Source organism: Schistocerca cancellata, chromosome 2, assembly GCF_023864275.1.
Source record: "Schistocerca cancellata isolate TAMUIC-IGC-003103 chromosome 2, iqSchCanc2.1, whole genome shotgun sequence".
NCBI lineage: Eukaryota > Metazoa > Arthropoda > Insecta > Orthoptera > Acrididae > Schistocerca > Schistocerca cancellata.
This window is the reverse complement of record NC_064627.1, coordinates 591,322,261-591,599,350: the sequence shown is the minus strand read 5'-3', so window position 1 is coordinate 591,599,350 and position 277,090 is coordinate 591,322,261. Positions and strand designations below refer to the sequence as shown.

Below are 277,090 nucleotides of genomic sequence, written 5' to 3'. Positions count from 1 at the left end.
TTGTACTGTAACTGAGATTTGGCAACAAGGCAAGGTATGTTTGGCAACTCTGTGATCGACGAGTTACTTCCTGGTGTGCACTGAATTAAGCCTCAAAGTTCACTTGATTTTTCCTGTCATTTCCATTGAATAATCTCAGTTATTATCGCTTGAGATTTAACAAAAGATTGTAAATTTACGGTTTTCATTCCAGGAAAGTCGTTGCACATGGAAATCGCAACCAATCTCGTCCTTGAAATAGAGGTTTACGAGTTCTAGCCACTATTGGCTTCGTAAGAGGAACGTATGACACGTACCTCTTCGCTAGCTCTGTGGTGACGTGCTGACCTAGCCGGCACGGTAGCTCAGTGTGTTCGGTCGGAGGGTTAGCTGCCTTCTGTAATAAAAAAACTGAGTTCATCGATCAACAATGAACCTAAACGGATGTTTTACGACGCCCGCCCCGAGCAGATGCAACGAACAAAATGAGATTTAAAAAATAAAAAAAATAAAAAAAAGAAAAATAAAAAAATTGTGGTGACGTGCTGACCTCTGAAAAACCGTCCGTTATGGTTCGCGGTTCCAGTCTCGCTGACTGTAACGTGTTTATCCCTTCTGTAAAAGAGCTACAAGCAGTCAGATCAAACATCGATAAGGAAATCGCAAGAAAATACTTTCAGCTCATAGTGCAATGGTGAAAAACTTACAATGCTGCACAACAGGTAACGCCGCTTTCCGCTGCTGACAAGCTAATTTTGGGTTTCTAGGAATACATAACTTTGCATACTTGTTGAGTATGACACAGTATACCAATTAAACACAGACCCAATCGGAATCTAAGTGAGTAGTATTTTACTAGAGGCACGCTTGTGTACAGATACTCAGTTTTATTAAAACAGACTTTCGTCGTAAGGTTATCGTGGGTAGTTATATTTCATTTCTTATAATACAGTGCACAATTTTCGTAAGGTTTCTTTTAGTGTTGTTAAAACAATGCTAAACATGAGAGATTAATTAATCATAAACGATATATGCGAATTCTCTGATGTTATCTATAACAGTGTGACAATGCACATGCAGTTTATGGATTACATGCATGTAGAAAACTTGTTCTGAGTGAAAGCTGTCAAACAAGGTTTGAAGAAGAATAAAATGCCACTGCCAGACGACAGCTAATGTAGAAAATACTTTTCTGACTATTTTGGCACGATGCGCTCTCCCCATACATAATACAAAAGCTTCGAGATGCATCTGCTGCCTGGCCGTCTATTAAACCTGAAAAGAACAAAATGTCGCAGAAGTTAGCCCTTTTTCCACATGCGGCTGTTTTGGGTTGAGAAGTGAAGGGAATTATGTTCAAAGTTCCATTAAATTGATAACTTCAGCAGACAGCAGAATTGCATTTTAGAAAATGTAGCAGTGAATGTAATAGAACTTGAGAGATCTTATCTATGGTGCGTGACACTTACCGGTACGCTACTAGCTGTCATGTAGGTGTAGCGGCTCCAGAAGTCAACAATAGTTCGTCCAGAACTTTCTCATTCCACAATGCTGTGGGATAATGCATATGGCCGGATCTAGACTTCTTAGAGACAGATAGTTACAGCTATTCTTTTGCACTGCACGACCTTTTCAACAAACATATAGCGCAGTAGAGTACCTCAATTGGAAAGGAACACTTCCTATTTAAATTTCTGCATCCTACACTGTTGGCAGTTCTGTGTAGGTGGCAATTACGTGATTTTATTTCGGTGATTACAAAATGGAGTCGAATGTATGCACTGGGCAGCCGAGGCAGCTAGTTCATGGCGATTCGGTCAACCAAGTAAATGAATGTACTGAACATGCTGCAAACCACTGCAGGGAGCCTGTGTGTCAGAATTCTCATCGAGTGTGCCGCAACAGTGTTATGATAGAAAAATGAGACACAGAGAAGAGGATTTGGTGGTCTGTCGGATTGATGATAGATTCTTATGATGCTGGTCTGGGTTCGATTCCAACTTCTAGTGATGATTTTTAATAGGGAGAGACAAATTCTATTCTCTTCTGGCCAAGCCCAGTGAAGAAGGTATAGTGGCATAGTGGTCTGAAATTCACATTAAACATGATATTCCTTCTCTACCAAGTAGACGTTATGTTGAACCACAATAAAGTCAGGAGTGGCGAAATGTTGGAACTCTATCACCAGTAACCTTTCTTATACTAGTTATTTATTTCTAGTGTCGAAACAAACGCTATGTAGGGTCACAGGACACTTATTCCATCTTTTATTTGAGCTTCTGTATGTCGATAACATTGGTTCTGAACTGGGAGTGCAACTCAGACCGCCCTTATCGCGGAATTTGAGCCCTTCGTTACAATACAGCTCGACTACTATTTGTTGTTTGTTCAAAACTGCAGATTCCTCAACATCTCTACATATTGCGCGTGTATGGGTTTGAATCCTGGGCCGGCACTAAAGTTTTCATTACGTATTATCAAGCTGTAGCATGAGAAAACCTATTTGCTCGTGGATAATAATTTTGATTTTTAATGCATTTTATTCGTTGTCAACACTAACGATATCTGACGTTTTTGAGTCCTAGTGAGACACAGAACTATTTGAGAGATCACTGTAAGTTCAAGGATGTTATTCCGAGCTGCTGGTGGAGAAAAATTCGGTAGCTGACGTCTCTTAGTGTGTAGTCAACAACGATATGTGTGGGTTTCGATTCCCAATCAGCACTGAACTCTTCGTTATAATATTTCTAGTTGAAACATGCTCACATGTCGCTGCTGGTGTACCAACCCCATGTTTAACGTTCGTTATCTCTAGAATATAACAGCGTTAGGTGCCGGGTTGGAGTCCTAGGAAGGAAAAAATTAATGTTTCGTCTCGTCATTTCAGTCAAAACATCTAGCTACTGCCGAAAAAATCCGATTTGTCACAGTTGATTGTGCTTCGATAACAATCCTTTTAGGTTCTGGGTTCGAATCCCTGACCAGCACAAAGCTTTACCACACGGCATTTCAAGTAAGTTACTTGTGAAGAAGCAATATTTAACATCCCTCGTAGTTCGTTAACAGGGACAATTGATGCCGGGTAGTAACTCGCGTCCGTTAAAAATATTTACGTTATGTAATTTAAAGTTGATATTTGCTATCTGATACTGTCTAAAATCGAGATATATCACTCTCTGTATGCCTGGCCAGGAATGACTGTTAGTTTCCGTCAGTCACGAAATCTTAGTCTGCATGACCTGGGTTTGAATCCATGTGCAGAACGTGGCAGTTCGTCGTGTCATTTGAAGTTCATACATATTCTCAACTAGCTGCTCGTGAATAACTTAAATTTTTAATGTCATTTTGTGTTAAATAACAAGTACGGTATGTTACTTTGAAGAGGAAATCATGAATACTACGAAATTACTAGGTGCATTACCTCTCTGACGTAATAATGAGAGTGGTAACATTTCAGGTATGTCATTTATTGCCATAAATGTGAGATTACAATCATTAAGGACAGTCTTATCTGTGATAAGGTGTTCCCTGGTATTTCTAGTATCGTGGTATTACTTTACATCTTGAGATATTGCGATACAGAGCAGTGTTTTCTAGTGGTGACTTGTTGGAACCATTTTCAATAGCCAAACGACTGTACCAAGGAGCGATTAGAGCACCTGCTAGACAGCTGCATTATTTGGGTTGCATGCGAATCAGGCGAAATGCAATTCAGGTCGTTCGGATACTTTTGAGCACGATTGTACATCACGTAAACCCATAACTGTATAAAAGAATCTCATCTAACGAAAAAATAAGAAAATACGATTTATATAAGTCCACAAAATAATTGAAATCAACGTGAAAGACGCGGGAATTAGTGGGTTTTGGGCGGGACGAACTAAAAACAGAATTGCAAACATTACCACAAAAGAAAAAAATTAACAAAAATATCTGGAAAATGTATTATGCGACACGAAAAATAGGAAAAAAATGACGATTGGTGTCCCATTCAACTGAGGAAGAGGATACCAATGTGACCCATGAAGGAAAAAGCGACCAACCAAACACTGGTATTACGAACAGCGAAATGGGCGACATATCTAACATCGGTATCCTGTAGTTCAGTTGACCTATATAGGTCAGCTAAAGAACAGGGCACTAGTATTAACAACAGCGAAATAACATTGGTATCCAGTACATCACTCGAGCTATATACAATTATAATAGCATCGAATTCTCACAAGTTCGTTTATGTCTTAATTTACGGAATATGCAATGTGAACATTAATAAAACCGACAAATTGTAGGGACTGATTCCTGACTGGAAATGGAGGGAAAAAGGTCCTACGAACACGCGTCCGAAAATGTACAGTGTGCGTGCAACAACAACAAATCGTCCCGGAACACATTACAGAGCCGCATCGCATCCACGTCACTACAGACGTGAAAAATAGTCTTCTTGGGATGCAATGCACGCGTTCACACGTCGCATCGTGCACTGTCGCACTCTTTCACGCGTTCCGGTCTCTCTCCGCATAGCCTCATAGACGTCGTGATGACGCTATTGAAGGGTCTGCACATCAGGAACCGGTTCAGCATACACAATGCTTCTCAGATGCCCCGAGCGGTAAAAATCCAGAGGGTTTAAGTCTGGTGATCTAGCAGGCCATGCTACACGACCTCCACGTCCTTTCCATCGCCCGGGGAAGGTGTTGCTGAGGTGTCGGTAAGCTGTAATGGGGGAGTTGGGAGATGATCTGTCATACAGAAACTGCACAGCCTGTCGCATTGCCAAAGTTACATTCTCAAGTAGCACAGACAGCCAGTGGCGGATCCTGAGCTTGAAGTCTGGGGAGGCCAAGAAACATATTGGAAAAGCCCCTTTCCTTCCCTTTTAATGCACGCACACCTAGGGCTCCTAACGACCACTACTGCTACCACTACCATCATGAAGACGACTACTACTACTACTACTACTGCTACTGCTAATAATAACTGCCGCGCGGTGTATTCGCGCGGTCAAGGGATCCTGCCTCGGTTAGCCCCCCCCCCCCCCCCCGCCCCCTCGGAGGTTCGAGTCCTCCCTCGGGGCATGAATGTGTGTGTTGTCCTTATCATAAGTTAGTTTAAGCTAGATTAAGAAGTGTGTAAGCCTAGGGACCGATGACCTTAGCAGCCGCGCGGGATTAGCCGAGCGGTCTCAGGCGCTGCAGTCATGGACTGTGCGGCTGATCCCGGCAGAGGTTCGAGTCCTCCCTCGGGCATGGGTGTGTGTGTTTGTCCTTAGGATAATTTAGGTTAAGTAGTGTGTAAGCTTAGGGAGTGATGACCTTAGCAGTTAAGTCCCATAAGATTTCACACACATTTGAACATTTTTTGATGACCTCAGCAGTTTGGTCCCACAGGAACTTACCACAAATTTCCAAACAATAATAATGACACTCGCTTTTATTTAAAAAGGAACTGATGGATTGGCATTTAAGTGATCTTACTTGTAAAGCAAGTTAACGCGACGGTCCTTCTTCCTGAATCTTTCTTCGACTTCGTTCGCCATACCATGTGACTCGGCTTTCAAGTAATTGCTGCACTGATTTTTCAACTGCGATAGAAGAAAGTGCTAACAAGCAATCCTAGGCCAAACTGTTCCTCAAATACGTTTCTTCGCTTTTAAGGCAAGAAAAACTCCTTCCAGCTGAAACACCTGTTGCAGGAATGGTGACAATTAGACAAAGTAATTTGAAAGCTTGTGGAAGAATCTGGTCCGTTTCATTCTCAATCGTTCTTTTGATAATGTCTCTCAAAATGATAGAGTGAAATGTTTCTTTGTCCTGGGAAGAAAATACAGTCCCCAGTTCCACGCGTAACCGAGAGAGACTCAAGGACGCACCATAATTAATCCAAACCGTCTGGAGCAAAACGCTAGGCGTAATCGGCGAACTGAGTAGCATCGTCTAATTTAAAGAAGAGTAGTTTACCATAACGTGAAAATCATGTTTCCAGCCGTGTTGCAATATTATCCAACACTTCGAAGTACACCTGTTCGTATTTTGACATCAATGGATTGCCAGTGATCCATCGATTCAGCTCTATTCGTGGAAATTCAGCTTGAGAATTAATCGAGCGTTTCATGGAATTTAAAAAGTCGATCAATTAATCCTCATTTATTAAGTTTTTAATGTAAGCTATGCATTCTGAGACAGCACTGTTGCAAAACTGAGATTCATTGGTTTTTTTGTGAAGTGTTGAGAAGCATTTCAGTTTTTAAAAATTTGCTTTGAAAACGAGAGAGAAGAAAAACAAACGGTGTAGGAGGTTAGTTTGGAAACCAGTCTTCTTTTGTAGTCGTTGCACTAGAAACTGGGCTGTCAATTACTTCATTTAAAACCTCAGTTATACCCGAACGTTTTTCGTGGATGGCAGATATTATTCTGTCGTTACAATTCCATCTCATTTCACTGTTCGAAGGAATGCCTTTATCAACAGTATTGTTGAGAACTGCTGTGTGTTTGGAAGACCAGTGGAAGAAATCAGGAATGCCCTGAAGCGTGAATAAGAGATGCTTAGATAATGGTATCATGCAAGAACAGCTTTGGTGCACAACTCAATCTAAACGACTTACAAAGCAGTGAGTAAAACAGCTTGAAGGGCAATTTCACGGACCTTAATGTACAGGCCATTTAATTCTCTGCCAGAACTGAAGCACTATCATGATTTGGGTCACCAGTTTGTTCTTCATTTCACTATTCCGAAACATACCACAACACAGTGAATAAAGTAGCAGCACTTCTGGCTTGGCTAACATCACGAAAACCAAAAAAGTTCTTGAATGTAGCCATTGGAATCCACTAGTTTCACAATACTAGAGCGTTGTGACTTGTCTAAAACGTCGGTTGCTTCGTGTGCAATGCAGGCATAAAACTAGGCTCTGTCCCTACTTGAATGTATAAATTCACAAATATCCTCATTTATACATTCATTCAGTTCGTTCGGTACAGATTTTGAAAGTTCCTGGAAACAGCCCATCTTGTTCCAGTTTGCTTTCAAATCTTCGTTTCTGTTTAACACAAGTTTAAAAATGGCACTGAAATTCCGAGTTTCAGAGAATTTTCTGCCTCATCATGACCTCTGAAACCTAGCTCCTGCTTACACAAAAAACTTGTGATGTCACTCAGAATTTTCATAATGTGTCTGTCAGCTTTCACTTCACTGTTGTGTCTGATTTTCATCAGTTTTTGATGTTTATTAAGTACCAATAGCTCTGAAATACACTTGTTTGCATCATTCTTTTTATGAAATAAAAGTACATAGATCATCTTTAGAAGAAGCATGCCGTGTTAACCTTTAGATAGATTCTTCAGATTGTCGAAACCCTCTGCGAACTGTATAATTTTTCTTGTGCTTAATAGCAAACATGGCCAGCAGAATAAATTTTCCTTTTGTAGGGTGGCACATAATTCCTTGTGCTGCTCATACCATGACTTTGGACTGTATGTGTTTTGAACTTATCTTTCTGAAGAAGGTATGGCGCCAAAGTTTGACATCCTTTCTTCAAAATTTCATATCCTTCAGTTTCACACCTACTTCAAACCGAAAAATGATGTCCTTACTCGAAAGCGTTACATCAGTCCTTGTACAAAGTTTGTCTTCATCCATATTCCCCTCACACAGGAGAACTTAAAGTAAGGGAAACCTAGAGAGGTGTCACCAAAGCGCACGCCAACACGGTCGCGACGATACCCTACACTCACGTTTTCGTTGGTTGTTGTGACGTCAGGTTACCATGGCAACCGAGCAATTGCAGCAGGCCTGGCATGTGCTTCGCGCCGCCGGCAGCCTTGTAGGTTAAGGTTAAACTTTCATACTTTGCCTTGCTCTCTAGTACTGCGTTTTCGTTGCTTGTTGTGACGTCAGATTACCATGGCAACCGAGCGTTTGCAGCTGGCATGTGCTTCGCGCCGCCGGCAGCCTTCTAGGTTAAGGTTAAACTTTCATACTTTGCCTTGCTCTCTAGTGCTGGTGGTTTAGAAGAAACGTCACAAGCTCTTTTGCTCTAGCTGACAAAAGTGCATAACGGGTTATTGAAAAAACAATTATTGCTGCTACTACTACTACTACTACTACTACTACTACTGCTAAAGGATGGGGCAATTAAAGTGACCCGGAGAACAGAGTTCCTGGGTACAAAGGAACACAGCAGAGGAAAGGAAATACGGTACTAACTGTCTGTAGCAGATGCTGAAAATGACCATCATTCATCTCTTGGAACCTTTGAGCCCCAGTCAGCAAGTTGCTGAAGGCAGATCGAAACTGGACTGCTGGAATTGCAGCAGTCTCGTCCGGAATATTCTGATGCGGTTCTTGAAGACTATGAGGGTTGTTGTGATACATGTTTGGACTTGAGAGCTATCTACTCAAAAGTAATCGTGCACTGGCCGATCAGGTGACCTAGGTGGCCAGCTAGGGCTGCGACCTGACTGACCTCTGCTAACAACTCTGTCAGGCGTGAAGATTGTGTAAATGTGCTCCAAGTTTCGGCTGGCTGTATCAAAAACCATCGACAAAAGCCTTCCGTAGAGGGAAATCCGCCATTGATAATACATGCACTCTTTGCATATGAAAGGTATAGTAGCGGTTGTCATGCAGGATGCACATAATCGCACTTTGGCCTACGCCATGTTTGCGGGTCACTTGCCTGGAGCTTGTACTAGGGTTTGTCTCCATACGCTGTAGAACCTGGTCCTTCAGATCTGGTGTACGCACAGTCCGCTGCCTTCCTGCACGTTCGTCTGTCTGAAAGGACCCATGATTCCATAAACGCCCAAAAAGAACTTGAAATGTTTTATGGTATGGTTGGTGTCTGTGAGAGTACTTGCTTTGCTATAGCCGTGTGCCTCTCGACCGTTTACATCTGCTTGGCCGTACACAAACACCGTCTTGATTTGTTCCCGACATGAATACCGGACCATTCTGCTGTTTACAGTGCGCTGCGTCAATCACACAGCTTGCAACACATATGGAACACACACCACGTGGTCAGCGCCATCTACCGTGGCAGCGATACATTTCCGGGCACATGTTCATAGGACCGTTTTTCGTCCATTTCCAGTCAGGAATCCGTCCATGAAGTTTGTTTTATTAATGTTCACCCCGCACAGTCGAACTGTACACTCAGGACTATCAGCTGCCGCGCGGGATTAGCCGAGCGGTCTCAGGCGCTGCAGTTATGGACTATGCGGCTGGTCCCGGCGGAGGTTCGAGTCCTCCCTTTGGCATGGGTGTGTGTGTTTGTCCTTAGGATAATTTAGGTTAAGTAGTGTGTAGGCTTAGGGACTCATGACCTTAGCAGTTAAGTCCCATAAGATTTCACACACATTTGAACATTTTGACTGTCAGTATTTCACCAAGCTCTACGACTGAACACCGGTGGCCGGTCTGCAAACTATGGCTATAAGACCGTGTTAATGAAAGGAACGCTGTTCCTCTGAGTCGTTTCAGCATATTCTCGGGAAATCTTTTTTTTCGGTTACTTTTCTTCTTTATGGAGGATTTTTGTCCTTCCGTCTTCCAATACTCAACTTCCAGTTATTTCCCGGTTCTACACAGACTATTGTTCAGACTATTGTTATGTATGGTCTTATCAGCGGGCTCACAAACTATGTCAGATTTTTTGTTGACGGCAAGTTCTTTAGCCTGTACATATGCACCTTGCTGGCTGAAATGTTAACGATCGGGTCACAAGCCGATCCACCTACCCTCAGCTGTAAAATATTCGGTTGCTTGTAAGATTTGTAACTTATTGTTATTTTCGAGACTGTTTTCATTATTGTCTGAAAGTCAGGTGTGTAATTTGGAAATTTGTATGTGTTCAGGTACAAGTGTTTCTACTAAGTGTTTGAGGCCTGAGGGATGAATGTCATGGAAATTTATATATGTATGGATATAAGCGTTTCTACTTATTTTTATGAGGCCTGAGGGAGAAGTGTCGTGACTCTCCCCCCTCCCTCTTGGATCCGAACATCTACATACACACAGACATTCAGAGATTATCACACAACGAGCTACAGTACGCAACAGACTCTTGTATTTTAACTTTTAACTACGAAGTAGTTACAATTGCGGATAACAGCAGATGCACCTGCACATATCCGTAATGAGACAAGCTTTTAACTACAAAGTCAATACTACTGCAGAGTTATGCAGCCGCACAGACCTGTAACTACTGCGGGAACAAGATACATTTTCCGAATAATCTCCGTTTTTATGATTTGTTTCTTAATTCATGGAAACAAACGTGAGTATAAAAAAGGCATTTACCTAATTTCAACAGGACAAATCTCCATAAGTATCCAGTACCTGTAATAAGACTTCTGGTAACACTCGACATGACGTCAGTACGTTAGCAGTAACAAATAAAAATACCCAAAACAATTGACGGTAGCTGCGGTTTACGAGTCATAGAGGTAAAATTCTATGAGAATGTTTTCGTCATGAAGCTTTTAAAAAGATTCAGGGAACCCTAATGATAATTGCAGACCGAAATTTTCTGTGAGATTGTTATAAACAACTGGAGGGCTTAGTTCCTATACTTGTAAGATGGTTTTATTATCTAGCTGAAATGTAAATTCATTTGCATTTTTTCATGGAGCTGTAGGGTTCCGTAGTATACAATCTGGACACCGGTAATAGTCACATCTATTGACGGTTCAATCATACTGTACTCTAGTATAGGGACAAATTGCTGATATTACATTTTCAACAGCGCTGGGCAAAATAAAAAATGTTAGCGTGGTGTAAGTTGGCAGCGCTAAACGCTTCTTGACCGTAAAAATGGAGAAAAATGTTCCAATGATACAAGTACATCTGATACAGATACCTTTAGTTGTGGAAAGTTTTTGTGGATTATGAGCGAAAAAAAGAGTATAAATGGATTTTAGAGAGCTACCTAAAATTCCGCAACAGGAAGTCATGTTCACAGAAGCTTCATACTTTCGTGACTTCATATATAGCATCTATGGGATATATCTTTTAAATGTTTATATGTTTATATTAGCCGGTTATTTACTTTACAGATTGAGAAAAAAACACAATTCTCCGTACAGTGTAATCCACGCTTTCGTTCTACAAAAGCGTCAAGGTAATTTTAGATAAGCTGTTATGGTAGCGTTTTTAGCTATTCATTTACAGTAGCGTATTTTTTATTACGTCCATTTCTATTCAGATTTTCTCATATTTCCAGTTAATATGCACCAGGATGATAAACATTATCTCCAACTTTTCATTAGGAAACATTGGACAGTCACGACGAACATATTATGTAAGGCTCATACTTATTTCGGAAATATGTCCAAATGCTACATATTGGGCAACTGTAATACCAGTGGATAATGCCCACTCTTAACGGATTAGATATGTTTATTTATTTACTTTCACTGCGTTTTTTGAAGTAGATTTACAGACCAAAACTAAATCCAAGTATAGAATAGGAAGTGGGATAGTTTTACAAGGTAAACAACATGCTTTGTGTCCAAGAAAAAGTGTTCCAGCTATGTGTTTTTGCAAACTTATTGGTCAATAACACCAAAGCGATACCGCAGTGGAAGAAAGATGACAGCTAGTATTTTTGCGGTACATGTTTCCTCAGGGACAGGCAGTAGATCGTAGAACGCATCGAAACTATTCGCTAGCAAAAGAGCGTATGCTGCTAGGGTTCGAGGCAATACTCCATCCACATGCTTCTTTAGATTTTTCCCCACGTGTTATTTTTGTTTTCCAGTATTAAAAATAGCTGAAAAGAAGGGAAACTTCTTCTAATGAGAGCGCTATCTGTGCTGTAAACCACTATTATGCATAGTTAGAAACATTTATCTCTTCTGAGGAAATAAAAAGGAATATAGCTAAACTAAAGGCATTGGACTCTTTATTAGTTATTATTTTTTTCTTCCGAACTTTTAGTCCACTCTAGTAAGATGAAACTACCGAATTTCGACTGCACGTTTCTTCGTGACAATACAGAATTATTACTTTATGTGGTTTGGTTGGCGTTTCCCTGTGTAATAATCTTGGGAGTTTCCCATAGAGAGGCAACGGTTCACAACAGAAAAGTCAGTCTGCATATGCTGGTACCTCGCGAATGGGATTTGCTTCTATTAAGTAAGAATGGCAGCCGTTTCATTTCCCTTTAATTTTCTGGGTTTTTGTTGGAAAGAACGCAGTCATTACATAGTAAGTTTAATGAGGGTAATTAAAGCAAACATACACAGCCATTTCATACATATACCAATTTATAAACGTCAGTATTTGATATGTCAGAATTTGTGCCCGCCTCTTGTAGGTAACGTGCTTTAAACTGTTAATTTCTAGATTGTTGATAATATTCCTTGGAAAGGAAAACTGCATTTTTGCAAGGTTTTCCCACAGTTTATTTTGGTGCGGAGCATATATAGAATTTCCCAATATGACCTGATTCCGATCTCCATCGTCTCTGGATGTTCACTTCATGTGGGAGTATTTGTCACTTCGATCATAGGGGAGCGCAGGAACACGCGTGTCTCCCCCACACTGGAACGGGCAACTGATGTTCCATGTCTCATAGGCAGATTCTTGAGGCTGTAGCACGGTTTTGTTGGAATGGTACGCTGGATTCCAACGTACGTAGACTACACCTGCTTTCCGTACTACAATATTTGCACTGATGTTCCTATTGCTGGTATGCCTCTTTTCTTAAAACGTGAAATATGTCATAACGGCCGTCCGCTGTGGCCGAGCGGTTCTAGGCGCTACAGTCTGGAACCGCGCGACCGCTACGGTCACAGGTTCGAATCCTGCCTCGGGCATGGATGTGTGTGATGTCCTTAGGTTAGTTAGGTTTAAGTGGTTCTAGGTTCTAGGGGACTGATGACCTTAGCAGTTAAGTCCCATAGTGCTCAGAGCCATATGTCATAAAATGGAAGCTGTATAAAAAACGAATTCCCTTCTTTCATGTTGCCTTTTACTAGCCATCTACTGCTTTGTTGTACCGAATACCGGTGTGCCCCTTTAAGAACATTAGATGAACGGTTTTATTTTCCTTCCTGACTTTCGTTATTAATGTCACCACGTCGCAAACATTGCTGTTATCAGGTTTCTGCTTCCAATCCTCTGCTCCAAAGCGCTTTGCTCCATTTATTAGTTCCGGACATAACTACAGTACAGACACTACTTAGTTGTGATAATGATTTTTTCGGTATCTTTAATGATAGGCAATAATACGATCAACTAACTCCCTTTGGATCCTTTAGTAAATAGAATTTAACCATCCGCTTTTCAGCAACCTAATTAATTACACCAGTCTGGTACATAAAAGGTGCGCCCCCCCCCCCCCCCCCCGTCGGATGTTCGAAGACTGGTATCAAAGTAAACGTGAATCTCAAACTGCGGACGCTCTTTACTATCAACTGCGTTCCTTCGCTATTATCTTGTTTTTCGCTTCCCGCCAAATTCTGTACTTCGGCTGTGACAGGAACGCTGGTTAAGCGTCCCGTACACCTGCCGTCCTTAATTTGCGGTGTGCATGGGCAGGGAGGGGGGGGGGGGGGACGTGTGCAGAGTGTAATAGAGAGGGGCGACGGCTTCCATTGATATATTTATATATCAGATTATGTAAGAAAAAGACTTCCGGTGAACAAAGATGGCCGTCGTCATATTCTCATTTTTTCGTGAACTAAGTTAGTTTTCTGTCTTATTTCACAAGAACTGACCAGTAAATCCTGTCAGCAGGAATGCTGAGAAAAAAAGCCGCAAGTAATAATTGGTCACGCAGTTTCTGACTGCTGTCAACCGCGGGATTAGCTATTTACGAAACATTCAACAACCACTAATGACAATAAGCCGTGCGACTAGGTGACCGCCACGTCCTTGCAACACTGATTACAATAATAGATTATTAATCACAGCCACTGTAACTATCTGCGCGATTTCAGCCTGGATTCCGGAGTGAGATCAAAGATAGTGAGTTAGCTAGATGTTGAATCTTAGTGCACGTTCCTATCCTGATTTAAAATAAAGTGACACAAGTTCCGACATTCGTATGGGTAAGTGCCTGATTCGCCGTGGTAACAATATATCCCATGGGAGTAATTCACCGAATTTCTCTCCTCCTTCGAGAGTATATAATTGTAATAACGAAAAAGATTCGAATGTAATCAAAATACATGCTTCTTTCGCATCTTTCTCTGTTCCTATCATAGTGTTAGTTTTAAAACTAAAAATCAGAGTGCACAAAGATCAAGTTGATTATCTGATATTAGGCTTTGCTAGCGTTCTTTTGGGTAGTGAGGAACGATCACGATTCCCAAACATCTTGTTTTGTAAGCTACTGTTATGACACTGAAATGCAGGAGAGATTTCTATTTTATAAAGCTCTGGAAGATATTTTCTTTCTAGTGAATTCCTCCTCTGTTGACAACAATATGTGATGGGCAAATTGTATGGTGTATGTACAGATGGGTTGGCACCATTTACTGGAACTCAAAGGGGCTTCCACGGCAACAGCGTATGCTATTTTTCCTTCTGTAAGACTCACACATTGCGTGATGTACAGGGAGGCATTGTCTTCTAAAGTAATACAGCCGGAAGTCAGTGAAGTGTCAAACGAGAACGATGCAGTTAGTGCCATAAATTTCGTGAAAGTACGAGCTTTAAACAGTAAGGAGATCCATTCTTTGCGGGGAGGTGGCTTCTTCTCATAATCACTTCCATTGCACACAGGTTATCTTGTGGTAAAATTCTTCGTCGCATTGTTCAACTGAAGGATGAACTTAGGTTTTTCCTCTTGAAGAGTTGACGTACACTCTTGGCCCTGTATCTAGATGAAAAATTGTCTCTAAAATTGTCCTACTTGCCCAACGTTTCTGAGAAACTGTATGATCTTAACTTATCACTTCAAGGTCGAAATAATAATATCATCATCTTTCTAAGCGAGAAAGTAGAAAACTTGGATATTGGAAAACCTAGATGGAGAAGGACAACTGCGAGCTATTTTCTTGTCCGAATGATATCGTAGTAGGAAAGTGAGTTGAATGTAAATACAATTAGTACAATTGGCGTAGTACATCTGGAAAACCTTCGTCAACAATTCGAGGTCCAGAATCTTCATCAGAGTATGACTGGTTGCACAATCCGTTCGATGCGATCATAAGAGACCATTCGTCAAAAACAGAACAGGAGGAACTAATAGAACACCCCTGTGAAAGAATACTTCGAAATAAATATACATTGTAGTCTCTCGAAAATTTTTAAATGCAGGCAAGATTAGTAAAGTTCAATTTAGCAACAGGAGCAGTGTACGTGTATCAACCCTTCGTATTAACTTACTTGTTGGAGTCAACACTTCCCACAGTTCCACTAATCAAGACGGAGAAACATCGGTCTCGACTGCAGCTGGAAGGGTATCTGTGATTTGAGGTTTCAAAGACCCAGCCGAATAATACAAAAGTATGATAAGTTTAAAATAATTCTTAAGTGCGATGTGCTCGTACGATACACTCTAATTATTACTACTGTTGTTGTTGTTTTTGTCGTTGTTGTTGTTGTTGTAACTGATAGTTACAATCATTAGAAGGGAGTAAATAGAATTCGTGGGCTGTTTCTTGCCAAGTATGCGAAGTACTGAGGAAAGGAAATAGGAAGGGGGGGGGGGGGGGGTAAAATAACTGCTCTAGACGGTCAATAATATTGCGCAGTACTTCGTGTTGAGCAATAATATTGAACTTGTAGAGGTGAGATTTAGGGGTTGCGCAATAATATTGCGAACATCAAAAACTTTTGAAATATATTGTGCTGCCCAGAAATGCGCCGTCTGTGGGCAGAATTGGCAATATCCTTGACAGTCTGTCGCATGCCATACAGACCAAGGAGGTTAAGTTTGTTGTTGTTGTATGGAAAATGAGTTCAAAACAAGACGAAAGAAAATTATTATTGGACTGCAACGAAAATTGTGTCCCTCTCGGCATTGTCGAATGTTAGGGCAGATGAGTACAAAAATATAAATGTTACGAATCGCAAGATTTGATGCACAGAAAATACAGATGGTAGATGTTTTAAAAAAATTAATTCAAAGTTATTAATAAAACTATATATATATATAGATATTTATCTCTTTGTATACATTACTTACCCGAATATAATCCTTTAATGCAAGTATTACTGCGTGACACGTTTCCGTAACTATTTCTCAAATTTTGTAAAGTGAAACTGCACTTGTGAATATAAAGTCTTCGAAAGAACTGCCAGTAACAAGATATCGTACCGTACTAGATAAGCGCTGACTGACATTGCAAAGAGTCCATGACGATTTCATTGTTAAGTGAGTGAAAGGACGCTGTCTCGATAAAAAGTAAACGATGTGGTTACCTCACAGGGCAAATTTCTCACCTATTTTATACAGTTTTATTAAAAAACGTTCATATTTGTTACATTTCGCTCTGAGTCAGATTTTAGTTCATTACTTTTGGGGTAATGACTTATAAAAGGTGGACATATTCTTACGTATTATGTAAATTGAAGGTGGACAGGGGGAAGAGCAACGAAAGGCATACATTTTCACTCGTCGCTTCTGATACCACGTAAGGTCCCGATACAACTGATGTAATTAGTTCCTTCCCTTTCCTGTCCTTTCTCTCCCGTCCACCTTCAGTTTATGCAATACCCGTCCGAAAAAACGGACACCACGCATTCATCTAAGCTATTCTTACATTTTGTGTTATGTGTAGAATGCGATGACAATGCAGATCAACCTTCTAAAGCAATATAACAGCCGCGTCTCCCTGAAAGTATCGTTAAAGACTAAACAAAGACAAATTCTGTAAAGGAAAACAAGGTCTGTAGTAGACTATAATATTCTTTATAAATTGTAAAGCCGGTCGATTTCAATATTTACATTGTCAAGCACATGCAAGTAACCAACATATGATTTATTACATTTGACGTGGCGTATAAATGAAATTATTAATCTACATATGATGCCACATTTAACATAGTTCATATACAAAATTACTTGCGGACGAAATCCAAGTCCTTACATTACAGGACCACATAACAATAAGGCTATCCGTAACCACCCACTACACAAAGTGACAGTTACAACCACCTGTTCATTAATTAACTAATGCAGATGATTAGTTTATTAACGAGCTAATGAACTAGTTAACAGCTGATTGTAACTGTCAGTTTGTGTAGTGAGTGGTTACAGCTAACTCTTATCATCATGTGACCATGTAATATAAGGACTTGATTTTCGTTTACATTGTATATGGATTGGGTCGAATATGGCCCACATGTGCAACAATAACTTGATTCATATGCCACGTCAGACATCATAAATCATGCTATGGTTACCCACAAGTGCTCGAAAATGACAAATGCCAAACTCGGCCAATTGCACGATTAATAAAGAATATTACAGCGTACTATGCACCAAGTTTCCCCTCACCAAAAATTATCCGTGGTTGTGGACTCACGAAAAAATAAAAATACAAAGATAAACTTAATCAGTTAACTACTGCACTTGCGTGGAACGGTTTTGATGTGTTTAGAGAAAAAGTGATTTAGTTTGTATTCAAGGCTATAAAACATTTTTCTCTTGTTAGTCTGCTTGTAACATCTATTCTCCCGACCTGTAGATTATTACGATACTGATAGTTCATAGAATCAGAGCTGCGCTTCTGTTAAACATCTCATATGATCTAGACATTAATAATTAGTACATCCGTTTAAGCGGATAGGAGGAATGTGCACAAAAACCCTCCTGCAACGCATGCTAAAACTAGCTGTCTTTAACTTAAGTAGAGGAATAACAGGGGTGCGTGATTAAGTGATAACAGAGACTTATCTTTTTGCTCTGTGTAGTCGGAGCTCATACGCACATGCTCTGCCTGTTAAACCTTATGTGCCCTTGCCCGAACTGCACTCGTTCTCACACTGCCCTCCCACTGATGCAGCGTAATGAATCTCTGTTTCAACGCAACACAACTCAAGAAGAGATTTCTACACAATAAAATAAATAACACGCAAATCTGCCAAAAAAACCTATAATATATTGCTGAGTCCTTCGATTAGTTTTGTGCAAATTTTGAACCAGAAAAATGTGAAGATACTATCTGAATTTGGTTGTAAAAAGACGCACAATATTCTACTAGACGATAAAATTAACCCACACAGTCACGACCAGAAGGTCATCGGCGACGTTTTAATACATCAGGAAATTTCACAACCATATAATAAGCATCGTCCAACTTACCAACAGCAAAGGGAGAGATAACATAATGACTCAACAGCTTTGTTTACATTGTCAACATCTAAGTCTTTAGGTATTGTCATAAGCAAGAGTATAGCTTCAAAACCAGCTAACGCCACTGCCTATACAGCTGTTCGTATTCAGACTTTGTCAACATAAAATCACTGATGTGAAAACTGCAGTCAAACACAGGTCCTGCCCCAACCAGTACCCGGTGCGTTCTTCTTGCACCATGATCTGCGACCCCTATTTATTAAATTTCTGGCGACTGTGATGTCGGACAAATCACTTCCCTTGTATTACACTTTTGATGATGTCTTGTGTCATACTTGTTCCTACATTGGCAACTCCATCGTCGAACACTGCTTGCTATAATTTTATGATTATGCTAACTCCTTAAAACTGTATTTTGCTGGATGACTAGTTTTCTTCTACCTGGCTTCAGGGTATGCAACAAGTCCAATCGCTTGTTGTGAATGGTTGTTTGCCCCTGCAAACTGCGTCTTATTTTTAGTTTTTCACGTTGTATCCTTCCGGCAAGTCTTCAAGACCCGGTGCCCTGCTCTGCTCCCAGCAGAGTACGCTGCATTTTACTTAGCCCTAAGTGGCTTACTGCGGCTGTGCGAATTCTGATGCCAACATTCAATTGAAATTTAAATATCTTCCAATCAAAAGCTGTTATTACGCTGTGGTTAACACCAATCAGTCTCAAATTAAATGGAGCACACATTGATGATATGTTCCACTATCATTCCTTCTCGTACTTCACTGACATATCTGCGTAACTTCTGAAGTTGGAAATGAGCGTGGTCAGTGAGACAGCAGATCAGTGCCACGCCTCACTCTGTCAAGGCTAGTGAGAGCCAATCTGATGGCAACGAAGATAATGTGCCTGTTGGCAAAATAGGCAGGTTTATAATTATAATGTGGGGAGGTAGGATATGACCAGACTGTTAACAGGATGTGACATTTGACATTTTCTGTGACAAAAAAAGCTGCAGGCTCATACTAACAACTAACAAAGCTGTGCAAGCAGGGAAAGGTAGTGTCATTTTCCTGACCAATACGGCTTATTTCTATGCACAGCATAAAATTTGCCATACTGTAAAAACTTTGCATTTATTTGAAGATAAAGATGAGCAGTGAAAACCTCGAGAATACAATTCAGCTGCAACAGATCTGGAATTGTCATACACTCCTGGAAATGGAAAAAAGAACACATTGACACCGGTGTGTCAGACCCACCATACTTGCTCCGGACACTGCGAGAGGGCTGTACAAGCAATGATCACACGCACGGCACAGCGGACACACCAGGTACCGCGGTGTTGGCCGTCGAATGGCGCTAGCTGCGCAGCATTTGTGCACCGCCGCCGTCAGTGTCAGCCAGTTTGCCGTGACGTACGGAGCTCCATCGCAGTCTTTAACACTGGTAGCATGCCGCGACAGCGTGGACGTGAACCGTATGTGCAGTTGACGGACTTTGAGCGAGGGCGTATAGTGGGCATGCGGGAGGCCGGGTGGACGTACCGCCGAATTGCTCAACACGTGGGGCGTGAGGTCTCCACAGTACATCGATGTTGTCGCCAGTGGTCGGCGGAAGGTGCACGTGCCCGTCTACCTGGGACCGGACCGCAGCGACGCACGGATGCACGCCAAGACCGTAGGATCCTACGCAGTGCCGTAGGGGACCGCACCGCCACTTCCCAGTAAATTAGGGACACTGTTGCTCCTGGGGTATCGGCGAGGACCATTCGCAACCGTCTCCATGAAGCTGGGCTACGGTCCCGCACACCGTTAGGCCGTCTTCCGCTCACGCCCCAACATCGTGCAGCCCGCCTCCAGTGGTGTCGCGACAGGCGTGAATGGAGGGACGAATGGAGACGTGTCGTCTTCAGCGATGAGAGTCGCTTCTGCCTTGGTGCCAATGATGGTCGTATGCGTGTTTGGCGCCGTGCAGGTGAGCGCCACAATCAGGACTGCATACGACCGAGGCACACAGGGCCAACACCCGGCATCATGGTGTGGGGAGCGATCTCCTACACTGGCCGTACACCACTGGTGATCGTCGAGGGGACACTGAATAGTGCACGGTACATCCAAACCGTCATCGAACCCATCGTTCTACCATTCCTAGACCGGCAAGGGAACTTGCTGTTCCAACAGGACAATGCACGTCCGCATGTATCCCGTGCCACCCAACGTGCTCTATAAGGTGTAAGTCAACTACCCTGGCCAGCAAGATCTCCGGATCTGTCCCCCATTGAGCATGTTTGGGACTGGATGAAGCGTCGTCTCACGCGGTCTGCACGTCCAGCACGAACGCTGGTCCAACTGAGGCGCCAGGTGGAAATGGCATGGCAAGCCGTTCCACAGGACTACATCCAGCATCTCTACGATCGTCTCCATGGGAGAATAGCAGCCTGCATTGCTGCGAAAGGTGGATATACACTGTACTAGTGCCGACATTGTGCATGCTCTGTTGCCTGTGTCTATGTGCCTGTGGTTCTGTCAGTGTGATCATGTGATGTATCTGACCCCAGGAATGTGTCAATAAAGTTTCCCCTTCCTGGGACAATGAATTCACGGTGTTCTTATTTCAATTTCCAGGAGTGTAAAACTGGACTTGACTGCATACTGAAATCAGGAAGAACTTCAACTAAAGTAGACAAAAAAATGTGTGCACCGATAGAATCGTGTTACTACTGACAAGACGTACATTAAAACTGTTTTGCCATATGTAAATGCTGCTGCTGACTTTGAATCCATGCTGTTTTCGAAGAGGTGAAAAAAATGGTTCAAATGGCTCTGAGCACTGTGCGACTTAACATCTGAGGTCATCAGTCCCTTAGAACTACTTAAACCTAACTAACCTAAGGACATCACACACATCCATGCCAGAGGCATGATTCGAACCTGCGACCGTAGCGGTCGCGCGGTTCCAGACTGAAGCGCCTAGAACCGCTCGGCCACTCTGGCCAGCTCAAAGAGGTGAGGATAACTGAAACAGTAAAGAATGATACCTTTACAGGAGAGAATGAATTAACTCTGAACTTCTAGTAATGTGTTGAAGGAATTCGTTAAAAGGTGTAATGTAGAAATATCAGCCATTTAGGTTGTGAATTCACATATTAATCACGTGATCCCAAAAGTACTGGAGGTAACACTTAGGTGCAGAAGGGTAAAGCCAGTTCTGCTACACTTTCGATATCAGATTGATATGGAAATTAATTTAATTGTGACAGCTGATTTAGTCATGACATTAACATATTGTTCTGCTAAGTAGTTTTCAGGACGTCTCGGGAGGCTTCCCACAGGCTAGTTAGTCATTTCCTCTTATGTGTGGCAGCTGTTGTCAAATAGCTGAAGATATCTAATGCTAACTGCGTTCTGTCACGGTGGTGCAAGTAAGTCACTTAGAACACTGATATACTACACCCAAACTAAATCTTGTTGAGATCTACCAGTCTATAGGGGTAGTAGGATGTTTCACTCCCCTCTCCACCTCCGCGACACCCCTACTCTCATCCCTGCCCCCGCCACCTGGTCGCATGTGAACTGCTGCCACTGCCATCACCGGATCATGAAACTCCTCGAGCATATCATGACTGCACTGCTCCTGGCCGAGAACCCACCACTCACTGGGCCAGACAGCTGTTAAAGATTCCAGAATCGCAAAAGTTGCCCTATCCTTCTAAGAAGGACTGGTCGCTTCAATGTCATTGCCATAATTACTGGGATGCTGAACAATATGCTTCCCCTCATCCCTCCTGCAAAGCAAAATGTTCTGAGATGTGTTTTCAAAATATCCCAGAATGGCTGAACCAGGGAGCAATAGCAAAATACCTGTCTACTGAACACCACATCCCAGACGTATACGAGTCTGCAGACCTAGGTTTCCCTTAGAACACAGCTTTACAGAACCGTTTCTATTGGCTCCCGCCAAATTAGTGGGCAATGCAACAAGAACTCAAATGGGAATCCCTGGAGGGAATGCGATTTTCTTTTCAAGGGACACTATGAGAGCCACCATTTGAAGCTGACTGCAGAAGGATACTACTGCCACCAACAAAAATTTCGTATGCAGACCACGGAAATAAGAGATGAGAAATTAGCACCCATATGGAGGCACAGTATTTCTCTCCCTCGCTCTGTGAGTGGAGTAGGAAACGAAATGAATGGTAGTGGCACTGGGTACCCTACGATGGCATGCAGGGTATACATACGGATGTAGATGTAAATTTAGTCCACCTTTTAAGATGTCAATCCATCCATTTATAGGCACACAAATCCCATGGAAGAATGTTGTCTTCTTATTATCAAGAAAACTAAGATGGAACTTCTGCTACTGATTATATCTCTTAAGAACCCTAATTTTCTCATTGCAGTCACTTTTGTGAGTTGCTGTAATATGTTTGCCCACAATACTTAGAAAAAATGGTATATAACCCATCTCTGAGCTCCCCTTTCATCAGAGTATCACTTATATGCCGTATTCTCATGAATCCCCAAGTTTTCATTTAAGTCCATCTGATTTCGATGAGTAAGAGATGTCCACTATCATTTATCGTGAAATCCCATCACATTCTGACAGCACTGTTCTATTAGAAGGATACCTAGTTCCCCACCCGTCACTGACTGGATAGAGAACTATCAGAACAAGAAAAGTAGCACACTAACGTATAGGAGGAAATTCACAATCATGCAGAGCATACATGGACTGCACAAAGAAATTCAGAAGTATAACATCTACAATTCACTGATACTCAAAGACTGTCTATAAATATCCCCCTGTTCTTGACCTAATCTCCTTTATTGTATTCCTATGATTATCCCTCTAGAAATATGACAGTGTAATCATGTCTGTCTTAGTTGACAGCACATTGTCTCTCTCCCTTCCCCCCCCCCCTCTCTCTCTCTCCATCTCCTCGTTATTCTTGCAACATCCAACAGAGTAGATCTGTGAACTATAAAAACTTCGCTAATGTCATTTGGTGGAGAACTCAATAAGATTTTTCCGTTGTCTCTCTCTTCTGATATATTGGAAACAAATACTCCCTGTGTGTTAACATCGATCTTATGCAGTGATCCTATTAAATATACATGTATTGGTCCATTGGAGCAGGCATCCAGTGATCAAAGTCGCTTCCACGGACCTGCGTAAAATTTTGTCGTCTGTATTGTATGAAGACCATATCCCACAGATTATCAACCACAAGGGAACGGTTCTTGCATTCTTGTTTCATAAATAGTTTGGACGGAGACCGTATCCCACAGACTATCAGTCACAAGGAGAGTATTCTTGTGTTGTTGTTCCATAAGCAGTTTCATACATTGCATTTTGCTGTAACACATCAAAGCGATGTATCACTACAGCTGTGCATGCAGCCGTAGATTTAGTTTTTCTACCGTGACTTTGAGGTCTGTGTCTGATGCTAAACTGACATTAACACATTTCAATCCTTTGGCTCTCACATAAAGCTGAGCGTTGCATGGTGTAAATTATGCTGCTCCCACAACACACAGGATGGTTGAAATCAAAGTCAGAGGCCGTGTTTCTTATTGACAAAAATGTGGCAGACATCATTTGCGGCATTGTGGAGCATTTCCAAACACCTGTCCAAAGGTGATGACCTCTAGATTTAATATCATCTTCCACAGTGACAGCGTAGAAGATGTCTCAGTGTTCCAGTTTGAAGAGACCAAGAGCACTGATTCCGCATATTGCAGCCATGTACATGATCAGTGTTGTGGTGCTGGCCGTCCCCGGAAGATGTCGTTCCTACCAGGACTCTCACCATCTCAAACAAGTGGTCAGTCAATTATTATGTGGTAATCAACAGCGTACTAGTGGATGGATGGGACCATTGATATGGGATGATGTACTGTAACAAGCACCACAGTTGATAGTGCGATTAATTTTAGAAATTTTACCGTTTTTTCCGTAATTTCAGCGCCGACTAATGACAGTTACTGTATCAACAATAAACCACACCTCCACCGCTTTTCTTGTACCATCTTCTTGATTGTGAATGTAGGTAGTTGACTGCACAGCACGTGCATTCATGGTTAATTTCTGGACCACCCTCCCTGCTACTCACCAGAAGTAGAAAGGCACTATATTCGCTGCATTCCACGTCTAGCAAAGGAACATAACGATCTGAGTCCGTAACTGCTGTTCAGCAAAGACTGTTCTGCACCAGTCTAACAAACGCGACCTATCCAAGAGCACAAGGTCTCTCCAGATGCGTGCATTTTGAGGAGGTTAGCACATGTTAGCGGCGTATAGTAGATATGAGAATGTTGCGGTAATATAACAAATAGTTAAGAAGAAACATATGGTTTATGCTTGATGGAGCTCTGGACAGATGAAGGTTTAAGCATTTTACGTAAATCATCTGTGCTATCAGTTTTTGAATGTTGTTATACGTCTGGAATCAGTACCAAGGAGATTCTGCAGTTAAACACACTATGTAGCTAAAGCCATGTGGTTTCCAAAATATTAGTTATGCAGAGTGCAATGCTCTTAATATTCTAACACAGGACATATATGTCCAACCTCTGACACACACGCACCCTGTAAGTTTTCTATCTCACTCAGTATGGTGACAAACTTTAAAAATTAAAACTACTTGCTTCTACACCAAAGAAAAAAATAAATTCTTTGCTGCACATGCATAATATAGCTTTCTGGAAGTGTATAGTGCCCACCATTGACACCATTAACACTAATTACGCTATACTCGCATCAGTCCTATAAATGATCACTAGCAACAGAAAATGCATCGTATGAGGAAATAGACAAATTCATGGCAGCGGTGTTTGACATGTGAAATCACACACCATGCAGCACTAACTCTATGAATAGGACAACTGTCAAACAAATGTACACACAGGGTTTGCAGCACCTCACAAACCTCTGTCACGGACTTACAATCAATGTATTTATAAGACAGACAATTCATGTCCAAAATGTGACTGGGAAATGATGAACTGCTTATGCATTTTCGTTCTTAAGAGGAGGGCGCTGAAGTAGGTTTTCCATCGGTTTTGTATGACATGCTGCACTAATTCCATGATCTCCCCCCCCCCCACACACACACATGCACATACACAAGAAATGTCAAGCAAATGTATGCACAGGAGCTGCAGTACCTCACAAACATGTCAGTAACCTGGAATCAAAGTAGCTATGATACTGGCGACTCGATTCACATCCAAAATGGGAAATGGTGTAAAACGCATGGACCTTCATTAATCTAAAAGAGGGTGCCAAAACAGGTTTCCCATCGGTTTGGTGGACATGATTCGGCACACTTGTGTTGGAAGTCCTCTGTTGGCTGTGGTATGAAGAGGTTTATGATTGCAGGTATGTAGTGTTGTAACTCAGTCCAGAACAATTTTCTATGAAAACATCCAAGACTGCAGACAGTTTGTAGGTATTCTTACCACATCAGTAGGCATACTGCAGAATGTTGTTAAAAATCATGCAGCAACTGTTCTGTAAGTTAACTGTTAGCAGGACCACATCATTGTGGTTGGTAGATAGTACAGAGCATCACATTGTAAATACTGTTTGTTCAGGTTTAAATCACTTAGGCACTCTTGCACATGGGCAAACATATGATCCATTCAGTAGTTGTATACTGCAGCCCCAAATCTGGTAATACAATACCTTTTACCGCAGAGGATGTAAAAGCTTTTTTAAGGTGGGTGGTTACAGATAATGTGGTGGTTGCACCTGGGCTTGTGATCTGACGTATACAAATTTAATACCCTACATTTGCAGGACATGCACGTTAAACAGTGTATTCCTGTCGTCGTACGGCTGCCCATAATCACATTACTGTTTTCCTGGGTCCCAGTGCTCCCATTTCAATTTCTTTTCTCGATCCCACGTACAAGAATTTTTCTGCACTTAGCAGACATGTAAGTACTCTCTCATTCTCCCTCAATTTTCCCGCTTTTTGTCATGTTTCCCCACAATTTACATGCATTTTCCGTCAATTTTAGTAATTTTTTCTGATTTTCAAGTCATAATTTTTACAATATGTATATGCTCATATTGCTAACATAACCAGGTATGGTTTGACTTTATCTGTGTAATACCTATCAACCTACTAACAAATTGTTGCGATTTTCACAATTTTCGATGATCTACGTGCATGCGTCTCAGATGGGACGAGCATAAAAGTAATTGAACTAGAGAGTTAAAAGAATAGTGAAACTCGTTTCATAGCTATATGAGACTCTACGAGTGCAACATGTGATGGATATAGTGGAAACTCCAAGTCTGGAAAGAATTCAACGTGTCGCACCAATACATCAGAAAACATACGAGTATCTGCAGACGTAATCAAAATATCCACGGGTGTGCTGCCGGTCTATAGTGTCCAACGGGCACAATATTTCGGCGATCATACTTGTCGCCATCATCAGGTGAACTGACGGACTGAGCTCCTGTGAACGTGCCGGCACGGAGATCCGTACGCTACGGCTGCTCAGAGGGAACTGTTCCCTCTGAGCAGCCATAGCGTACGGATCTCCGTGCCGGCACGTTCACAGGAGCTCAGTCCGTCAGTTCACCTGATGATGGCGACATGTATGATCGCCGAAATATTGTGCCCGTTGGACACTATAGACCGGCAACACACCCGTGGATATTTTGATTATCAAATACGCCGGGAGAAACTCAAGAATCACATCTGCAGACTTGTATGTGCTGCAGACCTGGCTCCAAATGATTTCCATATGTTTGGATCATCGAAGGAAGCGCTCAGGGGAAGAAGATTTGGAACCGATGCAGAAGTCACTGATGCAGTGCAAAATGGGTTACAGGTGCTACAAAAACCTTTTATCCAAAGGAATAAAAAAAGAACTTGTGAAACTTTGGATAAAGTGCATTGATGTAGAATGATAACTGATAAATTACCACAAAATATGATGCCATTCAAAGCAGTGAATGAAAATAGGCATAGTAAGCTATCGCCAAAATTTGCAATAACCCTAACGACATAAGTAGCTGAACTCAAACGTTTCAGCAGATTGGCAGTGTGTTTCTTCCAATTAAATCTCTCATCAATACACACACCCAAAGATTTGGAATATTCTGCCTTAGCTACAGATTTCTGTTCAAATTCTGTATTTATTAATGGTGTTGTGCCATTTACTATAGAGATATGTATATACTGTGTTTTACCAAAATTTAATGAGAGTGAATTTGCAGAGAACACCATAATCATTTTCTGAAAGACATTATTTACAAGTCCCTCGGCTAATTCTTGTTTGTTGGGTATGATTACTTATATCATCAGCAAAAAGAATTAGCTTCGCATCTTCATGGATATAGAGTGGCAAGTCATTAATATATATTAAAGACGATAAGGGACCTAAGACTGAACCTTGTGGGACCTCATTCTTGAGGTAAGAAAAATGAGGCTTATGTGGAAACATGTTCTCGAACTGGCCCTGATGAAGAGTGAGAATAAATAAAATGAAAAGATCTACAAGACAGAATTATTTGCAAAGAATATAAATATAATGTGGATTTGGAATTGCTTTTATTTAGTATTGGTGCTGGCATAGCAAATGAAAGCAGTGTACAACGTATTCTACTTAAAACTGGGAGGAATTCAATAAATTACAGCCTTTAATAATAAATTAGAGGTTTGGTGGGAAAAGTGGGTTGTTGCTGTCAGCAGGTATATGCCAGTTTTCAACTGGCACTTGAGCTACAACGGTTTGTTGGAGATAAAAACGTAAATAGTGATATTTGTAGAAACTTTTGTGCACTTTAGTTTTGAATTAGGGAGGTTATATATGAAAAGTTGACAACTTTCAAGTTATAAGCAAAAAAATCGAGGAAAATGAGATTTTGTACCTTTTTTGCATTTTTTGCAATGTTGTGTCACGAAGTTTTGTTGAGAAATCTGAGTTTCGGATTCAGCATTCCAAAAAATAGATAGAATGTAAGAAATAAGAAATACGCCACAACGTTCCCCCTAGGGGCCATTTTGAGCACAAATTGACTGTATTAACAGAGGTTAAGTACAAGAAAAACGTTGTAAGGTTCAAATTAATTACCTTACCTCATCTATGAGGCCGCAGTATTCTAGGATACGTCAGAAAATGTAATGTTTACGTTGCAACAGTATCTAACTACGTAAAGTGTATTTTGTGTGATGATGGTTGCATATTGTTAAAAATCACATGACATTGTTTCTTTCATCGTCAGTTTAGGATGGGATGGGAACGAACATAATGCATCACAATAAAAATAAAATCGATTACAAGTATTACAAAAAAACTGTTGTTGCATTTTGGGAAACTGTGGCGGCTCGCTGATCTGTCATTAGTTATACCAGCATCTAATAGAAAGCAAGCCTACCACCAAACACACACACACACACACACACACACACACACACACAAACGCGCGCGCGTGATTTTTTTTTAAAGGGATGGAAGGAATAAGCTGTTCGATTTTAGAAAGGAATAAGTGTTTTATTACGATATATCACTTAAACTATAGAACGACAGTGACAGGGACTGTTTATAAACACACACTTGTGCGACAGACAACCAGAGATGGTAATAGTGAAAGATGTGACATAGATGGTAATAGTGAAAGATGTGACATCTCCAAAGACATCTACATCTACATATCTACATACTTACTCAGCAATCCACCATACGGTGCTTGGCGGAGGGTACCTCGTACCACAACTAGCATCTTCTCTCCCTGTTCCACTCCCAAACAGAACGAGACAATGTCGAAGTCGATATCTTGAATATAAATAAAATTATTTATAAGTTACTGTGAGATTTCTCACACGTTGCAAGCACAGTGATGCTTCAAAATTAAATGTTTCAGCATCTAAATTGTCTATGTTAGTTAATAAACTGAAAACAGCTATATGCAGGATCTCTCTCAAAATTCAAGCAAAATAAAATTGCATTATGTGCAGGATTTCATGCACTCTGCAAGAACAATGAAGGTCATATTAAACATTGTCGCATACTGACTATATTACTTATTAAAATACTCGTAGCTTGCCCATGTGCACTACAGCTGAAACTCTTAGTTTAAACAGAATTTGTGTATGATGAAACTTCGATACGTGTAGTACACATGCAAACTCTGTGGACCTGTAAACTAAATATTCTTCCGCTTCTATACGTGACTGTATAACTTATAAAAGTACACGCAACTTGTAAGTTTATTGTAATACGCAAGACCTCCACGAAATTCGAGTAAAAATAAAGTTGCAGAATATGTGAGATTCTACACATTTTGCAAGTAAAATGAGAACAAAAAAAGGCTCTTTTGTGTCTTAAACTTAGTGTGGTTCATAGAAAGAACCTAGAACATATGTTACCCAGTGCAGACATATGTTGGTGACAGTGTGGAGATCGAACTTTTGTCGCAGGTTGGTGATAATAAGTCACTGTGATGCGTAACAGTAGTTAACTTTATTTCGCATTTTCAGTGTTTGCGTAGTAGTAATGAAAGTAATACGTACGACAGCTATATATTCCTGCCGGCCGCTGTGACCGAGCGGTTCTAGACGCTTCAGGCCGGAACCGCGCTGCTGCTACGGTCGCAGGTTCGAATCCTGCCTCAGGCATGGATGTGTGTGATGCCCTTAGGTTAGTTAGGTTTAAGTAGTTCTAAGTCTGGGGGACCGATGACCTCAGATGTTAAGTTCTATAGTGCTTAGAGCCATATATATTCCTAATTCGTTATTTGTATTTTATAAGCAAATGGTTTTTAAGTATTTATAGAGAATATGTTTATACTCATTCCAGTATTCCATAGTGACTGATATATAGCTCTGAATGAAATTTACTGATATGACTCACCCGCACACCACTGGCAAATACAGAGGCACATCAGTAAATTATCAAATATAAAGAAACTCTGGGATTGGTGCCAGACATGCATCACACTAAACGCTACGCTCTCCATTAACTCTTCCAAATATTAGAAGGCATTCTGTCGAGTCACTTGGAAATTCCCCCATCCCTCACTATCCATTCTTCCACAACAAACATCCCTTACCTGACGACCTGAGTAAAGCTGACCGCTTTGCATCCTATCTGTTCTACATCTCTTGAATCTCTGATGACTATCATACCCTACCATCCATGAATGCACAAACATCGCTGTCCCACACCTGACTCCCAGATTCCAATACCTGGACAGCGTACCACAACCAGAATTAAGTACACCAGTCACAGCACATGACATACTCCACAAAAAACACGACATAGCCCCAATCATGACTGCATTACCTCAAAGAATGTCCCTCTCCTTCCTAGTCACCCTCGCCACTCTTAACATCCTGTCCTCTCCACAGGTTACCGTCTTCAATTATGGACAACCTCCAAAATCATGGTTTCTTCAAACTGCACAAACCTCTCACTGATACCTCTTCCTACTTGCTTCACCTTAGTGTTTATCATGGACTTGGAACCCATCCTCTCCCACTGCATCAGTCAACACCTGAACCAACACCACTTTCTTCCCATTAACCAGTGTGGCACCCATCCCAATTTCTCCTCTGACAATCAGAGACATTCTGATCTTCTTTTAAAACTCCAGTCATGCACACTTCCAGTTAACCATGTTTGCGTGTATTGCATTATTTCTCTCCAGTCTCCCATTCTTTGTCATTATTAACAACAATTCCCTTACCGTCCAGTCCGCTGCAGGCTCCATCCTAGCCCCCCCCCCCTTTCCTTTATCTTATTTCCACATTGCTGATATGCTCAGATCACCTCCACCAATCCACCTGCTTAAGTGTGCTTATGATGCTGTTTTCACACCCTCTACCCTGCAGCCCAGAGATACCAATATTCCCGTCAAATCCACCTGAGTCAGTTTACCTCTTTGAGTAAAAAATGGCTTCTCAAGATCAACTTCTCCAATATTCAGGTAATAATTATAGGATGAACAATCCATATCTTCTCTACCCAAGACTTTTACTGTACCATTTATGACTATTCTGTCCATTTAACTAATCCACTATAATATATTGGACTAATGCTCGACCGCCGGCCGCAGTGGCCGCGCGGTTCTAGGCGCTACAATCTGGAACCGAGCGGCCGCTATGGTCGCGGGTTCGAATCCTGCCTCGGGCATGGATGGTTGTGATGTCCTTAGGTTTAATTAGTTCTAAGTTCTAGGCGACTGATGACCTCAGAAGTTAAGTCGCATAGTGCTCAGAGCCACTAATGCTCGACCAGCAACTAACGTGGAAACTAACCTTCCAATAGAAAGCCCACTCTACCGTATCTTCCTTCTTCGTCGGCGTTGTCGTTGTTACCGTGAAACACCGTTATACCAAGAGGAAAGGCGCGTCGATCTTAGAGCATGAGATATGATGACCTTAAGCCATTGACAACACACAAAGGTCACGGTAGCACCTGATTCCAGAATAGCTGCAGTAGTTAAGATCTACGAACTATCCCCTGTTGACCAGGTCCCCAAAACTTAACTCGTAACGAGATCCTTTCAAAGCAAATTGTCATAACGATCGTCTATAAAGGCTTCGTACAACGAGAAGAAATGTTACGGTTGATGGAATAATAACAGATACGACCAAACTGTCTTGTCTCTTCTGCTTTATTTAACATAACTTTGTTCACACTTTCATTTCGCATTTACCGCTCATTCACCGAAACCCTTTGATGAACAGTTTTGGTTGCTTAACACCAACAGTCAATGATAATGATACAGCTTTTCTCCTTTTTGTAAACTGAAGCCCGCTCTCCGTGATATAATAAAAAAAAAACCGGTCTCAATACCGCGTCCCTCGTGAGATGCGAATAGACTTACCCCGGAATTGACCGCCCTGTAGGTGTACTCAATTTAATGACCACACTTCGCTGTCCGCTATTTCGCGTAACTGAATGTCCATTTGTTAGTCTGATTATACACTGTAGCTATTTAAAATTCGCCCCTATATTTTTCACAATGCACAATTAGCACTTCGTTACTTATTTGTTTTTTTTCTAAGAGTAAACGAAAAAAAAGACGCCGTATAATCGGCTTAGTCGACATAAAGCAAAAAACACCTTAATATGCCCAATTACACCTCTTCATATAGGATCGGCTACCTTACTCATTAATTTACTACATATTGTTTCCAATAACACTAAACAGGTATCGCCGTTATATTTTAATTGTATTCAAAAGCATGTTACTACTATTATGACCAACCAAATCGTCACAAATCGCGCGGCGTGCGTTTTTAATGATAACTTTACGCTATTCAATTAAATCGCGCGGCGTGCGTTTTTAATGATAACTTTACGCTATTCAATTTCCGTTACAGCTATCTTGACGCGTAATGTTACACCACAATAGACTAAAACTGCTAACAAGCTGAAATGGGAGACGACACCCCTCCACTACACTCCACACCTACAAAACCCTGATCTGACTCATCCTCTACTCATGGATATCCACCACGCCAAAGCTCTATTAAGTTCCTCCAAAACCTCGAAAGCCATGTACTGTGTTCACCTTCCCCATGTCCTTTACCAACTCAGTAAATACCAGACCTCTTCACAACATCAAACACCTCTGCATTTCCTATACTATCCGCAACCTAGATACCCATAACCCCATTGTCTCCCATCTGACCACCAACACTGGTATTCTGCCACACATTTACAAACTCATCCCACTGTTCCTACCCTTACACACTCCACATAGCATCTCAATGCAACTTCAACCACGCCCTTTCCTAGACAACAAGATTCACACTGACATTTATCTCTCTTAGCAGCTTTAAGTCTTCTCCATTTATACCAACCCATACTAGGACTCCTCTCCACCCTTCCATCTCCGTCCATCTCCGTCCATCTCCATCGCTTTCCTCTTGTGATCACTACTCCACCCACATACCAAACTTCTCTTCACTCTCTGTCTTTCCCATCTTCTGCTCTCCCACTATCCACATCAACCCCTAACTATAATTTCCATGTTTTTCCTACCTAACAGATCCCCTATCTTTCTACCCAAACCCAACAATCGTATGGAATATACTCTCTCCTTCCAAAATACTTCTTACTCATTTGCAGCTCTTTAGATTTAAAGTGAAAGTGCACTGCTTAAGTGCTTTTTCGTAGAAGAATATGTGTTTTTAAATTATATGAATTTTCGGGCTTTTTAGCTGGTCATCTTTAACCATTTTAATTTAGAAATGAAAAGCAGTCCTCACACTTTTCTCATCTTTGTTATATTTTGAAGACTGCTTTGGCCGAAGAGCGGAATATTGCACAGCTGCCCCCCACCCCACCACACAGAAATATGGCGTGAGGCGGATGACACAACAAGAAAAGAGAGATTGGTAATGCAGTCTATAGCCGGCCTGTGTGGCCGTGCGGTTCTAGGCGCTTCAGTCTGGAACCGCGTGATGGCTACGGTCGCAGGTTCGAATCCTGCTTCGGGCATGGATGTGTGTGGTGTCCTTAGGTTAGTTAGGTTTACGTAGTTCAAAGTTCTGGGAGACTGATGACCATAGATGTTAAGTCCCATAGTGTTCAGAGCCATTTGAACCATTTTTTTATGCAGTCTATAAACAACGTTGACAACGTGGGACCTTAGTTTCTTCCGGCATATACAATGTTCAGAAACCTTCCGGGAATGCGGCTAGGTGACGTCGTCGACAACCACCGATATTTCGACGGGAGCACAACCTGCTGTTAACAAAGCAAAAGTACAGCAAGTACAAGTAGGAAGGCGGATGGTACATTGGGGCGTGCCATTTGTCGGAAGCCTGCTCACAGTGACTTGTATCTGCAGACTGATAGTTGTTACCATCCAGCTCAACGTGAAGGGGTACTTTGTATCTTTTTTCACAGGGCCGATGTCATCTCGGAGCCTGAGAGTTCTTCAGCGAGTCAGCCGATCCCGAAGTCACCTTTCGTCAGAATGGTTATAGTGGAAGACAGATCAGATATACGTTGCGCTATCGACCAACTGTGAACCGGAGCCGGTCGATGTGGCCGAGCGGTTCTAGGCGCTTCAGTCTGGAACCACGCGACCGCTACGGTCGCAGGTTCGAATCCTGCCTCGGGCATGGATGTGTGTGATGTCTTTAGGTTAGTTAGGTTTAAGTAGTTCTAAGTTCTAGGGGACTGATGACCTCAGATGTTAAGTCCCATAGTGCTTAGAGCCATTTGAACCTTTTTTTGTGAACCCGATGATTGGTCATATTTTGCGGAAATATGATGTGAAGTGAGTTTTCTGACCACCATCTAAGATCAGCGCTCTTTTAGATTCGGTAAAGGATGACCTTGGTTAACGTAAGGCGGGTGTTTACCGTATTCCTTGCAGTTATGGCATGTCATGTATTGGTCAGACTATCGGGACTGTGGAGGGTCGTTGTACTGAGCGTAAGCGGCACTGACGCTTACAACAGCAGAGCAAATCCGCCATTACAGAACACTGTCTTGGCACCGGTCATCCAATGGAATATAACAGTACAGAGATTCTGGCATGCACTTCCAGTTATTGGAATAGTATTATTAAGGAAGCTGTCGAAATTAAAATAGTTAGTAACCCTACGAAAGGAGATGGTGGTTTTTGTTTAAATTGTGCACGGATTCCTGCTCTCTCACTTGTCAAAAACAGAGAGACAGAGTTTATGATACCTCAACCTGTTGCAAATGGCAGGGTGTGCTCCTGTCGAAAAATTGGAATGTGTTGACGACGTCACCTGTCAGCATTCCTGTGAGCTGTTTGACTGTAGTTGATAACATTTTCGGTATTTAACGCAATTCACATACTTTGACGATTTTATAATAATTGCTTCCGATACTTTTTAGTGCAGTCCAAATGTGGCTACATTGTAATAGCAATACTAGGCGCTGGCTGGAGGAGAGGGGAAAGAGATGGAACACTATGCAATGTGTATGCACCAATTCACATATATAATGCATGTCATTTTCTTTCAAGTTGAGGGTAAGTTATTAGTAATGCGTATTTGGCACTGTTTTCTAGTACACTGATTGGTTGTAAAGAGGAGGAGGTGTGAGGTATGAAGCACATGACTGATCTATTTCCATCACCTTGAATTTTCAGTGCTGTAGTATGATTGGCTGAAAATCACTAGTACTACACTGTGTGATTGGTTGGAGATAGGGGGCATGGACAGGGGATGCGTTTTTAAAGTTTTTCCCATTTACATGATTAGACTACTTCCACCATCCTGGGTTTCTCGTTGGTTCTTTCATTTTTACTGAGCGAGGTGGCACAGTGTTTAGCACACTGGACTCGCATCTGGGAGGACAACGATTCAAACCCGCGTCTGGCCATCCTGGTTTAGGTTTTCCACGATTCCCTAAATCACTCCAGGCAAATGCTGGGATGGTTGCTTTGAAATGGCACTGCCAACGTCCTTCCCCATCCTTCACTAATCCGATAGGACCGATTACCTCGCTGTTTGGCCCCTCCCCTTAAATCAACCAACCAAGTACCGCCCGGCTAGCCACGCTGTCTAATGCACTGCTTCCCGAGGTGGAAGGTATACCGGTCCCCAGCACGGATCCGCCTGGCGGATTAGTGTCTAGTTCTGGTGTGCCAGATCAAATGACTCTGAGCACTATGGGACTTAACATCTGAGGTCACCAGTCCCCTAGAACTTAGAACTACTTAAACCTAACTAACCTAAGGACATCACACACATCCATGCCCGAGGCAGGATTCGAATCTGCGACCGTAGCGGTCGCGCGGTTCCAGACTGAAGCGCCTAGAACTGCTCGGCCACTCCGGCCGGCTTTGGTGTGCCGGGCAGCCTGTGGATGGTTTTTAAGGCGGTTTTCCATCTGCCTCGGCAAATGCGGGCTGGTTCCCCTTATTCCGTCTCAGTTACACTATGTCGGCGATGGCTACGCAAACCTTGTCTCCACATACACGTACACCATAATTACCCTACCACGCAAACATTTGAGGTTTCACTCGTCTGGTATGACACGTTCCAAGGGGGCGGGAGGGGGGGGGTGTTATCCACTGGGGGCCGAACCACTCAATAACCTTGTGTTCGGTGTGGGTTGTCAGTGAGGTGGGTCGACTGCTATGGCCTGTTGTGGTGTTGTGAACCACTGGGGGCTATGGCGCAACAAAGCCTCTCCATCGGTTCTAGGCCTCCGGTTCAATACACAATATACATTATACAACCAACCAAACCAACCATCTTTCATTTTTAATACTATACCATGATTGGTTAGAGATAGGGTGAGAGCAGAGAGGCGAGGAAGAAGGGAGTGGAGGGGAAGGGGGAAGGGATGGGGAGTTATATGAGAGGCGGTTAGAAGAATGGGCATGGCTTGATGACATCATATGTAGAAGGTTATTGACCATGCCCCTGAATGTAGACAACTTCGCTGCAAAGGTCAAACTGCCCTAGATGGCACTTTGCCATACTGCTGATTATAACCAAATAATCATGGAGGTTTGGGATGCGGCAGTAGTGGAACGAATAGAAGAAAGGTTTATGGGAGTGTATGACTTGGTAGTAGGAATGAGAGATGAGAACGACTAATTGAATTCTGCTATAAATTTCAGTTAGTAATAGCAAATACATGTTCGAAAATTATAAGAGGTAGAGGTATACTCTGAAAAGATCTGGAGATACAGGGAGATTCCAGACGGATTATATCGTAGTCAGGCAGAGATTTCGAAATTAGAAATGGTTCAAATGGCTCTGAGCTCTATGGGACTTAACATCTATGGTCATCAGTCCCCTAGAACTTAGAACTAATTAAACCTCACTAACCTAAGGACATCACACAACACCCAGTCATCACGAGGCAGAGAAAATCCCTGACCCCGCCGGGAATCGAACCCGGGAACCCGGGCGCGGGAGCGAGAACGCTACCGCACGACCACGAGCTGCGGACATCGAAATTAGATATTAGTTTGTACGGTGCACCATGTGCAAAGAAGTGGTATAGTGCAGTACCAAGGAATGATGAGATGAGCTTGGAGTTCTCTGAGGCTAGAAATACGGTGATAATAAATACCTCAGTATATAGTTCAGTTGAAAAGGAATGGACATCTCTGAAAAGGCCAATCACACATAGGTACAAGGAAGATAATTGTGAAGACACCACATACGACAGAAGGAATACTTCAATTGACTGACGAAAAAACGAAGTTCCAACATGCTCAGGGAAATTCAGAAATACAGAAATATGTCACTTACGGAAAAAATAAAAATGAAGTGCAGGAAAGCTAAGGCGAAGTAGCTGCAGGAAAAATGTGAAGAAATAGACAAAGAAGTGGTCGTCGGAAGGACTGATTCAGCGGATAGAAACGTCAAAAACCTCTGCGAAATTAAAAGCAAGGGCTGCAACAATAATAATGCAAGCGGAATTCCACTGTTAAGCGCAGAGAAGAGAGTAGATGGGTGGAAAGAGTATTGAACGCTCTGGGAGGGGGAAGACTTTTCTGATGACGTGACTGGCGAAGAAATGGGGGTCGATGTCGAAGACTTGCGGGGCCTAGCATTAGAGCCATAATGAAATGCAGCTTTCGAAGATTTGCGATTAAATAAGGCAGAGAGGGTAAATAATATTCCTTCGGATTTTCTGAATCCACTGGGGAAAGTGGCAACCAAGCGACTATTCAAATTGGTGTGTTGAATCCATCAATCAGGAGACATACTATCAGATTTTCGATAAGATAGCATCAACACAATCCCGAAGATCGCAAGGGCAGGTAAATGCAGGAAATGCCGCACAATCAGCTTAAGGGCTCATGCGTCCAAGCTACTGACAAGAATAACATACTGAAGAATGGAAAAGAAAACTGTTGGATGACGATCAGTTTGTCTCTCGGAAAGGTAAAGGCATCAAAGACGCAGTTAGGACGTTGCAGGTGATAATGGAAGCAAGACTTAAGAAAAATCAAGACACGTTCATAGGATTTACCGACCTGGACAAAGCGTTCGACAGTTTGTAATGGTGCGAGATGTCCGAAATTTTGAGGAAAATTCGAGCAAGTTTTAGTATGAGACAATTAATGTACAATTTGTTAAGAGGGAACAATAAGATTGGAATAGCAAGAACTAAATGCTCAAATTAAAAGACTGTAAGACAGGGATGTAGTATTTTGTCCCTACTGTTCGGTATATATATCGAAGAGGCAATGACGTAAATAAAAGAAAAGTTCAAGAGTGCGATTAAAATTCAGGGTCAAAGGATGTCAGTGATAAGAGTCGCTGATAACATTTCTATCCTCATTGAAATTGAAGAAGAATTACGATAGGTTGATTGTAATGGGTAGCCTAATGAGAACAGAATATGGATAGAGAGCAGATCGAAGAAAGATGAAAGAAATGAGGAGTGGCAGAAATGAGATTAGTGAGAAACTTGACATTAAAAATTGGGAACCATGATGTAGATGAAATGAAGGAACTCTGAGACCTTGGAAACAAAGTAACACATGACGGATGAAACAAGGAGGACATGAAAAGTAGATTAGCACAAGCAAATAGGTCATTCCTGCGCGAAAGAAGACTGCTGGTATCAAACTTTGCCTTAATCTGAGGAATAAATTTCTGAGAATGTACGTTTGGAGCTCAGTATTGTATTGCAGTGAATCAAGGATTGTGGAAGAATCAGAAAGGAAGAGAAGCAAAGAGTCTGAGATGTGGCGCTATAAACAGATTTTGAGAATCATATGGAATGATAAAGTAAGGAATGAGGAGGTTCACAGTAGAAGCGGCGAAGAAAAGAACGTGTGGAAGATGGTGACAAGAAGAAAAAAAAATGGTTCAAATGGCTCTGAGCACTATGGGACTTAACATCTGTGGCCATCAGTCCCCTAGAACTTAGAACTACTTAAACCTAACTAACCTAAGGACATCACACACATCCATGCCCGAGGCAAGATTCGAACCTGCGACCGTAGGACAAGAAGAAGGTACGAGATGATAAGACATGTGTTACATCATGCAATAACTGCCATGGTGTTAGAGGGGGCTGTCGAAGGTAAAAACTGTAGAGAACTGCACAGATTGGAATATATCTAGCAAATAACTGACGACGTAGGATGAAGGAGCTACCCTGAGATGAAAAGTTTGGCACAGGAGAGGAATTCGTGGTGGACCGCAAGGCTGATGACCCCCCCCCCCCTCCACCACCACCCATCCAGAACGAAAAAAGGAGACTTTAAGAGAAAGAGAGAGTATCCTAATGTTTTACGTAGTGTTTAAAACAAACGGAGAGCCAGATCCCTCGCTTTGCTTAAATTAAAGGCTTTATACTTCTCAATTAAATTACTCATTGCTTTGATCTCCATTGCTTCGTTTATTACACTGTCTCAGAAGATAAATCTCTTGCACCATAATGCTGGTCTCTTCGTCTTTTAGTTCATGCTCGAAGACGAGACAGTATTAGGTAACAATTGATTTATAAGTAGTTGGTTGCTTGAGTGGAGTTTCAACGCTTCTGTTCCTTACACTTTTGTTCAACAGTTTTTACAATCTGTCCAACTCAGCTGCAAACCGAAGAACTGGTAAATAATGAAATTCACCAATGAAAACTGAAAGATCGCATGAGTCCTTAATAGATTAATTCTGTAATAGCTGTAAAAGGGAACCTTGTATGTTATGAGTTACATGCTGGTGACTTTTGCAATAACATTTAAGGTCCTCACGATTTATTTCTTCACATAGCGTACTTTGGGCTTATTTGTCGGAAACATTAAAATCGGTGTACTTTGGAGTTCAGTTGTGTTATTTCCCCTGTACTTCTGAGGGTGTGCTAGTGCTATCCATGTCTGTACCCACCATCAGTTTAATGTACATTCAGACGTTTCTTTGATATTAATACAGGTTTTACCGACGCGAGTGTGGGGCACTGTATCACTGGATGTTTCTCCCCGCAACTGACTTGGAGCTTTCCTCGTGAACATGCCGCTCACTGGCCAAAGTCCCACCGTGCCGCCGAAAGGCAATGTCACCGCGATCCCCGAAACCCTGAAGCCGTTTTGGCTGCCACCGGACGACGAGCATTTCCTCCTACAGGTAAGTCATACATTATTTGTAAGTGATACATTATTTTAGTGAACTATTTGTTCCTTAAAACATACGCACGAAGCTCGTGTCAATACGAGCGCCGTCAATCATTTTCGTATTATCAGAAGCAGCGATGAAGAATGACTTGAAGTTCTGCATCGAGCAGCCGTCATATGCTCCTTGTACTGTGCGCTGTTTACTATTTACCGCACTATTCCTTCTCGGAATGCCGTTCGAGTATGAATTGCGAAGTAGCAAACCGTACTGAAAGGATGGAAACCGAGTTTTCTGTTGTTGAACACTGAATGAAGTGACGCATTGATAAGACACTGCAATCGCATTCGGGAGGACGCTGAGTCAGTTCCCCCTCCGTTAGCAAGATCTACATTTATATACACTAAGAGGGTATCTGCTCTTTCGGACATGTCCGAAAGAACAGATACCATCGGTGACCATGCAGCTCGTTAGAATGAAATTACAATGAAATGAACACCCTTAGCTTCTGTGCTAATGCACAAACAGTGCCCGAACTCTTACGGGAATCGGCAACGCGCGCGAGTAATGAGTACAATGGGCGGGGGCACTACGAATGTAATGCGGGACAATACGTTGAAAAAAAATGGCTCTGAGCACTATGGGACTCAACTGCTCAGGTCATCAGTCCCCTAGAACTTAGAACTAGTTAAACCTAACTAACCTAAAGACATCACAAACATCCATGCCCGAGGCAGGATTCGAACCTGCGACCGTAGCGGTCTTGCGGTTCCAGGCTGCAGCGCCTTTAACCGCACGGCCACTTCGGCCGGCGGGACAATACGTTGAGAATGTGGGTTTCGCGAGAGGCGTGTCAGAAATAAATCCCTGCAGTCGCACTATCCTCTGTGTCCTCGGGGGCTCAGATGGATAGATCGTCTGCCATGTAAGCAGGAGATCCCGGGTTCGAGTCCCGGTCGGGGCACACATTTTCATCTGTCCCAGTTGACGGATGTCAACGCCTGTAAGCAGCTAAGGGTGTTCCTTTCATTTTAAAGATCTACATTTTCGGTATGTAGCGTCGTTTAGGGGGGCGAATGTAGTTATTCACCTCGCTACAATCTGATGTGGCATTATAGGTTGATCTGCAGCGCAGCAGGTGCGTGGAGCCAGATGGACGTCCGATGACAAGTCATGGGAGTAGTAAAGACACTGGTTTATTTATTCCGTGGGTAAAGTGAAGCAGTCGTAATGTTAGCTTTGTAGAGCGGAAACTTTTCTGTAGCCTACCACAAAGTGTGTAGTAGGAACGACAGCCACCCTGTCCAGCCTTTCTCACAAAGTGAGTGTGTCATAACAAAATATATTTTACTTTTCTGACAGTAGATTCAGACTACAAGCAAATTTATGAACCATTTGATGCACCACAAAGTTAGATTAGATTAATGTTCAGAAAGACTATGAAATTACTCGTCATTTAAAACATAGCAAACTATTTTTCCCCGGCAGGCAGTTATCACCGTAAGCTTGTCTAACCTGAAGGCTGTTGTCTCGTGGGGTGGAGTAATTTTCCCAGCCTTGATTTAAATTTCCTAATAGTTTGCAATATGGCGAACAGCCACAAAGGCTGTTCGAGCCGTTATTCAAGACCACGGCTTCCACGTGGCGGAGGGACACCACTCTACCCCTTCCCTTTCGACGAATTGGCGCCACTCCAGGGAACCAACTTCAGAAGCGTGAGACCAGGCCTTGCGCGCCAGAAGAAAACTTAACCCTCACTCCGGTTAGGTTGGTTACGACTCTTTTTGCCGGCGGGCGCTTACTGGTTTGCGACATTCTCAGTAAAAAAAAAAAAACTGACGGGAGAGGCCCTCTCGTCCTCGGTTGGCTGCATTGGTTAGTGGGAGTAGCTCCGTGGAGTTCAGTAGTGCAGAAGCTGCCGCCATTTGTATGTCTTTGTGCTTGCGTTCTGTTATCAGTAGCAGCTGTGGGCCTTACAGTTCGGTTCCAGCTGCTTCGCATTAAAGGCAACGCAACCGCTATTATTTCGGTCGTGAACCATCACAAATGCAGCTGGTTTCATATCGATAGGTAGGCGCGACGAACCTAACCATGCTTGTTCCATAATACAGTATACTGCCTCTGCCTGGGCTTCAGTTTATTCTTTCTCGTGGATAGCCGGCCGGTGTGGCAGTGCGGTTCTAGGCGCGTCAGTCTGGAACCGCGAGACCGCTACGGTCGCAGGTTCGAATCCTGAGTCAGGCATGGATGTGTGTGATGTCCTTAGGTTAGTTAGGTTTAACTAGTTCTAAGTTCTAGGGGACTGATGACCTCAGCTGTTAAGTCCCATAGTGCTCAGAGCCATTTGAACCATTTTTTTTCTCGTGGATAATAATAATTACCATTTATCTCTCAGTGTAAACACACACTCTTTCTCTGATCAAAGGCTGAACAAGTTAACAGGAAGCTCGTTTATGTTGAAAATTGTTCCCTTTATCTTGTCCTGCAGCAAGACGTTTACTATGTCAGTTTTGCGGTAATTCTTTGCGTGTGGAATCCGATAATTTAATTGTAACAAGCTACCTAACATTATGGAAACATATGCAAGATTTTAAAAGATCTGTCCGACTTCTGGTCCATAGTATTCCCCTGTTGCCTCCTACAACCTTTTAATTAATAGTCAGAAACTCATATTAGAATAGATGAGGCCACGGTCAAGACAGCAAAAGATTAATAGGTACGGTTAAATGCACTTGGTAATTGAGAGTCTGAAGTCAGGTAGCCATTTAAATTTCTGCCACCCTTACCGCCAAGTTCGTTCTTTTGAAAGAGAAGCCGCAACTTATACACCGTGCTGTGGTCAGCAACCTAGGATGCAAGCTGACCCTGTACGACATGGAGTGTGCTGACCTCAGCACACAGCCTCATGAGGAGGCCAAGACACAGCCTAGCCACGCAGAGCAGGCGGCGGCGGTGCGAAGTTACGTGGTCAGCACCTAGGCAAGTGAAGCTGCACAACAGGCCCCATCCGGGGGCTAGCACGCAGATATGGTGAGCGTCATAGAAAGTAGGTCACGCCGTGCGGCACAGATGTGCAACTCAGTACAGGAAGCACCACAGCACACGGAGAGGAACTAAAGACCCCAGTGCAGGCTACAACGACAGTTTTAAAATGTAAACTTTCCAGGCGGAAATGTCACAATAAATAAAATGTTCCGGGCTATTATGCCATGGTCGAATAGATTTTACTTTAACATCCGACGTTTTGTCCCCATCTGCGGAGGACATTTTCAAGAGGGAATCTTAGTTTTCTTGAATTCACGCCCTGACTCGCTATTGACAACAGCAAAATTCCGCTTCAGCGAGCTTCCGCGCAGTGGCGTGACGTCACATGTTTTGAATCGTGGCCTACGAGGAAGACAGGCCGCTGCGCGTACGTCACGAAGATACTCCTGCGCTCGCTCGCTCGCTCAAATCAGCAGACAAACTACGTTTCTACACCTCTTAACTCGTGACTAGGCGTGTCCGTACAAACGAAAACTGAATCTTCTACTGGAATCCGCTATCATGGAATCTTACTGTTATTAGTCCTATAATGATGGGAAGTCCATGGGCCTACTTATAATTTGTTAAGGCTGTACTGGCGTACAATAAAATAAAGTCATGCTAAAATTATTATCAGTTGCATAAGGCACTACTTCCAGCATGTAATGAGTATTGTTAAGCAGAAGAGACTAAAAGCTATAAACAAGCCGTTATACCATTTATATCGAGTATTGATCAAAATGTTCAAATGTGTGTGAAATCTTATGGGACTTAACTGCTAAGGTCATCAGTCCCTAAGCTTACACACTACTTAACCTAAATTATCCTAAGGACAACCACACACACCCATGCCCTAGGGAGAACTCGAACCTCCGCCGGGACCAGCCGCACAGTCTATGACTCCAGCGCCTGAGACCGCTCAGCTAATCCCGCGCGGCCGAGTATTGATCTTATATTAAATTTTGCTGCAGTACTGTTAATCAGTAAGTCTTCATAATAGCAGACTCCAGTGGAAGATGCAATTCTCGTTAGTACTTACACGCCCAACTGCAGGTTAACAGGTTTAGAAACTTATTTTGTCTGCTGAGCTGAGCGAGCGAGCTCAGGACTACCTTCGTGACGTACCCGCTGCAGCCTGTCTTCCTCGTAGGCCTCATTTTGAATACGAGAGCGCAATTGACCGTTGTCGACTGCCGTCGTCCGCTGTTATTTTTGTACTACCCACGTACACCTCCCCACAACTAAACGGGATCCTATAAACTCCAGCTTTTTCCAGCGGCTGGCGAACATTTTAGGTAGACTTGGCAAGAACGGATCAGGAACTTCTGGACATTTTCTATCAACTAAGTAGCAGAATGCATCGAGACGACTGGGACAAGATCGACAGCATCACTCACAGGAGCATGCAGAACGAACTCGAGCGCTGCACCGAGCGGCAGAAGAAAAAGTTTGAAAGATGCCGGAAGCAGACCAACAAGGCGATTCCCCACATGTCACACACAGTGGTCAACCTCACTGAACGACAATTGTCCGAAGAGGAAGTGTCTGTTCTTCAAAAAGGAGGGAATTTCGCTATCGTCCCGAGAACTATACCTATGGAGGACATCATTGCCAACACCGAAGCAGCCATTCGGACCCTTCCTTGTGAAAGGGCAGAGGAAATACGCACGGAAACAGCCAGGATACTGCGCCGAGCAAAACCACCAACTTGCAACCTGAAGAAAGAAGAGGTACAAACCATTAAGAATCTCAACGCCGACAAGAGTATATTGGTACTGCCTGCCGATAAGGGGAATGCGACCGTCGTAATGAAAACCGAAGATTATGAGCAAAAGATCCGAGACCTATTAGATCCGACGACGTACCGAAAACTAAGCGCAGATCCGACGCAGCGTATCACTCGGAATACGAATCGATTAATCAAGGCGTCTTCTCTGCCGGCGGACATACAGAGAAACCTGCGCAATACGGAAGCCCTACCACCTCGGCTGTATGGATTGCCCAAGATCCATAAGAACAACGTTCCACTGAGACCGATCGTTAGCGCTCCTGGCTCACCAACGTATAAACTGGCAAAACACTTGGCCTCTCTGCTCCAGCCACACGTGGGGAAGACCGACACATACATTAAGGACTCAGGACATTTCATTGAGAAGCTGAAGAAGCTGAAACTTGCACCAAACGACATCCTGGTCAGCTTTGATGTTGTTTCGCTATTTACGAAAGTGACACTCAGTGACGCTCTGGAGCACATCGGTTCCATGTTCCCGCAAGACATCAAAAGGCTCTTCCATGCATGTCTCACCACGAGCTATTTCACGTGGAATGGCGATTTCTACGAACAGCTGGAAGGCGTCGCCATGGGTAGTCCTCTCAGTCCAGTGGTGGCCAACTTCTTCATGGAACAATTCGAAGCACAGGCACTGGACTCGGCGACTTGCAAACCTAAGGTGTGGTACAGGTTCGTCGATGATACTTTCGTGGTGTGGAGCCATGATGAAGAACAGCTCGGTGACTTCCTAAGACACTTGAACAGCCTCCATGCATACATAACATTTACCATGGAAGTAGAAAAGGACAAGAAACTGCCATTTCTAGATGTGCTGGTCACAAGGGAAGGCGAAAACCTGGGACACAGCGTGTATCGAAAACCGACACACACGGACCGATACCTTCACAAACTGTCAAACCACCACCCGAGCCAGAAAAGAGGCATGATTAGTACGCTCGTAACGAGAGCAGGACGAATATGTGAGCCGCAACACCTCAAACGAGAAATGCAACACCTGGAAACTGTTCTGAGGAGCAATGGGTACTCCACAAATTACATTAGAAGTGTAACAGAGCCAAACACTCGGCGAAGTAAGGAACCAGAAAAAGAAATGTCGGGTACAGCCTTTCTGCCATACATTCCCAGAGTGACGGACAGAATCGGCCGTATATTGCGCAAACATGGCGTAAAGACGTTTTTCCAACCGACAAGGAAGATCAAAGAGTGTCTTAGATCGGCGAAGGAGAAAAGAGACCCACTTGCAATGTCGGGAATATACCGTATACCATGCACATGCGGAAAAGTTTATGTCGGAATGACTGGACGATCAATTAACACCAGGATCAAAGAGCATAAGCGACATTGCAGGTTGGGGCAGGTGGAGAAATCGGCCGTGGCAGAGCACGCACTGAATGAGACCGACCACGTAATAAAATTCGCCGACACCGAAGTTCTGGCTGTAGAGAAGCACTATCACACGCGCTTGTTCAGAGAAGCTGTAGAAATCCAAAAACACGCGAACAGTTTCAACAAGAAAGAGGAAAGCCTTAAGGTAAACGGGTCCTGGCTTCCCGTACTGCATCGAACGACCGTCGCAGGTAGCAAGAGGAGAACCGCACCGGAAATGACCGCGGAGAAGCCCTCGGACGTTGGCGCGCCAGGTACATATAGTCTGCGGCCGCGAGCTCGGCTCCAGTTCACCACCGGCAATGGAGGGTGAAACTTTGACAATGCCAGTCACTCGTGCTGGCGAAACGTCAGAAAAATCATTAGATGAACGTCGGCCGAAGAACCCGAGACAGAAGCCAATAGGCAGTTTGTCATTTTAGGTGAGCTTGTATCTACCGTGTTGGTATGTAGATTACCACCATGTCCTCCATTTTCAGGATTTTTCTTGTGTGGTCAGTCACGTCCTTAATGAATAGTAGGAAAGCTTTCGATTTCACCGGCGCTTGAGCCTCGCTATAATTCCTACGCGGTGGTCTTAACGCTCCTTTCACTCTTGAACGATTAACATTATTGAGCAGTGCATTGGTGAGATGTCTTAATTCTGCGTCGAGCAGCTCTGGTTCGCAGATTTTCCTTGCTCTGTCCGCCAATGTTGTGGGTGGTCGTTCGAATCCCTTTGTAGATAACAGCCTCTGTGCATGAGTTTTCGGAAAACTACAAAACTGTCAAAAAACGACTCGAAGAACATAAGGGCAATTGCAGAAGAGAGGAGATTGACAGACCAGCTGTTGCGCTACATGCTTTCCAGCCAGGAGACCATCACATTCATTTGGATAGGACTCAGCTACTGGCAGCCACAAGCGGATACCATGAAAGGCTATACAGAGAGGCCATGGAGACTGCAAAACACCCCAGGAATTTCAGTAGGAAGGAGGAGGGCTTGAAACTGAATGACATTTGGATTTCGGTGCTGTAAAAAATGTGTACCAGTCTTCTACCATGGGATGATAGCAACAGCGAATGATGGCAGCCAACGATGGCCAATTGCGCTCGCGTATTCAAAACATGTGATGTTACGCCACTGGGCACAAGCTCGCTGAAGCGGAACTTTGCTGTAGTCAGTAGTGATCCAGGGTGTGAATCGGACATTCAACAAAACTACGATCCCCCTATGTCCTCCGCAGATGGGGACGAAACGTCGGGTTTTAAAGTGAAATCCATTTGACCACGGCATAATAGACCGGAACAATTTGTTAACGTGCAATGACAGCGCCTTGCACAGGAGAGTCTACAGCAGCAGAGTGTAACCACACAGGGAGACGGTGGTCCAGCTACTACGTAGTCAGAGCCAGGTGTGGACAATGGACTTGCAGATAGCAGGTAGGCAGCCTGAAGTTGATAGGTGCCACCTCCCCCCCCCCCCCTCCCATTGCCCAATGGAACGGAGTGAAGCCTCCACGCAATTGATAGTTTTGCAGTTATTGGAGGTGGCATCTAATAACAGCAGACTGGATAACACGCATCAGGTCGATGACTGTCGTGGAGTACCTCTCGGGGTTGGCTGCAAGCGGTGATAGACACTGCGGGGCTGAAACGGGATGGCTCGGCCCACCCATGGTTTGAGAGACACCGTGCTTGCCAGCTTCCCATCGGCTTGGCCTCTCTAAAGCCTACAGCTGTCCAATTTCTTAATTGGCCAATAACAAATGCCAAATTACAAAGCAGTGGTGCAGCACATAACATTCCTAAATCGCTTAAGAAAAATTCCGGGATGGATTCTCTGAAAGGCCACATCTGCTTTCTTCCACAATTCGACGTTTTACTCCTCCTCACTGACTTCATCTTCGACGGGCTGATACATCCGTCTTCCTACCTTTTTTGAACAGGGAAAACGCCAAGTTGATACATAAGCTGTTGATTGCGCTGTACGGAGACACTTTTTTCCGCCACTGTGCATTGTTGTGCTGCCAGCTACATGAATAACTTAAAGCTGGGCGGAAAACTGTTCGAGCATGCATAAAATAACTTGGCCTATACCTGAACAGACTGAGCAGTAGTGCGTGGTAGGAGCTCCGTTGTGAATGACAACCAAACGGAAGGCGTGGTGCAGTTCGACAGCTGTAACCTACGTGCAGCCGCAAATCCCGCATAATTTGTGGCCTACAGCTAGTGAGCCAGCAAGCGATGGTATTAAGAAGTTACGTCAGCATGACCAATCATTTAATCAATATAGGTTTTCAAAGTCAATAGTTTCTCACTAGAGTACAGAAAAATAAATAGTCTCGTAAACATAGGGTCAACCACATAAAAAAGTCCAGCTTCTTGTTGCCAGAAGGAAGTCTCATAAAACAGAAAAGGGGTAAAAATGTTGAGAAGCGGACAATGGTGCCTGCTCCGATACTGACAATGTAAAATAAAAAATAGGAGTCAGGAGGAAATTATTTGTCAGTTGCCTCACAGCCTGTTCGTCAAAATTATTTCAGTTTTCTTGTCCTCCTTCCGTGTCTCTTCTGAAGTAGTGGAACTTTGGGAAGCACTTGCAGCTAAGTTTCACTCCTTCTTTTTTAATCTCTTTATCGTGTGATTCAAATAGCTAGTGGTTCGTGCAAGCCTCTACAGCACAGTATCGTGAGATTTTGTCTCTTTCCACAAAAGTGTAATGGTGTTGCATATAATCACACGTGCCTGATTTTGAAGAACTTTTCTTGCAACTATGGTGCTCCACGGCAGTGGTACTGTGCAATGTTGGAAAGAGACAAGGAGATTGCTCCCAACTGTGCATGTCGGCAGACAACCGTCAACTGAGGCGGCTACCTCTCCGGAACGACGGAGTGGAGTCGCCCGGTGTTCAGGACGAGAATGCTTTCCCGTGCTGGTGCCACGTTAATTTGCGCGAGATACCCCACACAGGCTGCGCCAAAACAAGGAAAGAGGTTTGGCGCAGTGCGGCGCGTCTGGCGTGGACGTCAAACCGCATCGCTCTGCACAACAACGAACAAGTTTAGCGCAGTATCGGTGCGTGAAAGTAAATGGTTCGTTTTCGCGCGGCTCTATTTGGACGGCGTTTCTCATTTCCCACCGTTATTGCGGTCGCACATCGGTACAATGCTGCGCACCTACGAGCATTTTGCTCCATTCTGCACATTCTTGCGCTGCTCAGCGCCGTTCTAGTTGCTGCGTCCGGCCATGTGGACGCAGGGCGGACCAGTAGCAGTTATCTACTGTTCCTAGTTTTCTGTAATTGCAGCGTCTCACACTTACTAAAATTAAGAAATAAGGAAGTGCAAGTTTAACAATGTTTGCATTCAAGAAGAGAGTAATAACAATAGTTAGGAAAGTGTGAGGCTTAGAAGACCACCACCACCAAAGATATCCAGGGACGAAGGCCTCAGTATGAGACTGAACTGCTCGCTCTTGGGTAGCAACACCCTCTCTCAGTTCCACTGTCCATCTGTGAACGAGCATCGCAGCATAGAGCTTTGAGCTGCTCCAGCACAGAAAACATTATAAATGCCTATTGTAGAGCCTTGTGTGCGTCTGGTACTACACTTCTGTTAATTTTTCTAATACAAACGCGCTGTAACTACTACATGTTAGTGTTGCTGTACACTGTTTGTGTCATTATATTATTTACTAACTATTCTTATTACTCATTTTGACTTTCTGTTAATTCTATGTACGTTCAAGCTATTCTAGTCAATTTCTATCAGTCAGAATGAGCTATTCTAGCCCTTAATCCACGAGGGGACTTTCCCGTAACGTATACTACGAGGTGTGATCTCCGGGGCTCCTATCTTTAAACCAAGATTTAAGCTGTAAATCATTTGAAAATTTAATTTAAGTTGTATAAAATTTATGGTTACAAGTACATAAGTGTTATTTAAATACTCCTTGTTGACTGTATTGCGCTAAATAAGGCCAGCAGTATTTCATTTTTGTATCACGCAAAATCACATACTTTTGTGAAGCTTCCTCAATAATACACACAAATGAACTGTTAGAGAAATGAATTTTACGTTCTTAAAAATTGTGGTATCTCTGTAGAAAGCAAATTTTCACATAAAACTAATTAACATTCAATATTGAGATCTACATTTTTCTTTGCCATCACTCAGAACACATTTAGTTTTAACTACACTACTGACCATTAAAATTGCTACACCAAGAAGAAATGCAAATCATAAACGGGTATTCATTGGACAAATATATTATACTAGAACTGACATGTATTTACATTTCCACGCAATTTGGGTGCATAGATCCTGGGAAATCAGTACCCAGAACAACCACCTCTGGCCGTAATAACGGCCTTGATACGCCTGTACATTGAGTCAAACATAGCGTGGATGGCGTGTACAGGCGTAGCTGCCCATGCAGCTTCAACACGATACCACAGCTCGTCAAGAGTAGTGACTGGTGTATTGTGATGAGCCAGTTTCTCGGCCACCATTGACCAGACGTTTTCAATTGGTGAGAGATCTGGAAAATGTACTGGCCAGGGCAGCAGTCGAACATTTTCTGTATCCAGAAAGGCCCGTACAGGACCTGCAACATTCGGTCGTGCATTATCCTGCTGAAATGTAGGGTTTCGCAGAGATCGAATGAAGGGTAGAGCCACGGGTCGTAACACATCTGAAATGCAACGTCCACTGTTCAAAGTGCCGTCAATGCGAACAAGAGGTGACCGACACGTGTAATCAATGGCATCCCATACCATCACGCCGGGTGATACGCCAGTATGGCGAGGACGAATACATGTTTCCAATGTGCGTTCACCGCGATGTCACCAAACAAGGATGCGACCATGATGATGCTGTAAACAGAACCTGTATTCATCCAAAAAAATGACGTTTTGCCATTCGCGCACCCAGGTTCGTCGTTGAGTACACCATCGCAGGCGCTCCTGTCTGTGATGCAGCGTCAAGGGTAACCACATCTCCGAGCTGATAGTCCGTGCTGCTGCAAACGTCGTCGAATTGTTCGTGCAGATGGTTGTTGTCTTTCAAACGTCCGCATCTGTTGACTCAGGGATCGAGACGTGACTGCACGATCCATTACAGCCATGCGGACCTGCGCCAACCTTGTGTGAATGCTCTGAAATGCTAATCATTTGCATATCACAGCATCTTCTCACAGCATCTTCTCACAGCATCTTCTTCCTGTCGGTTAAATTTCGCGTCTGTATCACGTCATCTTCGTGGTGTAGCAATTTTAATGGCTTAGCTTACGAAGCGCTGTCAGGGAGACCCCATCACACGTGAACAACACGTCAGCAACAGAGCGATAATGTAACTGACAATAATAATTTCTTGGTTCGGTGATTAAAGTAGGGTAGGTCGTGTATAAAACAATTTCGCCATAACTGACCTAACTCATAAGTATTTTGTTGGAGAAACAGAAAGATGCTCATCACAATTGTCCTGAAGTCCTTTCTCTCAATGGTCCTCCTGATCGCTAGCAGCATTCTGATCACTGACTATTGAAAAATCGTTGTCTTCTTCTGTCACTGACATAATCCTCCATCCACTGACTTGATCAAACTTAGAGTGCGTAAAATTGTCACATTATTGCGAACACATTTGGTACTGAACTGATTAAAACAGCCGCTTAGCTTGCGAAGCGCGGTCTAGGAGACCCCATCACACGTGAACAACACGTCAGCAACAGAGCGATAATGTAACTGACAATAATAATTTCTTGGATCTGTGATTAAAAGAGGGTAGGTCGTGTATAAAACCATTTCGCCATAACTGACCTACGAGAGCGACTTAATAAAATCTGGCGCGCTCTGAGAGACCATGCCTCTTGAGTTAAGGGTAGTCAGTCGTCAGTTGGAATCATCGTTGTCTGTGTCGAAGCCGTCAGGTCTGCTTTAACTGCTACCAGCGTCTGTCTTATTACTGTCGTCTGTTGAGTATACGCAAGAAAGCGGAGGCGTCGAAGCCATCTGGGAATGGCATACTGAACGTCTTTTGGGACTTTCCATGGTGTGCTGTTTTCAGATTATGTCTGTAAAAACTATACAGCATTTCTGGAAAGTATATAACTTTGTCCGTTTGCTGCACGACAACGCACCAGTACATTATTCGCATCAAATAGTAACGCATGGGGTCGACTCGGGTTATAAAATATTGTCTAATCCTCTAAATTCACCCTACATAGTTCCCAATGCAATCTTCCTCTTCCTTTCATTAGGAGCCAACTGTGTGGTAGCGATTTGCAGGACGTCAACGCGATAACAGGAGGCGTGCTTCAAAACCCAGGTGAGCTGTTAAATCGCGTTATCTATAAGATCATACGTGTGTAGGGTAAATATATCAATTTGCGTTATGAACCTGTACAAAACGAATAACTCTGGGACACATAGTCTTGGCCTTAAATTTCTTTCTTTCTGATGATAACACCACCTCTATGACCAAAGTGCTTATGTCGCTGAACGTGTGCCATTGAAATGGTTGTCCTCTCCTTTTATTTTAATAAATCGACTTCATTCTGCGTTTAGAACTACAAAAAATCGTACGCACAGTTATGGACAGTACCATTTTTACGAAATTCACCGATGCTTTAGAAGTACTAACTAAGAAAATCACAATGCGCAACCCAATTACAGGATCACTTTTTCGAAGCCCCGTAACTTTCTCCCATTACGACGCAGAATTTTTAAATTTGGCTTCCTCTGTAATGGTGAGAAAGTGTGCCGCCCTGCGACCTCACTCTCGGACTCGTCGACGCTTCAAACGGTAAGGTGTCGACATGTGGTTAAAAAAAAAGAGCCAGAGCTCAGAATTTCACGTGAGGTATAAGGTCGGTTATTTGCTACGAATCTCAATCGGCGACAAGTACAAATTAAATGTATTACGACTTATTCAGCGTGAAAGGCAGCTAGGCGTAAGCTCCGGGACGGAAGCAGTGCCACAGTATTTGTGGAAGATAAGGGCCAGCGCCGACGAAGCGACGCCAGGAGACATGACTAGCTGGACGCTGTAGCTGGATGCATAACAGGGATCAAAGTAGCTTTCTCACATCACATGATGACGGAAATATACCAAATACGTGGTCAGCCTCCAGGGAGGAGGTATAGAACATTCTAGAAGCTTTCCATGACGCACGAAGGTAGTATAAACAGGGGGTCAGGAGGACCCTACAGTCAGTCGAGATCTGCTGAGCATACCGACACAGAACCTGTGTCGTTCTACGGCAGATGTGGGGGACTTAGTACCATACGCTAGCGTCGGCTCCGCAACAACCACGGAGATAGATTCCAGAGTCAGAGATTCAACTGACAGAAAGTAGTGCAAGACAGTGCCAGTAGGGATTCTCAGTTGTCAGACTGTAAGGGATCTTACGAATTCTACCATGCAGCAGTAACCACTGCTCACGGAGTTCCGTATCCTGCACCTTAGCGTTAGCTTGCTCCTTCTAGATATCGGAGTTACAGAAGCTGCCCACGCCTACTTCTACTCTTTGAGAAGATCGAACGAGGTAAGACCCCTGAATACAATTCGTGTCAATCTCACTCCCTCTCGGGACACGACATATTAATGTCACATTGGCACCAAATTTCACAACAATTCTGCTCAATTTTAGCGTGGACGAAAATGTCTCTGAGCACTATGGGACTTAACAGCTGCAGTCATCAGTGCCCTAGAACTTAGTACTACTTAAACCTAACTAACCTAAGGACTTCACACACATCCATGCCCGAGGCAGGATTTGAACTTGCGACCGTAGCGGTCGCGCGGTTCCAGACTGAAGCGCCTAGAACCGCTCGGCCACTCCGGCCGGCTTTAGCGTGGACGCATCCTACAATGGGAAGGTCGTTACACCCACTCTTACCTACATTTCACCCCTTATGGCGGGCCTTTGATAAAGAGGTCAGAAAAGAGACGTCCAGTGTTGAAGTCACGTGGTTTTCTTATGAGTGACCGAGGAAAACATTTCAGACACACCGCCGCTCAGAAGCGCCACGAGAAGGGTGCGAAACAGGGAGGCTAAAAGTGCAAAAGCATTCTTCGCTGCTTTGTATCACGTTCAAATTTCGCCGAATGGTTTTGAACGGTTCCAACCTGTACACGAGAGCAAGAACTACAATCGGGCTGCACTTCAGATGGGTGCGAATGCGTTCGATAGGGATGCAGTCCCACTGTCCTTAGAGATGGTTTGAAACGTCCGGGGGTGTCAGCAGCGTCAAAGCTTGTCAAGAACGTCGTCCTGTTGCTCGTCGGCTTGCGAACTGTCTTCTTCGATCGCGAAATGTATGAAAATCATCTCCCCAAGGAAAGGGGCAGTTTCATTAGTACCCTCTACGCCACCGCCTGTGGCCTTTTCGTGACGATTATAAGCGACGGTGAGTCTGAAATGGTTTCCTCGGCCACCCTTAAGACAACGGCGTGATTTCAGCTCCGAGCTTCGTGGGTCTGATCTCGCAGAGCGTCAAAAGGGGTGAAATTGGGGTAACATTGGGTGTGATGACATTTCCATTGTGTGACAGGTTCACGGTGGCCTTGGGAAGAATTGTGGTGAAATGTGGTGCTAATAATAATAATGGCGTGTGACGAGGGCCTCCCGTCAAGGAAGACCACTTGCCTGGTGCAAGTCTTTCGATCTGACGTCACTTCGGCGACTTGCGCGTCGATGGAGATGAAATAATGATGATTAGGACAACACAACACCCAGTCCCTGAGCGGAGAAAATCTCCGACCCAGCCGGGAATGGAACCCGGGCCCTTAGGAGTGACAATCTATCGCGCTGACCACTCAGCTACCGGGGGCGGTAAATGTGGTGCTAGTGTGACATCATTGATCCACGTTACACGCCACACGAACTTCTGTGCTCTGGCCTTTTTACACAGGAGGTGACACCTTGCTGTTTGAAGCGTCGCAAGCACAAAGGTGACGAGGGAGAGCGCCATGCCTTAGCACAATTACAGAGGAAGATTGTGCGTAGCTTTGAGCCAAATTTCAAACTTCTGTGTGGCAATGTGAGACAATTACTGTGTTTTGAAAAAAAAATTTTAATTGTGCTACACAGTGTAGTTTAATTTATTCTTAAAATTATATTTTGTCTATTAGATGAATCAAATATCAAGAATCTGAGAACCAGAGAGCATAGATTATGTTTCCTTCTAGTGCTGCATTTATCACAGTCGCTGTAGGTTTTCTGAACGACAGCTGAATGCTGATGATACTCTTCATGTGGGATTAACTGTACAGTAAGGTTGATGTCAACATGCCCAGTTGTCAAAAGGGCTTTCTATGAGGAGGAAAGGATTACACACTATATTATATTATTCTTATTAGATGATCTTGAGGAGCCAATAATTTTTCTTCACTGGAGAACCGCTGCAGATGATATATGCAACTATACATGAATTACTGAGAATATACAAAATACTGCGCAAAGTGCGTCTTTGAAACACAGATCCAGGGGCGAGAAGGTAAACTCCACTAAAAGAGGCAACACCGCTGGCGCGATACCACGGAGAGCGAGTTTTTGAAGGTCGTGAAAAAACAGGAAAATTGGGCCCTGCGTATTTTCGAGTGAATGAATTAGCGTTGGTCTCCATGATCCAGAAAAATGGTTCAAATGACTCTGAGCACTATGGGACTTAACTTCTGAGGTTGTAACAATAATGTACCTATAATAATTTTTTTTCTTTATGCATTTAGATAAATGTTTCTTTCTGAATTTATGTAAAATAATGTAAATATTGTTTTGGATCTTTTTCTTTTCGTGTCATGTTAAAGAAACTGTAAACAACTCTTGAAATGAATGTTATTATTTATGTTAGATTTCAAGCGATTTGATAACCAAAGGAAAATGTATTTAATGTTAAAACTATTGTAAAATGTGAAAATTGTAATTTAAACACTTGGTCCATACGTAGGTAGTGCATTAGGATATGTGTAATAGAAAACCTGTGGTGAATACCCTACCTGTAGGGGCGCGGGAAAAGGTGGATGCAGGCGAGCGCGGGAAAACGCACACTGGCGCGGTTCGGCACAACGGGCTCAGTAAAACACAGTCGGAGTTGGGCATCGGTCAAAGGAACATGTACTGTACCGAGGAGGCTATCTAGGAAAAGTGGATTCCATTAAGCCTCGGGTGGGCCGATTCCGACGACTACTTGGCATGGCTATATCCTTAGGCACAAAAGTGGAAAGATTACGACGCCAAGAAGAATGAAAGTGCCGATACAGTGAGAGCCTTAGCCGTGCTTGTATGTGTGCTGTGCTGCCCGCTATCTCGCTGCCCGCCATCCGCCGCACCGACGTGCACAGGTCAAACATTTATTTCATCTTTAGAAGTGTATCTGTGTGGACCAGTGTTGAAACTGTTCTGACTGTTCAATAATAACGTGACTTTTACCAGAATTGCTTTAGCCGTCACTTATCCTTATCATTGACCTAGACAGGGTCCTTACCACATATTGTGCAACCTGAGTATCCCGAATTGAAAGTTTACAGTTAGTAATAAATCATCTGCAGACTAATCTATGCTATAAAGACGTTTAAATTCATGTTTGTTAACGCAGATGTTAGTAAAGAACAACAGTGTGATTAAATTGAAAGATAAATTTTGAATTGAGCTAGCAATGTTATTTAATTCATTTGAGACTGAAAGAATGATAACTAATCAATTCAAAATTAAGAAAAGAAAAGTAGTTATCCACAGATTGATAATTTTGAGTGTTAATTTACCTTCAGGACTTGCTAGTTTCAGTATAACGACCATAACAGTTTCAGGGCCCCCCCCCTTCTCTTGCCTATTCTTGCACATTTTGAAGTGTACTGATCAGAATTGAACAGTAAAATTAATTTCTATATTAAACCTAAGTGTATCAGTGTTTTTTCCAATTTTAATAGTGACATTGTATGTGTGTTTTCAAAATTGCTGATTCTAGGGTAATCTATGCCCGATTTCAGTCTGATCAATATACAAAGTGCAGCTCGTAGTAATCATTGCTGTGTGGTGTTGTGTAATTTTAGCTCGTATAAATTAGTACAAAAGAAGAAAACCTTAGTTCAGTAGATTCTTTCTGGTTCTAAATTTTGCCATAAAACGCAACATTACTACGTGTCATTATGCTTGTACATGCTACCACTTGTACAAGGAAAAACTCACTCAATGCCTAATTAGGCTGGCGACCGTATTATTAATCATTGGTAGTATCTACTGTGTGTACTTCTTGTCCATGCGAACGCGTAATTGTACTTTACATTTGCTTGACGCATCACTGTAGTTACTGACTGAATAAGTCCGAATTGCTTCCATTAGGTACACGCGGTCAACTTATGTACTAAATCCTTGTTTACAAGGTGAAGCCCGTGAACTTATTACAGTACAGGCTTTATTGAGCTAACGCACGTCCGACAGGGCGGAAGTGTTACAAGTGGCTCCCCGGTGACAGGACATCCAATTGTTGTCGGTTATACACTAAAGTAAAGACCGAACAGTGGATGTCCAGTGGCACGAATAGCAATAAAGTTCAGTAAAATAAACTGCAGTGTGAGTCAAGTATAATAGTGGTGTAATTGGCATTTAATATGGACAGGAACGGGGACAGGATAGATGTGCCAAGCGAAATGGAGAATGCGGCTGGCAGTAGCAGGAGCTTACGCGGCCAGATAACAGATGGCGTTAGCGGAAGACAATTGGCGTACATACAATACCATGAACACGTCAACGAACAGATTGAAATGTCGCGATCGCCTCGAACACAGCAAGGGACAAAACAGGAAGAAGAGGGTGACTTTGTAGAGGATAGTGGGTACGTGAACGAATCCACTGACATATTTGATTCACCGCAAATAAAGAAAGAACCGAAAGAAACTTATGAAGTAGGACCGGAACACACGGATTCCGTAGAACAAAACAGTGTAAAAATTTTAAGCATGAATGACTTATTTGAACAATTAACCAAACAAATTGTAGGACAGAATGACCAGCTTAAAACGCACGTGACGAGCAGCTCAAAACACAGGGCCATCAGATAAAAACACAGAATGAACAACTTCAAAAACAAGTTAGCAATCAGGTTAATCAGATAAAAACACAAAATGAGCAACTTCAAAAACAAGTCGGTAATCAGGTTAATCAGCTTAAAACACACGTTGATGAGCAGCTCAAAACCCAAAGTGATCAAATTAAAGCACAGGTTGAAGGACAGGGAATTAAAATTAGTAAACAAATAGAACAAGTAGAAAAAAAAGTAGGTAATTTAAGTTCTGTGGTAAATACTCTGAAAGTTGAAATTGATACTATTAACAAAAATATGGATACTATGCAGGAGGAAATTGGAAACATTAATAGTAGATTCGATGTTGAAATTCTCAACATCCAAGAGAAAGTAGAACCTCTGGTTGAAACTAAGGTAGACGAAAAAGTTTTCGGTCTTAAGACTGAGATCGTAAATGAATGTCAACACGGAATATCTCAGTTGAAAAAGGTAGTTGTAGACACTGAAAAAGAATTAGGTGAAAAAGTAACCAGATGTGTTCAAAATTGTACGAAAATTCAAGGCAAAATTTTCGATCTAGAGAGCAAAATTAAAGATAGGCCTGGTGTGGTCTGTAATGGCGCACCAATTACGAAGCTGTTAGAAGGCGAGGAACGCTTTGATCCAGCCAAGAAACATAACGGGTGGCATCCGTTAGATTTTATCAAAAATTGCGAGAGAGTATTTCCTGAGCACTTGTCTGATCAGGCAAAGATAAACGTTGTAATTAGCGCCTTAGCAGGTGACGCTAAGCGCTGGGGAATAAATTTAAATACCGAACGAATGACGTTCGAAGAATTCAGGCAACGTTTTACGGAAGAATATTGGTCTGAACAAAAGCAGGACCATTTATGGCGCGAATTTATCATGGCCAAACAGCATGATAACAGGGGCAGGAATTCTTTGAAAGATTTCTGCGAATATTGGTACCGAAAATTGACACATTTAAGAGGCCGGAGATCGGATTTAGAAATTATCTGGGAGCTGTATAAAAAGCTCCCAGAAGATTCAAAGAGGTATGTAGGAAGCAACCATCGCAGCTTCCAAGTATTCCTAGAAAGGGTCGAAGACGAAGACCATTGGCGCGAAAGTCGTGCCAATTATCAAAATTTTGGTAACCATAATAACCGAAACCTTGACGAAAGAAATGACGGCGATGGATTTCGCGTCAATATGATACAGAGAGGAAGAGGCAGAGGAAGAGGCAGAGGAAGTTATCCAGGTCGCGGTCGAGAGTACACCGCGCAAAACAATAACGGCGCGGGAAACTAATTTCCGCGAACGTTGCGGGCCAAACGGAAGCGGACAATACATACCGGCCCCGATTTAAGAAAAGATACCGGACCGACCGCAATGTAATGAGACAGGTTAGAGACAGGCGTGAAACGACGCAACGTGTTGTGGCGAGACAAGCGTCAGGTGCGAGCCAGCATGAGTCATATCGGCCGCACAGCATACTCCAGGTTAACGGGCGAGTGGAGCATCGGAGGGCAACGGCCCAGCCTAGCGGAACATCTGTTCAGAGAGAAGCCGCTAGCAATACGGCCGCAGTAGGTGCGAAAGTAGCCGTAAGAGATAATAAAAATTTTACGGGTGATAATTCCGTGGCAAAGGGAACAATAGATGAGACTGTGAATACACAGAGAGGTGCGGTTAGCAGTGTTTGCAATGAGGAAAAGGGCGATAATGAATTAGCAGAAGTAACTGATTGGCGTGTGCAGATCGACGATCTGTACAAGGGCCTAAAGCAATGTGAGTGGGAGGATTTTAAGAAGAAGTATGAAGCGAAGAAATTAGTTAATAGAAAGGGAAATGATAGGGGCGTCAATAAAGTGACGTGGCCCAAATTTGAAGAGGGGAAAATAAATAGCACCGCGCAAAGTACGCGTGCTGCCGATAAGGGGAAGGTTAATGATAGGAAGGATTTGGAGGATGAAATCCTCAGCATTGACGAAGAAATAACTTCTGCTAACAATCCGCCAATAGTACAAGCTGCTACCGAGAGGCACCGTGGAGAAGGGGCAGATGATTACCTGAAAGTAATTAAAGTCCACGAGGATTACACTGAATATGAAGTCACAGTAGAGATAAATAAAGCTGATGATGAGACCGTTTTGCCAAAAGAGGAGATTGAAATAAATTCTAAGCCTGATGACAATACCGAGGAAGAACTTAGTGCCTGTCTCAGAAAAGCTTTTATGTTAGAACCTGATAGCGATCCGGAATGGTCGGATTCCTACGATAGTTCAGATGATGAAAGATACGCTAATATAGACAAAATTGAGTATACTAACTTTCCTTATTGTGCAAAAGTAGCGTACTTAAGCGAATCAGATGTGGAGGAGGAGAGTAGTGATGACTCTAGTGAAGATGAATTTTTCGGTGTAAAAGAAAGTGAATATACTTTTACTGAAAGAGGGTATGAAAAAATCAGTGAAATCAAAGGAGATGCAGTTAAGTACGATATTGTACCTAACGATGACGAAGTGTCAAAACAAAACCCAGACGTTGAGACCGAACAAAGAAAGAAAGAACCACCGGACGACTCAGGGTTTATCTCGCAAAGAGTTCAGGTAATTAATGACTTTGAACTCCCGGAACCAAAGAAACCGCCAGATATATGTGAAGTGAATGTTAAAAGCATATCTTGGGACGATGTTATCGTCGACCCGGATTTGCTCAAGGAAGACCACGATAATGAAAAACATTCGACGGTGAAACAAACAATAATACCAGTTGAAATTTATAACATGGAATTGCAGGTACTTCTTGATACTGGGTCTCAGTTAAGTGCAATTTCCCAATCATTTTTCGAACACATTTGTGATAAGCCTGGGCTAGTAATTATGTCAGTAACAGGTGTAAAAATTGTTGGGGCTACTGGCAAGGCTAGCAAGCCGGTAAAGAACCAGATTTTGGTTGAATTTAGTATAAAAGGACAAAACTTTGAACACGATTTTTTGGTTGTGCCAGACCTGAGTACTGAAATGATTTTGGGGATAGATTGGTTGGATAAAGAAAAGGTTATTATTGATTGTAGCCAGGGAGTGATCAAAATTAATAGTACATTTATGAATTTGGAATTAAATTTTGAGGGAACTGGGAAAGAAATTCAGAAATTGATTCTTTGTTGTTGGAGATTGACCAAGGGAATGATGAGTTGACAAACAAGTACAAGGTGTACCATGTCCAGAAATTATTAAATGAGAGTGACAAGCAGGGGCATGAATTTAAGGGAATGGTGGAAAATTTAGAGGGAATATCTCCCGAACAGAAAGCAGAATTGCTTGAAATTTTAGATAGCAACAGCCCCGTATTTTCGGACAGACCTGGCCTAGTTAAGAATTTTGAATACCAGATTGAGACAATAGAGCATAAACCTTTCTTCGTAAGACCGTTTTCGATACCCATATCAAAAAAGCAGGCTGTTCAAGTGGAAATAGATAAGATGATAGAGTGGGGGGTAATCGAACGAAGTAACAGCGAGTATAATAGTCCCCTTATCATAGTGAACAAAAGGGATGGGGGAGTGAGAGTAGTTATCGACGCTAGGACTTTAAACAAAATTGTAAAGAAGGAAATAGATAGGCCTGAGAATCTGGACGAAATGCTCCAAAAATTTTATAACGTAAAATATTTAACCAGTCTGGATATGACCGCCGGATACTGGCAAATCCCGCTGAGTAAAGAATCCCGTAAATATACCGCTTTTCTATTCGCCGGGAAATGCTATCAGTATAAAGTAGTGCCATTTGGGCTTAGCACATCTGTGGCAGTATTTATTAGGGCACTGGACTTTGTATTAGGTAGAGAACTGAGTTCCCGGTTAACCATTTATGTAGACGATTTACTGATTGCTACAGAAACATGGCAGGAGCATTGCGAGTTAGTACAGAAAGTTTTTGTTGTTCTACAAGCAGGGGGAATGACACTTAAATGGAAGAAGTGTGAATTTGTGAAATCGGAAATAAAGTTTCTGGGGCACGTGATTACTACAAACGGTATTGGCAAGGATCCGGAAAAGTTAAGTGCAATATCGGGATGTCCAGCTCCTAGAAATAGAAAACAGTTGAAAGCCTTTCTAGGTTTGTGTGGGTTCTATAGAAAATTCGTCAAGGGCCAAGTTTTTAATAGTCCTCATTTGAATAATTTACTTAAGAAAAATAGTGCTTTTGTGTGGACTGAAGAATGCATGAGAGATTTTGAAAACTTAAAAAGGGAACTTTTGAATGACCATATTTTGCATCACCCCATACTGTCAAAACCTTTCCATATGAGTACTGACAGCAGTGCTTATGGAATTGGCATAGAAGTGTTCCAAGAAATCTGTGAGGGCAAAGAAATCGAACACCGGACTATCGCATTTGCCAGTAGAACCCTAACAAGATACGAGAGAAATTACACTATTTCGGAAAAGGAAGCTTTAGCCATTATATGGGGGCTAAAGAAATTTAGAAATTATCTGTGGGGCCATAAGCTCATTATACATACCGACCACAAAGCTTTGACTTTTCTTAAAGATTGCCGTTTACTTAATGGGAGGTTAACTCGCTGGGCTTTGTACCTGCAGCAATTTGATTACGATATTTGCTATGTTAAAGGTACTGAGAATTATGTGGCAGATGCCTTATCTCGATTGCCTAATGGTATGAGTGAAGTGCCCAATGAAAATGGGGAAGAGGGTACTTTTCAGATAAGGTATATGAAAGAGATTTCAGGAAATAGGAAAATTGAGCAGATATGTAAAAATATGAGGTACCATCAGAATGAGGATTCAACCTGGAAATCAGTGAAGGTAAATTTTGACAGTGTGCAGTATCCTCAAATTAAGAAATATTACAAAATTTATAAAGGCATTTTATATAGGAGGAAAGATTTAGTTACTGAGGAATGGAGGGTATGTTGGCCAAACCAGTTTGATACTGATGTCATAGATTATTTTCATTTAGCATTGGGGCATAGTGGGCCGAAGAAATGTTTGGATAAATTGAATAATGTAATAGTGATTACTGGTAGTATAAGTAAGAAGGTAAAGGAACGGATTAAGTCATGTGATGTCTGTCAAAAGACCAAAGTACCGAACAGAACTAGTAGGGGACCAATGCAAAGTACATTGCCTGAAGACACCCTAGCCTTATTATGGGTAGATTTATATGGTCCCCTCCCAAAAACTTCGGGAAATTGTGCATATATTTTGGTGATTTTGGAAGTATTTTCTAAATTTGTGAAACTATAGCCCTTGAAAAAGGCCACAGCAAAAGCTGTATTTAGTAGAATGGTCGAATACTTCAGGACCATCGGGAAACCCAAGGCAGTACTATCGGACAATGGACCCCAGTTCATATCCAAAATTTGGAAAGAGGGAATGGAGAAAAATGGTGTGGAGGTTAAATATACTGCAGCCTACCATCCTGCAAGCAATCCGGTTGAAAGGTACATGCGCGAAGTCGGGAGATTGTGTAGAACATACTGCAGTCACGATCATAGAGCCTGGGGCAGATTCATATCGGATTTTGAGAATGTCATGAACACATTATATCATGAAACTACAGGGTTCCCACCGGAAGAAATTTTGTTAGGTAAAAGTAGTAAAAGTTTAATTGAAGAAAAATTAGAGTTTCCACGTTGTACAAGTTTGGGATTGAATCAAAAGAAAGAATTGGTAATAAAAAGGGCAAAGCAAAAAGCCGAAACTAGATCTAGAAGACACGATAAAAATCTAAAGGTTTCAAAATTTAAAGTTGGAGATCATGTTCTTTTAAAAACCCACGAAAAATCTAGTGAACTAAACCATGAGATTTCAAAATTTAAATATATTTATAATGGACCCTATATAATACAGAACATTCCACACGAGAATGCTTACTACCTAATCTACCCAAAATCCAAAAACCTTTAGGTGTAAGAAATATAGTGGATCTGAAACTGTATGTTCCCAGAAACGAGTAATTGTGCTGTATCTTATGCTGAACCCAAATTGTTTCAAATGTAACTATTCTTTGTAAATATCTGTATACCATTGAAAGTTTACTAATGTAGTTATGTGAGTTTCAGATTACCAATTGTGCTGTAACTATAAAAATGTATGGAGGAAAGGACTGAAAAGAAAGGATAAATGCTTTCAGAGAGATAAAAGATGGAACTGTCAAAAATGAAAATGGGCAGTGTATGAACCATAATGTGAAGGACTGCCAAATACCAATGAGGGCAGATAAATAGTCGATGGAAAATTGTAAATGTGATCCAGAGGATGTGACAATATGAAGTGAAATGGACTGCCCAAATCCACATAATAGGCAGCAAATATGTGTAAATAATTTTCTGAAAATTTTGTGTGTGTGTTTTGTTTAATAAGTTAAGAAATGGACTGCTAATCAAAGCGAGCATCGACAGATTATCTTATAGTGTATAAGAAATATGCATTTGTTTTTGTAGTTAAATGTTTCCATTCCAGAATTTTAAATTATTTCTTTAAGGAATTTGGGAAAAAATGATTAAATTGCCATTTTAATAATGTTAGAAGGGGAAGTTGGACTGTGCAAAAGGCACTTAAGTAAATAACGAGATATTGGTCTTGATATGTTAAAATAGTATGAACCTATATACAGTGAGTGGAAGGAAACATGTAGTGTAAATCTTCTTGAATATTTACGTAAAGATTCAGAACCAGTGTATTATTGTTAAATTTAGTGTTCCCATAAAATTTAGACTTAAGAAAATTTTCTGGAAACAGGGGCATGTGTAACAATAATGTACCTATAATAATTTTTTTTCTTTATGCATTTAGATAAATGTTTCTTTCTGAATTTATGTAAAATAATGTAAATATTGTTTTGGATCTTTTTCTTTTCGTGTCATGTTAAAGAAACTGTAAACAACTCTTGAAATGAATGTTATTATTTATGTTAGATTTCAAGCGATTTGATAACCAAAGGAAAATGTATTTAATGTTAAAACTATTGTAAAATGTGAAAATTGTAATTTAAACACTTGGTCCATACGTAGGTAGTGCATTAGGATATGTGTAATAGAAAACCTGTGGTGAATACCCTACCTGTAGGGGCGCGGGAAAAGGTGGATGCAGGCGAGCGCGGGAAAACGCACACTGGCGCGGTTCGGCACAACGGGCTCAGTAAAACACAGTCGGAGTTGGGCATCGGTCAAAGGAACATGTACTGTACCGAGGAGGCTATCTAGGAAAAGTGGATTCCATTAAGCCTCGGGTGGGCCGATTCCGACGACTACTTGGCATGGCTATATCCTTAGGCACAAAAGTGGAAAGATTACGACGCCAAGAAGAATGAAAGTGCCGATACAGTGAGAGCCTTAGCCGTGCTTGTATGTGTGCTGTGCTGCCCGCTATCTCGCTGCCCGCCATCCGCCGCACCGACGTGCACAGGTCAAACATTTATTTCATCTTTAGAAGTGTATCTGTGTGGACCAGTGTTGAAACTGTTCTGACTGTTCAATAATAACGTGACTTTTACCAGAATTGCTTTAGCCGTCACTTATCCTTATCATTGACCTAGACAGGGTCCTTACCACATATTGTGCAACCTGAGTATCCCGAATTGAAAGTTTACAGTTAGTAATAAATCATCTGCAGACTAATCTATGCTATAAAGACGTTTAAATTCATGTTTGTTAACGCAGATGTTAGTAAAGAACAACAGTGTGATTAAATTGAAAGATAAATTTTGAATTGAGCTAGCAATGTTATTTAATTCATTTGAGACTGAAAGAATGATAACTAATCAATTCAAAATTAAGAAAAGAAAAGTAGTTATCCACAGATTGATAATTTTGAGTGTTAATTTACCTTCAGGACTTGCTAGTTTCAGTATAACGACCATAACAGTTTCAGGGCCCCCCCCTTCTCTTGCCTATTCTTGCACATTTTGAAGTGTACTGATCAGAATTGAACAGTAAAATTAATTTCTATATTAAACCTAAGTGTATCAGTGTTTTTTCCAATTTTAATAGTGACATTGTATGTGTGTTTTCAAAATTGCTGATTCTAGGGTAATCTATGCCCGATTTCAGTCTGATCAATATACAAAGTGCAGCTCGTAGTAATCATTGCTGTGTGGTGTTGTGTAATTTTAGCTCGTATAAATTAGTACAAAAGAAGAAAACCTTAGTTCAGTAGATTCTTTCTGGTTCTAAATTTTGCCATAAAACGCAACATTACTACGTGTCATTATGCTTGTACATGCTACCACTTGTACAAGGAAAAACTCACTCAATGCCTAATTAGGCTGGCGACCGTATTATTAATCATTGGTAGTATCTACTGTGTGTACTTCTTGTCCATGCGAACGCGTAATTGTACTTTACATTTGCTTGACGCATCACTGTAGTTACTGACTGAATAAGTCCGAATTGCTTCCATTAGGTACACGCGGTCAACTTATGTACTAAATCCTTGTTTACAAGGTGAAGCCCGTGAACTTATTACAGTACAGGCTTTATTGAGCTAACGCACGTCCGACAGGGCGGAAGTGTTACAAGGTCATCAGTCCTCTAGAACTTAGAACTACTTAAACCTAACTAACCTAAGGACATCACACACATCCATGCCCGAGGCAAGATTCGAACCTGCGACCGTAGTGGTCGCGCGGTTCCAGACTGTAGCGCCTAGAACCGCTCGGCCACTTCGGCCGGCTGACACCGGGTTTCACCCTTTCCCTTTTCTTATCATCACGATCATCATCATACAACACGAACAGAACACTACATTATACACGTATCCGTTACACACAACTGCACTCTGCAAATACACGTGCGACGCAACTGTCACATACCTGCAAGTGAAGGGAGCAATGTGCGCGGAGGAAGAGCACCCTGTCCGACGGGCGGCTGAACCGTCCCCGTGAGATATCGCGACCACCAATGCCATACGACATTTCCATTTTTCTTATCGCGGTACCGTACTTGAATTTCAGCTGCTCTTTTGCGTTTAGGTTTCATAGAAGACTGCTGACTTAGAGGGACGGCGGCACTCGCTTCCTCTCGCGTTTTCTGACATCCCGTACGCGACATGTCTTTGACACTGCCTGGAACGTATCTTCCACCCAAGCAGGATTGTTCTACGAGCTAGGGCTTTGCCAAAGCGATCCCTAGACCTACTTGTTATTTGTGTCGTTGGGTCATATGAGTAAAAAAAAAGAACATTATCCGGCGAAGGTTCTCAGAGCAAAGTTCTGAGAAAGTTCTCAGTTTCGTACGAATAAAAAATTCGCAGCTTATTCTCTGCCGGCCGTGGTGGCCGAGCGGTTCTAGGCGCTTCAATCCGGAACCGCGCTGCTGCTACGGTCACAGGTTCGAATCCTGCCTCGGGCATGAATGTGTGTGATGTCCTTAGGTTAGTTAGGTTTAAGTAGTTCTAAATTCTACGGGACTGATGACCTCAGATGTAAAGTCCCATAGTGCTTAGAGCCATTTGAGCCATTTTGAGTTTATTCTCTTACATGGGAGTACTTACTCACTACCTCCCCTCCCTCTCCTCCTCGAGAAGGTTCTCGGTGTGTGTCGTCTACCGCATACGGCACAGAACACACGCGTAATCTTATATTTCGGTCAACTCGCTCAACTAGGGAAAGTATTCAATGTACAAATATGGAACTGGCATCAGTGTGTTCTGAAAGAGTTGCGCTACATTTAGACCGTAGTTTTATGTGCATCACAAATTATTAAGATAATCACTATGCAATTTTAATTACTAGCAATTTACGAAAATGCATTTTCGAAATGTGGGACACTTTTTCTTATTGATGCTAGGTGAATACCTTATGCGAAAGAAATCTTAAGAACACATCACATTTTCATCTGCTCCAAACCGGAACCCTGTCAGAGTTTTCTAACAGGAGATAATTTTGGTTTAGTATGACGCATAATGGTCCGTTCGCGAGTCAAGTACACGGTGGTTCCAATTAAACTTTCACTACTTGAGTCATAGTAGACGGAAAACTATTAGCTGTACGGGTACTAAACATCGTAGGAATGATGTTCAGACTGTTTGCTGCAGGATTTGCAATGTTAGTAGTGTTAGTGCCATGACTTGCCGTTAAGCGCTGGTACTAGTACGGCGACGAAAAGTTGAAACATAAGCGTGAGTGTGAATCACAGTTGCAGTCAGTCTACATGGGCGTGCACAAGGTGGGCACGGCTTTACTCGTAAAGCTATTTTATTACAACAGCAACAGCGCCGCTGCTTCTCGCGAGTATCGAACCATTAAATGGATACGAAGAGGTCCTCTTCCAAAACAGGGTTGAAGAACATGAATCGGAAGTTCGAAGTAACTGGTGATGGGGATTGATCCTGGGAGAGGCCGACAGCCGATTGCGCCACAAATTGCTGAAGAAGTTTTTTGCCATGACTGAGAATGCTGGACGCAATGTGCGATCTTCAAGCAGTGTACGAGCTGTGTCATGACAGTTGAAATTTCCATGGTCCGCCGTTCGAAAAACTCAAGAAGCGAATGTTTAATTACACTACTGGCCATTAAAATTGCTACATCACGATGATGACATGCTACAGACGCGAAATTTAACCGACAGGAAGAAGATGCTGTGATATGCAAATGATTAGCGCCGGTGGTGACACCTACAACGTGCTGACATGAGGAAAGTTTCCAACCGATTTCTCATACACAAACAGCAGTTGACCGGCGTTCCCTGGTGAAACGTTGTTGTGAAGCCTCGTGTTAGGAGGAAAAATGCGTACCATAACGTTTCCGACTTTGATAAAGGTCGGATTGTAGCCTATTGCGATTGCGGTTTATCGTATCGCGACACCGCTGCTCGCGTTGGACGAGATCCAATGAGTGTTAGCAGAATATGGAATCGATGGATTCAGGAGGGTAATACGGAACGCCGTGCTGGATCCCAACGGCCTCGTATGACTAGTAGTCGAGATGACAGGCATCTTATCCACATGGTTGTAACGGATCGTGCAGCCATGTCTCGATCCCTGAGTCAGCAGATGGGGACGTTTGCAAGACAACAACCGTCTGCACGAACAGTTCGACGACGTTTGCAGCAGCATGGACTATCAGCTCGGAGACCATGGCTGCGGTTACCCTTGACGCTGCATCACAGACAGGAGCGCCTGCGATGGTGTACTCAACGACGAACCTGGGTGCACGAATGGCAAGACGTAATTTTTTCGGATGAATCCAGGTTCTGTTTACAGCATCGTGATGGTCGCATCCGTGTTTGGCGACATCGCGATGAACGCACATTGGAAGCGTGTATTCGTCATCGCCATATTGGCGTATCACGCGGCGTCATCGTATGGGGTTCCATTGGTTACACGTGTCGGTCACCTCTTGTTCGCATCGACGGCACTTTGAACAGTGGACGTTACATTTCAGATGTGTTACGACCCGTGGCTCTACCCTTCATTCGATCTCTGCGAAACCCTACATTTCAGCAGGATAATGCACGACCGAATATTGCAGGTCCTGTGTGGGCCTTTCTGGATACAGAAAATGTTCGACTGCTGCCCTGGCCAGCACATTCTCCAGATCTCTCACCAATTGAAAACGTCTGGTCAATGGTGACCGAGAAACTGGCTCGTCACAATACGCCAGTCACTATTATTGATGAACTGTGGTATCGTGTTGAAGCTGCATGGGCAGCTGTACCTGTACACGCCATCCAAGGTCTGTTTGACTCAATGCCCAGGCGTATCAAGGCCATTATTACGGCTACAGGTGGTTGTTCTGGGTACTGATTTCTCAGGCTCTATGCACCCAAATTGCGTGAAAATGTAATCACATGTCTGTTCTAGTATAATATATTTGTCCAATGAATACCCGTTTATGATCTGCATTTCCTTTTGGTGTAGCAAATTTAATGGCCAGTAGTGTATAATCGCTCTGCATAGTCCCATAGCTACCAGAACGCCATCCAAGTCTATCCTTCAATAGGGAATATTCACAGAGAGAAGGTTCAGTCTGGTGCAACCGTGTGAAGTAAGCAGGCGACCATGCCACGGGGACGCACTGGTGCTTCTTACAGCCAACTGAGCGAGTTTGAAAGGGATCGAATTGTGGCCTTCTGAGTGGCGGAATGGTCCTTTCGGATAACTACCACACAAGTTGGACGTGCTGCGTCAGTTGTGCAACGACACAGTTATCAGTTGTCAAGTGAACATTCTCACACCCATACACGATGTCCTGGCGTAGGCCTACACGCAGCACAGATGCCCACAGAGATTGCCATATTGTAAGGGCAGCAGTGGCAGATTGAACCGCTAGCACAGCACAGATAAGAGGAGCCGGCCGCGGTGGTCTAGCGGTTCTAGGCGCTCAGTCCGGAACCGCGCGACTGCTACGGTCGCAGGTTCGAATCCTGCCTCGGGCATGGATGTGTGTGATGTCCTTAGGTTAGTTAGGTTTAAGTAGTTCTAAGTTCTAGGGGACTGATGACCACAGATGTTAAGTCCCATAGTGCTCAGAGCCATTTGAACCATTTTGAACAGATAAGAGGACTTGTGATCCCAGACGTGTCAACACGAACTGTTGCGATCCGGTTATTAGCAGTGGGACTACAGGCATTCCACCTCTAGTCCGTCTTCCAATCGCGCCATAGCATCGACATGCACGTCTCGACTGGTGCCGTCATAGGATCAATTGAAGACGGAATGGCGCGCCGTTGTCTCCAGCGAAGAAACCAGATTCTGCCTGGACGCAAGTGATGCTCGTTGGCGTGCACGACGTAGTCCTGGTGAGCCTTGTCTCGTAGAGTCTATTCGTCCAGTACACACCGATCCTGTCCCAGGCCTTATGGTTGAGGGGTGATAAGCTACAACACTCGTTCACCTCTGTTATTTCTGGAGGGAACGCTAACCAGCACTAAGTACACGCAGAATGTTGTCTGACTCGTTCTTTTGCCTTTCTTGCAACAGATGTGCGTGATGTCCTTAGGTTAGTTAGGTTTAAGTTGTTCTAAGGTGTAGTGGACTGATGACCTCAGAAGTTAAGTCCCATAGTGCTCAGAGCCATTTGAACCATTTTGTGAATCACCAACTTTCTCTTCCGAATGCGAAAATATTTTGTTGACATCCACCTACTTAGGGAGAAATGATCTTCATAATAAAATAAGAGTAATCAGAGCTCGAACGGAAATATTTAGCTGTTCCTTTTTCCCAAGCGCCATTCGAGAGTGGAATGGTAGAGAAGTAGTATGAAAATGGTTCGATGAACTCTCTGCCAGGCACTTTAAGTGTGAATTGCAGAGTAACCATGTAGATGTAGATGTACCTGGTACCTCACAACCGAAGGCCAATTATAACAGGGGCCGAGGCCGATGCGTTAGAAAATTTTACACATTCACAATGAGGTCATATAAATAGAAGAATTTTATTGACTATGACAACGGCCACGGAAGTCTATGCTTACAATGTTTTTGTCGCTAAACCTGTGTAAACTTCTACAGTTTCTCCCTTCAGTATTTCTTAGGGCTACGTTGATTTTTTTTTTATCTTCCGAGTAATATAAACACAGCCATTTTCACTGATAAAACTGGGAAGAACTTAACCTCAACAGAACTTACACTGAGCTTGGAGTATGGTACAGAGCTCACTTAAAAAAAAAAAAAAAAAAAAAAAAAAAAACCGGAGAATGTAATCCGCTTGTGAAAAGCTTCTCTAGTCATATTCATACGGAATCGGTGAATCTTCACGTTGAGCAATTTCTACCCTCTTTTAACTCAAGCTGAGGACATTCTCAGATGAAGCATATTCTCCGACTCGGAATTTCATGTAAATGTATGTCCTCCGAGAATGAAGTACATTCTCCGTTTTATCCATACGACCCGTTGTTTACTGTGTGTGTGGACGCACACCAGCGATGACTTCATAGCTAAAACAGCGAAATGGTGTAAGAATACAATACAATATAAGAACGTAGGCTCCCGCGGCCGGTGTCATAGTGATTAAAATTCTTCTGTGTATTTTGCCGCGTCATTGCTAAAAACTGACAACAATAATAAACTAAAACCGACGTTTCGGCCGAATTGCAACTGCCTTTCTCAGGGCACGACTGGTTTTGCATGGGGATAGGTGCTTCTGTTTATTACGGACTATCGATGTCTGATGTCACTGTTGTAAAACTTTTAATTGGCCCTCTAATATGATTGGCTAGTCATGATGTAAGGGAAGATGGAAAGAAAGAGGCTATTCGTGGATATCCATGTCGTCAACGATTGGTAGCTGTCCGCCAATCAGCGTTCGGCTTCTGGTCGACAAGTTTTCCTCCTGGTGTGCGCGGAAGTTTACTGAGAGTTGCTCTACAGCCGTTTGTGTAGATACGTCCGTGTCCCGTGTAGCTTCTGCCCCGCGGTCGCTCGCGGCCCGTTGGACTGGGATGGCCGGCAGCCAGGACGCTGGGAGTATGTAGCCATCTTCTCTGTTGATGTCAGGCTGCTTAATAATTTCGATCGCCTCCCGTATTTTGCGTTCTCGCATCCACGGTTCTTCCGCCAGTACTCGGGCTTCCTGGAACCTGATAGGTTGTCCATAGTCACGGTGGTGTTCCCTATCGCCGATTTATTATGTTGTTGTAATCGCACAGAGCGTTCGTGTTCTGCTACTCGTAAGCTAACAGGTCTCCCTGTTTCTCCTATGTAGGCAGCTCCACACTCACACCGTAGTTCGTAAACACGGATCCTGTGACTGCTTCGAAAAATCGGTTTGAAACCTCGTCGGCGGAGGAAGTTGCTTAGCCGTTCACTGACGCCTTTTACATATGGTAAGTGTACCACTGGAATCGTTGACGACATGGATATCCACGAATAGCCTCTTTCTTTCCATCTTCCCTTACGTCATGACTAGCCAATCATATTAGAGAGCTAATTAAAAGTTTTACAACCGTGACGTCAGACATCGATAGTCTGTAATAAATAGAAGCACCTATCCCAATGCAAAACCAGTCGTGCCCTGAGGAAGGCCGTTGCAATTCGGCCGAAACGTCGGTTTTAGTTTATTATTGTTGTCAGTTTCTAGGAATGACGCTGCATAGTACCCAGAAGAATTTTAATCACTATACAATACACTACTCACAAGAGGCCTTTTCCTCAGCTTCGAAGCCCATGTGTACAAATGGAGGTGTTGACACGGAACCTGCCTCTTGTAATGATGTGAGAAAGGACGTCGTCATAATGTAGCATTTGATTTCCTGGCCGCGCCTGTTTGCTAGTCCTGTTCCCGTCTCCCAGTGGGATGAATGGCTTAACGTCTGCGGTGATTATTCTGGAATGGAACCATTCTAAAGTCCCGATGTGGCGGGTGTTCAGTTTTCATTTGACTGCCCCTCATAATTTCGTGAAGTATTCTGCACCTCGTGAAATCGAGGAGTCGGTCGGCAGCCACCGTGAGGATGATGTGTCAAATCGGCAGCCCTTTAGATAGGAGATGGTGTTTGAAAGTGTTTAACTAAAGCCAGAAGTTAGTGGTCCTTCGCAATCAACAAAGTTGCTTGTGATTACGTAGGCTTTCCCGGCGTAATAAGTCTTGAAAGTCTCTTCAGGTTTGCTGCCGGATCTTAAAATCAACTTGACTCGATATTTCGGCGATCCCACTGTCGCCATCTTCAGGAAATGCTGCTTCTGCTGATGAGTGCCGCTCATCAGCAGAAGCAGCATTTCCTGAAGATGGCGACCAGGTGGATCGCCGAAATATCGAGTCAAGTTGATTTTAGGATACGGCAGCATACCCGAAGAGACTGTCAATAAAGTTGCTTTTCAAACACGGAAGTGTGTTCACGTCAGCGAGCTATAATTCTGTTTACTCCGTATCTGGGACACGCTGCAGATGCTTGTGTTGTCTCTGCTGAGGCGTGCGGCTGGTTTCCGCAGAATGCGGTGGAGTCGCGCGCACGCCGCGAGCGGCCGGCGGTGCAGCAGGGCCGCCGCAAGAAGCCGTCCGACGAGGCGGCGCCGCGCAGGCTGGGGGCCAAGAGGGGGGCCGCCCCCGCAGGCGGCGCGCACCCCCTGCGGCCCGCCGAGTTCTGCACCATGCAGCGCGCCGCCATGAAGTAAGTCCAGCCCTTCAACTCACTCCCCCACTCGTACGCAATATACTGACGTTTTCGTACTCTCTGCAGCCGAAAACTCATGACCGCTTGTTTCATGGCGTGTCGGTCCACCTTAGGAAGCAATATAGGAGTGATTTTCTTTGGCACGAATTAGATTGCATTTACATCTGCACCAGCGGAAAGTCCCAAGTGACTGGACTCCTGCATATAAGAAAGGTAAAAGGACGCACCCTTATAATTAATGACCAATATTATAACATCTATTTCCTGCAGAATTCTTGAACACATTCTGACAAGAAGTGGTCCCCAGCATTGAAACCATCTATACAGTGATCTACACTACTGGCCAATAAAGTAGCTACACAACGAAGATGACGTGCTACAGACGCGAAATTGAACCGACAGGAAGAAGATGCTGTGACATGCAAATGATTAGCTTTTCAGAGCATTCACAGAAGGTTGGCGCCGGTGGCGACACCTACGACGTGCTGACATGAGGAAAGTTTCCAACCGATTTCTCAAACACAAACAGCAGTTGACCGGCGTTGCCTGGTGAAATGTTGTTGTGATGCCTCGTGTAAAGAGGAGAAATGCGTACCACCACGTTTCCGACTTTGATAAAGGTCGGGTTGTAGCCTATCGCGATTGCGGTTTATCGTATCGCGACACTGCTGCTCGCGTTGGTCGAGATCCAATGACTGTCTGCATAATATGGAATCGGTGGATTCAGGAGGGTAATACGGAACGCCGTGCTGGATCCCAACGGTCTCGTATCGCTAGCAGTCGAGACTACAGGCATCTTATCCGCATGGCTGTAATGGATCGTGCAGCCACGTCTCGATCCCTGAGTCAACAGATGGGGACGTTTGCAAGACAACAACCATCTACACGAACATTTCGACGACGTTTGCAGCAGCATGGACTATCAACTCGGAGACCATGGCTGCAGTTACCCTAGACGCTGCATCACAGACAGGAGCGCCTGCGATGGTGTACTCAACGACGAACCTGGGTGCACGAATGGCAAAACGTCATTTTTTCGGATGAATCCAGGTTCTGTTTACAGCATCATGATGGTCACATCCGTGTTTGGCGACATCGTGGTAAACGCTCATTGGAAGCGTATATTCGTCATCGCCATACTGGCGTATCACCCGGCGTGATGGTATGGGGTGCCATTGGTTACACGTCTCGGTCACCTCTTGTTCGCATCGACGGCACTTTGAACAGTGGACGTTACATTTCAGATGTGTTACGACCCGTGGCTCTAACCTTCATTCGATTGCTGCGAAACCCTACACTTCAGCAGGATAATGCACGACCGCATCTTGCAGGTCCTGTGCGGGCCTTTTTGGATACAGAAAATGTTCGACTGCTGCCCTGGCCAGCACATTCTCCAGATCTCTCACCAGTTGAAAACGTCTGGTCAATCGTGGCCGAGCAACTGGCTGGTCACAATACGCCAGTCACTACTCTTAATGAACTGTGGTACCGTGTTGAAGCTGCATGGGCAGCTGTACCTGTACACGCTATCCAAGCTCTGTTTGACTCAAAGCCCAGGCGTATCAAGGCCGTTATTACGGTCAGAGGTGGTTGTTCTGGGTACTGATTTCTCAGGATCTAAAAAATGGTTCAAATGGCTCTGAGCACTATGGGACTCAACTGCTGAGGTCATTAGTCCCCTAGAACTTAGAACTAGTTAAACCTAAATAACCTAAGGACATCACACACATCCATGCCCGAGGCAGGATTCGAACCTGCGACCGTAGCGGTCTCGCGGTTCCAGACTGCAGCGCCAGAACCGCGCCGCCACTCTCAGGATCTATGCACCCAAATTGCGTGAAAATGTAATCACATGTCCGTTCCAGTATAATATATTAGTCCAATGAATACCCGTTTACTATCTGCATTCCTTCTCGGTGTAGCAATTTTAATGGCCAGTAGTGTAGATTAAGGTCCCAGCTATCACAATTTGTAGCCATTCACGCTGGTGGGCCCTTGAATAGAGGCAAAATAGGCGGGCAGGCAAATAAAGGAAGCTGATTAATAATTGCTGCTTGAATAATAAACAAAATTAATTGGGAAGAATAACTGAAAGAAATTGAAAGTTGCACTTATCCGGGATGTACTTTAACTACTACTAATATCAACAGATCTTCAGTGTCAATATATTTAAGATCGATATTCATCATTTAAGTTACGTACTTCTTCACATTGATTCCATTGTGTGTAGTACTGATTATAACAATTCCAATGCAGGATTGCTCCTCCGCTGCTCTCGCAAATTCCTTTTATCTGCTCTGAACCTGCAGATGCAGGATTCTCGGCGTGGCCGAAATGATGAACGGATGAGTGCGGTCGATGTGAATACACAAATAAAACTTTAGTTTCCTAGTAACTTTTTCTAACACATTTAAGGGTATACGGAACGCCCTATGCTTTCAATGTTAAATTGAGCTAAAAGTTGGGAACATTTTCTCATTTGTTATTTGGACGATACTCTTGTTTTTTTCACAGAACGCAGAGATATGTTCTGCTTTTATGCTGAATTATTAATTTTGAAAAAATAATGTATAGATATTTTATTTTTGTATATGTTATAAAAAAGTTATACATTTTAACAAGTATTTTAAAATTTACATCCATTAATACAAAATAATTCCACATATCTTTTAATTCAGATATATTAGAAGGTCTTAAGGAACAACTACAGAAAATTTCATCTTTCTACTCTAAATAGGCCCTGAGAAAATGTACCTTATACACAAAAAAAACTAAAGTTACGAGAAATTAGCTTCAAAGTTTTTACTTCAGTACAAGCCTGCTCCGTAGCTTGTATCATCAGAATCGTCCAACAGCTTCCTCTTGATGGCTCTGCTATGCTGTCTAGCCATCTTTGAATATACTTTTATGGCATTATCTGAAGACCTGAGCCGTTCCTTTCCAAACAAAGCATAGCTGCGGCAGTTCGTAGTCCTACATAGAGCCCCAGCTTCTGCAGAACTTTGCACTTTGTTATATTGCCGTGATTGAATGATGAAACAGCATCATAAACGCCAAAGTGAAGTGTGTTTATACCCACAAACACAGTTTTAGGTAGTATATTCCATATCACATGGTTCACACACTAATTTGGATTTTGAGTCCGGCCATGAAGACATTTCTTTAGTAGACTAATATCTGCGAGGTCTCGGAATATTGGTTTTATTTCATCCATTATGGCAGGTGGCAGGTGATTGTATTGTTTCTTAGTTAACTTGCCTCTGTTGCACTTGCACCAACTATCGTCTCCTTTTGGACATAGCCCATGTTGGGGATTCTCATTGTTTGAAGCTGTATGAAAAAACAGAGACCAGACTGCTCTTCTCATTAATTCTGCATCTGCTGTATTCTGTCTTATTGATAGACCATAGCACTTCTGAATATGATCTATTGTAGCATCTGTCAGTCTATTTTTCCATCGCTCAATTTCTTGCCTTTCATGCTAGCCTTGAGCCATCGTAGTCTTGATCCCATCCTTTTCTGAACATGACCAACACACTCCAGTTTGGAAATTTTCACATTGTTACCATAGGGTCTCGGTTCCTCAATTTCTTTGAAAGCCGTTGAGTCACCATCTCCAAGATAATTTATGTATCTAACGTTGTACCATTTTACTGAGCGTTGATAAATACTTGTTACACCAGCAACTTCCATACCACCACTTGACCCATAGTAATTTGCCATGCACTCCTCTTCATGTTTATTTTTCATTTTCGCCTTGCATCTGCAATGCTTGGAAAGTATTGCCACATCAACTACCTTACCAGTGTCCACACTTGTAGCTGTTACTACACCATTCAGAGATGTGTGGCCTCTCTTCTGCCAGCTTCCATCAAAAGCTATGGACAAGTCTCTGCTATTATTATTTTCAACAACTGCTTCCTCAACAGCATCTTTCATGTTTTCCTGTGCCACATCTTCTACAGCAGAGCCTATTGCAATTATGTGTTTGTTAAATTTTGAAGGTGGAGGAGGGAGGTTCATCACACCACACAACATGGCACCTGCAGCCCTGCCCTTTCCTATACACCGTAATCCATAAATCAGTCTAATGTTTATATTGTATAGTTTACCTGTATCTGCAGTAACATGTGAGGAATTGAAGAAAGTAACACTGTGTTTGCAATAACTGCACATTCACTCTAATTCACAAGCAAGTCCTACATGTAAGTTTGTTTTCAATGAAACACCACATTTTCCACATTGTTTGCAGCACACATCCAAAACGTTTGATAACAAAGAGACGTTAATTACCTCATATTTTGTAGTCCCAGCATTTAGTTTCTTGTATTCTTCTTCAATTCCAGCTAGTTTTCTTCTTGAAGCACTTTCCAGTGTAGTTGCAGCAGCATCACTTAATGTATCACTACCAGTGTTGAGGTTAGTCGCTACTGGGACATCAGATACTGATGAAGATGAATCAGACGAATTTTTAGTACACTTTACTTTCTTGCGCCAATATACACGCTTTCTAAATAGCTTCAGACTAGGTCTTGGCATGTTGAAGGAAAGAAAACTCAGTGACTTCTCCACATACGACTTTCACAACAATGACATGGATGTACTCACAAAGGAAACAATACAAATGGTGCAGAATCTATTGTCAAATGTCTAGCAGTGTAGCCAACAGAAAAGCTAACTCTCTTGTGCTCAATTATATCTCTGGTAAGGCTGTCTATATCAGGTATATTTCGCGTCTCATATACAAGGTACGGAACATCGTGTGTCGAAATTATTTTAAAAAATTATTTAAAATAGTTCTCTTCACGTCATCCAAATATTTTACACATGGTATTAAACGGGAGAGTCTAAATTTTTCGAAAATGCATTTACCCAAAAATCGATTTTTTTCATCGAAAAACTCATTCCGTATACCCTTAATGTACGTTTGAAATACCCCTTTTTAAACCAATCTGGTATGACGGATCTCGTCATATGTCCACTGGGAACCAATTATAGAAACAAACAGGTGAAGATACAGAAGTTAATCAATTGAAGAGCGTATCTCTTTTCAAAACATTATCTCTGCCACGAAGCAACTGGTTAATTTACCTTTGGCTTTGTGTATATATCGTTCACATGCATAAAAGGAGAAGAGCGTAGAAAGAAAAAATAATATGCTCCATTATACCTCCATTGCGAGTTGTTGACGAAGAAATTTCGGAATTTTGTGTGAAGCATTAAAAGACTTTGCGACCGAACCGCTGAATCTTTCCATCAGTAAATGGGGTTTGTTCTCCACTGACTCGGTTGTTTTAACCCCCTCCACTAACGGAATGACCCACTTCCCAATTCCGTATGTATAAAACCAATACGGACTTGTAGCTGTCACGCCTTTGCGCTTACTGCTACGTATTTTAACTGTAAATAGCTCAGTCCCAATGGTAAGAGGCAGTAGTGAATTCACGTAGTTAATATTTGAATCCAGCACAGCTGCCACAAGCTCAGCTCACTTTTACTCCACTCCTACCCTCGCCATTGCACCACATTAACTAGGTGCTACGTGGACCTTGCTGAATTCACTTGCGTATACATTTTTGACCGTTACTCGCCAGTATTTACCTAATGATTAGTACACTCCTAACCGGACTATTTCCCTAAGAGCTGTGATGATTGAACGGGTTCGATCCACGGCCTACAGTGCCCTACAGTTCACACGGTAACACTGCCTACCTGACCCACTTAACTTGGTAGTGAGCTTATGTATCCAATCACCACTGCTAGCAGCAGTGGATAATCCTATCAGCACGACGAGAGCAGCAGACTTACCGTCGAATCCTCCTGAAAATACTTATAACTACGGTCGCCAGCTCTGAAGGAGCAAAAGAATAAATCAATTTTTGTGCTCGTTTCAAAGTGAAATGGCTTGAGTTGAATTTAAACTTAATTCTGAATATTACTATTTCTGATCATTCTAGATGATTCTACAAAGCAAATACTATCTCAATTTCTGTGAGGTGGCTTGGTAATTACTACCAAGACAGTTTATGCAACTTCGGTTAACAAAATTCTATCCTTCAACTTATTTAATGATTTTGGATATTACTCTTTGGACCACTGATACAGAATTAGTTAAGTGACTTTACTTGAAAGGTTGCTCAGAAATATTTAAGTAACTGTAAATAGGCGACTCATTCTGGTGTGACCATTGCTCTTTTCAACATTCTTATACGCTAAAGTATTCTACAACCAAAAGAATTGTAAATGAAAGAGGCAATGGTGGCCTCAGTCTGATTTCACTATACTATGTTTGAGGTTACTACACTTTACAATGAACAACATGCGTCGTAATTTTACTCATTACTATATTCTGTCCTCTGCACTTGCATAAAAGAAAACTGGTATTCTCCTTTTACATGTATACAAAGTTCGACTTAACAATTGCAAGCAGTCTTGCCTTGGGTAGACGTGTCGGTGCTGGTGGTGAGATGCATGTGACTAACGCAGCTCTTCACGCCTCATGCCCTTAATGGCGGCTGGAACTACGAGCTGTAGCACTCGTATAAGCTACTGCACGTCCGCCATAAAATCTGGGCGTAGGAACTCTTACAATCAGCCCCAGTGGCATAGAGGCGGCTTCAACAACCATTCGTCGCGTTCTACTTCACAAACGGCGACGATATTCGCCTCTTCGCTGTTGCACAATCACTTTTGCGTGAGCACAGTTACACACGTCCGATCACGTCAACACTCCCCAGGCCATTTCATTGTTCAGTCCCTGTGTCTCCAGCTATCCCTAGCTACGCTCGTATCACCAAGAGTGGGGGCGTTCCCCTACCACCTTTTTACCGAAATCATTTAGTATTTAAGAATATTTATGTTAACTACCCTGGAGTCCATACCAGTCATAATAATTTACTACTAGCGTTTTACAACATTAAATTATACAGTAATAACTTATAATTACCAAGAAAAAGAATACATTTGACTCTGAGAGCTTAGTGCATTGTCTGACAGGCAGCGCTATTCCCAGTTTCGCCAATAGATGGCATCAGGGTGCACTCCCTGGCAGTCTCACACAAGCGCGCCCGTTTCAGACGCGCGGGCTCCAAATTACTGTCAGCCCACCATCATTTCAGTTCCGTTACAACTTGTATCGTATTAATAGTGTATTGGACAGGATAAGGTCTTGCTGTGCAGTAGACGTGGGCTCTAATCATGGTAGCTACTTTAATTTTCTTTTACTTTTAACTTTTTGATCATCTTTATTCACTTAATTGGTTTAAATGTAATTTTTTATTTCTCTTCCTTTCGCAAATCATTTTAAACATCGCATCAGCTACTTCAATTTGGTATTTTTGCCCAATAATCATCCTTTTTCCGCTTGAAATCTTCGGCCGTGTGATTTTAATTAATGTTAGATATTAATTTCAATTTAATTTATTTCATTTTATCATCCTATTTTTTCGTCCATGTTATTGCATTCATTATTTCTATTTCTCATTTTGCTTGAATTTTGTTTTACTTAACCCCCTCTTTCATTGAAATCTTCATCTGTGGTTATTTGTCCATAGTGCAATAGCAATTTAGGGTATGTTTTAAATGTTTGCACAATGATTACACTAGTTATTAAATTTAAACTTTTTTCTGCATCTGGTTTGTAAATGGGTGGATTTACCTAATTTTGTGGCGCAGTATACACTGGTGAAATCAGCTTTTCTCTACGACGTCACATTTCCTAAATACACAGCAGAAGAAAAAATGGTAATAGCGAAAATTGACGCAATTAAGTCAAACAAAAATTCAGATTCAGAACATCTGAAATCAGTACTATTTTGTATGTATATATGGGTCCAAATGAGTTCAGAAGATATTTTCCCCTTTAATCGTCTTTGGTTTTTGAAAAATGCGACGACGGAGCTCTTTTGTTTGCCATTTCATCATTCTCCCTACAAGAACCCAGCAGTAGTCACCCATCATCGAAGGGTTCCAATGGCCTTGGTAACGGTGTTCCATGGTAAGAGTGACTTGGTGAAAGCGTTTACCATGCTCATCGCTTCGGCTCCCAAATTTTCCGGGAAGAAATCAAAGTGAGAATGTAAAAAGTGAATTTTAAGCGGCATTCTACAGCCATGTTCTTATCGTTGTTCAACAGGTAATTCACAATGGTAGCATAGTTTTTGTCTTTTCTGTTACCCAAAAAGCCATTCACAATTACTTTAAAAGAAGACCAAGCAGTTAATTGGATCTCTGTGAGTTTGGTATCAAAGGTTGGATCTTTCAACAATTTTCTTATTTGTGGTCCAACAAATTTACCCTCTTTCAGCTTTGCCTCAATTAATTTGGGAAACTTTTCTTTTAAGTGATTGAAGACCTCACCTTCTTTATCCAGAGCTTTTACAAAGTTCTTGATAGGGCCCAACTTGATACGATGAGGAGGAAAAATGATTTTATCGGGCTCAACCAATGGGGTATTGTTCACATTTACGTTTTCAGGCACATATGACTTCCTTATAGGCCATGGTTTCATAAGTTTCTTTCATGTCTACTGCGTAAGACAAAAGTACCGATAGAAATGCATTGCCATTATGCAGTAGTACTGCTTTCAAGCTGGTTTTACTGGAGTCAATAAATAGTCGCCACTTCTGGGATTATGTTGTAACCTAGCTGCATCATCAGACCATTGACATTCTACATACACACATTGAATTCTGCTTATAGAAATATTGAGTGAAGGTAGCACCTAATGATCTGAAACAGGAAATTTTTGTCCCGGAGCTAGAAGGTTCCGTTGTTGCAGTCTCGACCCCAAGATTTCAGCTTGCTGTTTCGAAAGTTTTAGATCGCGAACCAAATCGTTCAATTCATTTTGATTAAAGAGCTGAGGCGAAGTGTCGTGATATTGAGGGCAGTACTCTTCTATATGCTCAATACTTTCTGATTTACTTGACATGGTGTCTGGTTCCGTGGCTTTCAAGTTACAGACAGGAACAGGCAACCCCTCATCATGGGGCACAGGCAAATGCACTCAAGATACATTTGGATACTTTATTTTATGTCTAGTTTTGCTTGAATGTCCCTCAATATTTGTAAGACAGAAGTAACAGTTTGAATAATGGTCATTAGGCTCACACCACACCATCGGAACAGCGAATGGCATGGTTCGGCGTTTTCTTTTCAACCATTCGGTTAAAGTTGTAGTACAGGCTATGCAGGCAATATGAGGTGCAAAATATTTATCTTGATCACCAATAGGACAATCAAAATACAATTTATATGCCTTCTTAAACAAGCAGTAATTGGTTTTCTTTGCGCTTTTGGAGTGAATTTCCCACACACATAACAAAAGTGCCAACGAGATTTACTAGATGCCATTTATCTTAGTATAAGTTTGCACTATCTTTCATAGGGGACACTCACTGAGGATCTCTTTCACACTACTGAATTACCCCACCAACTATTTACTGACGATTTGTAGATCTTCCAGCTCTTCTCTGCAAATAAACATTAAAACAGAAGAACAGTAAAAAGCGAAATACTGAATACGAAAAATAAAAAACATTTAAAAACTCAAAAATGGTACGTGTTAGAACATTTTGAAAGGTATATTCGGATTCTACACACCAAAATATACACTAGTTGATGTATCACATCCCAGATGCAAAATGGCTGTTGACTAGTGTTGTCATCCAAAAAAAGTACAATTCTTCGAGCAAAAAATACTTTTGATATCATTCAACAGTCAGTATAACTACATTATTACGTCTTTTGTTTTTTAACCGCTAGATCGGCATTTTCAAATATTTAAATACTATATCAGATAAATGTAAGCAAATTCACATTCACAAAAATTCGGAGTGGAAAAAGAATGTTATAAAGAAAAAAATGAGAGCAAATGAAAAAATTCATACGATGATTAAAATGATGTAACGAAGAAACAGAAATAAAAAGTTACATATAAACCAGTTTTCTGTATAAAAATAATGATTTACGTCATTTCGACAAAGATTTAAAAATAAAATGTGTAAAGCACATGGTGAGATTCAAACCCATAACCTTCAGGTCGTAAAGGCCTTACCGTATCCATTGCACGACACAACCGGTCTGCAAACTCTTCTCTTTTAACGCTACTGAGCGTCGCGTACAACTCCAATTTCATTTTTTCGTCCACTACTCGCAAACAAGGGTCCACCAGGGTAAATGCTTGCATGGTGTGATACCTGGAACCACGACCTATATCGCGGCATAGCTGATTTCAAAAAGTCGATCCTACCGCTTGGGACGTCTCCTTGAGAGTTCTAATATAAGAAATTTCCCTGAGACGGAGAAGCTTCTGTCCACAAATCAACACGGATTTAGAAAGCATCGCCCGTGCTGAACTCAGTTGCTCTTTTCTCTGATGATGTTCTACAAACCATGGATGAAGGGCAAGAGACAGATTCCATATTCCTAGATTTCCGGAAAGCATTTGACACGGTGCGCGTCCGCAGCTCGTGGTCGTGCGGTAGCGTTCTCGCTTCCCGCGCCCGGGTTCCCGGGTTCCCGGGTTCGATTCCCGGCGGGGTCAGGGATTTTCTCTGCCTCGTGATGACTGGGTGTTGTGTGCTGTCCTTAGGTTAGTTAGGTTTAAGTAGTTCTAAAAAGTTCTAGGGGACTGATGACCATAGATGTTGAGTCCCATAGTGCTCAGAGCCATTTGAACCATTTTTTTGACACGGTGCGCCACTGCACATTGTTGTCGAAGATCCGAGCATACGGTTTAGGTTCCGATATGTGTGATTGGTTCGTAAATGACCTGATGGATGATGTGAGCAGCAGTTTACGGCTGTTTGCTGATGATACTGTGATGTACGGGAAGGTGTCGTCGTTGAGTGTTTGTAGGGCTGAATTTCTAGTTGGTGTGATTAATGGCAGCTTACTCTAAATATAGAAAAACATAAATTAATTCGGATGAGTAGGAAAAACAATATGTAATGATCGAATACAGCATTAAGAGGGTGTCCGCAGCTCGTGGTCTTGGGGTTGCGTTCTCGCTTCCCGCGCACGGGGTCCCGGATTCGATTCCAGACGGGGTCAGGGATTTTTCCTGTCTCGAGATAACTGTATGTTGTTGTGTCGTCTTTATCATCATCATTCATCCCCATTACGGTTGGAGGAAGGCAATGGCAAACCATCTCCACTAGGACCTTGCCTGGTAGAGCGCTGCGGGTCTCCCGCATCGTCCCATACGCTCCTCGGAGTATGGGATCTCATACACGTTAATAGGGTGCTGATAGACACAATCATACCGATTAGATATCTAGGCGTAATACTGCAAAGCGATATGAAATGGAATGACCACTTATGTTGGTACTAGGGGAGGAGAATGCTGGACTTTTTTTATTGGGAGCGTTTTGGGATAGTGTAGCTCCTCCACGTGGAGACGGCTTATAGAACACTAGTGCGACCCGTTATTGAGTATTGTTCAAGTATTTGGGATCCTCTCCAGGTCGGATTAAAGGAAGTCACTGAAGCACTTCAGAGGCGTTCTGCTAGATTTGTCACCGATAGGTTCGTTGAGCACTCAGGTATTACGGAGGTGCTATTTGAACTCAAATGGGAATACCTGGAGAGAAAACAAAGCTCTTTTCGCAGGGCATTACTGCAGGTAATTAGAGAATCGGCATTTCAAACTGACTGCAGAAAAATTCTACTGCCACAAACGTACATTTCGCATAGGGTCCATGAAGATAAGCTGTAAGAAATTATGGCTCCTCTGTTTGCGAGTGGAATAGGAAAGGTAATGACTTTCACCATACGATGGCTTGCGGAGTATGTATGTAGACGTAGATATAGGCGGTAACTGCGCTAGATATCTGCACACATGTCACAGAATTCCAGTTAATTACGGGCCGATGGTGTTTGGGCACGGAGGTGACCCCTATAGCATCCCAGATGTCTTTTATCAGGTTCAGAGCAGGCAAATTACGCGACAAAGGTATCAATGTGATTTCACTATAACTCCTCACAAGCTATTCCAGAACGATTCTGGCCTTGTGACACCGCCACTTGTCCTGCTGGAAGATGCCATTGCCGTTGGGTAATGATTCAAGCACTAGGCGATGCATGTGCTCTGCAATAATGTTCACGTAGTTCACAGCTGTCATGGTACCTTTCGTTACAGCCACACTTCCCATGGGATGCCACGTGAATGTCCTCCATAGCATTATACCTCACATCTGCATCTACATGCATACTACACAAGCCACCGCACAATGCATGGTGGTGGGTCCACGTATCCACTACTATGGGAGTCGGTGTAGTTGATCCCTGACAGTTACAGTGGGCTGGGTGCAGCAGCTTCGCAGACCTACCTCAGTCGATAACTTAACGTGATTTTGTAACGTCTGTATGGCAACGCCTCAGTGTTGTCACAGCTCAATAAACAGTTATTGTTTTCGCCAGCAGCCATTAGCGCTTCATTGTTGAAAGCTGGCAACAGCGCTTTGAGCTGTCAAGGGACTTCTTACGCCATCTCAGTTATAGTTACTTACTTTCCTGCTCCACTCGCAGTTACAGCGTGGGGAAAAACGAGTATCAATAAATCTTTGTACGAGCCCTAATTACTCTCTTCTTATCTTCATGGACCTTATGTCCAATGTATGTTGGCAATAGAAGAATCGTTCTGCAGTCAGCTTCAAATACTGGTTCTCTATATTTCCTCATTAGTCTTCACAAATATATCACCTTCCCTACTGGTATTCCTACTTGAGTTAATAAAGCATCTCCTTGATGCTCATGTGATGTTCGATCCTACTGGTAATAAATCTAGCTGCATGCCTCAGAATTGTTTCGATGTCTACCTTTAATCCGACTTGGTGGGGATTCGAATAGTATTCAAGAATGCATCACAGTATGTGGTCTCCTATATACATGAGCTACACTTCCCAAAATTCTCCCAATGAAACGAAGTCGACCATTCGCCTTCCCAGCTACCAACTTGACGTGCTCTTTCCATTTCTTATAGCTTCACAACGTTAGACCTAGATATTTAATCGACATGACTGTATCAAGGAACACACCACTAATCTTGTATACCAACGCTACAGTATTTGTTTTCCTACACGGCTGCATTACCTTACATTTTGGACATTTAGTGCAAGCTGCCATTCACCACATAAACTAGAAATTTTAAATCATTCTGTATCCTCTTACAGTGACTCAACGACGACACCTTCCCGTACGCCAGAGCGTAATCAGCAAACAGCCCTAATGACTACCCCAGTCTGTGTGCATCTGTGGTGCAGTGCATGTTTCGAGCAGCCATTCACCTGGAAAGATTCCCCCGAGTGTCTGTTCCACTGGTATACTTTCGTTACTGCGTCCCGTGCCCGCAGAGCTGCCAACACCATTGTTTAGACAAGTGGTTCTCATTTAAGCGGTTTCTCACACACACCATACATTTACGTTTACAACTCCATCTACATCCATACTCCGGAAAGCACTGTGAAGTACATGGCAAAGGGTGCTTTCCATTGTACCTCTTCTAAGCGAGGGAAAATGACTGCTTAAATGTCTCTCTGCAACCTGTAATTAATTTACTCCTGTCTTCGCGATTTCTGCAAGAGTGATGTGTAGGTAGCTTTAGTATATCCCTAGAGTCCTCACTTAAAACTAGTGCTTGAATCTTTGCACTGTGCAATTGTAACCAAACTGCAGATATTCTGAGTGCTGCAATCTGGGGTGTATACGTCGCAGGAGGCTGAAACATCGTAGGTACATTCACTAAACGGCGCGCTCGCGGAGTACGCTGAAAAAAATCACAGTTCAATTTTCTGCCACCAGGTGAAAATATAGTGCTGTAAGCAGTCAGAATGTGGTGTGGGTGCAGGAAAGAGGGAAGAACGATAAAACACATGATAAGGGTGGTTCTGGCACGTTCGTTAGGATATGGTCGCAAGTTACAACATGTGTTCAATATGGTCCCCCGACTGAGCAACGCGCTGTTTCTGTAACATGGCATGATCGATAGTTGCTCGCCACATATCCCTTTTATATCATCATTCTCTTTGTTAAGCTTAGTATTTTTCATACCAATGTTATGTATGAAGATCACGCGAAATTTCAATCTGTCTTTTTGAATACGTACTTCATTCTAAACTCTTAGAAAAAGTTACTCTCCGCAGTCCACTTTTTAAAGAAGGTTTCTCATTACACACTACCACATTGCACTTTATGGTATTCAACACTTTGATATTATTTGGAAATTTTATTTAAAAATAGAAATCTAACTTAGCTGCTGCCGGCTTCCTGTTTGCTGTTGCGCTTTCGAAAAATCTGCAGTAATATTGTCAAGCTCGAGCTAAGTGAAAATTTTTATTAGGGTCAGATAATTGTTTTACTTCAGTTGCGCATTTAATAAAAATACCAAGATAAGTTGTATTAAGACCAGTTACAGATCAGTTCAAATTAGGTTCTGTTTAGTCAAAGGTAAGGATACGAGTTTTAGTTGGCTAACAGTTTGTGGGTACATAATTTTGGTAATACGTAGACTTTGTATGGATTGGTAGGTAAATCTGGGCTAAACTTTATACAGAAACACATTAGTGGGAAACTTAGACCAGCTCCAATGGCACTGAACATGGAATTGTGGGTCTCGAGCAGGCTTCTGGAATTGTACCATTCTGGCTTCAAGGGCAGTGGTGGTTGTCCGGAGGTGGAAGCCACTCTGCATAGGCGCATCTGGTTGGCGTGTTGTACCAGCATGTTGTCATTGGCGTCCACTATGAACATTCTCTGTCGCAGGGTGCCTTACATAACACCTAATATCCATCCTATGATCCTCCCGAAGGTATGAGCCTAAAGCCCTCTGTCCAGTGAGTAGTGGGGGCGACAGCTGGACTGATGTAGGCGTGATGTCGCCCTCAGTATGCCAAAGAGGGTTCAGTGTTAGTGGCTATACAGCATTCCCGTGAGGTCAACCATGTACAAATGTGGATGCAGTCCTGTAGGAAGGTAGGAAGCCAGGAACTGAATCAGAATGATGACCTTGGGTGCGGCTGACAGCGTCTTCTACATCTGCACCTGAAATCATCACCATCACCATCATCATCATCATCATCATCATCATCATCAGCCAATTCAATCATTAAATGATGTGGCCTCTTCTAGTCGTGGATTCAGGTAGGCTCTCAGCAGTCTTCTCCAAGTGGGACGGTCTTGGGCAGTTCTCTGCCAGGTGTTACCAGCAATCTTCTTGATGTCTCTGTCCCATCTGTCTGGTGGTGTTCCTCTAGGCCTCCAGTGCTCTCTCGGACTCCACTCTAGTACTAGCTTCGTCCATCTGTTGTCTTTTCTTCTTGCAACGTGGCCAGCCCACTGCCATTTCAAGGAACCTACTGTCTCTAAGATGACATTAACCTTCGTCACAGACCGGATGTCATCTGCCCTTTTCGTATCCTTTCTTGTATAGCCCAGCATTGATCTCTCCATGGCTCTCTGTGCTGTCCTAAGTTTCCCTTTTGTAAATGTGTTCAGTGTCCATGTCTCGCAGCCATACGTCATCACAGTAAGAATGCATTGATCAAATACTGCTTTCTTCAGATTTACTGTCATTTTTTTATCTGAATACTGTTGAATTCTTCCCAAATGCTTGCCAGCCAAGCTTGATGCGTCGATAGATTTCTGGCCTTATGTCTCCCTTCATATTTATAATCTGGCCAAGGCAGACATATTCACTGACCTCTTCTAATAGACTGTCCTTGACTTTCACATCTCCAGCTGGGACCCATTTGTTGGACATTACTTTTGTTTTGGAAAGATTCATGTTCAAGCCAACCAGCTGACATTCCGATGCAAGATCTGTAACTAAGTTTTGGAGCTCTGCGAAGTCTTTGGCCAGTAAGGCAATATCATCAGCAAATCTCAAGTTGGTAAGCCTTCTTCCATTAATTCTAATTCCCTTACCTTCCAAGCTCAGCTTTGACATAGCCATTTCCAATACAGCAGAGAACAGTTTTGGGGAGATGGGATCGCCTTGCTTGACACCCTTCATGATGCGGAATTCTTGGGTTGATTCGCCGATGTTAACATAAGCTGAAGAATTCTCGTAGATTTTCCTGAGCACTTCAATGTATGCTACTCCCACTCCTTGCTCACTCAAAGCTTGGAGGACAGCTACATGGCTAACGGAGTCAAATGCCTTTTCAAAGTCAACAAAGGCAATGCATAGAGGCAGTTGGTATTCATTCGCTCTGCTTATCACTTCACTAACGGTCAGAATGTGGTCAATAGTGCTAAAATTGCTTCGTAATCCTGCTTGTTCTATAGGTTGGGCTGAGTCTAGGGTGGAACTAATTCGGTTTACAAGATCTTTGTGAAACTTTTGTTCAAAATTGAGAGCAAGCTGATAGGACCTGAAATGAGCCTACAAATTGCTCGATTTCACCACTGGATGCTGGATGGAATGGCGCCGTTGTCAGATGCGTTATGTCGCCCGAGAGCAGAAATCCTGAAACATTCGATGAAAACTGGGAGCCATTATCAGAAAATATTGTTTTTTGGGCCCCTTCAATGGTAAATTTTTTCTGTACGGCTCTTGTTGTCCCCATTGCTGTGGTATTTGACATTTTAACAACATAAGGAAACTTGGGAAATGATTACATGACGTTGAGCCACATCTCTCCGAAGGAGGGACTGTCGAAATCCATATGTAAGTGTTCCCATGGGCGCTGTGGCGTTGAAATCATTTTGGGGGTGCTGACTGGGTTGACTCGCAGGTCTCGCACTGCAGACTGTCCTCTCAGTGTCCAGTGTGATGCTGGGCCAGTTGCCATGCCGCTTTGTGAGTGCCTTCATCTGTGTCATCGGCCAGTGGTCAGCGTGCTGGACGTTTTCGACACACTAACACAATAGCGGTGGGATGAGCACTGGGCAGTAGTCGTTCTCCGATGTCAGAAACAGTACTCCCTGTCTCATCTAGATTTCGTTATTTAGGGGAAAACGTGTTCTGGAAGGAAGTGGCATGGCAGGCGTTCCAGGCAACGTTGTTGAATGTATTTCTTAACTTATTTGAGGATAAGAGCCTCGGCTGTATCTTTCGCTGTTACAGATGTGGTATCAGAAAATTTTTGTAGGCGACTTTGTTAGGTGTTGTCTGTCTAATACCTCAGTACTTCACGAGAGTCAGTTGTGGGGGCTGGTCTCACAGATAGCATGGATAGGGGATTGGAGTTAGCATGTTTTGATGTTGAGCAATAGTGGATTGAATAATTTAATGGCTGAAGACGAGGGCCCAGAATTGTAGGTGTTATGTTATGTTTTCTGGGACACATTTCTAAGGAGCAAACACCGAAACTAATGGTTTATGGAGAATTATTTTGTTGTTCCAGAATTTTCATTTATAGTTCGCCTTGTCATGCCTGGTATTTCATTTGAATATGCATTTGTTCCTGCCACAGTTTCAAAAATTCCGGATCCACGATCACTTACCTTAGTCTCTGGTCCTCACACAAACACTAAGAGTATTCGTGCAAATATTATACTTGCTATTGTGCAACACACTTTTCATTTCACGGAAAATATGGACACATCATTATTAATTGACAGTTCACAATTCCAGTCCGTGGCGGATCTTCATAAATTGTAGAACACACAAATAGAATAATGCAGACAGTACAGGGTCAAGTAAATCCATCAGTAATCTGTAGACCAGCAATGTGGTCTCACTGAAATCCAGTGAATAGCCATTTCTCAAAGGTACATTGTAAATGAAGCAGAGGCTTTAGCCCAGCCACTTAGTACCCAGGTTTTATCTCGATCTCGACATAAGTGACAAAGCATGTGTGATGTCCTACCCCACTGGGGCCTCTTAATGGCTGTCAACAGAGTCCTTGACAGAAAACATCACAGGGTACCAATCTTACTTTCTGATGACAGAGCTGTAGTAAACAATCCAGACTCTCTTCTAACTGTGAAGCATGGTGAAGAGGTTGTAATCTTCTGTGTGGCTATACAGAGTAAAAGAACTACGTAAACAAATTCATAAAGTTATTAGAGGAAATAAAAGGTATAATTTTGTTATATAATCCAAATGTCACAGCTGCAGTTTTTCCCACCAGGGATGCTTGAAGATTGCTGGACTTCCCTCAGGTCAATTTTCACAACTTTTTTGACTGCTTTCAATGCAACACACTGAATCTGGAATCTGATTTGCAACACAATTACAACAAGAGAGAGTTGCCATAAATATGTGGGTTTGTATTGTTCACAACCATCTGATTAGCCCGTATCCTTCGTCTAACACGCTCAGTAGAGGAAATTACCGTTCTTATTCTGTGAAGTACTACTGGAAATATTAGAAAATATCCTGCTAGCAGTCAGGGAACTATTATAGTTCCAGCGCATTGGGGAGTAGTGGGTAATTACCGATTCAAGCACAGGCTGAATTATGCTAAATTTCTGATAATATCATTGATAACATCAGCTGATGACATCACCAGAAGACATCATACAACATTTCCATATTTCTCCTCCATCCCTCCCCTACCCCACTGGTATCACTATCGACGATGATAGACATAGGCCAATTCCTTTTGTATAAAATGGCAGGAAATTATAAATAAATAGTGGAAAATTGAAAAATCGCCCAAGCTCAACTGTCCTAAGTATAGAATTCCAGATGGCAGACCTGAACACGCCACTCATGCTAAGTAAGGAATCCAAGATGGACATTCGTCAAATCCAAGATGGTCACTTGTGTCAAGTGTAGAATCCAATATGGCCACTTTACTGACACAAGATGGCAGACCTGAACACAGCCCTCATGGTTGCCAGATCACTTGTTCTAAGTATAGAATGCAAGACGGCCACTTTTAAAATCGAAGATGGTGGAACTGTGTAATCAATTACAAGACAACCTGCACAAGTTAGCGCCTGCAACAGCAGGCAACTGTCAGTTCTGGTCGATGTTTAATTGACGAGTGGTAAAAACCAGGAGCAATGGTTACCTGTAATAGAAAAATGGTCCAAAAATTTTATATCAGTTTTATTAAGGAGAGACTTATCATTTGCAGAAGGCTAGTGCTTAAATTAGTGAAATAAAATTTTATTAGATGTAACCTAGCTGTTATATATGAAAGTTAAACAATACCTTAGAAAAATGAGTACTATTGACGTATAGGGACCCTGAAGTTCACCAGTACAATGGGGCCCACTAGACTTTAAAGCAACATGCAGGGACCAGAGCACCAGTAGGCAACAATGGTAGCCATGAGGCAGTGGCGGAGCTAATGTGTAGCAGCTGGATGCCTGCCCTGCATGTCGTTTCATTGGGAGTGGGTGGTGCATTTTTGTGACAGGTGGAAAAATGGGGAAGAGCAAAAGGAAAGGGGAACAGGCAGGGCCAAGTAGGAGGGTGGAGAATATTAGTAGTAGCAGTAGTAGTAGTAGTAGTAGTAATAGTTGTAGAAGAAGAAGAACAGAAAATTGATGGAAGAGATTGGAGGGCAGTAAAATGAGAATTAGGTGAACGTGTACGAAATGCATGGGATGAGGGGATTTTAATTAAAGTGTGTTGAGTGACCGTTATATAATATCTATCCGTCCTTGGTACAGAACTCTTGTTTCTTGTCTGCAGCTTCTAGTTGGAGTCATTCTAGATACGCCAAGTAAGCCAACACGACAAAGAATAAAGAGTATGTGTAGAGGTTGTTGTTTTGTTTGTTGTGGCTTTGCACTGATTGGCAACGAAGCGATTAAATAGGAATCGCGTTATTGTTGCAATGCATGCGACTTCCGACAAGACAACATATTTCCAGTCATCAACAGTCCAATGTCGGTGTTGACAGGCCCAGGCGAGGCGCAAAGCTTTGTGTCGTGCAATCGTCAAGGGTGAACGAGTGGGCCTTCGGTTCCGAAACCCTATATCGATGATGTTTCGTTGAATGGTTCGCACGCTGACACTTGTTGATGGCCCAGCATTGAAGACAACAGCAATTTGTGGAAGGGTTGCACGTCTGCCACGTTGAACGATTCTCATCATTCATCGTTGGTCCCGTTCTTGCAGGATCTTTTTCCGGTCGCAGCACTGTCGGAGATTTGATGTTTTACCGGATTTCTGATATTCACGGTACACAGTGGTACACAATGGTCGTATGGGAAAATCCCCACTTCATCCCTACCTCTGAGATGCTGTGTCCCATCGCTGGTGTGCCGACTATAACACCATGTTTAAACTCACTTAAATCTTGATGACCTGCCATTGTAGCAGCAGTATCCGATCTAACAACTGTACCAGACACTTGTTGTCTTATATAGGCGTTGCCGACCGCAGAGCCATATTCTGTTTGTTTACTTATCTCTGTATTTGAGTACGCATGCATACAACACTAGCAGTGTAATACGGAATATGTAGAATGCCTTGTTAGGTGTAGCAGAGGACTGATGGCCTTAAACTTGCCAGATTAAGAAAATAAAATAAATAGATATAGAAAGAGACAAAATTGACACCAAATTTTACGACCAAGTCACTGAGCAAGACGGACACAAATGTAATAAAACGCAATTTTACTTTATAGGCCTACTATAAATGTTTAATTCATTTTCAGAGATCTGTATTTTCTAAAGCATTATACTTAAAAATATTACTGACGCATGAAAAGATCCACAAATTCAACAAGTTTGCTTTTTTTTGCATTCTACAAATATTCTGTGAATGCCGCCGTAGCTACGTGACACACTTCAAAGCGGGAGTCAAGTTCGTTCCACACCTTATGAAGCAATATGCTGTGAATGATGATGCGTTCTCTGAGCTGTTCAGTTGCTTTTTGGTGTGCACATGTTGCCTTTGGAGTGCTATTCACACATCTCAAAGCACTTGTTAGCAAATTATGCAGAACTGTGTAGCACAGATCCGCCATATGGATGCAGGCAATTAATTATAGTTGTTATGGAATGGTATACTTCCTGCTGCAAATTCAGGTCATGGCTAGGCTATCAGAGTGTATAAGTTGCCTCTCACATGATTATCTCACGTCGCAAAGCACCTGTTACCGGGTGATATAGGTCTCACAATTGGACTCTGCAGAGAATAAAATGATGTTTTAAAGTGCTAACTAAGATTGTAAGGCACCTTACATCCACCCCAATCCATGTGTTTTAGTCTGTATAAGGGTTGGCTTGGACAGCTACCAGTGTGTGTTTACAGGAGTTTTTCAGGATAAACGCTTGGAAGAAGTATATTTTATAGATACACTGGTTTGGGGGGGGGGGGGGGGAATTTGTATCTTGAGGTGCACTTTAGAGTATATGAAGTGTTCTGGTGTTTTCGATATACCGGGTGATCAAAAAGTCAGTATAAATTTGAAAACTGAATAAATCACGGAATAATGTACATAGAGAGGTAAAAATTGACACACATGCTTGGAATGACATGGGGTTTTATTAGAACCAAAAAAATACAAAAGTTCAAAAAATGTCCGACAGATGGCGCTTCATCTGATCAGAATAGCAATAATTAGCATAACAAAGTAAGACAAAGCAAAGATGATGTACTTAACAGGAAATGCTCGATATGTCCACCACCATTCCTCAACAATAGCTGTAGTCGAGGAATAATGTTGTGAACAGCACTGTAAAGCATGTCCGGAGTTTTGGTGAGGCATTGGTGTCGGATGTTGTCTTTCAGCATCCCTAGAGATGTCGGTCGATCACGATACACTTGCGACTTCAGGTAACCCCAAAGCCAATAATCGCACGGACTGAGGTCTGGTGACCTGGGAGGCCAAGCATGACGACAGTGGCGGCTGAGCACACGATCATCTCCAAACGACGCGAGCAAGAGATCTTTCACGCGTCTAGCAATATGGGGTGGAGCGCCATCCTGCATAAACATCGTACGTTCCAGCAGGTGTTTATCAGCCAGGCTGGGGATGATGCGATTCTGTAACATATCGGCGTACCTCTCACCCGTCATGGTAGCAGTTTCAAAACCAGAATCACGCATTTCCTCGAAGAAAAAAGGACCGATAACGGTACATGAGGTAAATCCAACCCATACCGTGACTATCTCGTCGTGCAATGGAGTTTCCACGACAGTTCTAGGATTTTCGGTAGCCCAAATTCTGCAGTTGTGGGCGTTGACAGACCCTTGGAGCGTGAAATGTGCTTCGTCGGTTCACAACACGTTACTCAACCAGTCGTCATCTTCCGCCATCTTTTGAAACGCCCACACCACAAATGTCCTCCGTTTCACTAAATCGCCAGGTAACAGTTCATGATGCCGATGGATTTTGTACAGGTAGTATCGGACGGTACGCCTCAGTGCCATCCAAACAGTAGTGTATGGAATGCCAGTGCGACATGCGACTGCACGAGCGCTGACTTCCCCGTGCATAGACGAATCCGCTACAGTCTCCATTTCTTCCTGAACTGTCTCAGCAGCATTATGCCTTGTGCTCGACCGGCCACTGCAGAGTCTATCGTCTAAACAGTCCGTGGCTTCGAACTTCGAAATCATTCTCGCCACAGCTGCATTTGCCAAAGGACCTTTATCCGTTCGAATCCTCTTCCAATGGCGATAGGATCATAACGCTGAACTACCACATTCCGCATTCTGATAATACAGCTTCACTGAAAGTGCCTTTTCAGGTAATGTCAACATGCTGTGACTGCTGGCGCATCTGATTCTCTTTTTTTTCCTTTATTGTTATTTTCATACCTGTACAATCAGGTAGGTCAGGTAGGCTGTCAGCGGCATGCTACGCCGCTCTTCACCCATAGAGTTGACAATGATATAACACAGAATGGAGATCCAGAATAAACATAGTGACAGGCAAAAAATAGTGGACACAGAAATAAAAGAACACGGAGCCGTTCACACTCAACGATAACGACACTGAAAACATGTTGACACGGCGCACATAACACTGATGAATCCGACGGCACAAGTGAACTAATGAGCGTGACGGCGGACACTAAAAACACAAAACGACGGTCCACACACGAGAAACTGATGGCAATGATCTCCGGTGCGCAAATGTCCACAGAGCGTGTACGAGTCTGGGGACCTGCCAAGAGGGGAAGAAGGGGGAGTGGGAGGGAGAGGGGTGAACAAGGATGCCAATGGCAGAGGAGACAGAAGTAGGAAATGGAGGAAGGGCTGGAGGGGAAGCCCGGGGGAGGAGTGGGGAGAAAGGGAGGAGGGAGGAAAGGGGGAGAGAAGGGAGGGAGGGTGCCCGAAGGAACAAACTCAGGAAGAGGGAGGGAGGATAAAAGTTGGTAGGAGGGGTAGATGGAGGAGAGGAGGGCATCATTAGGGAGGGGGAGCTGGTGGAAGCCACCTTGGGAGAGGGTATGGAGAGTGGAGAGATGGAAAGCAGGTGGGGTGTGGGAATACAGGCGCGGCAGTGGGCCGGGGTGGGAGAGGATGGGTGAGACAAGTGGGTGAGGAGGTGTAGAGGATACGTATCCTTACGAGGAAAAGGAGGAGGTGGGGGAACGGAATTAGGTCATACAGAATCCGCATGTGGGAGGGGAGACGGATGCGATAGGCGAGGTGGAGAACATGGCGTTCAAGGATCTGAAGGGATTTGTAAAAGATAGGGGGGGAGGTGGATATCCAGGCAGTATGGGCATAACAGAGGATGATTCTCTCTCTCTTTACAGCTCCTTTTATACACGATTGTCATGCGCAGTTACTGACGTTTTGCTGTCCAGCGCCATCTGTCGGATGTTTTGTGAACTTCGTTTTTTTGTTTTTTTGTTCTAATATAATCCCATGTCATTCCAAGCATGTGTGTCAATTTTTACCTCTCTATCTACATTATTCCGTGGTTTATTAAGTTTTCAAATTTATACTGACTTTTTGATCACCTGGTATGTGCAGGGGGCTTTCAATAAGTAATGCAACACTTTTTTTCTAAAAGCAGGTTGGTTTTAGCCAGGATTACAAACACCATATCATTCCCCATTCTTTTAAATATAAACCCCTATTTTTCAACATAATCTCCTTGCAATGTGACGGCCTTACACCACCTTAGTGTGAGGGACTGTATGCCAATATGGTACCACTCTATTAGTAGAGGACGGAGACAGTGTCATGCTGCATCAATAAAGTCCCCATCTTCCACGTACTGCTTCCTGCGGGGCGCTTTCGTGGGGCAAAACAGATGGAAGTTCTGTTCGACGGACAGAAGCCCAGTGAGCATCCGCCTTTGAGTACCCCAGCTGGTGGCCGATTGTGTCAGCTCTACCAACAGAGACATCAAGCTCGGACGATGATGATGATGTTTGGTTTGTGGGGCGCTCAACTGCGCGGTTATCAGCTCCCGTACAAATTCCCAACTTTTGCTCAGTCCAATCGCGCCACTTTCATAGATGACGATGAAATGATGAGGATAACACAAACACCCAGTCATCTCGATGCAGGGGAAAATCCCTGACCCCGCCGTGAATCGAACCCGGGATCCCGTGCTCGGGAAGCGAGAAAGCGACCGCTAGACCACAAGCTGCGGACACGTCAAGTCCAGTAGCGAGGTGTTTCATTGTAACTCGCCGATTACCTCGAATGAAACTGTCTGTACGTTCCATATTGCAGGAGTCACAGCAGTCTGCAGCCGGCACACGTGAGGTCAGACAGGTCTGCGCAACTTCTCGTGACGATGACAATATGCTGTATCTCCGTTTCAGATATTTTTTTCTATAAAGTGAGATTTGAAAACCTAAATGTTGTTGCAAATTGTCTTTAAAAATCGTGATGAAATAACTGGTGTCTATTTTTGTTTGACCGCAATAATGCAGTTGATACTGAAAATTATTATTTGCCGGCTAAGCTCAATTATGTTGCATTTAGAATCCAGAAAGAGATTTTCACTCTGCAGCGGAGTGTGCGCTGATATGAAACTTCCTGGCAGATTGAAACTGTGTGCCGGACCGAGACTCGAACTCGGGACATTTGCCTATCGCGGGCAAGTGCTCTACCAATTGAGCTACCCAAGCCCGACTCACGCCCCGTTCTCACAGCTTCACTTCCGCCAGTACCTCGTCTCCTATTTTCCAAACTTTACAGAAGCTCTCCTGCGAACCATGCTGAACTAGCACTCCTGAAAGAAAGGATATTGCGGAGACATGGCTTAGCCACAGCCTGGGGCATGTTTCCAGAATGAGATTTTCACTCTGCAGCGGAGTGTGCGCTGATACGAAACTTCCTGGCAGATTAAAACTGAGTGCCGGACCGAGACTCGAACTCGGGACCTTTGCCTTTCGCGGTCCGGCTCACAGTTTTCATCTGCCAGGAAGTTTCTTGCATTTAGGATATTACGTATTACCATTTCTACGTAAGGTGGAGAGATTCATAGAGACTCGCATGGGTCTGTGTAGAGCTTATTTAACATCTGTAGTAATACTGAGTGCAAGAGGAATACTTCACTGTTATATTAGTTAATGCTTCTATTGACTTTATATTGCAAAACTCTCTACTGTTCACAAAAATATAAATGCCTACGCTAGTTCATGCAAAGTCTCAAGTTGGGCTTTAAGTCAAAATTCAGTGAGAAAATGTTTAGAAATTGCACTGCTCAGCTCCTCTGCTGTTCTGCAAATCAAACAATTTAAATCGTTTCAGATCGTGCGCCTTTTGCACCATTAGTTTCAATTCATATTTGCTGCGTCATTGCGGCGACTGCATGTCCTCAGCGATGATGCTCGAACAGCTAAAAATGCTGAATGCTGAAAAATCTTAATGAATTTGACGTGTAAGGGTAGTTACAGTACTTAAATAATTCCACCAAGTGCTCTGTAATCATATATTGAAATATTTAACAGAATTACACACACACAATGTGTTCGCGCGCGAGCTCCTCTGATTACTCAGATACAGTTCGACCATTCACATCGAAAGCAAACAGAAGAGAGAGCGAAACCTAGAATGGAGCACTTTTAATAACGAAAAATTAACATGACCTCAGATATTATTATATGTAACTCTAAGATATATCTTTTTTAACATGTAGTTATTCGTTAATGTTTAAATCAATTACAAAAAATAATTCTTGATAAATAAAATACATATTACATTTTCAACACTTAATGATTCTTTACTTTATGTGAATGTTTATCATTCATTGTTAGTAAGGGCATGTTACGAGACAGACGCCTCGCCCAAAGACTCATCGTGCTTTTGCCCACTGTCAGGTCTCTGTAGACATACAACAGGCTCTAGATACTGGCTCCCAAGTTGGTGCCATATTTCTCGACTTTCGAAAGGCGTTCGACTCAGTTCCGCACTGTCGCTTGCTACAAAAAGTGCACGCTTACGGACTATCCGATGACATATACGGCTGGATAGAAAGTTTTCTAACAGACAGGGAGCAGTATGTCGTCCTGAACGGGGTAGCTTCAACAGAAACAAGAGTAACTTCAGGTGTGCGCCAGGGCAGCGTAATAGGTCCTCTGCTTTTTACGATTTACATAAACAATCTGGCGGCATTAGACTGTTTGCCGTTGATGTGGTAGTCTACAAGAAAGTAGTATCACACGAAAGTTGTGAACAAATCAATGAGGATATGCAGAAAATAAATGCGTGTTGTAATGACTGGCAGTTATCTCTCAACATCAGTAAGTGTAACCTACTGCGTATAACAAGGCGAAAATCCCCATTAATGTATGAGTACAAAATAAGTGATCAGTCTTTGGAAGCGGTAACATCAGTCAAGTATCTGGGTGTGACTATTCGAAATGATCTCAAATGGAATAGTCACATTACACAAGTAACGGGTAAGGCGAACTCTAGATTGCGGCCAGCCGGTGTGGCCGAGCGGTTCTAGGCACTACAGTCCGGAACTGCGCGACCGCTACGGTCGCAGGTTCGAATCCTGCCTCGGGCATGGTTGTGTGTGACGTCCTTAGGTTAGTTAGGTTTAAGTAGTTCAAAGTTCTAGGGGACTGATGACCTCAGATGTTAAGTCCCATAGTGCTCAGAGCCATTTGAAGCAATCTAGATTGCAGTTTATTGGTAGAATCCTGAAGCGATGCAGTGCTTCAACAAAGGAAATAGCTTACAATACGTTACTTCGTCCAGTCTTAGAGTACTGTTCGTCTGTATGGGACCCTTACCAGTTGGGTCTGATTCAAGAGATTGAGAAGGTCCGAAGAAGAGTGGCAAGATTCGTAATTGGTGCATTTAGCCATCGCGAGAGCGTTACAGATCTCATAGAAAGTTTGAAGTGGGACACACTTCCAGATAGACGACGCGCTAAACAGGAGGGGCTGCTCTCTAAATTCCGAAATCCAATCTTCACCGAGGATATAGAGCATATATTATTACCACCAACTTTCACATCGCGTAATGAGCATCATTCAAAGATAAGGGAAATAAGAGCTCGTACTGAGGCGTTCAGACAGTCGTTTTTCCCTCGCGCGATCCGCGAGTGGAACAGAGTGAGGGAAATATGACTTTGGCGCGAATTGTGCCCTCCGCCACACACCGCTTGGTGGCTAGTGGAGTATATATATGTAGATGTAGATGTAGACATTCAGCAGGCGCCTATGAATATCTTCGATGCTCTCGTTTTCCGCTAAAAGAAACCCAGTGACAGCTCTCTACTCGGAACGCACCTCCGCTACAGACGCCATTTTGAAGGCTACATACGGCGCCGCCACCTATCGGTACTCCATGAAACTATAGGGGCCGAAGCAGAAATATTTCGTGATGTCCCGCAACAAATTTTACATTTTTCCAACCGAAATTGATCAAAACACGTGTTGCATTATCTACTAAATACCCTTCGTCTGCTTTTATTTGTGGTTTATAGCCTGTATCAGGTGCCACTGTTGACTGGTTCTGTGCCCGAATATCGGTGTGGAAAATAAGTGATCAGAAAGGTGTACTTTGTCGGATGGTAGTGTGATTAGTTGCGTCGGCGTTCTGTGTGAGCAGGCACCGCACGACGTTGCGACGCTACATCTCGGAGGTGCGGGACGTGCTGCGCATGCGCCTGTGCGCGGCCCAGGGGAGGGACGAGCGGCTGCGCCTGCAGGCGTGCATGCAGGCCGAGCGCGCCCGCCTCACCGTCGCGGGCGAGACCATCCAGAACCACGTGGAGGAGCTGCAGGCCTTCCTCGAACATGACTGCAGCGAGACGCAGGAGCTCCGCAAAATGGCAAGTCCGCCTCACTTCCTTTCGAAGTCTCACACCTAACGCACCAGACAATACAATGGACTGCAAAAATTAAGGACCAAAGTAACTTTCGCGTGATGTGTCATTGCCAAGAAGCACAGCTCGATGAAACGTGGACCATACATAGAAAGAACTGCTGCAGAGTAGTACAGAAGGTGACTGAAAGAACTATGCAATGAGATGAACAGATTGACACTTTTTTTCAAAGGCGGTAACTCCAATGAGCCAATGGCCCCATGGGCATTGCAAAAGACCTGATATGGTACTTAATAGGGTGCGTGATCACCACAGACGATAGAGCGGGCTCTGCAATGTGCTCTCAGGTTGGACGGAAGGTTGGTAAGGAGTTCTTGTGGTGAGGCATTCGATTTCTCCACCAGTGGGGTTGTTAATGCATATAGACGTGCTACTCTATGTCTCCTCAACATGTCCCACACGTGCTCGACGGGTCTTAAGTCGGTGGAACATACAGGCCACTCCATTCCATTCACCAAATATCCTCCCTTTCCAAGAACTCACCCGTTCTGTCTGATGCCATCGCTTATTGTCATCCATAAGAAAGAAGTCAGGGCCGAATGCGCCCCTGAAAAGAGCCTCTTTGGGAAGAAGTACAGTGACACAGTAATGCTGGCTAGTAGTGTGTTCAACGATGTGAAGGTGAGTACACTCATGCAACACCTTGTGTCCGCACACCATAGCACCTGGGCCACCAAAATGATTATGTTCGACACTGTTCCTGGGAGCGTTAGGTGCTCCAACCTCTCGCTATATGAAGGTATGTAATGCACCCTGAACATTCCAGAACATGATTGTTTTGGTGATCCAGGTGTTATGGCAGTGAGGTAGAATGGTGCATGGGTATACTAGCCTCCAGATCTTTGAGACTGGCACTCTCACCGGTCAACGTTGTTGTGACACTGTACTCCTTGCCGACGTGCGTCTTTTCAGTGGTGCATTCCACCCTGACATCATTTTTATGGATGACAATGCACAGCCGCATCAAACAGTGACATGTTCCACGTCCACGAAGATCTCCTCAGCACGGATCTATGGAACGAAAAACTAATCTAATCTAATCTAATCAGGCGGAGGAGCTCTTGGAAAGAGTGTATATTCAGCAGATGGACTGTCCTGCCCATTCCCCAACTTAAATCCCATGGAGTACGTGTGGGATGCATAGAGGAGCAGAATGTCCACATGCACCAACGGACGGCCCTCCGCGCTGGTAGAGGATGGAACACCCTGCCGCAAGTACTCATTATCAATCTCGTAGCCAGCATGGAAGCACATTGTAGAGCGTGCCCTATCGGCTGTGGTAATCACACACCGTATTAAGACCCCATGTCTCACCTTTTGCTCTTTCCAGGGGGCCATCATAAATCGCGGTGGCCTCACTGTAGTTACTGTCTTTGAATAAAAATATCATTTCTGCACGTCTTTTTGTGTATTTATTTCAATTATCTTCTGTAGTATACTGTAAGTCATTTCTATGTATGGTCCAAGTTTCATCGAGCTGTGTTACGTGACAGTGAAACATGTGGAAGTCGCTTCCGTCCTCAAGTTCTGCAGACTAGTTTAGTACCTTTCAAATAAGAAAAAAAAAGAATGCACAATAGTGTAGTATCATTCAAATAAGAAATAATTAAAGGCATGTGGTCATCTAATTGAATTTTTGATATGTTAGCTAGGTTACATTCAGTGAAAATTATTGGATAATTTTTGTATTCAGTAGTGGCATTAATTGCGGACTGTTTGTAGAGATTAATTCAATATCGGATTCAGGAGTTTATTTTCGTTGAATTGTACATTATACTTTATTACGAATGTTCAAGAGACATACCCTGTGCTCCGCAGTTTGAAAATTTGAGTTAAAATATAAAAATGTAATTAAATATAATTCAAAATCTAACAAAATACTCACAAGCCAGCAATTTCAAAAATTTACAAATACAAAAATTACTACGATGTGTCTCAGTATTTCGTGGGACAGACTTTTGATTTAATCATGTCTCGATCCTACACTGCGTCGAGTCTACGAAATGTTGGAGATTTTCTAATTTGATAACTCTGAACTGAGCACTTATGATTGTCTCTAGCTGTTCAGTCTTGTTACTGGAATTCCGTCGTGAGCCATCATTTTCAGCCTTAACCACGCGTTTTTAATCGGGATGAAGTCGAGACTGTCGCCAGGTCATGTCATCAGATCAGCACACTGATGCCATGGTCAGCGAACCACTTGTTATTGATCCTAGTGCTGTGACACGATCACTGTCTCGGCTGAGTTGCACCGACCGTTCTTATCTTGCAGCAAAGCACGGCTATGGGGAAGCAGTTTCAACGGTAAGCCTTCTTCTTGCTCCTTTTTGGCGTTAATGTTGCCCAGTGACGTTTGTAGGCACCCAGTGCCATGTCTTGATATGCCGTCCCATGCCACGACACTAATGAGTTGCTTCATAGTGGCTGTGGTGCACTCAGGCGGGAAGTCTTCGCCTAATTCCAGCGCTGAAATTAGTCACCTCTAGAGATGGGCAAAACTGTTCTTTTCAGAGATTGGATCAGAACTGTTCACTCCCTGAAATGAATTAGCTCTTTTTCATGACTCACCACTCATTTACAATAGAAAATAAATGGAAGGCACATTGCCCTTTAAACTTGGTTTATTCCACTACTATACCTGTATTTTGATCTTATTTGATCCTATTTTGAAGTAACACAGATAATGAGTAAGAATTTTGTATTGTTTATTCAAATTTCCACGATATGACAAAGTTTTTGATTATTGATTTATTTTGCACTATCGTGGTTTTTTGGGTGATCGGAAAATGTTGTAACTTGAGATTTACATTAACAATATATTTGGCTATAATGTATTAAAATTTCATTAACCTCATACAAATACATCGCAAGCCATATATTTTTAAAGTGAACATTTCCTTCCGAAGACGCCTAAAATCGCAAAATCCGTACCAGAATAAGAAAAAAATATATAAATTTGACTGTAAAACGAAAGTGCTGCATATAGCCTTACGCAGAATAAAACAAGGAAAATATTGGTGTATCACATTTTGCGATACGTTTATCGGTTCGCTCGTAATTAAAGCGTAAATTCGAGTGTCCATAATAAAAATCCTATAGTAAGAGGAGTCATCAGGAACCTAATCTAATCAGTTTAAACAAATAAAAATAAAATAGAAACAATTGATGTATACATAACATAATAATGTAATATACATAGCGGTATTACTACGAAGAACAATATCCAGTAGGGACGAACTCCGATGCAGAGGCACTGAGTCGAGCAAGTCGAGCCGCGAGCTGTATTACTGCGTGAGCTAAGACCGCAGAGACCAGAGTGACACCTGAGTCGCTTTGCTCAACGCTCTGGCTAGAGTCGAGACGGTGGGGTGAGCATTGAGCGGGCGAGTTCCGAGGGTGGGGGGAGCGGTGAACTCACCCGCTCCGAGACAAATCGTCCGTTCCCTTGCGAGCAGGTTGTTGCAAGTAGTTCCTATGTTATCCGCTAGGTGGTTCTCTGTCCTGTTGCTCGCATCAATTGCCCAGAGGGCAGGATGTGCGACTGAAACGATCGCCGACAGAGTGCGATGCGAAGTTAAGCTGCGCCAGACACTGCAGGTGGCAGACGACGCACAGAGAGGGCACAGCATATGTGAAACACAAAATCCAATGGGGCACTGCACAATGCAGGCAGCCAAGGTAGAAGCAGGGCAGAGGCCGGCGCTGGCTGTGTTGTGTGGCGTGCACTGTGCTCTGACCAGCAGAGGCGCTGCTGATATGCTCTGTCTCTCTCTCTCTCTCTCTCTCTCTCTCTCTCTCTCTCTCTCTCTGCCATGGGAAACGTTTGGAGCTACTGTTCTTTTTTCCTAATCACTGATTGTTCACGCCTTTGAAAGATTCAACTCTATGAATTAGTTCAAGAGCGGATCCCCCATCTCTAGTCACCTCTCTACAAACGAGTCACGCCCAGTCTTCTTAGGCCCACTCACTTTGTATGAAAGCCCATTGTATACGTATTTCCTTGAGGTAAGGCTTCTTTCTTGGGGTAGTCGCTCACAAACCATTTTCACAAAGTTTTTGTCTGACCGTTCGATCAGAAATTTCAACCGCGAAGTGTTCAAGATGGCATCTACATCTTTTGCGGCACGTCGACGACCTTGCAGAGAAAGACGGCGGATTCTACCTGTTTGCTATTTCTGCGCCAGTATAACCCTCTCCGCGAAGTGTTATTGCCTTGCTCCTTTTAGCCAAAGAGAGTAATCTTACCCTCCCACACATCACCAGTAAATTTTTAGTCTCTTCATAAATATTGATTTGTTTCAAAAGCATCAAGAGGCGTAAGATGTATAAATAACTTATTTTTATTTTCTCGTTGCTGGCTGCAGAACGTCACGTCTAAGGGTAGATTCTTCAGGCTGATATTTTTTAAATTTGTGGGTTCCAGATGATACGATAAATATTGAGTAATTCTGTTGTGTTATTTCTGTTTCTATAACTTTTTTTTATCCCATACTTCTGTGTCACACTGTCTTTAAGATCTCCACTTTAAAACAGAAATTTACAATGTTATTGCCAAACATAAAAAATACAACCGATTCTGTCAGAGGCATCCCACTACTCTAATTCATTCTGCGGTACTAACAATATTCCAAAGAGTCTACAAAACAAAAAGAGTTTACATACTTTCTTCATAAAAGAAGAATCTTCACAAAGTTATATTATTATTTTGTAAATGAATCCAGATGTAAATTTAATAAAAGTCAGATTGTGCAATTATTAATTGGAATTCTAGTATGCCAGATATTTAGTAAATTCAAATGTTTCTAAAAGAAGAGTGCTTTTAACTGTAAATACAGAGTTAGTGGATACCGATTGTAACAAATCAATTTCTTTATATATATTTTAGCCTGAAATATAATGCATCGTATACAAAATCATATGAAATTCTTTTAGTGAAACAGCTGAGATAATTTTAACTTGTACAAGATTCGAAAATATTCTTGGTATCGACTATTTCTATTAAAGGAAGGTAATGTTAGAAGAGGGTGCCCCATTACAAGAGCCATCATAATTTTTCAATACAGGAGACATTGTTTTCAATACTGCCTTCCGTCTCAACTCAGCTCACTTTAAGGAAATCTTACATTTCGACAAAAACAATCTTTTGTTGTATGCTACGGTTGTAACAGCAGTAAGAGCGGTTTTCCTCACTAGATAAATCAATATTAATACGAACTCATTGTTTCACTTGTCGGAACAGAACAAATGACAAACTTGCCTTGCAGCTACACAAGCACGTAAAATACTGAAATTTTTAAAACGTTCCCAATTAAATTTGTTTATTTATTTTTAATAATAATGTGACATAACCCATTTCCTAATATACATAGTAAGCAAAGAAGCAGAAGTATAATTCACTGATTTAGTATACAACAACTTACATACCTTCCGCATTGTTAAAATGAATTAACATTTCTGTAAAATGTCCAGAATTTAATCTTGTTGCATTGGGCAAGGAGAACTGCCAGAATTATATGCAGATGCAGGAGTCACTGTACCCAAAGTTTCGGTTTAACAGAATTAGTAATTGATTCATTAATTAAGAACCACGCTGTTGCACTGCTGGTTACACTCCAGGCCACGCACCCAAGGAGCACAGTCTCATGTGAATTCTTATCCTCGCTGGACCTACCCTTATGCTTTCCAACCACTTCTAAATTCACTATCTGATTCAAAGTATCCAAACACCTATCACTGGACATCATTGTAGGGTGTTTCCATCCTCCGCCTTTCTGACGGCTTGAACTCTGTTGGGGATACTTTCAGTTAGGTGTCTGGATGTCTGTGGAGGAGTGGCGGTCCATTCTTCCTCAAGATCTGAAACTAGAGAAGGTCTGGAGCGAAGTCGACGTTATAATTCATCCCAAAGATGCTCCACTGGTTTCATAATTGGATTCAGTCCAATTCAGGAATGTTGTTGTCCACAGATCATTACCTCAATGATGCAAACTTATGGCAGTGTACTGTCATGTTGACACAAACAGTTATCGTCTCGGAACTGTTCAACTGTACACAGTACACAATGCTCCAAAATGTGTTCATATACTTCCATATTTAGTGTTGTCTTAAACACAGTAAGGGGACCACACTCCAACTACGGAAAATACCCCTATACAGTAGCACCACCTTCTATGTACTTCACTTTTGGCACAATGTATCATGGGAAGTTATGTTCTGCAGGCATTTGCCAAACCCAAATCCTCCCATCGAACTGCCACAGGGTATATAATGACTCATCAGTACAAATCACTCGTTTCTGGTATTTAACTGTCCAGTGACATCGCTCTTTACTCCACCTCAAGCAGAACTTAGCACGGACTACAGAAATGTGTGGTTTACAAGGAGCTGCTCGACCATAGTAGCCCATTCTTTTTCACTCCCTAAGCACGGTCATTGTGCTAGCTGGGCTGATGTAACCACTTTGGAACTCACGAGAGATTCCATCGACTAATTTTATGCAATTTTTTAGAACCACCCTCTGTAATACTCGACAGTCGCTGTCCATCAGTACATGAGGTCTACCTCGTCTTGGCTTAGCTGTAGTTTTTCCTTCGCGTTTCCACTTCACTTCCACATCACCAACAGTCAGCTTGAGCAGATATAGAAGGGCTGAAACGTTCCTGTTGGATTTGTTACTCGGTGACATCCAGTGAGTAGTTCAGATACGAAGTCACTGAGCACTCCTGGCCGACCCATTTTACTCTTACTGCGTCTCTGTTGACAACACCCCCCACCTTCTTTTATACTTGCAGGTCCGCCTTTCGTGATATCTAGTGGTCAGTTCTGCACTGCATACAGGTGTCCAGATTCTTTTGATTAGACAGTGTACTTCGCTCACTGTGAGTTAGAAATTTCAGAGTTTTCAGGTGTTTTTGATATCAGTGATGGGCTATGGTCAGAAACAATGATTGTTGGTAAGTACTTTGCTTGCGCCAAGGACACACCCAATCTTCCATTTGTGATTAACATTCGGTTAAACGATTCCCACGAATCCTTAGAATGCAATACCTGTTTTGTACCATGAGCGGTACTACATTTTGTCAGTGTTTCCCTTTCTGTGTTACTCCAATTGCTCATGTTCGGCTACTTCTTACGCTAGTTTATAGAACTCGCTATCCTAGTGCTCCCTTCCCTTCTGCAGTGCATTACTATCACCCACAATCATTTCTGAAACAGAAACCCCATGTCTGCAAGTAAGTGAAGAGTTCAATTGCTGATTTCCAACGGTTTCAACATTTAGCAAGTGTTTCCTGTTGCCGAGTTCTAGCCGGTGCGAGGAAACAAAATACATAAGGGGAAGCATCATATCATGCTGTGACGGTAAAGATGGTATTCAGTAGCATCCAGCTAGGAAGGTTTTGATCCGCTGATGATTTGGAAGGAAGCAATCGCCTTCCCAGAGGAGTTAAGGCCGTTGCCCACGGTATCTTACTACGCAGTCTGCAGCAAGTTGAAACCGAGGAATGTAGACCCGTGCTTAATCCTTTACCCTCTGTGGATAAATTAACTCCTCGTGCTCCGCTACTCCACAGGCGCTGAGGACGTGTTTAAATACAGCCCCTCGGTTTCACTTATACACTGCCGACGTGTTTACGTGTCCCATTCCGCCGACCTTCCCAATGCTGCGGACGAGGTACTTCCACACCACCTGATATAAAATCAATAACTCTAGAATAAAATGAGATATCGTTCTGCATTCAATTTTAGATAAAATTTCGATATTGTATCTACATTTCGTAGGCAGCAATGCACACTGAAGAGCCAAAGAAACTGGTACACCTGCCTAATATCGTGTAGGGCCCCCGCGAGCACGCAAAGTGTCGCAACACGACGCGTCACGGACTCGACTAAAGTCTGAACTAGCGCTGGAGGCAATTGACACCATGAATCCTGCCGGGCTGTCCATAAATCCGTAAGAGTACGAGGGGGTGGAGATCTCCTCCGAACAGTACGTTGCAAGGCATGTCAGGTATGCTCAATAATGTTCATGTCTGGGGAGTTTGGTGTCCAGCGAAAGTGTTTAACTCGGAAGAGTGTCCTTGGAGCCACTCTGTAGCAATTCTGGACGTGCGGGGTGTCGCATTGTCCAACGGGTTGCACAATGGACGTGAAAGGATGCAGGTGATCGGACAGGATGCTTGTGGACGTGTCACCTGTCAGAGTCGTACCTAGACGTATCAGGGGTTCCATATCGCTCCATCTGCACAAGCCCACACCATTACAGAGCCTCCACCAGCTTGAACAGTCTCCTGCTGACATGCAGGGACCATGGATTCATGAGGTTGTCTCCATACCCGTACACGTCCATCCGCTCGAAATAATTTGAAACCAGATTCCTCCGATCAGGCAACATGTTTCCAGTCATCAACAGTCCAGTGTTGGTGTTGACGGGCCCAGGCGATGTGTAAAGCTTTCGGTCGGGCAGTCATCAAGGGTACACGAGTGGGTCTTGGTGTCCGAAAGCCCATACCATTGATGTTTCGTTGAATGGATCGGACGCTGACACTTGTTGAAGGGCCAGCATTGAAATCTGCAGCAATTTGCGGAATGTTTGCCCGTCTGTCACGTTGAACGATGCTCTTCTGTCGCCATAGGCCCCATTCGTGCAGGATCGTTTTCCGGCCCCAGTGATGTCGGAGATTTGATATTTTACCGTATTCCTGATATTCACGGTACACTAGTGAAATGGTCGTACGGGAAAATCCCCACTTCAAATGGCTCTGAGCACTATGGGACTTAACTTCTGAGGTCGTCAGTCCCCTAGATCTTAGAACTACTTAAACCTAACTAACCTAAGGACATCACACACATCCATGCCCGAGGCAGGATTCGAACCTGCGACCGTAGCGGTCGACGGTTCCAGACTGTAGCGCCTAGAACCGCTCGGCCACCCCGGCCGGCAAAATCCCCACTTCATCGCTGCCTCGGAGATGCTGTATCCCATCACTCGTGCGCCGACTCTAACACAACGTTCAAACTTACTTGAATCTTGATAACATGCCATTGTAGCAGCAACTGCTCCAGACACTTGTTTTCTTATATAGGCGTTGCCGACCGCAGCGCAGTATTCTGCCTGTCCACATATCTCTGTATTTGAATATGCATGCCTACACCGGTTTCTTTGGCGCTTCAGGGTATGAATTACAACAACTGTATGCAGTGTTTACGCATTTCAGTTTTACCTCTGCAAATTCTTTACAATTTTGGGCAACCCTTTGCTTAATTTGGTGCAGCATACTAACTATGATGAAAAACGTAAGGAAATATGATCCTTTATCGAGCGAAGATATCAGTGTGTAAGAGGTCGAAAAATCAATTTTTTCGGCGAATAGTTTTCTTAAAATCGGATGATAAATATTTCATAGCGGCCGGTACGCCGTCACTCAGCGTAGGTAGCAGCTTCAGGCGAGCAGTACAGCGACAAGAAAGCCGTTCACAGTACGCAACGTAGAGAGTACGTCTTTACTAGTCAGAGGGGTAATACAATGGACTTCGCTTCTGGAGAAAAAGGGTTCAAGACCTTGTCTGCCCCAATTATTATTTTCTGCGATTTCCCTATTTTTCTTTTTTTGGTTTATTTATAGACGCAATCACATTCTTATGAGACATTCATAACCGGTTTCGGCCATACAATCTTCAGATTCTATAACAATACAAAAGAAAATTTATATTAAAACTTAAAAATAAGTGCAATATTTAACCTGGATTATTAGTAATCTAACTGAATTTATGCTAAATACACATAGTTCATACCTAAAGGCGGCATACACTAAACACAGATTCATGCGTTGTCAAACTAGCTATGAAATGTAAAACACCGGCCTTATATAGATATAAATTTGTTAGTTTTTGTTCCCTCTCTTTGCGCTAGATGCGCGCGTCCTCTATCACATAGTCTTTATTTTTCAAAAGCCTAAAATATGACAGATTTATTATTAATACTTAGGTCATATGTATATAAAGTTTAAAACTAAGGATCAGATAGTTAAATGAGTGAAATAACATTTCAGAACAAGGAGAAAACATTGCTATAGATGAAAATAGTAGTAGCACTTGTAAAGTGTATTTCTGACGCGCGATGGCGCCGTATTTCCTCCTTTTCCGGCTAGTCCTCTGGAGTTGTTGGAATATCGCGATAGACAACGATTTTTATGCTTCCCCAAAGAAAAAAAGTCCAGAGGATTTAAATCAGGAGACCTAGCAGGCCAAGTAACTGTTCCTCCTCGACCAATCCATCTGGCAGGATACCTACGACGTGCACGCAAGGCATTATGTGCTGGACATCCATGGTGTTGATACCACATAAGCATTCTGGCTCTTAGCGGCACTTCATCCAGAAGAGGAGGAAGAATTCGTCTGAGAAAGTTGGAATACGCTGTGCCGTTTAGCCGCCATTGATGAAATAAGGGCCAATAATTGTAGTACCAAGCATCCCACACCAGACGTTAACTCTCCATTGACCCTGATGTTCCACCTGTCTAAGCCATCGTGGGTTGTCCCTGGACCAATAATGCATGTTCCTTGTATTTACCTGTCATTTGTCTGAGAAGGAACATTCATCGGTAAATAGAACATTGGAGAAGAATTTCTGGTTGGCGAGGATTTGTTGCCGTGCCCACTGACAGAACTGTACACGATTCTGGAAATCATTCCCATGCTATTCTTGATGTAGGTGTACATGGTAAGGATGGAACCGGTGATGTGTAAGAATACGATGTACACTGGTTTTAGGAATGCCAATCTCGTGTTCAAGCTGTCGTGTGCACACATGTGGATTCATAGCATCGGAAGTGAGAACAGTAACTTCGGCAGCTTCATCTGTGCGAGTGCTACGACGATTGTGTTGTCGTGGGTTGAAACTTCCCGTTTCCTGAAGCGTCGCAACAAGACGAGAAGACATCCGTCGGGAAGGATGGTACTTGACGGGATATCGCTCTCTGTACAGTTCCGCTGCCTGCTTAGCAGTTCGCCTACCTTCAACAACAACAATAAAAAAACGTTATGTCGAAGCAGTTTGTAGGAAGGACAGACTTTACTGTACGCCTACTCTACACAACAGTATTTAAAAGGACTAAACTACTGTACTAAATGCACCCGTACATAAGAAAACAATATTGCAATTGCTGTTTTGCTTCTACCTTCTCTTCGTTGGTGTACATTCTATTCACACAACTCTTCAACTGACGATGGTTGACGGAATGACGGGTGTCTATTGTACTTATGTTTCCATTTGTCTTCTATCAACGTCAGCACGTGGATGTGTTCCATTGCCCCGAGTACCTGGGCTAAGCGCTGGGAGCGTCAACGTCAGTGTTGTGTTATGTAATTAATAACGTTGTGTTTCAGTGAATGATACACTGTGATACATTTTTGAATAGGTCTTTAGGAGAGGAAATGAATTACCGAATAAAAAATACAGGGTGCCATTTAAAAAGTCATACTGCTGTCCATATCTTTGTAAAAGACAAAGCTACAACGAAGGTAATCATACTGATTGATGTCCCCACGACGGCTAAAGAACATTTGCTTATTTTGTAATTTGCATCTGGACAAACAGCTATTTAGGGTGGTCAAGATAAATGGGCCACCCTGTATATATATATAAGAGAGAGAGAAAGTGGGGGGGGGGGGAGTCCAGAAAAATGTAGACGCTCTTTGATAGTCTAAGTGGACGTATGGAGCCGGCCGGAGTGGCCGAACGGTTCTAGGCGCTGCAGTCTGGAACCCCGCGACCGCTACAGTCGCAGGTTCGAATCCTGCCTCGGGCACGGATGTGTGTGATGTCCTTAGGTTAGTTAGGTTTAAGTAGTTCTAAGTTCTAGGGGACTGATGACCTCAGAAGTTAATTCCCATAGTGCTCAGAGCCATTTGAACCATTTGGACGTATGGAAGTGCACGGAGTTAGCTTGCTTACCAGACCAGTTGCTTCCCAAGCGACGGTGACAGTAAAGCTTTCCTTGAGGTTCAAAAACATGCTTCACATGGATCTAACACTATTGTGCAGAAGTTAGAATTTGTGGGGCATGTACAGGAAAGACTTGGCCCTGGACTTAGAAAGGTGCGACAAGATTCGACAGGAAAACAATTACCTGTGGGGAGGTGAATAAAAGGGAGAGAGCGACTGACTGATGCAGAAATTGACAAGCTACGGACATATTATGGATTGGAAATAAGTAGAAATACAACGAACTTGGAAAACATGGAGCAATCAGTTCTGACCTTACACTTCCACAAAGTGCAATAACCCTATCCACAACTTGTGCCCAAAGGGAAGTGAGTCATGGTTCTGCTACTAAAGGTTAATATCATCACAGGAATATTCAAGAAATGTCTTCATGGCGATACCCAATAGAAATACAACGAACTTGGAAAACATGAAGCAATCAGTTCTGACCTTACACTTCCACAAAGTGCAATAACCCTATCCACAACTTGTGCCCAAAGGGAAGTGAGTCATGGTTCTGCTACTAAAGGTTAATATCATCACAGGAATATTCAAGAAATGTCTTCATGGCGATACCCAAAACCCAAATGAGAGTTTTAACCGATGTATATGGGAAAGATTGCCAAAACAACTTTTGTAGGAAGAAGTGCACTTGATATTGGTATTTATGAAGCAGTTTCATGTTTTACTGACGGTGTGAAAAGCAGGAAATATGTTTTAGAGAAAACAGGAACTCAGCCTGTAGTGAACTGTATGAAAGCTTTGTATACGATAGACAGAGAGCGTGTAGTGAAAGCAGATAAATCATTTTGGAGGTGACAAAATCAAGAAGAATGGATCACTGGAATATGAAAAAAGAAAACTGATATAGAACATGGAAAAGAACCTGCTTATGATGCTGGACAGTTCTAAAAGAATGCTAAATACAAGCAGAAACTTTAACGAGCATTTTCTTCGAAGCAAAAATGTGTGTACGTAGGTAAGTATAGCACCCGAAGTGAAAGTCCTATTATTTTCAAACTTGGTACGCTTGTAAAACACGACATTCTTAATGCAAAATTCTAAAATTTTCCAAATCTGTTAAAAATGGGTAGAAATTGAAATAATTAACTGCTAATTTTGAGTTTTTTCTAAACAAGTCGTTCTCATTCACTTTTCCGTCAATTAAATAAATTGTAGAATTTCAAACATTTACAGGTATGCTTTGTATGCTGCTCAAAACTCTTCGAAGAATCTCTTTTACTTATGAAGAAAAGTGTATCTACATCCACAGCCGCATACAAAAGTTAGAGAAAAAAATCAAGAGAGATTTTGCCTGAAAAAAAAATGTGTTTGGCTTTTGGAACTTCTACTATTATGAGTGTGAATCATGAATCCTTCCTAGACATGCTGAAAAAGTTTTATGAATTTATTAGGAAAAGTATTGACAGTGGAGATTAAAGCGTCCTGTAATGTCTGTCCTGTTACCTGTCGACCAGTTTGACGTCCTACCTCCGTAAGTCTCGAAAGTTTGTGGGTTGTGGCATGTTGTTTACTGAAGGTAATCTGCTGCCCAGGATGCACGTAGTGGGGGAGGCACTGGCAGTGCAGGACCGCAAGGACCATCGACAGTGTGGGTAATAGGCAGCTAGGTCGGTAAGTCTTTGGCACGTGAAGAACTTGATCTGCCTTAGTTATGGCCACAATCTTGCAGAGCCTCCAAGCCATTGGGAAGCTTCTGTTACGGATAATGCAGTTCATATTGCCTACCAGATCTGAAGTATTGGAACTGAGACTCAGGTTTGTTAGGAGGTTAAATATCTGATTTTCTGAATTTGCTCCTAGACATTTTCGGTTGTGGTGAAATCTATGGCTCCTCACCCTCGTGCTGTATCTCTAATAGAAGGGTGGCAATGGGCATCAAATTTTCAGCGAACGCATCAGCTATTACATTCATCTAGATGGTCGACACAATTCTCACCATCAGTGGAAGAATCCACTGCAGGCGATGCAGGAGAACCATGATGGATTTTCCACTCCAGGTCATCGAACTTTGTGCTTCTCTACTGAGGCTTTAATTTCATGGCATGGCAGGTTTAATGGGCTCATGGTGTCTGCATTGTTCGCCAGGTGCCATTTGCAATGTACTTTACTGTTCTCTGAAATTGCACCAAAGACATATGGTGAAACAGACGTTATCACTCTTACGAGAGTAGCACTCTCTGATCCATTTAGTTGCAAGTGATGTAGGTCCCAGTTTACCCCTTTAAGTCTATAAACCAACACCATTAAGTTCAAGAGGAGACAAAGGAGAGTTCTTGTGATATAGTTAGGGGTTTTCACCAACATGTCAATGGAATCACTTTATGTGGCGATAGGCTTCTAACCTATAGATGTCACCATTAAATGCAGAGTTGCAACCTCCAGACTAAAGATGGAATTTATAACGGAAGTATTAGCATACAGAAAGAATATAGAGAGTGGCGCACATAAAACCGGCCCGAACCGGACTGCGAACGTGCGTGAGTAGCATTACTAGTTTGTCAGTTTCTTTGCCAACTTCCAACAGCAGCAGCGTGTGAGTAGTTCATACGGAAAGTAGTCTTTATAAACCGTGTACTTCATTGTCATGCCTTGCTCCATTGAAGAACGCGTTTCATTGTTGAAGAATATGTGCGGTCTAAATCCATTAAATTTGTTCGTGACACTTTTCATGAAAAGTTTCCTGAAAGTAATATTCCTGCAAAATCAACGATTCACGATCTAGTGAGAAAGTGGCGTTCGACAGGCAGTGTTGTTGATTCAAATAGAAATAAGGCACCGACTGTACGTACATCTGAAGTTGTGGTAGACGTGACGGCACACATTGAAAGAAGTCCCTACAGGTCCATAGCAATGTGGAATATCTCGTAGGTCATGTCAACGTAACCCTTCATGGCTTAAAAATGAAACCTTACCGTGTGAGTGTTGTTCAGCAAATAAAAGAAGCGGACAAGGCTAAGGGTACACATTACTGTAATCGGTTGCTGGAAAATGTCCCTGGGGGACATCTTGATCCGTTCCTCCTTTTTTCGACGAATGAAGCTTGGTTTCATCTGTTGGGTTCCGTTAATTCACAAAACACAGGACACTGGGCTACAGAGAATCCCCATGGCATACTGCAAAAGTGGTTACACGATTTAAAAAGTGGTGTATGGTGTGCTGTATCTGGTAACAGAATTATCGGGCCATTGTTCTTCAATGAAACTGTCAACACACATGTTTACTTGCAACTCTACAATGAATTTTCGGCTCTGTTAACTCCAAATGAAAAATGTTGTGCATATTTCCAGCAAGATGGGGGATTTGACCTTAGCTCGTTACATACTGATTTTACAAAAGAGAGGACCATTAGTAAGGGCTTGTGGCCACCCCACTATCCCGACTTGTCACCATGTGACTTTTACCTCTGGGGATTTCTAAAGGCTAGAGTCTACCGCAGCAATCCCAGAACACTTGACACATTAAAAAACGAAATATGTGAAGAATTTTCGAACATTCCTCAAAGAGTACTGGAAAGTGTTTTCCTTAACATGCTTCGACGTGCACAACTTTGCTTGGATCTTGGCGGATAACATTTTAACACAGGCTTTAAATTCCTTTCTAAAATATGCTTATTAAACTAATGAAAGTAAATCTATTACTTAAACTGTTAATTACATAGTTAATAATGAAACCGTACAATAAAAATGTAAGAAAGCGATTATGTACGTTGATTTTCTTCATTCATATTCCTTTCAGCGCAGGTGCCGGTTTTATGTGCGCCGCTCTGTATAACTCACACGCCAACTGAGAAGATGGCGGGTGGATGCCTGAAAGAGGAAATGAGACAACAGTGACAAAGGCCATAAACATAGAGTATATACACTGAAGCACCAAAGAAACTGGTATGGGCACGCGTATTCGAACGCAGAGATATTTTAACATGCATTATACGGTACTATGGTCGGCAATGCCTATATTAGTCAACAAGTGTCTGGCGCAGTTGTTAGATCGGTTACTACTGCTACAGTGGCAGGTTATCAAGATTTAAGTGAGTCTGAACGTGGTGTTACAGTCGGCGCACGAGCGATGGAACACATTATCTACGAGATAGCAATGAAGTGGGGATTTTCCCGTACGACCATTTCACGAGTGAACTGTGAATATCAGGAATCCGATAAAACATCTAATCTCCGACATCACTGCGGCCGGAAAAAGATCCTGCAAGAATGGGACCAACGCCGACTGATTGGAATCGTCTAATGTGAGAGAAGCGCAAACCTTCCGCAAATTGCTGCAGATTTCAACGCTGGACCATCAACAAGTATCAGCGTGCGGACCATTCAACGAAACATCATCGACAAGGGCTTTCGGAGCCGAAGGCGTATTCGTGTACCCTTAATGACTGCCCGACCGAAAGCTTTACACATCGCCTCTGCCCGTCGACACCGATATTGGACTGTCGATGACTGGGAAACATGTTGCCTGGTCGGACGAGTCTTGTTTCAAATTGTATCGAGTGGATGGACTTGAACGGGTATGGAGACAACCTCATGAATCCATGGACCCTGAATGTCAGCAGGGGAATGTTCAAGCTGGTGGAGGCTCTGTAATGGTGTGGGACGTGTGCAGTTGGAGCGATATGGGACCTCTGTTACGTCTACATATGACACGTGCGTAAGCATCCTGTCTGACCACCTGTATCCATTCATGTCCATTGTGTATTCCGACGAACTTGGGCAATTCTAGCAGGACAATGCGACGCCCCGCACGTCCAGAATTGCTACAGAGTGGCTCCAGGAATACTCTTCTGAGTTTAAACACTACCGCTGGCCACCAAACTCCCCAGACGTGAACATTATTGAGCGTATCTGGGATGCCTTGCAACTTGCCGTTCAGATGAGATCCCCACCCTCCAGTACTACTTCGGACAAAATGGTTCAAATGGCTCTGAGCACTATGGGACTTAACATCTGTGGTCATCAGTCCCCTAGAACTTAGAACTTCTTAAACCTAACTAAACTAAGGACATCACACACATCCATGCCCGAGGCAGGATTCGAACCTGCGACCGTAGCAGTCGCGCGGTTCCGGACTGCGCGCCTAGAACCGCTAGACCACCGCGGCCGGCACTTCGGACATTAGTCGAGTCCATGTCATGTCGTGTTGCGGCACTTCTGCGTACTCGCGGGGGGCCCTACACTATATTAGGCAGGTGTACCAGTTTTTTTGGCTCTTCAGTGTATATTCTTCCCCAGCATCAAGGAAAAGCTAGAAGTGGGACATGCAGGCCCCAGACGCGTCATCGTTCATTCCTTTATTGAACATGTTCATTATCAAGCAAATTTAAAGCCTGTACATCTCAGCCAGAAGCATGAATGCACTTGCGTGGAGATTGGATTTCGGGAACACACAGTACTAAATAATTTAGCAAACGCTGTCTCAAACATGCTGCATAAATAGAATAGGGAGGTTCAACCCTTATGCAATGAAACGGAGGGGTGCGAATGAATACACGTGCCAAACTGTGGTGTATTTCTCTTTGGGAGGGGGCGGGACGTTTTTCACTGTTTGTTTCGATCTAATATAACTTGCCTCCACCACCACTTTTAATGTGGCTCTAATGCCTACATATGTAATAAAAATCACCATTAAGTGCATAATATGTCTAATACAATAATGACAAATTGTTTAAATACAGTAAACAATATAAAGCGTTCCAATACAATAATAGCAATAATTTATTTACGTCAGTACTTAATACATTGCCTTAACAAAATTTCGAAAAAATGCCGTTAAGACAACTAGCATCTGAAAAGCATTCATCTGATAATTTGAGAAATACATGTTTCTTGCAATAGGTTGAAACACTATAATAACAACGAAAGCTCACAATTTCCACAAAAACAAATGTAATTTATTGCCTTCAGTTCGACCTCATCAAGTCTGTTACTTTTATTAAACACCTCACCCAGCTCGGGAATAGATCCATGTTCTGATAACGCGTTACTGAACTGTATGCTACAATATGTGCCATTATAAAGCGTGACATGAGATCATAATTTATGTCTGTGTGCTGCGCCCGGAGATACAATAGTGCTGAAGCGTGTGCCGAAGCATGGGTTGTAATAATGGGACGCTTTGTACTGTGGCAGGCAGAGGAACAGACTCAGCTGGAGAGCAGTCTGGAGCAGGAGTACGTGGACCTACGTGCACAGCTGGCTGCATCCGAGCGCCGTGTCTACTTGCTGGCAGAGAAGTGGCTAAAGGCCAAGGTCTACCAGAACTTCCTCATACAGGTTAGTATGTCTTAATAAACCTAACAGATCTGCATTAAGTAACTTGTCTGTGAAAAACTAATGTTCATTTCAAAACTAAAATTCTTTTTTGTTCATCGATATTGGACCACCAACGTTTGCATAGTTATTATTCCCTGAGAAATAAAATTTATGTCAAGATCTGCTTAAAACTGTGTGCCGGACCGAGACTCGAACTCGGGACCTTTGCCTTTCGCGGGCTTTCTTTCAGGAGTGCTAGTTCTGCAAGGTTCGCAGGAGAGCTTCTGTAAAGTTCGGAAGGTAGGAGACGAGGTACTGGCAGAAGTGAAGCTGTGAGGACAGGGCGTGAGTCGTGCTTGGGTAGCTCAGATGGCAGAGCACTTGCCCGCGGGAGGCAAAGGTCACGAGTTCGAGTCTCCATCCGGCACACAGTTTTAATCTGCCAGGAAGTTTCATATCAGCGCACACTCCGCTGCAGAGTGGAAATCTCATTCTGGAAACATCCCCCAGGCTGTGGCTAAGCCATGTTTCCGCAATATCCTTTCTTTCAGGAGTGCTAGTTCTGCAAGGTTCGCAGGAGAGCTTCTGTAAAGTTTGGAAGGTAGGAGAGGAGGTACTGACAGAAGTGAAGCTGTGAGGAGGGGGCGTGAGTCATGCTTGAGTAGCTCAGATGGTAGAGCACTCGCCCGCGGAAGGCAAAGGTCACTAGTTCGAGTCTCGGTCCGGCACACAGTTTTAATCTGCCAGGAAGTTTCATATCAGCGCACACTCTGCTGCAGAGTGAAAATCTTATTCTGGAAATATCTCCCAGGCTGTGGCTAAGCCATGTCTCTGCAATATCTTTTCTTTCAGAAGTGCTAGTTCTGCAAGGTTCGCAGGAGAGCTTCTGTAAAGTTTGGAAGGTAGGAGACGAGGTACTGGCAGAAGTGAAGCTTTGAGGACGGGGAGTGAGTCGTGCTTGGGTAGCTCAGATGGTACGGCAGTCTGCCTTCGGCAGGGCAGCAGAGCGGTCGCGTCCGTGATGACCGCGTGCGGAGCGCCAGCTCGCCTTGTTTACATTCTGACGGCCGTTGCTTAAGTGCCGGCTTACCGTGTACGATCCATGGCGAACCGTCACCGTAAATCTACACTCCGATTTACTTTCTGCAACGATTATGCCCGACCCAAAGCACTCGAGGTGGAGCGTTTTCTGCGAGAGGAAGTGAAGATCCCGGCGACCGATATTATCGGCATACATTTGTCAGTCGTGAGCAGCACGGTCTATGTTAAAATCATTAACGACGCGGCTTGCGCACGCACCCTACGTGAGACCAAACAGGGGCTCCGCTTCTGTCATGGTGATGACAATGTGGGGGAGGTAACCGTCGACCACGCAGGCTTAGGTATGCGAACGATACGCATTTTCGAATTGCCATTCGAACTTCCTGCTGAGGAAGTCGTCGCGGCATTCCGCCCATACGGCACAGTCCGTGGACACACTGCGGAGAAGTGGACACAGTTTCGGACGTATCCTGTCCTAAACGGGGCCCGACAGGTCACCATTGATCTCCGAAGCCACGTCCCGTCCTACTTACAGATCGGCGGATGCCGTGCAATAATTATATACGACGGCCAGCCTCGGACCTGTTCCGGGTGCGGCAAAGAAGGGCACCTTACATGCGAATGCCTACAACGGCGTATGACGCAACTTCCAGCTGCCGAAGAACCACCCACGTCGCGACCTACAGTGCTACCGGTGACCTACGCCGCTGCTCTCGCTTCTCCTACCGCTTTGCAACGTCGCCCGGGCGCCACCAACGACGCCACCAACCAGCCGGACCAGACACCGACGGAGAGCGCCTCAGACGGCCCGCCGCCTCGGCCGGCCATCGACGCCGCTCCGACGATGCGGACACAATCGGACACTGACCCTGACCTCGGCAACACGATGGAGATCGACTCGCTCATCGTTCCTACAGCGGCCTTCGTGCCAGAGCGACGCGACTCCCTTCCGTCGTCGGACACAGAGGGTCACACAAGGAAACAACGTTCCACCAAACGTCGCAAGCGAAGACGTCGCACAGTTTCCGGCCAAGAGGAGACGTTGCAAGTCGAGGAGGAGGCAACCGTCGACCAGCACGAGTCCCCAGAACCCGTTACTGCTGACGAAGACGTTATGAGCGCGGAGACATCCACCGGTGTGCCTGCGCCCCGTGCTGATGCTGAACTAATTCATGAACATATCACAGGCAACACTACACCACGCACCATTACAACATTTTCTGCAGACAAAATGGACGATACACCGGTGCCCGCTTCCACGGCGTGGCACGAGGAGGAGGTCAAGGAGGAGGCCGAACCACTAATGCCGGCCTTGGTGGCCGAGCGGTTCTAGGCGCTCAGTCCGGCACCGCGCGACTGCTAGGGTCGCAGGTTCGAATCCTGCCTCGGGCATGGATGTGTGTGTTGTCCTTAGGTTAGTTTGGTTTAAGTAGTTCTAAGTTCTAGGGGACTGATGACCACAGTGCACAGAGCCATTTGAACCACTAATCATGCTCTCCCCAGAATCCCCTGCGGGCCAGCGGGATAACGTTCCGCTGCGACGCCCACGCCCTTGCGCGGACGGCGGAGTGGACCAGCCTCCAGCAGTCCGCCACCAGGCCTACCGGATAGCAACCATCAACACCAACATCCGTTCCAGGGTGAAAATCCGCCTTATGCAGGAGATGTTCTGGGCTTCGGATATTGATTTCGCCCTTCTGCAGGAAGTTCACTTGGCTAGTCTCCCGGATATCAATGGCTATACCGTCCACACCTCCGCGAGTGATCCTGTGGGCAGCGGAGTGGCCATCTACGTCCGCCACGGGATTTCTGTGACCGACGTCGCCTTCCTTCCATCAGCTCGGGACATGGCACTCACTACCATGGGGTCACGCATCATTAATGTCTAAGCTCCCTCAGGCACCAACCGACGGCATGAAAGAGCCCAGTTTTATTCCGAGGAAATCGCTCCCCTATTTTTAGGACGTTATGACCACTGTATACTAGGAGGTGATTTCAACTGCGTTCTGCGTCCCAGTATACTACATGCCAGGAACTACGTATAGTGGTGCGAGACTCCTGCTTCACGATACCTGGTAAGTTCAACACGGCGACCGTTCTGGCCATACCTTTCTTACCAGTCATTCCGCAAGCCGACTAGACAGGATATATGCCTCACAAACTCTTAGATCTGCGATACGGGGCGCCGAACGCTAGCCGCTGGCCTTTTCCGACCATTGCGCTTACATCTGTACGATCCTCCTTCCGCCGCAATCAGTATGGCGCAGCCGTGCTCCATGGAAACTCAATACTTCTCACCTGCATGACTTGGCATGTCGCCAACAAGTCAATGAAACGTGGACAGCCTGCGAACGACGCCTTCCCCGCTACCACTCGACATTGACATGGTGGTTGGACTGCGCCAAGCCGGCGATCCGGAGGACACTGATGAGATACGGGAAGGACATGGCCGACTGGCATCGCAACACTGTTGACTTCTATTATGTGATTCTCCGAGATCTGGACGCTCAACCGCCATCCCCAGAGAACCAGTTGGAACGGCAAAGAACTAAGGCGAAGATAATTGCGCTGGCACGCCGGACGCGGCACCACGATCACGCTGGTTTAGAAATTCCATCCCTGCATCATATAGTGTCCGACGAACGACTGCGTCGTCGGCAGATCATCAGCACTCTGACCACGCAGATGACCACTCAGAATGACAGCGTCCACGCATTCGTCGAGCACTACCGTGTGAACTGAAACTGTAGCAGACAACTCCATTTTGCATTACGTCACGCGCATCCTCCCCCACACGGAGGCGGATGCTTTGACAGTGGCGGTCACGCGAGACGAAGTCAACAACGCAATCGCCAAGGGTGCCGTCAACAGATCGCCCGACATTGACGGCTTACCGATTGAGTTTTACCGTACCTTCCAGGACCTCGTGGTACCGCGGTGGACGACTATGTATCAAGAACTGATGACATCTGACCAAGCAATCCCACCCGCCTTTGCTGAGGGCATCATCATATCAGTCCACAAACAAGCCCATGGTTCGATGGTCAGGAGTTACAGACCGCTCACCCTACTCAATGCCGATTACAAGATTTTCGCGCGCTTACTGGCAATGCGGCTCCGAACAATACTCCCTCATATCCTCTCGCCAGTGCAAACGACGCCTGGAGGACAGGTTAACATACAGACTGCCACAGGGGAATGCCGCGACTTAATTGCGATGGCGGCGGCCTGCAGACTCCGTGCAGCGGTCGTCGCTATAGACTTCGACAGCGCCTTCGATAAAGTGCGCCATCGTTCCCTGTTTTTGGTGGCAGCCCGAATGGGCATCCCCCCTCCGTTTCTCGACGTCATCCGGCGTCTTTACAACAGTGTCAGTTCACGAGTCCAAGTCAATGGACGTTTAGCAGGGCCAGCACCTATCCGCCGTTCGATATGGCAGGGGTGCCCCCTCTCTACCCTCCTGTATGCCATTGCCCTAGAGCCCCTCATTGGGGGCTTGACGACCAAGCTCTCTGGCCTCACCCTACACCAACACACTTTTTGCTGTCGGGCACATGCTGATGACCTCCTCCTCCTCATTCGCTCCGGCTCCGAGATTCGAGTAGCCCTCGAATTGATTATCCGTTATGGGGCTGCCGCAGGCCGTGCCATGAATGTCACCAAATCTTCTGCAGTGCACATTGGACGAGGCCTCCAGGAGGGTGAAGTGGCACCCCTGCCGCTTGTGCGGACTTTCCCGCCGCCGGGATACACTTCAACGGGTTGAGTTTCTTAATCTTTATGTGGCACCAAAATTGGTCCACATCGCGCAAGTTCTCCGTCTGCCAACTGCAATTGGGCGCAACCTTCAGGCGGCTTTTGGCTATTGTCTCATGGCTGGTTCCATGTTTAAAGTCCGTTATGAGACACTTACCCTGCCCCCACGTGGTGTCGGGCTCGTCAATGTCCATATGCGATCTGCAGCCTTGTACGTGAGTACCATGAGAAAACAGTGGACGGGCCAGGGTACATCTCTAACACGCAGCTTGCTTGAGGTCCTCCTACCTGCTTCCATCTCACCACCGGTGTTTGTCGGCCATATCGTGCCTCATTTGTCTCATATTTCGACCTATTTCGTCGACTACAGTTACATACATAGCAGTCTCCGAGATACGCGCCCACCCAGGACTAAGGATTTTTACAGCCAGCTGCTGCGCTGTGTTCCCCGGAATGAGATGGAGACAAAACATCCCTCCATCAAGTGGCCCACAGCGTGGACAAACATCCACCAGCCGTTCCTCTCTGCCGGCCGGTGTGGCCGTGCGGTTCTAGGCGCTTCAGTCTGGAACCGAGCGCCCCTACGGTCGCAGGTTCGAATCCTGCCTCGGGCATGGATGTGTGTGATGTCCTTAGGTTAGTTGGGTTTAATTAGTTCTAAGTTCTAGGCGACTGATGACCTCAGAAGCTAAGTCGCATAGTGCTCAGAGCCATTTGAATCGTTCCTCTCTACGAACGTCCGGGCACTGTGGTATCACATAGTCAAGAGGAAATTTGCTACGAAGCAGCGACTGCACAACATTGGCTTGTCAGAATCCCCTCTTTGTCTCGTTTGCCAGCAACTAGACTCTGATGAACACCGTCTGACATGCGCCTCTTCACAAGATGTATGGCGCTTCGTGCCTGCTATCTCTCGGTGCCACCAGGCACAATCGAACCTCGAATGTTCCTGTACCCGGAGGACAAACATTTTCCCGTCGCCAAATGTCATGCTGTTTCGTGGGTCGAAGGGTGGGCGGTCGCTTATCTTTTTCATGAGGGACCTAAATCCCGCCTCGACTTCTGGACCTATTTACGAACAGCCCATGCAGTCCTCGAAACCACGCCACGTTACTGAACATTATTTGCTATCTTCGAGGGGTCTTTGTTAGACCTCCACTAAGTTGGAGGGGTGCCTGGCTCAGAGGGCACCTACCCCTCCTCCCCAAGCGGTGTCTGAGTTTAAGCCGCCTACGATCGATTCTACTTCTGACCTCCGCGCATGGGAGAGCGCGTCGCAGATTGCGCGGGTTTTATTTCTTTTTGCTTTTCCTTTTTCTTTTCTTTTTCTTTGCACAGAATTTATATTTTTTTCTCTTTCGCCGATGTGTTCACATAATTTCATGATAATAATGAATATTACAAAAACACAATGCAAATAAATAAAAACAACAACGCCTTCCACTTCTGTTGATACCTGTGTCCTCCACTTCCCTAAGCACCACAGGCTCGGTGGTGGTGAGGGGGACACTGTGGCCAGGCCTCGGGTTTCGACCCCTGCCCACTTTGGCCCCTGAGCCCCCACCGGTCCACTACTCCCCCCCTCCCAAAAAAAGATGGTAGAGCACTTGCCCGCAAAAGGCAAAGGTCCCGAGTTCGAGTCTCGGTCCCAGTGCACACTCCGCTGCAGAGTGAAAATCTCATTCAAGATCTGCTTAATACTTGTATACAACAGAGAGTGTCTTCATTCTACGAAAATTTGGTTACTGTAAGCCTCTTTTGACGGAAAACATAACAAACGTCACATGAGGCGAAGACCTCGTAATATGGAAACTGGTGAAAAGTCTAAGCAGCTGTAGCACAGTTTTTGTTATCGCATTGGCCGATATACAATTAGCCACATTGTTTTGAAAGAGCTTTTTTTTACACACAAATCTTAGTTGATTGTACCTTGGCTCATTACGAAAGTGTTTGCCACATTATTTAATAACAAGTAGTAGAGCTGTACCGTTCCTGGCGCAATATATGATAATTATGCAAATGAGCTGTCACTTCCAAGGTCACTTCCTTCCCCACCCCTCCACCTCGCCCACCCCCTCGCCCCTGTTTTGGCAATTGGGTGGTTGGGAAAAGCTGGCACTAAGGTGGCTGCTTATGATGTCACAGTCAAAAATGGCGGCAGATATAAATGGTGACAAAAATGGTGGACTATGACGTCACTACAGCAGATAGTTGGTGGCCCTACCCACCACTCCCTGTGGTCTTACTAGTTGTGAGACTGTCTCACAACTAGTTATGTGGCTGTTTTCCATAGCATTATAGTAATGGAGCAGGGTGCTCAATTGTTTCATCAGAAATGAAGCAGAAACTTTATACATTCAACTGCAGCCCCTATTTGCACATATATCGCCCAGCTGACACGTTTTGTACATTTATATGCAGTAGAACTGTCTTTTACAACTTCTTCCTAATTTAAAATAAGCTATGATTTATGACTGCTTTATTCTAGGCACATAACAATTACAATATGGAGGAGCATGTACTGATGGTACCAATAGTAGACCCGTTTTTTCAATTTTTGTGCTGTGGATTTGTCAATATGACTGGGTTTTAGGACTGATATCTTCTACCTTCACTCATTTCCTATGTACACCCACCTGGGAATACTACCCCAAACACAAGGAACTTGTGGTGGGCATCTATTTACAAATAACATGATACAGGATTTGCTAAATAATTTATAGCTCAAAATTGGTATAGGAGTGTGTCCCTCCGTGATAGCTGAATCCAATTGAACTACCAATTCTCATAATAACACTGTCACTGGCGGAAAAAGCCAGCTACCTGCACACATTGAATAGCATATCAAGTACATTTTTCTCCAGTTAAGCTCGCTTGCTTCAAGTTTAAAATGTAAGATAGCCTGCTGGTTTTAAAAATAAATGTTTTTACACGCTGCACACACACACACACACACACACACACACACACACTCACTCACACACACACACACACACACACACACACACACACACACACTACAGAACACACAGAACACATACACTACAGATTACATATGACACATTGGTAGACAGTAAAGAGAGGATCAAGGACTATGCCTTTACAGTTACTAACAAATACGGCGACCAGCAAACCCAAATACCGCAATTCTGTGGGGTTTGGCCATTCGAGGTAATAGCCTCTTCCTGCTATATCCAGAGTGTGTCACTGGCAAGTGTCTGGAGCACACTCTGAGCATGCTGGCAGCCTGACATTGAGAGTGGTCAGGCCAAGCAATGAGTTCTTTTCCCTGTGGTGCACAGCTGCATGGGCCTTAATTCAATTAACTTCAACTGCCTACATCCCAGGGGACGGAACTATGGGCAACGGCATATGAGGGCCTTGATCCAGTCAACGCAGAGACACATGACACTGACATCAGCCTTTGCAGGCTTCCAGCGCAGGAGAAGATGGTCCAGCCCGTACCTTGATTCATGTAACACATTCCGAAACAGAGAAAACGTCTTCAATGACAACATTCATTGTTGACACAATACAAAAAATCTGTACCAAACATCCTGCGCCATGTACAGTGATCTGTGGTACAGGGACTGAACAAAAGACAAACATGGAAACAGGCTAAGAAACACATGCTTGCACTTAAATCCGGATGCTATCCAAACCTACATGAAATTATCGTATTGTTGGCAGCTACCCCTCTAAATATTTAGTACTTTCACACATCCTCATATCTCACTCCACATAACATAGTCGTTGTCTGGTATGACGTATCTGTAGGCTGCATAAAACACGTGATGCCATATAGCTGGAGGATCCATTGTAGCACTGGCTTGCTACCACACTCAATCTGCTGGCTATCTTTAATCACCAGATAGAGTGCAATGTAAGCTGTGACAGCAGACCTCACTATGATGGTCGTCCACAAACTTGGTCAGCAAAAAGAGATGCGTCTTGTTGAATTAATCGCATCAGAAATGACACAGAAATCTTGTGCAAACATGGAATGTTTATACAGCGCTTACAGAGGCATATCCTGTGGACTATAACAGCTATGACCAGTGTTCATCAGAAATGTGTCGAACTTATGTTTGCTTGGTGTAGTTTTAGTAACATCCAGCTTAGTTTGTTAACTTACGATTTAAATCTGAATAAATTTCAATAATGTAATTTTTTATACAACCAGAGCAGGTATATTCTTCAATTCTACCAGCTCATCATTTAAGTTAGTAATAAACTCTGCACTACTTAATGTTTTTTGTGTTTTAAATAACATGAACCAGGGCATGTTATTGCGCTTATGAATCTTCTCTATACACTAATCGAGTGAAAAAGTGCGTTTTCTAGGAGAACACTTAGACGCTGCACCAAAGCTTCTGAAAGAGGCAGCGTACACCACGTTTATTCATCATCCTCTGCGGCGTGGAGGGTGAGTCATCGAAAAACTAAGGGCAGTTCATTTTGCGTTATCGCGAAATAGTGGAGGGAATGTGAACTATATGATGTGCGACTTGAGGATGGCAATCTTAGCTGTATAATCCCTTGTTGTAGATAAAACACAGCAGCTGCTGGGTTTTTGAAATATTAACATGTACCTTAACATCACCTCACATTCTGGAAAATTATCCAGCCCAGACTCTCTGAACCAGTGTTCCAATAACAGTAGACGTGTGTGTGTGTGTGTGTGTGTGTGTGTATGTATGTGTGTGTGTGTGTGTGTGTGCGTGCGTAATCACGTGACTTTGGAGGCAGATATCAACGGAGATGAGTCAAAACATAATAACCACCTACTTAATAGCGTGCTGGTCAACCTTTGCTTCCAATACAGCTGCGATTCTACGTGGCGTGGATTGGAAAGCCCTTGGCAGTTTTGCAGAGATGTGCTTTGCCAAAAATTCCCGTCACATCCTGATTCGACAGTTGTCATTTCCCATCATTCCGAAAGAATGCACGGTAATCCCGAGGAGTTGAAGAAAGAACATCAGTGAAACGTTTTTCTTAAAGGGCAGCACAGATCGCAAAACAAGAGCAAATTAATACTTGTTGTTCTGACAGGCGACACTAATAACTACTAAGTCGAGTGGCACAGAGCTTTCGCACCGAATGTCGAAAACGCGTAGGTGACGAGGACGCAAAATCCGTGGTAACCCTGCACACACACACACACACACACACACACACACACACACACCAGGCAGCAGCACACATGCGAGAACGCGGGATTCCATAAGCTACCTATAGCATCCGACTATAACATTAACAAAAGGTACAGAATCTGTGTTTGACGGAAAGCTACACGCACGTGTGCATTTTGTTCATGAAGCTGTGACAGTAATTTGCACAGTGTCAGGTTGAGACATAGGAATTGAGTGACATGCCTCCTATGTGTGCAGTCTGTTGTAGCTATTAAAAAATTGTTGCTTGCTAATTATATATGATGCAGTGGTTGTGTAGGATTTGTTTTTGCTGCTAGGGTGCGTGTGATGTGCCGGTGCGCTAAAATAAAGAATTGTTGCTTTGCGAAGTAAGCATAGGCTATAAGGAATCATACTGTCAGCAATAAATACTCTCACATAGTCTCCTACAGACTCAAACAGGCTGGAAGGCATTATCACACTGCTACTTCCTTGACAGTCTCATTGTTCATACACACTAGACCACGATTGATTTTAGAAGATAATTACACGCCTCCATTGTGGCCATCACTTCTCCTGTTTCCCGTGTCAGTTCACTTGACTCTCATAATAGTACAGTAACTTGGTGCTCAAAATGGGAGGATACCTGAATAGTTATCCGGGAGTATTGTTATAGATTTCGACGTGCTCTTTACGAATTTTCACTTTGCCACCTCTTGTGTTTGCCGATCGTGTTACGACATAGGAAAAATGGCGCCCAAAAACGGTTTCTCCTTTCCGACTCAGTTTACTATGAAAATAGTTACGTAATAAATTGAACTATAGAAAATTTCCTATAATTTGTGTGGTAAACTTGTGCCGCGGGTATAAATAGACGCACCGTTGGTATAAAATGACGGTTACTAAACGGATTCGCATTTTGCGAATGCGGATTGATGCCAGCTGTTTGTCGCATATAAACATCTGTGTTGGTCCTGGACTCGAAACCAGATTTCCCACATATCACGAGCGGTCGCCTTAACCACTTCAGCTATCCGGGCTGTCGAGGATCGACTCAAAATTCCAAACGTCACACTGCCACATCCTCGTACCACGCATACCGTACATTTCGCAATATTTTCCACAACGCTATGAAGATACAGGCGCTGTATACATTGTAACCATCAATGATACAGTGACGCACACCGCCTAGGCGTTGTGCCCCCCCCCCCCCTCCCTCCTTTCTCCTCTACGGAACATCTGCCGGCAGAGCCCAGAGTCATCAGATCGAGTCTATCGTTCTACAGCGCCGTTCACATTTTTAGAGCCATAGCTTCTACGGAAGTGAACCGTATTATTTGAAAAAATGCATTGCAAGCAAGAACGGTGACTGAAAAAGGATTGGAGACATTTCGTAAGTCAAGTGTTCGAAGAAAGGAAAGAAAGTACAACGAGGGCAAACTCTTGGAGGGACAGAGATCGATAGAGGTTCACAATGTGAGTCGAAAACGCTATAATAATCAGAAATTAATGTCTGCATCTTCGCATAGAGAAAGCGATGTCTCACCTTCCCATCCACAACTGCCATTCACTAATCCCATATTGTCATTCAGAGACCATTATTTCTTATTCGCTGCCAAGATAACAGCAGAGTTTGTGGCGAAACAAAAAGATGCGCGCTTTTGCGATTGTAATATTTTGTACAGAGTGTGTAAATTATCGATGGGAAACAGCATTTCTGAACTTACTAGAGCTTGCAATGATGGGGTCGAGCGATTGTTGAGAGTCTCGAGCACGTCAGATTGTCAGTGGTTTGGTCGCAGTCCATGATCAGTATCACAACTCGTGCATGAAAAAATTGTACCAAGCACCACCGACTGGAGAAGTTAAAAAGGAGGTCCGTCTGTAAACCAGATCCATTCTGTATGCAGTATATTGACTTTCATCTCAAGCAGAATTCTGAAGACTGTCAGTTTTCTCTGGATGAACTGATGGCTAAAATTGAAGGTGATTACCGCCCACACATAAAAACTGTGAAAGCACAACTCATCAAGAGATATGGTAACGTTATTTTGAATGTCTTCACTGCCAATAAGGCTACTGTAGTTTGCTTCCGACGGGTGTAAGTTATTGGCAGAAGCCTGGTACAACCAAAAACGCGATAACCAGACAGAAGAGCGTCGGCGTATTGTAAAGACAGCTACAGCAATCGTTGTAGAGGATATTCGCTCCAAAGTCTACGACACAAAACATTATCGTCCATCAGATAATTTCTCTCAAGAAATTGAGTCAGATATACCTGAAAATTTACGCTTTTTTCTGGATGATGTCATACTAAAGAATAAACGTGCATCTCTTGAGAAATGTAAGAAAAAGACTATTGCTCTCGCATATTGCGTAATTCCCTCAGCTAACCGAAATTTTTCATATCATCAGTGCAGATCGGAGTAGCAGCATTTTTGTTTCAAAAGTCTGGATCCTTGCGACTAACAGATACACTATCAGCTCTCAGATTTCTCTTCTCGTACACTGAAACAATGCTTTTTTAAGTTTCGGCATTAGCGCTCACCGTTGGATATCGATGATAACGAATTTTCGCAATTTGTTTTCGACAGCACTGATTTCTGTACGAAAACATTATATGGACAAAATGCTTTCCATGCCGCGGGCGGTTTATTTGAGTCATCGGTCTTCTGACTGGTTTGATGTAGCTCGCCACGAAATCCTAACCTTTTCATCACAGAGTAGCACTTGCATCCTACTTCCTCAATTATTTGCTGCAAGTATTCCAATTTCTGTTTTCCTCTACAGTTTTTACCCTCTATAGCACCCTCAAGTACTATGTAAGTCATTCTGATGTCTTAACAGACACCATCCTGACCCTTCTTAATGTCAGTGTGTTCCATGTATTTCTTTCCTCGTCATTTCTCCGGAGAACCTCTTCATTCTTTACCTTAGCAGTCCACCCAATTTTCAACATTCGTCTGTAGCACCATATCTCAAATGCTTCGATGCTGTTTTTTGCCACAGTCCATGTTTCACTACCATTCAATGCTGTGCTCCAAACGTATAGTCTCAGAAATTTCTTCCTCAAATTAAGGCCTATGTTTGGTACTAGTAGACTTCTCTTGGCCAGGAATGTCCTTTTTGCCAATTCTAGTTTGCTTTTGATGTCCGTCATGGATTGTTTTACTGCCTAGGTAGAAGAATTCCTTAACTTCATCTACTTCGTGATCACCAATCATGATGTTAAGTTTCTCGCTATTTTCATTTCTGCTATTTCTTATTAGTTTCGTCTTTCTTCGATTTACTCTCAAAACATAGTCTGTACTCATTATATTGTTCATTCCGTTCATCAAATCCTGTAATTCATTTTCACTTACACTGAGAATAGCAATCTTATCACTGATATTCTTTCAACCTGAATTTTAATTCCAATCCTCAACCTTTCTTTTATTTCTGTGATTGAACACCGACTAATAGATCGAACAGAAGGGGCGAAAAACTACATCCCTATCTTACATCATTTTTAATCCGAGTTTCTTTTAATATGTGTCAGAGCGCTGCTAGCCTCGACGATGAGCGCCCGTAAACTCAAAACACAGACACACACACACACACACACACACACACACACACACACACACACACACACACACACTTTTAATCCGAGAACTTCGTTATCGTCTTCTTCTCTTAATGTTCCCTCTTGGGTCTTGAACTTGTATGTTACCCAACTTGTCTTATACCCTACCCCTATTTTTCTCGGAATTTCGAACTTTTGCACCGTTTTACATTGTCGAACGCTATTTCCAGATCGACAAATCCTATGAACGTATCTCCATTTTTCTTTATTCTTGCTTCCAATATCAACTGCAACGTCAGAACTCCCTCTCCAGTGCCTTTATATTTCCTAAAGCCAAACTAATCGTCATGTAATACACCCTCAGTTTTCTATTCTTCTGTATATTATTCTTGTTTGAAACTTGGATGCTTGAGCTGTTAAGCTTATTGTGCGATAATTCTCGCACTTGTCGGTACTTGCAATCTTCTGAACTGTATGGATGATACTTTTCCAAAACTCAGATGGTATATCGCCAGACTCATACATTCTACACACCAACCTGAATAGACGTTATGTTGCCACAATGATTTTAGAAATTTTGATGGAATGGATTCTATCCCTTAAGTCTCTCAAAGCTCTTTTAAATTCTGAATCTAATACTGAATCCCCTATCTCTTCTATATCGATTTCTGTTTCTTCTTCTACCACGTCATCAGACAAGCCTTCCTCCCTCATAGAGACTTTCAAAGTACTTTGTCCACCTACCCGCTCTATCTTATACAGTGCAATTCCCATCGCACTCTTAATGTTACCTCTCTTACTTTTAATTTCACCGAAGGTTGTTTTGAATTTTCTGTATGCTGAGTCAGTCCTTCCGACGATCATTTCCTTTTCAATTTCTTCACATTTTTCATGCAACCATTTCGCTTTAGCTTCTCTGCAATTCCTATTCATTTCTAAGTGACTTGTATTTCTGTATTGCTGGATTTCTCTGAACATTTTGTACCTCCTTCTTTCATCGATCAACTGAAATATTTCTTCTGTTACCCATGGTTTCTTCGCAGTTACCTTCTTTGTACCTACGTTTTTCTTTCCAACTTCTGTGACTGCCTTTTTAAAGATGTCTATTCCTCTTGAACTTAACTTCCTACTGAGTTATACCTTATCGCAGTATCTATAGCTCCAGATAACTTAAAGCGTTCCTCTTCCGTGTCCAACGACTTATCTTAGAAGATAGGTTAAGGAAAGACAAACCTACATTTATAGCATTTGTGGACTTTGAGAAAGCTTTTGATAAGGTTGACTGGAATACTCTCTTTGAAATTCTGAAGGTAGCAGGGTAAAATACAGGGAGCGAAACGCTATTTACAACATGTACAGAAACCAGACGGCAGTTACAACAGTCGAGGAGCATGAAAGGCAAGCAGTGATTTAGGAGGGAGTGATACAAGGTTGTAGCCTATCCCCGATGTTATTCAATCTGTATATTGAGCAAACAGTAAAGGAAGCAAAAGAAAAATTCGGAGTAGGTATTAAAATCCATGGAGAAGAAATAAAAACTTTGAGGTTCGCCGATGACATTGTAATTCTGTCAGAGTCAGCAAAGGACTTGGAAGAGCAATTGAACGGAATGGACAGTGTCTTGAAAGGCAAATATAAGATGAACATCAGCAAAGCATAACAGGGATAATGGAATGTAGTCGAATTAGATCAGGTGATGCTAAGAGAATTAGATCAGGAAACGAGAAATTTAAAGCAGAAGACGAGTTTTGCTATTTGGGCAGCAAAATACCTGATAATGGTGGAAATAGGGAGGATATAAAATGTAGGCTGGCAATTGCGGGGAAAGCGTATCTGAAGAAGAGAAATTTGTTAACATCGAATATAGATTTAAGCGTTAGGAAGACTTTTCAGAAGGTATTTGTCTGGAGCATAGCCATGTATGAGAGTGCAACATGGACGATAAACAGTTTAGATAAGAAGAGAGTAGAAGCTTTCGAAGTGTGGCGCTACAGAAGAATGCGGAAGATTAGATGGGTTGTGTTGTTGTTGTGGTCTTCAGTCCAGAGACTGGTTTGATGCAGCTCTCCATGCTACTATATCCTGTGCAAGCTTCTTCATCTCCCAGTACCTACTGCAACTACATCCTTCTGAATCTGTTCAGTATATTCATCTCTTGGTCCCGCTCTACGATTTTTACCCTCCACGCTGCCGTCCAATACTAAATTGGTGATCCCTTGATGCCTCAGAATATGCTCTACCAACCGATCCTTTCTTCTAGTCAAGTTGTGCCACAAATTTCTCTTCTCTCCAATTCTATTCAATACCTACTCATCAGTTATGTGATCTAATCTTCAGCATTCTTCTGTTGCACCACATTCCAAAGCTTCTATTCTCTTCTTGTCTAAACTATTTATCGTCCACGTTTTACTTTCATTCATGGCTACACTCCATACAAATACTTTCAGAAACGACTTCCTGACACTTAAATCTACACTTGATGTTAACAAATTTCTCTTCTTCAGAAACGCTTTCCTTGCCATTGCCAGTCTACATTTTATATTATATGAGTAGATCACATAAATAATGAGGAGGTACTGAATAGAACTGGGAAGGCACGGAATCTGTAGCACAACTTGACCAAAAGAAGGTGTCGGTTGATAGGACACGTTCTGAGATATCAAAGGATCACCAGTTTAGTATTGGAGGGAGGTGCGGGTAGTAAAAATCGTAGAGGGAGAGCAAGAGTCGACTAGAATAAGAAGATTCAGAAAGATATAGGTTGCAGTAATTATTCGGAGATGAAGAGGATGGTACAAGATAGAGTAGCGTGGAGAGCTGCATCAAACCTGCCTTCTGAGTGAAGACCACAACAACAGCAGTTGCAGCTAAATACAGCTCTGGTAGCACAGCAGCTGAGCATCTTTTCTCTTCCGCAGGTGAGCCCGATGTGGTGGCGGAAGCAATACGACCCGGCGCTGCAGGAGTCGGAGCAGAAGGAGGCGGCCGTGGTGGAGTCCCTGGAGAAGTCGCTGCAGCGTTACCAGCCGCAGCCCGCCACGCTCGACGCCATGCTCGCCGTCTTCCAGGAGGACATGCGCGGCCGCGAGGTAGGCACAGCACTCACCACACCCCTACCACGCATCAGTCTGTTGTGATGTCCGTGTCAGCTCTTGCTGTTACCAAGCGAGATGTGAGCGTCACACTTAACCACCAATAGCCTCTGAACTGTAGATTTGCAAAGATACTCGAACTCGCGACAAAACGTCGGAAAGAAGCATAGCAACACTATTGTTCAAGCTATGTGTGACGTACAGACACTCAAAAAGAAGCATGCACCATTAAGGAATTTTCCAAAGAGGGCGGAAATCGCTAGATGTGACGTTAATGCACGGACAACCAATGAACACATTTTGAGAAAAACTGGATGATTTATTCAAGAGAAAGAGCTTTACAAATTGAACAAGTTAATAATGCGCTCGTCCACCTCTGGCTCTTATGTAAGCATTGATTAACAGAGTTCTTAGATGTGCTCCTGAGGGATATAGTGCCAAATTCTCTCCAATTGGCACGTTAGACAGTCAAAATCAAAGATGGTTCGAGGGCCCTGCCCATAATGCTCTTAACGTTCTCAGTTGTGGGAGATCTTACTGGTCAAGGTACGGTTTGGCAATCCCAACAAGTAGTAAAAACTCTCACCGTGTGCAGGCGGGCATTATCTTGGTAAAATGTAAGCCTAGGACGGTTTGCAATAAAGGGCAACAAAACGGGCCGTAAAATATCCTCGACGTACCGCTGCGTTCTTAAGGGTGCCGCAGATGTCAACCAAAGAAGTCCGGCTATGAAATGAAATGAAATGACCTCCAGACCATATCTCCTGGCTGTGGGCCCATATTTCGGGCGACTGTCCACGGCGTCTCCAGACACATCGTCGTTTGTCATCTGGACTCATTTCGAAGTGGGACTCGTCACTGAAGACAATGACCAGCGAAGACGCGTCTGTATCTGCCCCAGACAGCAGTGGGACACTAACCAGACTGTCAGGCGTCATAAGGCCCGAGAACCAGGAGATATAGTCTGGGGTGCCATTCATTTCACAGCAGGACCCCTTTGGTTTTCAACTGCGACACCCTTACAGCTCAGCGGTACGTCAACGATATTCTAGGGCCCGTTTGCTTGTCCTTCATGGCAAGCCATCTTGGGCTTAGATTTCAGCAAGATATGTCCGCTTGCATGAGGCGAGAGTTTTTGCTACCTGTCTTCCTGCTTGCCAAACCGTTTCTTGACCAGCAAGATCTCTGGATCTCCCACCAATTAAGAATCTTACGATCGTTATGGTTAGGGCCCTCCAACTAGGTCGGGATTTTGACGATCTAACGCGCCAGTTGCACAGAATTTGGCGTGATGTCCCTTAGAAGGACGTCTAACAATTCTGTCAATCTGTGTAAGCGAATAACTGCTTCCATAAGGGCCAGACGTTCACCAATGCGTTACTTGACTTGCTCAGTTTGTGAAGCTCTTTCTCTGAAATAAGTCATCCAATTTTTCTGAAATTGTAATCGTTTATTTCTCTGTTCATGTACGTCAGATCTGCCGATTTCCGTCCATTCTGGTAATTCCTTTGTAGTGCGTATTTTTTTGTGTTAAACCGTATATTGCTGGCGATTCAAATTGCAACACTGTGAAGGCGCCCCAAAAGAAATGTGAAATTCCCATGAAGTGTACCACAAGTTTGGGTATACAGCTTATCATTCCAAGATATTGGTGATCGTATTGAGCGGGATACCACAACTGTGTTGCATATGGACTCGAAAGTTTCAGAAGGGCCATACTCAACACCATGCAGGATCTCAGCGCTCCTAGATACGAGTGCATCAGAGAACACACACACGGCTCTCCGGTGCAGGATCGTACATACACATCACGTTCTTTGAGTCTGGAAATAAGGCTTGTGTGCAGCAAGGCACACCGTCTATGTGTCAAAGTCTTGAACACCACTGATTTTCAGCATGGCGACTATTGATCCGCATCCCTTAGCAAGGCAACAGAGAATGGTATATTGGTAGGAATACTGGTGTGCCCAACGGCAAAGCTGGACACAGGAATGACACCACCTGCTTTGAATCCAGGGTCTTCGTAGAAGATGTATCCATGGGTGAAGACTCCAAGGACAAAGAGCGTTGCCACATTGCTTTTGTCATCGACACACCGCCTCAGCACCTGGCTTGATGGTATGGGGTGCCATTGTGTACGCAACACGACCGCCTTGGTTCGTATAGCCAGCAATTTGGACAGCAGGCTTTGATTTTTTACGTGTTAGGACCTATGGCCCAGTCCTATGTTTGAAGCCCCCATCACATTATCTTTCAACAAGATAACACAAAGACTGCATGTTTCCCGAGCTGGCCTGACATACCTCGATACACAGGATGTTCAACTGTTGCATTGGCCAGCACGGTCTCCAGACCTCTCACCCACTCAGAACATCTTGTCATGCATGCTGAGAGATTGACACGCCACCACTCACCAGCCACTACGGTGAGTGACCCTTGGCAGTGAGTGGACGCAACAGGGAATGACGCACCTGTATCTGTCATCCATCCTCTTTCCGACTCTCCGATTCAATTCCAATCAACTCATCGCTCTTTTTTGTTCTTCAGATTGAAACTGCTTTGTTCGTCATAACCTAGCTTCCACATAATAAAATATGTTTCTGATGCAACATAACGTGTACTTTCGACCACTACACAAAATAGCTTGAAATCATTTGTCCCTTACCGTACCAATTATTTGCTTGCATTTAGTAAGTGTGAAAGCAAAGTAATGAGATTGACAACACTGCGAGAGATCTGGCAACGCTGTGTTGTTCTACTTGTGTAGACCAGCGTGTTCATCGCTCCCAGCTGTTATTGTATTGTATTTTAACAGGGGGCCTAGAAACGACGGAGGGGCTCCGTCCCCGCTGCAGCCACAGTGGTCCACAATCCCACGACGACTATCGCAGTCCTCTTCACTCCTCCGCCGCCCCACACCGAACCACTCTTTCAGGCTTATTGTGCGGTTCGGCCCCCGGTGGACCGCCCCCCACCCTCCCCCCTCTCCAGGGAACGTCTCCCACCAGACGAGTGTAAACCCTGCGTTTGCGTGGCAGAGTAATTGTGGTGTACGCGTATGTGGAGAACTTGTTTGCGCGGCAATCGTCGACATAGTGTAGCTGAGGCGGAATAAGGGGAACTAGCCCGCATTCGCCGAGACAGATGGAAAACCGCCTAAAAACCATCCACAGACTGGCCGGCTCACCGGATCTCGACACAAGTCCGCCGGGCAGATTCGTGTCGGGGACCAGGCGCTCCTTCCCAATACGGAATCTTCCAGATGTTAAGTCAGCGTTTCGGCACCGTGCGTTATTTTTGAGAGCGCAATCAATGAAGTTCTGTTTTTTGTTGTGTGTTACGAAAATAGAACACCGGAATTTAGAGCAACGTTAGGACGGTTTTTTAGGTTAGAGGGCCTCGGGGAAACACAAAAAAGGCTTCAGTCTCAAAGGGAGCAGATCGAACACAGGAAGAACATAGATCCAGGAACAATTAGCTTAACAGTTGTAAATTGTCGTAGCTGTATTGGGAAAGTACCAGAGCTCCAAGCGCTAAGAGAAAGCACTGATGCTCTTCATAGGCATTGAAAGCTGGCTAAAGCCAGAGATAAACACAGCTGGCGTTGACACTTTTTTGCTGTTAGAAGTAGTTCATCTTGTAGCAAAATTGAAGTAGATAATTCCTGTGAGTTAGTATAGGCAAAGGTCATTGTTAGCAACCGGAATAAAATAATAATTGTACCCTTGTTACCGACCTCCCAGTTCAGATGGTACAATTGCTGAAAGGTTCAAAGAAAACTTGAGTTTGATTTCAAACACGTACCCGACTCATACGATTATAGCTGGTGGTGATTTTAATTTACCCTCGATATGTTGGCGAAAATACATGTTTAATCCCGGAGGTATGCATAAAACATCATCCAAAATCGTGCTAAACACTTTCTCTGAAGTGCTTTAGAACTAAAATACGGGTATCAATTTTAACTAGTCGATTTTACGCATCCCTAGTGCAAATTCCAGCCTTCGTCGCCGATGAACAGCAGTCAGTATGGGTGCATGAACCAGGCGTCTGCTACGGAGGCAACTTTCGCTTAACGACTGCTGAGGCCACACTGTTGGTAGTTGGTAGCCCCTTATTTCATTTGGGCAGTCAGTTACTTAAGAGTTGCACGTCTATTCGTCCGTACACGTCTCCACAGCCGTCTCTCACTTCTTTCATCTCCAACCAGAAGTGCACCACAGTTCCCTCCGCGCTGGTTCTGGATGGTGTCTTTTTATCTTGTAATGTACAGTTTAACCACGGCGGCTCGCGAACATTTTACAACATTAGTCATTTTGGAAATGCTTCCACCCTTGGCCTGAAAGCTCCGTTTCCGCATTATGACAACGAATGCACTGTTTTCCGCGTCTCCACGACATGCCTCATATAACCTCGACAGCTAGTGGTGTAACCTGCCGTCTGTGAGTGGCTATTGCGCGTTGACGTCGAACACAGGCTATAGTTATATTAACGTGACTAGTGACTAGTGACTTCCGTGTTGCAGTTGAACGGTTTCAGTGCACGAGATAAGTAGCCGCCGTCCAGGCTATTAATACCCTAGGTCAGGGGTTCCCATGCTTTTTGTCACGGTGTACCACTTGACACTTTTAGAAATTTGGACGTATCACTATAACTTGTTCACATTTTAATGGTCACTGTGGTACGTGGGGACAGGGGCAGTGTAGTCTAAGCGACGATTACCACAGCCGTGTGGAGCGGTACGGGGGGAGGGGGGAGGGGGGGGCATCTTGCTAAGTGCTGACAACGCACATACAGTTTTTGCGTCTACACACACACAAGTAATATGGTATCGTGGAAGCACTCTGTTGTAGCAAATAACGTGAAGTTGAATTAAGCCAGTTCTGATACTAATATTCAGTGAGTAAGAGAGGAATAACATTTAACATGTTTGTTAAACTTTTACTTCACAAATAATGTAAACCAGTTTTGCAACAGAGCAATAAACTGAACATGGAGTACTGTAAATTAGAGTCCAAAAGCCGGCCGGAGTGGCCGAGCGGTTCTAGGCGCTACAGTCTGGAACCGCGCGACCGTTACGGTCGCAGGTTCGAATCCTGCCTCGGGCATGGATGTTTGTGATGTCCTTAGGTTACTTAGGTTTAAGTAGTTCTCAGTTCTAGGGGACTGATGACCTCAGAAGTTAAGTCCCATAGTGTTCAGAGCCATTTGAACCATTTGAAGAGTCCAAAAAGCAAACAAATTTCGTATCAAATCAAACTTTGACGGTAAATCAGACTTCAGAATCAGTAAACAGCGTATTTTCAAATTTAGTTTCTACTGAAACAGCAACTACATGTTTCAGTTCGAAGCTTGTTGCTGTTTATTTTTAATCAAACGTCTGAAGTCTGATTCAATTGAGCTCAGCTTAACTCTCAAGTCTTTTTCAACACAGAGACTGTTACTGTAGTTATTCTTAATGTACTATCATGCTCAGAAGTATCCCAACGTCCTGAACTGCGTTTCAGCTGATTTGTATGCAACTCGCATAATGTAACTATCTTGCAGGTCTGATCTCTTTTCGGAAGAGTCGTTTGGTCATAAAAACTGGTTTCTTCGCCTCATGAAGTGGCCGCACGATTTGATGCGCGACCCCTCCTGCCGGAGGCTGGAGTCCTCCCTCGAGCACGGGCGTGTGTGTTGTTCTTAGCATAAGTTAGTTTAAATAGTGTGTAAGTCTAGGGACCAATGACCTCAGCAATTTTGTCCCTTAGGAATTCACACTCACACTGATTACTTCAAGATGCCACAGGATATAACTGCTCTGTATGTCTGTCAGTCAAGATGCAAATTAATATCACGATAATGCAAATACGATAAAAAAACGTTATTTTAGAGATGACACAACCAGTTTCGCTTGCAAACTCAAATTATTACCGTCAAATACATTTCAGAAAACAAGTTTTAACCCGAAATTACATTACGAACATTTTTGCACTGGACTGGAACCCGCCAGTCCAATCCAATAACTATTGTTCATGGTAACTAACCACAAAAGATCTTAAATGTCGTTTCTATAACAAGTAACAGCGTTAAACCGTAAGTAACATGGCATAAAGTTTTGTGTTGGACGGGGATTCGAACCCAGCCACTAATCGCATTGCTAACTAAGCACCAACAACTGTTAGAAATTGTAATTTTTCACCATCATCCATTTTGTGGCGGCGTTCGTAGCGACAAACACTTCGCTGTAGAAACGGCTTACGAAGTCACCGCCACACTTTTAATAGCGGGCCGACCGGTCCGCTGGAACAGTGAACAGAAAGATGAAAACCCAAACACTCTGATTAAATAAAAGTCGGTACTTATCTTTATTAACGAAGATACAGAAACACAGTAGTGAACTCCGTGTCTACAGAAATCTGTCTAGTTGGAGTCGGAGCGGCTAGGTCAGCGTCGGCTGACGACAAACAACAACTCTGCTGCGATGAACACACGACTGACTAGCAAGTACACAAATCGGTGGCGAGTATACAACTGAGCGGCGAATACAGAACTGTCCTAGCGCTCGCGACTCCAGCGCTTAAGAAGCCAGAAGCCAGCGGTGGCGCGCGCAGACTTGCGGCGATTTCCTGTATCGCTGGCGCTGCTTATGCGGACGGCGTCCGGACTTTGATGCTGCCAACCTTTTGGCAGCGGGCTCGGTTGGCATTACTGGCTAGGATATAACAATCCAACTGACTGAAACTGAAATGACGACGCCGCGCGGGATTACCGAGCGGTCTCAGGCGCTGCATTCATGGACTGTGCGGCTGGTCGCGGTGGAGGTTCGAGTCCTCCCTCGGGCATGGGTGTGCGTGTTTGTCCTTAGGATAACTTAGGTTAGGTACTGTGTAAGCTTAGGGACTGATGTCCTTAGCAGTTAAGTCCCATAAGATTTCACACACATTTGAACATTTTTTTGAAATGACGAGACGGAAAAGTTTTCACCTACCATGACTCGAACCCATTACCTATCGTCGTTGACTTCTAGCTACGAATTGACGTTAAAAAACGGTTTATTTTAACAGTAGCGAGATGTGCACTTTTCTGAACTCAAAATAAAGTGACAAAAAGTTATTTGTCTGACATAGAGTCGAAACCGGTACGAAACGTTAGTGTTGAAAATGTACGGAGACGTGTTAAAAATCATAATCATTTGACACCTCTAGGTTGGTACGCGCATGCTACAGTTTGAAATGACAAAATGGAAACCTTTGTGCTTGATCAGGATGAGGACTGCACATCACGGAGACCTTGACGAGTTCGGAATCTTGGAGAAATATGGGGACGATGGAACTTCAGCGTCTCAAAGGCGTCAAACCCAGCGAAAGGAGAGATCTGAGTTCAAATTCAAATCCAGCATCAATATTTATTTTGGATATAAATTAGTTTCTCATTTTCAGAAATATATTTCTTGCAATTGCACGCTGTTTTTTCTATCCTCTCTACTTCAGCATCTTCACTTATTTTGCTGCCTGAATAACAAAACTCATCTACTACTTTTAGTTCACTATTTCCTAATCTAATTCCCCCAGCATTACCTGATTTAATTCGACAACATTTCATTACCCTACCATTCAGCTGTTCTTATAAGTCTTTTTTCCTTTAGCGACATAATTACAATGACATCTGCGCAACACAAATTAAAGTTCTTTCTCTTAACTTTAACTTCCTTTAAAAATTTCCGTTTCGTATCCTAGACTGGTGGCTCAGCGCACCGAATGAATAACATTGGGATTAGACTACAACACTCTCTTACTGCCTTCTTAATAACTGTTGCCCTTCATGTCCTGCACCCGAGTCTGGTGATTATAGATGTTGTAAATAACCTTGGGCTCCCTTTGTTTTATTCCTACCGCCTTCAGAATATCGGTGTGTCCTCCAGTTAATATTGTCACATGTTTTCTTAAAATCAATGAATGTCAAAACGTAAGTTTACCTTTCTTCAGCCTAGTTTCTATGATATAGTCAATATTGCCTCAAGTGTTCCTACATTTCTCCGGAATTCAAATTGATCTTCCCTGAGCCCGCCTTTCTCTAGTTATTTTTCTACATACATCATAAATAATTTGTGCCAGTATATTGAAACCATGTATTATTAGGCCAATAATCCTGTAATAGTCTCGTCTGTCAGCAACCGGCACCCACGGCATTTGAATTATTTACACTCAAGAACCAAAGAAACTGATACACCTGCCTAATATCTTTTAGGGTCCCGCGAGCACGCGGAAGTGCCGCAACACGACGTGGCATAGACTCGGCTAATGACACAATAAATCCTGCAGGGCTGTCCATATATCTGTAAAGTACGAGGGCTGGAGATCTCTTCTGAATAGCGGGTTGCAAGGCATCCCAAATGTTCATGTCTGGGGAGTTTGGTGGACAGCAGAAGTGTCTAAACACACAAGAGTGTTCCTGGAGCCACTCTGTAGTAATTCTGGACGTGCGGGGTGTCACATTGTCTTGCTGCAATTGCACAAGTCCGTCGGAATGCACAATGGACATGAATGGATGCAGGTGATCAGACAGGACGCTTACGTACGTGTCGCCTGTCAGAGTCGTATCTAGACGTATCAGGTGTCCCATATCACTCCAACTGCACACGCACATTCCCCTGCTGACGTGCAGGGTCCATGGATTCATGAGCTTGTCTCCATACCCGTACAAGTACATCCGCTCGATACAATTAAAACGAGAGTCGTCTGACCAGGCAATATGTTTCCAGTCATCATCAGTCCAATGTCGGTGTTGACGGGCCCTGACTAGGCGTAAGACTCTGTGTCGTGCAGTCGTCAAGGGTACACGAGTGGGCCTTCGGCTCCGAAAGCCCATATCAGTGTTGTTTCGTTGATTGGTTCGCACGCTGACACTTGTTGATGGCTCAGCATTGAAAGCTGTGGCAATTAGCGGAAGGATTGCACTTCTGTCACGTTGAACGACTTCCTTCAGTCGTCGTTGGTCCCGTTCTTGCAGGATCTTTCTACAGCCGTAACGATGTCGGAGATTTGATGTTTTACCGGTTACCTGATATTCAATCCCCACAGTCGTGAAATGATCGTACGGGAAAATCCCCACTTCATAGCCATATCGGAGATGCTGTGTCCCATCACTTGTGTTCCGACTGTAACACTACGTTCAAAATGGTTCAAATGGCTCTGAGCACTATGGGACTTAACTTCTGAGGTCATCAGTCCCCTAGAACTTAGAACTAATTAAACCTAAGTGGCATAAGGGCATCACACATCCATGCCCGAGGCAGGATTCGAGCCTGCGATCGTAGCGGTCGCGCGGTTCCAGACTGTAGCGCGTAGAACCGCTCGGCCACTCCGGCCGTCCTATGTTCAAACTCATTAAGTCTTGATAACCTACTATTGTAACAGCAGTAACCGATCTAACAACTGCGCCAGACACTCGTTGTCTTATAAAGGCGTTGCCGACCTCAGCGCCGTATGCTGCCTGTTTACGTATCTATGAATTTGAATACGCGTGCCTATACCAGTTTCTTTGACGCTTCGGCGTATTTCCAGTAAGTAAACTGAATATCGGGTGGAGAAATGTAGGGTCCCCCTGAATAGGTCAGGCTTGCACCACACGCAGGAAGCGGCTACAAGGGTGGCGGAGTACGTGTGGAGTGCACATGTGGGTTTTTTAGGTTAGAGAACTCCCTCCCTAGGCCCGACAAGGGAGTACGTGTGGAGTGCACATGTGGGTTTTTTAGGTTAGAGAATTCCCTCCCTAGGCCCGACAAGACGCCTCCTGAGACGCGACAAGGTAGTAGGCAAAACGCAACAGTGAAAGACAATATTAATGTGTTAATAGTAAACTGCAGGAGCGTCTATAGGAAGGTCCAGAACTGCTCTCATTAATAAACGGTCACAATGCCCACATAGTACTAGGTACGGAAAGTTTGCTGAAACCAGATGTAAACAGTAATGAAATTCTAAACTCAGATTGGAATGTATACCGCAGAGACAGGCTGGACAGTGAAATAGTGCTATAGTATCGAAGAAACTTCACGGAGATCTGAAATGTGAAATAATTTGGGTGAAGGTCACGGTTAAAGCAGGCTCAAACATGGTAATTGGATGTCTCTCTAGGCCCCCTGGCTCAGCAGTTGTTGTGGCAGAACACCTGAAGGAAAATTTGGAAAATATTTCGAGTAGATTTCCCGACCATGTTATAGTTCTGGGTGGAGATTTTAATTTACCAGATACAGACTGGGAGACTCAAACGTTTATAACGGGTGGCAGGGACAAAGAATCCAGTGAAATTTTTTTAAGTGCATTATCTGAAAACTACCTTGACCAGTTAAACAGAGAACCGACTCGAGGCGATAACATATTAGACCTTCTGGTGACAAAGAGACCCGAACTATTTGAAACAGTTAATGCAGAACAGGGAATCAGCGATCATAAAGCGGTTGCAGCATCGATGATTTCATCCGTAAATAGAAATATTAAAAAAGTAGGCAGATTTTTCTGGATAGCAATAGTGACAAAAAGCAGATTTCAGAGTACTTGACGGCTCAACACAGAAGTTTTATCTCAAGTACAGATAGTGTTGAGGATCAGTGGACAAAGTTCAAAACCATCGAACAATATGCATTAGATGAGTATGTGCCAAGCAAGACCGTAAGAGATGGAAAAGAGCCACCGTGGTACAACAACCGAGTTAGAAAACTGCTACGGAAGCAAAGGAACTTCACAGCAAACATAAACATAGCCAAAGCCTTGCAGACAAACAAAAATTACACGAAGCGAAATGTAGTGTGAGGAGGGCTATGCGAGAGGCGGTCGATGAATTCGAAAGTAAAATCCTATGTACTGACTTGGCAGAAAATCCTAAGAAACTTTGGTCTTATGTCAAAGCGGTCGGTGGATCAAAACAAAATGTCCAGACACTGTGTGACCAAAATGGTACTGAAACAGAGGATGACAGACTAAAGGCCGAAACATTAAATGTCTTTTTCCAAAACTGTTCCACAGAGGAAGACTGCACTGTAGTTCCTTCTCTAGATTGCCACACAGATAACAAAATTGTAGATATCGAAATAGATGACAGAGGAATAGAAAAACAATTACAATCGCTCAAAAGAGGAAAGGCCGCTGGACCTGATGGGATACCAGTTCGATTTTATTCAGAGTACGCGAAGGAACTTGCCCCCCTTCTTGCAGCGGTGTACCGTAGGTTCCAAAAGATTGGAAAAGGGCACAGGTCATCCCCGTTTTCAAGAAGGGAAGTCGAACAGATGTGCAGAACTATAGACCTATATCTCTATCGTCGATCAGTTGTGGAATTTTGTAACATGTATTGTGTTCAAGTGTAATGACTTTTTTGGAGACTACAAATCTGCTCTGTAGGAATCAGCATGGGTGTCGAAAAAGACGATCGTGTAAAACCCAGCTTGCGCCTTTCGTCCACGAGACTCAGAGGGCCATAGACACGGGTTCCCAGGTGGATGCCGTGTTTCTTGACTTCCGCAAGGCGTTTGATACAGTTCCCCACAGTCGGTTAATGCACAAAGTAAGAGCATATGGACTATCAGACCAATTGTGTGATTGGATTGAAGAGTTCCTAGATATCAGAACGCTGCATGTCATTCTCAATGGAGATAAGTTTTCCGAAGTGAGAGTAATTTCAGGTGTGCCGCAGGGGGACCGTTGCTGTTCACTATATATATATATATATATATATATATATATATATATATATATATATATATATACACTCCTGGAAATTGAAATAAGAACACCGTGAATTCATTGTCCCAGGAAGGGGAAACTTTATTGACACATTCCTGGGGTCAGATACATCACATGATCACACTGACAGAACCACAGGAACATAGACACAGGCAACAGAGCATGCACAATGTCGGCACTAGTACAGTGTATATCCACCTTTCGCAGCAATGCAGGCTGCTATTCTCCCATGGAGACGATCGTAGAGATGCTGGATGTAGTCCTGTGGAACGGCTTGCCATGCCATTTCCACCTGGCGCCTCAGTTGGACCAGCGTTCGTGCTGGACGTGCAGACCGCGTGAGACGACGCTTCATCCAGTCCCAAACATGCTCAATGGGGGACAGATCCGGAGATCTTGCTGGCCAGGGCAGTTGACTTACACCTTCTAGAGCACGTTGGGTGGCACGGGGTACATGCGGACGTGCATTGTCCTGTTGGAACAGCAAGTTCCCTTGCCGGTCTAGGAATGGTAGAACGATGGGTTCGACGACGCTTTGGATGTACCGTGCACTATTCAGTGTCCCCTCGACGATCACCAGTGGTGTACGGCCAGTGTAGGAGTTCGCTCCCCACACCATGATGCCGGGTGTTGGCCCTGTGTGCCTCGGTCGTATGCAGTCCTGATTGTGGCGCTCACCTGCACGGCGCCAAACACGCATACGACCATCATTGGCAGCAAGGCTGAAGCGACTCTCATCGCTGAAGACGACACGTCTCCATTCGTCCCTCCATTCACGCCTGTCGCGACACCACTGGAGGCGGGCTGCACGATGTTGGGGCGTGAGCGGAAGACGGCCTAACGGTGTGCGGGACCGTAGCCCAGCTTCATGGAGACGGTTGCGAATGGCCCTCGCCGATACCCCAGGAGCAACAGTGTCCCTAATTTGCTGGGAAGTGGCGGTGCGGTCCCCTACGGCACTGCGTAGGATCCTACGGTCTTGGCGTGCATCCGTGCGTCGCTGCGGTCCGGTCCCAGGTCGACGGGCACGTGCACCTTCCGCCGACCACTGGCGACAACATCGATGTACTGTGGAGACCTCACGCCCCACGTGTTGAGCAATGCGGCGGTACGTCCACCCGGCCTCCCGCATGCCCACTATACGCCCTCGCTCAAAGTCCGTCAACTGCACATACGGTTCACGTCCACGCTGTCGCAGCATGCTACCAGTGTTAAAGACTGCGATGGAGCTCCGTATGCCACGGCAAACTGGCTGACACTGACGGCGGCGGTGCACAAATGCTGCGCAGCTAGCGCCATTCGACGGTCAACACCGCGGTTCCTGGTGTGTCCGCTGTGCCGTGCGTGTGATCATTGCTTGTACAGCCCTCTCGCAGTGTCCGGAGCAAGTATGGTGGGTCTGACACACCGGTGTCAATGTGTTCTTTTTTCCATTTCCAGGAGTGTATATATATGACCTTGTGAACAACATCGGAAGTTCACTGAGGCTTTTTGCGGATGATGCTTTGGTATATCGAGAGGCTGTAACAATGGAAAATTGTATTGAAATACAGGAGGATCGGCAACGAAGTGACGTATGGTGCAGGGAATGGCAATTGAATCTCAATGTAGACAAGTGTAATGTGCTGCGAATACATAGAAAGAATGATCATTTATTATTTAGCTACAATATAGCAGGTCAGCAACTGAAAGCAGTTAATTCCATAAATTATCTGGGAGTAGGCATTAGGAGTGATCTAAAATGGAATGACCATATAAAATTAATCGTCGGTAAAGCAGATGCCAGACTGAAATTCATTGGAAGAATCCTAAGGAAATGCAGCCCGAAAACAAAGGAAGTAGGTTACAGTACACTTGTTCGCCCACTGCTTGAATACTGCGCACCAGTGTGGTATCCGTACCAGATAGGGTTGATAGAAGAGATAGAGAAGATCCAACGGAGCACAGCGCGCTTCGTTACAGGATCATTTAGTAATCACGAAAGCGTTACGGAGATGATAGATAGACTCCAGTGGAAGACTCTGCAAGAGAGTCGCTCAGTAGCTCGGTACGGGCTTTTGTTGAAGTTTCGATAACATACCTTCACCGAGGAATCAAGCAGTGTATTGCTTCCCTCCTAGGTATATCTCGTGAAGAGACCATGAGGATAAAATCAGAGAGATTAGAGCCCACACAGAGGCATACCGAAAATCTTTCTTTCCACGAACAATACGAGACTGGAATAGAAGGGAGAACCGATAGAGGTACTCAAGGTACCCACCGCCAAACACCGTCAGGTGGCTTGCGGAGTATAAATGTAGATGTAGGTGTAGATGTATAATGACTCTCACTTAATGTGTAACATTAGGATGTCATTTATTATTTGATTCCAGGAAGGTCATTCCACACAAAATCTGCAACTAATCCCATATTTAACATTAGCAACAAAATCGCAGTGAGAGAGAATTTTCATCAGCACTGACCCGCTAGCAAAATGAGATAATGTGGCCGCTTTGTAAAGAGGAACGCTGTGTTAGCCCTAGGTTTTAACCTCGCAAGAGGTTTAACCGTTTCATCTGCTTTTTCACGTCTTCCCTTACCGAGGTATAAACTTCCAGATCGAAAACCATTCAGAAAAATCTTAAATTCACCACCTTAAGTATTATAACAATTTATATTTTGTACCCATAGATCTAAAGGTGTAAAATTTAAGAAATTGTGACCTTGCGTCCTTATTAAAACTTATACATTTTTAAAGCGTTTACTGACGATTCTGCTAAAAGTGCAGTTTTTATATTAGGCGACTAGTTTCGAACCTTACAGGTTCATTTTCAAGCCTGGCTTTCTGAGACTGCGCCGATAGTGCCTGATCTTAATAATAAACATCAAAGTAGCAAAACATGTTGTATAAAGGTTTGCAGAATGAATATCACAATCCACACGTGCCCCTTACCAAACCAAAATCAAACTCATTTTGTCGCTTACGCCAAGACATATCTTAGTTTTTGTGAATACACAATTCGGTAGATTATGTGTGACATAGAATAATCTGTTAACTGAGTTTCTTTTTGGATCTACTCTCACTGTAAGGTTTATACATTTTCATGGGAACGCCGAAATGCTTCTTGGGTGAGACACAGGACTTCACTGGACACATACTGCATGATGGTCAAAAGGGCTGGCTCGTGTTACAGGTAGTTTTCTTATACTCAATTAGACTTTTGCCATAAGGGTGTTCTGGTAAACTGCAGTTTATTTGTATTACAACAAAGGATATTTTATAGCGCTTCAAGTTGATTTACTCAATACAAGAAGAAAACATAAGAGCGAAATTAACCTGCAATAACATATATCTCCACTCTTCTATTAACTAAAACAATGTGACGATGATCCGGCAGTTTTTAGATTCCACGCAAATAGAAAGCTACTGGTATGGAGATAAAGATGTCGTCAGTCCAAGTTTGAACTGCATTTCCGTCCACAAAGAAATTTTCTTGATAGTTATTCCGTAAGAAGCGAAAAGGATAAGCGTCTGAGGGCTCTAGATCAGAAGAAGAAATGCATCACTTTTCGTAGGTGCCAACTGCGATGGACACGCCTCTGCGATGCAATTATTAACACAAATGTTGTTTGTGCCACTGTGTGCATAGAGTTATATTTTCAGGATTCACATTTGACTGCAGATACGGTTGTCTGCAAAGATCCCTTAAGAAAATTATGTCAATTTTTAAGATCTACGGTGCCTTGGGGATGTAAGTATTTTAATCTCTAAGTCAATACGACCATACATTGTATGTCAAATATTTTAACACTCGCAAGCATCCAATACTGTAGATGAACAGCCTACAGACATTTTAGTCCTCGGGGTCTAGCGGTAAAGCACGTGCGTGCAAATTGAGAGGTTGGATTCTCGATCGGATTACCGATTTTTGAGACGTCATTAAGAGATTTTTATTTTGTTTATTGTCTTCAACATTGGCTCAAATGGTTCAAATGGCTCTGAGCACTATGGGACTCAACATCTTAGGTCATAAGTCCCCTAGAACTTAGAACTACTTAAACCTAACTAACCTAAGGACATCACACACACCCATGCCCGAGGCAGGATTCGAACCTGCGACCGTAGCAGTCCCGCGGTTCCGGACTGCAGCGCCAGAACCGCTAGACCACCGCGGCCGGCTCTTCAACATTTAGCTCATATAGTAGGCGTTTATTTTTTGTTCTCTACAAGGAAGACATTATTATTTATTTCAAGAAGAGATCATTTACTTACTTCATTCAAGATACTTCTATTATGGAAATAGGAATAATAATGGCGACGAAGCCACACCGACAAAAGCGCTTACTTCGGCGTAACAAAGAGCTCAAAGAAAGGGAACAAAGAACAAAGAGAAAAAAAACTAATGAAGGAAAAAAGTAGCGCCCAATAGAAATATTTGCACCAGGGCATTGAGTCCACAAAATTATCATTATTATTATTATCTGTAAACATAAGTATGTTTTAACGGACTCCTCAGAACGCGAGTCCTACTCGCATTTGTTCAGTTTCTTTAGGTAAACTGCGCTGGTGCATTACATAAATTAATACCCTATTTACGTTTACAGTGCGCTATATTTATGAGTAAACTATAAATACATACATCAGCACACAATCACAAGCGGAAAACACACGTCCAGCACAGATTTCCAAACTCCACCGTGTAACCAGTTCGTACAGTTTTCTGCTATGTAACCTAATTTCAGTAATTAAATTATCAAGTCAAAAATACACATTGGGTAGACAGCTAGTGAAATAATTGTATCGAGCAAGTTGTACTCAAATCCAGAGAATCAGAATTCTCTTTCCATGCGGAGCATTCTTCTGTATGCCACAGTCCTCTGTGTAGGTTAGTGGTCTGTTGAAATGATTTTAGCTACCTATGCTTAAGGTCCAGGTTCGAGTGACACATCAAGCAATCGTTTTAACAAGTACAAAAACAGCCTCTTCCCTCTGGTAACGCAGGTTGAACATTGTAGGGTTGCATGATGCTTCTAAAGCCACATTAAACCTGACGTCCCTTTGATACGTACTTTAGGCGATTCAGTGAAGGCTGGGACATGGCAGAGGCGGTAGTTAACGCTAGGTAGAAACTATATCAAGTGTTCTCTTTCTTACATGATTCTTTTTATTAATGAGCGAATCGTCATGTAAGGTCAATGGCACTTATTTCTTATTGTATCTGGATTTGAGATATTAAAAATATTGATGCTGGACTGGATTTGACGCCTTTGAGACTATGCAGTACCATCGTTCAGTATTTCTCAAGATTCCGGAGCCCCCAAGGTCTCCATGAAGTTCGTGTCTCGGTTCGAATCCCGATCTGGCAAAAAAATTTCCATCGTGTCATTTCATGTTGTAGCATGCACACACCAAACTGTAGGTGTCAAGTGGCTATGATTTTTAACACGTCTTCGTGCGTTTTCAACACTAACGGTTTCTATCGATTTCGACTGCCAGTCAGACACAGAACTTTTCGTCATATCATTTCAGGTTCAAATATGCCATTTTCAGTTAGTGGTGAAAACGAATTTGATAGTCAACGTCTCTTCGTGAGTAGTCAACGACGGTAAGTCCAGGGTTCGACTCCCAGTCAGCACAGACCTTTACTTCCTATTATTTCCAGTTCAGACATGTACACATATCGCTACTGGTGAAGTAAACAGATTTTTAATGTCTGTTAGTGACTAGAAGTCTATGACATTAGGTACTGGGTTCGCATCCCGGTAAGTGAAAACTTTTTCGTCTCGTCATTTCAGTTTCAGTCAGCTCGCTATTGGTGAAAATTTATGATTTCTATCGTCTGACTGCGCTTAGTTAAAAATCTGATTAGGTGCTGGGTTCGAATCCCAATACATAACTTTATGCTTTTTCATTTCAAGTTTAAACCCACACACACTTTGCCACTTGTGATTGAAACCATACTTAAGATCTTTCGTAGTCAGTTAACAGGAAAAATAGTTACTGGATAGGAGTGCTAGGTCTTAGTCCAGTTCAAAAATGTTCGTAAAATAATTCAAGTTGAAACTTACATTTTGAAATGTCACTTACTGTAGTAAATATGAGTTTACAAGCGTAATTGTTGTGTCACATCTAATATCATGTTTTTCTATATTTGCATTATTGTGATATTCGTTTGCATCTGGAGGGATAGACATACAGAGGAGTTATGCTTGTGACCTATTGTAGTAACCGTTTTGTATAGTCAAATGACTGCAGAGGACCTGGAAGACAGTTACGTTATGTGAGTTGAATATAAATCAGATGAAACGCAATTCATGGCGTTCGGATACTTTTGGGCATATCACAAGAACTAGGAAACCCACTTTCACACATATAAATAAAAACACATGGTACCAACAATCGGACTGCTTGCTTGAAAACGGAAGGTGTTCTGTTTTCATTTCCATCCAAAAAGAGAGCACAATTTTCTTTTGAAAGGGTCTTCCATTGAACTGTCGCTAGTCATGTCGACGAAAGTTGCTTTTGTGATTACTTCGAGAAAGTTGTCTTGTGACAGCGACAGCGAGAGCGAGAGCACCAGCAGCAGCACAGTACTGTTTGTATAAAGCGTTTATTTTGCATTTTGTTTACGACCTTCCACTAAGGAAGGGATTCTATTTGTGTTTATCTGCTCTGCATAGTAACTAACAGTTCTTGATAAAACTTTACGTAGTTTTCGTGTTAGATTTCTTAGTGTTTTCTTGATCGTTTAGAACAGAAAGCGCCCTAAAACCGTCATTTGTTTGTTTCGCGGCCGTTAGCCACTAGTCACTTGAATCAGCAGTTGTCTTGTGACAGCGACAGCGAGAGCGAGAGCACCAGCAGCAGCGAGTACTGTTTGTATAAAGCGTTTTTGTACTTATTTGCTGCGCTTAGCTTTTAAATAGTTTTTCTGGGAAAACCTAGCGTAGTTTTCGCGTCTCGTATTTCAGTGAGTGTTTCTTGATTATCAGAGTAGCTCATCAGAAGATTATCTTGGGAATTTGTCACCGTATAGGGTAAGGTAAACATAGTCATGTGTAGGGACTGTGGTTGTTGTGAGCGGACGCAAGGAGAATTGGCCACTCTTCGGGGGCAGGTGGAGGCTTTGTCTGTTAGGCTCATCGAGCTCGAGGCGCAGGCGTCGGCTCGTAGTGGCGTTGGGGCAACTGTGGTGAGACCTATGCCTACTTCAGTGGCCTTGGAATCACATGGAACCCCTGATGTCGCTGCGTCTTCCGGCAGTGAGCATCTTACCGGTCAGCCATCACTCCAGGGTGAATGGCGGACAGTGGTGGGCTCTCGCGTGCCTGGCCGAAAGGCGAAGGTGGGATCTGGCCGCGTGGCAGCTGCCTTACCTCTTTCCAACAGGTACGGGGTGCTTCCTAGTGGTGATGACATCGTTTCCGAGCCACCACAGGATGCCTCGCCTGTTGGGCCAGTGGCCGATTCTCCGGCAAGGTCCCGACAGTCACAGAGCGCGGGCCTATTAGTTATAGGGAGCTCCAACGTTAGGCGGGTTATGGAGCCCCTCAGGAAAATAGCGGGTAGGTCGGGGAAGAATGCCAGTGTGCACTCGGTGTGCTTGCCGGGGGGTCTCGTCCGTAATGTGGAGGAGGCCCTTCCGGCAGCTATTGAACGCACTGGGTGTGACCGGCTGCAGATAGTAGCACATGTCGGAACGAATGACGCCTGCCGCTTGGGTTCTGAGGCCATCCTTGGTTCCTTCCGGCGGCTGGCTGATTTGGTGAAGACAACCAGCATCGCACGCGGAGTGCAAGCTGAGCTTAATATCTGCAGCATAGTGCCCAGAGTCGATCGCGGTCCTCTGGTTTGGAGCCGTGTGGAGGGTCTAAACCAGAGGCTCAGACGACTCTGCGACTATAATGGTTGCAAATTCATCGACCTCCGTTATTGGGTGGAGAACTGTAGGGCCCCCCTAGACAGGTCAGGCGTGCACTACACACCGGAAGCAGCTACTAGGGTAGCAGAGTACGTGTGGCGTGCACACGGGGGTTTTTTAGGTTAGAGGGACCCCCCCTTGGGCGAAACGATAAAATACCTGACGGCTTACCAGAGAGGACATTATCATCGTTGATAAAGAACGTCCGTCCTCAGAGACCAAAAACAGGAAAAGTTAACGTAATGTTGGTAAACTGCAGGAGTATCCAGGGCAAGGTTCCTGAATTAGTATCTCTTATTGAAGGAAATAGTGCGCATATACACTCCTGGAAATGGAAAAAAGAACACATTGACACCGGTGTGTCAGACCCACCATACTTGCTCCGGACACTGCGAGAGGGCTGTACAAGCAATGATCACACGCACGGCACAGCGGACACACCAGGAACCGCGGTGTTGGCCGTCGAATGGCGCTAGCTGCGCAGCATTTGTGCACCGCCGCCGTCAGAGTCAGCCAGTTTGCCGTGGCATACGGAGCTCCATCGCAGTCTTTAACACTGGTAGCATGCCGCGACAGCGTGGACGTGAACCGTATGTGCAGTTGACGGACTTTGAGCGAGGGCGTATAGTGGGCATGCGGGAGGCCGGGTGGACGTACCGCCGAATTGCTCAACACGTGGGGCGTGAGGTCTCCACAGTACATCGATGTTGTCGCCAGTAGTCGGCGGAAGGTGCACGTGCCCGTCGACCTGGGACCGGACCGCAGCGACGCACGGATGCACGCCAAGACCGTAGGATCCTACGCAGTGCCGTAGGGGACCGCACCGCCACTTCCCAGCAAATTAGGGACACTGTTGCTCCTGGGGTATCGGCGAGGACCATTCGCAACCGTCTCCATGAAGCTGGGCTACGGTCCCGCACACCGTTAGGCCGTCTTCCGCTCACGCCCCAACATCGTGCAGCCCGCCTCCAGTGGTGTCGCGACAGGCGTGAATGGAGGGACGAATGGAGACGTGTCGTCTTCAGCGATGAGAGTCGCTTCTGCCTTGGTGCCAATGATGGTCGTATGCGTGTTTGGCGCTGTGCAGGTGAGCGCCACAATCAGGACTGCATACGACCTAGGCACACAGGGCCAACACCCGGCATCATGGTGTGGGGAGCGATCTCCTACACTGGCCGTACACCACTGGTGATCGTCGAGGGGACACTGAATAGTGCACGGTACATCCAAACCGTCATCGAACCCATCGTTCTACCATTCCTAGACCGGCAAGGGAACTTGCTGTTCCAACAGGACAATGCACGTCCGCACGTATCCCGTGCCACCCAACGTGCTCTAGAAGGTGTAAGTCAACTACCCTGGCCAGCAAGATCTCCGGATCTGTACCCCATTGAGCATGTTTGGGACTGGATGAAGCGTCGTCTCACGCGGTCTGCACGTCCAGCACGAACGCTGGTCCAACTGAGGCGCCAGGTGGAAATGGCATGGCAAGCCGTTCCACAGGACTACATCCAGCATCTCTACGATCGTCTCCATGGGAGAATAGCAGCCTGCATTGCTGCGAAAGGTGGATATACACTGTACTAGTGCCGACATTGTGCATGCTCTGTTGCCTGTGTCTATGTGCCTGTGGTTCTGTCAGTGTGATCATGTGATATATCTGACACCAGGAATGTGTCAATAAAGTTTCCCCTTCCTGGGACAATGAATTCACGGTGTTCTTATTTCAATTTCCAGGAGTGTAGTATTAGGAACGGAAAGTTGGTTAAAACCGGAAGTGAACAGTAACGAAATCCTAGGCACAGAATGGAATATATACCGCAAGGATAGGATAAACGCCAATGGTGGAGGAGTATTTATAGCAGTAAAGAATTCAATAATATCCAGTGAAGTTATTAGCGAATGCGAATGTGAAATAATCTGGGTTAAGCTAAGTATCAAAGGTGGGTCAGATATGATAGTCGGATGCTTCTATAGACCACCTGCATCAGCAACCGTAGTAGTTGAGCGCCTCAGAGAGAACCTGCAGAACGTCGTGAAGAAGTTTCGTGATCATACTATTGTAATAGGGGGAGACTTCAATCTACCAGGTATAGAATGGGATAGTCACACAATCAGAACTGGAGCCAGGGACAGAGACTCTTGTGACATTATCCTGACTGCCTTATCCGAGAATTACTTCGAGCAGATAGTTAGAGAACCAACTCGTGAAGCTAACGTTTTAGACCTCATAGCAACAAATAGACCGGAACTTTTCGACTCCGTGAATGTAGAAGAGGGTATCAGTGATCATAAGTCAGTGGTTGCATCAATGACTACAAGTGTAATAAAAAATGCCAAGAAAGGAAGGAAAATATATTTGCTTAACAAGAGTGATAGGGCACAAATCGCAGAATATCTGAGTGACCACCATCAAACGTTCATTTCTGAGGAAGAGGATGTGGAACAAAAATGGAAAAAATTCAGAAACATCGTCCAGTAAGCCTTAGATAAGTTCGTACCGACTAAGGTCCAAAGCGAGGGGAAAGATCCACCGTGGTATAACAATCATGTACGAAAGGTACTACGGAAACAAAGAAAGCTTCATCATAGGTTTAAGAGTAGTCGAATCATAGCTGATAAGGAAAAGCTGAACGAAGCGAAAAAGAGCGTAAAGAGAGCAATGAGAGAAGCATTCAACGAATTCGAACATAAAACATTGGCAAACAATCTAAACAAGAACCCTAAAAAGTTTTGGTCATATGTAAAATCGGTAAGCGGATCTAAATCCCCTATTCAGTCACTCGTTGACCACGATGGCACCGAAACAGAGGACGACCGAAGAAAGGCAGAAATACTGAATTCAGTGTTCCGAAACTGTTTCACTGCGGAAAATCGTAACACGGTCCCTGACTTCAGCCGTCGCACGGACGCCAAAATGGAAAATATTGAAATAAACGATATCGGAATTGAAAAACAACTGCTATCACTCAATAGCGGAAAAGCATCCGGACCAGACGAGATACCCTTAAGATTCTACAGTGATTATGCTAAAGAACTTGCCCCCTTTCTATCAGCAATTTATCGTAGGTCGCTGGAAGAACGTAAAGTACCTAGCGACTGGAAGAAAGCGCAGGTCGTTCCCATTTTCAAGAAGGGTCATAAATCAGATGCGAATAATTATAGGCCTATTTCGCTTACGTCAATCTGTTGTAGAATAATGGAACATGTTTTGTGTTCCCGTATTATGACGTTCTTAGATAATACAAATCTCCTTCATCATAACCAACATGGATTCCGCAAACAGAGATCATGTGAAACTCAGCTCGCCCTATTTGCCCAAGAAATTCACAGTGCCGTAGACACTGGCGAGCAGATTGATGCCGTATTCCTGGACTTCAGGAAGGCATTTGATACGGTTCCGCACTTACGTTTAATGAAAAAAATACGAGCTTACGGAATATCGGACCAGGTTTGTGATTGGATTCAGGATTTCCTAGAAGAAAGAACTCAACATGTCATTCTTAACGGTTCAAAATCTGCAGATGTAGAGGTAATTTCGGGAGTACCGCAAGGAAGCGTGATAGGACCTTTATTGTTTACAATATACATAAATGACTTAGTTGACAACATCGGTAGCTCCGTGAGGCTATTTGCAGATGACACGGTTGTCTACAAGAAAGTAGCAACATCAGAAGACTCGTACGTACTCCAGGAAGACCTGCAGAGGATTAATGCATGGTGCGACAGCTGGCAGCTTTCCCTAAACGTAGATAAATGTAATATAATGCGCATACATAGGGGCAGAAATCCATTCCAGTACGATTATGCCATAGGTGGTAAATCATTGGAAGCAGTAACGACCGTAAAATACTTAGGAGTTACTATCCGGAGCGATCTGAAGTGGAATGATCACATAAAACAAATAGTGGGAAAAGCAGGCGCCAGGTTGAGATTCATAGGAAGAATTCTAAGAAAATGTGACTCATCGACGAAAGAAGTAGCTTACAAAATGCTTGTTCGTCCGATTCTTGAGTATTGCTCATCAGTATGGGACCCTTACCAGGTTGGATTAATAGAAGAGATAGACATGATCCAGCGAAAAGCAGCGCGATTCGTCATGGGGACATTTAGTCAGCGCGAGAGCGTTACGGAGATGCTGAACAAGCTCCAGTGGCGGACACTTCAAGAAAGGCGTTACGCAATACGGAGAGGTTTATTATCGAAATTACGAGAGAGCACATTCCGGGAAGAGATGGGCAACATATTACTACCGCCCACATATATCTCGCGTAATGATCACAACGAAAAGATCCGAGAAATTAGAGCAAATACGGAGACTTACAAGCAGTCGTTCTTCCCACGCACAATTCGTGAATGGAACAGGGAAGGGGGGATCAGATAGTGGTACAATAAGTACCCTCCGCCACACACCGTAAGGTGGCTCGCGGAGTATAGATGTAGATGTAGATGTAGAAAGCATTTTTAAAAGCTTTTTTGAAGGGCTTCTAAATGTGTAATAATGTCTCGAGCTAAGTCTTCCATGGGAGCTAGTTCACTGTCTTCCAAAAATGATGTGAGAGCAGGGAACGCGAAAATGTTTTTCTTCAGTGTTTGTGAACTAAAAAGAGTCAACTTTCTCTTGAAAGAAGATACTTTGTTATCTGCAAAGGCAGCTATTGTTCCTCGTCCTTATAGGCCCATATTCAAAATGTGAAACCTGTCAAAGATATCAGCTAAATAGGCCAATCTTGACGACCACTGATCATCAGGGAGGAAAGTCTTCATCTCAGCGTTTTTGGCAATGAGAAACATGAAAACCTCGGACCTCAGTTCAAATACTCGGTTCAACAACTTACCGCGAGAGAATCGCTTTACTTCAACATGAAGAAACAAACTTTTAAATTTACCGCCCCTGTCTTCAGAACTGGATGAATAGCCGTGAGTTTAGAGCCCTTGATCTGATGAAGCTTATAACCGTTACAACGTCTGTAAAAAAAGTATGAAGAGTTTCGGGCATATCGTAGACGCCAATGCTTCTCGGTGTACTATACAGTGTGTGCTTCGACAATCATGTGCAAGTCTCTTCACTTTTGTTGCTGTAATCCGATCCACGAACGATGGCGGTCCGCGCATGTCGAGGCACGGACGCGAATGGCATTGTTGAAGATTCCAAGCGACAGTTGTGGAATGCACATGCGCGTGCTTGCCGATTGAAGGAAGTGTATATCCTGCAAATTATGTCCGCCATCAGCGATGATGAGCGCTCAGAACACTACTGCAAACTCATTGGCTGTCGGAGTATGCATTATGTAGTTGCGCAGAACAAGCTTAAACTCGACCGCCATCGTTCGCTACTCCAACTGTAGTCCTGCTAAATGACCATACATTGCCTTGGCGCCATCTGTACAAATTCCAACACATTTTTGCCGAGAAATATCTACTTTTATCAAATAAATAGCAGTCATATTGAATATGTTTTCTGCTGTAGCATTTGACTCAAGCGGTTTGCAAAATAAAAACTCTTCTTTTATATCTTCATGATAGCCAAAATGTATACAAACGAGTAACTGCGCCATATTTGTAACATCTGTACACTCTCTATTTGAAGAGCGAAACAAGCACACTCTTGAAGTTGTAATGACAACGTTTCTTCAATAATGGAACGTGTCTTGAATTCTTTTTACCGTATTGTTGGATAACGGAACCTTTTGTATTTCTTTGGCCGCATTTTCCCCCAAAACAGCTTTGAACACGTCTCTAGCAGTGACTGGTAAGAGAGACTCAATAACTGTGTGAGGTTTTTGTTCCTTTGCAATTCTAAAACTAGCCAGGTACGAGGCTTTTATCACACTTGCGTCAGCGTTAATAAAATTTGCCATGCATTTGGATTCTTTTTTACTAAACGCAACGTTCTTTCGAAAAAATTAATACGTTTACCAACAAACTCAGAGTGCTTATAACTTTGCTAAAGAGTGCTTCATCCTCTGATTTGACAGCTTTTCTGAACATTCAAGGCATTGGGGAATTGGGTTATCACTGGTTTCTTTACTGGTCTTTACTGTAAAGCCAGATGGTAAGTAGTTTATTATCATACTTGTGGTAAGATGTTGCTTTATGTTTTTCAACTGTATTCTTGGAGATAAAACGAGCTTCCTGGCTTAAAAAGCGCTTCATTGTTATCTTAAAGCGCAATCACGTATATGTTACACTATCAGCTTCACATCACGATTATATTAGTCAAGAATCAGCTCGTTGTAATACGCACACTTCAGTTCCAGACGTAAGCTTTCTTCGTATCACGGCGCCACTTATCGTAGTGCCCAACAAAGCTACAACAACAACAACACTAAACCGTTCATTGCGTAATGATTACGGCAGCGCCACACATTGGTATACCGTCAAAGTTGGCAGCAGTTGCAAAGCGGCACGAAAACTTCCGAATAACCACGAAGATCCGTTCGAAATATTGCCAACGTCAAAACACGTTGAATCATTGCGGGCCAAGGCAGGGCCAACTAATGAACGGATAGGTGGGGAGGTTACAATTCGACCTCCCTGTGCCCTGTGCACCGTCAGAAACGAACATTCCGCGGCAAATCCATATTCTTTAACATTTTATAGATGCCATTTTTATAGAACAGTTTTTACTAGCATTTTATTTTTTTAAAATAAGGTAAATAAAATAATTTTACTTATGTCAGTATATGTTTTGTTTATTTGTGCGCTTAGCACCTTAAATGTCCTTGCATTGCGTCAGTGGTACGCGTTCAACTGTCTGGAAACCTCTCTTCTAGGTTACATGCTTTATAATAGCGATTTGCTCTGAATTTTCGTTCTTTCTGTGTCGTTGAGTCTCAGTCTTACAAACTTAAGTACTATAATTTAGATGTCAATTTGTCTTAATGGTGTTTTGCTTACAGTTTGCAGTACTGATTAAAAGTAGGAAAGAAGATAATGGTTTAATGCCCCGCAGGCGATGTGGTCATTAAAAACGGAACGGAAGCTCGGATTGTAGATGGATAGGAAAGGAAATCAGCCGTTACCTTTCGAAAAAACCAACCTAGCATTCGCCTTAAGCCAGTGATTGTCAAGTTGTGACCCAAGGGTCATATGCGGCGCGAACAAAATATCCGTGCCGACCGCGGTTCATAGCCGTATTTTTTGATAATACGGATCTAGCAACATCCGAACCCCGACATCAGCTAACGTTAAGAGCTTCTTAAGAGTGTAGTTTTCCTATTCAATAACAAACAAAAATTCTTGCAGAGAGAGTAATATTTTAAGGTCTGCTTAATTTCAATTGACGTTGCTTAATTCGGCCTTGAGCTAATTAAATGTAACCACTTACCTCAGGAGAGGAGAAGTAATAAGTGCAACCATTCCAAGCATCGAGAATGTGAGAAGATTCCGTCGCAACGAAAAACACCTTTCTTTTAATGATGTTCAGCCCAAATCCTGTATCAAAAAAATGGTTCAAATGGCTCTGAGCACTATGGGACTCAACATCTTAGGTCATAAGTCCCCTAGAACTTAGAACTACTTAAACCTAACTAACCTAAGGAACGTAGGTCATAAGTCCCCTAGAACTTAGAACTACTTAAACCTAACTAACCTAAGGACATCACACACACCCACGCCCGAGGCAGGATTCGAACCTGCGACCGTAGCAAAATCCTGTATCATTTCTGTGATACCCTCTCCCATATTTCGCGATAATACAAAACGTGCTGCCTTTCTTTGAACTTTTTCGATGTACTCCATCAGTCTTATCTGGTAAGGATCCAACCTCACGCAGCAGTATTCTAAAAGAGGACGGACAAGCGTAGTGTAGGCAGCCTCTTTAGTAGATCTGTTACATTTTCTAAGTGTCCTGCCAATAAAAAGCAGTCTTTGGTTAGCCTTCCCCACAACATTTTATATGTGTTCCTTCAAATTTAAGTTGTTCGTTATTGTAATACCTAGATATTTAGTTGAATTTACGGCTTTTAGATTAGATTGATTTATCGTGTAACCGAAGTTTAACGAGTTACTTTTAGCACTCATGTGGATGACCTCACACTTTTCGTTATTTAGGGTCCACTGCCACTTTTCACACCATTCAGACATATTTTCTAAATCGTTTTGCAGTTTTTTTGATATTCTGATGACTTTATTAGTCGATAAACGACAGCGTCATCTGCAAACAACCTAAGACGGCTGCTCAGATTGTCTCCCAAATCGTTTATATAGATAAGGAACAGCAAAGGGCCCATAACGCTACCTTGGGGAACGCCAGAAATCACTTCCGTTTTACTAGATGACTTTCCGTCAATTACTATGAAGTGTGACCTCTCTGACAGGAAATCACAATTCCAGTCACATAACTGAGACGATATTCCATAAGCAAGCAATTTCACTACGAGCCGCTTGTGTGGTACAGTGTCAAAAGCCTTCCGGAAATCCAGAAATACGGAATCGATCTGAAATCCCTTGTCAATAGCACTCAACACTTCATGTGAATAAAGAACTAGTTGTGTTTCACAGGAACGATGTTTTCTAAACCCATGTTGACTGCGTGTCAATAGACCGTTTTCTTCGAAGTAATTCATAATGTTCGAACACAATATATGTTCCAAAATCCTGCTGCATATCGACGTTAACGATATGGGCCTGTAATTTAGTGGATTACTCCTACTACCTTTCTTGAATATTCGTGTGACCTGTGCAACTTTCCAGTCTTTGGGTACGTATCTTTCGTCGAGCGAACGGTTGTATATGATTGTTAAGTATGGAGCTAATGCATCAGCATACTCCGAAAGGAACCTAATTGGTACACAGTCTGGACCAGAAGACTTGCTTTTATTAAGTGATTTAAGTTGCTTCACTACTCTGAGGATATTTACTTCTACGTTACTCATGTTGACAGCTGTTCTCGACTCGAATTCTGGAATATTTACTTCGTCTTCTTTTGTGAAGGCATTTCGGAAGGCTGTGTTTACTAACTTTGCTTTGGCAGCACTGTCTTCGATAGTATCTCCATTGCTATCGCGCAGAGAAGGCATTGATTGTTTCTTGCCGCTAACATACGACCAGAATCTCTTTGGATTTTTTGCCAGGTTTTGAGACAAAGTTTCTTACCTCTGCGTTACCTTGCTCTGTTACAGCTGACGAGTAACAACATTTATACAGAACACTGGGCTCTGTGGTGTCGGGAGACATGAAGAGGAAGCATCCCAAACCTAACAATATTATGAAGCACCGTTCTGCCAGAACGATTTGACTGCTTTTTCGATATCAGGAACTCGTTTTAAAGCAAATTAACGACACTGAAGCTGGAATTGCCTTGTCGGGGCTCATAGCCCTCCAGCATTACAGCACTGTACCACGGGTAGCCTAGGTAAAAGTAGCACAGGCGACAATAACGAACACCGCTACTGCAGTTCCGGGCGCATGTCTCTCTGACAGGCGGTAGTGGCCTTGCACAGTCAGCGTGGACCTATTCACTTCTGCACAATCACGTGTTCGAAAATACAGGGCTGTTCAAAATAATCTAAACAATTCCAAGTGACCATAATAAGTGTTTGTATTGAGGTGAGGTACTGTATGAATGTATGTATGGAAACAGCAACTCAAGAATTTTTTTTTTTTTATTTTTTATTTTTTTTGTTACTGTGATCTCCAGCAACTTGGCTACTAGACCAACTGAGATGGCATTTTGCAAGAGTGAGTCAGCAAACGCATTGCGTTTGAATTTCGGGAACATCTTTAACCATATCACGAATGCATACAGAAGTTTAAGAAACATGGTGTGTTTGATGTCTTAGGCAAAAGTAGTTGGTAGTTCTCAACGTCTGAGGAACACTTTGAGCGGAACTTGGAAACATTCCTCAGAAGTGCATATAAAGAGCAACGTCTAGTGTCAGTTTAGAGCTATGAATTCCAAAACCAACTTTTTTCAGGGTGCTGAGAGAACGCAGTAACGAAAACTCGAGCACAGAATTTAACCGGAGGAGCAAGGTTAGAGTTGCGTTAAATGAAGCGTTGATTCACGGTAACAGTATGTGTTACTGTAGGCCCGTACTTTTCCACATGTGTGGCCAGGCTACATTCGCAGACTATAACAATGCCACCACGGTTGATTCGCTATTGCTATCTTCTCATCAAGAAAACTAATATGGGCGATTACGAACATTCTCTGCGCTGGAACTATCTGGTACTATCACGTTCCTTCGTGTCCTAACCTCCTGCCAAAAACCAATGTGCAATTCCATTTCTACTTAGACTCTCAGCTAGCAGACGCAGCAGCTCTGCACCTCATTGTCATCCAGAATCTTCTTCTTCTCTCTGCTGGCTGCTTGCTGTCCTCTGCCTACTGGCTACCCACTCTCATCTGTCCATCTCCTAACTACCATCTAACTTCTCCTTAAACTACATTTCTACGACTGGGTTTTCTGAAAGGTCTTATCTGACGAACCCACTGCCACGTTCTAAGGCGCGAAGCACTAGGCCAGTCAGAGCATGCGAGAAAGAACGGAAAGAAGACGTTCTTGCGCCTTCGAAAACAGATAAATGTTCTCAAGCATACTATACGATTCCACAGCGAATCTAGAAGAACCATTGAAAATTCTCTCCTGTAGAATCGGCAGAAAACCTCACTTCTCAACTCTCATCACTTCTCAACTCTCCCGCGAGTAATGTAGGCCACTCAGGTATGTGGAGATGTTGTGCCCAACCACTTTTTTTAGTAGGACCATCCTTGCGGTGTTCCGTGAAAGCTGACGGAAACTCTTGCAAGCCTCCTCTACCAAGACACGGGAATAAAACCGTCCCTGCACACTGACCAGATTACAACTCGCTTTCCAGGCAAGGTAATTAACATGCATGGGACGGAGGCTGCTGATCATGGAAGGGAATTGAAATGAAATGAAACACATGATCCACAGTCCATTTCCTCTAGGCAGTGGTGTGAATCAGTTGCAACAGAACGAGATGCAGCACCAATATGGTACACAGATAAGTTAACGATCTATTGATTTATGAAAGAGGTATGAAAATTAACGTACGTCTTTCACTTCCTTCACACAGATTTTCTTCAATAGTATTACTGCTACGTATACACAAAGCTATTTTGCATATCATGTTGAGACTTGTGATGGCACAGCAACAAAATTTTGTCTCTCAACGACCACTTTGAATCGTCTTTGTATCATAGGGATCGTTGCAGTCCGTACTTCACTATAAATTTAAATTAATTTTCACTGATGTATGCAAGAGGAAAAGATGTATGTTAGGCCAGATAAACACGTATTGTGTATAAATATAGTTATCCAGCAACGAGATTAATTATAGAAAACCGCCAGTATTTTAAATTTAATCTACATATATAACAGTGGACTAGTGAGGATATAATGGCTATCATAATTTTGACCTAAATGCGTCTCGAGCCCCCGTGTAGTAGTTTGAAAATCGCTATAAATTTTAATAAATCTGAAAAAAGCGCAAAATAATTTCAGGTGCAAGTGTCCACAGACGCGAAATGTTCTAAATCACTCTGTACTACCAGAGTTAAAATCCCATCTCACAGCGAAATAACTGAAAGTCGAGACATGCTATGTATGCAAAAATACAAAAATCCAACTGATTCATAGCGATATAATTTTGAGTCCTAGAGTAAGGACGCGAAATTTTCTAAGTCCGAAAAATCAAGAAGCTAAATCACCTCCCAGAATGACACAAATCCTGCCTCTTTAAATTCATCTGGCAGACTAGCCCCAGGCCAAAATGGCGGCCTCCTTTTATGTACAAGACTCGGGTTTCCTACCAAAGGCGATAAACAACTAACCAGATGTTCACCAGTCCGAATTACGACAATTTATCCTTACGTTCTGTCTTAACTAGATGCACGCTGAAACGCTCATCAGAATGGCATATTTGTAAAGTTTCTGGATGACTACTTCGTCCCACATTATTAATTAAAGTAATACCAAAACTTACATAATGAAAACCATATTTAGTGTTAGTTAACTGTGCCTCGAACATTTACAGCACACATACAACTGGGACATCAATCTCACAGGAAATGAGCTGGTCTTTCCACTGGTGTCATCCAAATTTATGTAGCTCTGTTAGAATTTAAATTACGGGCGAAACTATGAAAAATCTAATTAAATAATCAAAATCGGCAATTAAACACTGAAAACTTACTATCTACATGTTGTTCATAATGTGTGATCACGTTTTCCAACATTTGCTGCGACGCTGGTGGTGTAGCTGACTTGCATAATTAGTTATGTTAATTAATCACTAGCCTTTTTCCCACGGCTTCGTCCGCCTGTATATTGAACACAATTCCTCCCCCCTCTGTCTTTCCATCTCATTTTCCTACCCCTATCTGTCCGTCTCTTCCTCCCCACTCTCTCTGTCTCCTCATCTCATCCTCCTCTCTCTTTGTCCATTTCCTCCACACCCTTTCTCTGACCATACCTTCCTCCCCCTTCCCCTGACCACATCCTTTCCCTCCTCTCTCCATCTCTGCCTCCCCCTCTTCTTTTTCCACCTCGTCACTATCTGTCTACAGCTTCCACCTGCCTCATGTGTCTCCCCATCCTCCCTCTGACCATTTCCTCCTCCCTCTCGCTCTGTTCATCCCTCCTCCAACCACCTCAGCCTGTCCCCAGTTATGTTTATCTGCATGTGTAACCCCTGCAATACAGTTTAATAAAGGATGCCAATACTACTCCCACAACATGTATCTCATGCAGGTCAGGATACACATCAGGAGCTTGAAAATCATTTACTTGTCTTTATGTACAGGCTGCCTCACAAAGTACATTGATAAAGCAGGCAAATACTGCCCCAACACAACATACCTGTCTTGCAGGGCAGCCTACATGTTGGAGGCTGGAAAACTATTTCTTGCCCCAGACATGCAGGCTGCCCTGCAAAGCATGTTGGTTTGGCAGGCAGATTCTGTTCCCACACGATATGCCTGTTGTGCACGGCATCATACATGCCAAGGGCTCAAAAAATGTTTTTGCTCATATTTCCACTTTCGTTGGAGCTAGGACGTTGTAAACCCCACAGTGTTGGTACTTATGAGGTCTGCTGTCTTTGTGCTGCATCTGGTTGAAATGGATCAAGATGTTTGGAAGCAGATCATGCAGATACTCACATAAATACACTCTGCTTTATATATGTGGCAGATGGTTCTCATTCACTGATTAAATACGACAATGTGTGAGTAGCTCATTCGATTTTATTGTCCAAGTGTTTTTGTTTTGGAGCTTGATCCCCTTTGAGACTTAATTAATATAACTGTTGTGCAATTCGTGTAAAAACTCTTCAAAGTTTCATAATTTTCCAAAATAAATAGTGCTAGAACCGTAATTAATTATTCAAGTTTCAATCCCTGTAAGGATTGTATCTGTCACTTCAAAGAATCCTTCTAAATTCCTGGGGTAACTTCGTCTACTACAGCTTGCTACAACGTGTTTGATGGTCTGATGTTCATTCCCAAAGTCACATTGAAAAGAAAAAGCCTTTTCCGCCAGCGTAGCCTTTCAGCACAGATGCCATGGCGTGTATGAATCCTGCAAATTGTGTTCTAAGCATGTCACGGTGATTCCATGCCGGCTGGCCTTGTAGCAGGTGTTATGAGAGGCTGATAGTCCTCATATGCAGTGTTAGCCCACGTTTCTGACGACTTCCCGTTCATGTTCAAGTCCATTGCTTGCAGCGATTCTGCCAATGAGATGGGTGGCTGCCTGAATCTTAATTGGCGCATTTTAAGTGCAGGTACATCAAAGTGGATTGGCAGATGGAGAATTACAATTAGTTTTTCATATACTTTGAGAACATGGAGAGCTGCATCAAACCAGTCTCTGGACTGAAGACAACAACAACAATAACAACAACTACATTCTTTGAGAAGGACATTCAGCCTTCGCAGATCCGGTGGCGCAATATTTCTTAGAGATAGTAATCAGTGAAGAGGAACAGATCTTAGCACCATGTCATTGTCCTCATTGCTGCACTTAGCTGAACATCGATTATTCTCATATGTGAACTATTACGCTATACTGGAGCACAATACTCTGCAGCAAAGTAGACAAGTCATAAGGAATAACATCGTAGTGTTGTAGTTCTTGCGCTCTATGATGTACCACACTCAGCTTATATACGGCGTTATAGTGCAAACTCAGCTTTGTTGCTGTATTTTACGTGTGTTTATTGTAGGAAAAGGTTTTGTCAAGTGTTACACCTAAGTATTTTAGGAAGTCTTGGTGGTGACATTTAGCTGTGCACTGGCCATTCTGTTCTTAAGATGAAAGCAACTATTTTCAGTCTTCGTTGGATATGGTGTTAACCTCCACTTTTTGGAATATTTATGCCTTGTACGTAGGTCTGCAGAGAGTACCTCTTCAGCAGCTGGGCGTATCCTCTGGGTGGTGCTATATGGTGTCAAAACTAGCAATCGGGCCTAGCTGATACGGATCTTCTGGCTTAAATATGAACGTGCAACTCAGTAATTATATTGGCTTTTATGTACTTTGACCATTGGATGTTCAGTATCGTTTCCAACAAACTTATTTTACAGTTTTGTTCTTAATATTCAATAAATTTTTATGTTCTACTATGCATCATACGCCAAGTCTGATTTTTTAATTCAGAAAAGTCACAGCTAACTAGTATGTGTCTGATGACAGGATGAAGATACCGAGGAAGTCCAAGCAGTCCCACTGTTCTTCAAGGACCCGGAGGAGCTGATGAGTGTTTTCGACGCGATGGAGCGCCACATTCTGAACTCACTGCTGCTCACAGAGGAGCTGTGGGCACCGCTCGAGGCTATGCGACACGACCTGAACCAGGTAAGGCTCTCTGCTGTGCAAGACGCGTCTCTCCTCATAGGCTAGTGGAAGCTCGCGGAAATACGACCGCATGCTGGAATTGGCCAACTCATACAAATTCCTGGGTGTAACACTTTGTAGGAATATGAAATGGAGTGATCTCTTAGGCTCAATCGTGAGCAAAGCAGGTGGCAGACTTCAGTTTATCGTTAGAATACTGGGGAAGTGCAATCAGTCTACAAAGGAGATTGCTTACAAATTTCCCGTTGACTGGTTCTAGAATACTGGTCAAGTGCGTGGGGCCTGTACCAAATAGGTCTTCACAGGGGATAAGGAACGTATACAGAGAAGGGCAGCACGTATGATCACAGCTTACAGTTGAAGCGGTATTTTTGACCTCTGGTCACAGGTTTGTTTGATCCTTGGGAGACTGTCAAGAAATACGGAAGGACTGAACTGGATGATCCTTGAAGACAGACGTAAACTATCCCGAGAAAGTCTGTTAACAAATTTTCAAGAACCGACTTTGAATGATGGCTCTAGGGATATACTACAACTTCCTATGTGTTGCTCACAGAGGGATTGTGAGGATAAGATTAGAATAATTTCTGCGTGCACAGAGGCATTCAAACAATCATTCTTTCCTTGCTCCATACGTGATTGGAGCGGGAAGAATCCGTATTAAATGGCACAATAGGACGTAACCTCTGCCCTGCGCTTCACGATGGTTTGCAGAGTATAGATATAGATGTAGATGCTTCAAAACTGGGGGACGAAGGAAATGAAAAGATGTATGCTTTATCGTTCACACTTTTTCTATGGTGTCCTTGCAATGTGATGTCACAGCAGTATTTTGGTATTAAAGTTGGAAAACAAATAATTCCTATGTCTAGTGACGGCAAGGTTCTGCGTAATACGTTTTCTACAAATGTTATAGCTGAAAATAACTCTTCGTCGTCTAGAAAACGATTATTCACTCACAAATTTGATCCCTTGGAAAAAATTTAGAACACAAAATATTAATTTATAAGGATTTATTTTGAACTACACCTAACTTGTGATTACTCTCTCTCTCTCTCTCTCTCTCTCTCTCTCTCTCTCAGTGTAATAAAGTATTTTACGTTGAGATAGACACATCAAGGAAGTTTCTGTATCTCATCGTTCTACACATTATTCCCAGTACATGACCGAGAGAAGTGTTGATCTGCTGCAGCTATGTATGCCATGAAAGACAGTACATCGTCGCTTTCTTTAGTTAATAGAAAGCCATTTTCTGTATTTTACTGGCAACTGAAATGGATCTGGCTCAACATGCCTTCCCTTCCTCTTGATATGAATAGCCACTGACGTGAGGGCTCCTTTGTCTGAGAAGCAGTGCTTTACACTTAGCTTGAAGTTATCTTCAGACTCGAATTGAGTAGCTTCACTGAAATGAATCGGATCTCTGGGTGTGAATAAGGCTGGTTTCGAGGCTAATGTGTTAAGTTTATCCAGATTTCTGAACTCGTTTGTTTCACTATTGATCACAAAGAAACTTTTTGGATTAGCAAATTTTACCACTTCTGGTCATTCATCTGGTGTGTACACTATTGGACGTGCGTTTCTTGCATACACTGAGTACGACTAAAATCACGATCGCAAGGGAGTCTAGTGTGACCTACCACAGGGAAACAGTACTGGACTGATTCACAAACAAGAGATATTTCCAAAGCAATAAAAGCACACTTCCTTGCCTGTCTCTTGGAGTTATCTATGATTATGAGGAAACGTTTTGTTTGAGGGTTAGTTACCTCGAAGTGTTTTATCAAGCAGCTCCCAGCTTCATGTGAACTCCCTCCTCCATCTTTCCCACTCCATGCAACATATATCCCTTATTTGATCCATAGTCGCGAATATCGTTATTAGAAGTCCACGATTTCCTCCTGTAATAAGCTGTACCAATTTTAATATAGATGTGGGTAACGTTTGTTATATGTCACTTACTTTTGCAAGGTGCTCTTTCGGATTCTCTTCAGCCAGAGCAGTTGTAGGCACAATCATATTTTGCCCATCTCATCCTTCCTGAGATACAGTTCATGTTGTTTCTTTCCTGTAAATTTTAATGCATATAATTCTGGGTTAGCCGGCCGGAGTGGCCGTGCGGTTCTGGGCGCTACAGTCTGGAGCCGCGTGACCGCTACGGTCGCAGGTTCGAATCCTGCCTCGGGCATGGATGTGTGTGATGTCCTTAGGTTAGTTAGGTTTAAGTAGTTCTAAGTTCTAGGGGACTGATGACCACAGCAGTTAAGTCCCATAGTGCTCAGAGTCATTTGAACCATTTAATTCTGGGTTATTTATCGCCATTAGAGAGGCATCACTTTTTGAACAGCTGTTACTTTTTGGTAGGGTTGGAGCCTATTTGACATTCGAATAGAAAAATTACTCCGAATATAGTTTCAGACACCGTAGGACCACACTTTTCTTTGTAGTATTCCGAGTATTTATCTCGAAGTAAGCGTAAAATTGTGAGATCACATTCCAGATACACTTTGTTGGGGTCCTGTTGCCAACTCTAATGACTGTTTGTTTCGCATGGCGTTGAGAAAATCTATGACGGTTTGCACAGCTCCATCTTGACATTTATGTGGCTAGTTTCCATGTTTTCCTAAGAGAAAAAGTCCTTTGATTTCCTAACACAAATATTTCAACAATATTCTGTTTGGAACAAGAGAGAGACTTATAGTACAGTGTCTACATTCAAACCACCACCCTCTTCTTTTGGAACAGGAAAACCCAGCTTCATTTGTTGTAAATTCCTCGCTCTTCTCGCACGTATCTGTAAGTCATGAACCCTCAGGAAAGCTTCCTAGCAAATAATTACTTCCATTACACATACCGGAACACTCTTGTTGGGTTTGGAAGGTACGTACTGATGACCAGCATTACGTCGATGTTTCGCCTTCATTTTCTTCCATTGGTAAGTATTTTCTTCCTTTTTTTGAGATTTAGGCTTCTGTCGCGATTCTTCAGTTATTCGACTTATTTTAAGCTGTAATATGAAGAGCAAAATAGTCTCAGAACTCGAGTGAGATATAACCGTAAATCACACAAAAAATTACATACCGCCGAAATGGCATTCATGAGAAAAATGTGTGTACAAGCCTGTTTTCATTGAAGGTGCACTATTACAGCGTTAAGATATCACTGAAATATGCCTTCAAAGTTTACACAAAATACGGCGATAAAATATGTGAGGAAATTTAAGAGAGGCAAATTCACAAGCCACTGAACAATAGTTACCAGAAATGAACACTTTTATTTACTTACTGAAATATCATCTAAGCTGGAACTATAGCTCGATGGATGCCAAGATCCATCACTGTCAGTGTCAAATGGATCAGAGTCTTCATTTCCACTAGTGTCACTTATGAATATTCATTGAATATGCGAAGAAGCTTCATATGCTCCTAGCTATCTGCAATTTTGCTGTGGCTTGTGACTGTGAGACTTCTGAACATATCACCATATGGCAAAGTATAGAACTTACTCAATCATACCCTGCCATCGGGTGCAGAAAGACGGAACTTTTTCAACAGAACGTGAAGAGGGCATCGCTAAGAATGTCGTAGCATGAAAAACTCAATTTTGAAAAAATTGTGGCTTATGACTCTATTTCTCCGATCCCTTCAGTTTCTTGTTTGATAAAAAACATTTCTCCGAGTGATCCTGAAAGTGCAAAATACGATTTTCTTGTTGACTATGCACTATAATTTCATTTTATTCCTCTATATATCCGATATGGGATGATATGTGGCTGGAGCAAGATTTTCTTTGTCTGAAAGAGGCCTTTTGGACCGAAAAGCTTTGCGCCCACTTTGCCTGCTACGCAGGCAGCTCTGTATCAGTCGTTCACATGCGATACCTGTTCAAAAAATTCCAGAGCTTCGTTCACAAAATTTTTCGACACTTACCGTTTTCTTATTGTGCATGGTCTCGTTCGAAATACTCTTCTCTACTACTGATACACAGCTCCCAGCGCCGCTTCCACTTCCGGAAGCAGTCTTGGTTCGCCCCTTGCTGGATCGCGCGAAGTATGGCGTGTGACGAGTGCCTCCCGTCGGGTAGACCGCTCGCCTGGTGCAAGTCTTTCGATTTGACGCCACTTCGGCGACCTGTGCGTCGATGGGGAGGAAATGATGATGATTAGGACAACACAACACCCAGTCCCTGAGCGGAGAAAATCTCCGACCCAGCCGGGAATCGAACCCGGGTCCTTATGATTGACAGTCTGTCGCGCTGACCACTCAGCTACCGGGGCCGGACTCGCGCGAAGTGTCGTCTGGGAATTTTATTTTATCTCGTCTATTGTTGCAAATCCTAGTTCTTTCAACGGGGTTTTCAGCGCTGGAAATAAAAAAAGTCCACAGGGGCCAGGTTTGGAGAATACTGAGGATGAGGCGGCACAGTGATTTCGTTTCTTGCGCAATAATCACGCACCAACAGGGATGAACGTTCGGGTCCGTTATCGCGACGCCAGAGCCATGAATTGTCTCCTCCACATTTCAGGCCGTTTCCTCCTTACATTTTCTCGCATGTGTTGCAACACATCTCGATAGTACCACTGGTTAACAGTTTGTCAGTGTGGCACAAATTCATGATAAACTAATTCTTCAAAGTCAAAGAAAACTATCAGCATGGTTTTGCCATTTGACCTGACCTGGGGAGCTTGTTTTTGTGTTGGAGAACCTTTACAGACCCATTGTGAAGACTGAACCTTGGTCTCAACATCATAACCGTAGACGCACGTCTCATCACTAGTTATGATTCTCTTAAGAAACATCTCGTTTTCATTTGCACGATCCAAAAGCTCTTCACAGATTGCGAGGCAAAGGTCTTTCTGGTCCTTACTCATGATCCGTGGGACGAAATTGGCGACAACACGATGCATTCCAAGATGCTGTGTCAGAATTTCATGACATGATCCAACTGAAATGTTACATTCTTCTGCAATCTCTCGGACACTCAGTCTTCAGTTGGCACGCATAATTGTGTTGAAGTTCCTGACATAAGTGTCTTTGGTAGACTCAACGGGCGTCCTGAACGAGAGTCGTTTTTAACTTCCGTCCGTCCATTTTTAAACTGTGTAAACTACTCGTAACACGGACTACGGCTTTAGCACTCATCACGTAGCCTTCCTGCATCATTTGGTGTATCTCTGTAAAGGTTTTCTTGAGTTTCACACAAAATTTAATACAGACGCGTTGCTCCTCTAACTCTGCCATCTCGAAACTCGCAAACTGTGTGCTACAACGTTCTACTCAATACAGCACGGAACAGTAACTAATAGACATACAACAACAAAGCTTCCGGAAGCTACACGTTAAACACAGACGTGTGCAGGGATGCCAACAGCATTTCACTCCAACACACCATTGGTGCGAAATTACGAATGTTCTAGAATTTTTTGAGCAGACCTCGTAGTTCGTATAGGTGACATAAGAGCGATATTGGGCGACAGTTCTTCGGGCACTTCCCCAGTCTGTTTTTCTTCGCATTTTTGGGATCTTGCATTTCTCGAGGGAGTGGTTAATAAAATACTGAATTCATCGTTTGGATCTATAGCCAAAGCGTTTGTCTGTTCGACACAAATTTCGTTTACCCCAACTGCTTTTCCACTTTTCATTATGTTTATACCTAGGTCGAGTTCTTTTAAGGAAAATGGCACAATGAGTTATTGGCTGTGGGCATCTACTGAGTTTGAAATTCCGACATCTTTTTGTTAGATTTTCCATTTAGGAGGAGTAGCGCACAGATTGGTTGGGCACTATTTTGGATGGTTGCTTGACTAACTTAAGATCGCAGTTGGGTTTTTATACCAAGTTTTATGTCAGTTTGCTGCCGCAGGACATGTTAATTCCTTCCAGAGTTTTCAGTTGGATTAGAGTAGATGTATTTTTCGTCTCAATAGTTCCATAGTTAGTAGTTCCTCCAGAATGTAGAAAATGTCAGAAGAACAAGGACACACAAAGGTGTGCATGATAATTCTTAGGCTATTGTAGCTATGCATCACCAAACAGAAAAATCATTTTGCAGTGCTTAGTTACAACGCTCGCATTACTGCACTGGCTTTGTACAGAAGTCAGACTGTAAAAATATTCGCATTATTTGGCATTGCCATTAACATACACGCATCAGTTGGTTCTACTAAGAAATTCATCAGTGGAATAGGAGAAGCTGACCAAAAATAATCCTTTAGGCATCTCTTAAAATGAACTTATTAATAGTTCAACGTTTTAAGGCTGCTTGCAAGTTACTGAATAATAGGTACCTATCTGGACCAACGTAAGTAACTTCAAATTTTTGCGAAAATTATTTTTATTTCTAGTTTGGATTCCATGAACTGAGCTGTTCGTTTGAAAAAGAGATATATTTTTAATGACAGATTTCATTAAAGAGTAAATGTGTTTGGAATCAGTAGTTATTATACCTAATTTCCTAAAGGGCCTCTGCAGGATGTTCTTGAGTTCATACATCAAATAATTCTTATTGCGTCCGCAGCTCGTGGGCGTGCGGTAGCGTTCTCGCTTCCCACGCCCGGGTTCCCGGGTTCGATTCCCGGCGGGGTTAGGGATTTTCTCTGCCTCGTAATGACTGGGTGTTCTGTGATGTCCTTAGGTTAGTTAGGTTTAAGTAGTTCTATGGGACTGATGACCATAGATATTAAGTCCCATAGTGCTCAGAACCATTTGAACCATTTGTTATTACACTTTCTTTGCCTTGCCCCACTCAATAATTTCATTAGTGCAGTTCCTCATGAGATAGTCTCCTCATTAAATCGTTCTTGCTTGTATTGTATTCAGGATGTCCTTTATCTATGAGGCCACAGATAAAATATTACCTACAACCACTCTTGGAATTTTCTTGAAGAATATCTAGGAAGTTCTTGCAGTTTTGCCGGCATTGGAATGATTTTATTTTAACATGTATTAAAATCTTCTGTTAACACTATCCGTTTGGCCTTTTTTAAATAGAATCTTTTGCAAAACGGTATTTTTGTTACTCTAACATCCGGCTTCCAGCTGGCCTTTGTTGTGATTTAGGGGCAGTTTTATCGAGCTCACGTCATAGTTCCTTCTTCAGCCGCTGTTACAGGCAATAGCGTAAGGTTAAAAAGTAGCTAAAGGAAATACTCCTCAGTCACCAACAGATCGATCGAAACATTTTGCCTGACTACAGCAAGGCGGACTATGTGATGACAGTAAGATGCAGGTCCGCCGAAATTTTATGCACAGAGACCAGAATCCGGGCTGTACGGAGATTATTGCTCGGGCGCCATCTGCTGATGACCGCTAGAACTCGATGCATTGGTATATCGATATATGCGTCACAGCTGCTGTTTTCTTTGCAGGAGATAGGGCGCCCTCTACTCCTCTACTGCAGCCCGTTTCACGTAAGACGACACTTACGCGCATAGAGGCTGAGCGATAGGGCGGCGTGGAGGGGACGAGGTTTACCCATCCATGTCAGTTGGGATTGACGTATAGTCGTTTTTTTAACTCCTCTCTGTCTTCGAGTTCTATAGTTTTGACTTGGGTGCGTATGACCCCAGTTGTTTTAGCGCCCTAAAACAAAACAAAACAATCAATGGCGGCAAATGGATCTAAGCACTATGCGACTTAACTTCTGAGGTCATCAGTCGCCTAGAACTTAGAACTAATTAAATCTAACTAACCTAAGGACATCACACACATCCATGCCCGAGGCAGGATTCGAACCTGCGACCGTAGCGGTCACGCGGTTCCAGACTGAAGCGCCTAGAACCGCACGGCCACAACGGCCGGCTATCAATGGCGGCAGAGAGCGGGGAAACGAAGTCCTTGTTACCGAACTGTGTTGCTGCGGACAACAATCACGTTCCTTTGCTTTCGGTACATCGTATTATACGTTCAAATCCATGAGGGAATAATACATTTTAAAACCGATATCGATCATTCGTCTACATGAGAGAATTCATACTTTTGAGTCTTGAGGTTGTGTCCACTGCTCCGCAGCAATTGTCTGTGTGACGTCGGAAGGCGAGAACAGCTTATGCAGCTTTGTGAAGACGTCAAGAACAATTTTTCTCAAAATGACGATTGTGTAACAAGATCATCGAAAATAGTTGCAATAATTGCCATTTATTGCGATTTGTAATACACAACAAAATAAACTTCAAACTCAAGCCGAAATCATTATATTTGTTTGACAACTGCTTCTACTCCATATAATTTTTTAAAAGTGTATAATGCGCGTATGTAGGTCTGTTTCACTACTGTTCAATGTAAATCACTATGCGTAGAAAAGAATTACTGGTAGCAAACACTAGTAGGAACGACTACCGTAAAAATTGTCAGTATGTTATCATATTTTTCGGTGTCAAGAGGTATTATGAGTTTAAACTAACTCGTTCGACATTACTGTGGGAGACGCATTTATGATCCATTGAACTAGCTAACGATTAACCATCTTTTATGAATAATTCGGCGGAAGCTGACTGATAACGTCGAAAACCAGATATCTCGACTGTTAACCCTCTCTTTCATTTTAAGACATCTTCCAATTCGTTTCATGAACATGACAAGGGTTTACGTGTCGAAATACTGGAGTTTTTGACGAATTTATCCAACCGAATTCTCGCAAGTAATACAACAGGCTGGGAAAAACTTTACTTCTCCTTGGGCAATGAGTTGAACGTTATGGTCTGAATATTTCACAGGCTACATATTCCTAATCAATAAAAGATAGGAAGTTCTCATATACAGTGTATGCAATTGATATGTTGACAGCCGGCCGTTGTGACCGAGCGGTTCTAGGCGCTTCAGTCCGGAACCGCACTGCTGCTACGGTCGCAGGTTCGAATCCTGGATGTGTGTGCTGTCCTTAGGTTAGTTAGGTTTAAGTAGTTCTAATTCTAGGGAACTGATGACGTCAGATGTTAAGTCCCATAGTGCTCAGAACCATTTGAACCATTTGATACGTTGACAAGAATGTTTTTAAACCATGAGTCTTTAAAACTAAGATAGATCATTACTTTACTTTGTTTCAAAGTCTACACACAGTGTGCCCACGCTGAAGGGGGATGCTGTCTATTGCTTAAAGCACAAATCTTTCAATGTCTGTTATCTTGACTATTTTGTGTTTTTCCCCACATAGCTTGTAACCTGTGCGCAAATTGATTCTGTCGGGTTATACTGACAGTAATATGTGGGTAAACGCAAAATTGTGTGACCACATTCACATGTAAGTCAAATTTGTACATTCTATCGTGTGACTTTTATAAATTAACGAGCTGCAGGAGTTCAGCACGAGTCTGGCTTATATTGTCAGGAATATTTTTATTTTTCAGTCAGAGCACAATATTCCCTTTCCTGGTACTCGTAGTTGTTCATTTCTCTGTAACAGCTAAACGATAACTGGCACGGTAATTACAGTGATCGACTTCGAAGCTAGGTATGGCAAGATGTTGTTCAATGAATCACTTCTTGAAAGTGACAACGTTCATTTCCGAATGGTAGTCACTAGTGCTTTTCTTACGTCTACATACAAGTTTACTCTGTTTACTCTCAGGAACCAACTCAGTAGAAGAGCCAGCATGCAGAATAAGTATCCGTGAACCTTTTCCTAAGGGAACTTTAAAAGCACCATTACCATCACTCGTTTGCCAGTATTTATGGAATACATTTCATCAAAATAATACACTGTAGAACTACCTCCTCCTCTTGTATCTTTAAAACAGACGTTCGTCATGCTGCTTCTATGTTACTTCTTTCAATTAAACCCTTCTTATACACATTTCAAACACGGAGAACTTTAAAACAGCGTTGTCAGAACCATCTATGCGATTTCGATGATTGTCAGGCGACAGGAAAACAAATTTTCCTGAGTTTTCTACTGATCCAACACTTTTGTTTACTATTCTCTGGACAGCTCCGACACTTTTGTTTAATATTCTCTATGCAGTTCTCTTGCCGACACGTGCTTCTGCAGTTTGTTCTTGAGTCTTCAGAATGTCAGAAATAGAAGTTCGATTTCAGATTCAAATTTGAAGAAGTATAAATGCGGGACATAAACCCTCTCGACTGCTTGTGAAGCATTACATCTACATGATTACTCTGCAATTCACAATGAAGTGTCTGGTAGAGCGTTCATAGAACCACGTTCGAGCTATTTATCTACCATTCCCCTCTCGAACAGTGCGCAGGAAACACGAACGCTTTTATCTTTCCTTGCGAACTCTAATTTCTCTTATTTTATTATGATGAACATTCCTCTCCGTAGGTGGGCGCCAACAAAGAATTTTCACACTCCGAGGAGAAAGTTGGCGACTGAAATTTCATGAAAAAATCCTGCCACAACGAAAAACGCCATTGTTTTGATGACTGCCACCCCAATTCGCGTATTATATCCGTGGCAGTCTCTCCCTTATTTCGCGAAAATACAAAACGAGGTGCCCGTCTTTAAACTTTTTCGATCAATTCTATCTGCTGTGGATCCCACGCCTGACAGCAATATTTCAGAAAAGGGTGGAAAAGCGTAGTGTAAGTAGTCTCTTTAGTAGACCTGTTGCATTTTCTAAACGTTCTACCAATAAATCGATGTCTTTGGTTTGCTTTCCACGCAACGTTATCCATGTGATAGTTGCATTTTAAGTTATTCTAAATCTAATCCCCAAGTGTTTAGTTGAATTTACAGCCTTTATAATCGTGTGTTTTATACTGTAAATCGAATTTAGCGGATTCCTTTCAGTAATCATGCGGATGACTTCAGACTTTTAATTACACTCCTGGAAATTGAAATAAGAACACCGTGAATTCATTGTCCCAGGAAGGGGAAACTTTATTGACACATTCCTGGGGTCAGATACATCACATGATCACACTGACAGAACCACAGGCACATAGACACAGGCAACAGAGCATGCACAATGTCGGCACTAGTACAGTGTATATCCACCTTTCGCAGCAATGCAGGCTGCTATTCTCCCATGGAGACGATCGTAGAGATGCTGGCTGTAGTCCTGTGGAACGGCTTGCCATGCCATTTCCACCTGGCGCCTCAGTTGGACCAGCGTTCGTGCTGGACGTGCAGACCGCGTGAGACGACGCTTCATCCAGTCCCAAACATGCTCAATGGGGGACAGATCCAGAGATCTTGCTGGCCAGGGTAGTTGACTTACACCTTCTAGAGCACGTTGGGTGGCACGGGATACATGCGGACGTGGATTGTCCTGTAGGAACAGCAAGTTCCCTTGCCGGTCTAGGAATGGTAGAACGATGGGTTCGATGATGGTTTGGATGTACCGTGCACTATTCAGTGTCCCCTCGACGATCACCAGTGGTGTACGGCCAGTGTAGGAGATCGCTCCCCATGATGCCGGGTGTCGGCCCTGTGTGCCTCGGTCGTATGCAGTGCTGATTGTGGCGCTCACCTGCACGGCGCCAAACACGCATACGACCATCATTGGCACCAAGGCAGAAGCGACTCTCATCGCTGAAGACGACACGTCTCCATTGGTCCCTCCATTCACGCCTGTCGCGACACCACTGGAGGCGGGCTGCACGATGTTGGGGCGTGAGCGGAAGACGGCCTAACGGTGTGCGGGACCGTAGCCCAGCTTCATGGAGACGGTTGCGAATGGTCCTCGCCGATACCCCAGGAGCAACAGTGTCCCTAATTTGCTGGGAAGTGGCGGTGCGGTCCCCTACGGCACTGCGTAGGATCCTACGGTCTTGGCGTGCATCCGTGCGTCGCTGCGGTCCAGTCCCAGGTCGACGGGCACGTGCACCTTCCGCCGACCACTGGCGACAACATCGATGTACTGTGGAGACCTCACGCCCCACGTGTTGAGCAATTCGGCGGTACGTCCACCCGGCCTCCCGCATGCCCACTATACGCCCTCGCTCAAAGTCCGTCAACTGCACATACGATTCACGTCCACGCTGTCGCGGCATGCTACCAGTGTTAAAGACTGCGATGGAGCTCCGTATGCCACGGCAAACTGGCTGACACTGACGGCGGCGGTGCACAAATGCTGCGCAGCTAGCGCCATTCCACGGCCAACAGCGCGGTTCCTGGTGTGTCCGCTGTGCCGTGCGTGTGATCATTGCTTGTACAGCCCTCTCGCAGTGTCCGGAGCAAGTATGGTGGGTCTGACACACCGGTGTCAATGTGTTCTTTTTTCCATTTCCAGGAGTGTATATACAAGTTTTGATCTCCCTCTGTGACCTGTGACTTTTCTCCCCCTCCCCCCCCCCCCACGACACACGCACGAGCTTCCTTCCGATACCAAATTGACGATTCCTTGATGCCTCAGGATGTGTTCTATAAACTGATCCCCTCTTTTGGTCAATCTGCGTCACAAATTTATTTTGTCCTCAGTTTGATTCACTATCTTCTCGTCGGCTAGTCCATCTATCCATCTAATTCTAAACATTCTTCTGTACCACTTTATTTAAAATTATCTATTTTCTTACTGTCTGAACTGTATATTGTCCACGAATCACTTCTGTACAAAGCTATACTCCAGACAGACAATTTCAGAAATGACTTCCAAACACTTAAATTTATGACAATTACGACAGTTACACTTACAGGCACAATAACGGTGAACGCGATTTAAATATAGACAGATGCAGGAACTTGTATTGCATAATGTGCCGACGATTAATGTTTTATAAAGTAAGTTGTATTTTTTCTAACATCTCTTAAAATCTGACCTGTTTTTATGTTTCATACTTAAGGAGTGCTAATACATCGAACGCATGGTGCTTCCGTTTGATAAGATACCTGACAATGGTCTAAGACTGCAGTCAAGCAGAATGACAGCTGCATGTGGCACTAACTCAGTTAAACTTAAATTTATATTTGTTGTTAAATTTTTCTTTTTCATAAATGTTTTTCTTGGTATTGACAGTCTGAGGTGTGGGGTTGATCTGTTATTCTGCGCAACGGATTAATCTGAGATGTACCCTTTACCCTGTGGCTCCTGCAAGATGCAATTTCCACCCCCACACTACTACAGAAGTCAGACAGACGGTCCTAACTTTCTAAAGAGAAATGCCTGAAAAACTTTCAGCAATAAATATCTTCTGGAGTCGTCCGCTGTAAGGAAATGACACAAAAATTCACAAAATTTCTTACATAACTAGTGGGATACTTGGGTACTGGAGTAGTGCTAGTTAGTGTAAGAAAATTATGAAACTAACGGAAGTTATTATTGATTTTGCAAAAATTCTGAGAAATCACAATGGCACTTCTAGTTATGAATTGAACAAGTTATATCCTGGGTCTTTTCGGAATGTGAAGTTACCTCTCAAGGATAGGATTCGCTAATGAAATTTCTATTCAAAGTTTAAGATGGTTGTTAACTTGGCAGAATGGCCTATTCAACTTGAATAATAATCCTTTATAATGTTGCTAGGTATGGTCGAGGCTGTCGCATGTGAAATGCAGTGAAGTGTACTGTTGTGGAGGAAATATGGGGCTCGCAATAGCTGTAGCGCACAATACCGTAAGCTGCGATGACTGCTGTCTGCACCGCTTGCTGCTGGCAAATAAGATAACTCTCGTTCTACCTGGATTGACCTTCGTCAATCAAACTCTCCCTATGCCATGATGAAGTCAAGGATTCCTATTCGCCCCTAGTCTAACTATTGGCGTGGTACACTGGTCAGATAACCAGTACACTGCGATGCCACTAAAAATTCGCTCGCAGGTGTTTAGCTATAACTCTGTCTGTTCACACCGCACAATAAGTGTGGCGGCCAACACAGTGAACAACGCTTAATCGCAAGGACTCAATATAGAGTAGCACTCCGATTCGCTCTCGACAGAGGTGCTCTCCCAGTGAAGTACTGAGGAGAGACTTGTTCCTCGCTCCAAGAGTGACAACGGAACGGCGCCTCTCCACGCCAGACGTGAAGGGGTATATACTTTGGTCTCTTCCATTATTCCTTCAGCTCAAGGCGTCAGAAATATCGTCTGCCAATCAGCATTGCTCTTCTAAAACGGGAGAATGACGTTTAGTTTAAGGTGACCAATCCGGAAACCTGTAGCATTGGCGTTTGCTGTCTCCCTGTGAAAATCTCTGAAACTGCGTGCTATGTGTAAAGAAAGCATAGGCTGTCACTCCCACACAATGTAGCGGAATTTGCTTTTAAGCCGGACACAGGGTTGTTCCCCCCCTTTCACTTGGGCCCACGCTGTCCGCTACACGGGTGGTCATCAGCCGACATAGGCTGGGTCGTCCTCTGAAGGGACTGGCGTCCTGTTGTGCGATTTCTCTCCCGAACTAAAAGCTTCTGTGACCGTCGTGTCTGGAATGTATGTGTGTACGCCAGCCTCGAGTATTTCAAGCACGGTGCACTTACTTGTTAATTGCATATCGTTTACATTAATTCATACAACATTGACTTTATCTTATCGAGTTTGGGTTCGAATGAAGCATCGTGATGTGCGGAATATGATTGTGAGGACAGAATATGTGAGCAATGAAGGTCAGGAGACCACGACGTCTTACAACAGTCTGCATTTTTATACCTCCTCTGCTTCTGCCATCATCATATATATATTGGTACCAAAGTGGCAAAACTCATTGACTACGTTCAACGTCTCACTTCCTAATCTAATTTGAAACGTCCCCCTAGAAAAATTATACAAGACTATGCTTAAACTGACACACAATATTTTCAGCGCAACGCAATCTGACTTTCAAAAATCCCTACAAAAGAATGGCCCTGACTAACATTAACCTATACCTTTCACAAATCACTTACCTCACCAAAAATCTTCGTTACTCGAACTACTGCAATACAGCGAGCGCCATTACTGCCAGCTAAATAAAAGATTCAAACTACTGAAGGCACTAACTACTGATAGGCATAGTTAGCAAATGAAAGATTTTAATAGAGAACAAACAATGTATTTACCTTAATAATCATAATATATATAGCAGTTCATGCCATCCAGTCTTACAAATTTCAAATCTCCGCCATTTCTCTCCCCACATCCACCACTGCTGGCGGCTCACCTCCAACTGCGCAACGCTACGCGCTGTTCACATCCAGCTGCCGCTGCCCAACACTACAATGGCAGACAACAATGCAAACTAGCCACAGACTGCACACAGCACAGCCAGTGATTTTCATACAGAGCGCTACGTAACGTTGCCAATAAGAAAACATAAACAGCCTACTTACAAATTCTACACTGGAGGGCCAAAGAAACTGGTACAGCTGACTAATATCGTGTAGAGCCGCCGCAAGCACGAAGAAGTGCCGCAACACGACGTGGCATGGACTAGATTAATGTCTGAAGTAGTGCTGGAGGGAACTGATACCATGAATCCTGCAGGACTGTCCGTAAATCCGTAAGAGTACGAGGGGGTGGATACCTCTCCTGAACAGCACGTTGAAAGGCATCCCATATATGCTCAATACTGTTTATGCCTGGGGAGATTCGTGGCCAGCGGAAATGTTTAAACACAGAAGAGTATTCCTGGAGCCACTCTGTTGCAATTCTGGACGTGTGGGGTGTCGTATTGTCCTGCTGGAATTGCCCAAACCCGTCGGAATCCACAATGGACGTGAATGGATGCAGGTGATCTGAAGGGATGCTTACGTACGTGTCACCTGTCAGAGTCGTATCTAGATGTATCAGTGGTCCCATATCACTGCAACTGCACACGCCCCACACCATTACGGAGCCTCCACCAGCTTGAACAGTCCTCTGCCGACAAGCAGGATCCATGGATTGGAGGTTGACTCCATACCCGTACACGTCCATTCGCCCGATAAAATTCGAAACGAGACTCGTCCCACCAGGCAACATGTTCCAGTCATCAATAGTTCAATGTCGGTGTTGACGGGTCGACGCGAGGTGTAAAGCCTTGTGTTGTGCAGTCATCAAGGGTACACGAGTGGGCCTTTGGCTCCGAAAGCCCATATCGATGATGTTTCTTTGAATTGTTCGCCTGCTGACACTTGTTGATGGCCCAGTATTGAAATCTGCAGCAATTTGTGGAAGCATTGCACTTCTGTTACGTTGAACGATTCTCTTCACTCTCGTTGGTCCCGTTCTTGCAGGATCTTTTTCCGGACGCAGCGATGTCGGAGATTTGATGTTTTACCGGATTCCTGATATTCACGGTACACTCGTGAAATGGTCGTACTGGAAAATCCCCACTTCAGCGCTACCTCGAAAATGCTGTGCCTCATCGCTCGTGCGCCGATTATAACACCACGCTCTAACTCACTTAAATCTTGATAACCTGTCATTGTAGCAGCAGTAACCGACCTAATAAGTGCGCCAGACACTGTCTTAAACAGGCGTTGACTACCGCAGCGCGTATTCTGCCTGCTTACATATCTCTGTATTTTGACGCTTCAGTGTATAAGCGTCACCTGAATTAACCCTTTCGCTATCATTGGGACGTTTGTGTTAGAGAACCAGTGGGAATTTCTTGCATGTTCTACCCTCGTATCTAAATTGCTTCGTGCAAAACCTGTTTCACGCCATATCACAAGCAGGGGGACCGTTGTGAGTGTCACATGATACACTCAAACTGCATGTAATAATAAAGAGCCTCTCATTTGGAATGATCTACTTAACTGTCAAATATTTGAAATTATAATTACGACCCAAGTGATATTAAAAATGAAAACACAGAATGCTCGTTCATTTCATCTTCAAAATATCAGTGGGACACGTGTCACGTCCCTCCCCGTGTTGCAAAACTAAAAGGTGGGAAATATTTTTCCATATTGTTACTTCTGACTGCGATATAAATTAAAATAACCATACATTAATGTGTTTCACCTCGAAAACAATTGGTAGTGAAAGGGTTAATATCACTAAATTCCGTTACCCTTATTTTTCTATTGCCGGTGTTGGCTTAATAAACTTTTTTCAAGACACTATGCATTCTGTTGAACTGATCTTATAAGACCTTCGGCGTGTCTGACAGAACTTCGATGTCATCAGCAAACCTCAAAGTTTGTATTTCTTCTTCCTGAGGTTTAATTCCCGTTCCAAATTTTTCCTTGGTACCGATTGAATAGCATCGAGGATAGGCTACAACCCTGCCTCATTCCCATCCCACCTGCTGCTTCCCTTTCATGCACCTTGACTTCTATAATTACCGTCTGGTTTCTGTACAAGTGATCTGTCTGTAATCTTTCGCTCCCTGTATTTTACCCTACTACCTTAGGAACTTCAAAGAGTGTATTCCAATCAACGTCGTCAAAGCCTTTCTCCCACTCTATAAAAGTATGAACGCAGTTTTGCCTTTCTTCAGCCTATCTTCTAAGTCGATGCGTCACTGTGGCCTCCCGTGTTCCTATATTTCTCCGGGACCAAAAGTGGTCTTCCCCGAGGTTGACTTCTACCATTTTTCCCACTCTTCCGTAAAAAAATCGTATTGGTATCTTGCAGTCAAGTATTATCAAACTGATTGTTGGGTAATATAGATACTTGTCAACAGCTGCTTTGTTTGGAATAGGAATTATTACGTTCTTCTTGAGGTCGAAGTGTTTCGCCTGTCTGATGTATATCGCGTACGACGTGGAAGAGTTTTGTTATAGCTTGTTCTCCCAATGCTATCAATAATCCTGAGGTCTTTCAGAGGTTTCTCAAATGCTTCTCGCAGTAGCTTATCTCCCATTTCATTTCAATTTATTTCCTCTTCTCATTATACACAGCAGGGTAAAATACTGCGACACCCCAAGGACAAGGCCATTTTACAGACAAGTAAGGTGACAGGTACTTCATCATTGTATGAGTATATGACAACGAAATTGGAACAAACGAAACACCCACGTCACAGTAAAGGATTACCGAACGATCGAATTAATTCGCAGTGTACGCCTCTCTGGTAGCAACACAGGCGTGTATTTTCGCATGCAAATAATCATAAAGTACCGAATAGCATCCTGCGATAGATAGTCCCAAGCAGTGGCCGAGCAGTTCTAGGCGCTACAGCCTGGAACCGTGCGGCCGCTACGGTAGCAGGTTCGAATCCTGCCTCTGGTATGGATGTGTGTGCTGTCTTTAGGTTAGTTAGGTTTAAGTAGTTCTAAGTTCTAGGCGACTGATGACCTCAGAAGTTAAGTCGCGTAGTGCTCAGAGCCATTTGAACCATAGTCCCAATCATCGTGATCCCTTTGTTGCAATTTGGCAATCGTTCTTGCAGATGAAGTAGAACCACTAAGATCCCACTTTATCAAACGTGTTCAGTTGGCGAAAGATCTGGTAATCTTGCTGGCCTGGGTAGTTGTTGTACACCAGGAAGAGGATGTTGCGTCACGGCAGTCATTGCGGGCGTGCACTGTCCTACTGAAAAATCACGTCACCTTTCTGTAGAAAAAATGGCAATAGCACTGGGATAGCAATCTGTGCAATATAGCAGAAACTGATTACTTTACCCTGTAGAAACACTAAACGTGACCACGACTTGTAATTGATGGCCCCCCACACTACGAAGCCCGGCTTGAGACGTGTGTTTCGTGGGCGTAAGCACTCTGGAATAGGCAGCTCATTAGGTTTACGCCATACACGTGTACGTTCATCGCTCGCACACAGAACCCACTGTCATCACCGACGACAACAGAGCGCCATTGCGTTCACGATGTCACAGTAGCCTTGTCAGAGACACACACGATCTTAATCTGCTTGCGAGCAGGCGTTGTCTAGTGGTCCCTGATGATTGAGGAAGTTCAGCGTGTGCCCGGATTTCGTCCTGGATGATGTTCGATTGGCCACCGCTGCTCGCACAACGCATCGGTCTTGACGTGCTTCTCTACTATGAGGACGTCCAGAATTTGGTCTACAGGTGTGATCATGTTCCATAGACGATTGTTAAAAGCAGCGACACACCACTGATAGAGTGCGCCCACAATGTGCAATAATCCGTCGAAACGTGCATCCAGCTTCCTGCAGGCCCATAATGCGACCCTCTTCAAATGGCCTAAGCTATTCAACAGGAGTGCGTACTCGTCGGTAGGCATGGTTATACGCTAGAATGTGCTAAACTCAGCACAGTTACTGCTTGCAGAGGCAAAAAGGCAAAAGAGAGCGTTCAGAGATAGGCCCCTTAGTTGCCGTCTGATCGCCGCCAAGACAAATAGTTGGTTGGTTGGTTTGGGGGAGGGGACCAAACAAAGAGGTCATCGGTTCCATCGGATTAGGAAAGGATGGGGAAGGAAGTCGGCCGTGTCCTCTCAAAGGAAACATCCCGGCATTTACCTGAAGCGATTTAGGGAAATCGACCAAAATCAGGATGGCCGGACGCGGGTTTTAATCGTCGCCCGCCCGAATGCGAGTCCAGTTTGCTAACCACTGCGCTACCTCTCTCGGTCATGAAAAATGAATCCTATCACTACTACCTACAGTTGAACTCTACCAAAACTACGGTTCGGTGGTTTTGGTACAGTACATAAATGATTTAGTAAAGTGTAGCTTTACCGGTAGTATTGGTAGCAGTGGTAGGGGAAAAAAAACATAAATAAATGTGGTAGAGAAACTACCCGCCGAAGACTTCTCTTTGTCTTCGTTTGTTCATTTCTTTTGCACATAGTTAGAAACGCAAATCTTTCAACGTTAGTCCCTTGTGTATTTTACATCCTTACAAAATAAAAACTTCATTTTATAAGAAATAAAAATTGGTTGACCTGTAACTTCTGTGCTTTTGCGTAACTAAAGCAATTACTGTTGATGCAAGTACAGTTTACTTGCACAAACAAAAAAATATGTTTAATTATCATTTTTGTTGTTTTTTACTCAATAGACGGTTCTTCAAATGGTTCAAATGGCTCTAAGCACTATGGGACTTAACATCTGAGGTCATCAGTCCCCTAGAAGGTAGTACTACTTAAACCTATCTAACCTAAGGACATCACACACAGCAATGCCCGAGGCAGGATTCGAACCTGCGACCGTAGTGGTCGCGCGGTTCCAGACTGAAGCGCCTAGAACCACTCGGCCACACCGGCCTGCCAGACGGTTCTTCATCATAATCAAAGGCAAGAGTTTCCTGTTACTATTGATAAGTGCGAAAGTTGTTTATGAATAACAGAAACATGTTTTACATAAGCTTACCCAAGTATTGAAGCGATGTTTCATATACTTTTGTTTCGAGGTTCCTTTTTTTAAGTTTAACTTTTCTTAGGGAAACTGCTGTTGCTAGCACTACGTGATAAAACTGTACTTTTTTATTTTTACCACAACGTGCCTCTGTTTCACGTTATTAATCAACAGTTTTTGAATAAAACCTAAATTGAACATTCACAGTTTCAATTTTACTGTACATATTGTTTATTTTTAAGCAACAGACAGAAGGATAAGTACGTAGAACAAAAATGTTCCGATGGTTACGCGGCCAGTTAAATATCCTCACTCACCTTGTATACGGCTTACCACTTCCGATTTCTGGGGGATTTTAGTAGGGCACTGATCACATATGCAAACAAACTGGTCGAAATAAGGTAATGCCCAATAGATATGCAACACATCTAACGTACAGGTAACGCGGCTGCGGTCTTAACTGACCAAAGCTACTAGGAAACCTATCATAGTCTACGCTTACTTACGATAATCTACGGTAGTTTTACAACTCTGCTACTACCCCGCGGTATGCATATATTATACCCTGATGTAACTGAGGACAACCCATGAGGATGTTGCATGTTTATCTTTTCCGGCAAGGTATAATATTGTCCTCCAGTTTGTTTTTCTAATATAGACCCTCTATACGAATATTCTTTCCACCTTTCAGCTTTCCCTTCTGTACTTGGTGCTGGCTTGCCATCTGAATTCTTAATTTTCGTACAACTGCTTATCGTTTCTCGAAAAGTGTCTTTAATTTTCCTGTCCGTTGCATCTACCTTTCCCATCAACATACACGAGTCTACAAACTTTCATTTTCCGTTTAATATTTGATTCTTTGTCAATGTACACTTATTGTCAATCTCGTTTTTAGACATCTGTATTCCATGAACCTGGTTAGAACGACCAAATATTTAACTGAACTAGATAGTTAGTAATATCAGTGACTGTTGTTCGGAAGTATGATGCAATGTTGCTTCAGATATACATGCATGTAGGAAGAAACAGACACAATGGCGACTACAAGCGTTACGAAATACATGAAATGTATTTGGAGTTATGAATATGGGGAACCATCAGCTTTATAGTGGGATGACGGCATTGAAAATTTGTGCCGACCAGGACTCGAACTCGGATTTCCCGCTTGCCACGAGCGGTCGCCTTATCAATAGGCTACCCGAGGATACTCCACAGCGAGACCCAAATTTCCACAAGTCGTCAACCATGTGTCAACAACCTGCCCTCGTGTATCCAATATGCTCAGGATGAGTCAAAAACGACTTCATATCTTTGCAATAATATGAAAATTTATAGAAATACCTTACATAATCGGTAGTAGTGTTATTTTGTAGCAAAAAAACTGAAGTTTGATTCAAGTAGTGGAACAGTGCCAAATTTCGTCCCAAGGTGCGCGAGCATAATGCACAGTTAAAGTGACTAATTTCCTTGGTGCGGGGCGTGCTCGCAGCGTGTTTTGGTTTCATGAAACGAACTCTGCAACAACTATTCGGTGTAAATTTCCCGCCGAGTGCGCTAAAGAACCTCGGAGCAGGAGTACAATGTACTCTTGGAACAAGAACTTTGTTGAAACAGATCGTTCACTGCGACATGATAAAACCGCAGAGCATCAGAGTGTTGATGATTATGTCAAACAGATTAGGGAGACATTTGCCCTTAGTCCACAAAAATCAACGCTATCTGCGTCTCGCGAGCGTCATTCCACAGAAACTATTTGGCAAGTACTACGTAGACATTTACACTTGAAACCATACTGATTCACAATGGCACAGTACATAAATGATGCAGATAAGGTTACTCATGGGGAGTTCCGTAGGAAATGTTGAACTGGACAGAGGACAAGAAGACATTCCTGAACACAATAATCTTCAGCGATGAGTTAACATTTCTTATCAGCGGCTTGGTTAACACCCACAACTGCAGGATATGGGCCAGCGAAATCCATATGTAACCCAGGAACGCGTTCGTGACATCCACAAAGTTAATGTGTTTTGTGCCCTTAGCAAATCGAAAGTGCATGACCCTTTCTTCTTCAAATGGTTCAAGTGGCTCTGAGCACTACGGGACTTAACATCTGAGGTCATCAGTCCCCTAGAACTTAGAACTACTTAAACTTAACTAACCTAAGGATATCACACACATTCATGCCTGAGGCAGGATTCGAACCTGCGACCGTAGTGGTCGCGCTGTTCCGGACTGAAGCACCTAGAACCGCTCGGCCACAGCGGCCGGCCTTCCTTCTTCATGAAGGAAACTGTCACTGGTGTTTATGTATACTTGAAAACTTTTTAATTCCACAAATCGATGAAGATTACCGAGGTGGGATGGTTTACTACCAGCAAGATAGTGCACCACCTCATTTCCTCACGGAAGCTCGAGCTTTCTTGGTTAATCGCTTCCCAGGCTGGTGGATTGTCCGTGAGGGCCCAGTCGCATAACCACCTCGGTCCCCAGTGTCGACACCAGTGGATTTCTATCTCTGGGGTATCATTAAAGACCGCGTGTATGTTTCTCCCCTACCAAACAATTTAGCCGACACGAAAAATCGAATCTACGCCGCCATTGCATACGTTATGCCCTATTTGCTGCAACGAGTGTGGGAAGAAATTAGTTACCAATGAGATGTTTGTCACATCACAAATGGTAGACACATTGAACCAAAATGACATTGACACTTTTATGTGGAACTTGAAGTTGCTTGCTACAAAATGACACATCTACTGATTCTGTAAGATATCTCAAAAAATTCCAAAATCATTCCAAATTTGTGAGGTCCTTTTCGACTCACCCTGTATGTTCCTGCACAGGGGAGACATTTTAATTGAAAGTCACTTCCGCACTGTCGGCGGATAAATACAGTATTACAGTGCCTGTATTGTTCAGGAGTACGGTGCAATGTTCCTTCTGAAGGAACAGGCACTATGGCAGCTACAGCCTTCATGAAATACACTACTGGCCATTAAAATTGCTACACCAAGAAGAAATGCAGATGATAAACGGGTATTCATTGGCCAAATATATTATACTAGAACTGACATGTGATTACATTTTTACGCAATTTGGGTGCATAGATCCTGAGAAATCAGTACCCAGAACAACCAACTCTGGCCGTAATAACGGCCTTGATACGCCTGGGCATTGAATCAAACAGAGCTTGAATGGTGTGTACAGGTACAGCTGTACACAAGGTTGGCGCCGGTGGCGACACCTACAAGTGCTGACTGGAGGAAAGTTTCCAACCGATTTCTCATACACAAACAGCAGTTGACCGGCGTTGCCTGATGCGTACCATCACGTTTCCGACTTTGATAAAGGTCGGATTGTAGCCCATCGCGATTGCGGTTTATCGTATCGCGACATTGCTGCTCGCGTTGGTCGAGATCCAATGACTGTTAGCAGAATATGGAATCGGTGGGTTCAGGAGGTTAATATGGAATGCCGTGCTGGATCCCAACAGCCTCGTATCACTAGCAGTCGAGATGACAGGCATCTTATCCGCATGGTTGTAACAAATCGTGTAGCCACGTCTCGATCCCTGAGTCAACATATGGGGACGTTTGCAAGACAACAACCATCTGCACGAACAGTTTGACGGCGTTTGCAGAAGCACGGACTATCAGCTCGGAGACCATGGCTGCGGTTACCCTTGACGCTACATCACAGACAGGAGCGCCTGCGATGGTGTACTCAACGACGAACCTGGGTGCACGAATGGCAAAACGTCATTTTTTCGGATGAATCCAGGTTCTTTTTAGAGCATCATGATGGTCGCATCCGTTTGGCGACATCGCGGTGAACGCCCATTGGAAGTGTGTTTTCGTCATCGCCATACTGGCATATCACCCGGCTTGATGGTATGGGGTGCCATTGGTTACACGTCTCGGTCACCTCTTGTTCGCATTGACGGCACTTTGAACGGTGGACGTTACATTTCAGATGTGTTACGACCTGTGGCTCTACCTTTCATTCGATCCCTGCGAAACCCTACATTTCAGCAGGTTAATACACGACCGCATGTTGCAGGGGCCTTTCTGGATACAGAAAATGTTCGACTGCTGCCCTGGCCAACACATTCTCCAGATCTCTCACCAAATGAAAACGTCTGGTCAATGGTGGCCGAGCAACTGGCTCGTCACAATACGCCAGTCACTACTCTTGATGAGCTGTGGTATCGTGTTGAAGCTGCATGGGCAGCTGTACCTGTACACACCATTCAAGCTCTGTTTGATTCAATGCCCAGGCGTATCAAGGCCGTTATTACGGCCAGAGTTGGTTGTTCTGGGTACTGATTTCTCAGGATCTATGCACCCAAATTGCGTAAAAATGTAATCACATGTCAGTTCTAGTATAATATATTTGGCCAATGAATACCCGTTTATCATCTGCATTTCTTCTTGGTGTAGCAATTTTAATGGCCAGTAGTGCACATAAAATGTAGTCCGAATATGAACAACCATCAGCTGTATAGTGGAATGACGACAATGAAAATTCGTCTCCCCTGTACAGGAATGTGCAGAGCAGACGTACAGGGTTATTACAAATGATTGAAGCGATTTCACAGCTCTACAATAACTTTATTATTTGAGATATTTTCACAATGCTTTGCACACACATACAAAAACTCAAAACGTTTTTTTAGGCATTCACAAATGTTCGATATGTGCCCCTTTAGTGATTCGGCAGACATCAAGCCGATAATCAAGTTCCTCCCACACTCGGCGCAGCATGTCCCCATCAATGAGTTCGAAAGCATCGTTGATGCGAGCTCGCAGTTCTGGCACGTTTCTTGGTAGAGGAGGTTTAAACACTGAATCTTTCACATAACCCCACAGAAAGAAATCGCATGGGGTTAAGTTCGGAGAGCGTGGAGGCCATGACATGAATTGCTGATCATGATCTCCACCACGACCGATCCATCGGTTTTCCAATCTCCTGTTTAAGAAATGCCGAACATCATGATGGAAGTGCGGTGGAGCACCATCCTGTTGAAAGATGAAGTCGGCGCTGTCGGTCTCCAGTTGTGGCATGAGCCAATTTTCCGCGGGCTACACGTGAAACTTGCCCGCACGCGTTCAACCGTTTCTTCGCTCACTGTAGGCCGACCCGTTGATTTCCCCTTACAGAGGCATCCAGAAGCTTTAAACTGCGCATACCATCGCCGAATGGAGTTAGCAGTTGGTGGATCTTTGTTGAACTTCGTCCTGAAGTGTCGTTGTACTGTTATGACTGACTGATGTGAGTGCATTTCAAGCACGACATACGCTTTCTCGGCTCCTGTCGCCATTTTGTCTCCTGAAGTGCGGCTTCAGCCGAACAAAACTTTATGAGTTTTTCTACGTATCTGTAGTGTGTCGTGACCACATGTCAATGAATGGAGCTACAGTGAATTTATGAAATCGCTTCAATCATTTGTAATAGCCCTGTATTAATGCAGGTTGTAGACACATGATTGACGAAATAAGGAAGTTTAGGTTTGGCCGCGGTTCATGCTCAGTTAGGGTAACGGTACGGCGACCGCCCGCGATGAGCGGAAAATCGGGGTTCGAGTCGCGGTCAGGCACAAATTTTCGTTGTTTTCATTCCATTATACAGCTGACGGTTGTCCATATTCGAATCTGCAAACGCGTTTCACGTAGGAGTTGCTTCCCATTACGCAGTTAGCGCTGTGAGCAGTGTGGCTGCTGTGCAGACGATCACGGAGCAGCAGCAGCAGCTGGCCTACGTGAACGACCACATCAGCGACCTGGAGCGCAGCGTGGCGTGGGAGACGGCCCGCGCCAGGGACCTGGAGGCGCGCACGCGACACCTGCTGCGCGGCCGCTTCTCGCGGCTGCTCGTCAGCGACGACGCGCTCTGCCTCTACGTCTGCGTCGAGGACGCCTACGAGGCCTGCGTCGGTCCCAACGACGACAAGCTCGGACTGCTCGACATGATGACCGCCGTCGAGAACAAGTGCGTCTCCACACCAGCCCGTCTTTCCCACGATTGTACGAGGGGTGTTCAATAAGTAACGCAACACATTTTGGTTTTATTCAGGATTCAAGTACACCGTATTATTCCCTATTCTTTTGGCTACAATTGTCTGTTTTTCAGCGTAGTATCGTCCGCCACCGGTAGCTGAGTGGTCAGCGTGACAGAATCAATCCTAAGGGCCCCGATTCGATTCCCGGCTGGGTCAGAGATTTTCTCTGCTCGGGGACTGGGTTTTTTGTTGTCCTAATCATCATCATTTCATCCCCATCGACGCGAAAGTCGCCGAAGTGGCGTCAAATCGAAAGACTTGCACCCGGCGAACAGTCTACCCGACGGGAGGCCCTAGTCACACGACATTACATTACAGCATAGTATACATTCATTGCGACGGCCTTGCACCATCTTAGTGATAGGGTCTGTGTGCCCACATGGTACAAATCATCAAGTACTGTTCCCGTGGAGTGCATCCATCATTGGCCCAAACAGATGGAAGTTCTTTATGATGTTCTGTTAGGCAGTGACGAACCCATTGGGCACTCACCTTTGAGACTCCCTATTAGTGCTCAGCACTACCAACAGATACACCCATTTTTTTTTAAATTTATTGCCTTTCGGGATGTGTCCATGCGACCATATCAATAATGGACTGTCAAGTATTACGAATGCAACGTGAGAACAACACTACACCCGGTCCCTGAGCAAAGAAAATCTCCGACCCGTTTGGTAACCAAAGCCTGGCCCCTTCGTTTCACAATCCGCCGCGTTGATTGCCTAGCTATTGAGGCAAACGAGATGTCCAACTGAGCACCGATATGTTTGATTGTGATCTGCCGATCACCTCGAATGAGAGTGTCTGCATGTTCCAACATTGCAGGAGTCGTAATTGTGTGTGGCCAGCTGGCTTGCGGGAGATCGGACATGTTTGGGCAACCTTGTTCCTATGATGACAGACGCCACGCTCAATGACTCAGTGCGCTTTTGTTCAGTGCCAGGTCTCTGTAGACATTCTGCCTATGAATATCTGCGATTCTCCGGTTTTCCGTCAAAAGAAACCCAATGACAGCTCACTGTTTGGAATGCACCTCCGTTACAGACGCTAATTTGAAAGCTACATATAGCTTCATAAAACTATAGGGCTGAAGGGGAAATATTTCACGGTGCCCCATAACAAATTCCTAATTTTTTCAACCGACATTGTCCCAGAAGAAAATGCGTTGTATTACTTTTTGAATGCCCCTCTTAGTTCTTGTACAAACTCTCTGATAAAAAGTATCCGGACATGCTAAGCAATGCTGGATTCACCACAAGATTTCACGACAGGCGGACCCGCCAGCATAAAAGGAGGCGGGAAGGGGAGGGGAATTTGTGTTGCCAGTAGAGGAGTAGCAATGAGAGGATGGATTGGTCAGAAGAGCTCAGTGGTTTTGAACGTGGACCATCCACTGGATGCCGTCAGAGTAACAAATCCGTCAAAGCCACTTCAATCCATCTACAGCTGCCCAAGTCGAGTGTTTGTGAAGTGGAAATGCGAGGGAACAACCATACCTAAACCTACACCAGGTAGAGCTTGTGAACTGACGGACATGCACCATTGAGCATTATAGAGGGTGGTCGTAAAAACTGCATGAAATTAGTAGGTTCCAAAGTGCTGCCAGCAGCCCAGCTAATACAATGTCTGCGCGTAGGGAGTTACAAAGAACGTGAGACGGTGGTCAAGCAGCGCCACGTAAGTCACTTAACTTCTGTAGTATGTGCTGAGCTGTGCTTGAAGCAGTGTAAAGTACGATGACACTGGACAGTCAGGTACCGGAAATAGTGATTTGGAGTGATGAATACGCTATACCAGTGATAATCGGATGGGAGGCTTTGGATATGGCAAATACCCACAGAACATTACTTTCCATGATATATTGTGCCAAAAGTGAAGTACGTAGGAGATGGCGTTACAATATAGGGGTGTTTTTCGTTGTTGGGGTGTGGTCCCTGTACTGCGCTTAAGAAAACACTAAATTCGGAATGATATGAACACATTTTTCAGCATTGTGTACTGCTCACATTTGAAGAACAGTTCGGAGACGACGACTGTTTGTATGAACACGACAGTGTACCCCGTCATAAAGCAGCGTCTATGAGGCTATGGTCTGCGGTCAATAACATTCACGAATTAGAATGGCTTGCCGAGGATCCTGATCCGTACCCAAAAGAGCATTGCGAAGGCTGGCTGTAAAAAATCGTGTGAAACAAGCGGAAGGAATCTCTCGTGAGTTCCACAGTGCTACCAGCAGTCCTACCAGTACAGTGACTGTGAATAAGGAGTTCAAAAGACCATTGTGGTCCTAGGCGCTACAGTCTGGAACCGCGCGCCCGCTACGGTCGCAGGTTCGAATCCTGCTTCGGGCATGGATGTGTGTGATGTCCTTAAGTTCGTTAGGTTTAAGTAGTTCTAAGTGCTAGGGGACTGATGACCTCAGAAGTTAAGTCCCATAGTGCTCAGAGCCATTTGAACCATTTTTTTAACCATTGTGGTCGAGCAGCTCCTCACAAATCACACATCTCTGTAGCCGATGCTAAGCGGCGCTTGAGGTGGTGTAAATGGCGACGCCACCCGAGGGTAGATAACTGGAAACGAGTGACTTGGAGTGACGAATTACGTTCTAGCCTATCGTACTCCGATGGAAGAAATCCTGGAGAACGTTACCTGTCACGATGTGCAGTGTCAAGGGGCGTGGTCCCAATATTGTGTTTAAAAAAAATTAAATGCGGAAGGATATGAACTCATTTTACAGCATTTCGTAGTGTGCCCAGTAGAGCAACCGTTCAGAGACGATGATTTTTTATATCACCCTGTCTCTGAAGCAACGGTTTTTGGACAATTGCAGGCCTGCCCAGAGTCCCGACCTGAAGCCAAAGAAAAACCTTTGGGATGAGTTAGAACGTCGACTTCGCTCCAGTCCGAAGCGTCCAATATCACTACCTTCAATGGCTTTGGCTCCTGAGGAAGAATAGCCTGTCATTCTACCACAGACATGTAGACGCGTCATTGAAAGTGTCGCCAGCAGAGTTCAAGTTGTCATAAAGACGAAATGTGGACATACCCAACATTAATGTCTCCTAAAAGATGTCCAGATACTTTTGATCAGACAGCGTAGCCTTTTAAAATCGGATTAGTATTTTGGAAATAAAAACTTCGTAGTCCTATGTGGAAGTTAAAATCTACCTCAAGTTTCTCTCTTTCTTCACATAGAAGATATAGTTTTGTGATGTCTGACGAATCTTTTTGAGACACTCAACACATTATCGAGATAAATTACTAAGAGCACCAGTTGTATGCAGGCTATCTGCCATCTGCAGATCGTACCCGAGGCAGAGGATTGAACAGACTGAATCACGTGGATTCCAAGGCTTTCTGTAGCCATTCTGTCTGGAATGCTCACTATAGTTGCTGAAAGGATAGCAGTCGTGGATACACGCAGTGACGGCGATGATCTCAGTGTCCCAAAAATGTTCAACTGCCATAAGGGGGCCGTTTATATACTTTGTAGTCGAATTAAGTCGGGTGATGCTGAGGGTATTAGATTAGGAAATGAGACACTTAAAGTAGTAAAGGAGTTTTGCTATTTGGGGAGCAAAATAACTGATGATGGTCGAAGTAGAGAGGATATAAAATGTAGACTGGCAATGGCAAGGAAAGCGTTTCTGAAGAAGAGAAATTTGTTAACATTGAGTATAGATTTAAGTGTCAGGAAGTTATTTCTGAAAGTATTTGTATGGAGTGTAGCCATGTATGGAAGTGAAACATGGACGGTAAATAGTTTGGACAAGAAGAGAATAGAAGCTTCTGAAATGTGGTGCTACAGAAGAATGCTGAAGATTAGATGGGTAGATCACATAACTAATGAGGAAGTATTGAATAGGATTGGGGAGAAGAGAAGTTTGTGGCACAACTTGACCAGAAGAAGGGATCGGTTGGTAGGACATGTTCTGAGGCATCAAGGGATCACCAATTTAGTATTAGAGGGCAGCGTGGAGGGTAAAAATCATAGGGGGAGACCAAGAGATGAATACACTAAGCAGATTCAGAAGGATGTAGGTTGCAGTAGGTACTGGGAGATGAAGAAGCTTGCACAGGATAGAGTAGCATGGAGAGCTGCATCAAACCAGTCTCAGGACTGAAGACAACAACAACAACAACAACAATCTTGTTTGTTGACTTCCATCCTTTATCGGAGATTTCTAATCTTGTGGTAATGGGTATAATCTTGGTGAAGGACTGCGTCTCCCCCCCCCCTCCCCCCTCCCCCCCCCCCTTGGAAGACAATCATCATGTGTAGATAGGGTTGCCATATATCGCGGATTTCGCGGACAGTCCGCGATTTTATGCTCGAAGACGGGTCTCCTGGACGTAGGGGAAAATGTCCGCGAAAAAAGTGGCTAGTAAGTAAAAAAAAATTGTTTTACGCAACTTTTACCACTGACCACTGATCAAGTGTTTCATAACTCCTGCAAACTTGACGATAGCCGTTGAAACCTGTGCTGATATTTCGTGTCACTTCAGAATCGCTCGGCTATTTTCAGAACAGACTGTGGAAGCAGTGCAATAACCGATTCTTTGCGATTGTTTCAGTTTTCGCTGTTGGTTTACAACGAGCTTTAAATAAAAAATTATTTAATGTGAATTGCAATTAATTTTCTTCATCATTGACCACTTCTTTACAGACACCATTAATACTTGGATTAATTTTCCTTGTTACTTACAACTTCTTTGGTAACAGAATTACTGTTTGAGTTATGGTAATTATGAAGATTTGGCTGACGTGCAGGAAGGTGAAAGGACGTTGTGTGATTCCAGATTTCAACCACATCTTCATAATTACCAATGTAAAGTAATGATGAAGATTCAACTGAAATGCAAACCAATGGTCACTTGCACAACATATCGGTCCGTGTTTCAACCACATCTTTATAATCACCGAATTTTGTCCTTGTTTTCGTCCTTGGATTATGGCAACCCTATGTGTAGATGACTCTGATCTCCGAGGACTGATATGTAACCAGATCGTTCAAGAATGCCCTCCATATGAATTAATTGTTCTGTGGCATACTATGAACACAGTCCCAAACGATAACACAGCCTTTTGCACTTTTCCAGCAATCAATGCCAAGTGTTTGTTTCCCATTGCCTCTCACGATTGTTGTTCATACAACGTCTTAGTTGACCGTTTCGTCGGATAGTAGTGGCACACGGAGTTCCACAATTTCGAGTGCGGTTATCCATGATGTTGGTATTAGTCCATTCCTCATACACTGTTGGCCCGAAAGTCAAAGATAATTCCTTTTTTAACTGCAGTAAATCGCTTCCTCTACCGACGACGTAAGTACGTGGAATGCATAAAGACTGCATCCTGTCCTCTGAAAAAGGAGTGGGGAAGTTCGGCTGCCGAGTTGTAAGTCTTTTTAGTTGACGCCGCATTGGTCGCACCGAGCGGAGAAAATATCTTAGCCGGCCGGGGATCTAACCCGGACCCATTGCATAGTAGTCAGACGCACTGATCACACTGCTGAGGAGGTAAACATCCTGGCCTCAAACACCCTTATATTTCGTTCGGTTAGCCTCGTGTGAAATATGTAGATGTTTTTTTATGTAGATGTTTTTTTCCGGGAATGGTGGTCACAGTACTGCGGTTTGATGGTGTATAGGCAAGCTTTTCTGAGATCGTGACTAAAAAATATTTTCATTTGGAATTGGTCAAAGGCTTCGAACATAATTTCGAATTTTCAGGATCCACAGTTGATGAGCCCTAAGCCAAAACCAAAGATACAGTGACAACGTAAGAGTATTTAAATGCTGCTGAGTATACTGCTAAAGAAAATACCTAAGATAGGGTAAAGACTTCTCACACGAAGTGAAGCAGCACAATCAACAATCTATATAGTGTTATGGTAACCATTCTGAGGTGTCCATGCCGGCGTACTTGACGATTTTCGTGTTTTATGTAAAGCGATTGTGTCACCTTTTATCGCCTGGGCACACAATCAGTTAACTTGGCAGCCCGAAGGAGAGTTTTCGATATGATCGATGACATCAACGACTAATGCATGTACTTCTGTACCGTGAGGAATCTCTTAGGGCAATCTGAGAAACAGTCCGGAAATGCATGTAGGTCAGGCATTCTCTGGCACATCTGAGACTGGATTTAGACAATCACACGTGCTACATTCGGTCGAGTGATGAAAGGTGGCACTCTCGCTTTACACTGACAAAAATAGCACCAGCGCGCAGACGTGGACACCTTTCACCTTGCAGGTTGTATTATAAGTGAGAGACATGGTGCCAGCTAGTGTTTGAGGTTCTGCATTTCAGGTACTGGTCCCTGCTTCGGGAACTGGACGCCTTGCCGGCTTCTATCGTGGCACACTCCAGGCGAATCGTGCACATTGAAGAGCGCCGGCGCATGCGCAGAGCGCACACCGCAGAGCAGATTGTGCAGCGTCTACGCAGGGGCGAACACCGGCTTTTACATGTAAGTGTGTAATGCTTCACCTTCCGAAACTTCGTTACCTTGTGCGGCCAGCGGTGCATGTTGGGATGGGTCTCCGTTTTCTGTCGGTGTCACATTGCTTGGAAAACGTGATGTTCTGTTTCAAGGAAGCAGATTATATATGAAATGTTCTTGGTCTTCTAACCGCAGCTTTCCATGATAACCTCCATTATCTGCATCGGGAACAACGGATTATAGTGACTTCTGCTGTGTTAGATTCGAATTACCAATAAATTGCCTTTAATTGGTGACACTACGTCATCGTGAGTGACATCAATCTGTTAATGGTCTTTCTGGAATCGCAAGACCGCTACGGTCGCAGGTTCGAATCCTGCCTCGGGCTTGGATGTTTGTGATGTCCTTAGGTTAGTTAGGTTTCACTAGTTCTAAGTTGTAGGGGACTAATGACCTCAGCAGTTGAGTCCCATAGTGCTCAGAGCCATTTGAACCATTTGTTAATGGTCTTATCGACGATGCAAAGTTGTTAGACGCGCCATGGTTCCCATTCAGGTGCAAGAAATGACTTATACGAAACTTCCTGGTAGAGCAAAACTGTGTATCTGATCGGTACTCGAACCTGGAATCTGGCCTTTTGCTGGCAATATTCTCACCCACTTACATACTTTCCACCCGCTAGCCCGGTCGAATAGTGGTTTTCCCGTAACAAAATTACGGAAAAAGTCTCAAATTTTTCGCACTTTTTTCAGGTTTTGCTTATATGTCAAAACCACACGTTTTTTGAAGTTGTCCAATTTTTACAAAATTGAAGTAGACAAAATGTCCTACAGAATGAACTAGTCAATTTTGATTTTGTAATGAGCGGTATTGGTGTTAAAGCGCGCTGAAAAACAGCCCTTCTGCAAAAATGTAGACAACGCTACTCCCACCCAAACAAATCGAAAAAAAAGTGTTATCGCCGAAACGTCTTACACCACGTGAAATGAGATTGAAGTTCGTACAAGAGGCGTCTCTAACATTGACTCTTCTGATGAGAGGGAAGGGAGCAAAGCGAAAATTACGTAAAATGCCTTTTGCGCCCTACAGCCAATTGGACCCTATCACCTATCTCTTATCGGCGATGTATTTCCTATGTATTATGCTTAAAGGAGGTTGCTTTGAATGAATGATGGGAAAGCATGTTTGATTAGAACGTTAACAAATTATATTTACAAGATATTAGGCACATGACACTGAATAGAAAGCTGAATATAAAATCTATATGTGGGATGTACAAATGTTGAGCACAGGATTGGGTCATCACTTCGAATAGGATCTCCATCTGAAAGGTATATAGTGATAGAATGTAGATACAAAAGACAGACGTATGAAGTAATACTTGTACTGATGTCATTTGTACAGTTTCTTTACTCGTCTCCGTTTGGCAGTTGGTGGCCAGGCAATGTTTCTTGGGCACAAGAAGGTCCAGATCCAGGGTTTGAGCATTGTAAGGTCCAGGCAAAGCGCCAGGAGCTGTGGAAGGTCTAGGCTGAACACTTAATTGATGCTGTTCTTTAACTGAAAACACGATAATTGGATGATTAATGTTGTGATAGAGAAAAATGATTAGAAAAGGTGGGTAATGGTGCAAAACACTATTTGAGTTAATACCTTCTGTCGCCTCAGCTGCTTCAGGCAGTGGTACTGCAAGGGATTGGTCCAGGTTGTCTTTCTCTTCATATCCAAATTGTAGCAGTTGTTCGTGCTCAGGTGAATGCTTACACAGTTCAACCATTACTGTGTAAGCATTCACCTGAGCACGAACAAATGCTACAATTCCGCACTGCATTGATAATGACCTGACACAGGTCGAAATCTGATCTGCGTTGTGACTATAAATGTCATATTAAAGCAACTTAATTCCACGACTGATTGCTGCTCTATCTAACCCAATTTCTCAATTTTATTGCGAAAAACAGCTGTTTTGAACACCAGTTGTGTGGACTACACCAGCGAATGTGATTAACAGCTTGGCTATAATTGCTGCAGGTTGCTGATCGCTGTTTCTTCAAGTAATTGCACATCACAAGGTTGTCATTTGGTTAGAGGACGAGTTTATCTTAAATTAATTATTGCAGAGTATGTGATATGCGTGCAGTTCTCTCATTGGCTACTTGAAGCCAGCTATCAACACAGCGTCTTGCGTTACCAAGACATTTCAGGGCAGGCATTGCCAGCATTGCACTGGGGAACGTGTAGTATCTGTTCACGATGACCTGACCGAGGTCTCGCTAGTTCTGGATGAACTTAAGTCGGTTGACTCCAGGCCGCGAACGCTTTGTGCCTGGCCACTGCAAACATCGGCAATCTAAAAACACTACATGTTTGCCTACTGTAACCATATCTGAGGGCAACCAATTTTATATGTAGGGCATCCACAGCTAAAATACTGCACATTGTGAAAGGAACATTCAAACAAATTAACATATAGCCGGGTGTTGAAATGCTGGTAAAATTCATTGAGAGTCCAATCAGCCGCCGTTAGCTGCGTTATTGTGGTGGCTGAGAGACTGGTGTGACCGGCTTCGTACCATCCTCAGGTGTACTTCTGCGTAAAAATTTTTATTCAGAACTTCATGAGAACCGTACTACTGACTTACTAAGTTCATAATTCTTAATTGTAAAAATTAAAATGCAAATTATATACATTTTCTTTTTGTTCTGTTAGCGAATCCCAAGGTCCAGTTAGCATACTGCTTTCTCGGAACCTCACAGTATTAGATGGCCGCATACCTCGCACTCCCTGTTGTTACCCGCACGGCACGCCTGTTTAGTGTTTAAAGCTACGTATTACCTGGACTCCGCATGTTCGTCACGGCGGCTACTTCGTCCTTTAACCCAGGAAACCAATTCTGGCGGCCTTACTACTGTGTAGAATGAAGTTATTCAGCACACAAAAGTACAGTAGCAATATTTGGTAAATGCCGTCCTTAGCCCTGTTTCCTTCTAGTTATTTGGGACGATCAGAAGTTTCACTTCACATAGATTTATGATGAAATAGAGATGCCCTCAAAATGGGAGCAGTTGAGACTGGTGTATTCTCCGATGTCATCTCAATATACAGGTGTACAACAGTCTAGACGATTTCACGTTACCACATGTGAGTCCAACACTATTTTTTAATTATTCTTTCATTTGGGTTTACTTATAGCCCCTGCTGAACCTTCTCGCTATTGTTTTTTTTTTCATTTTATGGACGTCTGGCGCTCTCAGAACATAAATTATCAATAACAACTGGTTTTATTACGTTTGACTTCCGTTGGTGGTTGCGTCAGTAGTGCTCCTCATTGCATCTTGGAACACGCTTTAATACATTTAGATAACAAGGGGCATTAGATCTTGTAAGTAATTTTATGATAGCGGCTCGTGCATTTTGGTATCAATTCGTATGCCATGATTTTAATTTTTAGTATTAAGAATTCTGAACTTTGTAGGTCAGTTGTACGGTTCTTATAAAGTTTTGTATAAAAAATCTTTACGCAGAAATACACTTGAGGATGTACCTGCATAGAATGGAACCGGTTGTACCAATCTCTGAGATGAAGACTAAAAAGCGACCAGTGAAGTAGGAAGTTACAAATATTCAGTTAATTATTTCTTCTGTAGATCATTTGCACGATTTCTATCCAAATGACGTGGAAGTCGAGAAAGTTGCAGAAAAATCCAAAATGGTCACCAAAAATCAAAATTAGCATCAGCAGGCAGCAGGATAAGCAACTAGACCACAGTGGTGACAGTAGTAGTACTGAGTGGATATAATTAACATTCAGCTACTCACTGAGGTCCAGTATGGGCTGCAGTTATAGTGCGGCAGCGAAACTTGGTAGATGTGGTAATGTATTAATGCACAACCAATTCACGCGGGGAAAAAATTAGTCCTATTTTGGCCACCAGGTGCAGATCTGGCGCTGTGCAGCATCTCGTTGGCGTCTCTGGTGCCCATATTGAACAAATTATGTAAGCGATGATTAATAATAAAATCATCATCAGTTGTTTGGCCTCTTCTGCCCACGCCCTGTAACTAATCCGTTACAAATGGAAACATTTCTCTACGTCTTTTTTGAGTTCACGAGCCAGATTTTCACCTGGTAGCCAAAACTGGAACTAATTTTTTTTTTTCTAGCGTAAATTGGTTCCACATTACGCATTAGAATATCTACCAAGTTTCGCAGCCATACGATAATTACAGCCCACACAGAACCTCTGTGAGTAGTTACACTTTAATTATAACCACCCGGTACACGAAGTAGGAATACGAATTGAAATACGTTAAACAGAGCAGACGTGAGAGGTAGCGGCGTTGCTGCGCAGGCGCTGCAGTCGCCGCCGCCGCCGCCGGACGCGGCGCAGGTGCGCGCGCGGGTGTCGCGGTCGCCGCTGCCGACGCTGAAGCCGCCGCGCGTGCCGCCGCCGCCGCCGCTCACCGCCTCCGAGCAGGACTTCCTCGTCTTCCACGCGGAGTACTGCCCCTACAGCGACCAGCCCAGCGACTTCCTGCAAGACAAGAAGCTACTCAGTGCCTCCTCCGCCTCCGTCTCTCCACAGGTTTCCGACTAGTGACCCCACTGTCCTTTTGTTATTTATCTGTAACCCCCTATCCAAATTACTCATCCAAATTATATACTTAATAATTTGTATCGAGCGTTTACTCTGTAATAAGGCACGTATCAGTGTACTACCTCCCTGAAAGATACACTATTGGCCATTAAAATTGCTACACCACGAAGATGACGTGCTACAGACGCGAAATTTAGCGACAGGAAGAAGATGCTGTGATACGCAAGTGATTAGATTTTCAGAGCATTCACACAAGGTTGGCGCCGGTGACGACACCTACAACGTGCTGACATGAGGAACGTTTCCAACCGATTTCTCATACACAAACAGCAGTTGAACGGCGTTGCCTGGTGAACCGTTGTTGTGATGCCTCGTGTAAGGAGAAGAAATGCGTACCATCACGTTTCCGACTTTCATAAAGGTCGGATTGTAGCCTATCGCGATTGCGGTTTATCGTATCGCGACGTTGCTGCTCGGGAATCGGTGGATTCAGGAGGATAATACGGAACGCCGTGCTGGATCCCAGCGGCTTCGTATAACTAACAGTCTAGATGACAGGCATCTTATACGCATGACCGTAACGGATCGTACAGCTACGTTTCGATCCCTGAGTCAACAGATGGTGACGTTTGCAAGACAACAACCATCTGCATGAACAGTTCGACGACGTTTGCAGCAGCACGGACTATCAGCTCGGAGACCATGGCTGCGGTTACCCTTGATGCTGAATCACAGACAGGAGCGCCTGCGATGGTGTACTCGACGACGAACCTGGGTGCACGAATGGCAAAACGTCATTTTTTCGGATGAATCCAGGTTCTGTTTACAGCATCATGATGGTCGCATCCGTGTTTGGCGACATCGCGGCGAACGCACATTGGAAGCGTGTATTCGTCATCGCCATACTGGCGTATCACCCGGCGTGATGGTATGGGGTGCCATTGGTTACTCGTCTCGGTCACCTCTTTTTCGCATTGACGGCACTTTGAACAGTGGACGTTACATTTCAGATGCGTTACGACCTGTGGCTCTACCTTTCATTCGATCCCTGCGAAACCCTACATTTCAGCAGGATAATGCATGACTGCATGTTGCAGGTCTTGTACGGGCCTTTCTGGATACAGGAAATGTTCGACTGCTGCCCTGGCCAGCACATTCTCCAGATCTCTCACCAATTGAAAACGTCTGGTCAATGGTGGCCGAGCAACTGGCTCGTCTCAATACGCCGGTCACCAATCTTAATGAACTGTGGTATCGTGTTGAAGCTGCATGGGCAGCTGTACCTGTACACGCCATCCAAGCTCTGTTTGATTCAGTGCCCAGGCGTATCAAGGCCGTTACTACGGCCAGAGATGGTTGTTCTGAGTACTGATTTCTCAGGATCTATGCACCCAAATTGCGTGAAAATAAAATCACATGTCAGTTCTAGTATAATATATTTTTCCAATGAATACCCGTTTATCATCTGCATATCTTCTTTGTGTAGCAATTTTAATGGCCAGTAGTGTAAGAACTGTGTGCAAGAGTGGTACTCGAATCCGAAATCTCGTCTTTGGCGGTTACTGACTGAGCTATGCGGGCGCGACTAACGACATGCGCTCCACAGCTTTCATTCTGTCACTGCTTTTCCTGCACTTTCCAGACTTCATGAAATCTCTCCAGTAAACTTCCAAGCAGGAAAGATTTGGATTAAATCTCCGCTCGACAATGAGGTCATTAGGAACAGAGCACAAGTTCGGATTGTGTCAAGGATGGGGAAGTAAACCGCCCGCATCCTTTCAAAGCAATCGTCGAGGCATTTGCCTAGAGCGACGTAGGGAAATCATTGCAAACGGGCACAATGTTTCAATCTGTCATGATCACTAGCGTAATTATGGTATGACAGCCAGGATGCGTGCTCTGGGCGCCGTTTCCACAACAGTCTAGTTTTGTGACGGTTGGGACAAAGGAAGGACGTAAGAAAAGTGGTGGATGCAGGTCGAATTATGAGGGAGAAAAGGAGTAGAATAGAAAGAAAGGAAAGGACTGGAGGGCACTAAAATCGACAGGGGATGGAGCGAAACGAAATGGCGAGGAGGTTCGTCTCAGGCCACGAGTGGTCTACCGAGACCATCCGACCGCCGTGTCATCCTCAGAGGAGGATGCGGATAGGAGGGGCATGGGGTCAGCACACCGCTCTCCCGGTCGTTATGATTGTATTCTTGACCGAAGCCGCTACTATTCGGTCGAGTAGCTCCTCAATTGGCATCACGAGGCTGCGTGCACTCCGAAAAGTGGCAACAGCGCATGGCGGCTGGATGGTCACCCATCCAAGTGCCGGCCACGCCCAACAGCGCTTAACTTCGGTGATCTCACGAGAACCGTTGTCTCCACTGCGGCAACGCCGTTTCCGCCCTATTATTAAGCAACAGTTCAATAATACACTACCCTCCATAAATTTGGAAACGCCAAATTATTATGGCAATGGAAAATAAATACATAATAATATTGCATTTTATTATTTTCTAAATCTTTATTAAGCTCAAACAATACATAGGCAAATGCAACTATTAAAGCTTAGATTCCTCATACTCTCAGCACGTGATGGGTCAATTGTCAGCAGCTCGTGGTCGTGCAGTAACGTTCTTGCTTCCCGCGCCCGGGTTCCCGGGTTCGATTCCCGGTGGGGTCAGGGATTTTCTCTGCCTCGTGATGACTGGGTGTTGTGTGATGTCCTTATGTTAGTTAGGTTTAAGTAGTTCTGAGTTCTAGGGGACTGATGACCATAGATGCTAAGTCCCATAGTGCTCAGAGCCATTTGAACTATTTTGATGGGTCAATTTCGTCAGGGTTTCAGTTGGAATTAGTCTGCATTCTTGTTGCAGGATCTCTCACAAGTGTGTCCAATTCAAGATTACCTGTTTTCGGGTACTCCTGTCCAACTTATCCCATAGTACCTCGTTTGGGTTACAATCAGGCAACTAAGAAGGCCATTCCATGTTTTTCCAAATTTTCTGAGCCTCTAGAGACTTCACGTAGTTCTGACACAATCGAGATGTGTGTTTTGGTCGTTTTCTTGCTGGGACAAACCCTAACAGATGTCTTGAGTTGTCGCTGGAGAAAGGGACGATAATTCTTTTGGTTCATTCTACCATCTACTTTCACCAAATCCCCGACTTTATTACCTCCAAGAGATCCCCATACCATCCTAGAATCGCCTCCATGTTTAACAGTTGGAATTATACCTGACGATTCAAGTGCACGTGGGGCAAATGACGTACGAATTGACGACGTTTACTTTTAAATGTTTCGAACTTGGATTCATAAGTGAATAAGACTATTTCCCAATCACCAGCTGTACAGTGTTAGTATGTCGTAGACCATTCAAGCCATCTCTTCTTGTTAACAGGGCGCAACAATCGTTTCCTTGCTGCTACATAACCCTGGAGATTGTCTTCTGTCAAGCGCCGTCTCGCTGGTGACTCACTCACTGGTGTATCCTTACTTGTGATCAGTTCAGCTGCCAGTTTTTAATTTACTGCATTTACTGGTCTCTACTAAATACTTTTCCTGGCGTTCTATTATTTTCCTGGGTGCTCCTGAACGAGGACGATCACCGTAGGAACCTGTACCTCGATGCCGGTGTATAGTCTTGACTATTTCGCAGTTGGAAATCTGCAACTTCTTTGTCATTCCTCTGACACTATTGCCTTCTTGGTGCAAATGCCGTGAATCATAATAAATTTGGCAGTATGGAGCCCCTTTTAAATGACTTTCGCTGCGTGTATTACCTTCTTTTGCGGCGTGTCCTACTTCCAAACAGAAGAAACCACAACTGAACAGAACTGTAAACAACGTACCTCTACAAAGTCGCGTCATCTACTGGTGCCACTTGCTTTGTTCAGTAGAACTGCTTGGACAGGTAAAGTCTATTTGTATAAAACTGGCGAGGAGAATACGGCAAGCATCATGACCCGATTTGCCAGAAACTTCGCTCCGTGGAAGAGGGTTCAAAATAAGCGAACAAGTGTCTCCGTAGATACTGGACCGTTTCTGAAAAAACGGCGGTCAAAGTATTTTCGACAATCTATATGTACCTTTACCGAGTGATACCCTCAGACGAAATGATGAGCTAGTGGTTAGCGCCGCGGCTTCTTAATTTCGCGCCCCCTATTCGCAAACCAATAATATCACTTATTTTTGTTTTTCATTTATATACCCTTGTCTACAGAAGATTACTACATGGATCTTTTTTCAGTTTGTATGGGTATAACGTTGTTCTTATTCGTCTACTAAATCAGTGTCAGATGAATGAATTAAAACAAAAAAAGAATGACAAAATTATTTGAAATTGTTTTCGGTGAGATTCTGTACAGTATCAAGATTCGTAATCAATCGTAAGTGCCAGTTTTCGGAAAAGTGAATCGTTATGCATGGTTTGCCGTGAAATTATTGCTAACGCGCGAAACTTTCCCAGTGTTACTGACGTTTCTTTCCCGAGTGAGATTCATACGAAGAAACGTCACAGTGGCAAAACTTGCCTTCGCGCGATGCTCGTGGTGTTCAAAATACCTGTGTTTCGACTGTTACTACGACCGATACCATCCAAGGCAGTGCACAAATCTTCCTGAAAAATAAACACCTGAATAAAATATAAGAATTGATAAGAAATTGAAATATCAGAATGTGAGAATTTAAAAAACTTGTAACCTTTCAACATACCATGTCGTTGTGGCCTTCAGTCCAAAGACTGGTGTTGATGCAGCTCTCCATGCTACTCTATCCTGTGCGAGACTCTTCATCTCCGAATAACTGCTGCAACCTACATCCCTCTGAATCTGCTTACTGTGTTCAACTCTTGGTCTCCCTCTGTGCTTTTTACCACCCATCCCTTGAGGTCTCAGAATGTGTTCTATCAACCTATCCCTTCTTTGGTCAACTCGTGCCATAAATTTCTTTCTTCCCAATTCTATTCGGTACCTCCTCATTATTTACGTGATCGACCCTTCTAGTCTTCAACATTCTTCTGTAGCACCACATTTCGGAAGCTCCTATTATCTTTTTGTCTAAACTGTTCAGCGTCCAAGTTTCACTTCCATACATGACTACACTACAGACAAATACTTTAAGAAAAGGATTGCTAGCTCATAAATCTGTATTCGTCGTCAACAAATTTCACTTCTTCAGAAATGCTTTACGTGTCATTGCCAGTCTACATTTTATATCTTCTCAACTTCGGAACATTATTAGTTGCTGCCCAATCAGCAAAACTCACCTACTACTTTAAGTGTCTCGTTTCCTAATCTAATTCCCTTAGAATCACATTCTTTCATTCGACTACATTCCGTTACCTTTGTTTTGCTTTTGTTGATGTTCATCTTATATCTTCCTTTCAAGACACTGTCAGTTCTGTTCAGTTGGTCTTCTAACTGCTTTGCTGTTTCGCCAATCTTAAAGTTTCAGTTTCTGCTCCCTGAACTTTTATTCCTACTCCAAATTTTCTTTGGTTGCCTTTACTGCTTGTTCAATGTACAGATTGAATAACATCGGGGTTAGGCTAAAACCCTGTCTCACTCCCTTCTCAACCACAGCTTCCCTTAAATAGCCCTCGTCTCTTATAAATGCCGTCTGGATTCTGTACAGTTTGTAAATAGCCTTTCGCTCCCTGTATTTTACGGTAGCTACCCTCAGAATTTCTCTAAGTTTGTGTTTCCTTTACCTAACTGCTAAGATAAGTAGTAGGGGCAGTATTACCTCGCGTGTTCGTACAGTTCTCCGGAATCCAAACTCATCTTCTCCGAGGCTGGCTTCTACCAGTTTTTCCATTCTTCTGTAAGGAATTCGTGTTAGTATTTTGCAGGTATGACTTATTAAACTGACAGTTCCGTAATTTTACACGTGTCAGCAGCTGCTTTCTTGGGAACTGGAATTACTACATTCTTCTTGAAGTCTGAGAGTATTCCGCCTGTCTCATACATCTTGTACACCATATGAAAGAGTTTTACCATGACTGGTTCTCCGGCCGACCGGTGTGGCCGAGCGGTTCTAGGCGCTTCAGCCTGGAACCGCGCAACCGCTACGGTCGCAGGTTCGAATCCTGCCTCGGGCATGGATGTGTGTGATGTCCTTAGGTTAGTTAGGTTTAAGTAGTTCTAAGTTCTAGGGGACTGATGACCTTAGATGTTAAGTCCCATAGTGCTCAGACCCATTTGAACCAATTTGACTGGTTCTTCCAAGGCTATCTGTAGTTCTGATGGAATATCGTCTACCCCCGGAGCCTTGCTTCACCTTAGATCTTTCAGAGCGTTGTCAAAATCTTCTCGCAGTATCATATGTCCTATCTCATCTTCATCTACGTCCTCTTCTCTTTCTCTAACATTGCCTCCCGTGTGTAGGCCCTCTACGAGTATATACTCCTAACACCCCTCAACTTTCCCTTCCGTGCTTGGGACTGGTTTTCCAACTGAGCTCTTGATATTCATCAACTGCTGCTCTTTCCCCTAAAGGTCCCTTTAATTTTCCTGTTGGAGATATCTATCTTTCTCCTAATTACGTACGCTTCTAGATCCTTACATTTGGCTTCTAGCCGTTCCTGCTTCGTCATATTGCATTTCCCGGCAATCACATTTTTAAACGTTTGAATTCCCTTTCGCCTGCTTCGTTTGCTACTTTTTAAAATTTTCTCCTTTCATCAATTAAATCCAATATCTCTTGTGTTATCCAAGCATTTCTACAAAGCCATGTCTTTTGCCTATTCGATCCTCTGCTGCATTCACTGTTTCATCTCTTAAAGCTACCCATTCATCTTTTACTGTATTCCTTTCCTCTGTTCTAGCCACCTGTTGCCTAATGCTTCCTCCGAAACTCTCAACAACCTCTGGTTCTTTGAACTTATCCCATCTTCTTAATTTCCTACCTTTTTCAAATTTCTTCAGTTTCAATCTATATTTCAGAACCGATAAATTGTGACCAGATTCCTCATCTGCCCCTGGAAATGTCGTACAATTCAAAATCTGGTTCCTAAATCTCTGTCTAACCATTATATAATCAATCTGACACCTTTCCGTTTCTTCAGGTCTCTTCCACGTATACAACCTTCTTTTATGTTTCTTAAAGCAAGTGTTGGAGGTGATTAAATTTTGCTCTGTGCAAAATTCTACCAGGCAGCTTCCCCTTTCATTCCTTTCTCCAGTCCATATTCACCTACTATTTTTCCTTTTCTTCCTTTTCCTACTATCGAATTCCAGTCCCCCATTACAACTAAATTTACGTATCTTTCAACTATCTGAATAATTTCTTTAATCTCATCATACTTTCTTTTCAATCTCTTCATCATCTGCGGTGCTAGTTGGTATATAAACTTGTACTTCTGTTGTGGGTGTGTTCTTCGTGTCTGTCTTAGCTGCAATAATGCGTTCACTACGCTGTTCATAGTAGCTTACCCTCATTGCTAGTTTTTATTCAATATTAAACCCACTCCTGCATTACCCTTACTTGTCTTTGTGTTTATAACCCTGTATTCACTTGACCAGAAGTCCAGTTCCTTCTGCCACCGAACTTCACTAATTCCCACTGTATCTAACTTGAACCTGTCCATTTCTCTTTTTAAATTTTCTGATGTACCTGCCCGACTAAGGGATGTAACATTCCACGCTCCGGTCGGCAGAATGCCAGTTTTGTTTCGTCTGATGAGGACGTCCTCCTCAGTAGTCCCCGCCCGAATGGGGGACTATTTTACCTCCAGAATATTTTTCCCACGAGGACACGTTCATACCATACACACATACATAATGTAATAATGTGTGACACTTTCTGTGAAATCCAGTTGTAATTTTACAATTATTATAATGCCCTAGTATCATGTAATTTGATAATAGATATTCGTGCACTAACCTTCTGCGGGCATTGCAAATAAATGAAAACAATAAAAAGAAAATAAATAAAAACAATAACCTGATTTCGAATACAGGGCGCAGAATTAAGAAACTGCGACGCTAACCACTGAACCACCATTTCGCCCGATAGTATCGCCCGGTAAAAGGCACATAAAGTACCCTGACAACCGTGACCTTCGTTTTTTCAGAAATGGTCTAATGTCTGCTGATAATTCGAGACACGTGTTCGCTTATTTTGATTCCTCTTCCACTGAACGAAGTTCCTGGGAAATAGTGTGATGGCGCTTGCCGTGTTCTACATGTGAGCAATATCAATATTGTGGCAGAACCTCAGTAGCACAGTCACCGTGGTGTAGTGGTTATGATACTAGACTGTTGCATGGAGGGTCGTGAGTTTAAAACGCACCTATACTGTAAGTTTTTAATTTCTATATTCGGTTCGAGTATATTCTAGAAGTATCCACAAATGTCAAGAATCATTGTACTGGAATGTTCTGTAGCTGTATATATACCGTACGTGTTATGACCGGAGGCAGTTCGCTCCGCGCTCTTGCATGTGCAAGTGCTGAACACACCTTCGTTAAGTGAAGTTAATGTTCGTCATTTATATAATTACACCTTCTTCTACGTGACATTACTCTGGTGGAGACACTGGGTATTGGAACTTGTGATAGCGCACATTATCGACGACACAGTGGCTCCCATCAGGCCACGACAGAGCGCCGTTTACGTGGCGAGAAACCCGAGTTCGAGCCATATTCAAGAGATCGCAATCTATCAGAGACAGAAGAAGAAGAGGACGTCTCGATGACAGCAACTGTGTGACATCCTTCCAGATTCTCTGGTGACGATGGCCATGATCCAAGCAAGTGGCTGAAGGTATATGAGCGTATAGCCAAATTTAACAAATGGGATGACACCGTGTGTTCGGCTAACTTATTCTTCTGCTTGGAGGGCGCTGCCAAGCAATGGTATGAAAACAACGAGGAGAAGTTCACAAGCTGGGAAGTATTCCAGGTGGAACTGCGCAAGTATTTCGGCAACACACAACGGCGGAAGTGCAAGGCTGAACATAAATTAAAGTGCAGGGCACAGCGTCCAGGAGAAACGACAGCATCCTACATTCAAGACGTCTTGGAGCTGTGTAAAATAGTGGATCCTAGAATGAAGGAGGCAGATAAGGTTGCACATCTCATGAAGGGTGTTGCTGAGGACAAGTATCAAGCCCTACTCCTGAAGGAGGTTTCTACAGCAGAAGACTTCATAAAATGGTGCCAGTATATCGAGACAATACAACAAAAAAGAATTTCACGCAAGAAGTTTGAACGGCTTCCAAAAGTCGTATCGTTGTCTGTGATGGAGGAAGAAACTAATTTCGCAAGAAGTTCGTCAGATAGTGAGAGAGGAAGTTCAGAAGGCACTTGGATTGCACGGCGAGCAGAAAACAGATGCTTCAAGAGGTCGTAAGGGAGGAAGTGGAACAGACATTGAACCCAATCTCTCGTCCTTCATTTCCCTTTAAAACGGCAAAAAAGTCGATACCCAGGCGAAATTACGTTCCTACAATGCCGCATGAGGAACCTGTTTGGGCACCAAGGAAGATTGACGTATGGAGGACCTAGGATAACCAACCAGTATGTTTCCACTGCGGACGACCGGGACATGTGGTGCGCTATTTTCGAGAAAGGCGGCGGATATTTGATGACGGCCGCGCCAGACCGCTCTTAGCCGACGCGAACTCCGAGACGACGAAGATGAACAAGAAGATGAGGGTGCAGGATGACGTAGGTCACCATCGCCGCAAGCTAGCCGCTGCAGAGGACGCTCCCCAACACGCCGATCAAGGTCTCCATCGCCGTTTAGAAGTTCCAGCCATTTACCTAGCCGCCGCAACCTGGAAAACTAAAGGGTGCGACATTCCTTGGAGGTGAGGCGGCTGAGGAGAAAAATCCTCCGCCGTCGATCACTACAAAAATGATAGGAAACAACGTCGATATCCTCATGGATGGCCGACCAGCCCAAGCTCTTGTGGACTCTGGAGCATCATATTCAGTCATTTCGGAGAAGTACCGTCGCTAGTTGGAGAAAACCGTATTCGTCGACAACAAAACATCTCTGCTGAAGGTGGCTGATGGGAAATATGTAAAACCTACAGGAAGATGTGTCATTCCTGTAGGTATAAGTGGCCATACACAGCCCTTAGAATTCAACGACTTACAAGAATATAGTCATGACGTCATTCTCGGATGGGACTTTTTGAAAGCTTCTCAGGCAATTATAGATTGTGGTCGCTCGAAGATTATGCTAGACGTGATGAGATACTGTGGACAGGAAGATGCGCGTCCGAGTGTGTGGAGACTATGTGTGCTGGATTCCTGTAGCCAGCGCTAGAAAGGTAACTGTCATGCATCATGCCATGCATCAACCCATGGGTCTTGTAGCATACCACTGAAGAATAACTTGGTCATCACAGCCTCTGTCGTCTCGTTTAAGAACGGAATCGGTGAATTGTGGATAGTTAACTGTCGCCGAGAGCCTCAGATCCTTCCAAGACGCATATGCGTAGCAAACGCTGAGCCGTTAGTTGAAGAACAGCTGAGCGTCATAGAAACCTCCCACGCCGAGATTGTGGGCGAAATTAGTGCTACCACTGCGAGAGAAGATCTTCTAGCGCGACTATCACTAGATCTCACTAAGGAACAACAGAAGAAGCTACTTGCCCTTCTTCAAGATTCTCTGAATGCTTCAGTCCACAGATGAAGAGCAAATTAGACAAATCGAGGGTGAAACACCGGATTAGCACTGGAGACTAACAACCAATAAGTAAGAGAGCATACCGTGTGTCAGCAACGGAACGTCTAATAATTCGTGAAGAGGTGGGGAAAATGATGAATAATGACATCAATCAGCCTTCGCAGAGCCCATGGTCGTCACCAGTTGTTCTCGTCAGGAAGAAGGATGGCAGTTGGCGCTTTTGTGTTGATTACAGTGTGTGTGTGTGAAATCTTATGGAATTTAACTGCTAAGGTCATCAGTCCCTAGGCTTACACACTACTTAACCTAAATTATCCTAAGGCCAGACACACACACCCATGCCCGAGGGAGGACTCGAACCGCCGCCGGGATCAGCCGCACAGTCCATGACTGCATCGCCTCAGACCGCTCGGCTAATCCCGCGCGGCTGTGTCGATTACAGGAAGCTTAATAAGATAACTAAAAAGGACGTTTATCCCCTTCCATGAAATGACGATACACTATATTGTCTAAAGGTGGCTAAGTTCTTGTCAACTATGGACATGTACTCGCAATACTGGCAAATCGAAGTAGATAAGGCTGATCGTGAGTAAACTGCATTCATCACCCCTGAGGGCCTGTATGAATTTAAGGTAATGCCGTTTAGTTTGTGTAATGCACCAGCAACTTTTGAACGGATGATGAATAATCTTCTAAGTCACCTGAAGTGGACGTTGTGTCTTCGTTTTTTTAGATGACATTATAGTGTTCCTAGAGACATTTGATGAACACGTAAAAAGACTGAGGGCCGTTCTTAAGTGTCTCCAACAGGACGGAGTGAAACTTGATCCAAGAAAGGGTCTCTTTGGAGCATAAGAAATCAAAATACTTGGGCACCTTGTGTCAAACGAAGGTGTGCGGCCAGGCCCAGGAAAGGTGAGATCTATAACGGAATTTCCTATTTCTAAAAGTAGTAGAGATGTGAGAATCTTCCTCAGATTATGTTCTTATTACCGTCGTTTTATCAAAGACTTTTGTATCAAAGCCAGGTCACTCCAAGAGTTGTTAAAATGGCTCTGAGCACTATGGGACTTAACATCTATGGTCATCAATCCTCTAGAACTTAGAACTACTTAAACCTAACTAACCTAAGGACATCACACAACACCCAGTCATCACGAGGCAGAAAAAATCCCTGACCCCGCCGGGAATCGAACCCGGGCGTGGGAAGCGAGAACGCTACCGCACGACCACGAGCTGCGGACAGTTGTTAATAGCTGATGCTAAATTTATCTGGGGTGGTGCTCAACAAGATTCTTTCGATGTGCTGCGAAAAGCTCTGACGACCGACCCTGTTCGTGATCTGTATGATGAGAGAGCACCTACAGAACTACACACAGATGCCAGTGGGTATGGGATCGGTGCTGTTCTGGTGCAAAATTTCGGATGGAAAAGAGAAGGTTATAGCCTCTGCTTCTAGGACACTTACAAAAGCCGAGAGAAGGTACTCAACTACAGAAAGAGCATATCTTGCTGTGATCTGGGCCATGTACAGATTTCGACCGTATCTCTATGGAAGGCCATTCACAGTTGCTACTGACCATCACTCACTTTGTCGGTTGACAGGTCTTAAGGACCCAACAGGACGACTCGCCAGGTGGGCACTACGTCTTCAAGAGTATAACATTACCATAGTGTACAAAAGTGGAAAAAAACGCCAAGATGCCGACTGTCTCTCAACAAACCCTGTGCAAGACCATCAAGACTTTGATGAACATAGTGATATCTCGCTGCACTTTAGGATCTCTCCGCTGAGCAGAAGGACGCCAAGATATCTCAAATTATGTTTGCCTTAAATCGGTCAGAGGATGTGAAAGAACAATTTAAAGTTAATGGATTACTTTGCAAGAAAAACTTTCATCCGTTTGGAAAGAGGTGGCTACCAGTGACTCCTAAACACATACGCTTAGATGTTCTACAGAAATTCCATGACACACCTGAGGCCGGAGATTTAGGATTTATTAAGACGTACGATAGAATCCGCAAGATTTTTTCTGGGCAGGTTTATTTAGGAGTGTCCGTCACTATTTGTCGCACTGTCGAGAGTGCCAGAGGAGAAAGGCAGTTCCTCAGAAACCACCTGGCCGACTCATACCAATGCCACCAGCTGAAACGCCTTTCCAGCGTGTTGGGACTGACCTCGGACGATTTCCAACGTCTGCTAGTGGCAATAGATGGATTATTGTTTGCACTGGTTATCTAACACGCTATGCCATTACAAAAGCCGTGAAAGCAGCCGAAGCATTCGAGGTAGCCAAATTCATCGTGGAAGACGTTGTATTAAAACACGGTGCGCCAAGGTCGTTAATTACGGATCGAGGGAAAGTTTTTCAATCGAATCATGTGACAGAGGTAAACCGTCGGTGCAACATTACTCATCACATGACGACTGCCTGCCATCCGCAAACTAACAGGCTTGCTGAACGCTTTGATAAGACCTTGGCCGACATGCTATCAATGTTCGTCAATGTTTAACAGAGGAACTGGGTTGAGGTGCTACCTTTGGTGACGTTTGCCTACAACACCGCCAAACAAGACAGCACAGTATTTACGTCATTTTTTCTGGTGCATGGGCGTGAGGCGACGACGACGATGGGAACTGTGTTTCCGTTACATCCTGATGACATGGACGACTACTTCATCGGCCAACTGTTAACCAGAACTGAGGAAGCTCGGCAATTAGCTCGACTCCGCACCCTGCAGGCTCAAGAAAACGATCGCCGAAGGTATGAAGCGAGCCACCGCCCTGTTGTCTATCAGCCTGGTGACCTCGTCTGGATCTTCACTCCTGTTCGGAAGGTTGGTCTCTCTGAGAAGCTCCTCAGGCGCTACTTTGGACCTTATAAGGTTGTAAGACAGTTGTCTGATGTTGCTTATCAAGTTGAAGATTTCGACCCCGACACAAGACGACGAAAGATCAGAGATACGGTCCACGTCCTTCGAATGAAGCTCTATAAGGATCCTGCAACCCAGGGTACATTCGAAGCTCCAGAGACAGGCAACAAGCGGAAAGGTGACGAAGAGCGTAGCGTAGCGTACTCCAAAGAAGATCACCGCCAGGGCGAACATCAGTCATCGGGAGATGGAGTATGCAGGGCCGATGACTCGTTCCAGTACTAGGAGGATGTAACACCGAGACGCTGTTCTCTTCTTAAGGAGGGAGAAATCTCGCAGAAGAAGCTGTGTAGCGCAGCCACCGTGGTATAGTGGTTATAATACCAGACTGTTGCATGGAGGGTTTTGAGCTCAAAACTCACCTGCACTGTAAGCTTTTAATTTCTGTTTTCGGTTCGAGTGCATTCTAGAGGTATCCACAAATGTTAAGAATCATTGTACTGGAATGTTCTGTAACTATATATACACCGTATGTGTTCTGACCGGAGGCAAGTGCTGAATAAACCTTCGTTAAGTGATAGTGTTCGTCATTACACCTTCTTCTATTTGACAATATATATGTATGTAAGATAACTATCTGTACAATACTGTGTCATTATTAATCGTTATGTGAGCATAGTGCTCTGTATTCTGATCAATAACTCACATAGATCACCTCCGTTTTGCTCCGTTGTAATGGTATGCAGAGCGTTTCCAAACTTATGGTGGGTGGTGTACCTATCTCTCCCTAGTGAAGAGACACTTGTTTCATGTATTCGGCTACTAGGTGGAGCGATTCATGTTTTATCACGGAAACCAACGCATTAAAAGTGTAAGCACACAGAACGAAAAAAACTAGTCACCGCCCCCCCCTCCACCCCCAGCCATCACCACTCGAAGAGAACACGCTAATAACCTGTAACACAGTCTCCAGCCTCGATAATGATTTCATTTCGGCGAGGAAGAGGCTCCACAAGTTTCTTCGCATGTACGCTAAATCCAGCTGAAGACACAAATTGGTGAATGGCAGGGCTGTAGATTGCTACGTTCCACTTGCTGTTGTAAATAGTGGCAGACATTTTCTGTTGGATTGACATTGGGTGATTTGGCAGGCCTGTCGAACTGTCGAGCTGCAGTAGGGTGCCTGAGCGCTCTTCAAACTAGGAATAAAAGCTTGCAGTTCCGTACTGCAAGATGAGAGTGTCCAGCATACTCACCATGAAGATGCAGTGCCAATAACAATATTGAAAGAAACGTTCTCATTCATGTTTACGGTAAACTGAGTCAATGGACCCAAGTAACGGTACAAAGAACACTCGCAAAATATTAGAGAACCACATCCAAACTCAGCTGTCCCACCCATACACATTACCGGGTAAATACCTCGTAAAGCTGTCAGGGTATGAGAAAAACTGCTAGTCAGCGAACGACATCACGCACGTCCAGTCAGTTACTGTCCAGTTTCTGCCTTGTTTGTCCCACTGAAGACGAGCAGCTTATGTACCTTGGTCAGCGATGACCGTCTGCGAAGGACCGATTCCAAATATCCACGACATCACTCCCCTTCGTAATGTTAGCTCAGAAACTGCACTGCGCTACGCAATTAAAGCGTCACTTTTTCGAAACCCTGTAATTGTCTCTTATCGCGCAGAAGAAATTTGAAATTTGGCTAAAAATTGCCTACAACCTTCCTCTGTAACGGCGCAAAAGCGTGGAACTCTTCGATGTTACCCTCGGGCACGGCGACGCTTCAAAAACCAAGTTGTAAACACATGCGTAAAAAAGGCCACAACTCAGAAATTCGTGTGTGCTGTAAGGGAGGTAGTGATCTCACATTGGCACCAAATTTCAACACAATTCAGCTCAACGCAACCGTGGATGTGTCACATGATGGGAAGATCATCGGTGAAAACACACATTCACTTGGGGCGTTGATTCCCGGAATGGAATGGTTCAGAATGGCGTGCACAGCCAAGATGCTCTTAAGTGTTCCGGCCAGAACATCTACAGCCAGTGTGCATCACATGACAGAAAATGCCCCGAACATTTACGTCTCACTGCACTTAGGCGAGAACATGTTTACAAGGGTCTTCCCCCAAGCCACCTGGTACAGCAGGCCGCTTATACGCTAGCGCGGTGTCGATATCGTCGCCAACCAGCGTAACTACACCGCAGAGTCCACTTCCGAGACGTGCACTTCCTTTTAGCACCGATCAAAGAGACAATCAGAACAGCCACACCAATGCAAACTACTAAATAGCGTTCCACGGCCAAAGGTGTACTAAAATCGAACGTACACACGTTAAGATCTCTGTACAGGTACCAAGGCCCAGGTCAATCGATTTACCCCAACCCACACCACCCTAATCCAATGCCTATGACCAAACTTCCAACTTATCTAGTATTACAACAGGCAACCCATGTTCATCTTAATGTCCGCAAGCCACATATGATATACCAAGAGGAACTGAAGAATATTGTAGCAGTAATGCATCAAATCACGATGGCACTTCAATTATCGAACAAATAAAAGACGCAGCACCGATCGACATGTTCGATACCAGACATATGCTAGAAAATTTAATGAGTCCTGATATCGGTAGTCATCGATTACCACTCAAAACGTCGCTAGATAAGACTTTTAAAACAGTGAATGTTTGTAAACAGCAGAACATAGAAGGTAATCTTATGAATAACTCCCACGGATCGTTCTGTACGTCTGGGGAACGCTCATTATATTCGAACTAATTAGGAAGCTTTTCAGATGGAACTCTCCCAGAACAGTTATTTTGTAATTTCTAGGAGTGTTACATGACTACAACCAAATCTTAAAATTCACTTATGAAGTTATGAGCTAGTATGATGGAATGGACAAGATGGCAAAGGTGGCATCGCTTGTTCGATAAGCTCTGCTATTCCTTTCCAGCGAGTATAGAAAATTGTCCGAGAGATATTTACGCTATTACTGAATTCTGCACCGCCTCAGCCTTCTAGCTATGGAGACCACAGCAGTACTTGAGACAACTTGTTTAAGCAAATTCCATCTCCCTGTATACAGGGTGGTCCATTCATCGTGATCGAGCCAAATATCTCACGAAATAAGCGTCAAACGAAAAATACAAAGAACGAAACTTGTCTAGCTTGAAGGGGGAAACCAGATGGCGCTATGGTTGGCCCGCTAGATGGCGCTGCCATAGGTCAAACGGATATCAACTGCGTTCTTTTAAATAGGAACCCCCATTTTTATTACACATTCGTGTAGTACGTAAAGAAATATGAATGTTTTAATTGGACCACTTTTTTCATTTGGTGATAGATGGCGATGTAATAGTCACAAACGTATAAGTACGTGGTATCACGTAACATTCCGCCAATGCGGACGGTATTTTCTTCGTGATACATTACCCGTGTTAAAATGGACCGTTTACCAATTGCAGAAAAGGTCGATATCGTGTTGATGTATGGCCATTGTGATCAAAATGCCCAACGGGTGTGTGCAATGTATGCTGCTCGGTATCCTGGACGACATCATCCAAGTATCCGGACCGTTCGCCGGATAGTTACGTTATTTAAGGAAACAGGAAGTGTTCAGACACATGTGAAACGTCAACCACGACCTGCGACAAATGATGATGCCCAAGTAGGTGTTTTAGCTGCTGTCGCGGCTAATCCGCACGTCAGTAGCAGACAAGTTGCGCGAGAATCGGGAATCTCGAAAACGTCGGTGTTGAGAATGCTACATCAACATCGATCGAACCCGTACCATATTTCTATGCACCAGCAATTGCATGGCGACGACTTTGAACGTCGTGTACAGTTCTGCCACTGGGCACAAGAGAAATTACGGGACGATGACAGATTTTTTGCACGCGTTCTATTTGGCGACGAAGCGTCACTCACCAACAGCGGTAACGTAAACCGGCATAATATGCACTATTGGGCAACGGAAAATCCACGATGGCTGCGAAAAGTGGAACATCAACGACCTTGGCGTGTTAATGTATGGTGCGGAATTATGGGAGGAAGGATAATTGGCCCCCATTTTATCGATGGCAATCTAAATGGTGCAATATATGCTGACTTCCTACGTAATGTTCTACCGGTGTTACTACAAAATACTTCACTGCATGACAGAATGGCGATGTACTTCCATCATGATGGATTTCCGGCACATAGCTCGCGTGCGGTTGAAACGGTATTGAATAGCATATTTCATGACAGGTGGATTGGTTGTCGAAGCATCATACCATGTCCCGCACGTTCACCGGATCTGACGTCCCCAGATTTATTTCTATGGGGAAATTTGAAGGATATTTGCTATCGTGATCCACCGACAACGCCTGACAACATGCGCCAGCGCGTTGTCAGTGCATGCGCGAACATTACGGAAGGCGAACTACTCGCTGTTGAGAGGAAGGTCGTTACACGTATTGCCAAATGCACTGAGGTTGACGGACATCATTTTGAGCATTTATTGCATTAATGTGGTATTTACAGGTAATCAAGCTGTAACAGCATGCGTTCTCAGAAATGATAAGTTCACAAAGGTACATGTATCACATTGGAACAACCGAAATAAAATGTTCAAACGTACCTACGTTCTGTATTTTAATTTAAAAAAACCTACCTGTTACCAACTGATCGTCTAAAATTGTGAGCCATATGTTCGTGACTATTACAGTGCCATCTATCACAAAGCGAAAAAAGTGGTCCAACTTAAACATTCATATTTCTTTACGTACTACACGAATATGTAATAAAAAATGGGGGTTCCTATTTTTTAAAGAACGCAGTTGATATCCGTTTGTTCTATGGTAGCGCCATCTAGCGGGCCAACCGTAGCGCCATCTGGTTTCCCCCTACAAGCTAGACAAGTTTCGTTCTTTGTAGTTTTTTCGTTTGACACTTATTTCGTAAGATATTTGGCCAGGTCACGATCAATGGACCACCCTGTAGTCTGTGAAGACTACAACACTCTCCATCATTCTTGGGGCTGTATCGCTGCCAATGCAAATGGCGTAGTTTCCTTGCAGGCCAAAGACGATAACATCTGAAACATTACCAGTTCCTGACATTACATATTGTTCTGGTTACTTCAAAAATTTCTTTTCTGCTAATGATAGAGCAAAACGGACTTGCTAAGATCTTATCACTTCCAAGCTGAGGTAACGATCACAATTCATATAAATTATACTCGAATACTTTTCACATGTACTCTATTAAATATTAAAGAGGGCTGCTGGCCACAGTACGCTTCGGTACTACAAGAATCAGTCCAGAGCATCAGCTGCCGCAGTCTGTCTACAAGATGCGACTTCATGCCATTAACGACGTGGCCTGTGTTTCCAGTCCTCGAAAGAAATTTTTGTTGTTGCCAAGAATCTCCCTCCTGTTTGATGGAACCCTACCTGCTCTAATGCAGTGGAACAACGCGGTCTTGCGATCTACATCTACATTTATACTCCGCAAGCCACCCAACGGTGTGTGGTGGAGGGCACTTTTGCGTGCCACTGTCATTACCTCCCTTTCCTGTTCCAGTCGCGTATGGTTCGCGGGAAGAACGACTGCCGGAAAGCCTCCTTGCGCGCTCTAATCTCTCTAATTTTACATTCGTGATCTTCTCGGGAGGTATAAGTAGCGGGAAGCAATATACACTCCTGGAAATGGAAAAAAGAACACATTGACACCGGTGTGTCAGACCCACCATACTTGCTCCGGACACTGCGAGAGGGCTGTACAAGCAATGATCACACGCACGGCACAGCGGACACACCAGGAACCGCGGTGTTGGCCGTCGAATGGCGCTAGCTGCGCAGCATTTGTGCACCGCCGCCGTCAGTGTCAGCCAGTTTGCCGTGGTATACGGAGCTCCATCGCAGTCTTTAACACTGGTAGCATGCCGCGACAGTGTGGACGTGAACCGTATGTGCAGTTGACGGACTTTGAGCGAGGGCGTATAGTGGGCATGCGGGAGGCCGGGTGGACGTACCGCCGAATTGCTCAACACGTGGGGCGTGAGGTCTCCACAGTACATCGATATTGTCGCCAGTGGTCGGCGGAAGGTGCACGTGCCCGTCGACCTGGGACTGGACCGCAGCGACGCACGGATGCACGCCAAGACCGTAGGATCCTACGCAGTGCCGTAGGGGACCGCACCGCCACTTCCCAGCAAATTAGGGACACTGTTGCTCCTGGGGTATCGGCGAGGACCATTCGCAACCGTCTCCATGAAGCTGGGCTACGGTCCCGCACACCGTTAGGCCGTCTTCCGCTCACGCCCCAACATCGTGCAGCCCGCCTCCAGTGGCGTCGCGACAGGCGTGAATGGAGGGACGAATGGAGACGTGTCGTCTTCAACGATGAGAGTCGCTTCTGCCTTGGTGCCAATGATGGTCGTATGCGTGTTTGGCGCCGTGCAGGTGAGCGCCACAATCAGGACTGCATACGACCGAGGCACACAGGGCCAACACCCGGCATCATGGTGTGGGGAGCGATCTCCTACACTGGCCGTACACCACTGGTGATCGTCGAGGGGACACTGAATAGTGCACGGTACATCCAAACCGTCATCGAACCCATCATTCTACCATTCCTAGACCGGCAAGGGAACTTGCTGTTCCAACAGGACAATACACGTCCGCATGTATCCCGTGCCACCCAACGTGCTCTAGAAGGTGTAAGTCAACTACCCTGGCCAGCAAGATCTCCGGATCTGTCCCCCATTGAGCATGTTTGGGACTGGATGAAGCGTCGTCTCACGCGGTCTGCACGTCCAGCACGAACGCTGGTCCAACTGAGGCGCCAGGTGGAAATGGCATGGCAAGCCGTTCCACAGGACTACATCCAGCATCTCTACGATCGTCTCCATGGGAGAATAGCAGCCTGCATTGCTGCGAAAGGTGGATATACACTGTACTAGTGCCGACATTGTGCATGCTCTGTTGCCTGTGTCTATGTGCCTGTGGTTCTGTCAGTGTGATCATGTGATGTATCTGACCCCAGGAATGTGTCAATAAAGTTTCCCCTTCCTGGGACAATGAATTCACAGTGTTCTTATTTCAATTTCCAGGAGTGTATTCTATACCTCATCCAGAAACGCACCCTCTCGAAACCTGGACAGCAAGATACACCGCGATGCAGAGCGCCTCTCTTGCAGAGTCTGCCATTTGAGTTTGCTAAACATCTCCGTAACGCTATCACGCATACCAAATAACCCTGTGACGAAACGCGCCGCTCTTCTTTGCATCTTCTCTATCTCCTCTGTCAACCCGACTTGGTACGGATCCCACACTGATGAGCAATACTCAAGTATAGGTCGAAAGAGTGTTTCGTAAGCCACCTCCCTTGTTGATGCACTACATTTTCTAAGGACTCTCCCAATGAATCTCAACCTGGCACCCGCCTTACCAACAACTAATTTTATGTGATCATTCCACTTCGAATCGTTCCGCACGCATACTCCCAGATATTTTACAGAAGTAACTGCTACCAGTGTTTGTTCCGCTATCATATAATCATACAATAAAGGGTCCTTCTTTCTATGTATCCGCAATACATTACATTTGTCTATGTTACGGGTCAGTTGCCACTCCCTGCACCAAGTGTCTATCTGCTGCAGATCTTCCTGCATTTCGGTGCAATTTTCTAATGCTGCAGCTTCTCTGTATACTACAGCATCATCCGCGAAAAGCCGCATGGAACTTCCGACACTATCTACTAGGGCATTTATATGTATTGTGAAAAGCAATGGTCACATAACACTCCCCTGTGGCACGCCAGAGGTTACTAGTGTAAGTGAGTATGGCAGTATATCGATAATTTCCTGGACATCAAGAGTCTAACATCACACGTTAAAAAAAGCTCTCAAGTGCGAAAAGAAGATAAGTTGAATAAAATTTCGTTTTTCTTTAAGTAAGTTAATCAGTATTACTGAATTACGGTGTAAAATCAAGAACTTGAGGAATAAGGGATGTGGTTACACTCCTACAATGGGAGCACCTCGATGAGAACAATTTGTCGGTCGAATCACTCCTCTTTCAGTATTTTCGCGACCAATCACAGGTCCATCAGGTCACCTCCACGTGGATGACGCCTGGCTTCTCCATTTACCTCAGTATAACTGAAGAGGGCAGTTCACTCGGTTTACACACACAGCTCTTCAGTCATCGATAGTGTCCACTATGTTATTCGGCAACATGCCGTCAAATGCGTTACCACTCCGGGTTTATACAGACTTCATCAAAGACTGGACGACACAAAGGATAGTCCCAGTCCTGGAAAAAGGCAAAGACAGTTGCCAATAACATCATACCGACCCACTGCGCTTTCCTCCTGCATTCGACCTCAGTAGTCATTAGACATCGTGAGAGAGCAGAATGCGAAGCTCCGCGGAACTCATGGACTTCGAACTTGGTCAGGTGATAGGGTGTCACTTGGGTCACATGTCTGTACGCGAGATTCTACACTCCTAAACATCACTAGGTCCACTGTTTCCAATGTGATAGTGAAGTGGAAATGTGAAGTGACACGTACAGCACTAAAGCCTACAGGCCGACCTCGTCTGTTGACTGACAGAGACCCTCGACAGTTGAAGAGGGTCATAATGAGTAGTAGGCAGACATCTATGCAGACCATCACACAGGAATTCCAACTGCATCAGGATCCACTGCAAGTACTATGACAGTCAGGCAGGAGGTGAGCAAACTTGGATTTCATGGTCGAGTGGCTGCTCATAAGTCACACCTCACGCTGGTAAATGCCAAACGACGCCTCGCTTGGTGAAAGGAGCGTAAACATTGGACGACTGAACAGTGGAAAAACGTTGTGTGGAGCGACGAATCACGGTACAGAATAAGGCGATCCGATGGCAGGGTGTGAGTATGGCGAATGCACGATGAACGTCTTCTGCCAGCGTGTGTAGTGCCAACAGTAAAATTCGGCGCTGGTGTTATGGTGTGGTCGTGTTTCTATGGAGGGGGCTTGCACCCCTTGTTGTTTTGTGTGCCACTATCACAGCACAGGCCTACATTGATGTTTTAAGCACCCTCTTGCTTCCCACTGTTGAAGAGCAATTCGGGGATGGCGATTGCACCTTTCAACACGATCGAGCACCTGTTCATAATGCACGGCCTGTGGCGGAATGGTTACACGACAGTAACATTCCTGTAATGGACCGGCCTGCACAGAGTCCTGAACTGAATCCTATAGAACACCTGTGGGATGTTTTGGAACGCCGACTTCGTGCCAGGCCTCACCGACCGACATCGATACCTCTCCTCAGTGGAGGCAGCACTCCGTGAAAAAATGGGCTACGATTCCCCAAGAAGCCTTCCAGCACCTGAATGAACGTATGCCTGCGAGAGTGGTAGCGGTCATCAAGGCTAAGGCCAACACCATATTGAATTCCAGAATTACCGGTGGAGGGCGCCACGAACTTATAAGTCCCTTTCAGCCAGGTGTCCAGATACTTTTGATCACATAGTGTATGAAAGAAGCGCGTGACAGTGTAAACAAGGATATTTTGCCCCACTAACTAAGAACTATAGATAACAAGGAAAAACTGTTTATGGACTAGGATGTATGATTTCGGAAACAAAAGTTTTCCTCAGTTTCCAGAGTAAAATGAGAGGCACTCACATTGCCCCTACTGGCCTCCCACACGGGCCTATCCTCAGTCCTTTACTACGTCTTGAACACAACTGGAACTGTTCTTCCCATATCAACTTAAATAGCATATATATGCTGTATGTATGTATATTCACTTCCATTTATTTGCGGAATATGAAACCATATTCTCGTCAGCCTTGTTCTATGTGGAAGACTGGCTCCGAGCACACGACATGAGAGTTTCGGCCGATAAGTCACAAATCGTCGTATTTTTCAAAGCTTCCTCTTCACGGGTTTCCGTCAAAATGATCTGACTATTACCCAGTGACATCGCAAGCTCGATTCTTAGTCATCGTGGACCCCTGACAAAAACAATGTAATATCTTAATAATTAAGTTTTTTTCAAAAATATGTAATTCCCTAGGTCGCGTACTTCTATAGAAATTAAAATATTATGAGTAGATTAATTTCAGTTGTCAGTAGAACCACGCTCAGATCTGCAAACAAGCAGAAAAACAATGTCGTCACAAGAAAATTCCTTTTTTACAGGATAACCTTCACGCTTAAAATGTTTGACGGGAAACACAAATACAAAATTAATACCCTAATTCTCGTGGTAAAAATTTCAGCATATATGTACGGAACTAGCATTACATATAAATATTACATGAACGTAAACTGCAAACAACTATGAAGTTTTACACCAAAGAAAATAATTTTAACTATACTATGCTCAAATGAGATGCAAATTGACCAAAACTGCATGTTCCATCAACAGCCATATCATGCAATAGCTTGCACTTGGCAATTTAGATTTAAAAAATTTTGGTTGTAATTGTACAATAGTAATGAGACTAGTTCTGCACTTGTAGGAATAAACGAATCAAACTAATACATAATAAACAATAATAACTAAATCTAACGTTAAAAGTTGTGAAATATTCAAAGGGATGAACATACCGTGGGTAATAAAATCGTAGTCATCTTTACACCATGTAACTTGTCGATAGCAAAATAAAATGTTTCTTTGTCCAGTATGATTAACTTGACTGTTGTCTATTCATAGCCATAGCATAAATGAATGCTACATGCACACGCGCAGGCCGAAGCGAAAGTTGCAAAAGAGCTGGCAGGTGGAGCGCAAATGTATATCGTTATATAGATCGACATATAAAAACCATAAAAGGTAACATAGCTGAAATTGTGTGTAGAAAGAACAATGTAATAATTAAAAATAATTGGCATTAAAATCTGATTATGTACATAAAAAAATAGGCTAGAAAATCGAGTCAGTAGTAGTTAAGACAAAAATACAAGCAGGACATGAAACAGCAATATTGAATGTCGCCACAACGTAAGACAACATATAGACAACATGTTGTATTACATAATCAAATTATATTGGCAATACATCGTACTACAAAATCATATTAACAGATACGTCGAGACGCCAGCTGATGCCGACTGGACTGGACGCCACTTCATATTACGTGTAGGCGATCATCCTTGCAGTCGTACATACGGGCACAGCAGTGGAAGCACACACTCCGCATGCAGAAATATTGCGGTCCCTCATCAGTATAACGAGCCAAAACGTTCTGTAGTAGTTAGTAAAAAATACTTAAGAAATAATACCGTTTAAAGCCCTAGTGCTCATTTAATATCCAATGGGGAGCCCTCTTCAATACAGCTATAGATCTCCAATTCTTCGAGTAAATCCAGTGTCGTTCCTTTACGCACATTATGAAACACCCCTAGGCCGTGCTCAGTATCATGCACTGTCTATCCATAGTGAGATACATACCAAAAGCTGTCCTACACTCCTGGAAATGGAAAAAAGAACACATTGACACCGGTGTGTCAGACCCACCATACTTGCTCCGGACACTGCGAGAGGGCTGTACAAGCAATGATCACACGCACGGCACAGCGGACACACCAGGAACCGTGGTGTTGGCCGTCGAATGGCGCTAGCTGCGCAGCATTTGTGCACCGCCACCGTCAGTGTCAGCCAGTTTGCTGTGGCATACGGAGCTCCATCGCAGTCTTTAACACTGGTAGCATGCCGCGACAGCGTGGACGTGAACCGTATGTGCAGTTGACGGACTTTGAGCGAGGGCGTATAGTGGGCATGCGGGAGGCCGGGTGGACGTACCGCCGAATTGCTCAACACGTGGGGCGTGAGGTCTCCACAGTACATCGATGTTGTCGCCAGTGGTCGGCGGAAGGTGCACGTGCCCGTCGACCTGGGACCGGACCGCAGCGACGCACGGATGCACGCCAAGACCGTAGGATCCTACGCAGTGCCGTAGGGGACCGCACCGCCACTTCCCAGCAAATTAGGGACACTGTTGCTCCTGGGGTATCGGCGAGGACCATTCGCAACCGTCTCCATGAAGCTGGGCTACGGTCCCGCACACCGTTAGGCCGTCTTCCGCTCACGCCCCAACATCGTGCAGCCCGCCTCCAGTGGTGTCTCGACAGGCGTGAATGGAGGGACGAATGGAGACGTGTCGTCTTCAGCGATGAGAGTCGCTTCTGCCTTGGTGCCAATGATGGTCGTATGCGTGTTTGGCGCCGTGCAGGTGAGCGCCACAATCAGGACTGCATACGACCGAGGCACACAGGCCAACACCCGGCATCGTGGTGTGGGGAGCGATCTCCTACACTGGCCGTACACCACTGGTGATCGTCGAGGGGACACTGAATAGTGCACGGTACATCCAAACCGTCATCGAACCCATCGTTCTACCATTCCTAGACCGGCAAGGGAACTTGCTGTTCCAACAGGACAATGCACGTCCGCATGTATCCCGTGCCACCCAACGTGCTCTAGAAGGTGTAAGTCAACTACCCTGGCCAGCAAGATCTCCGGATCTGTCCCCCATTGAGCATGTTTGGAACTGGATGAAGCGTCGTCTCACGCGGTCTGCACGTCCAGCACGAACGCTGGTCCAACTGAGGCGCCAGGTGGAAATGGCATGGCAAGCCGTTCCACAGGACTACATCCACTATCTCTACGATCGTCTCCATGGGAGAATAGCAGCCTGCATTGCTGCGAAAGGTGGATATACACTGTACTAGTGCCGACATTGTGCATGCTCTGTTGCCTGTGTCTATGTGCCTGTGGTTCTGTCAGTGTGATCATGTGATGTATCTGACCCCAGGAATGTGTCAATAAAGTTTCCCCTTCCTGGGACAATGAATTCACGGTGTTCTTATTTCAATTTCCAGGAGTGTATTTTGGGAATAGGTATGTTCTTTAAAGTGCACATTATAGGAGCGGTCAGTCTGGCCGACATAGTAACAGTCGCAGTCATTACAGTGGATCTTGTATTCTCCCAACATATTAAACGTATTGGGTTTTGGGCTTATCATACTTGCAACATTTATATCGTCTGAAAACAGTTTCTCACGAGGATCACTATTCTATTTTCTTGGAGTCATGAGCATGTAAGAAAGAGATTTTTTGTCAGTTGCCAGGATATCTTTGTAGTAATGGGGCAGCACTAGGAGCTATGTTCACAGCAATTTCATTTTAATGCTTATTTTTTATGTACAGTTACCTCAACTTAGACACTGAACATTTATGTCGCTGTTGTTCCTGTTCCTTTTCGTTTTATTTCTTGGATCTGTGGTGACAGAACGACTGCCTTTGTCAAATTACCCTGTACAATTTTGCGCGGCGTATCAACTACCTTTGTTAAACGTATATTTGTGTGTTTATATTTGTGTCACAACACTATTGTCAATCGTTAACATTGTTATGTTGTTATCTTCACCTTTAAATTAATCGAAATTATTTTGCAATATTTTAAGTATATGTCAATCAACAGAGGCTTAAAAAGCTCTTTGTTAAACTCGTACCTGTATGTTCTAATATTAATTTATCCATTTGTTTTGTACTGTATGTCAATTATTTATTTTTTAGCAGAGTGACCGGCCGTTAGATCTCCAAAGCTACGTATATATTTAAATGAAAAAATACTTCAGCAAGAAGAGGAACGCAATTAGTAGCTGATGGCCATATTGCAACAACAACAATAATAATATCAACAACCGCAGTAGTGAACATAGTCTGCTGGTTGTGTTTCTTCCATTCATGAAGCGAAGAGTGCGCCGGTTGTGAGGAAGACTCAAAGCTTTCCAGGCACTGCACGACAGCATAGAGCGCCCGTCGCTTCTTTCCCTGGTCACTATTGTTTTGTTTGTTAATTTGCTTACTTGTAGTTGTTCGTTTGTTTTTGTTAGTTTTCGTTCGTTTATTTGTTCATGGTCGTTTGAATGTTTTAGTTCGTTTGTATGTTTACGTCCGTTTGTCTGATTTGTGTGTTTGCTTGTTAGTTAAAAACAGTAATTTATTGTTTGACAGAGTTGTTTTATCATTTAATAAACTATGTGCACTTTTGTCATTCTACTACATCTCTTGACGAAATTTTACAAACTGTGCAGTCGTTCGAAATAACTGTTACCTTGTGAGTGTTTTCAGAAAGCGCTACAAGTGACAGCAGTTAAAACACTGTTACTATGTTTACATGCGACACATCTTCCGGGAGACGAAAACCGACGTTTGGGAAACCGTTTTTCGCTGTCGTGTTGTATGTTAAGGTCTGAAGCGGATTTGCTAGCCCAGTTAAATACGGCGCCTGGAAACCAACTGATACAGTTCATGATTTAGTCAGCACAATCACTGTTTCTCTTCAATTAGACGAGATGAAAACAGCTTCAGTCTAATATTTCTGCTTACCCTTCACAAGTACAAAAAGCCACTCCGTCCATATTAGCAAAAAACTTTAAAAAACAAGACAAAACTTAACAGCCCAAGCACATTTCAAAACCGGCTCCGTTTAAATGGGAGCGAAAATTGATTGTGGAATTGGAAAACCGGCAATCAGAGGCGGATTTCAGATACGATTTTGAAGTGTTACATGGCCAGCCAGAAGCGGTAATGGGAAATCGATTTACGGTATCCGGTTTTGGGAGTCCATGTAAACGGAATGTAACTCAGGACGGGGTACCTCAGTTTTCTAAGCCATTTCATAGCGACCCTGAGTACAAAGTCATAGTTAGTAGTACGCTGCAGCACTGGCGATTTGACACATGCTTCCATCTCGTTACCAGGAAATTACAATTCGGAGTTGTAATTTGGGAAAGTGATGCTGGAACAGTTCATATATTCATGTTAAGTTATGTACAAGGTGACCGTTGGGGTACATCCTGGAGTAAGAACGTCGTCTGAAAACGATTTACATTTATTATTTCGAAGTTCATGAAATAACGATTGGACACAGTGTGTCACAATGGAATAAATCATCGTGAGCATAGCAGAGCGTGCTCTTAAACGAAATAATGGCCACGTGGTGGAGGAGGAGGAGGAGATTAGTGTTTAACGTCCCGTCGACAACGAGGTCATTAGAGACGGAGCGCAAGCTCGGGTGAGGGAAGGATGGGGAAGGAAATCGGCCGTGCCCTTTCAAAGGAACCATCCCGGCATTTGCCTGAAGCGATTTAGGGAAATCACGGAAAACCTAAATCAGGATGGCCGGAGACGGGATTGAACCGTCGTCCTCCCGAATGCGAGTCCAGTGTGCTAGTCACTGCGCCACCTCACTCGGTGGCCACGTGGTATTTACTGTCAGTCGAAAACACCTTTCTCTGTCTCCCAAAAAGGAGGTACGAACTTGCCTATTGTGAGATTCTGTTTCCCTCACTGTGTAACCTCCCCCTCACTTTCCGACCTTAATGACAGTGAAAAATGAAACCGCGTGTACCTAATGGGAGTTTTGGAAAAGCAATCGTCACCTAAGTTAACCTGTCGGTAAAGAGGGAGGAAAGGGTTACATCTAGATGAACGGAAATGTGCTAATGAAACTGGTGGAAATTAATTTTGAAAAGGGGTAAAGTTAATAAAGAAAGTAAATGTGCAGCCATTACGTTAACAATTAACTAGCGGTAATTAGGTGTTTGAGATTTGGGGGAAATCACGGTCGCCAGTCCTAAGGACAATTACTATAGTAACTGAAAAAGAAAGGTTATTACACATATAATTAGCACTAGAAGCGTGGCAACTGAAGGTTGACATGTGTAGTGTGAAAACTGAAAGTTTGTCAGAAGTAATAAATTTCGCTACACCCTGACTTAATTTAGCAAAAGAATTAATAAAACCGAAAAATCGAAAGTTAATTTAGTGACTGAAGTTAATAGTGAGCTTTCTTTCTGAAGCACATCGAAATTAAGTAAAATACGGTTAGTCTTGGACTACCTCAACAATCATTTCTAAAGCTACTTGAATCTACGCAATTTAGAAATAAGAGATTTAACTTTGAACTTGAATTAAATGATTCTGAACAATTAGCAATAGCAAAATTTAGTACGTACCAAGCTGAGCTGCAGTCACAGGTACGCTAAAATATGCTAACAAAACTCGCACTCTTAATTTGTGCTTATGTAATCTGAATATTGTAGCCAGCTATGAATACTTTGAAATTAAAGCAGTGAAATCGAATGGTATAATTTTAATGCTGGCGTTTAAATTTCAACGACACTCGGGTTCATTTCGGAAAAGGAAGGGACCCTGCTTGGTAATGCAATTGGGACAATGAGCAACAAAGGTTCATGCTAAGTTGCTGTTATTATAGTTACGAAAATGGTACAGTTTGAAAAGCTGGGGTCTGCCATACAGTTCTAAAACTTTACTTGCTTCCAGTCTTCCTTGATGGTTGATTGAAGGTTTGAAGCCGTCGATCGAGGAGGTGGCGACAGTCACTCATTGTCGGCCGTCGCTGTTGCAGAAGCTGGATGTTGGCGCGCCTTCTTCTCGACACGGTCACCAGACGAAACGGGCTCTTGATGTGCGCTAGTTAATGTTTCCCGTCCGCGACACCATGTCAGAAACTATCATCGCAAGTCGAGCGCAATTACATGCTGCCAAACCCCGAAAGCGCGGCAACTCGCGGGAGCGTCACAGAACACACCTGCTCCACTCGCTACTCCCGCCAGACTCCTTCCCTCAGCCCGCGCTCCACGCGGCAGAGTTAACACTACCAAAGATCCTACACACTTTGATTCTTCACACGACCTATCGACGTAATCGTTCGATAGCAGTTTTCCCTAGGCAAGACCCAGCGTAAAAATACAAATAATATTTACGAAACAAACCAATTATACATCGACATAAATGCATAAATATACAAATAGTAAAACAATTACAATATACAAAGAGACAGAAATGTCATATCTTGAAGTAACAAAGCAAGGAAAAAAAATAGTACAATAGATGGAAATAGGAGGATATGCATTTCCGGCGTTACACGTGCCCCACATTGTCTGAGGATGTTCGTGTAACGTAAACAGACTCAGAAAAGTCCCAAAAAAGAAACAGCGGAAATGCATATGCTCAAAACATCAAAAAAATTTAGCATTCGTCTAATTAACCATAACCCAATTTTTTAGACAATAATAATTGAGTGGAGACACTCCTAATCTTATTCTACTCTGTCATCTTGCACAAAATAAAACAGGTTGACAACATATCAAAATTCATAGAAAACCTAGAAAATGGTTTAGCTATTCCAAAATCATTAAAATTCGTAACACTATAAAAAATGGAATACTATTTGCAAAATTGATCAGAGTACATGGTCATAAAAAACAGGTATATCAAAATACGCAAACTAATAATTAATTACATAGAATACACATTTTTATGTAACCTTTCCATAATTAATATTCTCGTCATGTCCAATTAACGCTAAACAAGAAAATAATATACAGCAGATAAAATAAAACATAAATATTGACAGCAGAATCCTTTCACATCAGCTGTTCGGGAAGAAAAGCAACTCCACATTCCGTACTCGCGAGTACAAAGAATGCCGACAGCGGAACAAGAGCCGACAGCGACACAAGAGCCGACAGCGGCTAGGTCTTTCCATTATTGTTGCGCCCGCCGGTGCGGCACGCTTGATCTCACTCCCCCCTTGTAACGGCGCTTCCAGAACGTCCGTTTCACTGAATTCTTTAGGAAAAACTCACTCCCGAGTAATCTCAAGGAGTCCCTTAATACTATCACAGTGGATAACTCAACACTGTCCATCATCACACGCATGTACTAGCCTGAAACTTAAAACAGCGTCTAAGTACATCGGCAATGACCAATAAAAATACACATTCATGAAATATTACAGAAAGTTACAAAATCATATTTTCATTGCTTAATCTACTGTGACTCAGCTGAAAACTTAAACTAGCAGCTCGGATTTTTCAGATGATTACTAATCAGTTACTCTTAAATCATTTAGTCAAAATTAATTACTTATTAATTACAACTTCTTTAATGACCTCTAGGTCAGGCAAAAGCATCGTGTAACATGGCACATCCTTAAATCTTACACTCTATATTTACATACTGTACAAATTACCCATTGTGTGGTATTAATCGATCCTAGGTTGGTACAATTTCAAGTCTACAATATTCCGTATACCTAATCGTTTTCCAGAGCTTGGATACTCTAAGCAATAAGCATTTGTGTGAGGTATACCAATGACTTTATATGGTCCATTATAAACAAACTTAAATTTAGAGATTTCATTGTCTATCTCGCTCGATTTCTCATGAGCTTTTACAAGTACTAAGTCTCCGATTGCAAACTAAGCAAAACGCTCTTTAGCGTCATGACGACGTATGCGAGCATCGGCTTTTAGCTTCATTACTTCTCGCAAACGATCTTTTTTCACACCAATACTAATGTCAATCCGTGGAGGGAATTTGATTATCTCTTCCAACTCACTTTCTACACTTTTGTCAATGCCGAAATTCCTCACGTTACGGCAGTTCAAATTCATTCCTACGTCAATGTCATCCGGCCAGTTAACAATTTGTATAGGCTGGTATTGCTTATGCACACCGTCTCCTGCCTCGTCAAAACTAACTACTATTGTTTTATTTTGTGACGTACATGTCAAAGTTTTACTTTCGCAATTAATCACTGCACGGTACTTTAATAGCCAATCTAACCCAATAATCACTTCCGTAGTCAAGTCTGGCATGACGACAAACTCTTGTTCAAATCGTGCCCCACATATTTCGAAGTTGACAAAAATCTGTTTTGTGACCGGTTTACTGGCCTTCCCAGTAGCACCGATAATTTTCACTTCTGCTACTGGCATAACTACGATGCCAGGTCTGTCTTTCAGTAACTCAAATATTTTCCCAGATACAGCACTCAATTCTGCACCGGTGTCAATCAACACGTTTAGTTGTAGGTCATGCATATTAACAGACACTACTATCTGTCTACACTTGTCCTCGGCTGTCTCTTTATTTTCCCACAGTAAATCCTCGTCTATATCCAGGTCATTCCAGAAAAAACCATCCGGCTTTGACCCTAAATCCGGCTTATCTGGCGGCCTTTTCAGCCTCTGTTCACATACAGTTTTAATTTCAACACGTTTGTCCTGAGGCTTAGCCTGTAGCTTCGCCTCCAATACCGAAACCTTTTCCTGTAACTCGTCAACTAGTGAGTGTTGCTTTGCTATCAATTCATTAATCGTCACCTTCGTTGATTCCACTTTGGTCAGATTAATCTCATCCGCCAATCTACCTAGAGGAATGTGTCCAGTAGTTTCTGCAATTACTTCCGCTAGATCTGCGCAACCCACACTGCTATCGTCTGACCGTATAATGTCAGCTCTAACCTCATACACGTTGTAATCTATGTGCTTTTCTACCAATCGTGTCCGGCTATCACTAAAATTTTCGCAATCTTTTTCCTTAATACTCTCGCAATGTTTAAACTGGAGGTTTGCGTCGGATGGGTCGGTTACTTCTACCACTGAAACTTTCGGTAAGGTCTGCCGGTTAGGGCCAGAACTTTCCGTTACTACTTCAACATCTAACTCCTGCGGGACGAAACACGACGAATCTTGCTCGTGCTCCCCCTTAACATCAACTATTTCTAGTAAAGTCTGCCGATTAGGGCCAGAACTTTCTATCATTTCACAAACACTATCTTCCTGCGGGACGAGACGCGGAAAATCCTGCACGCGCTCCCCATAAACACTTCTCCCATACAGACCCCTATAATCTCTTAGTTCGTCGTATAAGCGACCGAACTGCCTTAACCAGACCTCATCCCTCTCTGCATCCCCTCGCTCGATGACGGACGTGTTATCCGACATCTGATCTTCTCTCAACAATTGCGAATCATTCTTAAACTCAATCTCCAGTTCCGCTGTGGGTATTACAGCTGCCACTTTATGATCGATTTCCGGAACACTACTTAAATTGTTCCCACTGACAGCGAATGTATTTTCTACTGCCGTGTATACAGCTGATCTACTACTTGTGGGCGCACTCTTTTCTCTTAACACTGGCACACTCTCCCGCCGTTGATTATTCCATACGGAATTTTCATAACGGCGACACCTGGGTTTTCTCTTGTTATTGGGCCGCCAAAATTTCTCCACGCCCGCTCGGCCCCTCACCGGCGCGGCTAATGGTTTCCCTGTCTCGTCCCAGCAGATATGCTCCCCGGATGCTGCTGAGGCGGCTGATCACACCCTCTGGCGTTATTACTATTCTGTGAAGCCCGTATCACGTTAGTATGATACTGGTTTCTGTCATTCCTGTTATTATTTGCATTGTACCGATTGTTATTACGGTCCGAACCATTATTGTTATTGCTGCGGTATGCATTATTCCCATGGTTATCATTGTTGTGGTTGCTGTGGTACTCGTTGTTGTTACCACGGCCTCTACCACTGTCGCGATTATTGCGCCAATTGTCCTCGTCCTCAACTCTTTCCAGGAAATCATTCACTGTCCTATAATTGCTTCCTACGTAGCGTTTTGTATCATCTGGAAGCTTCTTGTAGAGTTCCCAGACTATTTCGGATTCCGTGCGGCGATCACGCAAATATTCCAACTTGCGGATCCAGCCCTCACAAAACTCCTTCATCGAGCCGCGCGAATTCGCATCGAAAGGCCTCGATACGACAAATTCGCGCCAAACACTTTGCTGTTTTTGCTCTGACCAGTATTCAGCCAGAAACAAATTTTTAAACTCGTCAAAAGTCAGGTTCGTAATGTTGCGGTTTAAGCCCCAACGCTTGGCATCACCAGCCAGCACATCAATAACCGCATTAATTTTTCTCTCATTAGTCCATGATCTGGGTAAAACTCTTTCACAATTTTTAATGAAATCCGTCGCGTGTATACCGCCTTTTTTCAAGGGGTCGAACCGCTCCTCTTTCGTCAACAATTCCGAACTATGTGCACAGATTGGCACATAGCTCTGTTTTTCGTCAAGTTTCTTTTCTAATTCCGACACTCTCGTAATTACTTGGCAAGTGGTTGTCGCAAGCGTTTCCACTTCCTTCTTTTTCTCTTCGCAGGTATTAGCCTGCTCCCTCACTTTAGTGTCTACTTCGGACACTAAAGCCTTTAAAGTTTCCACCTTCTGTTGATCCTCTTTTTTCAATAATTGAATTTGTTCCGTCACCTTATTCTCGATGATCGGAGCAACTGCTTCTCCTACACTTTTCTCGATTCTGCTAATTTCGGAATCAAAACGAGTATTTATGCTCGCAATTTCCGCCTGAACGCCTATCATTTCCTGTTTAAGATTACCGATTTCGGTATTAATTACAACAATATCTTCTTTGATTTTATCAACTTTTGTATTAACAACTCCAACATTGTTGTTAACAACGTTAATAGCTTTGTTCTGATTGTCTAGCTTGGCCGATTGACTCTTGATTTCGTTAATCAAAACATTCAATAAATCAGTTAAATTCCCGGAAACTACCGGTTCCACTTCCGTAGCGGCTTCCTCTTTAATTGTCCCCCCGTATTCGTCATAAAGGGATTCAGGTTTGATTTTCACTTCCGATTCCGAAACATTTTCTAAAGTTTGGAATTCCATTTCTGCTCTTTGTTGCGTTTCGGTGGTCGCGTCTTTCATGCTAGCCGCCTGCCCCTGAACAATGGGTACCGCGGTGCGCGTTTCCCACTGTTCGACCGATTGTTCCGTATCCAAGTCTACCAAATTTTGGCAATTGTTGCCTTCACTCATTCTAATAATTTTCAATATAAATGCCAAATCTCAAATATAATTAGGATTACTCCCACTACTTATTCTCGCTGACGTAACGGCCTGTACGTAACCAATACTTTGTTACGAGATTTGCACAATGCAAAATTCGTGTCCAGAACAACCTCAAATCTGAAGATTGTCCTGTCACCAGGTCGCCACGTGTATCCTCCCCCTCACTTTCCGACCTTAATGACAGTGAAAAATGAAACCGCGTGTACCTAATGGGAGTTTTGGGAAAGCAATCGTCACCGAAGTTAACCTGTCGGTAAAGAGGGAGGAAAGGGTTACATCTAGATGAACGGAAATGTGCTAATGAAACTGGTGGAAATTAATTTTGAAAAGGGGTAAAGTTAATAAAGAAAGTAAATGTGCAGCCATTACGTTAACAATTAACTAGCGGTAATTAGGTATTTGAGATTTGGGGGAAATCACGGTCGCCAGTCCTAAGGACAATTACTATAGTAACTGAAAAAGAAAGGTTATTACACATATAATTAGCACTAGAAGCGTGGCAACTGAAGGTTGACACGTGTAGTGTGAAAACTGAAAGTTTGTCAGAAGTAATAAATTTCGCTACACCCTGACTTAATTTAGCAAAAGAATTAATAAAACCGAAAAATCGAAAGTTAATTTAGTGACTGAAGTTAATAGTGAGCTTTCTTTCTGAAGCACATCGAAATTAAGTAAAATACGGTTAGTCTTGGACTACCTCAACAATCATTTCTGAAGCTACTTGAATCTACGCAATTTAGAAATAAGAGATTTAACTTTGAACTTGAATTAAATGATTCTGAACAATTAGCAATAGTAAAATTTAGTACGTACCAAGCTGAGCTGCAGTCACAGGTACGCTAAAATATGCTAACAAAACTCGCACTCTTAATTTGTGCTTATGTAATCTGAATGTTGTAGCCAGCTATGAATACTTTGAAATTAAAGCAGTGAAATCGAATGGTATAATTTTAATGCTGGCGTTTAAATTTCAACGACACTCGGGTTCATTTCGGAAAAGGAAGGGACCCTGCTTGGTAATGCAATTGGGACAATGAGCAACAAAGGTTCATGCTAAGTTGCTGTTATTATAGTTACGAAAATGGTACAGTTTGAAAAGCTGGGGTCTGCCATACAGTTCTAAAACTTTACTTGCTTCCAGTCTTCCTTGATGGTTGATTGAAGGTTTGAAGCCGTCGATCGAGGAGGTGGCGACAGTCACTCATTGTCGGCCGTCGCTGTTGCAGAAGCTGGATGTTGGCGCGCCTTCTTCTCGACACGGTCACCAGACGAAACGGGCTCTTGATGTGCGCTAGTTAATGTTTCCCGTCCGCGACACCATGTCAGAAACTATCATCGCAAGTCGAGCGCAATTACATGCTGCCAAACCCCGAAAGCGCGGCAACTCGCGGGAGCGTCACAGAACACACCTGCTCCACTCGCTACTCCCGCCAGACTCCTTCCCTCAGCCCGCGCTCCACGCGGCAGAGTTAACACTACCAAAGATCCTACACACTTTGATTCTTCACACGACCTATCGACGTAATCGTTCGATAGCAGTTTTCCTTAGGCAAGACCCAGCGTAAAAATACAAATAATATTTACGAAACAAACCAATTATACATCGACATAAATGCATAAATATACAAATAGTAAAACAATTACAATATACAAAGAGACAGAAATGTCATATCTTGAGGTAACAAAGCAAGGAAAAAAAATAGTACAATAGATGGAAATAGGAAGATATGCATTTCCGGCGTTACAACTGTACTATTTTCCTATCATTGCTGCAGTAATTATTGTGACTTTAGTGGTTAAATGAAGGTACTTGCAGTAACCTTCAAGTTCAACACGTAGGAACTGCACTGCATCATTAATCTATCGTTTTTAGGGTTAGTAAAAATGAAATCCTTTTAGGATCACTTTGTTGTCCGTCTGCCTGTCTGACTGTTAAGAACCCTTTTTCTCAGGAACGGGTAGACGTAACAAGCTGAAATTTGTCATATACTAAAGTCTACGGTCTCTTGGCGATGTAAAAACTTTAAGCTCCTACGTCAAAATAAAAAAAATATACGGCCATTTATGTCACATATTTTGGTACCTTCCCAGTATCAAAATCGATAATAGGCAAAAATCGCCGAGATTCTAGACTTCTGGGTTTGATGACCTATCTATATACACTATGTGATAAAAGGTATCCGGACACCTGGCTGAAAATGACTTACAAGTTAGTGGCGCCCTCCATTCAGTAAGGTGTTGGCCCACCCTTAGCTTTGATAACAGCTTCCACACTCGCAGGCATACATTCAATCAGGTGCTGGGTTTCTCGGGGAATGGCAGCCCGTTCTTCACGGAGTGCTGCACTGAGGAGAGGTATCGGTGTTCCAAAACATCCCAACGGTGTTCTATAGGATGCAGGTCAGGACTCTGTCAGGCTAGTCCATTACAGGGATGTTACTGTCGTGTAACCACTCCGCCACAGGCCGTGCATTATGAACATGTGCTCGATCGTGTTGAAAGATGCAATCGCCATCCCCGAATTGCTCTTCAACAGTGGGAAGCAAGAGGGTGCTTAAAACATCAATGTAGGCTTGTGCTGCGATAGTGCCACACAAAACAAGGGGTGCAAGTCCCCTCCATAGAAACACGACCACGCCTTAACATCATCGCCTCCGAATTTTACTGTTTGGACTACACAAGCTGGCAGATGACTTTCACTGGGCATTCGACATGCCCACACCCTGCCATAGGATCACCGCATTGTGTACTGTGATTCGTCACTCCACACAACGTTTTTCCACTGTTCAGTCGTCCAATGTTTACGCTCCTTTCACCAGGCGAGGCGTCGTTTGGCATTTACCGGCGTGATGTGTGGCTTATAAGCAGCCACTCGACCATGAAATCTAAGTTTTCTCACCTTCCGCCTGTCACATTACTTACAGAGGTGCCTGAGGCAGTTTGGAATTCCTGTGTGATTGTCTTGACAGATGTCTGCCTATTTTTCAACTATCGACGGTCTCTGTCAATCAACACATGAGGTCGGCCTGTACGCTTTTGTGCTGTAAGTGTTCATTCACGTTTCCACTTCACTGTCACATCGGATACAGTGGACCTAGGAATGTTTAGGAGTGTGGAAACCTCGCGTACAGACGTATGACGCAAGTGACACCCAATCACGTGACCATGTTCCAAGCCTGTGAGTTCTGCGGAGCGCCGCATTCTGCTCTCTCACGATGTCTAATGTCTACTGAGGTCGCTGATGTGGAGTACATGGCAGTTGTGGCAGAACAATGCACCTAATATGGAATACGTATGTTTTGGGGGTGTCCGGATACTTTTGATCAGATGATGTAGATAATTTATTTTGTACGGAACCTGAGTTCTTCTCGCACTTATTCGGATTCTTTTTACCAGTTGTGTGGAATGTTGTCGCTGGTATTCGCTGCTAGAGTGTACTTCTTTCGTATTCAATAGGCCAGCGGCTGAACTCACTTGCGGGCTTGGTGCATTCATTACATTTCTGGTTCCTCTATTAGAGACGAGTTTCAAGTCGTCTCTGACACAATTCCATTTCACCGGCTTGACCACTAATGCTCAGTATTTGTACTCTATTTTCCTATACCTTGGGTGGTGCAAATAATGGCACGTACTATATTACGCGAAAACAGAATGCAATCCTATGGTTATGCTAAACACGTCCTGTAGGTCTTGCGTTATGAGCAGAAATCAAACAGGAAACAGACAGATTGCAAATTGAGGGTGTCATAGAACTGGTAGTATACAACATATGAGAGAGACAACTAATTGTGACTTGAAATCCCAATGGTTCGTCCATTCGACTGTAGAGAAATTTCAGGCCAACTAAAATTGTTCACAAATTGAAGTATATTCTGTTCGATGCCTAACTAATACGGTGTCCGAATTTGTGTGGTTATAAAATCAGTCACAAACCTACGTATTAGAACGCCAATGCTGGTGTCGTTTCTAGAATACCAATAAGCGATAGCCTGGCTTTGCATTCCCATAAATTTAAAACTGTTTTAAAATATCAATAGAATTGCTGGTTTCTCTCGTGACGAATATGTCGGCTATAGTGGAGTCTCAGGAGTATTCTTGCATCAAGATAGGCGATTGTTGATGGCTTGATGTTCAGTCCTTTCACATAACATCTACCCATATAGCAAAAGCTGCCAATGACGTTGACGCTACAAGGAGATCAGGGCTACAATAACCTCTATGAACAGACTTATGAAGCTGGCCGAAATCGTATTAGAGATATTCAGCTTGATCTTATTGAGATCTGCTCAGTTTTGAAGCTCCTTATAGACAGAAAAAAACATGAAAATTCAGCGGCTGTTACTGGTAGTGTCAGTAAATTTATAGATACTGATGGAACAGTTAGTGATGTGACAGTTGCGCATGCCATATTCCAGATAAAGGACTCACTGACGATCCTGTAGAGGAAGCGGATTGGAGGGATGTTCATTGCTACGTTTCACGCCCTGTTATTCCAAATAGTCCCACAAAGTTATCTTGGCATTAAGATCGGGTGATATATAGGGCCACACGAAGCGCGATAGGGTGCGTGAGTGTTCATGAAACCAGGAGCGTTCGCATGGCTGTTGTCATATTGGAAGATGGGAGCGTCCTCTGCAAACTCAGCAGGAAGTTGTAAAGGAATAAAAAAAGAAAGGAGGAAGATTAGGGTTTAACGTACCGCCCACAACAAAGTCATTAGAGATGGATGTAGAAGAAAGAGAACCACTTTCTCACTGAGAATTTTGAGAGAAATGTCCTGGTTTCTGTTCACAGTAACCTGGATGAGTGGGTGCATGTCATGGTATGAAAAATGTAATCTTTTTGGAAAGACCTGTGCCTATTCTTGTTGCCACACTGTGGTTCCGAGCCCATCCTGTCACCACTCATACTGTAGCCAACTGTCTATCAGTATGATGCTCCTGTGTCCCTAGTGCGAAAGATTCGACCTTTCTCAAAGTCCAGATGATGGCAATAAGCTGTACATATGCATCCTCTGGATTAATTGTGTTGCAATCTGCATCTGAATAGTTCCACTAATGTCAAACACACCTAATAGTCATCATGTACTCGCATCATTCTTTATCTGTGCCATAGCTTTGTCCTGTACCAAAAATAAGCTCGTGTAAACATGCAGTTTGATTCAACACGTATCACAGGCATGGAAATACTGGAGTATCAGTCAGTAGCATACCAGTAACAGTACAAGCCCAGCTTCAAGGTCACTGATGATGTCATTTCCAGTGTCAGGTTACGCAATTGGGTACATGACCTCAGCTTCAAAATCAGTCCACTCCCCTTCCCCATCCCCCCAATGCCTGCCCACACATTTGAGGTACTGCCAGTATGAGCCCAGATTCAAAGTCACTCCCCTGCCCATGGTTCCCAGGTGTGTCCACACTTCCAATAAGAACTTCCAATACGAGGCTACAGTTGGCCTTGGTCGTACTAGCACATATTTCTAGTCACTCCCCTCTCTTCCTCTCCTACCCATCCCCTGGACCATATGATACAAACACCTCCTCCCCTCTCCTGCTTTTATAACTAGAATACTTGAGTGTGTGGCTTCATTCTTGAGTTGTGCGCGATAGGGGAAGGAAGAGGCTGTGGCTATTAAGTTTGTCGAATGTGTTACAAATCACTTTTATATTGTAATTAAGTAACTTAAATCATTCAAGGTCTAGTGAGAGGATAGGGGTGCAGATATTTGTTAATAACAAATTGAATTTAATATTACTCATTCGAGAAAAAACCCAGTGAGACTTGTAAGTATGCTCATTTTCCATATTTTTCGTGTGCTTCCATATTTTCCACAATTTTACGTATTTTTCCAAATTTTTATAATTTTTCACGGTTTTTTCATATTTCCCATGGTCTGTATGTAAATGTACAAGAATATACAGAGTGAATCACCAAAAATTTGGACCGCAAACTTTGCGGAAATGGAAAGTGCTATGGATGTGCAGCTTTCACAGAATGGATTGGTAGTCAGGGAGTCGTATCGTTAGCCATTCAAAAGATTGTAATAATAGAAAGTGTAATATTTTTTTTTTGCAAACGTATACTCTTTTAAATGGAACAATGCCTCCTGGCGGTAACAAACCAAAAATAGGGTAAATTAAATGTCAGTGATGTTTGTTGTTCAATTCTTGTGAGAGTCGTTTACGAGACATCGTATTTTGAAAAGTTCCCACACAGACGCTAGTACAATACCTGTGGTACCACACACTAAAGGACTACAAAGTGTGTACAGTAGTTATGTGGATTCTGACCAGACAACTGACGATCACAAGTTGTATTCAAAATGACCACTGCCGGTGGCAATACACTCTTCCTGTCTGGTACGGAACGACTGCTGCATATGTGCTACCATTTCAGCGGAAATTTCGAGCAAGCTGCAGTAATACAACGCTGCTTATCATTGGGTGTAGTTGGTATGTTCTTGTAGACAGCGTCTTTCAACTTTGCACACAGAAAAAAAGTCTGAAAGGGAAAGAGCCAACCAAGGTACAGGTTCTCTGCGTCCATTCCAACGATTTGGAAACAATTCGTGGCGACCTGCTGTATACTTCGTGCGCTATGGACTGGACAGCTATTATGTTTGTACCATAAGTTCCTCCTTGTGTGAAGAGGAACGTCTTCTAGCATCCGTGGAAGATAGTCTGTTAAAGGAGGTTTGATACTTCTGTGTTCAATGTACCATCTATGAGCTGATGGTTCGCTCTACCATACCACAAATGTACACTCCATAGACACTGACGTACCACCTGACAAAGCCAATGGGGAAAGTCAACAGACCAATAGTGCATGTTGAGGCGATTTACGTGGCTGTGATTGGTAAACTTGGTGTCATCAGTAAAAAAAAATACATGAGGCATCTGGAGTATCCCCTCTTAATGCCCATGTGTAGAAGTTAACACGATTCTCATAAGCGTTTCCATGAAGTTCTTGATGGAGAGGAATGTGATAGGGGTGGAACCTGTGTCAATGGAGAATGTGTAGGACACTTGCCTGACTCATGCCACTTCCTTGTGCGATTGCACGGGAGCTAACATGCGATCAACTGCAACAGCAGCTAGAACATTGATATCCTCTTCTTCTGTCATCACTCGCTTTCTTCTGTTCATGCCTAGGTGTTACATTACCACTTTCACATATCTTATTGCAGAAGTTGGTAAATAAATGCCGAGATGGTTTGCGTTTATTGGTATATCTTGCTGCATACATCATACTAGAGCAAACTGCATTCCTCCTACGCTCTCCATAAACTATAAGCATGTCTTCTTTTTCTTCATTGATAAATCCCATCGTCCACTCACGACCCACTGCTTGATCTGTCTCACACTAACTGACTATAAAGTCACAATGCACTCGAGGAACAAACAAGCACACTGTAAGAAAATATAACATCATATCTAGCAACTATGCAGGTTGAGTAGCACACATAGGTGTTAGTGTGGAAGTTTTTCAAAATACAATATCTTGTAAATGACTTGCACAAGAATCCTACAACAAACACCACTGACATTCTGATTTATCCTACTTTTAGTTTGTTAATGTAAAGAGGAATTGTTCCATTCAAAAAGGTGTATGTTTGCACAAAAAATACACTTGATAAGTATTGTTACAATCTGTTTATTGGCTAACAATACGAGTCCCTGACTACCAATCCATTCTGTAAAATCCACACACCCATAGCACTTTCTGTTTTCTCAATAAGTTTTAGGTGAGTCACTGGGTATATGCTCTTATTGCAACGAATTATTTATCAACAAATACATTATTTGCACAGCGCTTTTATCCTATATCAGCAAACTTCTCATGATTTCTTCTCTAAAAGTATTAAAGTGAGGTCTATGTGTAACATATTTCGTTTACTGAATCATGCCACCTTACATTGCGTCTATATATATGGGTTCACATTTAGATGCTACCCCAGACTTAACAGATGCAGATCCATCTTTGGACTCTATCCTGGACATAATGCAGGTGCATCTGTCCCAAAAAAAATATCCTGGGTGTAATGTTAATGGATGTAGCATTTGACATTACTCCTGACTTAACCTTGGTGAATCCACACCAAACAAAAATCTAGGTGTATTACAGGTGGATCCACATTCAGACCACTTTGACACACACACACACACACACACACACACACACACACACACACACACACACACACATATATATATATATATATATATATATATATATATTAACACTTGCTTTGACAGTTAGTGCCAACTGCCTTGCCACAGTAGTAACACCGGTTCCCATCAGATCAGCGAAGTTAAGCACTGTTGGGCTGGGCTAGCACTTTGATGGGTGACCACCCGGTCTGCCGAGTGCTGTTGGCGAGCAGTGTGCACTCATCCCTTATGAGGCCAACTGAGGAACTATTTGACTGAGGTAGCAGCTCTGATCTTGGAAACTGACATACGGCTGGGAGAGTGGTGTGTTCACCACACATACCTCCATATCCGTATCCAGTGATGTCTGTGGGCTGAGGATGACATGGCGGCCGGTCAGTACTGTTGGGTCTTCCAAGGCCTGTTCGGTCAGAGTTAGTTAGTTAGTTAGTTTGGCAGCTTGTGGTTATGTGGGCTCCCATTTAGAAGAAGTATAGTTTGTAACTAGTCTAGCTGGGTTGAGACTCTGTACCGTAGTTGGATGGTAAAAAATAGGAAACTACACCTGCTAATATAAGCTATAAGATCATGCATACACTTGTACATTTTCATCTAGAATATGGAAAAGCAGGAAAATATGGTAAAATGGATAAAATATGCAAGATACAGGTAAATAGGGAAAATGGAAAAACACGTTAAAAATATGGTAAAATCTGGATACGAAATGGTCATACAGGATATCTGCAGAAAGCAGTTGAAATTTGTGACATATGAACTAGATGAAAGTGTCTGGAGGTCTCTTGGATACCCTCACCCTCATTGTCCACCATTCCCTGTCAACATACCTAATTGTCTTTTCTCACTTCTCTGTTCCTCTCCATTTCTGCCCTGCCCCCCTCTCCATCCTTCCCTCCCCCACAGCCTTGTTTTGTTGCCACACAGCACTTTTCATCCCCCCCCCCACCTCCGCTGTACCCTATTGTCCCTCCTCCTTCCCCCTCCCACTATGGATTGCTGCTTTTATTCCACGCAACAGTTGCATTCTGGCTGCAGTGACTGGAGACATGAATTATTTGTGCCTCAGTGTGTGTGTGCGTGTGTGTGTGTGTGTTTGAAGGAGGCTTCGGCCAAAAGCTCAATTCTTAACAATCATTTTGTTGTGTCTGCAAATCAACATAAGTATACAACTCTCTACATTGAGTTGCATGCTATCGCTCTGATATTCGAACCTAGACTTTCCATTGTTTTATAAGTGGTTTGTACTGAAATGCGCCTCAGTGAATGCACAAGTGTCAATAAAAGTTATTGCAGTTCATAAAGCTAAAGAAGCTAGCCAACAAAGGGAGTTGATGAGTGCAACAGGGAGCTATAGGGGAGGATGAATAAAATAGGTTTGTTCCAGATTACAAAGCTAAAGATCTGGGCATGATCACCCACTGTTCCTATATTTTCTCTCTTACTTCTCACTTCCTTCATCTCCAACAATGAGAAAAATGCAACTAAAGTTGCACTGTGTTTCAGAGCACATGTAGAATTAAAAGCCCACCCCCCCCCTCCCCAACTGGCTGCATAAGTCAGTCCAGAGGTGGGAGGAAGACAAGGACAAACATGATGCTTAGTAATTTGCAACACTATTCTCCATTGTATCAAGATATATAATAATGCAGTTAATTCATGTTTGTAGCGCTGCAGAATGAGCAAAAATAAGAACTCGGTGGTTGTTAATGATTAACATCTGCAGATCATAAAGTTTCCTAAATGTCTATGAAATGCTGCTGGATGTACAAAGCGATCTGTAGGTGTTTTACAATTAACTCTTAGCAAATTTTCCTTTAGAACATGGAATAGTGTTTTGATTAGACATGTGTCTATGCAGTCGCACATAGCTTTGAAATTGAAATGATTCATAAGAGATTCTGGGTTTGAAAACATAAAAGAGTTCTGATATTTGCAGCACTCTAGCAACTTTTTTATCGTACACCAACTGCAATTATTGCAGCTATGTCTTACCCACAACTTAAAAACAAATAGTTCACCTGTACAGCTATCTACTACTAATCGATGTTTACAACAAACTACAGGCATAACTGCAATAGCCACAGGCATGTTGAAGAAATTCAGTAATGAGTTTTAATCATGTTATGACATAAAAATAATATTTATCCTGAACATAACCTGGTAGCTCAAGCTAATTTGGTTTCAACACAGTTACATGCAAAAATCAACAGCAGAAATGATGTTCATTATTCTGAAATAATGGCAATTTCAGGAGATATAAGTCATCGATATCTTCTTTGCATGTGCAGAAGATAGAACATATTTAACATATTTTCTTTAGTGTGACAATGAAAGATCTTCAAAAACCAAACAAGATTTTCAATGTGATGTTTGGGGGAAAAAAAGGTGTCCTGAAAACAAATTTAAAGGCAACAAAATGTAGCTAAATGTGTTTGCTAAATTACCGATAATTTGAGCAAAAAATGTCATTGGATTTCAAATGTATCTTATTCATAATAAATTTTATTTTATTCCTAACACTTTTTATTCACAGATGATGAATTAATGTTCTTATCCATGTAAATGAATAGTGTTTCAAACAAATATTTGTTATTAATAAATAATGAATAATAACTTTGATCTGCCTTCATTATATGAATAAATTTTGTCCAATTCTGGTGGAAAGAGAAGCACTTGCACACGTACACACAAGCACTGCAAATTCGCAGCCTATGTGCAAGTGACTGTGTGCATGACATCTGGATGGCCAAGGACAACTGCTAACTGAGCTGAGTTCTTCCATCGTTCATCCTTAGCAACTTCGGCCAAGGTATACAAAGTGTATTCATGCCCTCTTGAACACCAAAGCAGGATCCAGATCACTGTGATTGGCCATGTGACTGCAGGGCTCTACTTCACACCTCATAAAGAAATAGATCTCCTACAGCTCGTCTTCCAGTAACCTACCGTCCCACACTACTCAACAGTTGGCCTCTAAGGAGCAGCCCATAATGACTCAGTACCATCTAGGATTAAAGGAACTACATCACGCTCTCTAACAGCATTTCGACTACTACTACAACTATCGTGCCCTAAAATGAGAAATATCTTCCCCATCCCTCCCACAGAGGTGTTCTGCCACCAACCCAACAAACACAATATCCAAGTCTATCCCTATCCCACCCCCTGATCCCAGCCCATTGCTCTTATTCTCCTAAAAGACCTAGATGCAAAACATGTCCCATACATCCTCCCACTACCACCTACTTCAATCTTGGCACAGGCATTTCCTATAGCATCAGAGTCAGGGCCAACTTTGAAATCAGCCATGTTGCATGTCAACTTAGCTGCAACCACTGTGTGGCATTCTGTGTGAGCATGACCACTAAGGTGCCTGTCCACATCAATGGCCACTGCCAAATTGTGGTAAAAGATAGCTGGACCGATCAGTTACTGTGCAAAGAGGGTGGTGAATTCAATGCCCATGCCATCTCGATTCTTCCCATTGCCACCACCAGTTTGTCTGAATTGCACAGTTGGAAACTCTCAATGGAGCATAACCATCATTCCCATAACCCGCTTGCATCAATCTTGGCTAGCCTATCCCCCACCTGCCATGTGTGTGTGTGATGAAGGACTTTTTCCAGTAGCTGAATAATATCCAACAATTTACATTTAAATGTGCATGTCTGCCACTTAGTCTCTCCTGTGTATGGTGAGTAGCAATTTATCCTAATTAATATTGTTATTCCATAAAGATACCCCATTGATTTAACATTTTCTGTCCTTTTTTCTATTTTTTGTCTTTTTTGTATCTTCATAGTGTAATGGAGATGAAGCTACCGGTAGCCTCTGAGCACCTGTTGCATTGCGCCTGCATATGCTCCTTCTAGGAGTTCCTGTTATGGTATCACTATCTGTTGAATGGTGCACCACTGATGATGTTTTCCTGGAGTATTTCGAACTTATAGAATCCTCGAATTTCCGCCGGGGTCACACTGAAGGTTTTCTTTGATATTTCAGCAAACAGTAGGTTTCAAGATGGCGCCGATAGAAGAGTGCTGTGGCACATCTCAGTCCTCAAAAAAGGTTAAGTTAAATAGTTCATCTTGTAGAGAATGTTCGAAACGCGCCATGAAAGGCATCTTTTGTGTGAAATGTAACTACTACCTTCACGAAAAATGGGCGAAAATGAATTTAAAACTCATAAAACACGATTTTCCATGGTCGTGTCCACATTGTTTATGTATTGAGACGGCTGAACTGAGTACTGTGTACTCAAAAGAAGAAATTATTAAATTGCTTCAAAGTGACATTGAAACACTGAAGGCAGATATTTTAGCATTGAAATAAGAAAATTCTGAACTAGTTACTGAAAGAAAATCCTTTGTGTGTAGAAATCAACCATTACTGAACAAAATGGCAAAAATTCGTTAGTTTATAATACAGCGAATAATACCATAGAGAACTCCATCAGTGAAACAAGCGATAAGTATAAATAGAAAACGGTTTCCTATAATAAGAAAAACGAATGTAAAAGTGCAACAAACGAAGAAGATGACAAAAACGATTTTCTGTTAATAGGTGATTCTATATTTTAAAAATGTTATTGTGCTAGACTGTAAGATCGATGTCACCTGGAATTCCACCACATCAACTCAACAAACATTTTAAGAATGTATTGTGCATGAAAAGAAACACGGGCGAAACTGGTAACAAAACTTTAAGTACGGACGATCACAGACAGAGGTGTCTCAGTCCATGTGGGCACAAACTCCATCTGCAGTAACAGTGCGGAAGAAATCGAGACTCAAACTTAAAATAAAAAGTTTATGTACCCAACAAAGGATACACATGAAATAACCAAAAACAAAAATGATCTATTGATGCGCTGGAATATAAATGGCTTAGGGGCAGAACTACCAAATAGTAAATACACAAAAATCGACTTACTAAAAATTCTGCTTTCAGAATCTGTAAATATTAAAATAATCTGCCTAAACGAACACTGGTTAACAGGTGATTGTATAAAAGTATTAATAGTTTTAAGGTAGCTGCTAGCTTTTGTAGACTAAGCAAATCTGCATTCTTGTCAATTCGGCTGTAAGTTATAAAGTAAGAGACAGTTTTAATTATTTAAATGAAGCGAGCATATTTGAAAGTTGCTCTATAGAACTAAGTGATGTGAACACACTCAATGCAGCAATCTTCAGAATTCCTGGATGTGTGGCAGCAGAAGTGTTCTTAGCCAAATTCGAATGCCTCCTAGAAAAACTCCAGAAATAAAGTAAGAAAAAAGTTGTTATATCAGCAGACTTCAACGTAAATGTCTTAACTGAAAGCAATGATCCCACAAAATTTCGTGACTTAATTCAGAAATCTGGTTTCAAGCTAAACTTTTCTGAAGGCACTAGGGAAAACAGCATATCAGTCTCCTGCATTGATAATATTACCAACTGCAAATTTTGACAATGGAAATAAGTGCAAATACTGCTTAGACTTGGGTATTTCAGATCACTTAGCTCTGTTTATTGAGCTCCCAAAAGCAAATAACCTAAAGCCTCCAGAAGTGTATATAAAAAGGGATCTCAGTAAAAGTAAAATGGATTTATTCCACAGTAAATTAAGAATAATAAGCTGGCCTGTAGATCACAATACTTCAAGCTCGATAAACCATGACAAATTCTTAAATTGTTTCTTAGAAGTATTTAATAAATCATTTCCTCATAGATCCAAGCAAAAGAAAGTAAATGGTAAAATCAAATGGATTACAACAGGAATAAAAATTTCTAGTGCCAGAAAGAGAGAGCTCTACAATGAGTTAAAATCAAACAGAAATCCGGATTTTGGTACTTATGTCAAATAGTATAAAGCTGTATTTAGGAAAGTTGTAGTGGCAGCTAAAAAATGGCAAATAATAAATTCATACGAGAACACAGAAATAAGACAAAAGCATTGTGGTCAGTTGTTCAGTTTGAATTAGTTGCCAAAGTAAAAATTCATGACATTTTGAAAATTAGACATGGAAATAAAATTATAGTAAACCCTGTACAGATTTCAGGATGTTTCAATGAATTCTTCCTAAATGTAGTAAGATCAAATGTCGATATGACATTCTATCAATGCAGCACAAATATGGGAAACGGCCAGAACACATCTTTTAAACAATTTGAAAAAAAAACCCAAAGGGATGTGGAAAAGGAAATATTGTCTCTAAAAAACAAAACCTCACATATGTGGAATGAAATAACCATATCTGTAATTAAGTTTGTGTATGATATTATTTCTCAACCACTGTCAATTATTATAAATCAATCTTTTGAACAGGGATGCTTTACCAAATGTATTGAAATATGCCAAGATGAAACCTCTGTTCAAAAAATGATCGACAGAAGATATGGGGAATTGCCGCTCAATCTCTCTTTTTCCAGTCTTCCCTGAAGTGTTTGAAAAGGTTGCAGCAAAACAAATTAATAAATATCTTACTGTAAATGATATTTTTAAAAACCAGTTTCAATTCCAACAGGATAAAAGCACTGTGATTGCGATAAATGAGTTTATCCAAAAAATATGCTCCATGTTAAATAAGAGTAGAAAGGTCACACGAATATTCTGTGATCTAACTAAAGCTTTTGATTCAGTGAACCATGTATTACTCCTCCACAAATTCCAGATGTATGGAATCAGGGACACTGTTTTAAAATGGTTTAGCTCTTACCTGTCAGATAAGAAACAAAGAATTATTTAACCTTCAAATGGAACCATTTATTCCTCAGACTGGAAAACAGTTCTCCAAGGAGTCCCACAAGGTTTGATATTGGGCCCCTAACCGTTTCTTTTTTATGTAAATTTACGAATATGACCTACCACTTGCTATTGATGTTCACTTAGTCTTATTTGCTGATGATACATCAGTTCTAATTGAAAATGAGGCATCTGAAAGTATTCCAGAAAAAGCCAAAAATACTTTAGAAAAACTCGAATCCTGGTACCATCAAATCGGACTAAAACTAAATGTGGCTAAACCCAAAATGATGCAATTTGAAGCTAAATCAGTAGAAAGGACTGCAATAAAGATAACTTGCAATGATCAGGATATCACAGAAGCAAACCACGTGAACTTCTTAGGCCTAAATCTTGATAAAAATTTAAATTGGAAGGTACACATAGATTACTTCGCAAATAAACTGAACAGCTTGGCATTCACAGTGTGTATTTTGTCAGGTGCCACAAACATTGATACCAGAAAAATAGTTCATCACTTCTACTTTGAGTCATTTATTTGTTATGGCATAATCTTCTGGCGAAATTCAGCAAATGTCACTAGGCTCCTAGTATTACAAAAGAAGGTATTTAGAAAGGTGTGTTGCAAAAAAGCGGGAATCCTGTTGACCATTGTTAAAAAATTTAAAAACACTCTCTATCCCCTCACTTTGCATATATGAGGTGGTGGTCTTATATGAGGAGGTGAGAAGGCAAGGGGTATAAGTGACATTTTCGGAAAAAATGAGTTAAGTGCAGAAATGGGTTCCTAATATATGTAAAATTAGGTGGCCAAGAGGTACAAGTGCATCTCTGTCTGGTGCTGCAATCTGGCGGCAGAAAATTTAACTACTTGCAGAAACGGGTTTATTGTTTGGCAGCCAAGGGGTATATGTGGAGCGGCAATAATGATGGTGCATGTGTGTGAATGCAGTGCTACTGTTACGAAGTGAAGTTCTTTGTTTCATTGCATATAAGTGATAAAACAAACTTCATTTACTGTCTTTCATCAGTAAATACGAATATTAATATTATTTTTATTGTAAATTGTACATAAAATACGAGAGAGAACAGTAACTATGACATCTCCAGAAGGGGACTTTTCTGAGAGCTCCGAAGCTGAGTAATTAAGTACACCATTAATATTATTGTCTCGTGTTTAAATAAAACACTTCAAAATACGTATATTTTATATTTAAATTGAAAAGCTGTTGATATTATTCGCTAGAATGACAGACCAGACAGATGATGATGATATTTCGTATGAACTAGAGGTAGATAGTGTAGATACTGACTCCAGGGAGAACTCTAGTGATGAAGGTAATTTTCTATAATTGATGCAAAATGAGCAGTAAACTAAGTTACAGTTTTTAAAAATTTTCCTAGCAGAGTAGCTCCTTTCTTTTGATCGATATTTCTCGGTGGAAGTCAGAGTGCATTGTGCTGTCTCTGCTTGCAGACTCTGCCAAACGTAGTAGGCAGGGGGGCGCAGGAAGCGATGCGCAGAAAGCAACGTGTTTTCTCAGTTGTGTGCATGACGTCACGGTGGAAGCAGCTGTGCCAAACAGTACACAGTTCGAATTGTGTGTGATTGTTTTTGTTGGAGTATTTTGATTGGGTTCTTTCTTCTGAGGTACTCAGTCAACAGCAGAAACATTCGGAATTCGGGAGTGTTACGGCTTTTGCTGTAATTGATATTTGATTCGGAACTGAAATAGTTACCGATAGTGGACAGCGGGATCAACATTGTGTTCGCCAGCTCTATAGTTTATGGTTCGTCCTGAATATGCTCTCGCCATTTCGCAGAAACAGATTACTTAAGGGATTTACAGGTTGAATTGCTTAATTTGCCCCGAAAAAGAATGCTCAGGCTAGATGCAGTTCCTTTCGCAATTTGCCGTGCAGTAGTGCGACTATCAATGTGTCACCCGCAACAGAAGACAGAACCAAACGGTATAAGAAACGAGAACTACATAAGAGATCTCTGGAAACTCTGGAAAAGCTGTCACCAAATAAGAAACATCATAATAAGAGCACATGTACAGATGACAGTTTTTTTTCAGACACAGATAAAGTTACTTTGATGAATGCTATAGCAGCATTAGAAAGAAGGAATGAATTTCTTACAAGCAAGTGTGTGCAACTTCGAACGAGGAATAAAGATCTTCGGAGTCAGCTGTCTAGAACGCGGTGACTTATGTGCGAGGAAGAAATTAATAAGGAGGTTCTTGTGTCTAAGGAAATTACTCGTGTGCTGGTAAAAATATTTTCACCCAATCAAATAAAAAGTTTATTAAGTGACTCAGAAAGGGTTAGATGGAGTAATGAAGACATTTGTAAATCAATTACTCTCCGTGCTATATCTCGGAAATGTTATAATTTTCTGAGGAAAAAATCGGGTAACCTCTACCAGCTGTGTCGACGTTGAGGGCCTGGATAAACCGCTCTTTTAGTTGCAGTCCTGGCATTTTGAAAAATGTTTTGATTATGATGAAAATGAAGGCTAAAACATTCACTGACAGGCAAAGTGTTTGCGTTTTGTCCTTTGACGAAATGAACATCGGCAGTAGGATTTGCTATGATCAACAAGAGGACAGGGTGTCAGGACCCCACAGTAATGTTTTAGTTGTTATGGTGCGTGGAGTGTTTGCAAGTTGGAAGCAACCTGTTTATTTTGATTTTGATGTTCGCATGACAGCTGCCCTCTTGAATGAAATTATTGTCACCTTAGACAGTCATTCGTATAAGGTTGTAGCTTGTGTAGCAGACATGGGAACAAAAAACGCTTGCGTTAGGAATGAGCTTGCCGTGACGCACGTAAACAGTTGTTTCCCTCATCCTAGCGACACACGGAAACGTGTGTGGGTGTTCGCTGATGTCCCACATTTGCTTAAGCTGTTACGGAATCATTTGCTGGATAAAGGTATTATTGTAGAAAATAAGGCAGTGACGAAATCCGTGTTTGAGAGACTTTTGGCGTTAGACAGTATGGAAATGAAAATGTGCCCAAAGACCAACAGAAAGTGCGTTTAGCAGCCGAATTGCTATCTCACAACTTCCTTGACAGGCCGTTTGGTATTTAATGCCAGAAGAAGGACATGCTAGTGACTTCATACAGCTGGTCGATTATACTTTAGATGTCCTCAATTCAAGGACCTCCGAAAGTAAGAAACCTCTGGCATGTGAATTCGGAATTCATTTTGAAGCACAAGAACAATGTCTGCACAAGTTCTACAACTACTGTGAGAGGATGCATGTTGGATCATCAAGACATTTGTTACCTTTTCAGAAAGGATTCATGAAGTGTATTCGGTCAATTTTAGGTCTATTCAGTGACTTAAGAGAATACGATGTCAAATACATACTTACTTCCAGGCTGAATCAGGACTGTCTCGAAAACTTCTTTTCTCTTATAAGGGGCCTGGGACATTTTTATGACCATCCAACTCTGATAGACGTAAAACACCGAATCAGGCTATTATTGTTAAGTGCAAATACTTCCGATATTCCTCTGTCTAATGCTTCTTTTGTTGAACCTGATGAAGAAGGAACATTTGTTACTGCAGCAGTGTTCAGCAGCGTTCTTCCTGATATGTCTGAAGCACTGTCGATGATTGAAGGGTAGAAAGAAATTGAGGGGATAGAACTGACAGTAGAAAATTATGAGAGTTCCTCAGCATCCGTGGGTTCGGACTGTAGCGTGGAGGGATTTCAGTACCTGGCCAGCCGGCCGTTGTGGCCGAGCGGTTCTAGGCGCTTCAGTCCAGAGCCATGCTGCTGCTGCGGTTGCAGGTTCGAATCCTGCCTCGGGCATGGATGTGTGTGATGTCCTTACGTTAGTTAGGTTTAAGTAGTTCTAAGTCTGGGGGACTGATGATCTCAGATGTTGAGTCCCATAGTGATCAGAGTCATTTTAGTACATGGCCTGATATACAGCCCACCAGTGCAGGCAGTACGACAGAACATTAATCACACCCACTGAAGAGCTAATGTTGGTCCCAGAGGAAAAACCAGTCAGCTGGCTGTGTACGATTTCTAAGGGAAGCTTACTTGTGCCATCAGAAACTTGGCTTGAGACAATAAGACAATTCGAGCTGACTTTTACTCAGATCCATGGCAGTGAAAGTTTGTCTACAGAAAGAGGCATAATTAGTAAGCTGTGTGCAGCACTAGGTGAGCGGTTCCTCATTATACACAAAGAAATAAGTAAAATATATGCTTGAACTCGCACATTTATTCGTCTGCGTTGGCTTTCATCACAAGACGAGCAAGAATATCTGAGGCAGCTCAGAGAAAAAAAAGGGAGAAAATGTGCATATGTCGTCAAAGTAATCAATTCACTACATAGTGTAACTGTTTTGCAAATAAAAGTTGTGTATATAGGTACATACATTTTTGACAGAACAATTGGATATAGAGTGTCGTTGCATGTGATATTCTGTTTGTAAACTTCTCCCTAAATTGTCATGGTGTTACAAGACATGTTACGAATGCTTTTGTATATTCGCAACACTGCTTTGCAGCTTCACTGCAGAGGAGAAATGGTGAGTAAACTTGTTTTTTCTTTATATAATGCTAATTTAAAGTAATTATGCTCTTAAGTAATTCATTTCAATGCGATTAAATGAATAGTTTCTGATTTATTTGAGCTGAGGTTTCGAATTTCAAGTGCATGTCAGTGTGGTTGTGATATGATATTTTACCGATGTGTAAGGCATAAGCTGCGAAAGAATATAACTCATCAGTTTTAACCGTAATATTTTAGCAGCAGAAAAGCAGTTTAGACATCAAATTCTGGCATAAACAAAATCTTCCGCCAGAAACTTAATGTAAACGCGCATGCCGTGTCGTCTGCTTGTGAGCGCTTGCTTCCACACTGACGTCACTAGGCCAGCCAATGGCAGAGCAGAGCGCTTACTGCCCAACCATGGAGGTAAGAATAAGGGGAGATGGCGCTACGTATCCCAGCCGTACTACGTTTTGAAGCCATGGGGGCGTGGCTCGCTGCCATGACACTCAGACCAAAACATTGCCAGTGTGCTATAGCGCTGCGTGTATTACAGTCGCTAATTGCACCATGTACGCATGTAACGTCATCGGATTGGTTGTTTCAAAGTTTTTGTTTAAAATAAAATCTCGTAAAGGCGAAATTCCGCGTTTCTTCTGATTAAAAATAGTTTTTAATGTAATATTACGAATAGCTAGTCTTCAATGTAAACGATACAATTTTGTTAATTCAGTAATAAACGTGTATCACAAACTAAATAATAGAAACTGAAAACTAAGTTAGCTATACCCTCCCTCCAAAGCCCCATATCTTGGTTGTAATACGTACTGGGACATTTCAGTTACGTTACACTACTGGGAAACACTGTTCATTACCACCAATATTTACTGAAATACGGTACATAGAATGGAAAATCTACACAGTGTCCTGTTTAGGCCTATACTTTACGCCAGTTAATGTGGTGTTAGCTTTTAATTTGGTACATGATGAAGACAAAGTGAGTTACTCAACACTTCGATTATCGACGATAAGCACGTATTATACTGAAACGTGAACTTGAAAACTAAGCATTTAATTCTTTGAATTAACACACCTTTTGCAAATGTTTTGGGTGTGTAGAGAAAACTGATGGTACAGGATTTTCTCGGAGCCTTACTGTTGAAAGGGAAGTTCGGTCTATGTCCTCTTCTCGGAAATGCTGAGACCATATAGTGCTCCATTTAGACGCACGCCAATTTTTCCTCCTCATGGCATTCTCCCACAGAGCTTTCCGACTTTTATTTTTAGGAAATCTAAAATCATACAGGAGAAAAACACGCTATAGTACAAGTACCGATGTAGCACACGTTCATTCACAATGAAGTTGTAAAATCACACTTAACGAGACAACTTACACATGAAATGTTATTCCCTTCGATTTCGCATCACAATCAGAATGATTCGTACATCCAAACACCACACAAGTCACCATAATAGCGCAAAATCCTTCCAAAAGCGAGCGACAAGCCTATGCACACAAGCTTACAGCAGCAATGTTTTGGTCGGATTGAGATGGCTACCCTCGGCTTCACATGGCTTCGCAGCTGTGACGTCACGGCGTCTCCCTCTATTCTTACCTCCATGCTGCCCAACCTTATTATTTAGTAACCTTGGTAGTAGGCAACAGATTATAAGTGCTACAAAAGATTTATTCATTAATTCCACATTCATTAACACTACTCAGAACTACATTACTTTGACGGAGAAAATCTGTGTAATATTATGCTTTCATGAAGTATTGTTACTGTCGTGCATCGTTAATTTCTACCATAGTGAATTATTAATGTGAAGTTAACAGTACTACACAGAATTGTCTCCCCTCATCTTTCCTCACCCCACAGCCATGTTGGTGCATTTTCTTGTTTACATTTTCGCCTTGCTGCCCAGAAAAGTTTTACAAGCTGTGTATTTACCATTAATTAACAAATAATGAGAAATCAAAACAACTTTCATTACCTGAAAAAGTAAAACTAACCAGGTTAACGTACTGCTCCATGCTTCTTCATTTCAGACGAAAATGAGGGGTCTGATGAAAGAGGGATGAACAGTGGACACAAAGCTTCTAAGAGAGTAAAGCATGTGGGGAGGAAAAAAACACGAAGGACTCATTTATGGAAAAGATTAGTATAATCTACAAAACGTAATGAAGGCAAAGAATATTTGGATAACAAAGGAAAGTTGCATAAAGAAAGAAAGGTAAGAGTGTACAATCACAACTGTTCAGGTGCAATCAAAACATCTGTCAACAAACAAGACAGGAAGTGTTTTATGAATATTGGAATCTTGGTAACTGGGACTTGCAGACCTCCTTCTTATATTATTCTGTTACAGTCAGTGAGCCAAATAGAAGGAAAGGAACTGCTACAAAAGAGTTTGCAAAGAGTTCTTTTTGAGGACCTTAGATGTGTCTAACAAGAGAGTAACAAACGTGGTACAAAAGAAAACCACTTCAACTACAAATATTTCACCTAAGGACAAGCGAGGCCATAAATCCCCTGGAAATAAGATTGATGAAGCTAAAGTAGGTTTTTTAAAGAAACACATCAAAAGTTTTCCGAAGTACGGTACCCACTATTCACGCCAAAAAGCACCTAATAAGAAGTAACTCGCAGGAAACCTCAACCTCAAGAAAATGTATCAGCTTTATAAGGAGTTTTGTGAAGAAAAGCAAACAGAGCCAGTACGGGGAAAGATTTACAGCCATGTTTTTAACACTTGCTTTAATCTTAGCTTCCAAAGTCCGTATACAGACACGTGCTACATTTGACAAGCTGCAAAATACCATTGATCATGGATTGCTTGACGAAAAACAGGGTGCTCTTGTTGAAAAGGAACCCCATCTAAGGAAAGTAGAAAGTGCTCGGAAACAAGTGGTGGATGCAAAAAATCTGGTTGCTAAAGATGCTTGGCATGTGGCTGTATGTTTTGACTTACAGAAAATGCTCCCAACACCAGTTCTGACGTGTTCACAAGCTTATTACTCTCGACAATTGTGGACTTATAATTTGTGTGTACACGATTTGGGTACAGGAAAAGCCTTCATGTTTATGTGGCATGAGGGTCAAGCTTCAGGAGGATGTCAAGAGATAATGTCTTGCCTATTGAAATTTATTAACAGTTTGCCACCAACCATTATGCATCTCACTGCATTTAGTGACAATACAGGAGGACAAAACAAAAGTCAACACATAGTGAAATTTTGGCTCTATATAGTCAACAACACTCACATTCAGATCGTTGACCGTAAGTTTCTACTTTCTGGCCATTCATTTAATGATTGTGACAGAAACTTTGGAATTATTGAGCACAGTAGAAAAATTTCACAAAGAGGTATTTATGTTCCTCAAGACTGGACTGATGTAATCACCAAAGCGTCAAGACGTTTTGAGGTAGTGAAAATGGGTGACAAAGATTTTGTCACATTAGACGTGATTGAAGCATTTTTTTCTAAAATCTGTAAAGGGAATTCAAAAAATGCAGTGGTTACACTTCAAAAAAGTTGAACCATGGACATTATTTTACAAATGTACCTTCAATGAAGATTTTGAATTCTACACCTACAATATGAAAGCAAAAAGCATTGGAAGACATGTTCAGATACTCCCAAGACTAACTCACAGAACAACTCCGCCAAAAAGACTTACTGAACCTTCTACCATTTGTGCCTCCTGTGCATCACAATTTTTACACAGAACTCAGTTCTGCAGTCCATCCACAAGAGGAAAGAAATCGATTTAGAACAGTCGATAACAAAGAATGATAACTCGGAAGGTGAAAATGACAATATTTTTGACAGTGATTCAGATTAAGAATGCAATAATAAGATGAAAATTTTTATATTTTTTCCATTACTTTCCTTAATTTATTTTATTTTTTTAATCAAAAGAAAAGATCAGGCATTTTCAGTTTTTCTATAATTTGCAAAGAAACTTTTTTCTAGATTTTTTCAACACTAATTATTACTGTATTTAATGTGCATTATGTACTATGATTCATAATATACTAAATAATTTGAAAATTCTTTTAATATTTCTTTGAGATCATACCTTTCTACCTCTCACTTGGAAGCCAAGGGGTACAAGTGATACGTGTCATCAAATTATCAATGACAATTGTTAAATGACCAATTTTTTGCTGTAGAAATATGAGGGAGATAAACATAAAAATATATCTTCAAATGATATGCAATAATGTTTTCTATGTTTATGTCCTAGGATTAACTATTCAACTTTAACTTTAAACTTGATTATGTCAAAACTAACTTTTTGTCACTTGTACCCTTTGGCCTCTCACCTCCCTATATAAAAATCAACGTACACTAGACACTTTCCATTTTGACCACAACTACAGCACTAGCCACAGAGACAATTCAAACTTCCAAAACATTGTTTAAAACTTTTTGCCCAAACGCCAGAGTATATGTGGTTAAAATTTTTCAATAAAATAAAAGGCAGTAATATATTTGAGATGGAGCTTGGTTCACTGAAAAAGATTGCTCTTTACTCTTTTTGTGGAAAAGTGTTACTATCCTGTCGAAGCTTCGCAGTCTGAAACCAGGGATTGTATTGCATTTATTATTTTATGTACTTGCGTAGCTGTAACTTAGAAATATAAAATATAATGTAAACTTTTGTATTTCTCTTAAAAAATAGAAATAAAGTTTCTTTTGTAAACCTTAACATGTCTCCCATAGATCAAATCAAATGATATGAAAATTGTACGTAGTGAGATGAATAAATCGCATATCACATAGACATGTTTCCATCTTCAAATGGTTCCTGATGACTGCTGCTCTTGGGTCAACATCCTATATACATTGGCCATTACCCCCTCCACCATTCCACTCCTCTTGCCATCATAATGGGAGGTGGCAGTTGTGATGACTGGCTGTGAACTAAGGTCTTCAGTCTCTGTGCTCTCACTGCCAGGTGAGGACATCTCTGTAAGGCTATACTTTGTTTTTTCTCAGCTCAGCACAAGGTCCCACAACTGACTCAGTTACAAGCTATTATCTTTGTTTATTAGACCATACTGACCCTAATTTCAATGGCCTCTTTAATGATCCAATTCCAGTTGCAACCTGTAGTATGGTCAGTTTTTATACTATAGTCAGCCACTGCTTACTTGGTGGTCTGCCATAATTCAACATGGTATCTAAGTTCAAGGTAATCCTCTTCTACCATGCGTACAGTTTCCCCACTGAATTGCCTTGCCACAATGGCAGGGGACTTAGCAGATCCAGGAATTCAAGAGCCTGGATTATCCTTAATTATACCTAGTAATGTCGAGGTCTTAGAGGATGGGTGAAATACTGATATGATACTGTGTTGCTCCAGGATCCTGCAGACTTTTCCTGAGGTATTGATGACAAACAGGATGCATGCTCGTGATTTGTGCTACACTTTTTCTTCATGCTTCTTAAGTACAACCTGTCTAAACACATGCCTTATCTGTTTATCGTTGTACTCATTCCTTCCAAATGTCTCCAGATGCTTCAGCTCAGTTGGAAGGCTGTATTGTTTGCACATGATCATGACCTGTGAATAAGTGTGCTGGAAACTGTTTCACTCTGCGAGTTGTGGTGACTACTGGAGGCTAGTAGATACAAATAAGTGTAATAGTCTTTCTGCAAACACTGTGTCCAAGCTTGATATCTGGTTTCCACTTCACCAGGACATCTAGAAGTGGAAGGACACCAGCTTGTTCCACCTCTACAGTAAACTATATGTTGGAGTGAAGCAAGTTGACATCATGGTAAAATTCACATAAGATGTCCCATCCATGAAGCCAAACAGCAAATGTGTCATCCAGTAATGGTAGAAATATGTTGGGCTTCAGTTAAACTTGCTCCAGGACCTTCTCCTTGAAATCTTTCGTAAACCAGTTCATCAGAACATGCAACAGAGGATATCCCGTGATGACACCATCTGTCTGTCCATATTAATTGCCATCAAGCAGGAAGTTGAGGTGAAATGAAGAAAATATTTAACTCATCATTCAAAGATGGACCTGGGCTCAAACTAAGCATAAAAAACAGAAAGTATCTACGTACATTAAAACAGTCAACATTTATGTAAACTCTGTTTGTAACATTGCTTCAAAGAGGATAAATTCAGAGGCATATTGAGCCCTATAAAGGCAACAGAAACAAGTTCTGTTAAGCATTACCCAGGTATTGTGACCTTGCTTGTTTCACCTTTATTCACCTACCTATACCGGGTGTTACAAAAAGGTACGGCCAAACTTTCAGGAAACATTCCTCACACACAAAGAAAGAAAATATGTTAAGTGGACATGTGTCCGGAAACGCTTACTTTCCATGTTAGAGCTCATTTTATTACTTCTCTTCAAATCACATTACTCATGGAATGGAAACACACAGCAACAGAATGTACCAGCGTGACTTCAAACACTTTGTTACAGGAAATGTTCAAAATGTCCTCCCTTAGCGAGGATACATGCATCCACCCCCGTCCCCTGGAATCCCTGATGCGCTGATGCAGCCCTGTAGAATGGCGTATTGTATCACAGCCGTCCACAATACGAGCACGAAGAGTCTCTACATTTGGTACCGGGGTTGCGTACACAAGAGCTTTCAAATGCCCCCATAAATGAAACTCAAGAGGGTTGAGGTCAAGAGAGCGTGGAGGCCATGGAATTGGTCCGCCTCTACCAATCCATCGGTCACCGAATATGTTGTTGAGAAGCGTACGAACACTTCAACTGAAATGTGCAGGAGCTCCATCGCGCACGAACCACATGTTGTGTCGTCCTAGTAAAGGCACATGTTCTAGCAGCACAGGTAGAGTATCCCATATGAAATCATGATAACGTGCTCCATTGAGCGTAGGTGGACGAAACTAAAATGAGCTCTAACATGAAAATTAAGCGTTTCCGGACACATGTCCACATAACATCTTTTCTTTATTTGTGTGTGAGGAATGTTTCCTGAAAGTTTGGACGTACCTTTTTGCAACACCCTGTACAAGGTGCATTCAAGTTCTAAGGCCTCTGATTTTTTTTCTAATTAACTACTTACCCGAAATCGATGAAACTGGCGTTACTTCTCAAGGTAATCGCCCTGCAGACGTACACATTTTTCACAATGCTGACGCCATGATTCCATGGCAGCGGCGAAGGCTTCTTTAGGAGTCTGTTTTGACCACTGGAAAATCGCTGAGGCAATAGCAGCACGGCTGGTGAATGTGCGGCCACGGAGAGTGTCTTTCATTGTTGGAAAAAGCCAAAAGTCACTAGGAGCCAGGTCAGGTGAGTAGGGAGCAAGAGGAATCACTTCAAAGTTGCTGTCATGAAGAAACTGTTGCGTAATGTTAGCTCGATGTGCGGGTGCGTTGTCTTGGTGAAACAGCACACGCGCAGCCCTTCCCGCACGTTTTTGTTGCAGTGCAGGAAGGAATTTGTTCTTCAAAACATTTTCGTAGGATGCACCTGTTACCGTAGTGCCCTTTGGAACACAATGGGTAAGGATTGCGCCCTCGCTGTTCCAGAACATGGACACCATCATTTTTTCAGCACTGGTGGTTACCCGAAATTTTTTTGGTGGCGGTGAATCTGTGTGCTTCCATTGAGCTGACTGGCGCTTTGTTTCTGGATTGAAAAATGGCATCCACGTCTCATCCACTGTCACAACCGACTTAAAGAAAGCCCCTTTCATGCTGTCGTTGCACGTCAACATTGCTTGGCAACATGCCACACGGGCAGCCGTGTGGTCGTCCGTCAGCATTCGTGGCACCCACCTGGATGACACTTTTCGCATTTTCAGGTCGTCATGCAGGATTGTGTGCACAGAACCCACAGAAATGCCAACTCTGGAGGCGATCTGTTCAACAGTCATTCGGTGATCCCCCAAAACAATTCTCTCCACTTTCTCGATCATGTAGTCAGACCGGCTTGTGCGAGCCCGAGGTTGTTTCAGTTTGTTGTCACACGATGTTCTGCCTTCATTAAACTGTCGCACCCACGAACGCACTTTCGACACATCCATAACTCCATCACGTCTCCAACTGTCGATGAATTTCAGTTGGTTTCACACCACGCAAATTCAGAAAACGAATGATTGCACGCTGTTCAAGTAAGGAAAACGTCACCATTTTAAGTATTTAAAACAGTTCTCATTCTCGACGCTGGCGGTAAAATTTCATCTGCCGTACGGTGCTGCTATCTCTGGGACGTATTGACAATGAACGCGGCCTCATTTTAAAACAATGCGCATGTTTCTATCTCTTTCCAGTCCGGAGAAAAAAAAAAATCGGAGGCCTTAGAACTTGAATGCACCTCGTATATGGAAAGTACTCTCCAAGTCTTCTGCCTAAACAATTACACTCGAAGCACTTGCAAGCAAGCCTGAAGAATAAGTTACTGTATTTACTAAAGTAAAACTTCTGTAAAGCAAATTTTTGCAGCTTCACTAATAACATGTCTTTGATCACAGTGAATATCTCTCTGATCTAATAATAATAATAATAATAATGTTATTCCAGTAATGCCACACAACCCAACTGCCTGGAATTTAGTGGGCATGAAAATAAAATAATTAGTAAAGGCAACAATATCATAACAATCTGAAGGGTATTAGCAGTGCATACCCATATTAGAAAATAGATTATCATGAGGGTTACTTAATATCTTTCTGCCACGAGGTTATTTATATTTATACATCTTATCCCTTAATATACAAAATCATTCAGAACAGATTTATACTGTCTAATTCAAAATTATTGCTACTCCCTGTCGGTGTGTGTGTAATCTCGTGTTTACCTTTATCTGCTCAAAGAAGAGTGAATTAAATTACAGGTCCACAGAAATCAGATGTTCAAATGAAGAAAGCACTAAAAACTTCTACCTTCTATTCACACACACAATGATGCTTAACTGGCTAGTTAGAAATTCCCCCTTACCCTGAGCATTTGTCACTTTACACGAAGTATTTTGCGGTCAAGCTTCTTTGAAAGACAGTTGCACCCAACTTTTGAAGTAATCGTGACATAGTTACACACAAATGAATATTTCACACTAACAGGGTACACAATGTAATTTACTCAAATCAGAAGCACAAACATAGGATTCTATAGATTTACAATTTCAGCTAAGGAAATACACAGAATTTACACATATAAATAATTTTTGCCCAGAAACAAGAAACTGCTACAGTATTTTCTTGTGCATTTAAAACCTCCTCCTTGCTGGAAGAATCAGGGCAATTTAAAACATTGCTTACGGACCTCGTAAGCATCCCCATTCACAAGTTGTTCAGTGATGTCCACGTGATCTAGACTAAATTGTGATCAGCTCGTAAGCATTCTGCTGACTTTACAACTTCTTGGAGATTACTTATTTGGCTGACCACAATTTCTTTCTGGCCTCCTTGACTGATGTATTTAATACAGATGTTGCTCTTACTACACTTCAGCCTAGGTCTTGATGAAATATGTCAATGAAGTGTCATCTACATTTCTTTCAGCAGTTACGAGTACTTCCCAATGTATGTCACGAAGAGCAATGCCTGCCAAGTAGTACAATTTATCAACAAGAGTTGACCTCACACATCCAGTAAGTAACCTCACAATGTCTACTTCTTTCATGTGTGTGTATTTATACCAGACTGCACAAGAACATTCACCAGCCAAGAAACACAGTGCCACAGCAAAAGTTCAGACTACCTAAGTTTGGGCACCCCCAGATACTAACAAACAAATTTCCAAATAGTGGTTTTTGGCTTGCAACTTGGTTAACTCCATGTTATTTGTGTGCAAAACAATACTTCAGCTCAATGCTTCTGAAAGTACTTTTTTCCCCCTCCTGCCTGCCTATGTCTTAGGAGGAAAGTGCAGACCTGAGTTCTGCGTGAGTTTGGCTTCAGGTGTTCTTGTTACAGTAATCAAAAAAACATTCCAAGAGCACTTGTCAGCAAGTGTTCTGCTACAATATCATCTGTGCTGTCAATGCAAGGTTTTCAGCATACAGGAAAATTTTGAATGAATTAGGTCTTGGCAGCAGCTTCTTGAAGATGCAAAGTGTTGCCTTTCAGAGTGAGTATTTTCACAATCTGGGTTGTGCAAACACTTTCAATCAATGAGCAATATCTACAAGTTTGCAGAACAGCCTCAGAGAAATTGGAAAAATAGGTTTTCAGGTGGGTGATGAAGTGTGACTGGATAACTAAATCAATAAGAGCAATATCTGTGACTGATAAAGCAATCATATCTCTTGTTTATGCCACAGAAGTGTCATATTAGTACAGAACATAGCACAACTGAACACAGGAAATAAAACTATTATGAAAATGCATTGATATTGTACAAAGTACATTTCTTCACCAACAAAGTTACACTGGATGAACATCTCAAACAAATGAAGCCAGCCACAGCTACGTCTACCCACAGCTACCCACCTTACGGTGTGTGGCAGAGGGTACTTTGTCTGTTACTGTTACTTCTTTTTGCTGTTTCAGGCACGAATGGTGTGTAGTAAAAACGATTGTTGATGGAATTTTATCTCTCTATTTTACCTTCATGGTGTTTTGATGTGATACATTTCAAAGGAAGCAGTATATTGGCTGACTCCTCTTTAAAAGAAGCCCTCAAAATTTTAACAATAAATCACGCCACGATACACATTGCCTCTCTTGTAATGCCTGTCACTGGAGATGGACGACCACCTCTTGTCGGTCTTCCATTCTTACTAAATGAACCTGCAACAAAATGTGCCTCATCTTTGGATCTTCACTATTTCTTCCGTAAGTTCTATTCCGAACTGATGAGCAATGTTCAAGTATCAGCCAAACAAATTTTTTTGTACACTACCTCCTCCAAGGGTGGACTACAGTTCTTATGGATTCTTCTAATGGATGTCTGGCATCTGCTTTACCCATTATTAGTTTTACACGATTGTTCCACTTTAAACTGTTCGGTATGTACACATTCAGATATTTAATGGATGCGATTCTTTCCAATGATTCTTATGCCATTGTGTATTAACAAAATAATAGATCTCTTACAATTTTTTTACGATATGTCCAAAGTTACTTTTATGTCTGGAGGTTTCGCTACCTTAAGATGGTCTACTGTGTTCTATTTGGTAGGAAATCTTCAGCCCACACAATGACTGTGCAAAACTTTCATTCACTGTGCGATGGTACGAAACTGTATCAAATGCTTCCCAGAAGCCAAGAAACACATCATCAAACTGGATGTCTTTGCCTGCTGGCTTCTTGGTCTTATACAAAGCATATTTTGTCTCCAGAAAGGTCATAATACGTGAGCATAATGTGCTCTAAAATTCTACAGTAGACTGATGTCAGCAATATATGTGAGCATGACGTATGTTGTAAAACTCTACAGTAGGCTAACATCAGCAAGATAGGCCTGTAGTTTTATGGATAAACCTTATTTTTTAAAAACGGGAGTACCTGCACATTTCATTCAACCAGTGAAATTCAATTTATCCTGCCTCACAGTTTTTCGAAATACTTCTAATTTACCACAGAAACAATAAGGGAACACAAACATCCACTACGGCCTAAAGTATGGAAGTTTCTAGAAGAGTACACTTCTTCCACAAGAAGAATTTCCATTGAGGATGCAGTGCAGCAAAATACCGCATTTACTCGAATCTAAGCCGCACCTGAAAAATGAGACTCGAAATCATGGAAAAAAAAAATTTTCCCAAATCTAAGCCGCACCTGGAATTTGAGACTCAAAATTCAAGGGGAGAGAAAAGTTTTAGACCACACCTCCAAATCTAAACAAAGTTGGTCCATTTTAACACGAGACACAATTCAGGTCGGATGGATGAAGATACAGCTACAGGAATTTGGTTAAAGTCTTAAGCTTAACAGTTAAGATTTACCAAGTAGCCATTGCTGTGTGTCCGTATTTATACTGGTACCCTTCCTTTTTCACGTGCTTCGTCTGGTTTGAATCTATATGTGCCGTTCTCTTTGTTATAGTTGTTTACGTCACTCTAAGCTGAAAATGCATTATTGTACTGTCATGCATTGTTTGTCGCGTTCTGATAATGAGTGTTTACGACCTGTAGCCGCTCGCGGCCTGGCTCGCTTTTGTACGCGCTACCACCGCTTACAATTAAAAAAAGAGAGGAATTGTCTCATAAGCGAAACAATGGCAAGAGACTGCTATTTGTTGTTACTTACACTGCTGCTTTCTTTGACATTGTTCAACAAGAACCAAATAATATACTGCGTATGATAGATGTTCTGAACGAGAGTTTAGCGAAAATTTGTCTCCGTTTGAAAATCTTTGCATATGCCTATTTAGTACATTACATTCTGCACAGAAATTAGAGTCATCTTAGATTTAAAAATCTAGTCAGTTGCTGTGCTTTATTTGTGACTGTATCACTATCCGCATAAGAATAATATGAATATAAACATGACATGATATGTATATTCTTCCGTGTTTGCTGTTGTCTCACTCTAGTTTCGTAGTTTATTGGGCAGACAGGATTTAAATGAGATAGTAGCAAATACAAAAGAATACAGAGCATAATGTTTACGTTCTTCTACCTTTTCTTTTAATTTATTTGCTGACGCAGAGATTTTGGTGCCAGTATTTATCTTTGTGCCTGCAAAGCATGCCTGTGTAGCGCTACATATATTAGACGGCAGAAGTTAGTTGTGGCGGCACCTACCAGCATTTTTCAGAACTTCCGCTTACTTTGCACTCGATTCTAAGCCGCAGGCGGTTTTTTGGATTACAAAAACCAGAAAAAAAGTGTGGCTTAGATTCGAGTAAATACGGTATATACTTGGTGGTAACAGTCAAATCCAGTATGTCCATTCAGATTCAAAGTTTTCATTGGTTACACTCTGTACAGCCTAATCCATTAACTATCTCCCCCTCCCCCCTCCCCTACGCCACAAAGCATTCTCTTTTCTACAATTTGGAGTGATCACTATTTTTTTCTATGTCCCATATCCTATAATCAATAATAATCCTGTTACAAAGTTATCCCGTCATGGAGATATAATTAAGGCCATGTTGGTATAGGCTAGAAAGAGTATTACAAAACATTTGTGGTGTCTGATCACTACGGGAAAAAATGAGCATCCCACTCTGCAAAATACCCAAAATCTACAGACTAAGAGCTGAAGTGCTTAAGCTGGGTAGTAGGGCACTGAGGAAAACACAGAGATCAGAAACTTCTTTCTT

The 277,090-nt window shown here is 43.2% G+C and overlaps 1 protein-coding gene and 1 pseudogene across 1 annotated transcript; both read left to right on the top strand.

Annotated features, from left to right (window-relative positions):
* Nucleotides 1-40,161: 40,161 nt before the first annotated feature.
* On the top strand, nucleotides 40,162-209,191 carry LOC126156790 (cilia- and flagella-associated protein 100-like). The gene is made up of 9 exons (XM_049916332.1): nucleotides 40,162-40,275; nucleotides 74,364-74,542; nucleotides 102,438-102,660; nucleotides 120,853-120,996; nucleotides 137,388-137,558; nucleotides 171,852-172,013; nucleotides 197,815-198,077; nucleotides 204,460-204,619; nucleotides 209,072-209,191. Exons 1-9 carry the CDS (start codon nucleotides 40,162-40,164, stop codon nucleotides 209,189-209,191), a joined length of 1,536 nt encoding a protein of 511 aa, XP_049772289.1.
* A 43,514-nt stretch (nucleotides 209,192-252,705) lies between these two features.
* On the top strand, nucleotides 252,706-252,823 carry LOC126163422 (5S ribosomal RNA; annotated as a pseudogene).
* The last annotated feature ends 24,267 nt before the right edge of the window (nucleotides 252,824-277,090 follow it).

Coding starts and splice junctions, on each gene's coding strand:
- LOC126156790 (XM_049916332.1), top strand. CDS start 40,162: ATGCCGCTCACTGGCCAAAGTCCCACCGTGCCGCCGAAAGGCAATGTC. Junction 137,559..171,851: donor AGGACATGCGCGGCCGCGAG/GTAGGCACAGCA, acceptor GTCTGATGACAG/GATGAAGATACCGAGGAAGT. Junction 204,620..209,071: donor GCGAACACCGGCTTTTACAT/GTAAGTGTGTAA, acceptor GCCTCCGAGCAG/GACTTCCTCGTCTTCCACGC.